Source organism: Lissotriton helveticus, chromosome 5_1, assembly GCF_964261635.1.
Source record: "Lissotriton helveticus chromosome 5_1, aLisHel1.1, whole genome shotgun sequence".
NCBI lineage: Eukaryota > Metazoa > Chordata > Amphibia > Caudata > Salamandridae > Lissotriton > Lissotriton helveticus.
The window spans coordinates 1,978,731,169-1,979,019,526 of NC_136065.1; positions in this window are offsets into that span (position 1 = coordinate 1,978,731,169).

Below are 288,358 nucleotides of genomic sequence, written 5' to 3' on the forward strand. Positions count from 1 at the left end.
ACACGACGTCCACAGGCCTCCTGCATCTAATCCCAGTGTTTAGAATTGTAGGCCTAGCGATTCCTGAGTCTAGAAAAGTATTACTTACCTGCTAGCAAGTTCGCATTCCACTTACTGTGTATATGGTTTTTCGTGCCCCTAGGGCATTTGTGTAAATTGTGCGACTTAAAGTATTTTCGTAAGAGTTTTGTTATGTGCTTAGCTCCCTGACTCATAAAGAGATCAGGGTAGTCTTGTTATAAATAAATATCTGTTTATTTTCATAGCAACTTGTGTGGTGTCCTTTCACTTGGTGTTCAAGGGGTAATGTGATGGTAAAACAGCTGGCTTAACACGCCCTCTAGAGTCTTAGCCTTAGACTGCTCGTATCCATGCTACTAGGATAGCTGGTCTATAAGGTTGACTTACAACCAATCATCAATAAGGGTTGTTTGGACTGATACATAGTGATCACTAGAATAGTGAGCACTGCATATCAGGCCAACTTCTCACATATAGTATCACCAGCTCTTGAAGCAACAGGTACAGCTTCATGGTGCTCTTCTTGAACTGACCTACTGTACAATGAGGATCATATCCCCACGGATACCGCAGTCAGTCGAAACGTTCTCCAAGGAGATTTTCTTTTTAAAAAAACGTTATTTATCATTATGCAAGAAACAAAGAACATATTGGCAATAAGAAATAATACCTGACACAGAGAGAGGGGAATGTAAAAAAAGGAGAAAAGAAATGGCAGGGAGGCAAATACTAAGGAAATAAACTAGGTATAATAAGATTAATACAGCACATTAGGGCAATGCAACATGGTGTGGAACCATCTATACAGTATCTATAGTCCCAGTTTCGGGAGTTAAGGTTCCCATCTTGGACTACAGTTATGAGATACCCTCTAAGTGTCTGCCGTATGTCTTTGGGTCTGGAAGGGATGGGCTGTAGTGATGCATAGAGGTCGCTAGTGGTGTCACAGTAGGACATACAATTCAGCCAATCGGGTATGGGGGGGTACTGCCCCAATGTAACGCCACCTGTCTTTTAGCCAAAAGCAGTGCAATGGAAGTGAAGCACCATACTGCTCGGGCATTGGCTTAACATAGCCCAGTAAGGCCATGAGTGGGTCTGGGTCAAGTGTTCATTCTACCATGAGAGATAGTGTAGAGTAGACCCCCCCCAATAAGACTGGAGACTTGCTCAATTCCAGGATATATGCACAAAATTGGCTTGCTCTGCTTTACACCTGGGGCACGCTATTGGGATCAAAACGGGCCAGGGTCTGCAGGGTCGTGTATCCCCAATGAAGAAATCAGTAGTGCAATAATTTATGACAATGGTTGTCTGGAAAAAGTTTAGGGGCAGATTTATGAAGGCCTTGCGCCGCCGGTGCGTCACTTTATTTGACGCAACGGCGGCGCAAACAATGCGCCCTATTTACAACGTGACGCATCTAGGAGATGCGTCACGTTGTAAAGCCCTGCGCCATCAGGAGGCGTTCCGGCGCAGGGTGGGCGTTCCGGGGCAGGTGCGCCTCGCAAAAGTGGCTGAGGGAAATCTATAAGATTTCACTCAGTCACTTTCAGGACAATGCTGCGTCAAAAGCCTGCGCCTGCTTGAAGCAGGCGTAGGTCTTGGCGCAGCATTGTGGAGATGGGGCACCCCCGAGCCTTGCTGGAGCTGCATCGCGCTTGCGACGCAGCTCCAGCAATGCACCACCTTTTCGGCACAGATGCGTCACGCATCTGTGCCGTTTTTGCCCCATGGTGCGCCGCATTGTAAATGCGGCGCACCATGGGTGGCGGAGCAGCGGCGCAGGATGACTGGCGCATCCCTGGGGATGCGCCAGTCATCATAAATCTGCCCCTTAGTTTGCAGACAGCAATAATCCCAGGTTCTGTCAGGAATGGAATATCCTATGTCATGCTCCCAAGCAGCCCTCAACCTCACAGAGTCGAGATATCAGTCGGCAGTTATCTGAAGTGGAAAAACCAAATATAAGAGGGGGGATGTCCTTAGGTTCCTCAGGATAAGCAGGCAAAGCATCTCGTAGCGTACTGTGTAATTGATGGAAGACAAAGTTATCCATATGTGTTGAGTTTCCCCCACCCGCCAGAGTAGAGCTGGGATTAAGAGTCCCAGCATTAAATAAGTCACCCACAACATGACTCCAAGGAGATTTTCTAGGTAGTCAGGCCTTGGATGGATCTCTCTGAGAGCATGTCAGCTGCTCATGGCAGAAGCAGCCCTGCTCCTTATGTTGGTAAACTCTCCTCTGCACAGATACTAGCAGCAAGGCTTCAGTCAGTCTTCCCAGATGTAAACCCAATCTGGAAGGAGATAAGCAAAGTTAAGGTTATAAGTCATAAGAATGTGAGGAAGTAGTTATAAGGATAACTTCCGGTCGCGGTACAAATCTACAAAACAACGACATTCAAGTAGCATTCTAGAGAGCTCCAGCGGCACCGGATGGAGTTTAATTAAACTCCAATAAAGTTATAGGTATAACCATAACCCATAAACCCGTTGATTACATGAAATAATGACGAAGATCGGTAAGTGACAATAACTTCCCCATTGTGTCAAAGTTATATATCACGTTATCACTATGACTAAGGTCCTGATGAAAGTCCACCAATCTTTAGAGACACCCATGTACTGAAACATGTCGACCACTGAAATCATCATTATATAGGTGCAGTGGACCCCTCACACATCCACCAAAGCACCACACACTGTTTTTAATGTTACTCAAACCTGGCAAATAAAACAAGAGTACAGGATAGGAGGTATTTTTAATTTATCACTTTTTTTCCCTAACACTATCGAAATCACAACCGTCAAAGAACCAGGGGGCATATTACCAAGCAATAGCGATAATTATCGCTATTGCTTGGTTAGAGACAAAATTTTACCGCTGAGCTGCGGCGATTTTTATCGCAGATAAACCTTGGTATTACCAAGGTTTATCGCAAATGCGATAATAAACGGCCGCAATGCATGAATATCGCTGAAAAGTCAGCGATATTCATGCATTATCGAGCTAATGCTCTTAGCCATGTTATCCACCTCCCATTGGATAACATTGCTAAGCACTGCTCAGGGCAGGTGTTAGCTTTTGGAGATATTCGCGCTTAGTGCGAATATCTCCAAAAGTTGGTAATAGGAGATAGCGATGTTAGCGACTGTTTCCAGTCGCTAACATCTTGGCACGCCCACTTTGCATGTCATTAGTGATAAATATCACTGACATGCAAAGTGGGGCCCAAGATGGTCGCTATCTCCTACTAGCTGTCGCTAACTGGTGTTAGCGACAGCTAGGTAATAGGGAGATAATTTTATCTCCGCTTTCTTGGCTTTTAAAGCCGAAAAAGCGGAGATAAACCCCCTTGATAATATGCCTACAGATGATCTCCCTCCAGGTGGAGGAAGGTTGACTGCCTGGAGAACGGGAAACTCAGGCGGAAAAGGATCCAATGATAAAACCAATCACCAAACCTTCTCAAGCAGAGAACCTAGATATACAGCTGCCCACGGGTTACAGTGTATGAGGGCCTTTGTACAACACTTATAGACCCTGGCTTTTTCAAGAGACGTGGTTCATTCTCTTTTGATTATAAACTATTAAGCATGGAAGCAGAATGAACCACTGCTTCTTCCTCCCTTCTGGTAATTTTTAGGATATTGGCTACAACACCGACAAGACTTATACACAAGATAAAAAATATGACACTTGTCAAAGTTCTGGGACCAAACGAAGGTAGGATTTTCTCAAGTTTCAAAATCATTAATTGTAAAGATAATGACATCGCCAGAAATGACATCATGTGAGTCCTGGTATAACAGGAAATGGCATCACTACACGACATCTGATCCAAACCAGAGGAAATGACAGAGCGGATCTTCACATAAATGACATAATAATACTAGATTACTTGATATAGGGAATTACGAGTATAGAGGCCACCATTATCGTCAGTAAAGCATCTACCAAAGGATTTGTGGTAATTCTCTTCCTGCAGAGCGAGCTAGCTGTGCTCTAACAGGCTCAACTGGCAACTTCCCCAGAAGCTGTCGGCTGACTCAAATAAATTACGTGTGACACGTTCAGTCAGCACTTGTTATGCTAGAATTTTTTAATTCCTACGTGCACTTGGAACATTTTACCTGTAAGGTCCAGAATGGCTGGTGGCCAGTGTTGCATACGAAAAAGGACTTCTTGGAGCAGTGTAAGGATTTGTCACATTTTATCCCAATAAGGAAACTCTGAGAAATCTTTTCATAATTGTATCGTCAGAGTGCTTGGGACTGCAATGTTAATTATCTGATTGATAACTAGCTATCCCTTAATTATGATATGTGCTCACAGAACACCAGTCTGGAGTAGGTAGTGTTATTAATAATTTACAGCAGTTAGGAATCATGCGAAGTCCTTCAAATTTGGCGTGCTTCGGAACTGGAGCAGTGCAATTTATACGCTACCCTTACATCCCCCAGCAATGCATTTATCTACGTGCATTTGACATTATATTCACGGTGTGCCTTAACTTAATTAACATGTAAAGCATTAAAACGTATTAATGAAATGTATTCTTTGTAGAGACTTGAGATGTATACACGTGTGCTTTAATGTTCAGTTTACACTTCAAGTTATATTTTTGTATGTAAACATGTACTCAATTCCAATTCAATTCCAAATCTTTATTCGGCTATTAAAAGGCAGCCATAAAAGTTTGGTATAGCATACATTTATAGTTATAAAAAAGAATTTCATTTGTTGCACTATAGCATAATACTTTTCCTCACGTTAATCGATTTCGGAATAAATAAAGCAACATTATAGCATATAAAGGAATTATCTAATGTCGCCAGATATTTCATTGCTACTATGTGTGACCTAATGTTCTATGCAACAAGCAATGGTTTAAGATAAGAACACCTAAAATTCTGATAACATTTACAAAACAATAGAAAGTGCAATGTGCTTTGTTTGATTCGGTAAACACGGGGGCATAAAACCTTATCAGGTGGGCGGAACTTCATGGTTGGGAAGGCAACTAGATGGTGCACAATACCGTGTCTCATGTTTATTACCAAGAAACGATGCTGTACTTTGGTCACATATGATAAATAGTTATTTCCTCCCTCCATCAAATTCAGGGATTTGTACAAGGTGACCGCTGATTTATTCTGGTCATCCACCGATCAGCAGTCCAATGTATGCTGGAGAAAAGTTTCTTTAATTCTTTTCTTTGTAAATGACAATACTTTTGTGGGATCCGACCAGATAGATATCTTAAATAGCCTTACGAGGGAGGAATTAATGTACAGTAGCCAGGGAATACTTAGTTAATCATTCATGGTTAGACAATCTAAAATGATTGATCAAGTAAAAGCAGTTCCTTCCTTGCCCCATAGTGAACCCCACAATAACAACAGTTTAACTAACAAAAGATCCTTTAAAAACTTCAGTCCCACCTCATGGTGTATGATAGTGTTTGATGCAGAGGAGGGTAGATATAATAGACATTTTAAATAGCAGTTTTCTTCTATTTGTGAGGCCGTGCTATTTGCATAACCCCAGAGTCCCGACCCATAAAGAGCTATACTCACTCCTTTGGCTTTGTAAATGGCTACCATTTCATTAATTGGTCGGTTCGCTAATTTTAAATCCCTTGGGATGCCCTGCTCATTTTAGCTCTATCAATCAATCAATCAATCAGGGGAATTGTAAGTGCACCACTGACCCGTGAGGGTCTCAAGGCGCCGGGGGACGGGGCTAGGGTTGGCAACTCCATGCAATCGAAGAGCCTGGTCTTGCGTGTCTTTCTGAAGATGTTCAGGGAGGGGGCGCGTCTGATGTTGATCCGGAGCTCGATCCAGGTCTTAGCTGAGATGTAGGAGATGGCTTTTCCACCTGTTCTGGGTCTGCAAATGCATGGGGTTTTGGCGAGGGCGAGATTGGTGGAACAGATGTTCCTCTTGATTTAGTGGAAGGAGATTCTTTCTTTGAGGTATTGGGGTCCGGTGTTGTGGAGGCATTTGTAGGCGTGGGTGAGTATCTTGAAAGTAACTCTCTTCTCAATGGAGAGCCAGTGGAGGGTCTGCAGGTGTTGGGTGATGTGTTCATGTTGAGGGATGCCGAGAACGAGTCTGGCTGCGGTGTTCTGTATGGTCTGGAGTTTGTGGAGCAGCAACTTGTTGATACCGGCGTAGAAGGCGTTTCCATACGCTGTGCTTAAAACATGTTGTTGTGACCATGAGCCGTTACCCGAAAATAAAATATCCAAATAGCAGAAAGATTTCACTGGGCTAATTGGGGTGTTATCAATAAAGAACGACTTGCAGGGTTTATGTTTTGGCTCACAAACCATGGTAAATGTTTTAGATTTGTTGATTACCATTTTCTTTCACGTCATGAACCCAGCAAAAGCGTGTATCAATTACTGAAGGTTGACTGTGGTCCATGCCAATAAAACTGCGTCATCCGCATATAACAAAACAGGTATTCGGCAGCCAGCCACCCAGGGGGCATCAGCCTGAATCATCTGTAAGTGGTTGCCTACCCCATTAAAAAAAAGAGGAAATAATATTGGCGCTAACACACAACCCTGTTGTATACCTCGCTTATTTTAAATTTAGTTGAACATTCTCCCTGAGGGCCAAAATGGACTTGGCTGGTTAAGTTCTCGAGAGAGAAAACCAACAATCGGTCTCGGGCTCCCATGGAAGTCAAGGTTGACCAAAGTAGGTTATGAAGTAGGTATTCCTGCTAGCCATTATTTTAGCTTGATTTAAAAAGCGATTTTTAGTGTGTACTGATTTTAAAACTGTACTTGTGTAATTTACTTACCTGCTGTGCTCGCTCACTCCCCGGTCCACCGCAGCTACCTGTGCTGTTTGTTGTGGAGGGAGGCAAGCGGCACAACTTCCTGGTTGCTCCATCCGCCTAACCTATTTAGCTCCTAATTACTCGCGCAGCGGTGACGCGCAGCGGTAGCGCCGTAGACGCGCCGGAGAGGCGCCAGAGAGAAGCCAGTCTGCGCCAGTCCGCGTCCAGACGCTCCGGCGGACCGGTGGATAGACTGGTTTGCTATGGCTCCACCCACACTCTCTTATGATGTCTCGTCATTGCTCGCCCTACGCCCTCCCTTACGTTCTCATTGTACCCATCTATTTCACCCGTCCGATATCAATTATCTCTGTAGGAACTGTAACTGGAATCCCTCTATTCCAAATATAGGCACCCCACATTCTTCTCCTGCCCTGGAATGGAGATTGTATCTCCTAAATTGCAGGTCCATATGTAAACACCACACGGAATTACATATAATGATTGAAGAGCTCAACCCCCACGCACTCTTCCTAACGGAGACATGGCTTCACTCAGATAACGATCCAGCGATTGGATGGGCCATTCCCCAGGGCTTTACACTCAAGAGGCTGGATCGTCAGACCGGGAGGGGTGGGGGACTGGCTATTGTCTATCGAGACAATTATAAATGCCGCATCACCCCTACCACCTCACCCACTTGCGAAAGTGTTCATTTTTCATTAGAATTCTCCCCTACTACCACCTTTTCAGGTATATTAGCCTATCGCCCTCCTGGTGCTTTAAAAAATTCCATAGCTCAAATAACGGATCTTGCCGCTAGCGTTGTGTTGTCCTCACCCAACTTTACTTTATTGGGGGACCTTAATCTGCATCTTGATGACCCTCACAATACAGCAGCCAATATGCTCCGCTCTAACCTTTCAGCACTGGATCTTCATCAAAAAGGATTTCATATAACTCACAATAGAGGCCATCTCCTGGACCACATTTATAGCAATAGTGACGATCTTACAGTGCTAATCCCGATTCCGCTACCTTGGACCGATCACTTTTTGGTCCCCTTTATCTGGCATACATACTCTCCCATCCCCACTTGTCATCTTGCTAAACAGCGAGGCAGGAAGTGGTCTTCACTCCCCCTCCCTGAATGGGAAACCGCCCTGGCCAGAGATCCCCCGAGGAAAGCACTGAATGCTAACACTGCATCCAACAATTTCGATGGCTGGATCTCCTCCACACTGGACTTGGTCCTCCCTGTGCGAGCCTCCAATGCCACAAAAAGACTTAAACCTGCTCCTTGGTTCACTCCTAACCTCAAATCTAGGAAACTACTTTGTCGCAAATATGAAAGAGCCTGGAGACAAGATTACTCCCAAGACAGGAAGGATAGTTATAGAGCGGCTATTAGGCTCTATAAACAGGAGCAAAAAACAGCACAAGCCTCCTACTACGGCAGTAAAATTGAGGCAGCCACAAATGCCCCAAGGGAAATTTTTAAAATCGTTAAATCCCTTATCTCTCCCCCAACGGAATGCCCCTCCGTGGAGGGTGCCCAGGATCGCTGCAACAACTTGGCTAACTTTTTCTCCCAAAAGATTCAGACTATATACTGTTCTTTTGGAGAAGCTGACAGCACCCCGGACCCCTCTTCCTTTCCCTTCCCATCCACTGCTACTCCTTGCCAGCTAAATACCATTCCTCTCTTAGATCTGCCTACTCTGGATAGACTTATCCCTCAGATCACTTCTGGCTCACCTAGTGACTCAGCATCCCCCCAGACCCTTCTTAAAGTAGTGGACATAATTCGCCCGGTCATACTGGACGTCCTCAACACCTCTATCACCACAAAATCCGTACCTCCGTCATGGAAGTGCGCAATGGTGAGGGCTCTGTTGAAGAAGCCCAACCTGGATCAGAACAACCTAGCGAATTACCGCCCTATCTCTTTGCTCCCTTGGCTGAGTAAACTACTGGAGAGGCACGTAAACGACATCTTGATGAGCCATTTGGAATCAAATGGTCTCCTGCGTGCCTCCCAAACAGGGTTTCGCCCTCGACATGGAACTGAAACCGCTCTCTTAGCGGTAACGGAGGAAGCTAGAACTGTGTTGGACCAGGGTGGAAAGGTCGCCATTATCTTATTAGATCTAAGCGCTGCGTTCGACACAGTTAACCATGTCACGCTTTTACAACGTCTGGCGGACATGGGTGTGTCGGACGCAGCCCTAGAATGGCTGACATCCTTCCTGGCCGACCGTTTCTTTCAGGTCTTCGAGGGCGAGGTGGCATCTCCTAAACACCCTCTCAGATGTGGGGTTCCTCAGGGCTCCTCCCTGAGCCCCACTCTGTTCAATGTTTACATGGAGCCTCTAGACAGGATAGTCCACCCCTTTGGTGTGCGTATTGTCACCTACGCAGACGACACCCAACTGGTGGTCTCCTTAGACCACCAGGAGGGATCGTCTAACACCCTAGGCTCCTGTCTGGAGGTGGTCTCCAGATGGATGCAATCCTCATGCCTAAAACTTAACGGGGAGAAGACAGAGGTTATCCTGCTGGGCAATCCCTCCCTCTCGGGCTTTGCATCCTCCTGGCCTCCATGTCTAGGCCCACCCCCTACGCCCAAACCTCAAATAAAAAGCCTGGGGATTTGGCTTGACACCGACCTGAACTTTTCGGTACAAGCTACGAAGACTGCGGCCACCTGTTTTGGGTTGATGAGGATGCTACGGAGGGTGCTCCCTCTGCTCCCATTTCAGGCGAGGAGGATCCTGGTCCAGGCCCTTATACTATCCCGCCTGGACTTTGGGAATGTCCTCTACATGGGAGCTCCTGCCTATACCATCCAGAGGCTCCAAGTCACCCAAAACAGTGCAGCCCGTCTACTTTACAACCTTCCCCGATGGCAGTCAGCGAGGAATGCTTTGAGGGAACTTCATTGGCTTCCTATTGCTGGAAGAAGACAATTTAAGGCCATGTGTATTTTACACAAGGCCTTCCATCGCACTGGCCCTGCAATCCTTCAGTCCCTGGTCACTCCCTATGCTCCATCTCGTCCTCTTCGTTCCAGCTCCTCCCAGCTGGCTACTCCCATCAGAGTCAAGAAGGCTCGCTGGGGTGGCCGCTCCTTTTCACATACTGCGGCAAAACTCTGGAACACTCTTCCTCTGCCTTTGCGGGAAACTTTAAACCATCTCTCTTTTAGGAAAATTCTAAAAACACACCTGTATGCTACCCTCTGCTGACCTGCCTTGAGCCCCTGCTAATTAAGTTTCTGTCATAAGCGCTACGAGGCCTCCGGGTAGTTAGCGCTATACAAGTGCTGTTTCAATTCAATTCAATTCAATGATCGACCAAACATAGATACAGTGCACCAGCCTTAACCCTAGTATATTTGCCAATAAGTAGCTCTAGATTAATATATTGCTCGATAGTCCGATCCCTTTACTGAACCCAAATTGCACCGGGGATAAGATCGAATGCTCTTGCGCCCATTCCTCCAACCTTAGTAACAAGACCCTTCTCGTTACTTTCAGGGAAGTGTCTAGAAGAGAAATAGGGTGATAATTTTTTGGATCTGTTTTATATATATGGGTACAATAATAGATTCTCCCCATGAAGATGGAACTGTATCTGTACAGCTGAATTAAATGCCCTGTTCAAAATAGTTCCTTGTAATTCAGGGGCAGATTGAAAATCATCGACTGGGATCCTATCAGGGCCTGGAGCCTGGCCTTCGGCACTGGCCTGTGTAGCCTGATGGACTTCTTCATTAGTTATGTTTATTGGGAGACGTCTCCCCTCACACAACGACTCCCAGTATGACCCTGTCAGCGTCTCACCACTATGATTAAACATTTCAGAGAAATGGGTCACCCATCTATCACAGGAAACAAAAGAGCAAAACTAAGAGATGTCATTGTTCTTTAAAAAAGGGGCATTTACTGTATCCCCCAAAAGTTTGGTATTCATGTTTTTTACAGAGATGCCCAGGTTTACCCATGCTTCCGCCTGGAGTACCTTTTTCCTAGCTGCTATAGCTAATTTATACTTGCTCTGAAGGGATTTGATCATTAGAATATCCCAAGGGTGATTAGACAGGGCATATTTAAGTGACTGTAGTGCTTTGGTACAAGCACTATCAAACCATGCCCTTCTATTGTACCCTAGTATATTTGGGTACTTGGTTAAAAATGATTTGATTGAGATTACAATATGATCAACGTTTTCAATCATTATATTTGGGTCAATTTCATCCTGAAGACAGTAAGTTATTTCCTTGTAGTTAAACCTTACTATTTTCTGCAAAATCATATGGGGATCAACACTGTCCAATTTATTCTTACACCATTTTTCCTAATAGGGTCACCCCAAAAAAAGAACAGTAGTCTAAGCAGATTGTGTTCGCTAACAATTGAGGGTACAATACTAAGATTACCACACATATCAATCGCGGAGACAGACACCAGTACATGATCTTATAGTAGAACATTAATTTCTCCCAGTGAAGGTTGGTACTATTTCCCCACTAGGACCGCAGCCACCTCTAAGGAATTGGAGATCATATTTGGAGATAATCAGGTTTAGGGCTTCCCCATACTCGTTGTGGTAAAAATGGTCATTTCCCTACCCATCCTGTTAAATATGATCACATGCCTAGGTACTGCATGTATCTGAATGTTGAAGTCTCATACTCACACTAATTCATAGTCCGTATTAATAGGAGCCAGAAAGGTTTCAAGGCCTTGGTCAAGGGCTATAGCCACACTACTACGTGTTGGGTCTAAGATAGTATTATAAACATGTACAATTATATCCCTCCCTCCTTCTTAGGTCTCGGCCTGTGTAGGCTGCGCTTGCGCAGTCTCGCTGGGCGAGAAATTATGTCTTAGAGTAGGGAGGTAAACGAACCAGCTCTTCTCCATTGGCTGGCTTCCTAAACGGCGGCCAGCCATTGGAGAAGAGCTCTGCCTGTCACTCTAAGCCCCGTCTGTTTCGGATTGAGGGGCGTGTTTTTTGCTGTCCTTTCTATCCGTGATGTCGTCCGTCACTCAACAAAAAACACGCCCCCAGTCTGAAAAGGACGGGGCTTGTTATTCACATTCGGCTTTGGCGACAGTAAACACGCAGGTACCGTGCTTGTTTTGCTCCTATTATGTGTCCATCTCTTTGCGCTATGTTCGTGTTTTAGGCTACGATGCACAAAAGCTAGGAGCTTTTCGAAACGTAGTCCACAAGAACACGGATGTTACTCAAACGAAATGAAACAAAAAGTTAATCGCGCGGGTTGCGCCTCGATAATAAAATCCAAACAAGATCTGTGCTGGAAGTAAAGCCTGCGTAGCTGAGGGGCACCACTGCTCTGCCCAGCCAGTTCGAGGACGTTATAACATCCGCCCTGGCGACCTGTATCAAAATGGCCAATCTTATGATTTTCGTTTTGACTTGTTCCGAGATAGACTGGTATTGCGGCCCTCAAGACAAGATGGCAGCGCTCACTGTGATCAAAGCATAGCCGTGGGAGCGAGAGACTAGTGAGATGCGAACTCCTGATCACTGTGTTAAACACCAGCCTTCTGAAAACAGCGTGAGCAATGGGAGAAAGCTGAACACTGAATGCGACCACCTATTATTATTACAGGCAAGTGCTGCGTGGCCCGGACTGATTGCCCTGGAAGCTGTGTGCTGGACGAGCACCTGGGTTGCATGTCCGTGTCTGGCTGACGCGGATATCTGCGGAAAACGGCCTGAGCTAGATGGGCATGTGCTGGGTCAAATGCGGGAGCAAGATAATGTGGCCTGTGTGACAACGCCATCACAGCACTAGTATACAAAGTGAAGGAAGATCTGCGCCATGTGCGGGTGGAGGTATCCTGTCCACAGACGCTGGGACCCCGGCTACCTGGGACGCCGAGAGGTAGCGGCGGAGGAGCCAAAAGTGAGATCGAATGAAGTGGTGACTCCTGGCCCCTTCCAGACGCAGTGAGTATTAGCTACTGCGTTCCCCCTAGAACCTGTGTGTGTGTGTGTATGTGGCTGTGTGTGTGTGTGTGGCTGTGTGTGTGTGGCTCTGTGTGTGTGGCTCTGTGTGTGTGTGTGGCTCTGTGTGTGGTTCTGTGTGTGTGTGTGTGGCCCTGTGTGTGTGGCTCTGTGTGTGGCACTGTGTGTGGCTCTCTGTTACCTCGTTGTGATTCTGGCCTCTGTTCCCTCGTTGTGATTCTGCACCCTGTTCCCTCGTTGTGATTCTGGCCTCTGTTCCCTCATTGTGATTCTGCCCTCTGTTCCCTCGTTATGATTGTGTTTGGCTCTCTGGGTGTGTGGCCATGTGTGTGTGTGTGTGGCTCTGTGTGTGTGTGTGGCTCTGTGTGTGTGTGTGGCTCTGTGTGTGTGTGGCTGTGTGTGTGTGGCTGTGTGTGTGTGTGTGTGGCTGTGTGTGTGTGTGGCTGTGTGTGTGTGGCTCTGTGTGTGTGTGTGGGTGTGGCTCTGTCTGTGTGTGTGGCTCTGTCTGTGTGTGTGTGGCTCTGTGTGTGTGGCTCTGTCTGTGTGGCTCTGTCTGTGTGTGTGTGGCTCTGTCTGTGTGGCTCTGTCTGTGTGTGTGTGGCTCTGTGTGTGTGTGGCTCTGTGTGGGTAGCTTTTTTTGTAGGTGGCTCTATGTGTGGGTGGCTCTGTCTGTGTGAGGGTGGCTCTGTGTGTGTGTAGGTGGCTCTGTGTGGGTGGCTGTGTGTGTGTGGGTGGCTCTATGTGAATGACTCTGTGGGTGGCTCTGTGTGGGTGGCTCTGTATGTGTGTGTGTGGGTGGCTTTGTGTGTGTGGCTCTGTGTGTGGGTGCAAATGCAATAGGTCTCGCATTTGCGAGCGATTGAGCTATTGGCATTGTAAATGACAATGCCATTTATTTATATGTTTTAAAAGCAAAAACATAAATAAAAATAATGTCATGAGCAATGCCAATAGCTCTAACTTTAAAAATGCAGAGACCATTGCATTGTAAATGCTTGTTTATTTATGAAATAATAAATATATGTATTTAGTAGGTTTTTCTGTGCCTTTTAGTTTGGATTTGCATGACTAGTAAAATATAGAGATTGTTGGTCGGTTGTGATATAATTCACGTAGGAAGGGATGATACATTTTTCTTCTCTTTCCTTTAAAATAGATTGATGGATATTGATTCCTAGGCATCACTTTTTCGTTTAATATGTTTATTCAGCCACAGCAATTGTGCATAGGTGCCCACCGATGCAACCTTTTTGACAGTAATGGAGATTTTAATGGAAATAAGTATCTGCAGTCCCCCTTTAGCCCACCCAGCTTGTGACCCATGAGCTTCTACATATTATGAGGAATTCCCTTCTACATGCACTGGATTTATACACCAGGAGGCATATTACCAAGGAATAGCGATATTTATCTCTTTTTTTTTATCGCTGCCTATCGCTGGATATGTTAGCGGAGAAAACATGCTATTAGCAACATTTTTCTCCATTGTGCTAAAATATCCAGCGATAGCGGCGAAATGCGTGAATATCGCTGAGAATACAGCGATATTCACGCATTAGCGACGAAATGCTCTTAGCCATGTTATCCACCTCCCTTTGGATAACATGGCTAAGAACTGGTCTGGGCAGGTGTTAGTCATTGGAGATATTCGCGCTTAGCGCAAATATTTCCATTGCTACGCCTGCCTTGCTAATAGGCGATAGCGACGTTAGCGACTGCTTTCAGTTGCTAAGTGGTTGGGTACGGCCACTTTGCATGTCATTAGCGATAAACATCGCTGACATGCAAAGCGGGCCCCAAACCGCTCGCTATTGCCTAAAAGCTGTCGCTAACATTAGTTAGCGACAGCTTGCTCAAAGGGCGATAGAATTATCGCCGCTTAGCGGACGAAAACGGCCGCTAAAGCGGCGATATTTGCCTATCACCCTGCTTGATAATATGCCCCTAGGTTTCTTGTATGCATATGATGTCATAATCAGATATAGCATTAATCCAGTCTGCATCCCCTATCTTTTTCAATAGCCTATTCACATTCCAAGTTGCGAACTCAAAGCCTCCCTCAAAAGTCTGATATACTGAGACCATACTTGGTGCATGAATGGGTATATTACAGGTACTAGCATTATATTTGTCAATTTCCATAGTGGGCTTGGCTACAGCCAGCCTACAAACTGATTGTGTCCCAGGGATAGGTTTATGATCTTTAAGGGATAGTTGACGTGCCTGGACAGTTATAGAGCCCTTCTTCAATATTTCCTGGACTTCCCAGCATGGTTTTGATCAGAATTGAGTCATTCATTATCATCTAAGGTACTCAGTGCTAGATATCTATTTGGCCCTGCGAATTCAGAGCAATATGGCAAATACAGTCTTGGAATCACTCTTAATGGTTGCAGGTTTGGTGTATCGGTAGGACATTGGCTTGTAGTCTGTAGATGTTGATAGAAAAATCCCAATGGGAATATGAATATATCTTGAATGTATCTTATCATAGTGACAGGCTCCTTAGCAAATTCACTATTAATCTCTTGGGCATTGTCGCCCAAATAACACTCTTCATTTTGTCTGGTACGAGCCACTGCTTTGACACGGGGGAGCATGCCACCTGTAGCATTTTTTTTTTTAATTTTTTTTTATTTAGTCTTTCCTCTGGTAGTCGTTTCCTCGTATCTGGTGGCATTACACCCGCAATATTAACATTTTTCAGTTCATCCTTCACCCTCCCCAGTCTTTCTTTAGGTGGCATCAATAAACCATTGATGACAGTTGTTAACTTTTCCCAAAATGGGGTCCATGCTAATTTGTCCATGGGATTACTGTTATAATCAGCTGCCCCTTGAAGTGAGAGTATATCCGGGGATCTCAAATTAACAGATATTTCATTCTGGGCCTTTCTTTTGCGTTTAGCTTCTGGGGGGCGAACAGTAGTTGGAACGGTAATTGCAGCTTTAGCTGTACCTGTTATGTCCCGGGATGGGGAAATAGCAGCTGATGCTGGTTCTAACACAGTAAGTAATTTGCAAGCTATAAAGTTCACAGACTCATTAATGCATCCTGGGCTCTGGGGGTCTTGATAATTTCCTAGGCCAGACTTCTCCTTAGTAGATGTTATGCTTTCAGGTCCCACATTTCGGCCAGTCTCACCAATGGACATGAGCCGCTCAGCTAGATTGATTTCTTTAAATGGGGTTCCTGTGGCACGGGCAAGGAAGGTATCTATGGTGGATCAGTTAGGTGTAATAGTTGACTCTGTCGAAGACTTTGTGCCCTCAACCTTCCGTTTACCCATACTACTGGTTACCAGCAAGCTTGTGTGAGACGTAAAAGAGTGTGAAAACATATTTACTTCTCTGTGGACCCTCAGGGTCCTGTAGCTGGCATCCACTAGTGGTAATAGTGTTCCAATAAACTGATAGAAGACCATAGGAAAATAAACCAAGAGGGGTGGCCCAGCCGAGGCTCTGTCGTCCGCTGACAGGCGCAGACGGGCCCGACCTAGGCCCAGACTCGGCCCAGGCACGGCAGGGCATGCCGGCACGTGTCCCATGCTGGGGGAGCACTCAACAGTGTTTTTGTCGTCGGGAAAACTGGCCACGCCTCCCGTGTCATTGCTGCCAAAAACGCTGGTGGACTGAGACGCACCCCAGTAGCTAGGAACAGGTGATGAGGTAAGTGCATCAGGCTTCACCAGCCCGTAAGGTTATGCGACCCGTGTACTCTTTTGCTCATGTTTTAGATTTATTTTTCAAGTTACACTTTTGCATGCATAACCACGTAGTCACAGTGCACATTACATGCTTAATTGAAGTTGGCCTGGCTCCAGGCTTCAGTTGAATTGTTCTTTGCTTACCAGCATGTTTTCCTTCTCTTGCAGGTTTATTATTTTGTTAGAGAAAGGTTTATTGTCTGTATTAGACTGCTGATAGAGAAGCCTGGAGGGAAATTTGGCAGTGAACGAGGAGAAACAATTGTCGAAAGAGGCCTTCTGTTTATCATGTACCAGGATGGCAAGATGTTCGAGAATGAGAACCATGGGGCATATTATCAAGGGATTTATCTCTGCGTTTTTGGCTTTAAAAGCCAAGAAAGCGGAGATAAAATGATCTCCCTATTACCTAGCTGTCGCTAACACCAGTTAGCGACAGCTAGTAGGAGATAGCGACCATCTTGGGCCCCGCTTTGCATATCAGAGAAATTTATCACTAATGACATGCAAAGTGGGCATGCCAAGATGTTAGCGACTGGAAACAGTCGCTAACATCGCTATCTCCTATTACCAACTTTTGGAGATATTCGCGCTAAGCGCGAATATCTCCAAAAGCTAACACCTGCCCGGAGCAGTTCTTAGCCATGTTATCCAATGGGAGGTGGATAACATGGCTAAGAGCATTTGCTCGGTAATGCATGAATATCGCTGACTTTTCAGCCGATTTTTATCGCTTAGGAGATAAACCTTGATAATATCAAGGCTCCTAAGCGATAAAAATCGTCGCTACACGGCGATAAAATTATTGCCGCTAAGCCAACCTAGCGATAATTATCGCTAATTGTTGGTAATATGCCCCCGTATTCTCAGCTTGATATGTTGGGAAATTGGAGCTATGTTGCAGATGCACTCAAGTAGTGGTCTGATTGGTCCCTGGTGGTGTGAAGGGAGATAAGGACTTTCTGAATCTCCTGCTACTTTTAAATTAGTGTACACACAGTCACCAGAGATCCCCTTTAGACTTATAAAGGTACATACCTCTCTGCTTTTCGTATTCTTGAAAGTGTGAACCTTTATGCTAAACACTTATTTCCTTTTCCCAAGACTTCTATTGATGTCTAATTATGGTGAGAACTTCTATGCTACCGAATAAGAGACCCTTGATGGATGACCAAATATCTGGCTTATGTTTTGAAGAGAGAAGGGAAGTTTCATTTTGGGACACCTGTTTGGTTTAATTTGTTTCTGTACTCAATTAATCAATAAACAATCAATCAATTTGTAAAGTGCACTACATACACGCAAGGGTTTCAAGGCGCTGAAGGGAGGGGAGGAAGGGGGTGCTGTTGCTACTGGTCGAACAGCCAGGTCTTGAGTTGTCTCCTGATGGTTAGAAGGTCTTCGGTTTGTCGTAGGATGAGGGGGAGGGTGTTCCAGGTCTTGGCGGCGCGGTGGGAGAAGGATTTGCCTCCGGCTATGGTTTTACAGATGCGTGGGACGGTAGCCAGGGATAGGTCTGCAGAGCGGAGTTTCCTGTTGGGTATGTAGAAGGAGAATCGGCTGTTGAGATACGCTGGGCCGGTCTTATGGAGTGCCTTGTATGTGTGGATCAGGAGCTTGAAGGAGATTCTTTTGTCGACAGGGAGCCAGTGCAGGTTCCTCAGGTGGGGGTGATGTGGTCCCGGCGCAGGAGGTCGAGGATCAGGCGTGCAGAGGCATTCTGGATTCTTTGCAGTCTGTTGATGAGCTTGGTCGGGGCTCCGGCGTAGAGGGCGTTTCCGTAGTCAAGTCTGCTGCTGACTAGGGCCTGGGTGACTGTTTTCCTTGTGTCTGTCGGGATACATCTGTAGATCTTGCGGAGCATACTGAGGGTGTTGAAACAGGTGGAGGAGACAGCGTTGACTTGTTTCGTCATGGTGAGTTTCGAGTCGAGGATGACTCCCAGGCTGCGTGCGTGGGTGGTGGGAGCGGGGGTTGTCCCCAGTGATGCGGACCACCAGGAGTTGTTCCATGCTGAGGGGTTGGGCCCGAAGATGAGGATCTCCTTCTTGTCTGTGTTCAGTTTGAGGCGCCTATGCTCCATCCATTCGGCGACGGCCTTCATTCCCTGGTGGAGGTTGGATTTGGCGGTGAGGGGTCCTTGGTGAGGGAGAGGATCAGTGCGTGTTTTCGGCGTAGGAGATTATGTTGAGGTCGTGCGGTTGAGCGATGCGTGAGAGAGGTGCCATGTAGACTAAGTATGGGTGAATTTTGCGAATTCGCGGTTCATGAATCTGGACTACTTTCTACTGGCTAATCAGTAAGTGCTACCTCGTTGGGTAAATGTATCGTGCTTTTCCCACACTACAGCTGCCTACAGGCCCAGAAGAGTTGTCCAGTCACCACGTGTGTCTGTAACTTTGCCGCCGCGCCCATAGGTGCCGAGGTCCCTCGAGTGAGTTGTCCATCACAGTGGGGGAAAGGGTGGGAAGAGGTTGCATAGCCTAGTGTGTGTCAGAGACCGATCAGAGCAGCAGGTGAGGAGAAAGCAGTAAGTGCTACCTCGTTGGGTAAATGTATCGTGCTTTTCCGACACTACAGCTGCATTTTTTCTCCTCCGCTGCTGTTTGTTTTTCTTTGTTTTAACCTTCATTTGTGCCTGTATTGTTTTTCCTCCGCTGCTGTTTGTTTTTCTTTGTTTTAACCTTCATTTGTGCCTGTATTTTTTCCCTTACTTTTGTGCCCGTGTTAGCGCTCTGACCTCATTTGTGCCTGTATTGTTTAGATATTTGTTGCCCGTGCTAGCGTCCTCCTTCCTGGTTTCCCGCCTATCTCGCCGCCCTCCGTCTTCCCTCCCCGCTCCCCGCTCCCGCCACCACCGCTGACCCCGCCCCTTTTTTCATTCTGTTCCCTCCCCGCTCCCGCCTCCCAGCTGCTCCGCCCACCCGCGCACTTCGCCTTATATGGCGACCGTGCGAACGCGCAGCGTTGACGCGCAGCGGGCGCGCCGATTGTGCGCCGAAGGCGCGCCAAAGGTAAGCCCGTCTGCGCCCGTCCGCGCCAGGACCGCGCCCAGGGCCAGGACCCCTGGCCCACGAAGACCCCGACCGACCCGCCTGACGTACTCCGCCGCCACCCTCATCGCACTCAACACCGGCCGACTGCCAGATTGCCACCAAGCCACCCCACGACGCTCCCACGGACCGTTCAGCTGCCACGCCTGCAAGTTCACCTGCATCCGGACCTGCCTCACACCAGCTCCCGCCAAGTCGAACACCAGCAGCACCCACCTCAAGTGCATCCTGCTCAACACCCGCTCCGTCCACAGACACGCCATCGAACTCTGGAACCTCCTAGACGCCACAGCCCCTGACGTTGCCTTCCTCACGGAGACCTGGATGAACGCCTCCTCAGCCCCCGACATCGCCATCGCCATCCCAGAGGGCTACAAGATCGTCCGGAGGGACCGCAACGCCAACCAGATGGGAGGAGGCATCGCCATCATCCACAGGAACACCATCCGCCTCACGACCAGCACCGACAACACCCTGACCAGCGCCGAACACCTGCATTTCCAGATCCACACCAACCCAAACACCACCCTTAGAGGCACCCTGATCTACCGACCTCCGGGACCACGCACACAATTCAGCGAGGACATTGCCGACTTCGTCAGCCCGCATGCCCTCCCCTCCGCTGACTACATCCTCCTGGGGGACCTCAACTTCCATCTGGAGAACAACAACGATCGCAACACCAGCACCCTGCTCGACAACCTCGCCAATCTTGGACTCAAGCAGCTGGTGTCCACCCCCACCCACCTCGCCGGACACACACTCGACGCCGTCTTCTCATCCAGCAAAGACGTCGCCTTCAGCCACGCCACAGAACTCCACTGGACGGACCACAGCTGCGTCCACTTCGCCTTCAAGAGAACGACGACCCACCACCACCAGCAACAGGCCGCCCGCAGAAGCTGGAACAAGATCACAGCAGACCAGCTCGACACCTCCCTGAGCCAGCACCCTCCTGCCAGCTCAGCGAACCCCAGCCAGGCCGCCGAGAACCTCACAAAGTGGATCAGCATCTGCACGGACGAGCTCGCCCCGCTGAGGACCCCGCCCAGCAGACCCGGCAGCAAGAAAGCCCCATGGTTCACCAACGAACTCAAGAGCTCCAAGAAGAACTGCCGAGCCCTCGAGAAAGTCTGGAGAAGGGAACCTACACCGGACAACAGGACCACCCTCAAACTGGCCACTCGGAAGCACCACCAGCTGATCCGCGCCGCCAAGAAAACTGCATTCAAGGACCGGCTGGACAACAACGCACACAACAGCAAGGAGCTCTTCAACATCGTGAAAGAGCTTTCCAACCCCAGCGCAGGAAACAACGACATCACCCCATCGCAAGACCTCTGCGACTCCCTCGCTTCTTACTTCCACAACAAGATCGCGGACATACACAACAGCTTCAACAAACAACCAACGCACACCAGGACCGAACAACCACCCCCCACCACCACCCTCCACGCCTGGACCCCGATCAGCACCGAAGACACCATCCGCACGATGAACTCCATCCACTCCGGATCACCGACCGACCCCTGCCCTCACCACGTCTTCAACAAGGCCGACGCTGTCATCGCACCCCACCTGCGAGACATCATCAACACATCCTTCGACACCGCCACCTTCCCTGAGAGCTGGAAGCACGCCGAACTCAGCGCTCTACTCAAGAAACCAACAGCGGACCCCACCGAACTCAAGAACTACCGCCCCATCTCGCTCCTCCCGTTTCCAGCCAAAGTCATCGAGAAGACCGTCAACAAGCAGATGGCCGCCTTCCTCGAGACGAATGGATCCCTCGACCCCTCACAGTCCGGCTTCCGAGCCAATCACAGCACCGAGACCGCCCTCATCGCCGCCACCGATGACATCCGAGCCCTGATGGACAACGGAGAAACAGCGGCCCTCATCCTCCTAGACCTCTCCGCGGCATTCGACACTGTCTGCCACCGCACCCTAGTACAGCGCATCAGCAACGTCGGAATCCGGGACAAGGCGCTAGAATGGATCATCTCCTTCCTCGACGGAAGAACACAGAGAGTCCGCCTACCACCGTACAAGTCAGAGGCCTCCGAAGTCATCTGCGGCGTCCCTCAAGGATCCTCTCTGAGCCCCACCCTCTTCAACGTCTACATGAGCCCCCTCGCGGCCATCGCACGCCAACACAACCTCAGCATAATCTCCTACGCCGACGACACCCAGCTGATCCTCTCCCTGACCAACGACCCCGCCACCGCCAGAGCCAGCCTACACGAAGGGATGAAAGAGGTAGCCGAGTGGATGACGACCAGCCGCCTGAAACTGAACTCGGACAAGACGGAGGTCCTCATCCTGGGCTCCTCACCCTCCGCCTGGGACGACTCCTGGTGGCCTCCCGCCCTGGGCACCGCACCCAAACCGACAGACCATGCACGCAACCTGGGCTTCATCCTGGACTCCTCCCTCTCCATGACCAGGCAAGTCAACAACGTCTCCTCGGCGTGCTTCAACATCCTACGCATGCTACGGAAGATCTTCTGGTGGATCCCCACCGAGACCAGGAAGACCGTCACCCAGGCCCTCGTCACTAGCCGACTGGACTACGGCAACGCCCTCAACGCCGGTACCACCGCCAAGCTCCAGAAGAGACTCCAGCGGATCCAGAACGCCTCAGCCAGACTCGTCCTCGACATCCCACGACACAGCCACATCTCCGGACATCTGAGAGACCTTCACTGGCTCCCCGTCAACAAAAGAATCACCTTCCGCCTCCTCACCCACGCACACAAAGCCCTACACGACCAAGGCCCGAGCTACCTCAACAGCCGGATCAACTTCTACGCTCCCAAACGCCACCTCCGGTCAGCCAACCACGCCCTCGCCACCGTCCCCCGCATCCGAGGAGCGACTACAGGAGGAAGGTCCTTCTCCTACCTGGCCGCCAAGACCTGGAACTCCCTCCCGACCGACCTGCGCCTGACCCAAGACCACCTCTCCTTCAGGAAGAAGCTGAAGACCTGGCTGTTCGAGCAGTAGCGGCACCCCCCCCCTCCCCCAAGCGCCTTGAGACCCCACGGGTATGTAGCGCGCTCTACAAGTGTCATTGATTGATTGATTGATTAAAGGCCCAGAAGAGTTGTCCAGTCGCCACCTGTGTCTGTAACTTTGCCACTGCGCCCATAGGCGCCGAGGTCCCTCGAGTGAGCTGTCCATCACAGTGGGGGAAAGGGCGGGAAGAGGTTGCATAGCTTAGTGTGTGTGGGGCCGGGCTTCTGTGCGAGTTCACATGCTTCTTGTTTATAAAGGGTCAGAGACCGATCAGAGCAGCAGATGAGGAGAAAGCAGTAAGTGCTACCTCGTTGGGTAAATGTATCGTGCTTTTCCGACACTACAGCTGCCTAAAGGCCCAGAAGAGTTGTCCAGTCACCACGTGTGTCTGTAACTTTGCCACCACGCCCATAGGCGCCGAGGTCCCTCGAGTGAGCTGTCCATCACAGTGGGGGAAAGGGCGGGAAGAGGTTGTATAGCCTAGTGTGTGTGGGGCCGGGCTTCTGTGCGAGTTCACATGCCTCTTGTTTATAAAGGGTCAGAGACCGATCAGAGCAGCAGATGAGGAGAAAGCAGCCTCCTGGTCACTGGAAGTACAGGGGGATTGCGGTCGAGAAACTTGTGGATGCCTAGACCTTCATCACGGATTACAGCTATTTGTAGATGGCAGATTTGGGGAGAAAGCACACCTGCCTAGCATCGACCGTGCTCACTAGATTCTTGGGCTGATTATAATGCGTTACTGAATTTGAGCTTCAACTCGGGCACCTGCTTTATTTATATCTGTAAGTGCTTCCTGCTGAGGTTTAATTTTTGTGACAGGAGCCTCGTTGCCTAATTCTGACTATTCTCTGACCCTGCTTCGAGGGTCAGAGCAGGGTCAGAGAATAGTTGCAAGTAGGCAACGAGGCGCCGCTCATGAAGCACTTACAGAGTTACAGCAGGTGCCCAAGTTGAAGTTCATTTCTTTGTAACCCTTTTGTAAATGGTTAAAAAGAAATTAGCTTCAACTTGGGCACCTGCTGCTGTAACCCTGTAAGTGCTTCATGGAAAATTCGTCCTGCTTGCGGATTTGTGGATTTTTCTGCGATTTCGCGAGATTCGCGGATCGCGAAATTGCAGAAAATCCGCGAGCGGAACGAATTTTCGGCCCACACTTAATGTAGACGTTGAACAGCGTCGGGCTGAGGGAGGATCCGTGCGGGACGCCGCAGATGATCTCGGAGGCTTCGGATCAGAACGGGGGGAGGCAGACTCTCTGGGTTCTGCCAGAGAGGAAGGAGAAGGTCCAGTCAGGGCTTTTCTCGGATCCCTGCGTCGTGGAGTCGTCTGGGTAGTGTTCGGTGGCAGACGGTGTTGACGGCGGCGGAGAGGTCCAGAAGGATGAGGGCCGCCGTCTCACCGTTGTCCAACAGGATCCTGATGTCGTCTGTTGCGGCGATGAGGACGGTCTCGGTGCTGTGGTTGCTGCGGAAACCTGACTGGGAGCGGTCCAAGATGCTGTTGTCTTCGAGGTAGCGGGTGAGCCAGATGTTGACTATCTTCTCGATGACCTTAGCTGGGAACGGAAACAGGGAAATGGGACGGATGTTTTTCAGTTTGCCCGGTTCCGCCTTGGGTTTCTTCAGTAGTGCGTTGATCTCGGCGTGTTTCCAGCTCTCAGGGAAGGTCACGGTCTCGAAGGAGAGGTTGATGATGTTGCCTAGGTGGGGTGCAATGGAGCTGCCGGCTTTGTTGAAGATGTGGTGTGGAAAAGGGTCAGACGGTGATTGTGCCCATGGTCTTGATTGTGTCTTCGATGCTCACGTTGGCCCAGGTTGTCAGGGGGTCGTAGTCGGTGGGGTGTGGGGGTTCCTGCATGTTGGGGCCTGTAGGGGTCGTCCAGGGGTTGAAGATGTTGTGTATGTCGGCGAACTTTCGGTGAAAAAAGATGGCTAGGGAGTCGCACAGGGCTTGCGACGGCGGGATGTCGTTAGCGTTGGAGCTGGGGTTGGAGAGTTCCTTCACGACGTTGAAGAGCTCCTGGCTGTTGTGTGCATTGTTGTTGAGGCGGTCTTTGAAGGAGGTCCTCTTGACGGTCCTGATGAGGTGGTGGTGGTTGCGGATGGCGTCTTTGTGGGCTGCGCGGCTGCCAAGCGACTTCTCGCTGTGCCATATGTTCTCCTACTCCCGGCAGGTGTGCTTAGACTCTAGAAGTTCCAAGGTGAACCAGTTGGCTCTCTTGCTGGTGTCTTTGAAGGTTTATTTTTTCAGTGGGGCTAAGGTGTTGGCGCAGTCGTCATTCCATTGTCTGAGGGTGCGCGTGCCATTGTCGGGGTTGGAGGGGTTGGTCGGTGGGTTGAGTGCGAGGTTTGTCTGTAGTTCTACTTCGGTGATTTTGCCCCAGTAGTTATGGGGGATCTGTAGGGTGCGGTTTCCGGAAGGTGAAGTGGATGCAGTGGTGGTCGGTCCACGAGAGTTCGGTGACGTGGCTGAAGGAGACGTGTGGACTTGAGGAGAAGATGGCGTAGAGCGTGTGTTCGGCGATGTGGGTCGGCGACCTGACGAGCTGTTCCAGTCCGAGGTTGGCGAGGTTGTCTATCAGGGTGGAGGAGTTGCTGTCGTTGTTGTTCTCCAGAAGGAAGTTCAGGTCTCCGAGGAGGATGTAGTTGGTGGAGGTCAGTGCGTGCGTGCTGATGAAGTCGGCAATGGTGTCGCAGAATTGTGGTCGGGGTCCGGGTGGTCTGTAGATGAGGGTGCCTCTTAGGGTGGTCTTGGGGTCCGTGTGGATCTGGATGTGGCTATCGGAATTCGGTATCTCATTCTGTTGCACCTTAACTTAGTGAGATATTTCAGCTTGCCTAATGTACTGATGTACCTCTTGAACTTATTTTTGGTTGCATACATTCTGAATTGATTGGATAACCAAATAAAACCTATTAACAATAGTCATCGATTTCTGGTCGGTATTGTGCAGTCACATGGGCTTCATAAGTTAGAAAAGTATTGTTGATGTTTTCTCCCTTTCAATGCTTCATGTCTGCTAGCAAACGTCCATATGACCAATGGGGAAAAATCTTTAACGTCATGACTAAGAGATTATGTTTTAAGGCCCATCACTCCAACAGAATCATGTGCAATCCTTAAACTCCAGTCACAGGGTAGGTCGAATAAAGAGCATACCTTTCACAGTTTTTTTAGAAGCATTACTCTCTTGTTAGTCAGTCCCTCAATTTCCATTATTGTGTCCAGATTCACTTATATTTTGAAAAGGGTTTTCTCATGCTTTACAGTTACACACAAAAAGGGTGTCGTGGACAGTAGCACTTAGGTCAAATCTTACAGAACTGAGGAGGTACAGACCAAGCAGCATCAATTCAAGCTTACCTTTGAATTTCATGCAGTACAGGGCTAAGGGCACGGCACAGAATGAGTAATGCTGAGCACAACCCCACAAACTCACAAAAGCAGTGCTGGAACAATGTTTTGACCGGTTGGGCTGCCCTGAGGTATAAACCCACAACAATTTCAGTACTTCTTATAATAATCCTGACATTACTGAACGAAAGAGTGCTGCAACAAATGAGTGCAGCAAATAAGCAAAAGAATCTAAGTCGGAAGCAAATGTGGTGGGAGGGAATAAGTTGGATGAGATAGTAGCCTTTAAGAAATTTGAGTATTAGTTGAGGGGGTGAGAAGCCACCTCAAATAATAATAGAAAGCTTTTACATGATGTCACTAAATTAACCAAATTAACATGTGCTTAACCCCCTCATAGCCTAACACAAAGCAGTTACGCTTAACGTAGAGGTAATGTGTAAAGTATGTTTTCAGTACTCAAACAGTAAGAAAGTGAAAACACAACACACGAAAAATCATGAACAAATTTATAACAAATAGAGAATATTTTAATAAATAAGAGGATATCAAAATGACAACAATCTTATCAGTAGAACCAGAAATCTGAATTGTTGAAATGTAATTTAAAGTTAGCGCACAAAAGCACACAGCCCCAACTGCGTTAGAGCACGGGTTGGATACAAGTATCGAGTCCATCCAGGTGGAAAATTTCACTTCCGACACAGAACCTTTTATGGAGAAAAACTGGTCATTGACGATATGACGGGGAGCCAAGTTGAAAGCTGGATCTGAAGAAGAGTTTGACGATGATGGGTTGCTGAAAAGTGGGGTCCCGATGTAGACATCCACAAAGTCAATGGATGGCAATTAAGTCGTACCGACCCCGGGGTGGAGGGGAAGAGGTGGGGTTGCTGGTGGGTTTGTTACAGGGGACCGATATTGCAGCACTGCTGAAAAAACGGCCCAGAGTAACAAAAAAACTGCCCCAACACTCCAAAATCGGCCCCCACCCTTCAGGCCCACCGGGACAACGTCTGATGCCCGCTACGGCCAGTCCAGCCCTGTTTGTGTATGTCTTGTTATGCTGGAACCACCAACAGATGGTAGGTGAAAAATAATTTGTGTACAAATGTAATTTTTTGCAGTATGGCAATTACACTTCTGTTTTGTCTAATAATCATTCTAAAATGATTTATACAACTCTCAAATACTTTGTGATTTCTTTATGTGTTTGCTGTTTTAGGTTTATATTTCACAAAGGCATAGCTACCAAGTTTTTAGAATGCTGATGTGTGACATTTACACGGTTTCAATGTACTTATGAGTGACTTTCAACTGTGAAATGTGTGGAACTTTCTTTTGATTTGAGCACTGGGAAGCTTTCAAATATGTTGAAACTACTGCAAAACCTGTGAAATGCAATATGACTCGGATTTTTGTACGTCTGCAAAGTAAATTAACTTAGAAAAACATGCCTCGGTTGTCAGGTGGGTCTAGTACAACTAACGCCCATGCTGCAAAAAGATCAGATGAGTGAAAGCACTACTTATAAACAAATCAGGAAATGTGAAGAAGAGCATTTTGATTAGTCTGCACAGCAAAATGTAGTATGCTTTGTATTAGTAAAAAAGAGTACTTTTTTGAGCATTTTACTAATTTACTGTTAGAAGTGAAATAATTATAAACTTGTACAGGTGAATCACAATTCTGATGAGATACAAATTAACCATTTTGTGATAAATTAACATATATCGTTATACTTTGAAGTTTAAACATAAAACCAAGTAATTTGATGTAGAAGAAAAAGCAAGAGCCTGTCATGTGACTCCTATAATAGAACCATAAACACTCTTATTGTTCCCCAGCGAGAACCTCTTCAAAGACTTAGTAAGATGAAAGTTAAGCTTTTGGAGTTCATGCATTTGAAGGCCATCTACAAACGTCTTCCGTATTGTTCTACTACTAACATCACTATAATTCTACAAAAGAAGGAACTAAGGGGCATATTATCAACAACTAGCGATATTTATCGCTAAAGAAGCTTAGCAACATTTTTTTTATCGCCAAGCATCGCCAGATTTTATCGCAGAGATAACGTGCTATTAGCAATGTTTATCTCCAATGCGATAAAATAACCGGCGATAACGGCGAAATGCGTGAATGTCGCTGGAAAACCAGCGACATTCACGCATCATCGCCAATAGGGTCCTAGCCAGAATATCCACCTCCCATTGGATATAATGGCTAAGAACTGGTCTGAGCAGGCGTTAGTTTTTAGCAATATTCGCGCTTAGCGCAAATTTTTTTATCGCTACGCCTGCCTTGCTAATGGGTGATAGCGACGTTAGCGACTGCTTTCAGTTGCTAACTGGTTGGGTACGCCCACTTTGCATGTCATTAGTGATAAATATCGCTGACATGCAAAGCGGGCCCCAAACCGCTCGCTATCACCTAAAAGCTGTCGCTAACTGATAGGGCGATGAAATTATCGCGGCTTTGCGGCCAAAAACGGCTGCAAAAGCGGCGATAATTTCATTTCGCCTGCCTTGATAATATGCCCCTATATTTGCAAACGCATAAAGAATTAGAGGAGTTGGCCTAACGGTTAGGGCACTTGATCTCAGACCTGGGGAACTGGGTTCGAGTCTTGGTAATGAAGCTAAACCTCCTGTGATTCTGGGCAAATCACGTAATCTCCCCGTGCCTAACGAAAATGAATGTGTGTCCTCATGTAATGTATCTGGTGCTATGTAAAGCGTTCTGATACCTGATTTGGATTCGGGTCAAGTTCGGGCTCTGCAAAATAAAACTTGTCAGTCTTTTTGTGTAAGAACTTTTTTGGTATTGGAATTCTGAAGATTGTCAAGGAAAGTCCAGTTTGTATAAATTACCTGTTGGACCCGGCCCCGTGGCGTGGTCCTACCCCTCCCGCATGGCGGGCCCCGGACGACATCGGCCCTCCATCCAGCCCGGGTCGCCCTCGGGCACACCTCTGCACGCCCTCCAAACCACCAGATCCGCCACCCACGGCCACTGACACGGCACACTCGGGCCGCCCCAGCATTACCGGTCCGGTGCCCACCCCGGACCCTCATTCCAGGCCCGACGCCATCTTGGGCCCATCACGTCACAGACACGTGGTCCCGGACCAGCCGCGGCCACGGCCCCAGCGAGCCGCCATCGAGGCACCAAGAACCCTGCGGGTGGTAGAGTGGCCACTCCACCAGAGACAAGGAGAGGGGAGTTTCGATGGCTCCCCAACCATCCCCGGATGCATGGTTTCGATCACCCTCCAGCCTCCCTGGGCTCCGGCTCCACCCCCCTGCTGGGTGTCTGGACACCATCATCCCGGGCCCTCTGACCCTGTCGCGGCTGACCCTGAGACGAACTCCCCTTGCTGCTCTACCTGGAACCTGCTGGCGCTGCCGCGGTCCACATTCGCTGTAACCATCTTGGAGCCTGCTGGCGCTGCCGCGGTCCACACTCGCTGAACCATCTTGGAGCCTGCTGGCGCTGCCGCGGTCCACACTCGCTGAACCATCTTGGAGCCTGCTGGCGCTGCCGCGGTCCACACTCGCTGAACCATCTTGGAGCCTGCTGGCGCTGCCGCGGCCCCACCTTCCGGAACCCCCCAGCTCGAGGATTGAAAGCTGTGCGTAGGGTCCCCTTGCAACCGACCATCTATAAGACTGTCCCGCTACCTTGCCCCTTGCCACAAGACTTTCCAGATCTCTGGATCTGCTGTATATATTGAATCGATACTTATTGCCCGATAAAGATTGAAAACTCTATCTACGTGTGGTGTATATTTGTAGTGGTGTGGTTACTCTGCTGTACGATTCTAGGAGCGGGCCCTCCCATCGGAGGCCTCTCGACATCGCTCGGGCCCTTCTCTGAAGGAGGGGTAGACCTAGGGGTGGTCAGTCAGACACCTTCTGCCTCCCCCAGGTTCGCCTTTCTAACATTGGCGGCAGGCGCTGCGATCCGAGCCAACGCAAAATCGTACAGAGAGTGATCTACCCGCTACGACGGAAAAACACACAGAGACCATGACGACCCAAGGAACCAACCTACCTGCCGAATTCCAGAAAGAGAAGATAGGAGAATACAGCCACAAAGAACTAAAACAATTCTGTAAAGACATGGGTATCGCTACCACTGGCCTGAGCACAAAAGAGGACTTCAAATCGGCCCTACAAGCCTGGGTGGAAACCCGAGACAGACCACCCCAAGAGGAGAATGGCCCGAACGGGCAACAGGAAACCAGCGCACCCCCGACGGGGGAAAGAACCGCAACACTAAACGCGGACCTCATCTATGAAGATGCTCGAGAACGAGAGCGCACCCGGCTACACGAGGTGGAACTTGCACGACTCCGGCTAGACGGAGAACTCCAGCTAGCGGAGAAAAAGATAGCCCTCGAGCAACTACGGCTGGAGGGGGATCTAGAAGAGAAACGGTGACAACGTGACCTCGAAGAAAAATGACTAGCCTATGAACACGAACGAGGCCTGAGAGAACTAGAAATCAAGGCCAAGATCAACGAAGATAGCGCGGCCGGGGCCAAGACCGCGACCCCTCCAGTGGACACCAAGGTTCACCTACCGAAAGATGTAGTCAAAGAATACTACAGGAACGATGATATCCAACAATGGTTCAAAGCCTACGAGGTGGCCATGACCGCCCATCGGGTGCCCCTGAAGGATTGGGGCGCCGGCCTGTGGGGAAAGTTCGTCAACGAAGGGAGGGACGCCCTGCTGGAACTCCCTGACACAGAAATGACCTCCTATGAACACATGAAAACGGCCCTACTCACGCGCTATGGACTCACCCCCGAAATGTACCGACAGAGGTTCCGAGACTGTAAAAAAATCCCCGGTACCACTTGGGTAGAATATGTGAACTTTTTTAGCAGAGCCTTCGAGGGGTGGGTCAAAGGCAGTCAGGTCACTACCTACCAGCAGTTGGTCGACCTGATGTTATGGGAGCACCTCTCCAACAACTGCTTCATTGAACTACGACAGCACCTCCTCGACAGCAAGTTGACCGAGCCGCGGAAGCTAGCGGTCGAAGCAGATCGGTGGGCGAGCAACAGCGTCCACCGGAACACCACAGGAGAATACGGACGAGGGGAACCACCGGCCGCGAGGCGGCGGGTCTGGCACCAGCCGAGGTCGAGACCTCCCGCCGGGGTCTTCGCCCGCCTCCGCTACACCGGCCTCCAGCCCGAGGGGGGCCCATCCAGCCCGACCGGGGCCATGCCCCAACGTTACGTGCCACAGATGTCAGCGGCTGGGTCACTATGCCAATGATCCTCTCTGCCCCATGTACCAGCGGCCCGGCACCACCGCCCCCCCCGGTCGTCAAATCACCGCAGCTGCTCTGAGCGCAGAAAAGGACGAAGAAGAAGAGGTCCCTATGGAACCAGAAGAATGGGAGTCCGCAGCCATGTGCCTCGCCTCCCTGGGCGACAAAGACATGATCCCCCGAGACCAGATTCCGATCAACACCCAGAAGTACCGCCAGTGGGTCACCATCAACGGACGCCGGGCCGAGGCTCTCCGTGACATGGGGGCCAGCATAACCGCCGTCCGCTGCCATCTGGTGACCCCAGAACAAATCTTGCCCCACGTTCTGTGCCCTGTCCGGTCAGCGGACAATTCCGAGAGCCTGTGCCAGATGGCCCGCATCCCCTTCGAGTGGGGAGGAGTGTCCGGCCTGCTGAAAGTCACCGTCCGAGACGATGCCCCGGTGGACTGCCTCCTAGGGAACGACCTGGAAAGTTCCCCCTGGGCACAGATCGAGCGAAGAGAGCATCTGGGGATGCTAGGCCTTCCTGAATGGGTTTGCGTAACGACCCGATCCATGTCCACCCGAGACGCCGTCCCAACTGAAGACAAACTGCCCGAAGAACCTGAATGGCCGGCACCTCCACCCCCCGCCACTGCCACGGCCGAACCCGAACTGGGGCCGCAGGGCCCCAACCATGAAGAACTTCCCGAGCTCGGGCCCCTTCCCGAACTAGCCCAGTGGCGCCAAGAAGGGGGCCCCACCCGTGAGCAGTTCCGTCGGGAACAAAAGACATGTCCTTCCCTTGAGGGACTCCGACAACAAGCCGCCACGCAAGCCACAGGAGACTCCTCGGGGTCCCACTGGGTCTATTGGGACCAGGACCTCCTGTACAGTGAACAAAAGATCGCCGAGCTGGGGGCCGGCCGAGTGCCAGTCGTCCCCCTCCACTTCAGAGACTTTCTCTTAAACCTGGCACATGATGTGCCCCTCGCCGGGCACCTGGGGCAGGACAAAACCTACAGCCGCCTGGTGACCCACTTTTATTGGCCGAAGATGCGCCGCGATGTGTGCAACCACTGCCGAGCCTGTCCGACCTGCCAAGCCAGCGGAAAGAGTGGGGGGAAAATCAACGCCCCACTCCAATCATTTCCCGTGGTGACCACTCCCTTCGAGCGAGTAGGGATCGACATCGTGGGGCCCCTGGATCCTCCAACCTCCAAGGGGCACCGCTTCATCCTTGTCCTGGTGGACCATGCCACCCGCTACCCAGAAGCTATCCCCCTCCGGACTATCACAGCCCCCGTAGTGGGTCGGGCGCTAATGGGGATCTTCTCCCGAGTCGGCTTCCCCCGAGAGGTCGTCAGTGATCGGGGCACAAACTTTATATCGAAATATATGCGGTCCCTGTGGCAACAGTGCGGGGTCGCGTATAAGTTCACCACCCCGTATCACCCTCAAGGGAATGGACTAGTGGAGCGATTTAATAGGACCCTGAAAGGAATGATCAAGGGCCTAGAAGAGCCCCTCCGGCGCAAATGGGACGTTCTGCTGCCATGCCTCCTGTTCGCCTACCGGGAGGTACCCCAGAAGTCCCTGGGGTTCAGCCCCTTTGAACTGTTATATGGACACCCGGTGCGAGGCCCCCTCAGCCTGGTCAGGGAAGGCTGGGAGCTGGCCGCCTCCGATACTCCGCCCGATGTTTTCCGATACCTCTTGACTCTCCGCAACCAGACTCGGAAGTTCCGGGAACTGGCCGAAACCAACCTGAAGGCCAGTCAAGAGGAGATGAAGCGCTGGTATGATGAAAATGCCTCGTCCATTGAATTCGAGCCGGGCCAGCAGGTCTGGGTCATGTCCCCGGTCGACCCCGGCGCCCTCCAGGACAGATGGACGGGGCCCTTCAAAGTGGTGGAACGCAAGAGCCCCATCACCTACCTAGTGGACATGGAGTCCCCCCGGAACCCCCTCCGGGTCCTACACGCCAACCGGCTCAAGCCCCACTTTGTCCGCACCGAACTGAGCCTGTTGCTGGCTACCGATGACGGAGCAGAGGATGACTCCGAGCCTCTACCAGACCTCCTGAGCACCTCTGAGAAAGATGGCTCCGTTGAGGGAGTCTCCCTCTCTCCCGCGCTGACACCCAAACAGCGCCAGGACTGCCAAGAACTGCTGGGTCAATTTGCGAACTTACTTTCCCTTACCCCCGGAGTCACCCAGTGGTGTGTTCACGACGTCGACACCGGGGACAGTCCGCCCGTGCGGCACCGAGCCTACCGAGTCCCCGACCGAGTCCGGGCCTGCATCCAAGCCGAGGTTTCCAAGATGCTAGCCCTAGGGGTTGTCGAACCTTCAGACAGTCCATGGGCCAGTCCCGTCGTCCTGGTCCCTAAGGCCGCCGCCCCCGGGGTGCCCCCGGAGCTGCGGTTTTGTGTCGACTACCGGGGACTAAATGCCGTCACCAGGACCGACGCCCATCCCATTCCCCGAGCGGATGAACTGATCGATCGCCTGGGAGCCGCCAGGTACCTCAGCACCTTCGACCTCACGGCCGGATACTGGCAAATCGGCCTCACGCCAGGGGCACAAGAACGATCCGCGTTCTCGACCCCCGATGGCCACTTCCACTTCAACGTGATGCCCTTCGGCATGAAGAATGCTCCGGCCACCTTCCAGAGACTATTGAATCGGGTGCTGGCAGGACTGGAAGAGTTCAGTGCCGCCTATCTGGACGATATTGCGGTGTACAGCCTCTGTTGGGACGAGCACCTGACACACCTCTGGAAGGTCCTGACGGCCCTCCAACGGGCCGGACTAACAATAAAAGCCAGCAAGTGTCAGATCGGTCAAGGGTCCGTGACCTATCTAGGACACCAAGTGGGGAGCGGCCAAGTGGCTCCCCTTCAACCCAAGATCGACGCCATCCAGGCCTGGGAGCCCCCCGTCACCCAGACCGCCGTCCGAGCCTTCCTGGGGCTCACTGGATACTATCGGCGGTTCATAAAGAACTATGGGAGGATTGTGGGGCCCCTCACAGAACTAACCTCCAAGAGACTACCCCCGAAGGTGCACTGGACCCCCGAGTGCCAGGTAGCCTTTGAGACCCTAAAGACTGCCATGTGCACCGCCCTGGTGCTCAAGGCCCCCGACTACAGCCGAGAGTTCATCGTCCAAACTGACGCCTCGGAACACGGCATTGGGGCCGTACTGTCCCAAATAAACTCGGACGGAGTTGACCTTCCTGTGGCCTTCATCAGCCGGCGCCTGCTGGCCCGAGAACAACGATGGAGCACCATCGAGAGGGAAGCATTCGCCGTCGTATGGGCCCTAAAGAAGCTCCGGCCCTACCTCTTCGGCACCCACTTCCGAGTACAGACCGACCACCGGCCCCTGCGGTGGTTGATGCAGATGCGGGGCGAGAACCCGAAGTTCCTACGTTGGTCCATCTCCCTCCAAGGGATGAACTTCACTGTGGAACATCGCCCTGGCAACGACCACGCCAACGCTGACGGCCTCTCCAGATTCTTCCACCTTGGCGAGGAGAATCCCCAAGAAGATGGGTGACTCTCCCCTGCCTTCAGCTGGGGGGGACGCGTGTTGGACCCGGCCTCGTGGCGTGGTCCTAGCCCTCCCGCATGGCAGGCCCCGGATGACATCGGCCCTCCATCCAGCCCGGGTCGCCCTCGGGCACACCTCTGCACGCCCTCCAAACCACCAGATCCGCCACCCGGCGGCCCACGACCACTGACACGGCACACTCGGGCCGCCCCAGCATTACCGGTCCGGTGCCCACCCCGGACCCTCATTCCAGGCCTGACGCCATCTTGGGCCCATCACGTCACAGACACGTGGTCCCGGACCAGCCGCGGCCATGGCCCCAGCGAGCCGCCATCGAGGCACCAAGAACCCTCCGGGTGGTAGAGTGGCCACTCCACCAGAGACAAGGAGAGGGGAGTTTCGATGGCTCTCCAACCATCCCCGGATGCATGGTTTCGATCACCCTCCGGCCTCCCTGGGCTCCAGCTCCACCCCCCTGCTGGGTGTCTGGACACCATCATCCCAGGCCCTCTGACCCCCAGGCGAGAGGGTCCGGACATCAAGGGACTCCAGACCTATATCTGGGCCAGCCCCGGAGTAGGACGGCAGTTGTATCCCGGAGTCGAGAAGCCCTGCTGACGCTGTCGCGGCTGACCCTGAGATGAACTCCCCTTGCTGCTCTACCTGGAACCTGCTGGCGCTGCCGCGGTCCATCTTCGCTGTAACCACCTTGGAGCCTGCTGGCGCTGCCGCGGTCCATCTTTGCTGTAACCCTCTTGGAGCCTGCTGGCGCTGCCGCGATCCACATTCGCTGAACCATCTTGGAGCCTGCTGGCGCTGCGGCGGTCCACACTCGCTGAACCATCTTGGAGCCTGCTGGCGCTGCCGCGGTCCACACTCGCTGAACCATCTTGGAGCCTGCTGGCGCTGCCGCGGTCCACACTCGCTGAACCATCTTGGAACCTGCTGGCGCTGCCGCGGTCCACACTCGTTGAACCATCTCGGAACCTGCTGGCGCTGCCGCGGTCCACACTCGCTGAACCATCTTGGAGCCTGCTGGCGCTGCCGCGGCCCCACCTTCCGGAACCCCCCAGCTCGAGGATTGAGAGCTGTGCGTAGGGTCCCCTTGCAACCGACCATCTATAAGACTGTCCCGCTACCTTGCCCCTTGCCACGAGACTTTCCAGATCTCTGGATCTGCTGTATATATTGAAACGATACTTATTGCCCGATAAAGATTGAAAACTCTATCTACGTGTGGTGTATATTTGTAGTGGTGTGGTTACTCTGCTGTACGATTCTAGGAGAGGGCCCTCCCGTCAGAGGCCTCTCGACATCGCTCGGGCCCTTCTCTGAAGGAGGGGTAGACCTAGGGGTGGTCAGTCAGACACCTTCTGCCTCCCCCAGGTTCGCCTTTCTAACATGACCTTATTAAAGTTTGATTTAAACATTTCCAGTCTCTTCAAGTACTAATGGCCGGGGAGAACCAGCATGGTATTTTGGCACTATATATGTGCCAAAGTTCAAATTCTGACATTGAAGGTTAACAAGAAATTTCCTAAGAACTGTCAGTGGAGAGAGATGTCATGACTCACCTCAGTAAGCTGCCAGTTTTCAGGTGCCTTGGGAGTGTGTCTGCCAGACTAAGCACTTTCGTTGAGTGCCTTCCAAGTTCTTATGCATGAGCTAGATGGGAGCCACTGACCAAGTTGGGAGCAGGCTGCAGTCTAAAGGAGAATTTATTAAATTGTGTATGGGTCTATTACCCTCCCTTCTTGTATCTCCTTTTCACGTTTCAATGCTACAATGTATTTCAATGTTGTTGCAGATTGCAAATGTTCTACTCAACTCTGAAGTCTAAGCCGTTGGTATCCTAATCTAAAAGCGTCTTTAAAGCCCCACTGAAGTCCGACAGCAGCTTCTTTGTCCGGATATGTCGTCAGCAGCTCAATTATCCTTTCCTCTTTAACTGCTGCAGGAGCCCTTTGCTGTAGTATGAACCTGATATCCCTACCTCTTGGTGGCCTCCATTGTTCTCCTGTGTTAACTGCTGAGAAACATTGTATAATCGGATGCCTCCCTTCACATTTTGACCATTTGTATTTAAATATGTAGAACTGTTGTGGGCAAAAACCCTGTTGAAACTCCAGCATGCCTCAGTGACAGGCCCTTGTCCTCTGGCATAAGCCCTTGTCCCTTGTTTGTTGTTCGTGGGGTGATACTGAAAGGAGAGATATGTAACTGGAAGGCCACTAGCTGTGGGTGTAGTTGCTTGAGGCTGTGTTGATGACTTCCATTGTAAGCATAATTCCGAGTCCAAATACCCCATGGCTTATCTGGATTCAAACTTAGCCGTGCCCTAAACTCGTCACCATATCGAACCCAAGTGCAACCCCGGAAATGCATCTCAGGGTTTTGCTATTGATATCAAAGTATTTGAAAATCGCCCCTGCTCCCTACAGTCATGTTTTTCACAAAAGACAATAGCATAAATTAAAAATGCTGATGTCCAATTCTGCATATTGATAGGCACCCTAGGACGCCTTGATAGCTCTCACTCTCCCTCCTTAGATCCCTCCTTATACAGAATATCCTAACTTGAAAACATCAACGTATGCACGTTTCCAAATACAATTTTTTTTTTCTCAGGTAAGTGTGACCCTAGAGACATAGCTACACCCATGCATGGTAGCTTCCTTCTATGGTAACTCATTAACGGTTTCTTCCCCTTCTTTATCCTCCAATGAATTCTTCTCATGTATGACTTCACTCTGTATTATTTATCGCCAGTCATTTTTTATAAAGGCCTCGTCTTGTCCCTACTTGATAGTCCCAACTGTGTACTCTTTTTACCCCTTAGTTATTCGCTCTCATTTTCAATACATCTGTCCCCAACACCAATAGATTTATATCACTTTTCAATTGAATCAGCATCTCCCACCTCCCACACTGGCCCCCTTTCCTATTACCTATGTGAAGTCAACCTTGTCGGCCACCCTGTTCTCCAGACTTGGATACACTTTTTCCCTTAATCATTCCGTCATATGTGGTGTTTCTTTTGTCTGATCTTGACCTCTGAAAAGCACCAATGCTTCTTGCCTTGCCTATTGGCTCACTCTCATCCCTCCATTTATTATGTGAATCTGCATTCCGTTTCGGCCCAACATCCCCTCTCAGCTCTCCCCTTCTTCCCATTCATCACTATCATCATCATAGTCCAACACCATCTCATCCTCACCACAAATAGCTTCCCATATACTTGGCCCGGGACATACACCATCACCTGCACCCCCATAACATTTCTTACAGTCTGATACATTCAAATTTGAGTCATGGTCAATGTGCACACAATCCTGCAACAATGATCACCCTAGCTCTTCAGGCCAACGTCCCAGAGCTGTGAAAACTCTACTGGCTTCTCCACCTGTTTGCCAATCTCTCTTGTTGGCATTGCCGAAGAATGCTGCTCCAGGCTGCCCCAACCTAAAGAACTCTCTTCACCATGGGCCCCATGAGCCGCTCCAGCTCCGACTGTCTCTACCTGCTCTTCAACATTCTCAAATCATTTGACCTTTATTAAAGGCATTATCGTCCAGTGACAAATTGACAGCTTTCATTGCTGCCTTCTGTGTGAAAATGGGAGGTCTAACACTGTGAGCGTGTGCTGCTCTCTACGCCCTGCGTCTATATATGCACTCCCTTCCCACCTCCAACTGTTGCAATTGCAACCTCTACTCTCTTATTCTGGCCTCAATATCAACAGATTGCCATTTGTTAACCTTAGACTGTGGTTGTTTAAGGTACCATAATGTAACCCATACTTCATGGGTCGTGAGAGACTAGCCTATCTGAAAAGATGGGGCAGGTCTTACCAATTGATATACCTGCTTGGAAAAGAAAATTCTTTTCTTTAGCCCCCTCACTCACTAGAGGTTGCCTTTAGGTGACATGCTTCATCATTGGGGCTTCCCAAGCAGCTGCTGCTTGGGGCGTGCTGTGACTTGCGAGGGATACGTAGGAGCACTTTTTCATAAATGCAATTACATTTACATATCATAATAATTGTCACCTCTTCATGGTGAATTGAATCAGTAAACCGGCTGAACTCTTCACTTTCTGTCTCTATACACCCTGTAACCTAACCCTGCCCCCTACAGTCCCTGAACCTGTCACCCGCCCAGCTTATTGTGGCCCGTCACATCCATTAATTCACCTGGTGGGGAGACTGGCTTTGCCTTTGCTCCCCTGGGTCCCTTCATTTGCTAATAAACCTAAATGTTTCCCAGCGCTCTTAACGCAATTTACACTGAAATGCGTGTTTGACTTGCGAACTTCCTGGTTAGTGATAATTAATTCCCCGGATGATGTAGCGCCTAAGCAGTTGATGCGAAAGTTAATACAAGTTAAAAAGCTATGCAGCCCTAGTGTTCCGAGAACAAAACCGAGAACACAGCTGTGCAGCCCAGCGATCTTAATATGTGCCAGTTTACATAGTTTACATAATAATCATATGCGTTGAAGTCTGAATCACACCACAGCGCGCCTCAGCGTCGTCCCTGGAGTGCTATCAAGGTATGACGAATGCATTTTAGTGTGGTGATGGGGTCTCACACCTGATGCTTTCAAAAAGCCACGCAGCTTCCGCTCCAAATTACTTGTATTCAGCATGTGTGTGACTGTGCGGTCTGGGCCTGAGGGGTGGGTGGCTATGGTTCTTTATTCTCTGGTCTCATCTGAGTGACGCAGGGGCCAGACAAAGGGTGCACAGAAGTGTTGAAAGTGGCAGCAGCACTTGCCAGCCAGTCACACCTGAATGAGGGATCTGGACAGCTGTGACTCCGTTCAGGACTTGACAGTAGGCATCTGTGACAGCCTCCACCTCCATAAAATGCAGCCTGCTCCACAGCTTGGTCAGTGGCCCCCTGCCTAGCCCATGCATAAGAACGTGGAAGGCACTTAGAGAAAGTACCCGGTCTGGCAGACACATTCCTCAGGCACCTGAGAGCCGACAGCCTACAGTGATGAGTCATGCACTCTCTCTCCACTGGTGCTTCTGGGACATTTCCTGTTAATCTTCAATGTAAGCATTTGAAGGGTTGCACATATAGTGCCTGCTGGACCGTGTTCTTTTTGAAAGTTATCCCCAAACTTTTTGCCCTTTTTCTCTTATTTCCTCTGACCTGTTTTGTTGGTTCTAGAACTCTAGGCCCTTTACTACTGCTAACCAGTGCTAAAGTACACATGCTCACAGTTTAAATTGAATTGGTGATTGGTTTATCCATGATTGGCATATTTGATTTACTGATAAGTCCCTAGTAAAGTGCACCATGTGTGCCCAGGGTTCTGTAAATCAAATGCAACTAGTGGGCCTGCCACACTGATTGTGCCACCCACATAAGTAGCCCTGCAACCATGACTCAGACCAGCCATTGCAGTGTCTGTGTGGGCAGCTTTAACACCTTGGGCGCGGCCACGATTCTGCGCCTGTGCGGCACATTCCGATCGCGGGTGCGGTCATGACGGCCGGGAGCCGTCATCAGCACACGAGCACTGTGTGTCATGACGGCTCCCGGCCGTCATCTGCATGGAAGGGGTTAAACTGCCACATCGACCTGACAAGTGCACCCACTTGCCAGCCCCAAACCTTTCCTTTTATTACATGTAGGACACCCCTATGGTAGGCTCAAGGTAGCCCTTTGGGCAGGGTGTAGGGTTTTTAAAAGGCAGGACTTTTTTTTACTTATCCTGATTGTGATATACTGCTAATTTAGCTTTTCACTATCGCAAGGACTATCTCTCACATAGGATATCATTGGAGCTGCCCTGTAACCTCTTACACATGTAACTTCCAATTGAGAAGAAATGGAGATTTGGAGTTTGGGGTCCTTGAATTTACAATTTAAAAATTCACCTTTTAGTGCAGTTGTTTTTTAAACAACATGTTGATAATGCCACTTTTAGAAAGTGAACCACTGAAAGTAAGAGTACACTCCTTACCTTTATCCATTCTTTAATTTAAGCTTGAAATTGTGTGCTTGAAATGCATGCGGACAATGGCTGAGAACCGTCCCGATCTCAGCTAATATCAAATTTCTCCATAAACGGGCACATCACTTGCGCACCCAACTGCAGCACTGCTAAATGGGAAATAATCCCACCTGGTAAATCACTTCATCCAAAGGTCACCTTTATTTGTCACCATACACCAAAACTTTTTACCAATCTTTATGACGTCAGTCTTCCTTCATATATTATCATGGAGACAGAATGGTTGCGCTTGAATACTTTATTCATCATTTTCAAATGCCTCCTGCTGCCTGCCAATCCAGGCTTTCATTAGTGGCACGTAACAGCTCAACTTACTACTCAATTCAAACCTGCTGTAAAAAATAACATACTGCCTCACACAGCACCCATACCCAAAACACCCCTATTCCCCTCCCTCACCCTTATGATTAATCAGCTTTCGTGTATTAAAACTAAAATGAATCCATTCCCACTGCATCCTCCATCCCTCCAAGATGGGAAATAATCCCAGGAGGGATTATTTCCCATTTAGCAGTGGGACAGTTGGGTGCGCAAGTGATGTGTCCGTTTATGGAGAACTTTTAGATAGTGGGCATTTTCTTGCTTTGCCACTCTGTGCCTCTGACTGTCTGTGGAATCCACTTCTGAGGGAAAATGACAGTTGAGCTGCTTGTCATTCACTCTAGACAGTCACACAAAGGAAGTTGAGGTGTGCCTTGCATTTTCTGGTGGCCCTTCACTAGGCTGATGGGTCTTCCTGAGCTAGAGTGGTGGGAGGAATTGTCACTGACACATGAATAGGGTCATGCCTGCCCTCACACAAAGCTGTCTCCACCCCCTGTAGTGTGTCTGGAGCCAGTAAGTATAAGGACTTTGCTTTCTACATCCTGCTTTCCAAGGTTCTGTAAGGGCTTGTGTGTGCTTACCACCTGTTAAGAAGTCGCAGGGTCATCAAAGACTTCATCTGCAGCCCCAGAACTCCTCTGCTGGGAGTTCTGACCTGCCAAGCGGTACCAATTCCAGTTCTGGGCCCTTGGAGGTGGTGTTGCTGCAAAAGAATTAAGAAAATACATACATCGGCCTCCTGGGGCCAATTTTTTCTGATGTAGCATCGCCGTGCGGTTGACAAAACCAAAGCTTTGTCGCTGTGAGGCCGAAGAATCGACACAGCACCTGCCATGCGGCGGAAAGATTGCCTCAGCTCGAGCATGACTGGTGATGGATAATTGGTTAGAGGTCCTATTGGTCCCCTTAGCCAAGGGCTCTGAGGACCACAGATAAAGAACAGTCCTCTAAAGGCTTCAAAGTTCAACATATTTGAAGGATTTTCATGAAAAAAAAGTATTCTTTAAGGATCGCCACACACTGATATCGGCTTTACCATACCAATGCATATATATAAGCATTGGCAAAGTCAATATTGGCAGGCAAGATGGGAGTGAGTCACAGGATGGGAGAAAGCAGGGACAGAGAGTGGAGGGGGTCGAAGAGCATTGGACAAGCACAGGGGGCGAAGCAGGGAGAGAGCAGGTGGCTGCGAAGAAAAACAGGGTGTGGGACATGGGGGCATTAGAAAGGGTAGCTGTAAGCAGAGGGAAAGGCAGAAGAGACAATAGTAGTCCCTCATGCACTGGAATGTTAAGAACCCATAAGGAGTGAAAGGATGCATGTTATAGAACGAGATGAAAGAGCTAAATGCCTGCGGTGTAATCTACGATGTCATTGATTATGTCTCTAGCAAATGACATAGGGCCATATGTGGGTAAAACGTTTTTTTGCGATTATCAAATTGCGATTTTTAGGGAATCGCAATTAGAGAATTGCAAAACGCAATGTAGGTAGGATTTGCAAAATATTTAGCGAATCCTAGATATTCTTTATTTGGGAATCGCAAATTGAGATTCGCAAATAAGGAATACCTTCATGTTCATTCCTATGGGCTAGAAGGCCCATAGGAATGAATGGGAAGACATTCTCAATTTGCGATTCCCAAATACAGAATCGCAAATTGAGAATGCAATTTCAAGGTTGCAATGGTGTCAATAGGACACCCTGTTACACCCCTGAAATAAGCATGTGTGCACATGTGGTGCACATACATGCCCTATGGGCATGTATGTGCTTCACATGGCACTTTGAAAAATGCACAAAAGTGCATTTTTCAAAGAAATCGCAAATTACCACCAACCTGACCTTGGTGGTAATTTGCAATTCCTTATGCCAAAATCGCACAACTCGGGTGCTTCCTACATTGCATTTAAGGAATCGCAAATTGGGATTCCTTAAATGCATTTGCAAAATAAGGAATCGCAAATTGTGCGATTCCTTATTTTGCAAGTGGGTTTTTGCGATCACAATTTTGTTTCCTACATATGGCCCTGAAAGAGGAAATAAACAAAAACACAATGGTTTGAAGTGGGCGGATCCAAAACCCACTTTTATTATATGTTACGGTATGAGGTACAGTAGTTCTGTCAATGGCAGACAGCTAAAGCTGCCTAAAAGCCAGATCTAATAAAGGTTTGGCACAACAGGGCCAAAGAAAGTTACATTTTACAACAGGTGGCCATAGCATTTAATTGGCTCCGCCTGTCAGTAGACCTTCCAAAGTCACTTCTGCCTAAAATGGCTGCAGTGCGGGGCAGGCCTGGGCTAGTCCTGTCGGGTGTCACCAGTTCAGCTGAGTCACAGGACCGCCGAGATCACTTTGGTCCTGAATGTGCGGACAACCTGTGCAGTGCAAACACCCTCTAATCCCGGGGACACTCACAGGCCTGGCAGACACAAGCCGATTTCCTCATTCCAGGGGCCCCGCCCAGACCGGAAACCGCTCCAGTCACTGCGTGCTGCTTTTACCCGCTCGCGCTCTCACCGAAAATATTTACCATGATCGCCGTGTATTTATAATAATGCATTTTTTTTATTCACTATCATTTTTCGAAAAGGGTTTGAGGAACATTTACATTTTGCCGCATTGATATTGTTCATAGTTTACTAGTTTGGCACTCTGGAACTGTGGTCTAATGGAGGAGCAATTTAGGCAGCAGGGTTGAATTATGCGGAAATGAACGTCAAATTATGCTGCACTGAATGCGATAAAATGAAACATGTTTATGGGGCATTCTGGTTCAGGTATTTCGATTTTTCTAACACAAAATAAGCCTGCAAATTGAAATACGATCTTTAGAAAGTGAAGCGATCTCTTATGGAAGACAACTATACACAATCTGTAGAAGTTTTATTTTAATGTTTGCCACTATCAACAAACAATGTTGTCCTTTATGGAAACACAGAATTGCCGAATCTACTTCATTGTCAAAAATAGTTTGTGCAAACATCCACAGTGTGGCACTCCTACGTGCACACAAATGTTGTGATACAAGGGCGCCCCTGTTTATTGTGCAAGTATGTTCTTTACTAAAGTAATTATCTGCTGCACATGCCTGCTGCTGCAGCTCGGTATCGGGTCTAGGTTCTGTGAAAAGCATCATTTCCCATAAGGAAACAACGCTATAAAACAGTACCATGAGGTAATCACACTTGACACTCCATGAAAGTGCAAAAGGCCATTTATTAGGTTAGGATTGCAATAAGCTCAAACAGTTCAGCACTGATTAACTTTAAACATCTTGTGATATTCCCACCCTCATTTTCTCTCCACCCCAACTTTCAACCACTCTACTGCACTACCACTACTACTGCAACCTGTCATAAATTTGGCACACTAAGGTCTTTGAACATGCCTCCAACCTGTCGGGTGGATGGGTGGCAACAGCTACGGCCGTCGTGCAGGGGGAATGAGCCAGATAGAGGCTTTCCCCTTCTCTTGGCCTATTTAACCCCTAACCTAAATCCATTCTCCCACCCATAATACACCAATCCTGTACTGCCCTCATCATCTCCCTCATGAAAGTCCCATGGGAAGAGTAGGCTGCACCATTCATCGTGAGGTAATAACACGCAATACTCCAAGAAAGTGCAAAAGGCCATTTATTTGGACAGGATTGCAAAAAACTCAAACAGTTCAACACTGGTTAACTTTAAGCATCTTAAACAACATCTTATTATATCCCCACTCTCATTCTCTCTTCACCTCAACTTTCACCCATATGTTTCTTCACTCTTCCTAACACCTCTTACTCCATGAGTCTCCGGGTCCCTGATAACTTCTGTCATGTGTTGCAGAAGGGTGAGCCCAGATCATTTTCCCTAAATGGATCAGAAGCATGTCCGGACAACCCCACATGGGGACCACTGCCATCCAAAATGGCGGCAGCATACCCCATTTCATCCCAATCTTTCCCCACCAGAGCACCTCACGCCAACTGCTAGGCAATCCCAGGTTACGTCCATGGATCTGCAGTTCTGCATACTTTTCCACCCATTGGATAGAAGAGTGACCACTCATCCACGTGACCATTTTCTCTCTTTCGGGGCTGCATATGCACCCTATGAAAAATGAAAAATGTTAATAATACATCCCACAACCCCCAAGATCAATCCACCACCACCCCCTTCTCATTTAAGCACATATCAAGATATCATCTTGCGCGGGGTCAAGCTCCCAATACAGCTTACCATAAAAGGTAACCCATGGCGGAGCTTGCGTAGTGCCACTACGCAGAGTTCCACGGAGTTGGGAAAAAACTCTGTGGAACTCTACTCCGCTCACTGCCTCAAACCCGCCCTAATAAAAATATTAAAACACAAATTAAAAAAGAAAAAAGGCACTTACCTGTACTGTGGCGTCTCCTCCTCCTTGCAGTGGTTTCTCTCCCGCAACCCCTACGTCCGATGTACTTCTTGAGAGAATTGCGCAGGGGGGTGGAGGCAGGAAGCCTTTTTTTGTCAGGGGGGCTGGCTAACTCTGCTCCGCTGTGTAGTAGGAGTTTTGCCTAAACTCCGCGATCTCAGCGGAGGATGGAGTAGGCAAAACATTGCACACCCCGCTGGTGGAGCGGAGTGCTCTACCTGCCCTCAATAAAAGGATAAACCAGCCAGCCTAACTGCTATGGTCACAGGTAACAAACCTTTGTCAATCAAGAACAAAACAAAATTCATGACCCTCCTTTCCAGTTCCTCACTGTCCATACTTGACAACCTCCCTGGATGACCCACAAAAGTTTCAAATTCACTCCAAGCCAGACGATAACTCCTCCTGGTGGACAAAGCTAAAGACTTCTTCGCCAGCCTAAATGCTCTCATGCCCCCCTTCCCATCTGTCGGCAGGAAAAGATGTCTTGAAAACCTCTGCTCCTGGAGCCAGAATGCAAAAACGTTTCCACTTTGAACAAGGCAAGGAATCAGTGATAGAATTGTTGAGGCAGGCCAATCACAGTGTGCATCGAGGCCATCGACTGGGTTGAGGACATAGATGGCATCCAGAACTCAGAATCAACATCCCCCAAGGTTTCACTGGATTTTTCACTGACCCTGGCTCTAAACTCCTCATTGTAACTGAGCCAAGCGAACCCCCCAAAGTGCATTTGCGCTTTACAAATTATTTCCATGTATTTGAATAAGGCAATGGACTTATCTGCATATTTCTCGCAATAGATCCTAGCGAATATCAAGAAGGCAGAGGTCCATTTATCCATAGTAAAGGGCACCCTAGGCTGCCTAGCCCATTCCCATTCCGCCTCTTTCAACCCTTTTTTGGCCCGAATACCCCTGTGGAGTAGTTTGAACACATCCACATACTCTATATCCGATTCTTAGTTTTTCCTGAAACATGAGACGCCAGGGGCATTGTCAACCCCATATAAGGTTTTCCTTTTCTTATGTGCTGCCCCTTCTTTGTCATCTTTATTCACAGACTCCGCTGTCTTCTCAGCGGACAGGGAAGCAGCCACCCCCCCTGTGTCTCGTCATCCTTGGCAGGCAAAACTTTACCTGTACTTGCAACCCCTTCCTGAGTCTGAACTGCCCCCCAACAATAACCCCATCACCCACCCCCACTGATTTACATTCCGTCACTGTCGAGCCCATATGCTGAAGCACCCAGACCGCCTACTAGTCTCCTTTACCTTTGGACAACTGACCGGATCCATTATGCAACTTCGAGCTGCTATTGCTCATCTCGTTCCACCGTCTGGCACTAGTTTCCACACTTGACATCTGCAAAACACCAGCTGAAGACGCCCCTCTACCCCATGCCTCTTGCATCCTTTCATCCTCATCATCACGCACTTCACCTTCTTCCCATTCATCGTCTAGTTATAATCCAACGCCAACACTGCCACCTCATCACAGACTTCCTTCGACAATCGCACCACTGAAGAAATACACATAATTCCCAACTGTTTCCCCCTCAGAAGGGGTGGGGACCACCCCTGTGTGAGGTTTCTGATCACATGCCATAGGGACGGCCACAGGCGACCCCCCCCCTAGTGCTTCAGACCAACATCCAGGGGCCGTCATGCGCCCCGTTGTGGTCTCCAACTGTCTACCTGCCTCGGCTGCAGGCATTGGCACCCTGCCCACCGCCTGGCTTCTCCAACCCTGCGGTCCCCTTGCACCAACCTCCCCCAGAGCTGCACAGGCCCCAGCGCACTTCTGCCCTGACTGGTCCTCCCCATGTCTCCTGGCCCAGCCCTCACACCAGGAGCACCCTTGACCCTCTTTACCTGCACCCCTTGCTCCAAAGTGCTCTCTCACTCTCTGCATAGCCTCTTCCACTGATTTTCAGCCACCTGGACCAGCCAGTGCTGTTCCCTGATCTTTACTTCCAGGTCCACTCTCTGCCACCGGCTCATCTGACCTCTTCCACACCCAACCTGCACACCTGCCACTTGGGGACTTACCACCTCTCACCCAAGACTGGGCCCTGTTGGCACAACCTTGCAACCTGCAAGGCCCACACCCCTATGCCCTGAACCAGCACCAGCCCCATTCTGGGCTTCAGAAGATACTCGAAAGGGACCTTCCTTTTTCATCTGCTCTTGAGCCCTCCGCTGCACCCCCTTCATCCCGGGCCTGACCGGAAAGGTCCAGAGGCCCGTCCTGTAGAATGTAACCCCTCTGTTGCAAAGGAGCCGATGTGCTCCTCACGGGGCCCGCCTCCTCAAACGGGGTCTGATGTGTAGGTGCCGGAAGGCTGCTCTCCCTCCCCCAAGGGGATATCTCGCACTGCGTGAGAAGTGCTGCATCTCAACCCGGCCCGCCAGTCCGCACCACAGCCTTACCTTGAGTCAAAGTGTAGGCCACATCATCTACGACAAAATTTCCCAGACGCGACCCTAACAGAACGGGACAACCCAGGTCTCCTCCAACATGCCTGGCCGCAACAAGTTGGCAGTCATGCAAGGAGAATGAGCCAGAGAGAGGCTGGCCCCCTATCGTGGCACCTATAGAACCATTAACCTAAATCCCTCTCCTGCCCACAATCCACCTATCCTGTCCTGCCCTCATCATCCCCCTCACAAAAAGTCCCATGAGAAGACTAGGCTGCGCCCTTGCTTCCCAGGCGATCCTCCATTGCCCAGTGTATACTTAGGGGCATATTTATGAGCAGAGTTGCATTGCTCTTGCACCATGGAAGCTGGTGTAAGAGCAACGCAAGTCCTAAAGGACATTTATGAAGCCACACAAGGCCACTTTGTGTGGCCCTGAGTGGCTCCATAAATCTGGACTAAAGCGACACAGCACAAATTGCTGCGTTGGCTTACTCTGCATTAGGGAGGCATTCCTGGGATGTTGCGTAGGTCTTCCCACACAACTACCATGGTTTTTTACACTTTCCCAGATTTACTGTAAACCTGGGAATGTGCCAAAAAGATACACCCTACCAGAGAGGCGTAACATGGAGAAATATCTTTATTTCTCCTTATTATTTCCTCTTTCTATGCATGATGCATTCTGCAGCTTACATAGAAAGAGCAATTCGCCTCTAAGGATTGTTTTTTTGTTAGAAGGTGCCCCCTCCTGCAGAAAAACAATCCTGCATATTGCACAGGCACCCTTGCACCATGGTGCAAGGGTGCCTGAGTTGGCGCTAGGCTGCCAGAAGGGCACCAGCACAGGGGAAAAGGCAGGAATGCGCAGTATTGCCTTAAATACGGTGCATTTCAACCCTTTCCCTGTCACGCAGCGCAGCAAGCATACCTGTTTCATAAATATGCCCATTAGTAAGTAATTGTCTCACGAAGGAACACTTTAAGATTAAAGACATCAGACCTTGAAAGGACGCTGAACGATTGAGGAATATATGACATTACAACGCATGCAATTACAACGCATGCTTTTACAAAGCAGTCTTTACATCGCAACTACCATTACATTGCATGATTTTACAACGCATGCCATTACAACACATCTTATAAACTACCATTACAACGCATTCCATGACAACGCATCCCATTACAATACATGCCATTACAAAGCATAATACTTTTGGGGAAACAGTAGAGTAAGTGTTGGATAGTGTAGGGGTAAAAAAGTACTATTCCCACTCCAACGAGTGCAACAGTAGGGTAAGTGTTGGATGGTGTAGGGGTAAAAATGACTATACCTACTCCAGTGAATGCAACAGTAGGGAAAATTACTATTTCCATGTACCCCAAAACCCATACCCACCCTAATACTATAAAAATCTCCATTACTTACCTTATAGTGCGTTGTAATGGCATGCGTTGCAATGGTATGCGTTGTAACGGCATGCGTTGTAGTGACATGCGTGGTAAGGGCATGCATTGAAATGGCATGCGATGTAAAGGTAGTTGTGTTGTAACAGTTGGTTGTAAATGTAGTTTGTTGTATTGACTGCGTTGTAATGGATGATTCCCACAATTGAGTCAATTGCACATGAGTGCCAGCTGCAATAACCACTCATTGGGAATAGTTAGACATGAGCGTAAATTAGCATGGACAGTGAAACAATACGTTTTCATGTCATTAAATGAATCAGTCTTTCCATCCTTCCATCCTGTGTTAATAACATTTAAATATGGCATGTGTTTTGTTTCCTGCTATAGACAAAGGCGATTTCCTAATATTGCTTTAGGCAAATGTTAATGGTAATCCTCATTGACGGAGCTATCACCTCTGTTAACCCCAGACAGGGGAAACCTGAGCAATTAGGTGGGAAAGCCGAGCTGCGCTGCATTGAATTGGTTGCACGTTTAGAAACACTTGATCCCCTGGAGGCAGAGACAGATTTTGATCAAATCTGGAAACTCCACAGCAGACACTGCCTTACAGTTCAGAATGTTCATGGAAAGACTTTCATCATGCTAAATAACACTGAGAGCAAAAAGTACCTTAGCATTTAATATCAAGCGCTTTAAAAAAAAAAAATCCAAACATAAACATATTAAACAGCAGAAGCATTTTTATTTATTTATTTTGTTTATAAGCATGGACAGCCCCAACAGGTACGAGCGCTTTGCATAGGTAAAACGTCGTAGATATATTATTATAAATATAGAATTATTACACAGTATAATACATCATAATGAAATACAATTTCATAGGGTGGATAGAATAAAGGACAATGAACAACATACAGTAGTACCAGATATCTTTAAACATGGTACCTTTCAAAAAACGACAGTAGATAGCATACAGGGGAATATTCCAGTTAATTGAATAGATATATTTTCATATAGTGTTCTGGAAAAAACATGATCATATCATTTTTGTATCCTTAATGCAAGAATTGATCCCAGAACTCAGTACTGATGGTGTAAGGACTCGTAGAAAAAAGACTTGCTTGTAAGCGATCTGCTCCTTTAACTCACTAACAAGTCATTAAAACTGTTTTGTGTAAAACTAATGCACACCACATTAGCACGCGGGTCAGTGAAGCTTGCTAATGTGTTTACTAATGATAATAACATGAACGAAGGACTAAACTGCTTTAAACGGGGAAATCTTTACTGCACATGCGTCAACTGCATCTACGAAGTATGACGAGCTTTGGCTTGGAGGGAAATTCTTGCGCAGAAGGTGCCAAAATGGAGTCTTGAAGACTCGCGTGCTTGGCATCTGCTTGCTTGAAACTAAATCAAGTGATTTTACTAATGCTATTGTGGGAATAAGTCAATAAATAAACTGGGATAGAGAAGAGGTGGGTGGTATACAGTGAAACCATTTATTTTTTAAAGTAACATCTGTTTTTCTGACTTCATCATGGCTGGGGTGTGCTGAGCCATGTGACAATCGCGCATGGGCACTGAAAGTTGATCCGGAGTGATGACACAAAGGTTGGAAGAAGGACAAGGTCGCAGAGTGTCCCAGCCTGGGAACGGACGGTGAAAAGTTCAACTGAATAGACCTGCATGTTAGATTTTAAACAAATGTTGCAAATGAAACATGAATGCGGGTGGGAAATAAAAATATGAATAAAAATTAAGGGAATGGGTTCATGAGCAATAGTTGAACAGATTTAGATGACATGTAAGCATGGTGTGATGATCTTCCCCTTTGCCTGACCAATCAGATTTAGTATTTTTACGATACTAAAACATTGATGAGTGGAATATGCAGAACAAAAGGTATAATTGAGATAGGTTTAGTTAGTTAGTTAGTGCAATTTGGCATGCTGTTGCTGCCGGAGGCACTGTTTGCTGGAAGAGATGCTGTGAGATGCTGATGAAGAGCTGAATGCAGAACCTCTATCCTAATTTAATCAGGGTTAGACAGAAGATCACTGAAGAATCTCGAGGAGGAAGAGAGTGTCAGAGAGGGGTGTTACGAAAGTCGTCGGAATTCTAGAGAGGTCATCTATCCTGTCCTGATTCCTGTCCTGAAGTTTTTGTCGCCTGATCTATCCCGGGGACCCATACCAGACCTTTGGCCAGGCGGTTGGTCTTCACACCATTTTTGGTAATTATAATTTTGTGCTATTTGCAGATGTTCTGTTCTCTCTGTCCTCTCTCTTTCTGAGCATTGATCATTACATGAGTCCAAAGTTTTGCTTAATTAATTAATTGAATTTCCGCTCCTAAAAATGATGGTGACTGCATTGTGTATATGAGATGGTTCACATGCATTTGAAATTTAGATAAAGATCTAAAACTTTCCAGAGTCTGTGGTTATTTACATTAAGTAAAAGAATAAGTTAGCTTATGTCATTTTCACCATCAATTAGTTCAAAATGGTCCATGCAGTCCCCCCTGAACATTGGATCACACATTTCAAGTGCATTTTTAACCCTAACGCTGTCTTAGTCACTAATGTAAAGAATAACAATTCTATATCAGTAGATCCAGTAAAAATATCGGTAATTACGCCGGAGGAAATTAAATCTGTCCCACAAAAAAGTAGTAATGGAAAAGCAGCCGGACCAGATGGGGTACCAATAGATGTATTTAAATGCAACATTGATTTTTGTATCCCCATCTTAGTAAATGTTTTTAATGCTGCTCTGAGGGGGGTATTTCCAGCCTCCTGGGTGGAAAGTATCATTGTCCCTATATTTAAAAAAGGGGACATAAGGAAGACGAACTGTTACCGATCCATATCCCTTCTTGACTCTACCTCCAAATTGATGGGGAGAATCTTGCTGGGAAGATTAGAACAATGGGCTGATGAGAATAACATTCTTTCAGACGCACAGTATGGTTTTAGAAGGGGTATAGGAACAGTGGAACAGTGCTGAAATTTGGAGCTACTGATAGGAAAGTATACCCTAGCTTAGGATGGAGTTTTACACCACTGCTTCATAGATCTCACAAGTGCGTTTGATCTGATTAATCACGCTAAATTGTGGGAAACCCTAAAAGAGCAAGGAGCTCCTATAGTCATTATTACATATGTATCCCAGATATATGTCTTATTAACCTCAAGAGTAAGGTTTGGAAAGATAGAGGAATGTACCCAGGATTTTAGAGTCACAAGGGGAATACGCCAGGGATGCGTATTGGCGCCTGTCCTATTTTCTTTATATAGTAATAAAGTGGACCCTTTCTTACAAAAACATAACGTAGATGCCCCTAAAGCTGGAACACGTATAACCCCAGTACTACTCTATGCAGAGGATGTGGTGTTGCTGTCCAGGACAGCAAATGGATTACAACACCTAATAAACTAATAAAAAAATTAGCAACATACAGTCTAGAAAAGATCTTCAGTTAAATCTTAGTAAAACTTTTGTTATGACCTGTGGGAACCACAGGTCGAAGTATAAATCGCATCTTGTGGGAGGAGTAGGGATAAGTAAAGTTCCAACTTTTTGTTATTTGGGTTTACTTTTTAATAGAAAAGGTACCTGGGATAAACACATTAAATCTTGTGAATTAAAATTTTTAAGAATCGTTGAGAGCATTTTTAGATTCTCTGCGAAGTTAGGAAATAAGCCCATTAGGGAAATTCTTACTTTATATAGAAGTAAATGTGTGACAGAAACCTACAAAGGGACAGCTATATAGGGAGGACAAATTCTGTGTCCTTACAAAGCAAAGAAAATACTTTTCTGAAGAGAGTGTTGGCAGTTCCAAAGTCTACAGCTAATTATAAAGTGCATAAAGAGTTGTCTGTACCATATATAAGCAATTGTATTAATACAGCAGGGCTTACCTTTTGGAGAGGAATATGGGTGAAAGAAGAAACCAAGCTAACTAAGGACTTAATAAGGGATTGTTTGTCCCTTGACCATAGTAGAAAAATTCCATGGTTAGAGTATATCCCTAATTTGCTAGCATACTGCAAGATAGATTTTGATAAGGCGAACCCTGTGCTTATTCAGGATGTTAGAAACATTGATTTAAAGTTGAGATATACCACCAGAAAGGAACATGATAGAATGGAAAATATGAGTCGAAAACAAAGTGGTGTTAACTACTGCGAAATCCTTTCTGTATTGCAAACATATCTGTTCCTGGTAAGCAACACCCAACACAGATTTTATTTAACAAGGTTTAGACTTGGTACATTGCATTATATAGTAGCACTTCCATGTATGGAAAAATGGTCCTATAAATTCCAATACTGCCAGTGTGACAGAAAAACCCCACAGACCACACTTCATTTTCTATTGTTTTGTAGTTTTTATACAGAGATCAGGAAAACATTCTTAAAACCATTATTTCTGACCAATAGAATTTGACAGTATAAATGTGCTTTTCACTGTCTATGTACATTGAAAAATGCAAAAACGGTGTACTCTGTAATTTATTTTATACAAAGGGCAATTAAGATTAGAAAAGTTTTGTCTCACTTAGATGCCTAACATATGAAGACCTCAGTGATTGAATTGTACTCTTTTCCGCACATGGGGAATTTTAAGAATGTGTATTTTGTCTTTTTGAATCTGATAAATAGACAGACGTGAATTATTGGTACTTTTAACATTGTAAATATTTGAAATTGATATTTTTAAATTGCTTAGTGTATTTGTTGAATGCTTTTTTGGCTGTAAAATTTACTCCGAATAAAGCTGACTTGACTTGACTTGACTTGACTTGGCTTAATGGTCCATCGACCAGAGGGAAGAACTTTTTGTTCAGTGAAAGGTTATTTAGGAATAGTAATTAACTAATCTTGAAAACTGTGGAAAAAAATTATAAACTTTGACTCCAGCGGTTTACTCAAACAAGTGTTTGTTTATGGGCCCAGGTGAGTATATGGTAGGGGAGTATCTGTTGTTGGTATGCCGCTGGATCAGTGCGATGCTTAGTTCATGTAAGTTTCCACTTGTGTCATGCCTAGACCCAGTGCTGACATCCATGTCAAGTGCATGTTGTGTGTATGGTGCTTTTCACCACAACTCTAAGTTGGTTATGAGTGTATGCATGCTGTAAGCCGCCTGGGATCCATTTTAGATTGACCTTGGCTTTAACATGGCACAAGATAATGGTGTTGATACAACAGTCGAAGACAGTAGACGTGTATTTCCTGTAATCCTGAGCTGCAGGGTGTAGCCCAAGACATGGGAATCTGGAGCAATGGAAACAGAGCTGCCCTTAAAATAAAATATGACTTGTTTAGCAAAGGATCGCTGATTAGTCCTTCTTGAGCATTGCCATTTGGGTGATGATGGGGAAGGCATTGGGCAGCAGATTCAGGTCTTACTAGGAGATAAGTGTATAGGTATGGCTGGGGCCTTTTATGTTTTCCCGAGTAGCACTCCCAGGAACTGTGATGACAGGTGCAGAGTTCCTGATTGAAGCCTGTCTCATCATTACTTGTTGTTAGCGGCATCACATTACACAACTCTGCAGAAGGAAGATGATGTTCTGAAAAGGAACCACCATAAGCAAGTTCCTGAACTGTAAACCAAGGATTTATAGCCTCTGTCTGTAAGCTCTGTAGAAAAATTGGACCCAAACCTTTTCACATGGTTCCAGTTCCGAGCTGCTACGCGGGCCAAGGGCAGGGTACTCTACGGAGTGCTCGAAGAGCTGCTGTGATTGATGATGGTATCACTGCCTTCCACAGGTGAGGGCACATCGCCTGAAGCTGTGATTCTCAATTGAGAAGTTGTGGGTCTGTCAGACACCTGGAAGCTTGCCTGCCTGCCTTCAGAGAGCAGAAAAGGAGAGGCATTCTTGGGCTGTAGGAGCCTCAGGCATCTGGAGGAGAAGCCCAGTCATCAAGTCTGGAAGTGGAGCAGACTAGAAGAGTCTGTTTGCACTCATGTGAACTCAAGGGGCTCCTGACTGCCTTGTGTGAACATAAGGCATTCCTGACTGCCTCGTGCGAACCCAGGGGGCTCCCGACTGCCTCCCAGACCTCGCCCCCTCATCAGCGAAACCATAGTCGACTTCATCACTCACTACGTTCTCGCCTCAATGGACTACATCCTCCTTGGCGACCTCAATTTCCACCTGGACAACCTCGATGACCACATCACCTAACCTCTACTGGAGAACCTCACCGCCATTGGACTTGAAGAACTGGCCACAATGTCAACCCACTCAGCAGGAAACACACTCAACCCCATCTGCTCCGCAAGCAACAACATCTCCATCAGTCACACCTCAGCACCACACTGGACCAACCACCACTGAGTCTACTTCTCCTTCACCAAACCCACCACATGCCACCACTCCCACTGCGATCTTCAGCATACAAACTCTGCAGCTGGATCTCCGACTGCGTCAACACACTGACTCCCCTCAGGAAACCCTCAGGCAAGCAACCCTCCAAGAAAGCCAGATGGTTCTACCCCGCCCTCCAAGCGTCCAGGTGCGCCTGCAGACAGATTGAGAAAAGATGGAGGAGCAGCAAGATCATGGCAGACCACGCAGCCTTAAAAAAATCCACAGTCACTGCACACTGCCACCTCATCAGAACAACAAAGAAAGCAGCCATCCAGGAACGCATTAATACCAATGCACACAACAGCAAAGTACTCTTCTCCGTGGTTAAAGAATTCACCAAACCCAGCATTCCCCACTCTCTAGGAGATGCATTATTTCTCCTAGTTTTTGCTCTTTTCACATGTGGTGCCTTGTGCAGCACAAATGGAAAAAGTGAAATGCCATTATTTGTTTATGTACAGGAAGGTGTCCCTTCCTGTATATAAACAAACCTTTACAAAATGCAATTTTCTCACTTTCATGTGTGCTGCATGGATCAGCACACATGACAGTGACAGAATTGCATTTTAGGATTGTTTATGTGCAGGAAGGGACACCTTTCTACACATAAACAATCCTCCCCTGCACGCAGGCACCCTTGCACTAAGGTGCAAGGGTCCCTGCATTGGTGCTAAGTTGCTAAACTTAGCACCATCACAGGGGGAGACGCAAGACTGCACCACATTCTTGTGACTATACGGCAGCCTTGCGTTTCAGAAGTGGCGGAGCGTGTCGTTAAGCCACGGAGGCTAACGACACGTTCCACCACTTCCTTGTACATACGACCCAGAGAATCAGACTTCCACCGTTCAACTCAGAACACACAGTGTCTGCTGCTGAGTGCCTCAGAATCCTTCCTGAGCCCCACTCTCTTCAACATCTATATCTATATGGCCCAAATGCAGCCATCGACAGATGTCATGGACTCAACATTATCTCCTACTCTGAAAACACCCAACTGATTCTCTTCCTTACAGACAAACCCACAGCTTTCAAGAGATCCTTCCACAACGGGAGGAAGGAATTCGCCACCTGGATGAAGGACAGCTTCTTCAAACGTAACTCAGAGAAGACCAAACTCCTCATCCTGGGCTACAACCCCTCTGCCTGTGATGACTCCTGGTGACCTGCATTGCTTTGAACCTTTTCCACACCCACACAACACACACGAAACCTCAGCATCATCCTCAACTTCTCGCTCTCAATGAACCACTGAATCAACGCCTTTCCATCCTGCTTCCACATGCTCAGCCTGCTTCATAAGATCTTCAAGCGGATTCTCACCGAGTCCAGGAAAATATTCAACCATGTGCTCATCAGCAGCAGACCCTACTACAGCAACGTACTCTACGCCGGCACCACCCAGAAACTCCAAAAAAAACCTGCAGAACATCTCCGCCAGACTCATCCTGAACATCCCACTTGAGAGATCTTCACTGACTACCTTTCATCAAAAGAATTACCTTCGAGCTCCTCACGCATGCCTACAAAGCCCTCCACAACACCACACCTGCACACCCCAATCACCACCTCTCCTTCAACACACATCTTCACTCCACCCAAATGGCCCTGTCCACTATCCCATGGATCCTCAAGATCACAGTTGGAGGAAGATCCTTCTCCTACCTCGCTACGAAGGCCTGGAACTCCCTGCCTCTGCACCTCAGGTTATCACCATCACTTCTGTAATTCAGGAAGGACCTCAAGACCCAGCTCTTTGACTGAAACACTCCTGACTGCCTCGTGTGAACTCAAGGGGCTCTTGACTGCCATGCGCAAACTCAAGGGGTTCCTGACTGCCTCGTTCGAACTCAAGGGGCTCCTGAATGCCTCCTGTGAACTAAAGAGGCTCCTGCCTGACTTGTGTGAATTCAAGGGGCTCCTGCCCGCCTCGTGTGAACTCAAGAGGCACTTGAACTTGGCAGGAGGAATTTTCGAGGCGTGCGGCGCCCGGCCTTTTCTTTCAAGGTCTTGACATAGCAGATTAATTCAGATGTCTTATGACCATGGGATAATTGATTCACGGTTTTAAATACCGGTGAGGACTTCACAAGGTGGGCCCGCACGAGTGGATTTCAGCTTACTCCATTGGAAAACCCTGACTGGGCCATTAAGTACTCAACCTTCAGTGCAATACCTGAGATGCCTGTGTGGCACCAGGATTAGGTTGCACCCGCCCCCTCTTTCGTCCTGAAGAGCATTCGCAGCGAATGTATAAGTCACCCTCTATGCATTAGCCTAGTCGAAACGTCGACACTCCCCACCCACCAACGGCCTGTATCGCATCCCATCCCCATTGCTCGATGTTGCATTTATGCATTTTCAAAAAAATATAAAAAAATAAATGTTGTAAATAATCTGTTTAGGACAGGCCTTTCTGTACTGGTCTCTTTACCAGTCCATTTCCAAAACATTAAAATGTATAAACTCTGAATATTATTGACTTTTTACCTCTCCCTATTCATCACAAACACACCCATTCTTCTCCCCTTCCTTGAGCAACTTTTTGTATCTTCCTTTTGTCAAATTAATTCTGATCTAACTCAAGTATATGAAATTAAATAAACTGAACTTAAACAATTCTTGGCACTTTCGTGTTTATGAGTCAGATTGTGTCGGTCTTGCACCACGCAAAGTGGTGAAAGTATGAGGCAAACCTAAAGTCATATTTTTAAAGCAATACAAAGCCACTTTGCATGGCTTTGAATGGCTTCAACAACAAGGAGTAATGCAATGCTGCGCAAATCACAGTTACATTACTCTGCACAAGGGGAACATTTCATGAGCGCTCTGTGGGTGTTCCCACGCAACTCCCATGGTTTTTTACACATTCACAGATTTACCAAACCTGGTAAACCTGGGAATGTGCCAAAACGTTATGCCTCCCAGATTAGGTGTAATGAAGAGAAAATATCTTTATTTCTCCTTGTTTTTTTCCTCTTTCTATGTGTGCTACATTCCACTGAAGACATAGAAGGAGGAAAAAGCTTCTTCCTGCACAAAAAGAATCCTGCTAGCAATGGAAGCACCCTTGCACCATGGTGCATGGGCGCCTGCGTTGGTGCTAGGCTGCAGAAACGGCGCCAACACAGGGGAAAAAGGACAGGAATGCGTCATATGGTGCATTCCTGCTCTTTCCAAGAGCTGCAGGGCAGCACAGCCAGGTGACTTGCTGCGCTTCCGTGCACCATAAGGGTCATAAATAGGGGCCTATGTGCATTATCCAACACTAGCTGTGGGCCAGTACTTCTTCTTGGTGTCCTCCCTCTGTAAAGGTTCATTTTGCACCGTAAATGCCCATACTTGGCCTGGAAGTCGTTAGTGCCATTGGTCCCCATTCTCAACCATATCCATTCAGCCCTGTCTGAGCCTACTCAGCACTGTCAGGTGGCTTGTAGTGATTGTCTAGTGCTTGATTTCACTGATCTTCTTTGACAGAGGCTCTAATGTCACTGTTGTTGCATACCTGTGGCTGAGGCTTGTTTAGTTCCACTGGTGCCCACCCCTGGTCCAACCTCGGTTATCCCTTCAGGACACACACCCCCATCTGTATCTCTGTTTCCACTACTATATGTTGTCTCAACCTATGTCCTAAGCGTGGTTAACGTTGTTGGTGCCCACTGGTAAGTGAAGCGCGATTGCCCTTACAGCTGCTGGTGCTCCTCTGTCTGTGACCCAGTGAGCCCTGTGGAATGCCCCCTGCTGAGCCCAGTCACCTCCTCCCCTTACCTTAGCCTCAGCGATGTAGCTAACAACGCCCAAGGTGTTTCCAAGATTAAGGGTTCTCTTCTGCACCTTATTCTTTGTGCCCCATTCAGCAATCCCTAATTTGCATATTAAATCTTATCACAAACAGCCTCTAAATCCCCTTCTTACACAAACATTCATAATCCTATCTTGCAGTACAAACACTTTCTGTTAGGGCTCTTGGCCAGCCTGTCTGTCAACCTTTCAAGAACAAAATGAGTGTGATATCAGTGGCGCAGATATGGGTGAGCGGAAACAGGAAAGGGCAGCCACCCCAAGGATTTTTCGTAAATTGTGGAATATGTTGCATTTTAAAGCTCGCTAGGCAGTGACTGTACCCTTTCTCTGGCCCCAAGACTGCCCAGACCGTTGCAGACCCAGATCAGGTCTCTTGTATCTATTTGTTAACTGCTATATTTGGATACACCACCTATGCTAACAAGAGACCAAATGCTATGTCACATGTTGGAACCTGTAGGGTAACATTTACCACTGTTAAGTACACACAGAGTGTTGTTGTTATGTGACTGGGTTAGGCCCTAAGAACGAAGCTGCACATTTTCTTACATTGGCCTTATTTGCACAATAACATTTCTGCTGTGACCTTTGGCACATATTCGCATGCTTGACAATGTTGGATTAGTTTCTCTGAAACTACTCTGTTTACATATCTAGCTTCGCAATACATTATCACGATGTCTCGTACACGATGTAGAAGACCTCTTGATGCACTATGTACAAATGTCGTTCTATCTTTATCCACAGGGGACAGGGCAATCGACGTATACATAACATCACTAGTCTATACGCATATCATAAGGATGCTTTCTATTAGAAATAATGAACAACCCAAAAGATTAGCAGAGGAGGCACTTCAGCTGACACCGAAGGTCCCTGCAAGCTGAGATCTCACCACGCTGCGGTCTGACATCTAGTGAGGGTTGTCCAGTTTGTGACAAAGATGGGCTCCTACATTCTCTCTCACAAAGTAATGGGCTTGTATTGTCCCTTGTAGGTATTCTTAGCTTCACACCTACACACAGTCTAGGTACACGCAGAGTAGGGTTTGCAGAGTAGGAGTACACCTGATTACTGGCTTGTTTATATTCCTGCATATATACTCTATTTTAGCACCATGGCAGAACTGTATCTACTATTTACTCTTTTGGTGCTTCTAATTACTTTCATCTGCTTCAGTCTACTGATTATCGCAGCACATGTATTCTATACAAGAATAATGTTGGTTCAATAAATATATTGAAAACGTCCCACTGTGTTGTATATTCTCTATATATTTCTCTGAGCACAAGTAAGCACGAGTTACTGAGCGAAAGGTTCTGATCTGCTACCATGATCCCTGTGGGGTCAGGGTTGTCATGTTCAGTGGTTGCCAGACGACATTTGCTCCCTGGTAAGTATAGGGGGGGCTTATGGTGGCTCTGTGAGCTAGCTGGTCTCTTGGCCAACATATCCTGTGGTGGTGCTTGGAATCAGTCTAGGCACCTCGCCCAAAGTTTATGTTGTCCAACAAATGCGCAGGTCCTACGGATTAGTGGGAACTACACAACACGGCGCTGCCAACCTTGGTTGGGTTCTTATTTAACAATCTATCTGAGTAGTTCAGTTGTGCTTTTCTCAGAGACCCCTACTCACCTCCAAACTGGAGACGTCCGTGGTGAGAAGAGAACTCTGCCTCAGCTGAGTAGATATACCCTATGTATTGGCTGTCGGTTATTCAAGCTTGTAGGATAAATCATATCCCACATTGTGCATACCTTATCCCCATAAATTCATTTAATAAACTATCATCTCTTTTATAGACAATGTCAGAATATGGAGATAACAGTGGAGTACAATTAGTTACTCTAAATAGTACAGAAAGTTGCAGACATGCAGTTCCTTTGGCATTTGTGGTCGAGGCACAGGAAGCATTCAGAACAGAGGTATTCTACTCTTGGGTTACATTGCCGCCGGCAAATACATGCACTAAATTGTTTCACACATACATTGAACACCAGAGGAACACTATCTATATGTGGACATAAAAATTCCATTACCTTACCAAAAACTCATAAATTGGTTTAAATGTGCCATCCCTCATGCTGAAGAGATTATTTGAATGTGTCACATAAGACATGGCTAACTGCAAGGACCCAACCAGGGTCCCTGCAGGAGGGCCTTTTAGTCTTAGAAGTGTCATTGGGAACCCAATGCTGACCCTTGTAGGCGGAACAAAAGAAGTGTGGGTTAAACCAAGCTGCTGCTTGGGTGGAATGTTACAGTGCGCTCATGTCCCCTGCATGGATAGATGGGCTTCTGGGTCAGATATGACAAATTAAAATAATTCTCACTGTGTGAACGGTCATCAGATTCTCAGGGACTCATTTATAAGCTCCTTGCGCATCTGGTGCGTCACTTTTTGTGATGCTCCAGTGGCGCAGGAGCCTGCTCCAAATTTACCAAGCAGCACTAAGCCACTTTTTTTTTGCTTAATGCTGTCTTGTAAATATTGTTCCCTTCAACACAGTTTTCTGTGTTAAGGAGGCGTGCAATGGGTGTTGCTGGGGGTGTTCCCAGCCACATCCATGGGTTTTTGACACTGACCCAGGTTTACAAGAAACCAAAACTCTAATGCTGCACCAAAACCTTACGCCTCCCAGGTGGGGGGGAGGGGGTGCATAAGGCAGGAACAACAAGGAGAAATATCTTTATTTCTCCTTGTTTTTCCTTTTTCTATGTGTGCTGCATTTTGCAGCACACATAGAGACAGACACAAGTCTCTTGTGATTGTTTTGTGCAGGAAGGCACAAAAATAATCATCCCAGCAACGCAGGCACCCTTGCCTGCGTTGTATGTCTGTGTTGGTGCACGGCAGCCCATCATGCACCAGCACAGGGGAAGAGGACAGGAATGCATTGGATCTGATAGAAACTGCGCATTCCTGCCCTTTTCTTTTGCCTTAGGGCAGGGCAGCAGGAAGGCCTGCAGCACTGGCCCACTATAAAAACTCATAAATGAGGTTCCTGCGTCAAAGGGGCCTCATAAATGAGGCCCTCAGGTCTTGGCATGGATAGTTTAGTATCAGTGCTAGTATCCATTTATTGAAACAGGTCAACAAAGAAGTTGCTGGTTCCATCCATCACCACACTTGACTTCTTCTTAAAATGTGGTACATTTCAGGAAAGGTCCTCACATCCACAGTGAAAAGTGTGCTTCCTGGAATTGGATTCAGATAGAAGACGATATTTGCTCCCAGGATAATGGTCCTTTTCAAACTGGCAGGGGCACATTTAGAGCTGGCCCTGTGTGCAAGGACCGACACCACAGGCACTAAACAGCAGTACTACCCCATCGTGATAATAGCCCTTGTCTACATAGGTGGTTTGTGATGGCAGAAATCAGCAAGATAATGCTAATTTCATTACAAGAACGGAGGCTACATTATGCATACTTCTTTTAATGCAGTCCAAGCAGCCGTATATATCACAATATTAAAAGGTTCCAGAACAGAACATTAACAACACATAAAAGGCAAGAGCCATCAACTATCTGCCTCTTTTAAATGCGGCTCCGAGCAGATAAGTTGACCTTTCTATTACTATTTGCCTATATTTAATTGTATTTCCCTAGAATTTTCCTTTTGTCTTTAGGTATCTTTTCGTGGCTTAAAAAATACCCCTGCCTCTATACCGATCTCCAATTTATGGAGATCCCCTCCCCACCACTTTTCCATAACTTCAACCGCGTTATGCCTTTCTTATTCCCTATTACTATGATCCTTCAAATATATCTGGTAAGTATTATTGCCAGCTTTATTCATACCGTTGCTAGTACGTTTTTTGCACGTTTTATTGCTCTAATATTCTTCTGTTGAAAATCTTGGTTCAATGTAACTAACTCGTTCGCACTAAGCATTAGAGGAAGATTCCTTGGCAACGGGAGCGCTACGTCCTCCCATTGCCAGGAACCTTTCTTCTCTGTATTCCCTCGCGACACTTACAGCCGGCGCTTAAGTGATCGCACTCATCCCCATGACAACGGGCAGTGGCTGCTCACTTGAGCACTAGTGTGTCAGTTGCTCGAGTTGTATTGCAATCAGCTGCTGCCCAAAACCCCACACAAGCACAATTAATAGATTTAAGCTTTAGTTTTAACCAGCTTGCTAAAAAGAAATATATATATATATATATATATATAAAAGGGGAGATCACTCATTTTGCCATCATATACCATCTATAGATACTACTACTATTATTATAAAACAGAAAAAAAGAGAGATATCTTTGGGTACTATTATTATTTCTTTTAAAAGAGAGCTGAAATCTGTTTTATTTCCTAACTGAATCATATACAGATACATCCTCTCTCCCCCTCCTGTGCCCTGGTGTTTTATAAACCATACTATAGGGGGCAGCATTTCTACCCCCCATGAAGGACATCTAACATGAGCTTCAATTGGAATTCCTTGGAGCATATTATCAAGCCCATTATCGCCGCTTAAGCGGCAGTTTTCTGACGCTAAAGTGGCGATAATTTTATCGTCTAGCTGTAATTGCAGACAGGTGCTTGGTTATTGTAGTTGCAGCCGGGGGAAGGTGTGGCTTCTACGGATGATCATCTTTGGCTGTTGCTGCTTGCAGAAGATGGCTCAGTCAGGGCAGTTGCAGACTTGGGACGGGTCTTCAATAGGTGATTATCTTTAAGGCAGTTGCTGCCTTCCAGACCAGTTGGAAGGTGGCTCATTTATGGCAGTTGTAGCCTCCAGGGCTTCAACGGGTGATCGTTTTTGGGTGTTGCAGCCACCCGCGTTCTGTTCCAGTGATGGCAGAACCAATCTGTACATTGTTGAGGTTCCGCTGTCTTCCAATACCTCAGAATACAGCTCTTGCCCTCCAGGGATGCTAGACATACCTTGAAAGATGGCTGATTAGGCCTTAGGGACAGCAAAGTCCACTGCATTGTGTACATTTGTGTTCCCATGCCCTGAGTATCTGGCCTATATCTACTATTCCGGTTTTTTATTTTGGCGTCTTGTAAATGTAGAGTGTGCCCAGAGACCTTGGCCTGTCCCTCAACATGAGTGAGCTTCAATACCTCTCCTGTGACCTGAAAAGGCAAACAAGATGTGTCATAATTAACAGGCATTGAACTAGTGTCCCTGTAGGTTTAGCACATAGAGTGATGGTGGAAGCGTACCATGTTTTGTGAATCCATGGAACTGACCAGACCTTTTCATCTGTGCTGACAATTGAACCTTTAGCTTGGCTAAGAAGCTGCTGAATAGTCATCTTGAATGCTGCCATTTGGGAATGATAGGGATGAAGAGTGGAGCAGCAGACACTGTTTTGTGAAGTGATGCGGGTTCTTTAGGTGGGGCCCAGCCTTTTGCCATTCCATGACACTTTCAGTTTGGCTGATGACAGCCAGGTGCAGAAAAAGCAGTACACGTCTTTGTTCCTCTGTTGTGGGTACACATAGACTGTGTCTGGTGAGCTGCCTGGAAAGGACATTTTAAAAAAGAACCACCCCAAACTGATTCTGAAGATGCAGACAGTGGATGCACATCCCCTGTCTGATTTTGCTTTGTAAATGTGGGACCCTATATCCCCACTTGAGTTTCTACTCCCAAGTCCTTTATGCCCAAGGAAGAAAGTGTTCTGCAGAGTACTCAGAGGACTGCTGTGCAACCTGAGCTGGTGTCTTCCTGACAGTCAGTTTCACAAATATCAAGGGAAATCACCTGTTTCTGACCCCTTGCTTGAAGCGCTGTGTACCTTACATGAAGCCCCTAGAGCCTGCATGCTTGCTGAGAAAGAGAAGGATCATGCCAATTGTGCAGGAGGAGCCCACCAGCACAACTAGCCCACCAGGTACCTCCAGAATGCGCCAGGGAGCTGCGTTGCAGAGAGGTGTTCTGAGGCCACGCACCTTTCTACACCTCTCTGCAACGCAGCTCTGTGGCGCTTACTGGAGGTAGCTGGTTGGCTAGTTGCACCCCAGGGACCCTCAGTATTCAAGGGGAGTTAATCCTCCAACTTAAAACGTGCCACGGGACGCGTTTGCACAGTGGTGAAGGGAGGGGGCGGGGCCTGAGTTCACATGTGTGCAAACATGCCCTGTGGCGCGGTTTAAGTTGAGGAAATAATTCCTCGTCAATCCTAAGGGTCCCTGGGGGCCAACTAGCCCACCAGGTACCTTCAGTAAGCGCCACGGAGCTGCGTTGCAGAGTGTTGTAAAAAGGGGCGTGGCCTCTGAACACCTCTCTGCAACGCAGCCTCCTGGCGCATACTGGAGGTACCTGGTGGGCTAGTTGGCCCCCAGGGACACACAGAATTGAGGAGGAATTAATTCTCTAACTTAAAACACGCCACAGGGCGTGTTTGCAGGCATATCACCTCAGGCCATGCCCCCTTCCTTCACAACTGTGCAAACGCGCCCCGTGGCGCGTTTTAAGTTGGGTAATTAATTCTCTTTCAATACTGAGGGTCCCTGAGGGCCAAATAGCCCAACAGGTATTTCCAGTATGCGCCAGGGAGCTGTGCTGCAGACAGGTGTTCAGAGGTCACGCCCCTTTTTACACCTCTCTGCAACGCAGCTTTGTGGCGCGTACTGGAGGTACCTAGCGGGCTAGTTTGACCCTAGGGACCCTTAGGATTGAAGGGGACTTAATCTCTCAACTTAGAACTGTGACAGGGCGCGTTTACACAGTGGTGAAGGGAGGGGACGGGGCCTGATGTGATGTGTGCAAACACGCCGTGTGGCACGTTTTAAGTTGGGGAAAAAAATCCACTTCAAACCTGAGGGACCATGTGGGCCAAGTATCCCAACAGGTGCTTCCAGGAAGCGCCCCTGCACTGCGTTGCAGAGAGGTGGTGCAGGCCGTGCCCCTTTTTACATCTCTCTGTTACGCAGCTCTGTGGCGCTTACTGGATGTACTACGAATTCCGATTTACTCACCTTTTATCAGGAGAGACCTCAGTGCTGCATCTTTGAGCCCAGTACTAATCCTGAAAAGTAATTCTAACCATACTTACCAGTAACTAGAATTTCCTTCCATAGGCTAACATTGACTGGTTTCACTTGGAAATTCTTCTAAGTGTGGAGTTTTGGAACTTTTAAATATTCACCTAAAATCATCAGAACAACGAATTCCGATTTACTCACCTGTTATCAGGAGAGAACCCAGTGCTGCATCTTTTAGCCCAGCACTCACCCTGAAAAGTATTTCTAACCGTACTTACCAGTAACTTGTATTTCCTGTCATAGGAATCATTTGTCTGGTTTTCACCAGAAAAGTTTCTAAGTGTCTTTTTTCACAAACTAAAAATATTCCTAAAACATCACCTGTATGACTTAAACGCATTCTTTCAACTGTTTACCGGAGATGCACCAGTGCTGGATCCAGGATCCACCACTGAGTAAGAAAAAGTAACAATAACAATACTTACCTGCTAAGTGAATTTCCTTCCATGGGGTAACATTGGCTGGTTTCACTTGGAAATTCTTCTAGGTGTGGAGTTTTGGAACTTTAAAATATTCCTATAAAATCAGCAGAATTACGAATTCCAATTTACTCACCTGTTATTAGGAGAGACCTCAGTGCTGCATCTTTGAGCCCAGTACTAATCCTGAAAAGTAATTCTAACCATACTTACTAGTAACTTGAATTTCATTCCATAGGCTAACATTGACTGGTTTCACATGAAAATTCTTTTAAGTGTGGAGTTTTGGAACTTTAAAATATTCACCTAAAATAATCAGAGCAACGAATTCCGATTTACTCACCTGTTATCAGGAGACAACCCAGTGCTGCATCTTTTAGCCCAGCACTGACCCTGAAAAGTAATTCTAACCGTATTTACCAGTAACTTGTATTTCCTTACATAGGAATCCATTGTCTGGTTTTCACCAGAAAAGTTTCTAAGTGTCTATTTTCACAAAACAAAAATGTTCCTAAAAAATCGCCTGTATGACTTAAACGCATTCTTTCAACTGTTTACAGGAGATGCACCAGTGCTGGATCCAGGATCCACCACTGAGTAAGAAAAAGTAATTATAACACTACTTACCTGCTAAGTGAATTTCCTCCCATAGGATAACATTGGTGTTTCTATGTCAAAATGTCTGTGTTTAAAATACAATAATATCCATTAAAAATCACTACTGTAACCAAAACGCTTTTACTCAACTGTTTACAGGAGATGTCCAAGGACTGAATCTAGGATACAGTCCTGTGGTTAGAAAAGTAACCCATAAAGTAACGAATAGCATTTAGCTAGAAATTCACATTGATTTCAATGTTGCATTGTGTTTAAAATTGTGTTGCTCATTGCAACAACTATAACTACTGTACTTTAAAGTCTATTGCCTATTTACAAAGTAATTCATTCTGAGAAAGTATATTTTGTAATGTAATGTATAATGTCATTATAATGTATTTTAAAAAATAAAATATCTAAAAATAATAGTTTAAAAAAATGTAGTAAATCAGTATCAAAAAAATAAATACAACAATTAATACAGTTAAAAATTGTCATTGTAAAACCCTTTGAAATTCACTGAAAAAAACATAGGTTTAAGACATGTTATAGTTAGGAACTAGCATTTAAAAAACCTTAAAAATTCACTGAAAAAACCTTAGGTTTCATGGGCGTTATAGTTAGCTAGACATTTCACTTGTACAAAACCATTGAAATTCCTCCGTTATAGTTAGTTGTACTAACTATAACTCGCGCGCCCGCAATCTACTGCTGATGATGTCACATATTACATCATTCATGACATGGTCAGTGACATTACTGATGACATCTCAAATGACAACACTGATGACATCACTGATGACATCATCCACGTGACAATCTGATACACCTCAACATACATTAGCATAATCTGTCAACACTCATTATAAAATATGGAGTACCATATCTGAATGCATTGACACACCAATACAAGTTTCTAAAAACCCACTCAGTGATTCCTACATCTACACACACATCTAAACACTTATCTATATATTTTTTATTTTATAAAGTTTTATATCATTCATACATGCTAACAAAGATCAATAGAATACTATTAAATAAACTTATACACCTACATCAACATTACACACCAGCACACATCTTATTCACTTATGCAGTCATCCTACTCACTTATGTAAACAATTAATTATACTTACATTTGCTAAGCAACACACTTATACAAACACCACTTTATTTATTCATATAGATAGTAACTCATACGTAGTGTGTTATAAAATCACTATTACAAGTATACAGTTTTCGATACAGTCACTCATACAATCACTGAGTTTTATGTATACTTATTTATATACAACTGTCACATACAATGCCTTTTCTATTTCTACTTTGTTGGACATGTATCATTGAGAAATATATTTACTCATCACCACACCCATACAAAGATTCACTCACTCAAACAACTGTTTGCACATATAGTCTTAACCTTATATACCTACTAAATCAAGTATTTACACTTCTTTGGACAGTCACACAACTCCCACCCAACCACACACACATTCACTATCCCATACAAATACTCACGTAACTAATTAATAACTAACATAGACTTTCACATAGCTAGTAACCAACTTATGTAGTAGATTACACAACAAGAGATAAATTGAAACAGATATTCACACAGTTTAATCACTATTCCATATAGTTAGTGAGTCACTTTAAAAAAGTCAATTAGACAGTCAATCATAGTGCTACTAAATCCTCCATCCAGACACTTATACATTCACTCAGTCTTTAATGCAGATTGCTGTATATATATAATACTTACTTAAATATCGAACCAAACCATATTCACTGGATGATGTCATCAGTGATGTCATTTGAGATGTCATCAGTGATGTCATCAGTGATGTCACTGACCATGTCATGAATGATGTAATATGTGACATCAACAGCAGTGGATTGCGGGCGTGCGAGTTATAGTTAGTACAACTAACTATACCAGAGGAATTTCAATGGTTTTGTATGAGTGAAATGTCTAGCTAACTATAACAGCCCTGAAACCTAAGGTTTTTTAAGTGAATTTCTAAGGTTTTTTAAATGCTAATTCCTAACTATAACATGTCTGAAACCTATGGTTTTTTCAGTGAATATATATATATATATATATATATATATATATATATATATATATATATATATATATATATATATGTGTGTGTGTGTGTGTGTCTGCTGCGTTACCCCCTTGCCAATTCACTCTCGAACGGGTGCTTAAGTCACGGCGGTGCATCTGCGAAAAATATCCACGCTCGATTTTCTTGCCCTTATATCTCCGAGAAAGAAAAGCACTCTTAGGGGGTTCTCATATCCGTACTTCTTTATTGCTTAAGCAAACATGACACGTTTCGGCATCCACCTTAGTCAAATGTTTGACTAAGGCGGATGCCGAAACGCGGCATGTTTGCTTTGTGGATATATATATATATATATATATATATATATATATATATATATATATATATATATATATATATATAGTTGTATTTATTTCTTGAAATAGGCACCTCAATGACAAAAAATCCCCTGGAGAGTTACAATGATATGGCATTTTACAAAAACAATATATCACAGCTTTTCACTTAGCATAATAAATCATTGTCATCTACAGTGACTGGCAGTTAAGGGTTGGTCACAAAATGTCACTTGAAAATGGCTAAAAGGGTACTCTTGAGGCTACCAACTCCAGTAGGGAGACAGTCACAGGGACCAATAATGTCCTCAGAATTGTTACCGTGCAAGGAAAGCTGTCTTCAGCCCAGTTCCAAGGTCTATGTGCAAACCATCCATCAATGGAGTGGTCTTGATGCAAGAGATACAGGATGCTGAAGATACTCAAGAATGCTGATCTGGTGTCAGGGTTCTTCCAGGGGCCATACCTCGGTCCACATAGTGGGCGACTTTGACTTCAGGGGATCGATAACTTTCAAAGTTCAGGTGAAGTCCATCCAAAAACCAGTTACCACTGGTCTACTAATCTCTGCTTACAGTGAAACCAGCGGTTCCATTTAACTTGCAGGTACTTCCGTGCTGGGTGACTGCACTGCACTCTGACAACTCTTTTAGGTCCAGCAGACTAGGGTGCAGCTTTTAAGTGTTAGGAATCAGTCTCTCAGGCGACACTGTGGTGATTAGTGGTGATCATGTGCACCTCACTAACAACTCTCTAAGGCAGGCTTTTTCACTTTTATAGCCCTGTGGCTGGAAAAGGGAGACAGCCAACTGACTCTTGGAGTCACTTTCTCTGTCTGGGGCTCTGGGACAACCTTTCCTTGAGCAGAACACCAAAGGCATAGTCCCCTCTTTGCTAGCCTAAGGAGCAGCAGGTGCATTCCGGTCTTTGGTGCAGTCTCTTATTGCTGGGTCCAGGGAACAGCTGGCAGTTTGTAGTCATTTTTTCAGTTCAAATGTGATCTGAGGTCTGGGCGCAAGGGGTGCCACTTTTATGCCCATTTCTTGCTCTTGGTGTTTGTGGCAATTACTAGCCAATGCGTTACCAGGTAGTATCCCGCCTAGTGATAACTTCCTGTAAAGAATGGTAATCAACGTTTACTCCGCATCTTTTTTTCCACAGACTTTCAGCTCGCATACCATTACTCAGCGAGGTCATTGACCTCGCATACCAACGCTCCGCATTTTTTCACAACGTGTGTGCATTTACCACGCATGCCCTTACAACGAATTCCGTTGTAAAGGCATGTATGGTAAATGCACATGCGTTGTGAAAAAAAAACCAGACTTCATGAAGACGGAACCAGGAGGAGTGTAAGGGGGTTTGGGTTCTTTTTTTTAGGGGTGGGGGTTGTGCTAGGGTAGTGATTGTGTAGTGTAGTGTAGTGTTTGTGTAGTGTAGTGTAGTGTTGTGGTGGTTGTGTAGTGTAGGGTCGTGCTGGGGGTAGGGATTATAGGGTTTAAGGTAGTGTTGTAGTGTTTGTATAGTGTAGGGTCATGCAGGGGGTAGTGTTGTAGGGTTTAGGGTAGTGTTGTAGTGTTTGTGTAGTGTAGGGTCATGCAGGCTTAGTGTGTTAGGGTTTAGGGTAGTGTTGTAGTATTTGTGTAGTGTAGGGTCATGCTGGGGGTAGTGTTTTAGGGCTTGGGGTAGTGTTGTGGTGTTTGTGTAGTGTAGGGTCATGCAGGGCGTAGTGTTTTAGGGTTTAGGGTAGTGTTGTAGTGTTTGTGTAGTGTAGGGTCATGCAGGGGTAGTGTTTTAGGGTTTAGGGTAGTGTTGTAGTGTTTGTGTAGTGTAGGGTCATGCTGGGGTAGTGTGTTAGGGTTTAGGGTAGTGTTGTAGTGTTTGTGTATTGTAGGGTCATGCAGGGGGTAGTGTTTTAGGGTTTAGGGTAGTGTTGTAGAGTTTGTGTAGTGTAGGGTCATGCAGGGGTAGTGTTTTAGGGTTTAGGGTAGTGCTGGAGTGTTTGTGTAGTGTAGGGTCATGCTGGGGGTAGTGTTTTAGGGTTTAGGGTAGTGTTGTAGTGTATGTGTAGTGTAGCGTCATGCAGGGGTAGTGTTTTAGGGTTTAGGGTAGTGTTGTAGTGTTTGTGTAGTGTAGGGTAGTGTTTTAGGGTTTAGGGTAGTGTTTGTATAGTGTAGGGTAGTGATGTGGTGTGGGTCGTGTAGGGGTAGTGTATTAAGGTAGTGTTGTAGTGTTTGTGTAGGGAAGAAAAGTGGTTTATGGTAGTGTTGGGGGGTTTTGCTGGGTAGTGTTATTGTAGGAAAAGGACTGTGTGTCGAGAGTGGGTTGTGCAGGGGTACTACATTAGGGTGTAGGGTAGGGTAGGGTAGGGTAGGGTACTCACAATTACCTTTAAAACTTTTACAATGAGTATACCTTTAACAAGCACGCCTTTGCGTTGTAATGGCATGCGTGGTAAAGGCATAGTCGTTGTAAAAGTTTGCGTTGTGATAATTTGCGGGGTGTTTGTCTTTGCTGAATGATAATTGCGGAGTGATGGTATGCGGGGTATTTGTTTGCGGAAATATGTCACATAAGGTTGCTGTAAAGTGTGGCATCTAGCTAGCTCAGAAGACACCATTCTGCCCCCTTTCAACATGGCTGAACACTTCTCTTGCTGTCTGGAGCTCCCTAGCCCATTTCAGAGGAGTAGATACCTCGAGGCTGCACACCCATGGAAAAACTGGTTTGACAACAGCTACTCCCCTTCTGTTGGAGATGCTAGCCTGTCTGCTAAAACAAAAGAGCAGGGCCTCTTGTGTGAGACTAATAGTTACCTTTCAAGGGGGGGCTTCCCCTTTAAAGCTCCCCTTTTGGGATACCAACCGGCTTGACCTTCCTGCCAAGAGGAAGTGACATCTCTGCTAACAGCAGGCCCTTTGGTTCCTAAAAGTCATTCACACATCTCTCTGGGAGTGCAGAAGGCTGTCTCGAGGACAGCAACTTGTGTGCAACCATATATGGTCAATGGAAACTTTGGGTAAAAAAAAATGGAAACTTTCTAAAGTTGCCATTTGTGTAAGTGTTACATTAAGCTTATCTTGAGCATCAAGTTGGTTTAATGCAACAATTATTTTGATACCATGAAGTATCATATTAAGCAGTCCCATTAAGAAGTTAGCGCTAATGAACTGTCTCTCTGTAACTATATACTTGCCAATGAGGCTACGTCTTTTGGCAGTAAAAACGACAAGTTATAGTTTTTACTGTCAGTATATGTAAAGATACAATAGCAATTGTTCATCTTTTTAATATAATGGACTCTGCGCTTGGGGCATAGTAGGGCTGCCTTAGGGGTGACTTACAAATATTAACAAGCATTGGCATAGCCAATAGGTCTTGCCTTTGGGACTTTATGTGTTTAGGCCGAATTTTTGGTTACGTTGTGGAGTAGTATTGCTGCTCTGCATTATGTTGAAAAGTTATAATATGAAGTGTTAATTATTGTTGTTATTTTTATAGAAATGAAGATGACACATATAACTGAAAATCTTTATTAAAAAAGATTTTAATGAAAATTGTCTTCTGTTTTTTTGTACTTGTATGTGGTGTGTAATTGTGTGGCAATTCGTGGTATTATTTATAGCGTATGTTGCATTGAATGTAGTGTATTTATGTAGCATATAATTATGTGTCACTGAGTGGTATTGTTTGGAGTGTATGTTGCATTGAGTGTAGTGTAATTATGTTGTATATAATTATGTGGTACTGAGTGGTATTGTGTGGTGTGTATGTTGTATTTAGTATTGTTTAATTATGTGGTGGGTAAATATGTGGCATTTAGTGTTGTTTGGAGTGAATGTTGCATTAAGTGCAGATTAATTATGTAGCATTTAATTATGTGGCAGTGTGTGGTATTATGTGGTGTGTATTAATTTTGCATTGAGTAGAGTGTAAGTATGTGACGTGTAATGATATGGTACTTAGTGGTTTTATGTGTAGTGTATGTATGTTGCATTGAGTAGAGTGTAAATATGTGGTGTGTAATTATGTGGCACTGAGTGTTTATGTTGTGTTGAATAGAGTGTAATTATGTACTGTGTAAATATGTGGCAGTGAGTGGTAATATGTGGAGTGTATTTAAGTTACATTGATTAGAGTGTAATTATGTGTCTTGTAATTATGTGTTATTTAATGGTATGTGCAGTGTGTTGAAGGTGCATTGAGTAGATTGCAATTATGTGCCTTGCAATTATGTGGTACTGAGTGGTAATTTGTGTAGTGTATTTAAGATGTTTGAGTATAGTGTAATTATGTGGCTTGTAATTATGTGGTATCCAATTTTAATGCTAGTCCTGCAGCACATGTGCCACTATTGGAGATGACCACCCCCACACAATGCTCCATATAGAGCCCAGCTCAAAAACCACATGCAATGTGACGGCGGAACCTCACTATCAGCCAGTGCTTTAAATGGAAAAAATAAGAGCAGGTACTCAATAAAATGAGCTAGAGGTGTATTAAGGGGGTGGGACTAGGGGCGGGGTTAAGGGCAAGACGTGATGAAACTTAACAACTGCTATATTAGTTGCAGCACACAACAAAACACATGAGAAATGTGTTTATATAAACAAAGCAGCTTAACTCATCACAAAAAATTAAAAAGAAATGAGATAATATGTTAACATGTCTTTTTTTTGCAATAGTTGCACCTTCTTAATGTCTTACTGTTAATTGCTGTTGTTTGGCACAATACTTTATATTTTTGAGCACGCGAGTAAAATAAACTGAAAATACTACCACGTCGCACCAAAGCTCTTATGACACCAAGCAAATGAAGGAATTCATCATGACCCTCCCCAGAAGATATGTCTTGTCTCTTCCATCAATCTATCTATTCATCCTTTCACCCTCCCCTTCACACCGCTCTCGCTCGCATGCCCCTCTCTCTATCTCACACCCAGATGTGCTCTCTCTTCAATCCTCTCTTATTTCTTGTTCACTCTGTATCTCTCGGTAGCCTCTGTAGCTGACATTGTCACCCTTGCGTCCCTCCCAGCTGCTTCTCTTTCTGTCTTTCACTGGCACCCCTCCCCTCCTGTTTTACCCACGCCAGGAGCCCTTCTCTGTTTCTTCCACATCTCTCTAGTTTTCATTTACACATCGGATTCTTTACCTGCTTTGCGCTCTTTCGCTGTCCACCCACTCTCACCTCTCTGCCCGCCTGAACGGACCCTGCTCCATCAAGCACATCACAGCGTGATAGCGAGCACCCGGACAATATTCAAAGGAGCCTGCTGAATAGTTCGGCGAGACAGAAACGGCGCCTTGGCTTCCAGGGGCACATTCCACTCCTGCTCCCCAGCACATCCAGTGTGCCTACCTTTTTCATGAGTACCCGTACTCTCAAGGGCAGTAGAGAAGTGCCGGTACTCAGAGCGATAATTCTAAGAAGTGCCAGTAGTCAGTACCGGTGAGTACCGGCCCATTTAAAGCACTGCCAGATAAGTGTTTCATGGCCCTTCCTTTGATCAGTGACTCACTGGACAGAATAACAAGTAAATAATGCTAGAATAATCACTGTGATGCAGCTTGAGTGTGTGTGTGTGTGGGGGGGGGGTGCAGAGGGGCAGAGGGTGCCTAAGTAGACAAAAGCGGCGACAGAAAGAGAAATTATGATAATGGTAACTAAAAAAAGCAACTAGAGGGAGAAAGTGAAGGAAGAATAGATAGAATGCAAATAATGAAAGAAAGCTGGAAAGAAAGAGAAATATTTAGATTTAACAATGGAAGGAGGGACAAGAGGATGATCAGATGGAAAAAATGGAACACAAATGAATGTTAATGTGGAATATTGAAATATGAAAAGAAAATGAAATATAAATTGAAAGAATAGAGAGAGACTGAGAGATGAAATGAAAGGGTGCACATACAGAAAGATGGAAGGAAAATAAATGGAGGGTGTAAAGAAGAAAGTAGAGAACAAAGGTGGATAGAAAGAAGGACATAAGGAAAGAAAGAAAATGAAAAGACGGAAAGAATAAAAGACAAACGTCAATATAGGTAAATGCAGTTTTTGACCAAGTTTCTTTTCTGCTGTAAAAAGCATAATTTTGCATTATTTTTGCAAAAGGGGAACAATTTTCACAGATTTCAAAAGGAAAGACCAGGATAGCTCAATTTGCTCCTTTATTTAGTGCCATATAAAGCGGGGGGTATTTTATTTTTCTGGCTACTCCCTTGCAAGTGTAGTTACAGCATGTGGCGTGCCGTCCTCTGCATGGGCCTAGGGCACTGCATGCTGCTTTTGTGGAAGAGCCGTGCTGGAGAACTAAGCTACATTGTGAAATATCCAACAGGATGAAAGGCAAAGACTTCGGAGTGCTTTGCACTACTGCAATTTTCTGGCCATAACAAAAATGTCTATTTAACTCTGGTGATTAATGTATCTCTTCGAGAGATCTGAGGTTTCAATAATCCCGGTTTTGACTCATCATAAAGAAGCATAGAGGCATAATGCACATCTTGTAAAGCACAAAGTGTAAAATGCAGAGTAAAGTATTTATTTGTATTATATTTTTAAAGACAACCCCCACCACTATGTTATGTGTTATATCCTCAGTTTGTATTTCAGGGTCACTTGAATTATGCAATTGCGCGGCTTCAACAGTTTTCGCATGATTATGGATGTGTCGCATGTGCCACATAATCCATCATTTGCTGAATATAGCTAAAGATTCTAATTTAAAACAGTTGCTACCTCAAATGGTTAAAAAATAACTAAAAAGGCAGTGATGAATTGCAAAGGCCCTTTGTAAAGGTTGATGGTCACCTTCCTTTGCATATTACTATATTTGGGTGTTATATGGGTACTAATGAGGTGCAACCTATGACCAGAAAGTGTTAAAATGTGCAAAAATTAGAAAATAATATGGTAATACTATGACGAAATTTACAGCATTATGCTGCATACATTCCCTTTTCTTGCCATATAATTCAGTCAACCCTGTAGCATAATTTGGCCCTCCCTGCAGCATAATTCCAGTCGCTCTGCATATAGTAGCTACCAGTATGGATGCCTTGTGACTCCTACACCTTGTAGCCCTCCTTGTCTTAAGTAATATTACCAATATATTGATTTACATACTTATATGAATCATTGTCTCTGAACAATAAGAGTGTGAGCTAAAGCGCTCACCACCCTACATTGGGCTGAGCAGCACTATAAAATAAATGACAAAAACATGAGCGAGGGTCTACATAGCGATGAGGGGCACCATGGGAGGTGGATAGTGAGGGAATCTGTGCAGAGGGAGGTCTTTGGCGAAGGGGCTTAATGAAGGCTGAAGGCCTCTTCATCCCCTGCAGTGCAGGTGGGACAACACTTCAAAGGAACCCCAAACTGTAAACAAAATATCATATGAAATACCACAAAAAGACCTGCACTATTGCTCAAAGCTGTGCACATGCCAAAACGGTGAGTTGCACGATTGTCTCAACTTAATATAAACTTATTTTGACTTGCACTTATGTTGGTTGTCTATTTACTTATACACTATTGTACGACTTCCTCTGATGTGTCTGAAAACGTACCTTTTGTCCCAAATTTCTGTCTGGAATTTTGACCCTTTGTCCTGAATTTTTGTCCCGAATTTTTACCCTTTGTCCTGAATTTTTACACTCGCTGCCCTGAATTTGCACCTATGCCACTTGGTCACCCTACCGCAGCCTCTGCATGTCACACCATCCGGCAGAGACCAGGAGGGGCGACTTTGGCTTCTTACAACGCAGCAGCAGGCCAGCAGCACACATGCCTCATCAAGGGGCATTCTGGGCACTTTAGGCAATGGGGAGATAAGAGCCAGCCGGCACAATGGGCTTAACAGTAGACCCCGTACTGCACAATAGCGAGCCACGAGAGCCCCCACACAGCCCTGTCCTAGATCACATGCGGCACTCGGGGGCACAGCGGGAGTGCACACGGAGGTGCCAAGCAAGCCTCTTGGCGCTGCCCATCCCGTGGGCAGTGACGAGCAAAGCCTACTCCATAAATAGTGACTGCAATGTGCCGCGAGTCAAAAGAACAACGGGGCATATTATCAAGGGGGTTTATCTCCGCTTTCTTGGCTTTAAAAGCCAAGAAAGCGGAGATAAAATGATCTCCCTATTACCTAGCTGTCGCTAACACCAGTTAGCGACAGCTAGTAGGAGATAGCGACCAACTTGGGCCCCACTTTGCATGTCAGTGATATTTATCACTAATGACATGCAAAGTGGGCGTGCCAAGATGTTAGCGACTGGAAACAGTCGCTAACATCGCTATCTCCTATTACCAACTTATGGAGATATTCGCGCTAAGCGAGAATATCTCCAAAAGCTAACACCTGCCCTGAGCAGTTCTTAGCCATGTTATCCAGTGGGAGGTGGATAACATGGCTAAGAGCATTAGCTCGGTAATGCATGAATATCGCTGACTTTTCAGCGATATTCATGCATTGCGGCCGATTTTTATCGCATTTGCGATAAGCCTTGGTAATACCAAGGTTTATTTGCGATAAATATCGCCACAGCTCAGCTGTAAATTTTTGTCTCTAACCAAGCAATAGCGATAATTATCGCTATTGCTTGGTAATATGTCCCAACATTCTCCAACCATCGCCTGGCATCTCTAGTGGTGGCAAAGAGCACAACAAACTCACATTATTTCTTTCTTTGTCTCTTGTAAATTACATAAGATACATGTTCTCACAGTGAAAATTAGTGGAAGTATTTTATATAGTGGTTATCCTGAAAACCTGGTATAGAGCCGGCCCTCCTGCACTTACATTGGGTAGCCTAGTATAGAGTAAGGTAGAAGTTGCAGCCACATAAGTCTTCATTTTCTGTACACTGTTTTTCTGTTCATAATAATACTAAAGAATAATTCATAAAAACGCTTTTCATCTCGTTCAGATCCTTAAAAGAAGATTGTGTTCAAAAACAGAACTGAAGTGATACTCTGCCCTTGGAGCAAACAAATTAGATTTGAATAGCAGTCAGAAAATAAATGAAAACTACTAGTGACAACTAATTTCACGCTGCCCTGCATCGACACAAGAAATATGTTTGGATTCGCTTTCATCTTAGTAGAAAAGAAGACCACAACCGCTGACATGATAACAGTGGCTTGATCAACAGTGTCATGTGTTTATGCTTTGTAATTATGAAAAACAACATCTATAAGGTATGTGTGTGTACTTTTACAGGCATGAATAGGTGTCATGAACATGCATGTTGAACAAACTGCATCAGATGCGCCTCTCTCAAAGAGTTAACCAAACACTTGTAACCGTGCCAAACACATTTATGAAAAGTGACGCATTGCCACATGAAAACAGAGATGCGTCACTTTTCATTGCGCCCTCCTTGCGACATGCTGGATGCGTCATATTTATAATATGACGCATCATGTCGCAAGGAGTTACAGATACGTCAGTATTTTTGATGTATCTGCATGGCGCAAAAGTGACGCAACTCCAGCAATGTATCCTTTCACATGGGGCAAGCCCCATGTGAAAGGACCTGCGTCAGTCTTACGCCTGCTGTGAGGCAGGTGTAAGAAATTGACGCATTTGTGTCCTAGAAGTGGCGCAGTGAAATCTCATAGATTGCACTGCGTCACTTCTACGACCCTTTCTTGCGTCAAAACGCCCCCCTTGCATACATTATACCTGGCACAGGTTTAATATGGCGCAGGGGTTTACAAAGTGAAGCATCTACCTAGATGCGTCACTTTGTAAATATGGCGCAATAAAGCGCATTTTTTACGCCACTGGTGCGTCACACTGGATAGCATGAAGGCTCAATTCCCTGTTTTAATACTTTGAGGAAAACAGATCGTTGATTGGAAGAAAAGTGTAAAAAATATGTACGTAAAAAAGCATTGAGGGCCCTCATTGTGATTAGTCTGTTAGAGGATGCAAAAATTATCGACATGAAATGTTAGAAATTTATCAGGTTCAACATGAGTCATCACACATACTGAAACGGGCCATGTATGTTTAATGAAGGCCTTAGTCTGAGAAGTTTCTTTAAAAGTGTTTGTTATGCAGCATCAGGCCCGGCTCCAGGAATTTGTAATTGGGTGGGCCAAGGACGCATTTGGGTGGGCCACTGCGGGCTCGATTTGTCGCATATATGTCTAGGCAGGCCTGCTTCAGGGCCCTCCTTTACCTCTTCTTAGTCTTACAAGGCCCAGTAAAACTCACTCTTTTCCAAATCTCTTTTTAATGTTATCACTCACAAAAAGTGTTTTTTCTATGTAATGTTCCTTTGATGGGAAGAGGAGGTTTCTGAGGTGGGAGTATCAGGCAAGTGACACTTCTCTGGCTCCCTCTGTGTGAGCCTTCAGGGAGAATCCCTCTTCATTACTACCTCCACCTGACCACGGACTCTTCAACACACTCCCTTACAAGCTTGAATAGCCACTATTCCTCTCCAGTGCACCTTATCTCACAGATGACCTTGGGCCCCGCCCCATGTCAGGCACCATCTCCCGGTAAAAACATTAGTAAAATCACCTTCATACTTAAAACATTGAATAGAGCGATAAATATAATTAGCACGCACTTTAAAGTATGTTCCACAGTGGCCCTTATGGCCCGACTGCTAATTAAATAAACAAAAACAGAAAGGCCATGACAGAGCCGGCTTCAGCGCTGATGCAAAAGTCTTTTTTTGCGCTGCACCAAAAACCTTTTTCTCCATAAATACCTTTACTACCACCTTCCAACAGTGTACCTCATCCGTCCATGCCCCCCTATTGACCTCTTCCTCGGATTCCCTCACTGCCACACGCCACAAGTGCCCCTCATCTCCCCATAGCCCCTCCCCTTTATGACCTCCTCCTCGGATTCCCTCACTGCCACCCTCCCCCAGTGCCCCTCGTCTCTCTGTAGCCCCTCCCCCTCATGACCTCCTCATCAGACTCCCTCAATACCACCATCCACCGGTGCCCCTCATCTCTCCCTAGCTCCCCCTCCACCCCATGACCTCCTCTTCGGATTCCCTCACTGCCACCCTCCACCAGCGCCCCTCATCTCTCTGTAACCCATCCCCCTCATGACCTCCTCCTTAGACTCCCTCACTACCACCCTCTACCAGTGCCCCTCATCTCTCCCTAGCTTCCCCCTCCACCCATGACCTCTTCCTCGGATTCCCTCACTGTCATCCTCCAACAGTGCCCCTCATCGCTCCATAGCCCCTCCCACTACCTCCTCCTCGGATTCCCTCACTGGCACCCTCCACCAGCGCCCCTCATGTTTACGTATCCCCTCTCTCATATGCATTTAATTTGTTGTATAACGCTGCTCATATCAATGTAGTGTGTGTCAGTACTTTACACCACGCACACACTTACAGAGACAATGAATCATGCAAGTATGAAATCAGTCTACAGGGAATGTCACATAAGCCAATGAGGATTACAAGGTGTAGGAATCATAGGTCATCCATTCTGGTGTAGTATATTTTAAGAGGGTTTGGTCTGAGGAAACACAACCTTAGGATTTAAAGAGTATTCCATGGGGGTCAGCTTTACTGATAAAAATGTATATCTGCCCAAACACTCATTTTAGCAACATTAGAATAATGAAAAGACTAGGGAAGTTCTAACTATATCACAAAACAAAAAAAGCGAAGTTCTAATTATACCATTCATGTTTGTTTGCAGCTCTTTGGTGGCAGTTCATTGTTCACTGCCTTTTGTTAGGATTGTAACTTCTGAAGTAACACAAGGATCTCTGTGACAAAGGCAGTAACCCACTGAGCTATCCACATAAAATACAGTGCGTCTGCATTTAAAAAATACTAACAGACAAACGATTGCTCTAAAGCAGGATCATTAATCACCATCTTTATCTGGACATTGCCATTTTGTATTGTTTTATTGTTGACCAGCATCGGCTATGATGAAATGATAAAAACTGTTTAAATGAAGCACATACGAAGTATGCGTCCTGCTGGGCCTGTGCAGATTTTAAAAATAATTTTTTTTGTAACACATTCTCTTACCTACTCCATTAGTCATATTTTGTGTCACAGCCTTATGTGATAAGCAGCTGCAGGGGTCAGGGGGTGACTAGGACTAAACAGACAACTTTTCCGCTGCGCTGCATAGAAAAATTTATTTATTTATTTATTAATTAATCTTATAGAGCGCGACAGCTACCCATAAGGGTTTCCCGGCGCTGATTGACAGTAAGCACATAGTTGATCCTGAGGAGAAGAATTATTAGGCAAACAGCCAGGTCTTTAAGGCTCTTCGAAAACGGAGATGGCACTGCTCCGTTCGTAAGTCCATAGGAAGAGAGTTCCACAATTTGGGTCCCAATACAGCAAAGGAATGGCCTCCCATTCTAGAAAGTCTAAATCTAGGTACACAGAACAAATGTTGGGAAGAAGAACGGAGTGAGCGGATGGGTAAATAAGGCTTGACGAGTGCTCTGAGGTAGGTAGGAGCAACATCAGTTTTAATCTTATGCATAAAGCATAGTGCCTTAAATTTTACACGATTTTCGATGTTAAGCCAATGAAGTTGCTTAATACGTTTCGTGATAGGATCATATTTCCGACATCCACACAGGAGTCGAGCAGCAGCATTCTGGACCAATTGGAGACGACGCAAGACCGCCTTGGTAACCCCCAGATAGAGCACATTACTGTAGTCCAATCTAGAGGTCACCAAGGCCGTCACAACCGATCTCCGCGTGTCAGATGGCAGAATCCAGAAGATCTTTCTCAGCCATCTAAGAATTGTAAAACAGGTGGCTGAGACTTTATTCACTTGGTCTTTCATCGACAGATCTCTGTCAATGAGAACCCCGAGGTTCCTAGCACGTTCAGAAGGAATAGGTAGAACGCCCATGGTAGATGGCCAGTGTCTCGGACTCCAAAGGTCCGGCTTGTTACCAAAGACAAGCACCTCCGTCTTTTCACTGTTAAGTTTTAAAAAATTACGGCTCATCCAGCGGGAAATGTCGCTGAGACCGGATTGCAGAGAAGAAGGTGAAGAAGGATCTGCTTGAGATAAAGAAAAAACAATCTGAGAATCATCAGCATAAGTGAAAAGATTGAGACCAGAAAGCTGTGCAACATGGGCTAACGGAACAACATACAGATTAAAGAGGAGAGGGCTAAGAATAGAACCCTGGGGGACAACGTGAGGGGAATAGTGGGTGTTCGAAGTGGAAGTATTTGAAAAGATTTGAAAAGTCCTATCGGAAAGAAAGGACGAAAACCAGAGTAAGGCTTTGTCGCAAATGCCAAAAGAGGCAAGGCTATCGAGGAGGATATTGTGGGAGACAGTATCGAAAGCTGCACTGAGATCAAGCAGAATCAGTGCAGCTGTTTGACCCTGATCCAATAATTGGCGAATGTTCTCAGTAACGCCTAATAGGGTGGTTTCTGTGGAGAATCCTTGGCGAAAGCCAGATTGAGATGAGTGAAGAAGATTGTTAGAAGTGACAAAACGTGAGAGATGTAAATGAATGTGTTTTTCCAAAACCTTTGAAAAAGCTGGCAACAATGAAATAGGCCGGAAATTGGCAGCGACATTAGGATCTGCAGTAGGTTTCTTGAGGAGCGGAGTAACCATTGCATGTTTCCAGCAATGGGGGACCGTGGCAGAAGCAAGGGAAGCATTGAGCAAAGAGCAGATCACTTCAAGTTGGGGGGATTCAAGCTGGCGTAGAACCGAAATAGGTACGGGATCCATGGGTGAGCCAGATTTGATGTTGTTTAGAATTTCTAAGAGAGTAGCAGGTACAAGATCAGGCCAGGTCTGCAGAGAAGCCAGGGGGGGAACCGTGCTAACAGGGGATGGCCCAGGGTAGTCAATAGATTCCTCAAGAGATTTAATATCTCTATATATTATGTCAATTTTAGATGTAAAATACTGAGCAAGTTCGTCGCATTTCTTACTCGAAAGAGGAGGGGGTATAGCGACTGTCTGAGAGCCAGCAAGGTCTTTTACCACTTTAAACAAGACATTCGATTTGTTCATGGCTTCTGTAATCAAATTTGTGGCATAGGTGGCTCTGGTGTGAGCACAGGCCTTGTGGTATAGTTTCAATTCGGCTTTATACGTAAGCCCAGCAGCAATAGAGTAATCCTTCCTCCAAGCCCGTTCAAGTCTCTTACATTGGGCTTTATGAAGGCGAAGAATTTCATTAAACCATGGGGCAGGAGAATTATGGACAACATTTTTCTTGTCTGTGAGAGGGAGACAAATATTTATAGCATCTGACAGCCAAGAATTCACTGAATTAGCAGCTAGGTTCATGTTATCTAAATTGAGTTGATATTTAGGCAAAAGATCAAGCAGTTTTACGTTGAGCGCTGTAATGTCCAAATTCTTCCAGATTCTCCTTTTAAGATTGAAAAAGGAATTGGATGTGACCTGAGTCTTATTGGAAGCTACCGTGAATTTAACTAGATAATGATCTGACCAAGGGACAGGTAAGGCAGGAAAACTTGTAATAAAAGAGGAGTTTGAGAAAACAGGATCTAAAAGATGACCGTCCCTGTGGGTGGGGCCCATGTTATGTAGAGTTAAATTCATAGCAGCAAGATCAGTAATGCAGCTATCAGCAGCCTTATCATTGGGGTTGTCCAAATGCAAGTTTAAATCCCCAATGACAAAAAAGTTACTGGACGATACAAGCACAGAAGCCATATAATCCAGGAATTGAGTATACCAGAAATTAGTAGTGCCAGGGGGACAATACATTAAAAGTCCAGTAATAGTAAAATTAGGGTTTAAAGTGAGCTTGAAGTGGAGAGCCTCACATTTGTTCAAAGTAATGGGATCAGCATGGCATTGGTATTTTTTATTAAAAATTATTGCCACACCGCCACCTGTCCTTACAGGTCGGTCGCAGCGGACAATAGCATAGTCACTGGGCAATGCTTCGGCAATATCAGGGCCAGAATTATCGTTGAGCCAAGACTCAGTAATGAATAGTGCATCAGGCGCCTCATCAGTAAGCAAATCAAAAAGATTGCGTTTATGTTTGGGTAGAGAGCGACAGTTGAGGCTGATGAATGTAAAACCAGGAGGAAAGGGATTGGTAACTAAATGTTGCTGACTTTTGCATAAGTCAGGAGTATTCAATAGGAAAGGACAGTCAAGGCAATGCAGAGGAAAATTACCAAGCAAATCAAAGGAGTGCGTTATATGCGTATTGACAGATCTTAAGTCAAGTAATTGTTTTCTGGAGTATGGGCGCAAAGCTGATGGAAAGGGACCAGGGGTTATGGCCCCGGGGCCCGGTTGGGCGCGGACGGGCGCAGACGGGCACGCCTTTGGCGCGCCTTCGGCGCGCCATCGGCGCGCCCGCTGCGCCCGCCCGCTGCGCGGACGGGAAATGATGCACATTTATACAGTAGGAGGGTGGGAGGGTCTGAAAGCCTAGACCGCGATCCCTGCACCTCCCTAAGATGGCGGCTGACCCCGGTTCGAGCCGCCACAGCGTTCAATCTGCTGTGCGGTCCGAGGAGGGAGCAGAAAACAGTGTGACCAGTGTCACAACAAAGTAAGTGCAAATAGGCAAGTTTTTAAAAGTTTAAAAAGCAAAGAACAGTAGAAAAAGTAAAATCACACTTTTTACGCTATTTGAATGTGCAATAATGATGCTTCCCGGCTTTTCGCCTCAGGAAGAATAAACGCGCTGGTATCAATCACCAGTCAGTGCAGGTAGGGCGTTTAAGTACCCCGGGAGGGCGGGAGGGTCTGAAAGCCTAGACCGCGATCCCTGCACCTCCCTAAGATGGCGGCTGACCCCGGTTCGAGCCGCCACAGCGTTCAATCTGCTGTGCGGTCCGAGGAGGGAGCAGAAAACAGTGTGACCAGTGTCACAACAAAGTAAGTGCAAATAGGCAAGTTTTTAAAAGTTTAAAAAGCAAAGAACAGTAGAAAAAGTAAAATCACACTTTTTACGCTATTTGAATGTGCAATAATGATGCTTCCCGGCTTTTCGCCTCAGGAAGAATAAACGCGCTGGTATCAATCACCAGTCAGTGCAGGTAGGGCGTTTAAGTACCCCGGGAGGGCGGGAGGGTCTGAAAGCCTAGACCGCGATCCCTGCACCTCCCTAAGATGGCGGCTGACCCCGGTTCGAGCCGCCACAGCGTTCAATCTGCTGTGCGGTCCGAGGAGGGAGCAGAAAACAGTGTGACCAGTGTCACAACAAAGTAAGTGCAAATAGGCAAGTTTTTAAAAGTTTAAAAAGCAAAGAACAGTAGAAAAAGTAAAATCACACTTTTTACGCTATTTGAATGTGCAATAATGATGCTTCCCGGCTTTTCGCCTCAGGAAGAATAAACGCGCTGGTATCAATCACCAGTCAGTGCAGGTAGGGCGTTTAAGTACCCCGGGAGGGCGGGAGGGTCTGAAAGCCTAGACCGCGATCCCTGCACCTCCCTAAGATGGCGGCTGACCCCGGTTCGAGCCGCCACAGCGTTCAATCTGCTGTGCGGTCCGAGGAGGGAGCAGAAAACAGTGTGACCAGTGTCACAACAAAGTAAGTGCAAATAGGCAAGTTTTTAAAAGTTTAAAAAGCAAAGAACAGTAGAAAAAGTAAAATCACACTTTTTACGCTATTTGAATGTGCAATAATGATGCTTCCCGGCTTTTCGCCTCAGGAAGAATAAACGCGCTGGTATAGAAAAAGAAATATCAACGCAGCAGGACAGTAGGCAAAGGTTACCAAAGGTTACCGTTGTCAAAGAAAGGATTTGTCCCCTTTCACCATGCAGAGATGAAGGGGTGAAAAAAGTAAACAAAGCCTAATTAACATGTTAATGGTCTTTTAAAGACCTGTTAAGTACTTTGGTGCAGCTGCGATAATCTTAAACTGTCTGTGTGTGTGTGTGCGCCCGGGAAGCTGTCTCCCCGGGCTGACACACACGACCTGCGCGTTGCACCTGCCTTCAAGCCCTCACTGCGAGGGCCAAGGCTCCTGTTTGGGTGGGCCAGGCTCATCTTTGGGTGGGCCGGGCCCACCCGGCCCACCCGCTAGAACCGGGCCTGTGCAGCATACGGTCAGACGCAATGCTTTATCTCTGGTAGAATTAAACTTAAGAAAAATGTACAGTATGAGCAGGCATCACAGTGAACGGGTTAGTACTGCAATACTTTAGATTTTACTGCGTGCACTCTTGACTAAGCTGAACTGGTTTTGAGTGGCAAAATAGATGGATCTACATTAACATACCGTGGCTTCCAAAATAACGCACTTCTGTAAAACTGATTTCAGTGATAGAAAGCAACGGAACAGCTTTAAACGTATATTACATTTTAATGTAGATCACATAGTTAGGGGAAAACATAAATCCTTGTTTAGACAAGAGGGGGAGAGAGACTGCGTGGGAGACAACAAGCCCAACCACGCCAATTCAGAAGATTTGGCCCCTGGCACTGCTGCTGGCTCCCCAGAGCAAAACGCTCTGGGAGTGAACATTTTCCGAAAAGCTGAGACATCCACACGCCTTTGGCCAAATGCGTGCTAAAGACAGACGCAAAGGCCAATGGCGTGTGAGCCCCGCATCACAGAGTCATTACACCAGCACTAAATCCAGCAACAGCTGAGCAAAAAGTGGGGGGGGGGAGACGGCAAAAAGGGAATCTTCTCACAGTATATTTGAAATAGAATACAGATATGACCCCCAGGCCAACCACTCTTCAGTTTCAAAGGCACACAGGGACATATTAGCAAGGGCGATATTGCTGCTTTAGCGGGGCTTTTTCCCACTAAAGCGGCGATATTTTTATCGCCCTATTAGCAAGCTGTCGCTAACAGCAGTTAGCGATAGCTTGTAGGCGATAGCTGCAGGTTTGGGGCCCGCTTTGCATGTCAGCGATATTTATCACTAATGACATGCAAAGTGGGCGTACCCAACCTGTTAGCGACTAAAAGCAGTCGCTAACACAGCTATCGCCTATTAGCAAGGCAGACGAAGCGATAAAAATAATCGTGCTAAGCGCGATTATCGCTAGAACCTAACGCCTGCTCAGACCATGACTTAACCTGTATATCCAAAGGGAGGTGGATATTAAGGTTAAGTCCCCATTAACGTTAATGCCTGAATATCGCTAGATTTCCAGCAATATTCACGCATTGAGCCGCTATCGCCGGATATTTTATCGCTTTAGAGATAAACGTTGCTAATAGCAAGTTATTTCAGCGATTATATCCGGCGATAGGCGGCGATAAAAAAAAATGTGCTAAGCGCATTTAGCGATAATTATCGCTATTTGTTGCTAATATGCCCCACAGTGTTTGCAAGTGCTCTCGGCAACAGGTGGATCTCTCTGCAACACTAGTCTAGCATCAACCCCAGTAGACTTATAACAAAAGAAACTAAATAAATATCTTATAAAGTCAACTCAAGTATGAAGTGCCAAAGTTCTAGAGCTCTCAACTTTCTCAGGCATGCAAGCTGTCTTGCGTTCCTCAAAAAATAGTCCAGTAGAGGAGTCCATTGCCCTCAAGCCACGCGGAGTTCCTTGTGTGCCTTCTAAAATATTTTCCATTTCCCGTATATACCAAAATGTGATTTATCGTTCAAGTAACATGGAGTCCATTATGATCTCCATCTAGTCAGAAGCACTTGTTTACCTCCATTCTCATCATATTGACAGTGGCCCTCGCTATCTTCATGTGTCCCCAGTTTATCCCTGTGATCCAACCTAACAAACTGCTTATCAGATTAGCAGAGATAGCTGGTCCTGTGATGAGCACTACTGCCTAGAGTTCCTCCTTCCAATTCGCAATACTTCACTGCCCCATGTAATGTCTATGTATCAGTGTCCCTTTTCATTCACAACCTCCCCAGCAGAACTCTGATCTAGTATGGGCACTTGCATGTAATCGAGTGGTGGTGACATGCCAGCATGTAGCATTTTAATTGTGGCTCCCTACCTTGTGCTTGTGCAATACCCTTATGAACATTTCTCAAAATGCTTCCATTAGTCTTCAGAAACCTACCTTTCTAGTTGGCCGACCCAATGTGTTTAAAATCTCCATTTGTAGAGTATGTTATCTTCTAGTAACATTTCATGCATTTTAGATGTTTATCATTGATACATTTTGCTACGGTTTCTTAAAGGTTGTCAAGGGTCTACGTGCTCCCACCTTAATTTTTTCGAAGACTTCTCAAGACCTGGCTCTTCGATCAGTAGCAGCCCCCCTACCCCCCCAGCGCCTTGAGACCCTCGCAGGTATGTAGCGCGCTTCACAAATGTTGTTTGTTTGTTGTTGTTGTTGTTAATTGAGGGGTGTAGTACCAAAGATACCTGCTTAGTGTAGTACCTTAACCTCTTATTTTCACTCATGCCAAAATCCTGCCATACTTCTTTGAAAGGTTTGATTTGGCCTTTCACAAACATGTCTCCCACATGAATGACCCTGACTGATTCCTATTTCTGAAAAGCCTCTGTGTCTATTCGGTTGGAGATCAGGCGTGCATAAATATGGAGGCAAACAGAGAGGAAAAGTTGGTTACTCTGTACTTCATCCCAGTATCCTCCCATACCTTCACAGTCCTTGGTATTATTTTATAGCACTTTACAAGAGACAATCTAGGGCTTATTTACGAGCTCTTCATCACTTTTGAGGCGCTGGTGCCTCACTTTTTGTGACACACCAGAGGCGTAAAAAATGCACCATGTTGCGTCATATTTACAAAGTGACACATCTGGGTAGATACGTCACTTTGTAAACCCCTGCGCCACATTATACCTGCACCAGGTATAATGTATGCAGGGGGGAGGTCTGACGCAGATAAGCCTTGAAGAAGTGAATCAATGAGATTTCACTGCGCCTCTGCTAGGACGCAAATGCGTCAATATCTTACGCCTGCCTCACAGCAGGCGTAAGACTGACGGAGCCACCTTTGAAATGGGACTTGCCAATGTGTAATGACACATTGCTGGAGTTGGTCATTTTTGTGACACACTCCAACAATGCGTCATTTGTGCGCCTACAGATATTCGAAATACTGATGCATCTGTAACTCCTTGCGACAAGATGCGTCATACTGTAAATATGACGCATCCAGCATGTATTAAGGAGGGCGCAATGAAAAGTGACGCATCGCTGTTTTCACGCAGCGATGCGTCACTTTTCATAAATGAGGCCCTCTATGTTTACGCTTCAGGCATTGACCCTCCCAAATAGTTCTCGCTGCTAAAGTGTGGACAATAAAAAACACCTCTGACCATTCAACACATATCCCAGATGAGCAGCCTGGTAAAGTAAGGTAAAGTTAAGGGCACCCTGCTCCCCTCCCTCAATTTTTCTAAATCCTTGCTTGCCGCCAATTCTGATGGATACTTATACCTGAATATTGCTTAACTTTTGAATATCCCAGGCGCTAGACCGGGTGCAGAAACATTTCTATTGTTTTTCCATGCCGATGGGTGACACTGACTCCAAGTCAATGCTTCATCATGATGTCACCAATGCCGTAAAGCACCAACCTTGGGATGCTGAAATTAAGTTTAGTTTTTTTCACATCTTTGATGCGGATCCAGAGCTCGTTCTTTGACATTTCGGTCAGGAGTTTCTTCAGTGTTACCAAATCTTCTCAAAGGTGCAGTGCTAAAATGATGCCTCCCCAAAAGTTCAGGCTTTAAACTTTGCAGGTGATCTGAGGGTCAGATGTTGACTATTGGGCCTCATGGCATCTGCCTTTCGAGTTTGATAAAGGTGTGAAGGGATGAGCATTAGTTAGGTCTCTCAGTGGTCACCCAATCAGCAGCACAGTGAAGTGAGTGACAGGCAGAGAGAGGCCACTGCTCTGGCACAATTGTGCCAATTTAGGGACCCATTATGATCGCGGACGGACTTGAGTCTGTCCGCGACCATAGAGGAGGAGGGAATCTCCGCATGGCCTGCGGAGTTCCCTCCTGTCCAATTAGGATGTGACCGCCACCCTGGCGGTCACATCCTCTATTTTTACCATTGCGGCGGGTGCGGCTTCAAGCTGCACCCGCCGCAATGGTAAAAATGCATACATTGCATTTGTATGCAGAAAGCGGCAGGCACCATGCGGTGCCTGCCGATTTCTGCATACAAATGCAGGGGGGTACCATAGGTACCCCCCATGTGCACCCCCAAACCCCCCTTCACCCAGGGGGCCCGCAACGGGCCCCCGCAATGAAGTTCCACATGCTTTTCCACGGCGGAAAACCCGCCGCGGAAAAACATTTTTAAAGCCCATCCTAATATGGCTGGCGGTGTCTGAGAGACACCCCCATCATATTAGAGCTTTTCCGCCGCGGTTGTAAGCCAACCACAGCGGAAAAGCTGCGGACGGAAACCAGGACCTACCAGCCATCCTAACATGGCGGTTGGGACTTTGGTGGGTCCGCTGCGGTTTTTCCGCATCCTCCGGGCCGGCGGTGGCTTCCGCCGGCCCGGAGGATGCGTAAAAACCGCAATCGTAATAGGCCCCTTAATTCGGATGCGTTCTTTGAGCTCTGGGCACTGCCAGTGGTCTCAAGTACTCCCTCCTCCTGGGCCTAGTGATCTTGATAAAATAAACACATGATTATGGGAAGCAAAACCGATTATGCTGCTTCGCAACTGACAAAGCAAATATTTGAGAGGGGTCTATCACCCCATACCAATCCCCCTTGAAGCTACGCCCCTGGGCATCTGAGAGTAATAGTGAAGGGTCACCTCACTTGCCTGCACCCTGGATATTCAGAGTAGGATAAAACATAAAACACTCACATTTATTTTCAGGTAAAAGCTGTTTGTTTTCAATTATAAGTGATTTATCATGTCTTTTAAGCACTTGCTAAAAAACTTTAGTTATAGCATACTGCAGTTTGAAAATGCATATTAGACATTTTGAGTTCTATGCTAACTTGTGTTGTGGGTTAAGACTATATATTTGCTACTAAGAATGTCCTTGCTTTACTAAATAACCTAAAATTAATGGCCCTAAGCATGCCCGTTATTCATGTTCTGTGACCTCAGACTGTTCCTACTCTTTTCAGTTGGGTCCACCATGTTGCTAGTTGGGAAGTCTCAGACTCACACCCCCACTAAAGTTTTTGTCTAGGCTATGCCCCTCCAGCTGCCCACCAAGACGTGGGTGATACCAGTGATTTAGGCAATTTCCCAGAACTAGAAATGTTTCATCATACAGGACCCACCCCTCCAGAATTGTTTTTTTTATCATGCAGTGGTCAAGAAGGCAGTGAACGTCCATTTTCCATTGGTGAAACCTAAAGCAAATATACCAACTCAGACGTTTTTCTGTCTTCCACTCAAACATCTGAACCCCTACTGTCAGTCAGGGCTCTGGTTTAGAACCCATTTTTAGCTGTTCTAAGAGTCCTATCACATCTCCAGTGGTGAGCAGAAATATAGCCAGACCATACTGGCCTGCTCCAAAAAAGAACTTCTGTCCATCCTTCACTGGAGATTCTGGTGGTTCAGGACGCCTAATTTCTTAAGTTTTCCCCTAACACCTTTACTGCACTCCTAGAAGATAGAGAGTCTAAAAATTTGGAAACTGTAGGAAAGAAAGTGTTTTCTGCAGACAGTTTGGCATTAACATTTCTCAATGCCACCTGTCTTTTCGGACACTAAACCCACGTTTAATGGGATATGAGATACCAGGTTACCAAAATCTTTCCAGAGCACCTACAAAGGCACTTCTCTGCGCTGGTCTGGAATGGCAAGGTGGCTTCCCAGCAGAAAATTCAGTCTGGCTTGAAAATGACCAGAGCAATGGAATCCTCTGTGACTTTCGGATGTGGTGCATGGGTCAGAACTTCTGGCTTCTCCTCAGATGTGTATGCCAATCCATTTGAGCTCAATTGGGCTAGATTGAGGAGTTGATACTGTTCTCTGAATATTGAATGATAAACCCTATAAACATACCCTCACTCTGAACTACAACTTGGAGAAGATTTATTTTTCTAGATGCAGAGATTTATATCAAAGCCAACAACATTGAAACAGACTTTACAGAAAAAAAGTCATCATGTAATGTTATTCTACATGCGAATCGCACCCATTCCAAGACACAACTCAAATCTATTCCCTACGGAGAAATGGTTAGAACGAGAAAAAACTGTAGTGATGATCAGGAATTTCTGGTTCATCAAGGATATAGCTAGGTTTAGGATCTTGATATAATTTCTCAAGGAATGGAGACAAATGATGTGCATCCTTTTTGGATTTACCTGACTTGCATGATTTGGAAATTAAATAATATAATCATATATGTCAATAACCTAGGTAATCTGGATTTTAATGATGTGGCAATATATGTCAACAAAATGATTTGTGATATGGTAATCTCGTCCTGTGTTTTACATGCAGATGTTATTTTAACTCTGGGTATATCTTACTGTGAAGCATGGGGTATGTGGGACTCTTTCTCATGCTGTTTTTCTTTTCTTCTCACTCACTTAGTACGCGATTCACCTTTGAATAGACTATAGGTAGATAGGAATCATGCCGATAGATAGATTTGAGGTTTCGGAATGCTAGTTGACATATGCTTATTTAGTGGCCAGGGACGTTTGTTTATAATCAGTAGTATCTTGAATATAAAATTGTTTTATGGTACTTTGCAGGGTAAAATCTTGAAAAGTTATATGAAATCGGATGGCTTTAGATGCGGGGTGACTGCTGGAAAACGAGATAAGTGTTTGTTATTTTCTATGGTGAATAAACACGTACTTCTCTATAGATGTCGGCCATGAGTAGATTTGAAGCTATGTACTTCTAGCACAATTTAGTCCAATGAAGAGTTCAGGAACTGGGGAATACCATGCTGGATTAGACTTGATAGAAGCTGAAATTTATATTGTATCAGAGTTGGAGCAGAAGGAATTGATTATTAAGAGATGTTTACTTGAAAACTATGGTCTGATAGATATTTGAAAAGAAGGATTGGAATAAAGTCGCTCACCACTCTAGGATGGTGGCTACTATACACCACTGGGACTATGAGATAGCATTCCCATTGACATTGTGGGACTAAGATGGCGCTTGACTTAGACATTGATACATGATGTCCTAAGAGGGACAACATTACAATAGTTAAGGGTGAGCACCGCAGATATGAGACGTGCTTATTGTCCAGCGACTTCTTTTTTGTACATACTATGTGACCGTCCTGCTCCCAGCTGAAGCGGTCGCTCCACACGCTGCTCCCTGCCTCACCTGGTATCGTAGCGGTCTCGCCTTGCACTGATTTAGCCTATATCATTATTTAATTTAATTCGTAGCGCTAGATTGCCCCGCCTGCCTATTATTAATTATTAAATTGCTGAGGTTAATTAGATCGTAGCGCTTGATTGCCAAGGTGCGCTTGTACGACATTTGATCTTGTGCTGTGCTGCCTGCAGATTTATTTGTGCCTGATTGTACCGGCGCCACTGCCATTTGCATCGCGCTATTTCAGATTTTGCCCCAGTCCTGTTTCGTTATTGGCTTGCTGCCATTTTGTTGTTGTTGTTGTGCCTTCCCTGCCCTGATCTCCACCCCGCTCCCGCCTCCCAGCTGACCCTCCCTCCCACTGATACTGACTACCCCGCTCGGCCGTGGTTGCGCTGTGACCGTCCTGCTCCCAGCTGAAGCGGTCGCTCCACACGCTGCTCCCTGCCTCACTTGTTATCGTAGCGATCTCGCATTGCACTGCTTTAGCCTATATCATTATTTAATTTAATTCGTAGCGCTAGATTGCCCCGCCTGCCTATTATTAATTATTAAATTGCTGAGGTTAATTAGATCGTAGCGCTTGATTGCCAAGGTACGCTTGTACGACATTTGATCTTGTGCTGTGCTGCCTGCAGATTTATTTGTGCCTGATTGTACCGGCGCCACTGCCATTTGCATCGCGCTATTTCAGATTGTGCCCCAGTCCTGTTTCGTTATTGGCTTGCTGCCATTTTGTTGTTGTTGTTGTGCCTTCCCTGCCCTGATCTCCACCCCGCTCCCGCCTCCCAGCTGACCCTCCCTTGCCCCTCCGCTTCCACTATCCACATATGACAGATATTTTTGCGCGCAGCGGATGCGCCCCATGCGCGCCGAAGGTGCGCCAAAGGTAAGCCCGTCTACGCCCGTCCGCGCCTGGACCGCGCCCAGTGCCAGACCCCCTGGTCCTCGCAAAACCCACCAAACCCGCATATCGTATGACGCCGCTACCCTCTTTGCCCTTAACCCCGGACGCACACCACAATGCTGCGAAGCTGTCCCCGGACACACCCATGGACCATTCGCCTGCCACTCCTGCAAGTTCACCTGCATCAGGACCCACACCAAATCCACTTCCTCCAAACACAGCTCCGACTCTAACCACCTGAAATGCATCCTGCTGAACACCCGCTCGGTCCACAGACACGCCACTGAACTCTGGGACCTACTCGACACTACATCGCCGGACGTCGCCTTCCTTACAGAAACCTGGATGAACGCCTCATCAGCGCCCGACATCGCCATAGCCATCCCAGACGCTTACAAGATCATCCGAAAAGACCGCACCAACCAAACAGGAGGAGGCATCGCCATCGTCCATAAGAACACCATCCGAATCACGACCAGCTCCGACGATAACCTCGCGACCGCCGAACACCTTCACTTCCAGATCCACACCGACCCCAGGACCACACTTAGAGGCACCCTCATCTACAGACCACCAGGAACCTGCACACACTTCAACGAAGACATCACTGACTTCATCAGCCCACATGCCCTCACATCCGAGAACTACATTCTACTGGGAGACCTCAACTTCCACCTGGAAAAGAAAAACGACAACAACACCACCACCCTTCTGGACAATCTGGCCAATCTTGGACTCAAACAACTTGTTGACACCCCCACCCACTTAGCCGGACACACGCTCGACCCTATCTTCACCTCCAGCAAGCACATCTCCTTCGATCACACCACAGCTCTCCATTGGACGGACCACAGCTGCGTTCACTTCAGCTACAAAAAGACCACGACCCACAACCCCCCACAACCTATTCCTCGAAGAAACTGGAACAAAATCACCACCGACCAACTCTTCACATCGTTTAACCAAAACCCTCCTACCATATCATCGGACCCAAACCAAGCTGCCACCAAACTTACACAATGGATCACCCACAGCGCTAACGAATTAGCACCCTTGAAAAACCACCAGATCAAACAAGGTAACAAAAAGTCCCCCTGGTTCAACGATGACCTTAAGAAATCCAAGAAGTTTTGTCGTACCCTCGAGAAAACCTGGAGAAAAAACCCAACCACCGACAACCTGTCTACCTTCAAGGACGCCACCCGCAAACACCAGCAATTGATCCGATCCACCAAGAAATCAGCATTCAAGGACCAACTCGACAACAACGCTCACAACAGCAAGGAACTATTCAACATCGTCAAAGAATTTACCAACCCCACCGCCGGCGCCAACGACATCACTCCCTCCCAAGACCTCTGCGACTCCCTAGCCTCATTCTTCCACAACAAAATCGCCGACATACATAACAGCTTTGAAAACCAGTCCGAAGAACAGACCACTCCACCCACCTGCGAACCAAAACAGCACTCTCACAACCTTTACGCCTGGAACCCAATCACTACTGAAGACACCAACCGCCTGATGAACTCCATCCACTCAGGTTCACCAACCGACCCATGTCCCCACCACATCTTCAACAAAGCAGACTCCATCATCGCACCCCATCTCCGCGATGTCATCAACTGTTCCTTCAATTCCGCCACCTTCCCGGAAAGCTGGAAACATGCCGAACTCAGCGCCCTTCTGAAGAAACCCACAGCTGACCCCTCTGAACTTAAGAACTACCGCCCCATCTCACTCCTCCCATTCCCTGCCAAAGTCATTGAGAAAGCCATCAATAGTCAGCTCGCCGCCTTCCTTGAATCCAACAACTCCCTCGACCCCTCACAGTCCGGCTTCCGATCCAAACACAGCACCGAAACCGCCCTCATCGCTGCTACAGACGACATCATCCTACTTGACCTCTCCGCCGCCTTCGACACAGTCTGTCATAGCACCCTCATACAACGCCTCAGCAACGTCGGGATACAAGGAAAAGCCCTGGACTGGATCATCTCGTTCCTCGCCGGAAGAACCCAGAGAGTCCACCTCCCCCCATTCAAATCAGAGGCCACCGAAGTCATCTGCGGCGTACCACAAGGATCATCACTCAGTCCCACCCTCTTCAACGTTTACATGAGTCCCCTCGCATCCATTGTGCGACAACACAACCTCAACATCATCTCCTACGCAGACGACACCCAACTGATCCTCTCCCTCACCAAAGACCCAAACACCGCCAAAACCAATCTACACGAAGGAATGAAAGAAGTAGCCGAATGGATGAAGAACAGCCGTTTAATACTAAATTCGGACAAAACGGAAGTCCTCATCCTAGGATCATCCCCCTCTGCCTGGGACGACTCATGGTGGCCACCGGCCCTGGGTACAGCACCCATACCTACAGATCACGCACGTAACCTGGGCTTCATCCTAGACTCCTCCCTCTCGATGGCCAGACAAGTCAACGCCGTCTCATCTTCATGCTTCAACATCCTACGCATGCTCAAAAAAATCTTCCGTTGGATCCCCACCGAAACAAGAAAGACAGTCACCCACGCACTGGTAACTAGCCATCTGGATTATGGAAATACCCTTTACGCCGGAACCACAGCCAAACGACAGAAAAAACTCCAACGCATCCAAAACGCCTCAGCCAGACTCATTCTGGACATCCCCCGCCAAGCTCACATTTCCGGTCACCTGAAAGACCTCCACTGGCTCCCCGTCAACAAGAGAATAACGTTCCGTCTCCTCACCTACGCACACAAGGCCCTCTACAACCTAGGACCCGAGTGCCTCAATACACGACTGTCCTTCTACACACCCACCCGCCAACTACGATCATCCAATCAAGCCCTTGCCACAATTCCGCGCATCCATAGATCCACCATGGGAGAAAGATCCTTCTCCTACTTAGCGGCCAAAACCTGGAATTCTCTCCCCACTCACCTCTGCCTTACACAAAACCACCTCTCCTTCAGAAAGCAGCTAAAAACCTGGCTTTTCGATAAGTAATGCACCCACCCTCCCTCAAGCGCCTTGAGACCCTCTGGGTGAGTAGCACGCTATACAAATTCTTGAACTTGAACTTGAACTTACTATGATATTATGGAATAGGGGATTGTGGCCCACACTAAGGCCGATATCTGAAGATACTGGAAATACTGTTGCAAACAGACTCGTGTTATTACCCTGGGTGAGCCATTCATACTAATATTATTTGGCTGATCACTCTGGTGGGAGAAGTGAATGTACATACTGAGGTATGCAGGATCTAAATATAATTTATGCGCACTTGAAACGGACTGACACAGTTTAATTATTATTCTTGTTAGTATTTGGTGTTTTGTTGGTTCACCGTAATGAGGTGGGTGGATGTGTTAAGTTGGCCTTCTTGATTAATTATGCGTGGGTTCACAGGATATAGTAGCCATCTCTGGGACAGATTTACAAACCCCTTGCAACATCTTTACGGCACTGTTGCGCCACTTCTGTGATGCAGCAGCGTGGTAAATAATGCGCCACTGTGCAACATATTTACAACGTGACGCATCTAGGGAGATGTGTCACGTTGTAAAGCCCTGCGCTATATTATACCTGCGTCAGGTATAATGTATGCAGGGTGGGCGTTTCGTCCCAAGGAAGCCTCGTAAATGTGACGCAGTGAAATCTACAAGATTTCACGGAGTCACTTTTAAGACGCCATGCGTCAAAACCTTGCGAAGCAGGCATAAGGAGTGACATATTAGGAATAGGCATTACTGCCCATTTCTGGAGTTGCGTCGTGCTTATGACATGACCCAGCAATGTGCTGCCTTTCCAATAAAAGATGTGTCATGCATCTGTCAATCCTTGCGCCACTGTGCGCCGCACTGTAAATGCGGCACATCCATGGTGGCACAAGGCTATTTTCCCGTCACGTAAAATAACTGGCGCATCTCTGCTAATATGCAGAGGTGCGCCAGTTATTGTAAATCTGCCCTTCTGTATCCATAATTGTGAGTATATGTGGTCAGCTCCTATAATATTTGATTTGTATGAAGCTATTAAGGATACCTATTGCTTTTTTTTTTAAATATGTTTTTATTAATAGAAGAAAAACAAGAGAAAATAGTACACATATCGAGTATCATACAATAGGACACATTACAACGGTGGACAGGCAAATAGACTAATAAGGTACAGATCAATTAAGGGAGTTCGAGACACCAACATTAGTGAGTACATGACAGGAGAAAGGACATCACAATCCGCAACACCGCTAAGCTGAAGCAGTCAGAGTCTGTCCACCCACAAATCAGGATAATTAAACCAAAGTACACACCCGAATATGAGAAAAATACTAGCTCAGGATAAACAACCCGCCTCTCGTAGAAGAAAGAAAGAAAAGAAAGTAAAGAAAAAAGGCCATAGAAACTAAATAAAAACAAAACAAAAGAACCCCCCTTCCCCCCACCTTGCACCCCTGCAGATGGCTACGGCCTGACCCCACTAGCAGCGTGCCTGTCGCCCCACTAACTAAGTCCTAAAAGTAGGAAAAGAGTGGAGGAGGAGATGTCATACAGGCTCCCGGTCTCCCCTTCCCCCGCCAGAAGCAGAATGACCCCTACATTCAATCAAAACATTATAAAAGGTAGTTATTACTAGCTAAACAAATCGGGGAAGTTATGGAAACCGCCCGACTCCCGCATCGTTATAGGCAGCATGTCCCGTTATCCAAGGAAGTCTTTATATCAAACCCAGACAGTCAAACTCATCCCTGGCCCTTCCGATCCTTCGTGCGAGCGCCCTCCGCTAGAACCGCCATATTCACAGGAGAGTCAAAGCGTTCAGGAAAGTCAAAACCATTACATTCGAAGCGAGACCAAAGTTTTAGTTCTCGAAATCCACCAATTACACGGATATACTCTTCCACCGACAGTAAGCCTCGAGAACGTAGTAGAACCAACTGGGAGAAGAAAAATGGGAAGTCAATCCGATTAGTACTGAAAGCGTTCTCCAGGAGTAAAAGATCGGCTGTGTCTATCTTGGGCGGTATCGCTATTGAATATGTTGAGTTTTCAGTAGTTCCGAGCTCGCAAGCTGTTGTTCGGGAGCTGACAAAAGACGCCAGTTCTGGATTCCGCACGGGTCCCTCCTTCTCGAGTATAACCAGCTGCGCGGGTAACACCACGTGTTCTAGGTCTGGCAAAGGGTCGGAGTCCGGTCTCAAACACACAGTCTCTACTGTTACGACCATTTTTGGGATGATGGCGTTGACTTGCGAGTGAAGCGCCCCAATGGCGGCCATTACTGTTCTCAGCGACGGTGTACATTCCGCCCGCTCCATCTTCTCTCGCTCAGCGACAGATCAGATCTTTAACCCCTCAGGTCGACTACTCCGGGGGAAACAGACACGTGCGGGGCAGACGGTAACCTTGGGCGATCCATTGATCCTGCGATCTCTGTCCCGTCGTCGCCCACGAGGATCCAAACATGTGGCCCCGGGGGGTGCAGCAGGTCTTCGGGTAGCGGACCCCCGTCCACAGCCACAGATGCGTCTTGCCGCCGTTCCCTTAGTATCAACCGGGCCACAGGACCACCATCCAACCCGACCAGGATATTCTCCACTTTCGGAAGACCGGACTCCGCCCAAGTCCCACGGCCGTTGTTGTTCAACTCCAACCCGGCCGGGTCAGTACTCGAGGCCCCGGCTCACACGCTGGGTTAGGCCGAGAATGAAACACGGCATAACTTCCTCATTCGAAGCGATAAAGATCTCGGGATTGCACCTTTAGGTTCAGCAACGATTCAGCCACGCGGGAGTCTGGTGCGAATGCAGGATTAATAACAGGATATATCAGCAACTGGCGGAGGTCGACGGAGCCGGGAGCTTACGCGGCCATCTTGGTTGCCAGCGTAGCTCCTCCCCGATACCTATTGCTTTTAAAAGGAAAACTATTATGTTTTGTGTTATGTGCTTTAGCAGATAGTTTAATGACTAATTCTGGTGCCTTATTCTGCATACAGAATGTAATCAGTGGTTTTAGGTAAGAATGTGGCAAAATGTACCTGTGCAAATACCCTTGTGCACAGGTTTTGGCGATTTTCACTATATGGAGTGAGTCAATTGATTTGCACTTTCACTGGTTATATCATGACCTTCTGCACATTTCCTTTTCCATATGTTTGTCAGGCATATACTTTTTTGTTTTTTTATAAATGATTTTTATTGATTTTAACAAAGGAATATCCAGAGTATTTGCATAGTAATCAGGGCATACTTTTGACAGTACAAATCAGCAAGAAAATCGAATGGCGTAGGTAGGGGAGAGGAAAACTCATAATCAATTTACATTTCCATGACTACTGGGCAGGGTGGCTCACTGCTTCACACCGCAGCGCCGCACAACCGAACATAGACAAATTACAACAATATTATCAAATGGAGACTCAGGCATTGCTCCGAAAATCCAGTCCTGTGACATACCGCATACCTCTGAAAGAGACAATACTTCGGATGTAAAAAACACAACAAACGAAATAAGGAAACAGAGAAAGAGAAAATCCACATGTGACCTGAATAAGAGTACAAAAACCGAACCCCTATGTATAAAGATTCAGTGCAACCCCAATAGCCGGTCTTAACAGAACAAATTGGCTCAAGTCTGCCAGCACACTCCTGCACTTGTCATCCAATATTGGAAAAACTCCAGGATTTGCCACTCATCTTGAAAGACATTCTGCAGGAATGTAAGCAGACTAATTTAAATACCACTAGCATTCGAATGAATGACGACTTGATCTCCTTTGACGACAACGCGATTCAATTAAACAATGCCTTAGAGGCAGCTAACATAGTCGTCCCCCACCAACAGCTGGTAGACAAACATAACAATCTGAGCATCACTTCAAAATCTGACATCGCCTCGACCAACCAACAGAGCAGTGCTAAACCTGTTATCATGGTCCAACCACCAGAAGCCGAGAATGGAACAAAACTAACCAAACGTCAGAAAAAAAGGGCTCGAAATAACAGAAACCAATGTCTAAGCAGTGAACTTGAGCCCAAGCAGACGCTACCACTCTTCCCTATTTTCGTACAAGCCAAAGTTAAAAACAAGAGGGCCAAAACGACCGACCCATCCCAGATGATGATACCCAAAGACATAAAAATCAAGGGCCCGAAGACGCTTGCAAAAATGGAGGCTCAAGTAGTGAGATTAGATCCAACTAATAAGCAACAGCGCAAAATTCCGCCAAACAAACCATTCCACCTAGCGGAGGCCACCCCCACAAAAGCCTTGTGTAAAGGGAACGCTTCGGGTGCAGAGCTCCGCGACCGAACGCGATTAAACATTTCCTCTGATCAAGAAGACTCTATCAACGGCCATTTAAACAAGCTGCTAGTAATTAGTCAATCCACGCTGGGATAACTCGATCTTTCCCCTAAACAGATCTCAAGAACCCAGAATCAGAACAAGCAGCCCACTACAAATGGGAAAGAACTATTAAACGAAAAGTATGGAAATGATAGACCCAATAGTCAGGTTGTGGAAATGACAGTTGCCAACGACACAGTACCCCCACCCTCAATCACCATCCCCAGTGTGGTCATTGACCCTGACAGACGCTTGGTAACAAACGCGACCAGGGAAAACCTTGACCTCATTAGAATAACCTTCCCAACTGACAATAATGGCGCCAACCCCGAAACCTGCAGGAAAGCAGGGGGCAGTCGCCGCTTGGAGTACTTGTTCGAAGCAAAAGAGGGCCCGCTAGCAACGAGGCAAACAACAAGTAAAGTACGAGAAGAGAACTTATCAATTGTACCACACAAGCGTCCCCTGGCCAGCGTTCAAACCCCCCCTGGAAACTGCAATTCTAACAATATGAAAGTCTCTGGGTCTTGGAACCAAACGTACCATCGCCAAATTGTCAAAATTGGTGACAACTCACCAACGGCAAAGGAGGGTGCTCCCAATGCAGGGAAACTTCTTTTTGTTCCTAAATTCGAGCAGCAAGGTTTGCAAGATCACTTAAACCGTGGGAATATACTCCGCTTAACATCAGCTATCCCTAGTCTTGGCTACCTCACTTCAGCAGACCTCCTGTTGGTTGAGTTTACAACATCGGAAAATGACCCAAAAAAAGAATGCACAGTCACGACATGGAGGGAGGCTGGAATGGTAACCCACATACTCTCTGAAATGGCTAAATTTAAGGAATGGGGAATCCTCTTGAAGGAAATGGTCAAGGCAGCGTATCCATCTCCTCTCCTAAGAAGGCAGACCAAGAGCGTAAATTTACCACCAAGGAGTCGACCAATGCACTCGGTCCTAAAAGGAGCAAGGGGAGCCGGAGCAACAGACCACGAACATCCCCAGTCGCAATTGCCATTCCCAAATTGAACACCCGGCAAGTCAACTAACACTGCAAGTCACGTTATAAACATTCTTTCTTGGAACATTGCGGGTGCAAAAGACATTATGAACAAAAACGGCAAAGCCGCTAATTGGGACCCATATGCAATTATAGCCCTACAGGAAACGTGGCAAACCGATCCAATTGACATACCTGGCCGCTTGGGCTATCATGTAAGCGCGACTCGCCTTCAGCACTTTGGGCGAGCCGTGGGGGCCTCTCTGTCTACATATCAACATCTTTAAATGTCAGAGCAATACAATCCCCAGACTCAGCTCCGGACATGCAAATCTTAAAATTGGAGAGTACAACAGCGGCCAAAACCAGAACCATAATTTTAATGAACATATATGCAAATCCAAAAAAATCTTCTAAAAAAACACTAATCCAACGAATCACCTTGATAATCACCAACATGCGTTTGGAACACCCGGACTGGGAGATAATCCTCACGGGCGACTTCAACTCAAACCTTTTACAGCTTCCGGAGGACAAAGTCAACATCAATGCTGCAAATGAAATCTGGAACGTCTTGCCACAGGCTGTTCCTCAGGTAGTGAAGACGGACAAGGAGGGTAAACAACTTATGTGGGACCTCGAAAACCTTGGTCTCCGAGCACTAAATGGAAGAACCTATCATGACAACCCTCCCTCAATGACCTACATCGGCCACAACTCCTGTTTGGTACTGGACTATACATTTGTTACACTACCCCTGCTCAGTCAAATACAAAATTTTCGTATCATCTGCTCCCTGGACAGTGATCACTCCAAACAACATCTTGAGATCGCGACGGAAATACCCAAACTCGAACCAGCTCCTATGCTACCAGGCAACCTTACGACGATTAATTTGAAGCGGCTCAAGTGGACAAGTGTATCCCTCCCACAAATAGCTAATGACGCCAAAAAACTATTAGAAGATCTCCTGACCGAGAATGCCCTGAGCCCGGTCACTTGGAATAATTACTTGATGCAGCTCCTTAGGACCAACTCAAGCAACATAACAAGCTCCTCTTCCAAATTTAGGAACGCGTTTAACAGATCAGCACTACCATTAAAGAGACACTTGAAAAAACTCATACGTCAAGCACGTGGACACACCCAAAATGCTAGTGTTTGGTCAGCAGTACGTAAGGTCAGGACTCAATATAAGAAATTAATATGGACTGAAAAACAAATCCTCTAAAATGAGTTCTGGTCCAAACTACTGCATAACATCAAGAGAGCCAAATCGCGGGCTTTCTGGCTCCAAGTTAACTCTGTAAACCGGACAGCCCAACCAATAGGTACGGCCAGCATACCTGAATCACAATGGTCTCAACATCTAACGGATACATATTCACTCAACAACAAGAGTGCAGCCACCATCCTGCCTCTCGAAGCAATAGATAACCCAGTGCGGAAAGTCACTGCCCCAACCCACCAATAGAACAGCGCAAAGGGAAATGGACCAATAGCCTCATGGCCCAGGCATGATGGCGAACAAAGTATTTTAAAAATAATTGGGAAAAGCAGGCAAGACAGCGCCCCAGGTCCAAACGGCGTTCCACAAGCCATCTATAAGACGGACCTGCAGTATTGGGCTAGCAAATTTAACTCACTGTTTCGAACAGTAACTAGCACAGGCAGTATTCCAGAGAGCTGGAGGGGAGCTATTATATCTCCAATCTATAAAGGCGGCGAGCGCAAGGATCCGAACAACTATCGCCTGATTGCTCTTCTTGACGCTGAATCAAAATATTATGCGTCACTGATACTAGCGGACCTGGCTGAATGGCCAGAAACGAACAATAAAATACCATTGAACCAAACCGGCTTCCGGCGCGGCATGGGTACAACGACGAATGCCATGGCCCTATGCCTTATTGCCGAGAAAAGCCTACAGAACTCCCATGACCTTCATACCTGTTTTTTAGACTTTAAAGCGGCATTTGACCGAGTTAACAGGCAAATGCTATGGGCAAAATTAAAACATCAGGGCCTACCGGACTCAATTCTCTTGCCCATTGTTAACCTCTACACTGAAACCTGGATGCAGGTAAAGGTCGACAATGGGCGACGTCTGACCGCGAAGATCTATACTGTTGACGGATTAAAGCAAGGATGCGTCCTGGCTCCACATCTATTTAACTTATTTATGAGATATCTGGCAGAAAGCCTAGATAAGTTTAACGCGCATCCTCCTAAATTAGGCACCCTTTGCCTAACGCATTTATCGTACGCAGACGATGTGGTACTGTTGAGCCAGACAAGAATAGGCCTTCAACGTCTACTAGACGACTTGGCCGCCTATACAAAAAGGAACCTGTTAACCATAAATATCAAGAAAACAAAGACAATGCTCATAACACGACGACGCAAAAATCCGCCAATCCTTCGAATAAACAACCACCAGCTGGAATCCGTCAATGACTATAAATATTTGGGGGTATACCTAGATAAGCATTTACATTTTCTGGCGCATTTTAAAGCCATGGAAAGAAAGGGGGCCGCATTATTGCACGCCTTCACCAACTTGGCAGCTGAGCAAAAGGGCCCTCTTGTCTCCCCCCTGCTTATTGCAATGAAAGCCAAACTCCTGCCTACAATAGCGTACGGGAGTATCCTGCATCACGGGAAAAGCGCCACCCTCCTGGACAAAATACAAGCTAAAGTCTACAAGCGGGTCTTCTTGTTACCGAATAATTCTTCCCCAACGCAAGTCAGACTTGAATTTGGATTACAATCTCAAGTCTTATTAAAAAAATATGAGGCCATTATATTTTGGTACCATGTCTGGAGGAATAAGGAGAACAAAATGAATGGTGCACTTTGGGGAGCGATCCAGACAAGCCCGAACTCTGAGTACTCTAAATATCTAAAGCTCTCATTAGAGGAAACTGAGCTCGGAGCACTGTGGGAAACAAAATTCCCAGCCCCTTCGTTTAACCAAGTAGTCAAAAGGACCGCTAAGAAACACTCGCTCCTCAACGACAAAATAATTTTTAGTACCCGGTCTCACGCCTGGATGACTATTAAATCGTACATAAGGCCCGCACCAGCACCTTATTTAGACACTGCATTTTCGTTGCACCTTAAACGTAAATTCCTCCATTTAAGGCTGGGTATTTTACCCACGCGACTAGACCAACCTAGATGGAGACCACAAGTTACAACTGAATGTGATCTCTGCGGTGCAGGTAACCAAGACTTTACACACATAGTCTGTATCTGCCCAGCCATGTACCATGGACGGCGGCACTGGCTTAAGGACAAATTCAACGAGCTGGGAGTCCGTACTTGCCTATCCACGATAGTCCAGGCCGTATGTTCAGCGGACGCCCAACTGATCTGTAGACTAGTAAAATTTCTGGACAGTTTCACTGAAAAAACAAGGCACGCTGCCACTTGCCGGACCCCCATTTGAGACCTAAGAACATTGCCGTTAGATAAACCTGCATCGCAGTAAATCTTGCTATGACTGGTTGGACTCTTTGTAACGCAAACCTTTCTTTTAACTCCTTTCCCCCTTCTCCTTATCTATTTCTTTGCCAATATTTTAAGAGTTCTGTTTTAAATGCTGTAGTATGCTACAAATTGTAATGGTTTTAATTAACCGAACAACAAAGAATTTACTTACTTGTTAAAGATTCAGTGCAACCCCAATAGCCGGTCTGGTGTCATATAAAGTGACGTAGATATAAATATAGGGACATGATGGGATGTGTGCTGTTGTGTTGCGCAGTCGTGTCGTGCACCTCGGGAATGAACATAGGAATACATGGGCGAGAGGGAGGGGAAAGTGGATGCGCTTGGGCTGGTGAGGAGACAGTAAGGTAAACGGGGGTGGGTGAGCAACTTCCCATCCCCAGTAATGTGGGTGGAAATTCAGGGGGGAGGAACGTCCACAGCAGCTCTTGCCTCGATCGCCATTAAAAAACCCTGCCATTGCACAGGGGTTTGCTACGGGGGAAGAGTCGCCCGTGCCCCCGCCTCGCTCTTATTTATGCATTCCGAAACCAGTGCCCTCCATAGATCCAGCAGCCGCACAATAATCCCGGGGCCCGCCTGCACCTTCCAGGCGATGGCAATCCTTCGTTTAGCTAAACCCAGAGCAAGATCAAGTAATTTATTCACAGTCTTGCGAGTCGAGTTACGTCTCGAAACTCCGAACACGAAGTGGAGGGGTTCCACCTACACCCGCGCATCTGTCACCTCTACAAGCGCAGCAGCCACCTCCAAAATAGGCGAATGGTGGTGCAAGTCCAGACCATGTGAGCAAAAGTAGCTTCCTGATTTCTGCATCTAGGGCAGATATCCCTGGCGGTAGGGTACATGCGTGCCAGTCTGTGAGGGGTGAGATACGTATGCTGAAGGTAGTTACATTGAGTATATTTCACCCTGGCGTTAGTCGAGATAATTTTGGGGTGGGTAAGACATTATTGCCATTGTTTATCCGACAGGGTAATGGACGTAGCCATTCCTGAGAGCCACTCCAGGAGCGTTGGGATATCCCAGGTCACAGCACCAGTGATCAATTCAGTGAGGTTGCTTTTGGCGAGCCACCGCATCGGCCACAGTAGCTGTGCCACTGCATAGTACCGTTCGTAATTCGCTCACCCAGGCCGCCGTCCGACAGTGGCAAGTATAATTTATGAAGGGCCACCCGAGCCCGCAAAGCACCCCATATCAATGATACCAGCAATGATTGTAGGTCTCAAAAGAGTTTCCAGCATAGATGATCCGGAAGTACGCAGAAAAAATACAGGAGGCGGGGAAGTACTAACATCTTGGATATTGCTACCCGGCCCATTGGAGACAAAGGGAGGGCAGTCCAAAATGGGAGGGTTGTGCGCGCTCGGTGATAGCTGGGCCTTAGTTCCCATCAACCGTGTCCAACCCCAAGTGGTAAATCTGTACTCCTAAGTATTTAAAGGTGTTGAACGCCCACGTCAGCGGAGTAAGCGGTGCTAGCTGTCTTTGCACTGGTGTCATTGTTGTCATTGGAAACACCACCGATTTTGCCCATTTAGCCTGGAGTCCAGATACGCTTGTGTGATCATTTAATAGAGCCATGATGGACTGTAAGATCCTGGCCTTGCCGCGGAGATAAATCAACGCGTCATCAGCGTACAACGAGACAATGTGCCATCGTTGATTGACCCGTATACCCCAGTCCTTCACCGACAGCCTTAATTTACAAGATAACGGCTCCATGGCCAGAGCAAAAAGGAACGGTGATAGGGGGCAGCCCTGTCGTGTCCCCCTCGCTATTGACAGAAGCGGTGAGTAAGTGCAACCCGTTTTAACCCTGGTCTTGTCAGGCATATACTTAATGGATGATTTCCCCGAGGGGCATTATTTATTGCACAACTTTGGTGTTTTTCAGTTATTTATGTGTAACAGTTTGGCCTAGAAATTATCATGTCCTTGGTTCTTTCTTTTAACTTACTTTGTAAAGTCTGAATGCCTCATTTGTGAGGCCCTATCAACACTTTTGCGCCACGGGAATGTCACTTTTTGGACGTTCCGATGGTGCAATGTGCCACTGGCATATTTATAAGGCCACGTAAAGACGTGTTACGTGGACTTATATATATAAACCCCTTTCACACAAAAAATTGGTGTTGGTGGGGACGGTCCCAGCAACATCCATGGCTTTTTGACATTGCCCAAGATTTATGAGAAATCGTAAGTCTGAGGCAGCGCCAAAAACGTATGCCTCCCCAGGGGAGGCATAAGGGAGGCACATCGAGGAAAAATATCTTTATTTCTCTTAGTTTTTACTCGTTCTATGTGTGCTGACTTCTGCAGCATACATAGAAAGAGGAAAACGCCTCGTGATTGCTTTTGTGCAGGAAGGTTTCCATGCAACAGTTAATGTTGTTGCACCAAGGATATTGTGCTGGAAAACTAAACACTTATTAGATCCCAAAGGCGAGACCTATTGGCTATGCCAATGCTTGTTTAACGGTACAAAAGGGGGTGGTGATGGACGGAGCATCTGAACCAATCAAACACTCACAAACAGTCAACAGATCTGGGTTTAATCCATCACCATTCTTTAGCCCACTCTGCCACCCCAGTTCAGACATGGCCATATACAAATCAGTCTGACCCTGTACCTCATGGGAACAGTCCAGCCCGGACTGCCAAGCCATGCCTTCCCTGGACCGGAAACAAGCTTCCTAGGACCGGTTTCTGGCATTACAGCTGTCTTTAGCCAGGCTTGCTTGAATCTAGTGGCAAAGTGAGCAAGGGACTCACGTCTGAGCATACCCTGCCAACTTATGGCGAACAAAGCGGTAAAAAAGGGTGTGGTGATGGACAGAGCATCTGAACCAATCAAACACTCACACCCAGTCAACAGATCTGGGTTTAATCCATCACTGTTCTTTAGCCCGCTCTGCCACCCCAGTTCAGACATGGCCATATGCAAATCAGTCTGACCCTGTGCCTCATGGGAACAGTCCAGCCCGAACTGCCAAGCCATGCCTTCCCTGGACTGGAAACAAGCTTCCAAGGACTGGTTTCGGGCATTACAGCCGTCTTCAGCCAGGCTTGCTTGAATCTAGTGGCAAAGTGAGCAAGGGACTCACGTCTGAGCATACCCTGCGAACTTATGGCGAACAAAGCGGTACAAAAGGGGGTGGTGATGGACGGAGCATCTGAACCAATCAAACACTCACACCCAGTCAAGAGATCTGGGTTTAATCCATCACCGTTCTTTAGCCCACTCTGCCACCCCAGTTCAGACATGGCCATATGCAAATCAGTCTGACCCTGTGCCTCATGGGAACAGTCCAGCCATGCCTTCCCTGGCCTGGAAACAAGCTTCCTAGCACCGGTTTCTGGCATTACAGCCGTCTTCATCCAGGCTTGTTTGATTGGTTCAGATGCTCTGCCCATCACCACCCCCTTTTGTACCGCTTTGTTCGCCATAAGTTGGCAGGGTATGCTCAGACGTGAGTCCCTTGCTCATTTTGCCACTGGATTCAAGCAAGCCTGGCTGAAGATGGCTGAAATGCAAGAAACCGGTCCTAGGAAGCTTGTTTCCGGTCCAGGGAAGGCATGACTTGGCAGTTCGGGCTGTACTGTTCCCATGAGGCACAGGGTCAGACTGATTTGCATATGGCCATGTCTGAACTGGGGTGGCAGAGTGGGCTAAAGAACGGTGATGGATTAAACCCAGATCTGTTGACTGGGTGTGAGTTTTTGATTGGTTCAGATGCTCCGTCCATCACCACCCCCTTTTTGTACCGCAATGCTTGTTTAACATTTACAAGCTAATGATGTCCTCCGCTCTCCAACACACTGTGACCTCCACACTCACTCAAGAAAATGGCCAGAAACTGTATTGCCATTTGCAGACATGGGCACGAGATGGCGCACTATCCTAAATTATGCCTCGTCATATTTAATGTATGTCTTACTTTTGAGAGCGTGCGTCATGATACTACCCCCATTAATGCCAAGAACCCAAACACAACAGGAAAGCAATATACATTAAAAAGCCTCGCGTCAATATGTTTTTGCTTTCAGATGAATCAAAACCCACGTTCCTCACAAAGAAAGGGATTAATCTGGAGGGAGAAATTCTGACCGAAAATCAACAAGCTAAGAGGTGACATGAGAAACAGATCGCTTCACACATTTGTGTGAACACTGTGCACAGCCAAAGAAAAAAAAGAAATACACACGGTGCAAAAGAAGAAGGTAAAGAGTTTAGACAATAATAAAAGCAAAATTCACAGAGACATAATTATTGATGGCAGACAAGGTGTGCTTCCATGCCACTGTCAAACATTAAAGGTTAATTGCATTTCTCTGTACGAGGCATCTGTCCGTATCCTGCATCATGGATTTCTGAATTGAATGGGGATGCATTGGGGAGTTGTAATGCACGCGCCTCACACTGATTATCCTCTCAGTGCCATGAATCCCACACATCCACTGATGTGCACACCGCAAAGCTAGCTGCTTCACTCTACTGTCAACGTCAAGCACAGCACGTCACTTTAATAAAGGTTACCCCTGAAGTCAGGGAGTAGTAAAACAAGCATTGGCCAAGCAGCCATGAAAGTGACACGGCTACGCGGCCCCCGGAAGTGAAAGTGATCGCGATCAAGCGCGGCCAAGGAACGACACATGGCGGTTGCGCGTGCGCAGGCTCACGTGCACGCAAGCTTTAGGCCACAGGCAGCACTTTGAAAACCCGTACACTAAATGTCTCGGCTATCGCATGCGCTGGATCAGGCGAGACCTAATAAATAAAATGTGAATCATGAGCACTAGTTGCGTTACAGACACATTGATTTTTTGTTAGGCACAGGGAGAGTAAGTAATTTGCCCAGAATCACAGGATGTTGAGCGTCCCTGCCAAGACTTGAGCCAGGTTCAGCAGCTTCGAAGTCAACCACTTTAGCCGCTAGGCCACATCCTGCAACTTCGATTCATCAAATAGGACAAGCAGAATTCGATTTTTGGCATTTGGGGGAGAAAAGAAAAGAAGAGGGTGTCCATACATGTAAAATTATTCATAGACACAGGGCGGGTCGTAGGAAAAAATTGAAAACAAGCTTTGGCAAAACCAAATAGGTCTGGCCTTGGCAGACTGGTGCAATGGTTAAATATTTCCTATTTTAATTGAAAGCATATACCTGCTAGCACATAAATGAAAAGGAAAACAAAATATGGTCCCACCTAAACATGGTTGCCATACTTGAAATAAAAAATGTAATGTAAAAAGTATTTACTGATGTGGCTGTTTTACTAATGATGTTTTTTAAAATAACAACCCTTTCAGTTGCACCTTCAATTTTAATATTGTTTTTGAAGAAGACAATAATAGATCCCCACCTAACTAACCAAGCACTCAAAACGCAGGCAGCTATGTCACAATGTCACTTTAGAGCTTCAAGAGCTTCTTTATGGGATTATGGCATAGGGCAGCGCAGCAAGGCAGCTTGATGCATTGCCCTCGCCATAGTGAAAGGGCAGGAATGCACCGTATTTAAGCAATTCGGTGCATTCCTGTCCATTCTCCCTGCGCTGGTGCTGCTTCGGCAGCATAGTGCCAACTTGGGGTGCCTCTGTTTGTATTTGTACTTGTATTTGTATTTTTATTTGTGTAGCGCTAATCATCGACAGGTCTTTAAGCACTTTTGGAGGCGAGGCTTAAAACGATGTGGACAGATCAGGAAGTCCAACAATGATGAGAGGTTTAGACTGTGGTCAGTGCTTCTATGAACAGCAGTGATTTTAGTTGTTTCCTGAAAACGAGGAGCGCAGGTTCTTTGCGTAGGTGGTCTGGCAGCTGATTCCAGAGTTTAGGGAGTATGGCAGTCTGTTGCATGCAGGATTCTTTTTATGCTGGAAGGGGCAGCTTCCTGCACAAAAACAATCCTAAGAGGCGTTTTCTCTTTCTATGTATGCTGCAGAATATATGCTCTGTCGCCTTACTCATGATTCATGAGGCCACTCAAAGACACGCAGGGAGGCTATGTGTGGCTTCATAAATCGAAATGAGAAGCACTGCTTCACGCATGTACCCCTTTACATGGTGCAAAAGTGATGCAGGGCTCTCATAAATAATTTTAAAAAGTGATCGTAAATAAAATACCATCTTAATTGGGGATCTCATGTGTGGGCAGAATAAGTAATTAAAATTCAAATACGTGTGAAAAAGTGAAAAACACTTTTAACTAGCTTTCTCATAGAAGAAAAATAATCAATTTTTAAGCCGATGTAAACAATTTGCACACGCTGAAAGTGAAGGGATCAAGTGGGTAAAGTGAGCTGATCCGTTGCCCCAAGCTGTAAGCTGTGGTTTGCAGGAACAAATTGTAAATTAAACCAGACCAGATGCCTAAAATCCCCTCTATGTATATTATGCATGAATGTTTTTAAACCACTAGCCTGGCGCATTCCTGTCCTTTCTGCCAGTTTACAAACTGCAGCCAAGCACCAATGCAGGGAACCTTGTACCATGGTGCAAGAGTGTCTGTGTAGTTGACATGATTTTTTTTTTTTTTGCAGTAAGGGAAACCTTCCTGCAGACAATCAAAGAGGCATTTTGTATATGTCCTTTGGAATGCAGCACACGTGGAAAGAGGAAAAAAGGAGGAAAAATGTAAAAAAAAAATCCTCGTTACGCCTACTTTGGGAAGGAGTTCGTTTTCGTGCTACCCCAGATTTATGCTATGATGTAAATCTGGGGAAGTGTCAAAAAACATGGGTGTTGCATTGGAACACCCACAGCAACACCCATGTAACACCCCTTCTACACAGAGTAAGGCATTGCCTTACTCCCTATTTGAAAGTCCATGAAAATACACACAGGGTGGCTTTGGGTGACCTTATAAATATGGGCCGGCACACTGCGCCTACGGAGCTTTACAAAAGTGATGCTCAGGTGCAGTAAAAGTGCTGCAGGGTGTAAGAAAGTGGTTCTGTATATACTGCACCAAAGTAAGGTACAGTGTGCACAGAGTCCACAGTCTCCAGAGGTTTGGCAGAAGTTAAAGTTAGATATATCCTTACTCTCTGAAGTGGTAGCTTGGTCGAGCAGTAAGGCAGTATCAGAGGACAGTGTAAAGCATTTGATGTACACACTCAGTCAGCAAATGGTCTCACACACTCAAGAACTGAACTCTAGGCCAATTGTTTTGTATAAAAAATATACTATTGTTTTATTTCTAGAACCAAGCAAAGCCTGATACAGGTAAGCATGAAAATACTTTTCAGTAGTAAATTACATGTATGAACACAGTTCAAAATAACAGTGTAACTTGTACTGGTTTTGATTCCAGTTTTAAGAAAGCAGTTTGCAACACATTGCAGGTACAGTACATTCAACTGAATGGGCTTTTTAAGTAAAATGCAGTTAATTACTTTTCAGATTACTTTTGCTACCACAGGACTGGATCCTGGATTCAGTCCTGGGACATATCCTGAAAACAGGTGAGTAAAAGCATTTTGGTTAAAGGTACGATTTTTAAGGAATATTATTGTATTTCAAAAGTTGACACAGAAACTTTTTCACATAGCATCACCAATGTTATCCTATGGGAGGAAATTCACTTAGCAGGTAAAGTACTTTATCGTTACTTTTCTTACTCAGTGCTGGATACCTAGATTCAGCACTGGGACATTTCCTGAAAACAATTGAAGGAAATCTTTTTTGTTATACAGGCGATTTTTAAGGAATATTTTCAATTTTCCAAAGTCGACACTTAGAAACTTTTTGGGAGAAAAAGTGTCAATGTTATCCTATGAGGAAAAATGAGTTATCGGTTTGGTGGTAAGTAATCTGTCTTTTGAGTTAGGGTTCTGGGATTAGACTCAGGGGTCTCCCAGGGTCAGTGATGCACTGTTGTTGCACCCTCAGCGGCACTCGGGCAGCCGGATGCAGAGTGTTGAGGCCCAATGTTATCCAATGGGGGATAGGGGGACTCTGGTTAGTGGCGGCTGTCAGGCAGGCCACAGGGTTTTGGGAGCAAAGCTCCTAGGGTTAAGCTTAGGGCACATTGGGGACCCAGTTAGCGCCAAAGGGGCACCCTCAGCGGCGCTAGGGCCGCCGGGTGCAGGGTGCAGATTTGAGGTCAGTTGCCCTGTTGATTTCAATGGGATTTCTCCAGGACAAAGAAACACTGCAGGCTCGGGATGAGGATCTTCCAGGACTCACCACCACTTCAAGGGGTAAGTTGGGATGTTGAGGGATGGTTAGGCACTGCTGGGTTGGGCACACAAGGCCGTGGGGCGTCGGGTGCAGGGGTGCCTTTGGAAGTCGGATTTTCTTACCCGCTCTGGTCGCGGTAGGGGGTCCTCTGGATTGAGGCTGCAGGCGTCGTCTGGAGGCTTGAGGCAGGTCAGGGGTCACCGGATCTCGGGTCAGGATCACTGGGGGGACCTCCTCGTGGTGTTTGTTCACTCAAGCACGGGCCGGGCTCGGCGGGTACAGAGTGTGCTGGATTCGCAGTTCCTGGCTGGCACCAGAAGCTGCAGTTCAAACATGTCCGGTGTTCACGGGAGAAACAGCTTGGGAAGGGAATGCAGGCAGGTCCTCCGGGGTTTGTTAGGTTACTGGCCGCTGAACACGCGGGATTTTGCAGGAGCAGGTTCGAGGGGAGACAGGCCTGTAGGGCTGGGGCCAAGTCAGTGGGCGTCTTCCTCTTGTTAGCTCCTCACAGCTTCTCATCCTTCTTCTTTTCTTGTTTTTGCTGGATCTGAGGAAGGAAGTTTCAGGGTGCCCCTAAATACTACATTTAGGGGTGTTACGGGTAGGTAGGGACCAATGGGTCCCTTCCCTGGGTTGGGTACACCCCCTATTCTGCCACTCTCCAGTGGGAGGGGGGCAGGAGCCTGTCCCTGGTTGGCTGAGTCCCCCCATCCTCAAGATGGCGGGGACCTGAGGTTGTGCTTCACCTCGCCTCCCCCACCTTAGGGGTGGAGTTGGCAGAGGTGGGCACACCTCTCTACCTCACTTGTTTTTCCCGCTGGTTCTTCATCCCAAAGTGGGAGGTAGAACCAGTGGGGGACAGTTGCTGAAAGCAGCAAATGGTCTGGAGAGGCTCACAAAGGCGGCATGCCTTTGAAGTTTCCCCTTCGTGAACCCTGCCCATCCTGGGGGAGGGGGCTTGGCACCTCGTCCCAGGATGTGCATTGTTTCAGGCCCCCAAGAGCAGCAAGCTTTCGACCCAGGGGTCCAGAAACATGTCTGGTGGTGGCAGCCTAGGCAGCCACTCAGTCAGGTCACTGGGAATTGGTCGAGTTTCAGGGGGCATCTCTAAGATGCCCTCTGTCGTGCATTTTACATTAAATCCCACACTGGCATCAGTGTGGGTTTAATGTGCTGAGAAGTTTGATACCAAATTTCCCAGTTTTCAGTGCAGCCATTATGGTGCTGTGGAGTTCGTAATGACAAACTCCCAGCACCATATACTCTTAATGGCAGCACTGCACTTACAGTACCCAGGAAGGGACCTGGGTACTGTAGGGGTACAGGGCTCATGCACCTGTACCCTCACCATTGGCATAGGGCACCCAGCTAGAGGGGTGACTGTGTGTGTGTATACTTGTAAAGCGCACTATCACCTGAAAGGTATCTTGGCGCTGTATACCGCTGTGAAACCCTTCCTGGCATTCCCTGTGAGATGCCCCCTTACTGGGCACCTCCAAGGTGAGGCCAGGCATCCTAGCGCTTTCGAGACCGTTGTGGAGATTGAGCAAGCTATTGCCCAGAGTTGCAGAGTGGGACCCATGATTAGAGTAGGCACCTAGGCGAGAATTATCGAGTCCGTGGACATTGAGCCCAAGACCCTGACGCGTCGGGAATTGAACCCTGGTCCCGGGCCAGACCTCTGCCTCAGGGTCTGCCACTCTAATCGGCAGACCCTGAGGCAGGGCAGTGTTTTGTGGACATGGCACACAGGGATGTGTTCTATGTCGTCTCTTCACTTTGTTTTGCACCAAGACACGCAGTCTGCCAAGCCAGTGTGTGAGTGTCAGGGTACAGGGCCTCGAAAGGTGGCACAATAAGTGCTGCAGCCCCTAGAGGTCTTCCCTGGTCACAGTGCCCTGGGTACCTGTGGTACCATTTACCAGGGGCTGACCTGTGGCCAGATATGCCAATTGGGTTAGTTTTGGGGGAAGAACACAGGCCCTGGGAACCTGTTTGGCTGGAACCCAGGGCACACCAAGGAAAAGTGCATCAGTAGTCTGGCAAAACGTGGGGGCGGTTACTGCAACAGAATCCCACTTTCCTACACCGGGGCATTGTAAGTCATAAACGTAAAGGGGCAGATATAGCCACTAATGAACAGATGGATCGATGGGAGTTATTGATCTAAAATACACTGGCAGCATGGTTAGAGAGCAAAGGAAAACGGTTAACTAGAAGTAGCAATTAAAAGAGCCCAACGTGCTTGTCTTCCTTGTCCTAAGAATATTATACATATAATACGTCTTGTCTCCTTTCCATAAAAGTACAACAGCAGTCACAGTGATAGCTATAGTTAGAATTTTAACTATGAAGTAAGTGACCCTTACAAGACTCCGTCAAACTTGGCGCCATCACTGTTAGGGCGCCATGTCCCGCTGGGCCCACCCTGTGCACTTTACCGAATGTCCGAGGTGAGTACCTAATGACTCTCTTTAGACGCGCGCCGGTCATGAGGGTAGGACTCACTTTCACACACGGCCTGATCCCGCTGCTCACTCATTCTTCCTGCCTTGGTTTCCTGAAGGGAGCTGTCTGAGCCTCGCCCAGGAGTTGAAGGAAATGAGTATTACTGCCAGGTAGATGTCTGCCACTAGCTGAGCCAGTTTTACTGTAAAAGGTCCGGCTTCTCTAACCGTCCTGATGTTTCTGGACTTCTCTGTGTTCTACATACTTTTCTGTAAATTAACATCAGAGGATGCCTTAGCGTGTTCTTGAATGTTTTTTTCGGCGGGATTAATTGCAAATTATTCGTTGAAAGGTTTATATAAATTTCAGATTACTTCTTTAATCCTAAAAAGGAGGTTTAAGGATGATTTAGGACAGGCCTCAGAGGTGACTTGCTATATCCTCATCATCAAAATAGTTTATTTTTTATCTGATGTTAATAAAAACAAATAAATACCATATCATTGTCCATAAAACAACGTCAAATGCACAAAATAATAGCATACATATGAATACAAATATAAAAAGGACAAGAATCCCTAATTATAATGTTGATCATTAGTGAAGTCAAGTGCTATATGCTTTAGCTGGACAATTAATAAATATATGAATATATATGTATATCTATATTACCTACTAGCGCTCGCCAGTAGTTAGTTATAGTTAGGACTATGTTTCCATAGGAAAACCATTTTTTTACTTGCCTATAACTTTGGTGTCGTTAGACGAATCTTCACAAAATGTTCCCCAAAAAGTGTTCCATAGATTTTTGCGGCACACAGAAGGTTTTGGGGCAATTTGTGAAGTGGGGGCTGAGAAAAATGGGGTTGAAAAAAAGAGTGTGTTTTCAATGTCATTTCCCATTGAACAGCACGACTACACCCCGAACCACTGGATGAAATTACACCACATTTTGCAGAAAGCTAGATTTTGTTCCGTAGATTGTGCGTTTTGTTATTTGAAGTAAATCCGCTCAGCAGTTCATGAGAAATTTAATTTGAAAAGTATTGTGATATCTATGTTTGAGGATATTTTGCGGCGACATAGAGGAAAATCATGAATGATTGTGGCAACAGGTATGCTGTGATTGGCTGGCTGTAACATGAACAGAGATCTGCGCCCGCCATTTTATTGATTGGGGGCTGAACATTTCTGTGACAACTGACATAAGGGGTCAGGGTGATGTACTCTGACCCCCATGTTTCAGAAATAGGGGTGGTAGTAACACAGGTTGTCTTTATTGTTTTTATTCCTTTTCACAGATTTGAGTATGGTACAAGTTGCCGACATCGTTATCACCTTCGCTGCGGCGGCTATTCCGCCGCAGCGCTAAGGGGGCGGGGCGGACACGCGGCGCGCCCATGCTGGTGACGGAACCGCTCCGTCACCAGCCTCGGTTGAGCTGTGCTCATGACGGAGCGGTTCCGTCATGGCCCAGCCCGCTCAATGGAACGCCTAGCGCAGGCGCGGAATCCGCGCCACCGCTCTGTCATTAGCAAAGCGCCACCGCAGCTGATGACGGATCGGTTTCGTCATCAGCATCAAAGGAGTTAAACAATATCATACAATTACATTTTCCAACTTGACACTTAGTGGGGAGTTGAGCTACCCTGTATGGCGGTGACAAGAAAAGAATGCAAACTTATAGATATATCTTTAAAAGGTATCCACTGTCTACTTAGTGAATAATACAATAAACTATTCTTGTCTCCTTATTTACATAACAATCAAAAAGAAAAAAGCAATAAACACATTGAAAGAATAAAGAACACAACACAGATAAAGAAACCTGTATAATCGCTAAAGGCCCTCACATGGGCAATAATGCGTATTGTGCATGAGCTATGTGATTTGTGTAAGTGTGTGTTCTTTGTAAACCGCGAGAGCAGGAGGGGGAAGGAAGAGGGAAAAGGGGGGACAGGGGGAGAAGGCAAGCGCCATAAGGAAGAGTCTAAGTTGCTCATACCTTCCTTCGCCTAACCTTGCGAGGGGCTAGACGCATTCAGTTTGCTTTCCTCAAAGGTCAAATATTCTTGCCACGTCATAGGATGAGCCTGAGGAGGGTTGCGAGGTGCTGACATACCCTGTGCCGTATATTCCGCCACCAGAGCCCTTTGGAGATCCAGCATCCATATACGCGTATCGGGCGCTGTACTCGACTTCCAGGACATAGCTATTCTGCGCTTTGCTAGTGTCAATGCGAGCTCTAGGAATTTGTTCAAGTGTTTCCGTTTTGCATTGCACTTGGTGACGCCAAGTAGAAAATGCAGGTCCTGCACAGGTATCAGGGTATCAGTTGCCCCACCCAGTGTCTCTGCGATTTCATTCCAATACACCATTAAACAAGGGCATGTCCATACCATATGGAGAAACATGGCATCTGACCCCAAATAACGGGGGCATATATCGACCACGGTGGAGTACATATGGGCCAGTCTGTGTGGTGTAAATAATCAAACTGTGTATATTTGATCTGGCTTTCATAGATACTATTTTAGGATACCCTGTGCATTGCGTCCACTGTTTACTAATTATAGTGACTGCCAGCTCAGTGTCTCAGTATGCCGGGAGCGGGGCCAGTAAGAGGACAGAAGTGGGGTTAAGAGAACTATACATAGGGATCCTAGGATACAAATGGAACAACGGAACTACCATTCAGAGCCAAACATCAAAGCCAGTAAAGCAGGGATATATTTTTTTTATTAATTTTTTTGGTTTCAAAATTTTATATATTGATATTGCAAAAAATAAATATAAATTCATTGTTCAAAAATAGATTAAAACACACATATTCAATACCGCATGTAATGTCCCACAAACACCGTACAAATCTCATACTCACAAAACCGCATACTTCAATAACAATCACACAACCAATCTTTCACACATCCAAGCATAAGTAATTGCAATAGTACATAAACGCCATCAAATGAATTGATTATTATGAAAAACAGTGGTCCATAGGATTGAGTTTTCACAAAGACAAAATAGAAATATAGACTCAAATCAGTACTATATTAGCAAGATTTTCAGTACCCAGCCGGGCCTGAATTTTTATTTTCAAATATAAGTAAATTTTAAAAGACCATCAAGAAGGTCTAATATAGCAGTTAATAGGGTACAAGCCTGTACCTATCCAAAAGTACACTCAAGAAAAATTCAAGAGTAGGAAGAGAGCAAAAAAAGAGAAGGTAAAGAATATCAGGCAAAAAAAGCTGCGGAGCCAATTGTCCCTTGCAACAATAACAGATTAGCACTGCAAGTTCAGACAACCAATTCATGTAACATTATAAACACAATGGACAGGTTACATAATCGGAATGAGTGTCGACGGCGTTTCGATCCCCGGCTCCTAGTGAACTGGGATCATCATCAGGACAGTAAAAATCTATTGCCTGTATGTGCTTTCTTTACAACCTGTTAGGAATTACAATTTACAGAAATGGGAAAAAGAAGAAAAAGGGAGAAGAAAATTCTGTTTAAATACAGCACTATTTACAGGAAATTGCACGTGGTGTTCATTTTTGTCATGCTATTGTGATCAAAACGTCCTTTAGTGTTCAAAACACATGCTTAATCTAGGAAAGTGCAAGAGCCGTTTAAGGCAAAAGCCGAATCGGGAAATAATACCGTGAGCATTTAACCGCTAACGTCGTTGCGCCTATTAGAGCGAACGTGACTATATGTGTCGCTTTCAAGGATGCCATAGTGGTGAAGCCGTGTGTGGCGCTGATTCTGTGTCTGGCAATAAGTGAAAATAAAACCTTTCCAGATCGTGGCGGCGGTGGCTAAGGTGCTAGGGTGGTAAAATCATGCATCACGATTGCCTGGTTTCTTTGCATGCCTCTTAACAAGGCCATAATGATACTCCGTCACTGGCCTGTCATTAATGCGGGCATGCTAGAAATTGAGCGCCCTTTATTTGCTTTTAAAAAGAGCAAAAATCTGAAGGACCATCTAGTCCGAGCAGCACTGCCAAGCCCCGCTCAATCCTCTACACTTGAAAGCATATGGGGTCTGTCCCCCGTTGTAGGACATGTGAAATGTGGCAACTGTAGTGTATGTGACATAACCATTGAAGGGAAAACCAGGGTATTTAATAATATCACCTTTACCAGCTCTTCACTTTCTAATTGTAACACCTGTAATGTTATTTACTTGGTTCAATGTCCATGTATGAAAATGTATGTGGGTCAAACATCGCAGAAGGTGAAAACAAGGATCTGCCAGCACAAGAGCCGCATCCGTTGTCAAACCCAGAATGCACCGCTCGTGGAACATTTTGCCAGTGCCAAACACACAGAAAATGACTTAAAATGGACTGTGCTAAAGGCTCTAAGGTTACCACACAGAGGTGGCTGTATGGCTCAACTCCTAAACAAAGAGGAACTGAAATGTATTTTGCTTCTGGACACAATCCGGAATGGTCTCAACCGGACTGAGGATTGGGCAGGACTGCTATGAATTGCCAGACTTTGACTTATGACAGTGTCAAAAATTTCCGGATTTTTACCAACATATTGCTCAATAGCTTAATGTATGATGTGTTCTAACATAATGCTGTCTGCCCTTGAAATTCTAAATCATGCTTTCCAAAACTGAAAAAGTGTACATGCTGAGTCTAATGCGGGGTGATGAAAAAGCTGCAGAATTTCTCATCATGTAATTCGTTTTGCCTTGTTATTGAAATTGCTCTGTAATTCCAGCACATTACATGACAACGAGCGGGGTGCTGATAAGGCGGCAGAATTTCTCATCTTGTAATTCGTTTTGCCCTGTAAATTGAAATTGAAATTGCTCTGTAATCCCAGCACATTGCATGACAACGAGCACTTGCACCTAACGTGAGTAAACAAACACCATGTTAAGATGGCCGCCACGGGGACACTTCTCCTCCCTTTGCGCTTACTCCCTCTTCACTGTTTATTTAATCACACGCGGTGGTGCACGGGCTGACTTCCGTATCTTCGTGAAGCCGGCGCGTTACCATTGTGCACACCGCCTGCTGCCAAACCGGACCGCGAGCACCAGGACTATTGTCTCCTCGCCAAGGTAAGGGCTCTCGACCTTCCTCCCACCCTCTGCGCGCTAATACCATGGGCCATCAGTATTCTTTTGCCCTAACGCTCTAATCCCCGTTTATTGCAGACCCTCGAGTCCCTGTGTATATGCCCATTACGGAATACACACGACCAAAGTTCCAAGAATAATTGGAATCTTCATCAACTTCATGATAGAAAATTATGGCAGCACCCCCAAAACCCACCTAATAGGACACCGAGGTAACGTCATGTTTCCCCCTGCTCTCACTATTAGCGTATTTTACCAGCACTGTTGGCTAATTTGTTTTGTTCACTGTAGGTACCAGCCCTTCGATTCAACTATCCTTATAACTACTAGAAGGCTGATGTAAAATGCCTACAAGGTGCGCCTTCAATTATTATTTTGGTATCATTATGGCCTTGTTAAGAGGCATGCAAAGAAACCAGGCAATCGTGATGCATGATTTTACCACCCTAGCACCTTAGCCACCGCCGCCACGATCTGGAAAGGTTTTATTTTCACTTATTGCCAGACACAGAATCAGCGCCACACACGGCTTCACCACTATGGCATCCTTGAAAGCGACACATATAGTCACGTTCGCTCTAATAGGCGCAACGACGTTAGCGGTTAAATGCTCACGGTATTATTTCCCGATTCGGCTTTTGCCTTAAACGGCTCTTGCACTTTCCTAGATTAAGCATGTGTTTTGAACACTAAAGGACGTTTTGATCACAATAGCATGACAAAAATGAACACCACGTGCAATTTCCTGTAAATAGTGCTGTATTTAAACAGAATTTTCTTCTCCCTTTTTCTTCTTTTTCCCATTTCTGTAAATTGTAATTCCTAACAGGTTGTAAAGAAAGCACATACAGGCAATAAATTTTTACTGTCCTGATGATGATCCCAGTTCACTAGGAGCCGGGGATCGAAACGCCGTCGACACTCATTCCGATTATGTAACCTGTCCATTGTGTTTATAATGTTACATGAATTGGTTGTCTGAACTTGCAGTGCTAATCTGTTATTGTTGCAAGGGACAATTGGCTCCGCAGCTTTTTTTGCCTGATATTCTTTACCTTCTCTTTTTTTGCTCTCTTCCTACTCTTGAATTTTTCTTGAGTGTACTTTTGGATAGGTACAGGCTTGTACCCTATTAACTGCTATATTAGACCTTCTTGATGGTCTTTTAAAATTTACTTATATTTGAAAATAAAAATTCAGGCCCGGCTGGGTACTGAAAATCTTGCTAATATAGTACTGATTTGAGTCTATATTTCTATTTTGTCTTTGTGAAAACTCAATCCTATGGACCACTGTTTTTCATAATAATTGATTGCCCAAGGTCCCTAGGCACCCATTGGGTCTCCCTTGTTCTCTGAAAATATACGTGAGCGCAAACGCTGGTTTGCAAGGGCTCCGCATTGTCCAAACCCCTAGCGGCTTTGGGTCCCCTAGTATCCCACTCCTACTGAACCTTGCTATTTCCCCAATCCCTCTATTTCTTCTTACTCTATTGCACTATGTCAGGTCATGCACCCCTCTATACAGATGAGTACTTAAAGCAACTTTGCTCTGGCCCATCCCTCCTGTCAGATAACTCAGAAACCCCCAGCCAGGAGAACACCACAATCCCGGAACAATTAGAGAAACTTCGTAAAAAACAAGTCCGCCTGCAATTGATGATACTGATGCTGACGGACTATTTAAAGGCCGAGGTAATCCCTGTAGGATTACAAGTCCGTAACGTACCAGGAATTTTCACAGACAATCCGAAATACACAACTAGCTTTAGCTACATAGGAACCACGTGCTCACGCCATTGGCTTGCACTAGGGATCGACACTGCCGTAGAGACATTGAAATCACTCGAAACTGAGATCGCGGATATTTTAAAACAAATCCAGGACTCAGGTACCACTGAAGATAGCAAGAAACTCCTGGAACAGGTCGATAAAACCATTGCAGAATATCAAAGAATAGAACAAAATAAAAAATCCAACAAAATCAAAAAAGATATCAAAGCTTATAATATAGAAGTGACATACCCGTACCTACAAAAAGACTTCTATACAAATCGGGCATATTCTAACCCCCAACAATTCAGGCCCTGGGGTAGATATAACAGACGGCGGAACCTGGTAGGATTCTCAGAAACCTCAGCCGAATCTTCCGATAACTCGGACGCGGGTGAAGGCAGTAGTACATCTCGACGAGGCGGCTCACATCAGACAGGTGGTACAAATTCTTTTTTACAGAGAGGCCAACAAGGCACACCCCAGAGAGGGAAAGTCAAGAAAACCCATAGATGGGTCAATCCACCAGGGGAACGACGGACGAGGAACAATTTCTACCAGTGGTAGACTCCGCTTCCCCTAGCACAGAAATAATCCCTATCTTTAACATCTCCAACTACTCCTTGAAGGAGGATGAAATTTCCCTTCTTAAAAAAGGACTCACTTTTGTGCCCACAATCCCGCCCAATTTTTTGGAATTACAAACCGAACTGATGAGATTTTTCAGACGAGTTCGGTTAAAGGCATTTTTTCAACTACATCCCAGTCAGGAGAGTAATGCCCTAACACCTTTCCGGCCTCCCTCTAACTTTTCTCCCACTTCCGGGATGATTCCACCAGAGATAATTACTTTCGAGAAGTTGGTCTTAAAAGATCTCTCCACCTTACAAAACACCCGCAGTTTCATCCCATACAATATCACGCTAAGAGAAAAACAGGCAATTACTACTCTCAAAATGAACAATTCTCTGATCATCAAGAGTGCAGACAAGGGCGGTGGAATCGTTCTTCAGGATCTCGAGTCCTACACCGCTGAAATACAAAGGCAGCTAGACAATAGGGAACACTATCAAAGGCTAGCATCCAATCCTACAAAGGAAATTCAGGAATTAATAAGGAACATTACCACGGACGCAATGAGAGAAGGTTTCTTATCTAAAAAAGAGTTTAATTATCTAAATATCAAAAGCCCGAGAACACCAGTGATATATACTCTTCCGAAAATCAAAAAGAGCCTTACTGCACCCCCTGGACGGCCGATTGTATCTGCTTGTGGCTCTATTTTAGAGCCATTAGGAGCCTTTATTGACTTCTTTATAAAGGAGTTTGTCCCCTCCACACCCTGTTATGTCAGAGACTCCATGGCCATGATCTCACTAGTTGAAAACTTGCCTTTTAATCCAGTGACTGACACGCTCTGCACCATGGACGTGGAGTCGCTTTATACCAATATCCCTCAGATAGCGGCCCTGAAGGTGATTCAAAAAACTCTAGACACACGTCCCCGCCCTCACGCAATTCCAACATCTTTTATTCTACAGTTGCTTGAAATCTGCCTAACCAAAAACTTCTTCACATTTAATGGCCTCTTTTACCAGCAGATCAAGGGCACCAGTATGGGGGCTATTTTTGCCCCAAACTTGGCTATACTTTTCATGAATGAAATTGAAAAGGAGGTGATACTTTGCCCATCTAATCCATTCTATCCAGGAATTGTACTATGGCGTAGATACATTGACGACATATTCATGATCTGGAGATGCGAAGTCAATGATCTGCGCCATTTCCAACACTGGATGGATAACAACTGCTGTGGTCTTCACTTTACCTTAACCTCGAATAAGACCTCTATCGATTTCCTAGACCTTTCCATCTTCCATCAAGAGGGAGTTCTCCTGACACGCTTGTTCAGAAAAACTACAGAGCGGAATACACTTTTAGATTATTCCAGCAACCATCCCAGAGCACTACGGGATTCCCTCCCATTCTCTCAGTTCCTGCGAATCAGGAGAAATTGCTCGTGTAGGCAGGATTATTTCAAAGAAGGGGCCATCCTAACAGAAAAACTAAAAGACAGGGGCTACCCGAGGCGTATTGTTAAAAATGCCCTCAAAAGGGCTTGGTATAGACCTAGAGAAACCTTACTGACACCCACCGCTAAGACCCCACAGGAGAGAATAGCTTGTGTAACCACTTTTTCTCCCGTGTCAAACAAAATGAGAAAGATGATACTCCGTCACTGGCCTGTCATTAATGCGGGCATGCTAGAAATTGAGCGCCCTTTATTTGCTTTTAAAAAGAGCAAAAATCTGAAGGACCATCTAGTCCGAGCAGCACTGCCAAGCCCCGCTCAATCCTCTACACTTGAAAGCATATGGGGTCTGTCCCCCGTTGTAGGACATGTGAAATGTGGCAACTGTAGTGTATGTGACATAACCATTGAAGGGAAAACCAGGGTATTTAATAATATCACCTTTACCAGCTCTTCACTTTCTAATTGTAACACCTGTAATGCTATTTACTTGGTTCAATGTCCATGTATGAAAATGTATGTGGGTCAAACATCGCAGAAGGTGAAAACAAGGATCTGCCAGCACAAGAGCCGCATCCGTTGTCAAACCCAGAATGCACCGCTCGTGGAACATTTTGCCAGTGCCAAACACACAGAAAATGACTTAAAATGGACTGTGCTAAAGGCTCTAAGGTTACCACACAGAGGTGGCTGTATGGCTCAACTCCTAAACAAAGAGGAACTGAAATGTATTTTGCTTCTGGACACAATCCGGAATGGTCTCAACCGGACTGAGGATTGGGCAGGACTGCTATGAATTGCCAGACTTTGACTTATGACAGTGTCAAAAATTTCCGGATTTTTACCAACATATTGCTCAATAGCTTAATGTATGATGTGTTCTAACATAATACTGTCTGCCCTTGAAATTCTAAATCATGCTTTCCAAAACTGAAAAAGTGTACATGCTGAGTCTAATGCGGGGTGATGAAAAAGCTGCAGAATTTCTCATCATGTAATTCGTTTTGCCTTGTTATTGAAATTGCTCTGTAATTCCAGCACATTACATGACAACGAGCGGGGTGCTGATAAGGCGGCAGAATTTCTCATCTTGTAATTCGTTTTGCCCTGTAAATTGAAATTGAAATTGCTCTGTAATCCCAGCACATTGCATGACAACGAGCACTTGCACCTAACGTGAGTAAACAAACACCATGTTAAGATGGCCGCCACGGGGACACTTCTCCTCCCTTTGCGCTTACTCCCTCTTCACTGTTTATTTAATCACACGCGGTGGTGCACGGGCTGACTTCCGTATCTTCGTGAAGCCGGCGCGTTACCATTGTGCACACCGCCTGCTGCCAAACCGGACCGCGAGCACCAGGACTATTGTCTCCTCGCCAAGGTAAGGGCTCTCGACCTTCCTCCCACCCTCTGCGCGCTAATACCATGGGCCATCAGTATTCTTTTGCCCTAACGCTCTAATCCCCGTTTATTGCAGACCCTCGAGTCCCTGTGTATATGCCCATTACGGAATACACACGACCAAAGTTCCAAGAATAATTGGAATCTTCATCAACTTCATGATAGAAAATTATGGCAGCACCCCCAAAACCCACCTAATAGGACACCGAGGTAACGTCATGTTTCCCCCTGCTCTCACTATTAGCGTATTTTACCAGCACTGTTGGCTAATTTGTTTTGTTCACTGTAGGTACCAGCCCTTCGATTCAACTATCCTTATAACTACTAGAAGGCTGATGTAAAATGCCTACAAGGTGCGCCTTCAATTATTATTTTGGTATCATTATGGCCTTGTTAAGAGGCATGCAAAGAAACCAGGCAATCGTGATGCATGATTTTACCACCCTAGCACCTTAGCCACCGCCGCCACGATCTGGAAAGGTTTTATTTTCACTTATTGCCAGACACAGAATCAGCGCCACACACGGCTTCACCACTATGGCATCCTTGAAAGCGACACATATAGTCACGTTCGCTCTAATAGGCGCAACGACGTTAGCGGTTAAATGCTCACGGTATTATTTCCCGATTCGGCTTTTGCCTTAAACGGCTCTTGCACTTTCCTAGATTAAGCATGTGTTTTGAACACTAAAGGACGTTTTGATCACAATAGCATGACAAAAATGAACACCACGTGCAATTTCCTGTAAATAGTGCTGTATTTAAACAGAATTTTCTTCTCCCTTTTTCTTCTTTTTCCCATTTCTGTAAATTGTAATTCCTAACAGGTTGTAAAGAAAGCACATACAGGCAATACATTTTTACTGTCCTGATGATGATCCCAGTTCACTAGGAGCCGGGGATCGAAACGCCGTCGACACTCATTCCGATTATGTAACCTGTCCATTGTGTTTATAATGTTACATGAATTGGTTGTCTGAACGTGCAGTGCTAATCTGTTATTGTTGCAAGGGACAATTGGCTCCGCAGCTTTTTTTGCCTGATATTCTTTACCTTCTCTTTTTTTGCTCTCTTCCTACTCTTGAATTTTTCTTGAGTGTACTTTTGGATAGGTACAGGCTTGTACCCTATTAACTGCTAACTGCTATATTAGACCTTCTTGATGGTCTTTTAAAATTTACTTATATTTGAAAATAAAAATTCAGGCCCGGCTGGGTACTGAAAATCTTGCTAATATAGTACTGATTTGAGTCTATATTTCTATTTTGTCTTTGTGAAAACTCAATCCTATGGACCACTGTTTTTCATAATAATTGATTGCCCAAGGTCCCTAGGCACCCATTGGGTCTCCCTTGTTCTCTGAAAATATATCAAATGAATTGATGACAAGATGGACAACAATTCATTAAACAAAGGAGCGAGACAGAAACAGAGATAGGGACTGATGGTGGAATGAACAATCCTGCTGCCAACAAGAACCACGCCGACGCGCGTTTCGGTGTAAGGACCCACACGGACCACACCTTCATCAGGGCACTGATGTACCATGTATTTGAAAAAATAAAGAAAAATGGCAAAAGTACCTACGGGAGTGTGACCCATTGTCTCGCCCTGTGGGAAAGAATTGGTGTGTAATACGGAGCGGTTTGGTTCACCCGCGGGATCCCGCATCTTTAATGAGCGCCGCTTCAATCCTTCAATCCGACGATTTGAACCAAGTGTGGAGGTTCCTCAGCGCCCTGCACTGTAGCGAGTCCTTCACCAATAAACTCCTTCCTGGTTAAAATACGTGCATGCATCCTAATCTCCTCCCCCTAATGCTGTCAGCACACCTGAGCAAGTTCATGGTGAATCTGCTGAACTTCAAATCCCAGAAGGCACTGTGTCGGCAAAGCTGAGTGGGTGGCATGGGGGAGTGAGCAAAAACAATGGGTCGATGTGTGCTTACAGGTGAGTGGTAAAGGGATCCTCAAGGCAAAAGGAAATCCACAGTCACTGTCCTGAGTCCCCTTGTGCTCCTACCGCCAGTTGCCACAGGTCCACGATTAGGCAGGGGCTGTCAGATAAGAGACATGGCGCCCAATAGAGATGAAATACCTCAGTCCCCCTATGCCGGCTTGCAGATCCTGGCGGACTCCGAACAAATCGATTCCTCGATCCAAGTGACGCTAGGAGCAGCGTGGTGCCAGTGAAAGTTCGGGTCACTTGATGTAGCAGGGCCTTCTGTGCTGCGCCTCTGGCAAGCGCAATAAACATGATGAAAAATTCCTTAGGAGACGAAATCAGATGCCAGAGGGGATAACAGGGCAAGTAACACGCTTTATTCAAATTGTCCCAGTGGTGGCGAATGCATTTCGGCAAAAACTGCCTTCCTCAGCGCCCTGCACTGTAGCGAGTCCTTCCCCAATAAACTCCTTCCTGGTTAAAATACGTGCATGCATCCTAATCTCCTCCCCCTAATGCTGTCAGCACACCTGTGGAAGTTCATGGTGAATCTGTTGAACTTCAAATCCCAGAAGGCACTGTGTCGGCAAAGCTGAGTGGGTGGCATGGGGGAGTGAGCAAAAACAATGGGTCGATGTGTGCTTACAGGTGAGTGGTAAAGGGATCCTCAAGGCAAAAGGAAATCCACAGTCACTGTCCTGAGTCCCCTTGTGCTCCTACCGCCAGTTGCCACAGGTCCACGATTAGGCAGGGGCTGTCAGATAAGAGACATGGCGCCCAATAGAGATGAAATACCTCAGTCCCCCTATGCCGGCTTGCAGATCCTGGCGGACTCCGAACAAATCGATTCCTCGATCCAAGTGACGCTAGGAGCAGCGTGGTGCCAGTGAAAGTTCGGGTCACTTGATGTAGCAGGGCCTTCTGTGCTGCGCCTCTGGCAAGCGCAATAAACATGATGAAAAATTCCTTAGGAGAAGAAATCAGATGCCAGAGGGGATAACAGGGCAAGTAACACGCTTTATTCAAATTGTCCCAGTGGTGGCGAATGCATTTCGGCAAAAACTGCCTTCCTCAGCGCCCTGCACTGTAGCGAGTCCTTCCCCAATAAACTCCTTCCTGGTTAAAATACGTGCATGCATCCTAATCTCCTCCCCCTAATGCTGTCAGCACACCTGTGGAAGTTCATGGTGAATCTGTTGAACTTCAAATCCCAGAAGGCACTGTGTCGGCAAAGCTGAGTGGGTGGCATGGGGGAGTGAGCAAAAACAATGGGTCGATGCGTGCTTACAAGTGAGTGGTAAAGGGATCCTCAAGGCAAAAGGAAATCCACGGCCACTGTCCTGAGTCCCCTCGTGCTGCTACCGCCAGTTGCCACAGGTCCGCGATTAGGCAGGGGCTGTCAGATAAGAGACATGTAAAATACGTGCATGCATCCTAATCTCCTCCCCCAAATATATATATATATATTGCGATCGAAGGATTCCAAGGTAAAGGAATTCAGGCGAGCCCACAGCAGTTGCAGCAAGTAAGTTGTTTATTTTTGGCAGAAATTGGACTTTGTTCGCGGCTCCCGCCCTTGCGTTGGCATTAATTCCTACCTGTAAGTGCATCCCACCCAGGGGCAACTCTTTCTTCCATTTGTTAGCGGCCAGCCTGGTCGCGGGTTTGCACTACCGCAGAAAAACTGCGGGTCCACAGCTACCTCATTTGGGCAGCTTACTGTGGTACGGGAGGTGCCTTTTACTTGCGGGGTGCTTGCGGGGACATTGGCAATCCTTTTAATACATTTTTGCATGTGAATTGCGGCGGCGACCCACTTGGGTTCTACTAAACCACCAGTCCCAGAAAGCATTGCTTCAGGTGTTACATCTGTGTATAATTACTGTGGGTATTTACTGATGCTTGCAGCTTGCCGTCATGTCACATGGTCTGCCACTGAAGAGGGCGTTGGCCCCTAAACGTGTCTGGCAGGAAAAGGACTTTGTTCGCGGCTCGCACCCTTGCGTTGGCATTAATTCCTACCTGTAAGTGCATCCCACCCAGGGGCAACTCTTTCTTCCATTTGTTAGCGGCCAGCCCATTCGCGGGTTTGCACTACCGCGGAAAAACTGCGGGTCCACAGCTACCTCATTTGGGCAGATTACTGTGGTACGGGAGGTGCCTTTTACTTGCGGTGTGCTTGCGGGGACATTGGCAATCCTTTTAATACTTTTTTGCATGTAAATGGCGGCGGCGACCCACTTGGGTTCTACTAAACCACCAGTCCCAGAAAGCATTGCTTCAGGTGTTACACCTGTGTATAATTACTGTGGGTATTTACTGGTGCTTGCAGCTTGCCGTCATGTCACATGGTCTGCCACTGAAGAGGGCGTTGGCCCGAAACGCGTCTGGCAGGAAAAGGACTTTGTTCGCGGCTCGCACCCTCGCGTTGGCATTAATTCCTACCTGTAAGTGCATCCCACCCAGGGGCAACTCTTTCTTCCATTTGTTAGCGGCCAGCCCATTCGCGGGTTTGCACTACCGCGGACATACTGCGGGTCCACAGCTACCTCATTTGGGCAGCTTACTGTGGTACGGGAGGTGCCTTTTACGTGCGGGGTGCTTGCGGGGACATTGGCAATCCTTTTAATACTTTTTTGCATGTGAATGGCTGCGGCGACCCACTTGGGTTCTACTAAACCACCAGTGCCAGAAAGCATTGCTTCAGGTGTTACACCTGTGTATAATTACTGTGGGTATTTACTGGTGCTTGCAGCTTGCCGTCATGTCACATGGTCTGCCACTGAAGAGGGCGTTGGCCCGAAACGCGTCTGGCAGGAAAAGGACTTTGTTCGCGGCTCGCGCCCTTGCGTTGGCATTCATTCCTACCTGTAAGTGCATCCCACCCAGGGGCAACTCTTTCTTCCATTTGTTAGCGGCCAGCCCGGTCGCGGGTTTGCACTACCGCGGAAAAACTGCGGGTCCACAGCTACCTCATTTGGGCAGCTTACTCTGGTACTGGAGGTGCCTTTTACTTGCCGGGTGCTTGCGCGGACATTGGCAATCCTTTAAATACTTTTTTGCATGTGAATGGCGGCGGCGACCCACTTGGGTTCTACTAAACCTACCTGTAAGTGCATCCCACCGAGGGGCAACTCTTTCTTCTATATATATATATATATATATCTAGGAAAACGGATTTCCTGTGTTTTCCCTCGAATGTTTATTCCAAAATCCAGAGGGGCACAGAAAGGCAGCACTCGCAGCAGCAAACTCAAGGCAAGTCGTAGTTGTTCAAGCGTTCATCCTTTTATTTGTATTTTTTGTTATTTTCTCCATATATTCTCCATTAAAATGTGCAGAGTGCCAAGTGCATCAAGAAACAAACAAACGACCTACGCATTTCAGCCAGGGGCCTTCGGTCAGGTCATGTACCCACTCACATAACCACTCAGACATTCATACACCCACTCACTTACCCACTCAGTGGATGTTCTCACCCCTGGTCTATATAGCAGAAGCATAACCCTACAGTCCACGGTAAGATTACATATTCCTTTGTGGTTGATCGGCGGTTTATGGAAAAGAAAAGAATTGCGGGTTTTTCAATGCACTTAAAACTTGAAAGCTGAACCTGAATTAAAGTCAATTATAAATGCTATACACAGGGAGCATCCTGCGATAATTTAACTTTCTTGAATTTCAAAAATGCTAACGCTGGAATCTTTAGACTGCTGATTGACGATGTAGGTGACAGCGAGCCTGATTAAAATATATCACCCACAACATTGAAAATCGTGAGAGAAATTGTATGAATGAAAGTGAACTCGCGTGAAAGGCAACTGTATATGCACGCTCTTAGGCATAAGGCGAGGCACCAGTGAAGGCATGATCTCGGGCACGAGTCTTTGCGAGTGAGTGTGTGATCTTGGGTACATTAATCGAGTTCCATTGTACCTTTGCACGCTCTTAGGCACAAGCCTTTGTGAGTGAGGATTCGATTTCAGGCACATCAATCAAGTGCCTTTGTAACCTTTCAGAAGCGCAATGCCACTTTCCTCAGGCCTATTACTGTATTCGCGTGATCTTGGACACTCAAATCAAATTGCTTCACCGGCACGATATTTCTTTTTCCAAATACCCGCATTTCTAAAAGTTAAGACTTACCTTAACTGCGGTGTGTTACCATGTCAGCAGTCCCCGCTAAGTGGATTCCATTGTGGGTGTGACCTCCCCCTGTCTTTCACTAAGGCAATAATAACATGGAGTTGGGCGTTGGCCCGAAACGCCTCTGGCATGAAAAGGACTTTGTTCGCGGCTCACGCCCTTGCGTTGGCATTAATTCCTACCTGTAAGTGCATCCCACCTAAGGGCAACTCTTTCTTCCATTTGTTAGCGGCCAGCCCGGTCGCGGGTTTGCACTACCGCGGAAAAACTGCGGGTCCACAGTTACCTCATTTGGGCAGCTTACTGTGGTACGGGAGGTGCCTTTTACTTGCGGGGACATTGGCAATCCTTTTAATACTTTTTTGCATGTGAATTGCGGCGGCGACCAACTTGGGTTCTACTAAACCACCAGTCCCAGAAAGCATTGCTTCAGGTGTTACACCTGTGTATAATTACTGTGAGTATTTACTGGTGCTTGCAGCTTGCCATCATGTCACATGGTCTGCCACTGAAGAGGGCGTTGGCCCGAAATGCGTCTGGCAGGAAAAGGACTTTGTTCGCTGCTCGCACCCTTGCGTTGGCATTGATTCCTACCTGTAAGTGCATCCCACCCAGGGGCAACTCTTTCTTCCATTTGTTAGCGGCCAGCTCGGTCGCGAGTTTGCACTACCATGGAAAAACTGCGGGTCCACAGCTACCTCATTTGGGCAGCTTACTGTGGTACGGGAGGTGCCTTTTACTTGCGGTGTGCTTGCGGGGACATTGGCAATCCTTTTAATACTTTTTTGCATGTGAATGGCGGCGGACACCCACTTGGGTTCTACTAAACCACCAGTCCCAGAAAGCATTGATTCAGGTGTTATACCTGTGTATAATTATTGTGGGTATTTACTGGTACTTGCAGCTTGCCGTCATGTCACATGGTCTGCCACTGAAGAGGGCGTTGGCCCAAAACGCATCTGGCAGGAAAAGGACTTTGTTCGCGGCTCGCGCCCTTGCGTTGGCATTAATTCCTACCTGTAAGTGCATCCCACCCAGGGGCAACTCTTTCTTTCATTTGTTAGCGGCCAGCCCGGTCGCGGGTTTGCACTACTGCGGAAAAACTGCGGGTCCACAGCTACCTCATTTGGGCAGCTTACTGTGGTACGAGAGGTGCCTTTTACTTGCGGGGTGCTTGCACGGAGATTGGCAATCCTTCAAATACTTTTTTTCATGTGAATGGCGGCGGCGACCCACTTGGGTTCTACTAAACCACCAGTCCCAGAAAGCATTGCTTCAGGTGTTACACCTGTGTATAATTACTGTGGGTATTTACTGGTGCTTGCAGCTTGCCGTCATGTCACATGGTCTGCCACTGAAGAGGGCGTTGGCCCGAAACGCGTCTGGCAGGAAAAGGACTTTGTTCGCGGCTCGCGCCCTTGCTTTGCCATTAATTCCTACCTTAAGTGCATCCCACCCAGGGGCAACTCTTATATATATATATATATATATATATATATATATATATATATATATATATATATATATATATATATATATATATATATATATATATATATATATATATATATATTATATATAAAATCCAGAGGGGCACAGAAAGGCAGCACTCGCAGCAGCAAACTCAAGGCAAGTCGTAGTTGTTAAAGCGTTCATCCTTTTATTTGTATTTTTTGTTATTTTCTCCATATATTCTCCATTAAAATGTGCAGAGTGCCAAGTGCATCAAGAAACAAACAAATGACCTACGCATTTCGGCCAGCGGCCTTCGGTCAGGTCATGTACCCACTCACATAACCACTCAGACACTCATACACCCACTCACTTACCCACTCAGTGGATGTTCTCACCCCTGGTCTATATAGCAGAAGCATAACCCTACAGTGCACGGTAAGATTACATATTCCTTTGTGGTTGATCGGCAGTGTATGGAAAAGAAAAGAATTGCGTGGTTTTCAATGCACTTAAAACTTGAAAGCTAAACCTGAATTAAAGTCAATTATAAATGCTATATACAGGGAGCATCCTGCGATAATTTAACTTTCTTGAATTTCAAAAATGCTAACGCTGTAATCTTTAGACTGTTGATTGACGATGTAGGTGACAGCGAGCCTGATTAAAATATATCACCCACAACATTGAAAATCCTGAGAGAAATTGTATGAATGAAAGTGAACTCGCGTTAAAGGCAATTGTATATGCACACTCTTAGGCATAAGGCGAGGCACGAGTGAAGGCATGATCTCGGGCACGAGTCTTTGCGAGTGAGTGTGTGATCTTGGATACATTAATCGAGTTCCATTGTACCTTTGCACGCTCTTAGGCACAAGCCTTTGTGAGTGAGGATTCGATTTCAGGCACATCAATCAAGTGCCTTTGTAACCTTTCACAAGCGCAATGCCACTTTCCTCAGGCCTATTACTGTATTCGCGTGATCTCGGACACTCAAATCAAATGGCTTCACATGCACGATATTTCTTTTTCCAAATACCCGCATTGCTAAAAGTTAAGACTTACCTTAACTGCGGTGTCCCCCTGTCAGCAGTCCCCGCTAAGTGGATTCCATTGTGGGTGTGTCCTCCCCCTGTCTTTCACTAAGGTAATAATAACATGGAGATGCGTGGCTCAATGGTTAGAGCGGAAGACCCTGATGCAGAGGTCTGGCCCGGGACAAGGGTTCAATTCCCGCCTCGGCGGCTCTTGAACTCAATCTCCCCGGACCTGATAATTCTCGCCTCGTGCCTAGTCTAATCATGGGTCCCACTCTGTGACTCTGGGCAACAGCTTGCTTAATCTCCACAACGGCCCCAGCAGCACTTGGATGCCTGGCTTCACCTTGGGGTTGCCCAGGAGTGGATATTTCACATGGAAAAGCCAGGAAGGGTTCCACAGTGGTATGAGTGCAGCGCCGGGACGCCCCGTCGCGTGGGCAGCCGTGCGCTTTACAAATACAAACATTTACATTTATATAGAAGGACCCTGGAAAGGCTCCTTTGAATGCTAGAATGTAAAGTCATTGAGACATGATATGTGAGGCTTTGCTCTTCATTGCTTCTATTCAGCAACTAGAAAGATTTTCCAAGCAAGATTATTTTTGTTTGAGATTGTTATAGCAAAGTATTATTTTTCAGTTGTTATTTTACCTTGTTATTTTGATTCATTATTTTAGCTGCTTATTTTAAATTCTCTCCACAGGCACAATTTGCTAAAATGAATGACCAGGCAAAGGCATCACCTCCAACTTTTCTTGCCACTACCGGTAATCCACCTTTTCCATGGGAACAGTGGAAGAAGTTATTTTATTATGTATATTTTAGCCATAGGTGGAGATAGATATGGACCGGTTGGGTGCCAAGCTATATTGCTCCATCATCTAGGACTAGAGGGAAGAAGATTATATGAGGTTCTTCTGGAGATATCTCCAGGCATGGGGGGTGGTCAGCCTAGTAACGTTTATGAGAACGCAAATGTTGGACCTATGCTTTATTACAAATGTAATGTTGTTATGGAACACGCTTTATTGCAAAGCTTAATGAAAGGATGGAACGTCACAAGTTCTTTAGAAGAGTACGAAAAATGGAGGAGAACATAGATACCCACATCGCAACTTTGAGAGGATTGTCCCTAACCTGTAAATTTGAAACCTTAGGTGATTCACTTATCAGAGATCAAATTGTGAGATCTACTAATGATAAAAGAGTAAGAGAGAAATTGTTAACATGGGATCTTTCTTTGGTAGAAGCCATACAGGTAGTAAAAGGGATGGAACAGGCAGTGAAATGGTGGTAGGAGATGGATACATCTTCTACGGTGAATAAAGATGTGAGTACTGAATGTGCTCCTGTCCAAGAGTTGCGGACTCCATAGGAGGACATGAAAAAGGACAAATCAGATACCAGTGTGAGCAAAGGAACTAGAGTGATGGAGATAAAATGTTATCAATGTGGAGCCCCGGGTCAAATTGCTACTAGTGTTTAATTATGGAGCTAGAAGTGGTGTGTGTGTCGTAATTGTGGAAAAAGGGACACTGCCAAAATGAGGGTGGATTTGACTGTTCAGGATGAACAATTCCGAAAAATTCCAGGAGAAATGTCTGACGGTAATATTGAATGTAATCTAGTAAAGGGGGTCAAAGGAGCAAAGAAGGAAAGCAGTGGAAAGTTGAAAAAACCACATTGTAATGTATGTTTAGATGACTTGCAAGAGAATGTGTGGGTGGATTCGGGGCACCTGTATACTCTGGTATCCAAAGATACTTTGTCTGAAGACTTGTATAAATACTGGTCCGATCCTGACATAAAGGCTGTGGGGTATAGAGGAAAGAAGATAGAAATTCTGACAATGAGATGGATGGCCACTGCATTTGAGTAACAGAAAGTGTATGGTTGGTGTATTCAACTGACTTTGGTTCAAATCTATTAGATTGGTGGCATCAGAAGGATGTGGGGAGGATTCTAGATCCCAATACGAAAAATCTTGTCATGACAATTACCAAGAAGCGGCAAAAAACAAACCGAATAAATGCATTCGAGGAACATGTGGTGAGAAGATATCCTCGTGTGTTTAAAGATAATTTAGATTTGCTCAAAGGTTTTTCACATTAGATTATTTTAAGGAAAGGGGCAATTACTGTGGAGCATAAAGTAAGAAGTATACCTCTTTTGATGAGGAAGCCTTTACAACAATAAGTAGACAAGCTGCTCATGCAGGAAATCATTGAACCCACAAAATAATCAGAGTGGCTGGCTCCAATAGTATTTACTCCCAAGGAAGGCGGTAAGATTAGGCTGTGTAAATCTGAGAGACCTCAATCAAAACATATGTGCCCATAGGCAGCCTCTCCCAAACATTTCAGAAATGCTGTCGGCTATAGCTTGAGGGAAAGCATTCAGTGTATTTGATATGTCGGCAGTGTATCATCAAGTAAAGTTACATAAAGACTCTAGATATTTCTCATCATTTGTTACTCCTCTCAGCATGCCATTTGGATTGGCATCTTCATCGGCAGTGTTTCAGAGGGTTATGAAACAAATATTTGAAGGCATGAAAAATGTATGGTGCTTTCAAGATGATGTGATAATTGCTGGGAGAGATGAGCTGCACCACAATGAGTTGCTTGAAGAAGTAATGAAACGACTGGATGAACATAATCAAAAGGTTACTAGAGAAAAATGGCAGTTGAAAAAAAAAGTGTCACTTATCTAAAACATGAAATATTGGAAGAGGGAATCCAACCGAAGAAAAGCATTGCTAAAGAAATTAGTGATGCACCACGTCTCGAGAACACGAATCAACTGAAATCGTTCTTAGGATTGGCGGAGTACTGTTCAAAGTCTGTGAGGAATTTTACGGAAGTGGTTGAGCCTCTGAGAACATTGATGAAAAAATTGCTATTTTTGATTATAGTGATATTTCTGAAAGTGCGGGTGAAATAAAAGATTATGCAAGCCATCCTGTTTTATTCCCAGGTTAGGCACATGTAGCTCAGCAGCTTCTTTCTTACATTTTCCTCACAAATAACATTTTCAACTGTGACCTTTTGCACATATTTGAGTGCATGAAATGTTGGATTTGTTTCCCAGAAATTAGATAGACATCTAGCTTGGTACAACATTATCACAACGCACTGAACATCATGTACAAGGTCACGTTTCGCACTATGTACAAATGTCAACACTATCTTCATCCATGGGGCGACAGGGCTTTCTACGTATCCATAACATCACTAATCTATACACACATTGCAAGGCTACTTTCCATTATAAAAGATTAGCATCCCGCTAGATTAGCAGAGAAGGCACTTCCACTGACACCGATGGTCCTTGCATTCTGAGAAATCACCATGCAGCACGGTCTGACATCTCGTGAGTGGGGTCCAGTTTGTGACCAAGACGGGGTCCTTCATTCTATCACCTTAGGTGATGGGGTTGTATCGTCCCTTGAGGGAGTTCTTGGCTCACACACACACACTCTCTAGGTACACTTAGAGTAGGGTTCGCATAGTAGGAGTACGCTTGATTACTGCCTTGTTTTATATGCCTGCATATATATCATTTCAGCACCATGGTAGAATTCTATTATTTACGATATTGGTGCTTGTAATCACATTTATCTGCTTCTGTCTACTAATCATTACAGTACACATATTTTATGCAAGAATAACGTTGGCTCAATAAATATTATTGAAAATGTCCCACTGAGTATTCTCTGTATATTTATCTGAGAATAAGTGAGCATGAGTGACTGAGCAAAATGTTCTGTACTGTTTCCATGACCCCCAGGGGGTCATGGTTGTCATATTCAGTGATTGTCAGAAACCATTCACTCCCTGACAGGTTAGTGGGGCTTACAGTTGCACTGTGAGCTAGCTGGTCTACAGGCCAACATATCCGGCGGGGGTGTCTGGAATCAGTCTTGGCACCAAACCCCTAGTTTATGTTGTCCAAACAATGCGCAGACCCTATGGATTAGTAGGAGCTACACAAAACCTATTTAGGGCATTTTGAGGTTACTGTAAAAACCTTAACCTCAAATGCCTGCAATATCGGTCTGGCAGCAGTATTAACCCAAGTAGAGAAAGGCTAGGAAAGGATAGTTCGATTTGCTTCCAGGAGATTAGTGGGTGTAAAATACCTATTCGGTAATTGAGAGGGAAGCTTTAGCGTGTTTCTAGGAAATCAAGCACTTTTAATACTTCCTGTGGGGTTTGCCCTTTAAGATTAGAATCGACCATAATCCACTTGTGCACATGTTTAAAGGTGGCAGGGGCATGGAAGGAAGTGCAACACCTAGAATTTCCAGATGGATGTTGTCTGTTGTTGAATACAATTTTGAAGTGAAGTACTTGAAAGGGCTAAAGAATGTGGTGGCGGATTGCCTGTCAAGGCTACCTAAGAATGAGATTGTCTTGGAAGAGGAAATTGATATAAATGACACACTGGATGGTAAGGAAGAAATGACATTAACAAAGGAGTAATGGGCAATTGACATGGATGAAGGCTTGGTTTTGAGGAAAGTGAAAGAGGTTGTGAGGCATGGATGGACTCATGAAGTGTATCAGAATGTTGAGGTAGAAGAATATCGGGGTTTAAGGAGGAATTATGTATTTGAAGTGATAAAGTGATGAGAAGGAATCATATCATTTCTCCTTTGGTTGTCCGGGATCGCATTATTCAACTAGCACACAAAGGCCATCCTGGTAGGAACATGACGAAGAGAATAATAAGACAATCATATTGGTGGCCCAATTTTGACAGTATGGTGAAGATGTGGTAAGACATTGTTATGCTTGTACTAACAGTGATAAGGTGAAGATCGTAAGACAATCTCTGCTAAAATGTGTTGAGATACCCAAAAGACATGGGGAAAGGTTAGCCATAGATTTCCTATGTCCAATAAACAGGTTAGGGAGTGAGTGTAGATTTGTGATAGTTCTTGTGGATTATAATACTAAGTTGTTGTGAAACAGAAATGTGCAGAAGAATACTATAATGTTAAAAAAGAAGTAGAGAAGTCCACATTGATGTGGGTGACTAGGTGGTGCAGAGGATAAGGTAGAATTGTGAGGAAAGGTGACAGTAAATGTTCTTGCCCACGTAAGGTCACTAAGGTGTAACGGAATGTAGTTGAATTGGAGGATGGTTCTGTGTGTAGTGTGGCAAATGTTTGTAAGATTGTCAACTACCACAGAGAAGGAGGAACCCTTTAAAATGTACATACATGTCTGCTATTTTCTTTATATATGCATTTATTTAATTTTGGGTAGGTATTGTTGAGATATTTTAGAATGTAGTTTAAGGTAGATTGTTTCTGTCATTTGAATTATTTTACTTTTCACTCTCTTATGTTTTTTGTGTGTGTTTTTTTAGAGGTTTATATAGCGCAAACTAGACCCGAGATATTGGGTATCAGAGCGCTTTACATAGCACCAGTTTCGTTACAGAAGGACACATTCATTTTTGTTAGGCACCCTGTGATTAAGTGCTTTGCCCAGAATCACAGGATGTTGAGCGTCGTTGCCAAGACTCGAACCTGGTTCCCCAGCTTCTAGGTCGACTGCTCTAGTTGTAAGGCTACATCCTCTCCCCATGTTGTTTTGCTTTTGTAGGGGCGGCAAAACGTAGAGTTGGTGATGTAATCTGGAGCATAGAATGGAAAAGTTGAACCAGGAATAGAATGTTAGGATATGAAGAGTGACCAGTGCTGGATTGGGAGCTGCGGTATGTGCAGCTGTTTCTGCTGGGGACATGTGTTTACAAGAAACACACTTGGAGAAGAAAATGGCTAGAGTTATTCTTATACATACCCACTCAAACACTCTTGCACTCACTCCCAAACTCACTCAAAGACTCATGAATCTACGCACATACCCACTCACAGAATTATATACCCACTAAGACAACCACTCAAGCACTCATGCGCACACTCACATATTCACTCAGAGAATCATGCACCCCCTTGCATACCCACACAGTCACATACCCACTAAGAGACTTATGTACCCAATCACAGACCCACTGAGAGGCTCATGCACTCGCCCACAGACCCACTCAGATATCCACAAACCCAGTAACAGACCCACTGAAAGAGTTATGCACCCTGTGTCAGAGCCACTTAGACACTCATGCACCCACTCACATACCTACTCAGGTGACTCATGCACCCATTAACAGACCCACTCAGTGACTCATGCGAGCACTCACATACCACTGAGACACTCATACACCCACTCATAAACCCACACAGAAACATATGCACCCACTGACAGACCCACTTAGAGACTGATATACCCACCCACATAACCCAGTCAATCATTAATACAGTGTTATAGAGATATTGAGAGACTGATAAATGTTTTTATAGATTGATTTAGATAGTGATGAATCTAGTGTTATTGTTAGAATGAATTATATAGTTATGAATTTTGAATGTGGTGGTAGATATTGAATTCCTGCTTTTTCTTTGTGTTTTCAAGACGTACATGCACTCTTCGCTAATGCCGACATCCTTGTGACTTCCGGCATCGCCGCAAAAACAGAAAAGATCAAGTAAAAGTGGTTTTCTTAAAAAATCATTACATACCCACAAATTTTAAGAGCATATTACTAAACAGGTAGTGTCAAAAATAAATAAAATATATCTATTTATATGTTTCAGACATTCGCAAAAACACGTGCTCGTCACGGCATCGCCATAGGGATCGTGAACACGTCGTGACAATAACAAAAAATCACAGTTATTAATCCAGTGAAAAAATAATAATTGATCCTTAATAAAAGGCACCTCCAAGACATTTCACAAAAATGTGGGATAGGGGTTCTTCAGGCCTTGAAATACAGTAACATCTGCACCACACAAATAGACACTTACTTCTGCAAAGTAGAAATTAACATGTGTGTTTTAATTCCAGTACAACTTTGTACAGTTATCTGTTGAAGAAGGTCAAGTAACATTCATAGTGGCATACCTAGATACACAGAAGGCCGTTCTGCACATTTCCTTACTCTTGTTTATATGATCGTAGCGTAGGAATTATAGTATACATAAAACCAACTGGGTAACACTTAGTAATTAGGCATTAGAAAGTACTCCAGTAGGATAGAGGTGTTGTACAAAACAGTAAGCTATTCTTCAATAAGTGCACAGATAGAATGTATTCAAATACAACACTCACTTAACAAAATTAAATCTCAACAGATTACACATAGAAAATAGAATGTATGACATTGTTGAAATTCACTCCAAAAAAAAACATTTCCAGGGATGGTATAGTATGGAAATAGAATTTTAAAAACCTTATAAATTATTAGAAAAAAACAAATGTTACAGGCACATTATTGTTAGGAAATAGAATTTGAAAAACCTTAGAAATTTATAGGGACGTTATTGTTAGGCTCAGATTTCAATCCTTCAAAACCATTGAAATTCAGCAGTTACAGTTACCTGAGCAAACTATAACTCACGGCTAAGCAATGCTTTGCTTATGACCTCACATATTACATCACTTATAACATGGTCAGTAACACCACTGACAACATCTCAAATGACATCACTGATGACATCATCCATTAAATCACTCACACACCCACAGACACCACCATATAGCCTCTTGTATGCCCACTCTCACAGAACCTCTCACATAACCATTAGCAACCTATACCAGCATTGATACACCCACTCACTCATCTATAGAGGCATTCACACACCCACTCACTCACTTGTACATCCACTGACACAACCATTCATTCACCCATACGACCACACATACAACCAGTTACTTACTAAGCCGTTCATAGCCACACAGTCACCCATACAGCTATTTACACCTACTTATTTACCTACAAAGTCACTCAGATGCCTACCCATCCAGCCTGTGAACACAGACACTCCCTCATCCATACAATCACACACTCACTCAGACACCCACACAATCACTTACATACCCATTCACAGATCCATATAATCACTCACACACCCACTCAGTGATCCATAGAGCCACTCACACATCCACTCACTTATACAGTTACTTACACAACCACTTACTCACACATTCAGCCACTAATACACCCTGTCACTCACTCATATAGTCACTGACACACTGACTCAGTCACCCAAACAGCTACTCACATACCTGCTCAGTCAACCCTACAATCACTCACACAATTAAACACTCACCTACACATCATTCACTCTCACATTATCTCACCCATGCAATACTTATACACCAACACTCTCACTCATACAGCCACTGATATACCCATCACTCACCTATACAGCCTCTCACATACCTACTCACTCACTCACTCACCCATATACCACTGATACACCCACTTCCTTACATACACAGCCACACACAGTGTCACTCACTCACTCATACACTGAGAAACTTTTAGAAAATATTCACAATCACTGGATGATGTCATCAGTGATGTAATTTGAGATGTCATCAGTGATATCAGTGACCATGTTACGAGTGATGTAATATGTCAGGTCATAAGCAGCGCTTTGAGGGGTGTGAGTTATAGTTAGCTCAGGTAACTATAATTGCTGAATTTCAACGGTTTTGTACAAGTGAAATCTGAGCATAACCATGACGTTGTAACGACCACGTTGTAATTGCATGCAATGTATTTGCATGCATTGTAAGGGTATATATTCCTCAGTCCCCGGCATCTTGCAGATGGGGGGGATCTAGCCAACCAGAGTGAGGCTTATGTCCCCTCCCACTGGAGGGTGGCATAATAGGGGGTGTACCCACTCCATGGAAGGGACCTACTGGTGCCGACCTTTACATACCTGTAACACCCCTAAATTTTGTATTTAGGAGCAACCCTGAACCTTGCCTCCTCAGACCAGAGCCGAAAATAAGAACCAAGAAGAAGAAGGGCCGAACAGCCATACAGAGAGAAGAAGAGGATGAAACAACTGACTTGTCCCCAGCCCTACTGGCCGGTCCCGACCTAAGACTCCTCCAACAGAACCTCAGTCTGTCCAGCAGCTAGTAGTCTTCAAAGACCCGGAGAACTTGCCCTGCCTTCTTAACTTAAAAGGACTTTGTCTCCTGTGGCCACCGGACTTGCTCAAAGGTAACCGACTCTGACTGAGTCAGTGAGTCTCAACACTCCGCTCCCGGTACCCCGGGCCTGAGCCCGCGTAACCCAACACCATCAGAAGCTCCCCCCAGCGATCCTAGTTGGATCCCAGTGACCCCTGAACCGCAATCAGCTCCCAAATCAAACCTGCAGCTGACAACAGGAAGGTCCCCTCAACTGCGACCAAAGGCAATCCCCAGACCGACTCCGTAAGCCCATCGGTCCAAGAAAACCACACGCAACTGCCTGACCGATTCTGTCCCCGAACGCTTGCGGTTACAGGACGATGACTCCTAAAGCCCCCATTCACCTCTTCAGCTGCTGACCGATTCTGAGGGATCCCTGACCAACTCTACAGCTTCAGTCAAAACCGCATCCTACACCTTGATACCTCTGCGCGCTGGTAGTTAAGTTCTTGTTGGCCATTGGGCCTTAAAGTACTGACCTCGACCCCAGGAGCTTTTTGTTTCCTAACCTTGTGGTCTGCTTGCCTGCAGTCTCCAAGGCACGACTGTGCTTAGCCTGTGGGCTAAGGTGAGGTCCCCGCACTCGGTACCCGGCCACCTCTGCGCCGCTGGTGGTACAACTCGATCTCCCATCTAACCGAAACCTACTCAAGGACTCGTAATACTCGTTTTGTTCACCTAAGACTAAATGTGTATCGTGAGTAATCCTGCAACACAATAACTATATAACAAAACATAATATCTATTTTTCTTTCCCTCAGGAAATGTCACAGCCTAGTATCTAGAGATACCTGGCTGTGTAAGGAAAGTAAATACAAAGTATTACTGTAAATGTTTCCCTGAATTTCAAACTGTATTTAAAGTGCACATGCTTGCAAAGTATTCTGATATGTACATGTACCAGGCGTAGCCTGGTTACAGAAAATAAATATAACTAAAGAATATTTTTTATACAAACCAATTGGTCAGAGTTCAGTTCTTGAGTGTGTGTGAAACTATTTCTTGCCAGAGTTAATACATGCTTAGCACTACCCTCTGATAAGGTCTTATTGCTCACCCACACTATCACAAATAGAGAGTAAGGTACTGTCTACTTTCACCTCTGCCTACTTTTGGGGTTCCACTAGACTCTGTGCACACAATACCTTAATTTGGTATACTATATACAGACCTAGCTTCCTACATCGGTGCTTTCCATAAATGTAGAACAGCAGTGACAGTTATATCCACAGTTATAATTATAACCATGATTTAAGTGTCCCTTACAAGTATAAGTCAGAACTTGGCGCCATCTCTGCTAGGGCGCCATGTTCCCCTGTTCCTCCCCTGTGTACTTAACCGATTGTCTGAGATGAGTACCTAATGACTCTCTTTAGACGCACACCAGTAATCAGCGTAGGACTCACTTTCACACACTGCTCCCGCCTCTCACTCATTGTTCCTGCCTTGGCTTCCTGAATGGACCTGTCTGGAGCCTCGTCCAAGAGCTAAAGGAAATGTTTATTACTGACAGATAGGTGCATGCTACTAGCTGAGCAATTTTTTCTGTAAAAGGTCGGGCTCCGCCAACCATCCTGCTGTTTCTTGACTTTTCGAACTACTTTTCTGCAAATGAACATCAGCTGACGCCTTAGCGGGTGCTTGAATGGATTTCTTGTGACTAATTGTACATTATTACTTGAAAGGTGTTTACAAGTTTCAGCTGACTTCTATAACCTAACAAGCATTTGCAATGCAATAGGTCTCGCATTCGGGAGAATTTAAGCTGTTGGCATTTGTAAATGACAATGCCTTTTAATGTATCCGTTTCAATAATTAACACAAATAAAAAACCCTGTCACTTACAATGCTAATAACTCTAACTCAAGTAAATGTGAGACCTATTGCATTTCAAAGAAGCAGCCACAATCGTCCCGAGCTGCTTGGAAAGTGAAAGCGTGCATGGGGCGCTGAATATTGCAGGAAAATGCAGCTCATCAAAGAAATTAGTGCTTACAGACTAAATAAGACTGAACTGTGTAACAAATTAAGTAAAAGGGCCAGTCCTCATGGGAGGTTACAAATGAAGACAAGGCGGTACTAAGGAGGGACTATCAAATCTAATAAACCAGAAGCTAGCATTTAGGATGGACAATGACAAGCCCATAACAAATATGGATGGAGCTTCAAGTCCATATTCAAATACAGCAACCTACAAAGAGTTGTCAGGTTGTGAACCTTAAAAGGCAGGGGGAGGCGGGGTCCATTGAATCCCTCAAGACATGCCCCTGCAGGTAGGTTTAATCACAGGGCATCTGCCAGCAGAGGGATCTCTGCTCCCTCCCCTTTGAAATGCAGACCAGATGTCAGAGGACCAGCTGCTTCATACAACCAGGCTGCCTTTCTCTGATGCACTGACCCCAGGGAAAGATGAGTTTGTGGCTGGGCTGGGCTGGCACAGCATATTCATTGTGCCAGGGCAAAAGTACCTGGTGTGCCCAGCCCAGGGCACAACCAGTTCAAGTGTGCCGCAGCGCAGAACATTGTGACCCCATCAGTAATGTAGGCCCAGATTGCAATTTTTTAAATGTAAAAATACACTTGGGCTGGATGACATTTAATCAGGAACTTTGATTTGTAAGCGCCTAGAGGTTCATTCTGCAGCTTGAGCTATCGAAGAATCTGTGTGCCTTTAGGTTTCAGCATTGCGCAGCTTGCCAGTCCCATGGGCTGTGATGGTATAAAGCCCTCCCATGTGCACAGTAGCCCCCACTGGAAGAGAAAAAAAGGTACAAGCCGCACCTTGAAATGCATTGGTCTAGGATGGAACGAGAATCCCTTGGCAATTACGCACACACCTGCATCCTAACCTCCTGCTGGCACACCCAACACACACATGCAAGCTAACCCTGCTTTGGGAAGCAACCATGGGAGGGCTAGGAGACACCTGCTCACCCCCTCCTCACTCAACAGGCTGACTGAGGGCACACAACGCGTTGAGTACACCGGATACTGGCTTATGGCAGCTCTTCAAGGCGCCTTTTAAAAAGGGAGGCCATTATTGCTTTAGCAGCATTCTTTGTCTGGAATACTTGAGCGCTTTATGTCGAGATTCTTTTTCTTAGCGCTAGAGATAAAAGAGTGTGGGTGTGGGTGTGGTGGGGTGGAGGGGCCGTGTGACTGGCAGTTATTTCAGTGTGGTTATTGGGAAACGGAAGTGTGCGTGGGGCGCAGCTGGGCAAACATTGCAGGCAGGGTTCATTGTGAGGGAGTGGGCACACCACATTTGCCATCTCCCTTCAGTCCTGGGATATTATTTGGCAATCTTACGGTCATAGCCAGGGCCGGCGCTAGGCATGGGCAGTGTGGGCAGCGGCCCAGGGCCTCGTGCTCTGCCAAAGATTAGGGGGCCCCCATCAGTGTGAAAGGCCACACTTTCACATTAGCTAACCTATTCTTGCGAGGCCCCCTGCCCCAGCTGATCATATTACATCATGAACTTGCTGGCGTGGTGACATTCCTGGGTGTGCAGGGGTGGGGGAAGGTACACACTGAATGGGGGACAGCACACCAGCTGGGCCAGCAATTATCTTGGCTCAGTGTCAGAGGCAGGCAGCGCCTCAGTTAAGTATCAGCCATTCTAGGCCCTTTGTTTCCAGGGGAAGGCGGACACAGGTAAGAGGAGGTGGGTGATGGGTGGAGGGGGCAGCCAGATCAACTTGTTTTTGACCTTTCTTTGTGTATAAACTGTGTGTTGTGGGAAGTGTGTCCTTACTGTTTCATGGCCCAGGGGAGGGGGCCCCCTCCCTGGGCCTTAAAGCACTGGATCAAGCTGCAAGGTTCAGGTGTGGGGAACCCCTTCCCTGGGCCTTGTAGTAATTATGCAGTGCCAGGGTTGGATTGGGAAGGGAGTTATTCGGCTGGTGCGAGAGGCCCAGTCCCTGAGGCTTAAGTGGGCCGTTTTTTTTCCTCATTTATGTTGAGGCTTGCTCTGCTGCTGTGAACTCGAGAGGCCTCAGCAGCTTCTTCCACTGCCCATTTTCATATAAATAATTTGTTTTTCGATTGTCCTTGAACAGCAACAGACCTGAATGGTTTTTGGGATTGATTTAATATTAAATGTTCAACCTTGGTGCTCCATGTAAAGCAAGCATTTGCAATGCAATAGGTCTCGCATTTAAGCGAGTTTGAGCTATTGACATTGTAAATGACAATGCCTTTTTATTTATATTTTGTTTTTTTTAAACATAAATAAAAGGCATAGTCATTTACAATGCTAATTGCTTAAATTCGCGCAAATGGGAGACCTATTGCATTGTGAATGCTTGTTTCCTTCTGGCACTCCGAACGCCGCAGAAGGGAAGTAAAACTACAGGTCCCAGAATGCACATGTGTGAGGCAACTATAGAGCTCTAAGTATCTGCTTGATGCCTGCCCACTAAGTCTAGTTAAGCATATGAGTTGCACAGAGAGCCAGTGATAGCACTGTCCACCTTTGGAGCTGAAATCATCCATAACAATTACTCAGTGAGAATTATCATGGCATACTCATCCTCCTGTGTAACCTTTGACCCACAGTGTGTCCGCCTTGGATGACATCTGGCACTGCAAGTGAGAGACCAACTATACCTCTCTATTAATTTTTGAACTTCCAAAGAGACTTATTTTGCAGTCATATTTAAGTATTATCAGCCTGATTCATCAAGGGGCCGTTTTGCGAGCCCCTAATAGCGAATCATAGCGATTCGCTATTGAGGACTCGCAAAACGGTATTCATGTAGGAATTGCTAAATAAATAGCGATTCCTACACATTCCTTATTTGCGAGTAGCAAATTGCTACTCGCAAATAAGGAATAACTCCCCATTCATTCCTATGGGCCAAAAGGCCCATAGGAATGAATGGGGAGTATCCCTTATTTGCGAGTAGCAATTTGCTACTCGCAAATAAGATAGCGATTTTAAGGGTGCCAGGGGTGTCCAAAGGACACCCTGTAGCACCCCTTAAATGCACATTTGAACAGGTGCTGCGCACACACATGTCCATAGGACATGTGTGTGTGTAACATGCAAAAGAAAAAAATGCACTAAAGTGCTTTTTACACTATTTTCGCAATTTACCACCAAGTCAGACTTGGTGGTAAATTGAGACCAAATATTGCGATTTCGCTATTTCTAATTGGTTGATGAATTGCATTTAAGGAATCTCTATTAGAGATTCCTTAAATCCAATTCCTCGCAAATATGCGAATTCTTAAATAGCGATTTTTGCATTTGGGATGATGAATCCCAAATGCAAAAATTGCACTCGCAAAAGGCAAGATTCTGAGAATCTTGCCCTTTGCGAGTGCAATTTAGCTTGATGAATCAGGCTGTATGTCCCTTGTGGTTCTCGCTGAGTCATGGATTAGGAGCCTGTGGTCCCAGACCAGTTATCTGATCTGCTTAAATGAGCTTTGCCTGAGGCTTTTTGTCCGTAATTTAAAAAGATAGAAGTCTGACAATACCATCTGCATGTATGTATTAAGCGGGTATATCGCTCCTTGCTACGGGGCCTGTCCTTTCACCAAAAACACACGATGTAGCATGCAGCCTTTCAATAAAAGAGACAAAAATAAACACCCCCAGCCAGCAGTGGTGTGCAGTAGTTTATTTATAGCTGGAAGAATAGTTTCAAAGAGCAGAGCAGTGAGTGCTTAATTTGTAACAACATAAATGCCAGGGCTCTCATCAGGCGGTCACTGCAGCTTGCACCACACATTGCCCTCGGCACGCTGCAAATTTTAGTAACAACACAGCTACTAACCATCACACTACTCCAAGCGCGATAATTTGAACTATTTCAGGCCCCCAAGGCTGTAAGAATGGCTTGGCTGGCAGGTACGCCTGGCTGGTCTGGCTTGTCTGCCTACCGACCAATCACAATGCTGCCATTGCAGCCTTGAGATTGGCTTAGGGGAGGGAGGCTTCCTGTTCTGTTCCTGTTCCTGTTGCAGGAGAGCAGGTCAGGAGCAGAGACGACGCGAGACCTGGGAAGGTAAGTTTATTTTATTTTTAAATTACGCCCCCGTGTGGGAACACCTACGTGACCCCCCACTCGCGCATCAGGCCGGCCGCGATTGAATGTTGCATGCAAATTCAAGGGGCCTCACATCTTTCCTTTTCGCCCGGGGCCCCAAAAGTTCTAGACCGGCCCTGGTCATAGCGGTCAAGTTTCCCATCTCATCGCGTAATTAGAGGCTCGGTCAACTTTTTTCTTTGCTACAACTTCCAGAATGCAAAGGGAAAATAAAAGTGGACTGGAGCAGCTAATCTGGCATGGAACGCAGACACTTTATGAGACTTATTGTTGGTTGTTGGGGCTGGTGGGTGCTTCCATCGGACCTACTGGACAGACACACTTGATGACAATGACTTGCAACAGAAAAGCCCCAGAACTGGATGCTTGGTGTCCTTTTGACAAGGGGTTGGTGCGCAGCCCCGTAAAATTCCGAGGTCCATACATGCGAGACCAACTGCTCCAGCCTAGTTTTTCTTTGCATGCTGGGACTTGTAGGCTGACTTATTCCATTAGAAAAAACAGTACTACAAACCCCAGAATGCAACGAAAAGCACTGGACCTCCTCACTAGGCATGGATCAGGGAAACGTGGAGTAAGTAGGTGAGCAAATCAGTGACGTAAGGCACACGGTGGGGGGGCTGCAGAGTGTGAAGAGGGGCCCTTCAGTCTCCTATGCCTCACAGCGAATCATCAACCTTGTGCTGTACCCCTCTTGCGAATCAGGGGCTGCGTCACACCTCTGTGAGGGACCCACTATGTCCCACGACAGTCCAGTGTGCAGAGCGTGCCATCGTCATCCGTATCCGTGGCGGAGAGCGAGGCCTGGAGTCGTAACTTCCTAACTCCCTCGTCCCTCTGGCTTCAAAGTCCCCCTCACACACACAGTCGGTCGCCTAAGCGGCTCGTACCTGTTTCCATCCTCCTGCGCTCGCTCCTCTGTCTGAAGCGGACTCACCTGTGGACCTTCGCATCACTTAGCAACGCCCTCGGCGCGCAGGTGCACATCAGCCTGGGGGGTGGGGGGAGACCAGGAGAAGAAGTGGGGGGAGACCAGGAGAAGAAGTGCGGGGAGAATGGAGGAGAAAAGATATGGAAGGGAGAAATTAGAGTGCGAAGGTCCGGGAATTGAGAGTTAAAGGAGTATATACGGGGACAGAGAGGCCTGCAGGAAAAAAGAGGAGGTTACGGGGAGATGCGAGGGAGATACACAAGTGAAGGCAGCAGGAGATAATTTACAATTATGTATGCTTAACGGGGAGAACAGAGGTGGAATGAGGGAAGAGGATAGAGGAGAAAAGGAGAGACAGAGGGTGGGAAAACGAAGCAGAGAAGGAATGAAAAGAGCAAAAAGGAAATTACGGAGAGGAAGTATGAACAATAGGTAAATAATAACCAGCACCGCCTCTCCCCTACCTCCTCCACCGCCGAGGAACGCACAGGAATGACTGCAAAAATGCAAAAAAAAATAGCCGGAAACGCGATAATGAATCCCGCCCCTCCCGGACTGGTGACCTGACTCATGGTTGCCATGGCGATATTTTAGAAAATACGCTTGCGACACCGTAAGACACGTCACCCAGTCCTCGAGAGGCGGGATTACAGCAGGACAAATCATCCGAACACGGGCTTTGTCCAGTGGCAGGCCTCCGTTTGGCGAGACCGGCCAATGGAAGAAGGGGCATGGTTTCATGCCCCTTCTTGCTAACAAGAATTCTCACCTGCGACAGCGCATGCGCTGCAGCGCAGGCTTCGACCTAATAAAAAGGAGACTTAAGGGCGTGGCCAAGTTGGCGACGAGATAGGACGTTCTTTCCTATCCCACCGGCGCCGCCACCAAACAGCCTTGTAGTATGGCCCACCCTGATGCCCATCCGCACTTACCGAAGACAGGAGTGCTGCGGGCCGCTGTGCTGGTGCTGGTGATGGGCTTCTCTTGAACCCAGCAGCGGTCCCATTCCAAGTCAGCGTGGCCCCGGACTTGTGGCGGCCTGGTAGATACAGCCAGGGCCTCTGACGGTGGTGGTCGGTGGGGCTGCCAGGCGTGAGCAGCGGCGGATTTGAGAGGTTGGTGTCAGACCCCCTTCCCGGTGCACTGTGAGGTGGTGGTACCCCGGGGCGCTGTGCCAGCGGAGGATGAGAGCTGCAGTCCCGCCATTTTGTCTCTCTTGGGTCGGATTGCCTGCGACCCTACATACCCCAGCCGTGGGCCGGATGTGTGGTGGACCCTGACCGCGTTGCTGATGTGGGGTGCAAGAGAGCGGGGGGAGACGCTGGTGCGGCAGAACAGGCTGAAGTGAGAGCCCGGCTTTTAGGAGGCCTATGACATCCTCCCGGTCTAGATGACTGCCCCTCTGTTGCGACTGAGGTGAGGAGTGATGGGGCGGTGTGCTGTTGCCCCGTGTGTGGCGCTCGGTCCGTGTGTCGGCGGACAGTGTGAATGCCGGCGGGGGGCTGGTAGCGGGATCTGTGGCTGCCTGCGGGTCCCTTCCCCCCACCTCTGGCTGGCAGTGCGAGGGCCTGGTGCGGTGGCGAACGGGGGGCCGGAGCAGCTGTTGCAGTATGCGTTCCCCGCAGGACTGCACCTGTTGGTGTGGAGACTCCCGCTGGCAGTGCACATCATGAGAACTGTGGGGCCCTGATGCCTTGACTCATGCGCCTTGATTGTGGTGAGGCCTTTGCTCGGCCCGTAGGTCAACGGGCGGTGGGGTAACTGCAGAGACTGGGGCCTTGCCTGGTTCCGCCCGCCCCCGCCTATATTAGATAGTTTGGGGCACGCGCCTTAGGCGCTCGTGGGGCACTCAGTTGGGGGCATTGTCTTCTTCTGCTTAGCCAGCGTTTGGTCACTGGTGGATTTCAGCGTCAGTTTACTGCACTTTGCCTACAATCCTGAGCTGGGCGAGTGGGGAGGTGTGTGGTATAGGAGGAATCAGCATAGCCACCCAGTAGCGATCCGCCCCCCTCCTATCAGGACGCTAAGCCCACAGCTTTGACACTGCATCACCCCACATTTGGCTGCATGGAGACCCCTACATCTCCTCTGTGGGTCCTGGGCCCTGCGGTGCTGCTTCACTGAATGCTGATGGTGGCTGCTCTCCCTCCTGTTTTGGGGGGCTGAGCTCTTGATTCCTCCTTTTTTTGGCAGCCCTGCTGATAGCCTGTACCACCTTTCAGCACGCAGGATGTCCGGGTGGTCAAGATCCTAGTGGCTAGTGCACTTGCCCGGCTACGGAGCCTTGGCGCAGGGGGCTTGCGGCGACTCACCGCAGCAGTTAACACACGCTTTTCCATCTGCCTGGGCTGCTGTGCAATTATCTGGTTGGGAAAACTTTGCGTCACGATCAAAAAAGTCCTCCCTGTGCTCCGCGCGGCGATAGTGCCTGGCAGGTCCCGAGACCCCGGCCTGACCATGTCGTTAGCCAGAGGCCGAAAAGACAAGCCACCGAAAGACTTTCTGCAAAAAGGAACAGACTGCTCTGCCTCTCAGTCAGATGCTAAGGTCCCACGGGTGGAAGACAAAGATGCACCTGCAACCAAAGCTTTTATGGTTGAGCTGTTCACGGCTATTAAGGAAGATATACAGGAGCTGCACTCCCAGCTCGCCTCGGATCTTAGAGAGGTTGGACGGGATGTCGACGCCATAGGTGAAAGAGTTGTGACCTTAGAGGAGCATGATCTGGGTAGAGAGGACGACCTGCACCAGCTTCAAAAAGAGGTGATACGGTTCAAAGATCAAAATCTGGAACTTCAGGCGCACATGGAGCATCTAGAAAACCGCTCCAGACATAATATTATACTGATCATGGTGAGAGGAGGAGGATGATCTTCGGGCTTACATTGCAGCCCTATTTCAGCAGATCCTCGGAGAAGATGAGACTCAGAAGATTCAGATGGACCGGGTGCATTGGGTGGGGTTGCCGCAGGGCCGCAAGGCACCCCCCCCCAAATATCTTAGTATGTGTACACGACTTCCAACTCAAGGAGAGGATCCTCCGCAAGGCCAGGGACTTACAGCCGGTGCAATTTCGGGGTCAACAACCTGCTCTCTATCAGGACGTGGCTGCTTCCACACTAGCTAAGCGTAGAGCGTTTAAGCCTGTCACTAGTCACCTGCGGGACCGGGATATCCCTTACTCTTGGGGCCACCCTTTCCGCCTCATCTTCAGGTTCAATGGCAAAATCCTGCAAATCCGCTCCCTAGAAGATGCCAATGCTGTCCTGGGTCTGGAACGGCCAGCTACATCGCCTGAGAAAGATCACCCTCTTCCCAGGCGTGGCCGTCGCTCCTCTGAATGGCAACGAGTTGGGAGAGCATTGCCTAGCTCCAAGCCGGATACTTCGGCTAGTCAGCGCGAGAGAGAGGCTGCCCGTGCGTCAGTGTCACAGGTCACTGACAGCGCTGACACTCCTTGATTTGCGCAACTTTGGCATCTTGGTGGACTTAATCAATGGCGCTGGAGGGAGGGAGGAGTACGACAGTGACTACTAACTTTGTTCGCTGTTCACAGGGGCTCGAGCGGTTCGGCATGGTTCGACCTGAGTATGGTCCTCGCCCCATTGAACATTTGGTCCTTGAGACGAACTGTGGTCACATTTTTCAACTTTTTTGTTGTGCTGTTTTGTTTCATTGTTTTTGCCCGCATTTGGGTGGGGTCTTCGGGGTTTTTGGGATTTTAGTTGGGGCTCCGCCTCAGTTCTCAGGCAGGCATGGTAGGTACCCGGTCCACAGGAATTGACTCACACTGGTCCTGGTGATGTTGGATCTGGGCAGCTTGATATCTTTTTGCTCCTTCCTTAGATTTTATGGGTAGGGATTTGAAAATTGTAAGCTTGAATGTCAGAGGGCTAAACAACCCGGTTAAACGCTCTGCAATACTTTCTCTCTTAGAAAACGCTGAGGGTGATGAATGTCTGCTTCAGGAAACCCACCTGTTATCTAAAGGTACCAAGTGGATGAAGGATAAACGCTTTTCGCTGCAGCTGTGGTCCTCAGGTCCGGCTAAGAAAAATGGGGTTGCAATCCATTTTACCGCGCACTCACATTGCAAGGTGCTTTCAACTGTGATTGATATCAAAGGCAGTCCACATACAATGGGGGGACATACAAATGACTGTAGGGTCTTTATATGCCCCGATCGAACGACAATAACTCTTCCTGCGCCTAGCCCTCTCTAAAGTTCTAGCCTCTCCAGATGCGGAGCTTTTAGTGGGAGGGGACCTGAATGTGGTGATGGACTTTGGGATGGATAGATCAGAGCAGCGATCACATCAGGCGGGAGCGCTGTCGCAGGGAGGGAAGCAATGGTTGATTGATTGTGGATTTAGCGATGTGTGGCGCACTCAGCATCCTAATGTGCGAGATTACACTTACTACTCCGCAGCACACAAAACCTATGCACGCTTAGATCACTTTTTGGCCACCCCCTCTATTCTCTCACACTTACATGCAGCAGATATCACTCCCCATTACCTGTCAGACCATGCCCTCATCTCAGTGTTGCTCACATCCCATGGCAGGCGTCCCCCACCGCAGGGCTGGAGCCTCTGTGATTCCCTTCTGCATTCGGAGGAGGTTACAACTCGAATTCGGAATACTATAGTAGACTACCTCGCAGACAACAACCAAGAGTGCACTCCTCTTGCGGCGGTATGGGAAGCTTTGAAATTAGTAGTGCGGGGTGAATTCATCGCGATCGCAGCATCCTGTGCGCGGTTATGCAAAGAAAAGCGTGCAGAATTGGAGAGGGAGGTGGGAGCCCTAGAATCAGTGCACAAGTGGACCGGAGCCCCGAGAGTTTGGAGGGAACTGGAAACGCGGTGGCGCATGCTGAAACATCTAGACTTAGACAGGGCAGAGCATGCCCTCCTGCGCCTCCGCCATAAGTTTTATCTCAGTGGAGACAAGGGAGGGAAGATGTTGGCACATAGGCTATGGGCGCGAACGCAGTCGTCAGCTATCCAATCCATCCGGGATCTAAAAGCAGTAGAGAATAACACCGACACTCTTATTGTCGACACCTTTCGCTAGTTCTATCAATGCCTTTACACAGGGGGGAAACTCGCCCGCAGGGCATGGCGGAGTTTTTAAATTCTTGCGATATTACTCCTCTGTTTAAATCATTGACTGACACTTTGGATGCCGCCATTCGAATAGAGGAGGTCATCTCAGCGATAGCACGGTTGAAAGTGGCCAAATCCCCGGGTCCGTACGGCTTCTCAGCACTGTTTTATAAAACCTTTTGCGTGGAGCTAGCTCCCCTTTTAACAAGACTTTTTAACTCCTTCCTCAACACTGGGGAGGTGACTCCCTCAATGTCTGAGGCAGCAATTGCCCTTATCCTTAAACCTGGAAAGGATCCTAAAGAATGCGGGTCTTACTGGCCGATTTCACTCCTTAACATCGATGCAAAGCTCTTCGCGAGCATATTGGCAGCGCGACTTAGCCCCTTGATGGATGGCCTTATTGACCCTGACCAGTCCGGCTTTATTCCAATGCGGCAAGGAGGGGACAATGCAAAGCGACTCCTTCACCTTATAGATTTGATACACTGGTCTCGCACTCAGGCCTTTTTGCTTTCAATTGACGCGGAGAAGGCCTTTGACCGCGTTGATTGGAAGTATTTATTTTCAGTCTTACGTGCCTTTGGATTCGGTGATAACTTTATCCAGCCCCTACAGCGGCAGTGAGAGTGAACGGGTGTAAATTGGCCCTCTTCCCCATCTCCAGAGGTACGCGGCAGGGGTGTCCCATGTCCCTGCTGCTCTTTGCGCTCTATATGGAGTCTTTTGCTCAATGCATTCGATCGAACCCTGACATTATAGGTATCAAGTTCGGCGCTGACACACACAAAATTAGTATGTATGCGGACGATGTCATTCTGTTGCTTAAACAACCCCATTCCACCTTGCAGCACCTGTCGAGATAGCTTCTTGCTTTTGGAAGTGTCCCTGGGTTTAAAGTTAACTTTTCGAAATCGCAAATTCTCAATATCTCTATTCCTGAAATTGAGGTCCGGGACCTGCAACAGAATTTTGAGTGCACACTGACATTACGTATCTGGGCGTTCTGCTGACTTCGTCTATCGCTAAAACAACTGCCCTCAATTATAAATTACTGGTGGATCAAACAACCAAGGCATTGTCTGATTGGTCCCGCCTCAATCTAGCGTGGTACGGGAGAATCAGCAGTGAAAATGACTGTGCTCCCGTGTATTCTTTACATGTTTCAGATGCTCCCTTGTTAGTCCACCCCAGGGCACCCTTTGGAAATTGCAGGGGCTCCTTAACAAATTTTTGTGGGATAATAAAAAACCACGGCTAGCATTATCACTGGTCACCTCGCCGAAAGCTCGTGGCGGGATGGGCTTCCTGCTAGTTGGAGCTTGTTATCAAGCATCTTGTCTCCGCTACATCACGGAATGGAACAGGCCCTTGTCCAGCAAGCACTGGAACTTTATGGACCAAACAGAGGCTGGCTGTAATATTTGGCGCGAACTCTGGCCAGGGCCGGACTGGGAACCGAAATCGGCCCTGGCAAAGTGCTCAGCCGGCCCCCACCTCTCCCCTGGGGGTGCGACCGCACTCTTTGCCAGGGCCGTTTTCGGCCGATTTTGTTACAGGGCCGTTTTTGCAGCTATGCTGCAAAAACCGGCCCTGTAACAAAAACGGCCCCTGGGGCCCAAAACCGGCCCCCACCCATGCGGCCGACCGGGGGATTGCCCGGTGCCCACAACGGCCAGTCCGGGCCTGACTCTGGCTCCCGTGCAAGCGCAGAGCGTGAGGCTTGTACTCCTCTCCGAATACTTAACCAACTCTTAAGGCTTGGGATCAGCTAGCACGCCAGAGAGTCTGGATTACGTTCCCCTCTCCTATAACCCCTATGGTGGACACAGCCGACTTCCCGCCTGGTTGTGCGTCCCCTGTCTTCCACCGCTGCAGAGAGGAGGGCTGTAAAAGGGTAGGCTCTCTTTTTCATTTAGATGGCTTGATCCCCTTCCCTCAACTGCATAAGGACTATCATGACCTGCCAGGCTCGGATGCTTTCCATTACTCACAGCTTGCGCACTGGGTGACCCAACCCTCCAATTTCGCTCTTATGTCCCGTCCCTTGACTACCTTTGAAAAGTGGCTGGTCTGTAAAAAGGATGACCGTAGACTCATATCTGAGCTTTACGCCATGATCATTGCACGCCCCAAGAAGCAACGCACAAAGACGCAGGTCCATTGGGAGACTGAATTAGGGCGGCCTTTAACGCAAAAAGAATTGGAGCATGTCTTTTACCGGGTGCACCACACTGCTTCCAACTCTGCAGGCGCGGAATCTGCCTATAAAGTAGTCACTTACTGGTACTATACCCCAGCGCGCATCAAATCATGGGATGGAGCTAAGTCAGACCTCTGCTGGCGGGGGTGTGGTCTTACTGGCACCTTGGTACATTTACTGTGGCACTGCCTGAAACTAGTACGGTATTGGGCAACGGTTCTCAATGACCTTGACACTGCATTTCAGATTACATTCCCACGAGCACCTGAACACACGTTATTGGGACTCCCTCATCCTAAATCCTTCCCTTTACGGTCGATGCGGCGTAAGCAGATAGCCCTAGCATTGCTTGCGGTGAGGCAGGTATTACTGGCGCATTGGGGATCCTCGACAATTCCAGACCCTCGAGATTGAATTCAGAGGCTTTGGCATCTCTTGGCGATGGAGCGCCTCTCGCTCAGCATTGATGGGAAGGGTTTGGAATATGCGAAACTGTGGGCCCCGTTCTTGCAACTCCTTACCAAAGACATGAGGGAAGTTACGTGCTGAAATACCTGCAAATCCTACAACTCATTCCCCTGGATCCACCAGGGGCCACCAAAACTTAATCTGGCAGGTACTAGCCTGGGACCGGCTGTTAGGGAAAGAATTGATGCAGAGAAGGGTGGGGGTGGGAGACTAGGGGGGAGGGGGGTTTAGTTGTTTGTCTATTTCTTTGTTTCTTTTGTTCTATAAAAGTGGTATCTTAGCCAGGTGCCTTATCTTTGCGTGGTGGTCTGAATATTATCGCGGGGTCGCCCTCTGGGATGTAGACCTAAACGCTGTGTATTGATCATAAGATTATGCTCTGCCAGCGTCTTGATGTAGGCAGTTAAGCTGTGTATAATGCTTTTCTTTTACCACGCAATAAAATATGATTGATTCTAAAAGGAGACTTAAGGCTGATTTAGGCTACAAGCTTCAGAGGTGACTTGCTATATCATCAAAATATTTTATATTTTTTCGAATTATCATAAAAACAAAAAAATACTGTATCTGTGTCCTTACAGCAATTACAAACTCACAACATAATATAATGTATATATATATATATACAAATATAAAAAGGTTTAGAATCTCTATTTATATATACCTCGGCACGCTGAAGTCAGTTCTTTACTTTCCGTGCCAGTTAGCACTGATACAGAGAAAGAGCTAGTCCTCTGTTGCTTTTTGACAGATTTCTTTCTCTGTTTTTTATTTCTTTTTTGAGGGATTTTTCCTCCTGTTGTGCCAGTGGATGTTTTCGTAGATGGCAGGTTTTAAAGCATGTGGCTCCTGTCATCATGCCATTTCGGTTAGGGACCCACACTTCGTGTGCCTGTGGTATCTCGAGCGCAAACATGAAGCAAAGTAGTGCTCGGACTGCCGGGTCATGCCCCCAGGGCTTAGAGGAAGCGATCCCTGAAGCTAGTAGCAGCCCGAAAGGCTATTCCGCGATCGAGAGGAAGCTTGCGGGACTTCTTCAGGAGCCCCAAGTCTTCTTCCTCTCATTCTAGGTCATCAGAACATTCAGGGAAGAAGCATAAGAAACGCAAAAAGCCGAAGCGTGCTTCGACAAATCTTTGTCTGTTGGCTGACAGAACGAAGGAGCATCGACATTCGAAGCACAGTTCACCGGAATCGCTGCTAGGTCGAGTCTGAGCCTCTCACCTTTTCCAGGAGCCAGAGCAACTCCAACTCAAGTAAAGAAATTTTACACGGATATGTGCCGCATATTGGAGTGGTCTGACCCATTCAGCATGCCTTCAGTACCTGCGGGGTGAGAGGCAGCCCTATCAGGTTCAGCGCCGGTGGCTCCGGCCTCTGCTCCGACGGGCCCCTGTGGATCATGTAATGCATCCAGACTCATGTCGGTCGTGCCACATCGGCTTCCCCCCTATGCCGGCACGACACCTATACTCCAGACGGCACCGGTGCCCACTGGATGCGCCTGCCCCATTTTCATCCAAAAATCCGATACGGAGCTGAACCGGCATTGATCGATGCCGATTCCAGTGTCGATAGCACCCATTTATCCTAGTTTGGGCTAGGCTAGGCATCGAGGAAGATGAACTGGTGTGAGGAATTCGGGGATGCCAGTGGTTTGGACACATCCACAGATACTGGTTTGCATTTCTCCCCCACCGTGGCACAGAGCAAAGAGCATCCATGGTGGTGAAGAGGGCAGCTGAGGTCCTGGATCTCGAGTTGCCCTCAGTAGCATTCAAGACTAGCATCTTGGCAGAAGTGGTACAGCTGGGAGCTTACCCTTCAGAGCCCCTGTTCCTTTTTAATGAGGCAGTGACTGATGTTCTACTGGGAACCTGGTCCAAGCCCAGGACAGGGGCTCCTGTGAACAGGACAATTGCCCACAGACACCATCCAGCACATGGGGACCCAAACTCCCTCCCCAACACCCCTCCCCTGAGAGCCTTGTGGTCCAAGCCGCTACATCCCATGGGGCATTCCCTGCCAAACCTCCGGACAGGGAATGTGTTGTCCTTAGTTCCGGCCATCGCTGATCATGTGAGGAATGTGGAACGCGATCCCCATTTGGATTCCACATTCCAGTGTGGGTTGTGGCATTCTAAGAAAGACAGTTGGAGACTGGCTGTCAAGAGAGAATCAGCTACTATTCTGCTGCAGGGAAATACACACATGAATAAATCTTACCTTCTACCATACCAGCTGTGCCAGTGTGTTCCGTTACACTTCAAGAGAATGCAAGAGGCTGGATAGCTTTGGAAGAAAATGTTTTATTCCACCAGCCTTGATTTGCTGATGGTGAACACCGCATGATTATCGTGCTGCTACTTCTACAATCTGTGCAACACGGTTGCGGTAGTGCTGCCACAGATACCGGAGGAGGCCTGGCCCATTCTCTCCCAAGCTGTCTAGGATAGGGGCAATGCAACAAAGTTCACCATATGGTGTGGTTTGGATACGACCAATTCACTGGGCAGAGAGGTTTTGAAGATGGTGGCACTTAAACGCCATGTCTGGCTTAGAACATCTGACTTTTCAGGAGAGGTCCAGTATTCCCTCATGGACATGCCTTTTGAGGGCAACCGTCTCTTTGGAGACAAAGCAGACTGCGCTGGAACTCTTTAAGGACTTGTGGGCTACAGCCAACTCCTTGGGCCTCTCAGATGCCTAGCGCCAACTCCAGTCTGCATATCGCTCCTTTCATGGCAACCGAAGGGCTTTTCAACTGCCTCAACCATATCCAGCCACTGCCCCACACAAGCTTCCCAGACTGTGCCGGGCGAGGACGCTGTTCACACTGACCCCGTGGGTCAGGTAGTAAGAGGTCTGATACAACCCCAAACTCCCCAGTAGCCGCAGCCTCTAAGCCCTCCTAATCTTGCCCTACAAGATCATAGACGCCTCGTTGGTGGCAGAATCAGCCATCATCTCCACAACTGGCAGTCCATCACATCAAACAGGTGGTTCGTAGAGATCATTTGAAGGGGTTACTCCCTTCCCTTCAAATTCTCCCCTCTCCCTTTGCCTCCTTCTCACAACCAGCTGATGGAGGTTCATTTGTCCTTGCTCAGTGAGGAAGTCACTGCTCTCTTGGCCAAGAGAACCATAGAGAGGTAGAAGTAGGCAGTGGTTGCTATTCCTGTTACTTTCTGATTCCCAAAAAGAACAAAGGGTTTGCCCTGTTTTAAATCTGAGAACCCTCAACCTCTTCCTTGAGAAGGAGAAGTTCAGGATGCTAACATTGGCTCAGTCTTTGTCTGCCCCGGACCCAGGAAACTGGATGGCAAATTTGGACTTGCAGGATGCCTTATTTTCATATTCCCGTCCTGCCTGCCCATTGGCGTTTCCTGCGATTTATGGCAGGCCAGGAGCCCTTTCAATTCATCATGCTCCCTATTGGCCTTACCAGTGCCCCTTGGGTGTTTACCAAGGTGATGGCAGTTGTTGCAGCTCATTTGTGGAGATCAGGGGTGCCAGTCTTCCCCTATCTTGATGACTGCTTGCTGAATGCAGGCTTGCCCCTGGCTGTTGTCTCCCACCTCAAGACTATGGTGAACCTACTGCACTCTCTGGGGTTCACAATCAATGTGCCAAAGTCACGCCTGACTCCCTCTCAGATGCTCCCTATCATTGGAGCTGTTCGACAGTTTCGGGCTTATCCTCCTGAGCAGCAAGCCTAGGATATTCAGGTTATGATACCGATGTCTAAGCCTCTATCCTGGAATTTGGTGAGAATGGTTCTGAGGCTGCTGTGCCTCATGGCATCCTGCATCCCACAAGTAACACATGCTAGATGACATTTGCCGGCTCTACAGCACCAGGGGAATCTTTCTGACATGGGAATCTATAAAATGTTATCAAACTGAAGTGAAATCTGTGCAAGCAGCTTATTACTAAGCCTGGGCGGAGCCAACGTAGTAGATCTTTGCGGAGCTCCATGGAGTTGGCCAAAAACTCAGTGGAGCTCCGCTCCTCTACCCCCTCAATAAATAGTTTTAAAAGAAATATAAAAAATTCAGGTAAATTAAACACACTTACCTTTATCTTGGCGTCTCCGGCTGCTCTCCTCCTCTTCACCATGGTCCTGCAGAATCCTCTATGTCAGACGTACATCGTGGGTAGGACTGCGTGAGCATGCACAGTCCTACCATAACGTACGTCTGACGTAGGGGATTCTGCAGGACCACGGTGAGGAGGAGGAGGGCAGCTCGGAGACACCCTGAGTTCAGTGTGTTTAATTTCCCTTAATTTTTTATATTTCTTTTAAAATATTTATTGAGGGGGTGGAGGCGGGGAGTGTCAGGGGCTGAACTCTGCTCCGCTGCGGAGTCGGAGTTTTGCATAATCTTCGCGTTCTCAGCGGAACACGGAGTATGCAAAAATCCGCAAGCTCCGCCAGCGGAGAGGAGTTTTCTGCCCATGGTTACTTATTACGAGGTAAGAATGAACCTAGCCTCTAATTCCCCTTGTGAAATATTCCGTATCAGGAAGAATTGTATTAAGCTCTCCTCCCGTGATGTTCCTCGCCATGGTGCCCACGCCCATTGTAATGAACTGGCATAGTTCTTTTACAAAAGAATTCAGGATATATATATATATAATACTTTTCCCCATTTCTCCTGCTCCAGCAACCCCCCTCCTGGGGACACTGCCCTTCCATGCATCACGCACTCCCTGGAAGAAATCCCCCTGATGGATATGGATACCTCCGTAAAAATATCCGCCCTAGTAAACTCTGGCTCCCCAAGCGAACCAGCATCCCCCCACTTTCTGAGTCAGGCTACCAAAGTAGTTCTTCCTGTGACCCTTGAGTTGATTAACTCGTCTATCACTACTGGCATAGTGCCACCACCATGGAAACACTCCCTGGTGAAGGCACTGCTGAAGAAGCCCAATTTAAAACCAGATCTCTTGGAAACTACAGCTCTATCTCCCCTCTTCCTGGGATAAGTAAGATCCTAGAAAAACATATTAATATGGTCCTTTCCACATTCTTAGAGTCCCACAATTTATTGCACCCCTCTCAAACTGGATATCACCCCAACATGGGACAGAACCGCTCATCTTGCGGTGGTCGAAGAGTCCCAAAATATTCTTGACCAAGGAGGTACAGCGGCTATTATCTTCCTTGACCTCAGCTCTGCATGCGACACAGTTAATTTTGACATTCTGATTAGCAGAATGAGGAATGTTGGAGTGTCAGGTTGTGCTATTACCTGGCTGCAGTCCTTCTTGAAAGATAGGAATTTTCAGGTTTTTGAAGGAGATAATTCCTCCAAGTGTATGACACTCAGCTGTGGCATTCCTCAGGGTTCGTCCAATAAATTGTCGCTGTCAGTCTGTTGTGTCTGCTAGCACTCGGATGCCTGCGGGTAGCTACGCGCTTTATAAATATTTCTAACAATAATAATCTGGACTCCACAAAAACATGCTGTTGCTCCGAGCGATCTGACTGGCAATGAAAGCTTTTCTATCCTCCATCAAGGGAGAGCTGGTACAAGTGTTCACAGACAACACCACTACTGTGAGGTGGGTGGCTTGAGGTGGGGTTGTGGACTCTTTGCCAAGAGGCCCTGCATCTCTGGAAATGACTGGAATAGCAGGGCATATCCCTGGTGGTTCAACACCTGGCAGGTCCCTGAATGGCAGAGCGGATGAACAGCTGTTGATGCCTAATGGATCCTAAATGGTCTCTTTTAACAGTGGAGAGAGCCTTGGTTAGATCTGTTTGCCTCTGCCAAGAATGTGAAATTACAGCAGTTTGGATGCTGAAGTTTCCAAGGTGTCTCCCACTTGGAGACGCTTTTCATCTCAAGTGGAGCTCAGGCCTCGTGTGTGCCTTTCCGCCCATACCACGTCTGCCCAGAGTTCTCAAGAAGATCAATAACAACGGGGCCCAAGTCCTCCTTGTGGCTCCGGACTGAGAACGGAGAGTCTGGTATACTGAGTTTCTCAGCATGAGCATCGATCCTCCGATCAGGCTGTCCCTTCAGGAGGATTCTCTGTCGCAGCAGCAGGGGAGGGTCCCCCGAACCTGGTAACTCTACACCTTCTTGCATGGAGATTGAGCGGTCACAGTTTAGAGCTTTGGACCTTCCTCCAGAAGTCTGCAATGTTATTCTGCCAGCCAGGCGTTCCTCCACCAACACAGTATATGCCTGCCGGTGGAAGAAATTTGTATTATACTGTACAGAAAAATCTATTTGCCCTCCCTCAGCTTCTCTTTCTGATGTCCTTCATTTTATTCTTACCCTCTGTTCTGGGCACTCTAATGGGTTACATTTTAGCTCTGTCTGCCTTTTTGTGGCTGCCTGACCAACCCTCTTTAATAAAGTCCCCTATTTGAATAGGTTTCTCAAAGGTCTTGTAAATATGTTTACCCCCTCACCTTACTTTTCATTATGCCTCAGTGGGACCTTAATTTGGTTCTCACTTCCTTAATGTGTGCTCCTTTTGCGCCTCTTCATAATTGTCTCCTCCGGCTGCTCACCACCAAGATAGCCTTTTTAGTGATAATAACATCTGCCCGGAGTATGAATGAGCTGCAGGATTGGTCATCCAAGCCTCCATTCCAATCTGTTTTTCCAGACAAATTGGTGCTTTGCACTAGGGCCTCTTTCCTAACGAAAGTGGTTACACCATTCCATGTGGGCCAATCTGTTACCTTGCCCACTTTCTACGCTCCTTGACATCCCTCAAAAGAAGATGAGCAACTCCACCTCTGAACACAAAAAGAGTGCTGTTGTTCTACCTTGAACGCACACAACAATTCTGGGTGGACAACCATCACTTCATGGGGTATGTTGGAGGGACTGAGGGTCAGACAGTACAGAAAGTAACCATTTCACGCGGGGTCATTCTCTGAATTAACATCTGCTGCAAACTGGCCAAATAGCAGCACCCTGAGGCTTTAAGGGCTCATTCCACCAGTGGCTTAAACTGCGAGCAGTTCATTAGCACTTGGAATACCAGTCTTGGATATTGGTCAGGCAGCAACGTGGGCGCTTCTGCACACAGTTACCAAACACCACTGCCTGAACAGTCAGGTTTGCAGGGAGGGGTACTTCACCTGTTCGGTCCTGCAGGACGTTTTAGTTTTTAATTTGTCCACAGCCCACCACCAGCGATAGTATTGCTTGGGTATCTATTCAAAGGTAAGAAATCTGCGGCGATAGAGGCAGAACAGTAAGCAGAGATACTAAAGCAAACTGGAGACACAGAAACATACCAGGTGACAAGAACTCAGTCAGGGCAATTGAAGAGCATGGTTTTCAGGTTCTTACAAAAAGTAAGCAACGAGTTACAGTTCCTGAGAACAATCGGAAGAGTGCTACAGAGTTTCGGGACTAAAAAGTAGAAGGAGCGCCCCTTAATATGAGCCAGACGAAACCTAGGTTTGGTAAACAGTGCGAGGTTGGCTGATCTTAGCAATTGCAAAAGGACATACGGAGACACCAGGGGCCCAATGTAGGTAATCTCGATTTACCTACTCTTAAATACCGAATCATACCGATTCGGTATTTAAGAGTAGGTAAATGGGATGTAGGTGATTTCTATTCTTAAATTACCGAATCGGTAAAATTCGGTAATTACCGAATCTGCATTTACCGATTCGGTAATTGCCATTGAATCCTATGGGCCGTGAGGCCCATAGGAATCAATGCCAATTACCGAATCGGTAAATACCGATTCGGTAAAATTACCGAATTTGCAAGGGGGACAGGGTGTCACTTTGACACCCTGTTGCGCCCCTCAATTGTGCATGGGTGCACATGTTGCTGACATACATGCCCTTAGGGCATGTATGTCTGCACCATGGCACAAATTTTAAAGCAAAAAAAATGCTTTTGGACGGGTTTTCATTATTTACCACCAACTTCTAGTTGGTGGTAAATAACGAATTCTTAAACCCTTGTAGCACTGATTACAGTGCTACCTACATGTTAAAATACAGATTCGGTAATTTTACCGATTCGGTATTTTACAGAATCGGTAAAATTACCGATTCTGTAATTTGACATACCCCTACATCTCAATATACAAATACCGGTCGGAAACGTCCGACAATCGGTATTTTCGGCCGTTTCCGACCGGTATTTGCCTACCTACATCGGGCCCTAAATCTTGGATGTAAGAAGGGGCGAGTCCGTGTCTAGCTCGAAACATGTAACATAAGGCCTTAAATTTAATATGTTTGTCAACCTTCGCAAGTACCTTCTGGAAGACAAACGCCTGTATATCAATTCGATGAATATCTATAAAAAATCCATCCTGACCGCCAAAGCAACATATTTCTCTTCTAAAATTTTGTCCCCCTCCAATCGTACAAAAGAGATTTTTTTCCATAGTAAATGAGTTATCTAACCCTGACAGAATCTCTATCAAACCCGTCCCTTCGCAAATGTTCTGTAACTCCTTGAACTCCTTTATCGAAAAAATTGCACTGATAAAGGCTAGCATCCCGTCATGTAATAACCTGCCGCTCTGTTCCACCGTCGTCCAAAACCACAGCACCTTTACACAATCCCCAAGTATCACCGAGCTTGCCTTTATGGACCTACTTTCTAAGGTCAAGACAGGCTCTCCCACCGACTGTTGCCCCCCCAGCATTTTGAAAGAAATCTTCACTACCCTTCCCAGTCCTGCACTCCATCTTCTGAACCAGTCACTATCCCAGAGTATTGTCCCCTCCACCTTCAAGGAGGCCATTGTCATCGCCCTCTTGAAGAAGTCAGGGGCTGACCCCCAACTGTTAACAAATTATCAGCCTATCTCTCTCCTACGCTACCTTGCCAAGGTTCTGGATACTCATGTCACTAGATGTCTTACTGAGTTTCTAGAAGATTCTGAATTCCTTGACTCCAACCGAGCAGGGTTTTGCCCGGCTCATTCTACCGGGGCTGTGATTCTCACAGTTTTAGACTCTCTTCACGACAAGGTTGACACTGGTTCTCCGCAGGCCCTTGTCCTGCTCGACCTCTCCGTGGCCTTTGACACGGTCAACCACGCTCTTTTTGTCGATCGTGTCAGAGACGCGGGAATCACAGGACCTGCCCTTGGCTGGATTATCTCCTTTTTGGAGAATCGATCTCAGGCAGTCAGCACAGCACCTTTCATTGCTCCCAGAGTGAGCATCTCCTGTCGAGTCCCTCAGGGTTCCTCGCTCTCTCCCCTGTTATTTAATCTGTACCTCCTCCCTCTCATCCGAGCTCTGAAAGAGCGTAAAGTCTGCACTTTCAACTATGCAGACGACTTTCAACTCATCTTTCCCATCAGTAACTCCCCGGAGTCCGTCCACATTTTTTAGTCCACCATTCTGTTCATCAGTCAGTGGATGAACAGCAATCATCTTAAGCTCAATCCGGGTAAGACAGATCTAGTTCCCACTGGAGTTATCATCAAGAACCCCTGGGACCCTCATTTTTGACCCAGGGAACTTGGCCAAGCTCCCTCGCCATCATCTACGGCCAAGAGCCTGGGGGTCATTATCAGCCAGGACCTCACGATGAAGGCTCAGATTGGCTCAGTGATCTCTACCTGCTTCTTCCAACTTAGGAAAATAAAAAAGATCTGCAGGTTTCTCACCTATGAAGCTCGAATCCAGGTGATTCTTGCTATAGTTATGTCTCACGTTGACTATGCCATATCTCTTTACTATGGCATTCCCCTCTATCGCTCCAAATGTCTACAACTGGTCCAGAACCAGGCGGCTCGCTTGATTACTCATCAACCCAGACATCTCCACATCACTCCCCTCTTGAAACAACTCCATTGGCTACCAATAATCCAGCGTTGCGCCTTTAAGGTTGGGTGCCTCATTTACAAGTCCCTCAATGGGAAAAGTCCGAAATTTGTGAATAATCTGATCCACAAGCATGTTCCCTCGCGTAACCTTCGTTCAGCACACAAGCTACTGCTGTCTCTGCCTTCCTACAGACTAAAGCGCACTGGTGGTGCCAGGTTTGCTGTCCTGGCACCCATGTTCTGGAACTCTCTCCCCTCTGAAATACGCTTTTGTCCCACTCTTCTTAATTTCAGAAGCTGTCTTAAAACTTGGCTATTTCGTCAGGCTTTCTAATTACGCATTCGAACTTGGGTTCTGAGGACATCGTAGCACCAAGAAACCTCCCTGGTGTATGTGCGCTTTATACATTTATTTTAACATAACATAACATAACCTTCAGCCAATGTAATTTGTAGAGCAAGGGAGAGAAGGAAGCATATCTAGGCAGCCGGAAAAGAAGGCGGGCGGCCGCATTCTAGATGATCTGCAAGCGATCAATCAAGGATTTATCAGCGTCCAGATATCGTACAGTCCCATATTCCAATCTGGACGTTACCAGGGCCTGTAGCACTGTTTGCTGGGCACTTAGAGGAATCTGCCAGAGGATTTTCTTGAACCATTTAATAATGGAAAAGCAAGAGGCTGTGAGCTTGGAGACCTGCAGCTTAAGGGAAAGATTCTTAAACATATTAACTGGCACCGGCAAAGGCCCCAGTATGACGGGTCAGTGGTTATCTCCCCTGATTCTGGGATTGCTTCCCAGAATCAGGACTTCGGTTTTATTGCCATTAAGTTTTAGGGCGTTTTTGTTCATCCTAAAGGCCACATTAGACAGGCCGTGCCTGAGTGGGGAAGGATCTTGACTATGAGCATCAGATAGTGAGAAAATAATCTTGGAGTCATCCGTGTATGAAAATACCTGTGAGGCCAGACTCTTCAATCACTTCCATCAAGGGGTGAAGGTAAATGTAGAAAAACAGGGAACTCAATATAGATCCCTGTGGAACCCCTGAGGTCAGTGTTAGGTTATTAGATGTATTGTTTGCTGATGAGACGTGAACTGTTCGATCTTTCAGAAAGAATGATAGCCACCTCAAGGCAATGCCATAAATGCCTGATGCCTCCAATCTGTCCAGAAGAATGGAATGTGAGACCATATCCAAAGCCGCACTTGGATCCAAAATGACAAGGGCGGCTGTCCCACCAGAATTGAGTTCTTGCCTGAGAAGTTCTGTGACTCCTAGTAGGGTGGATTCAGTACTGTGTCCTGCCCTAAACCCAGACTGGGACGGACGCAGTAGATTATAAGCAGTGACGAAGGAAGAGAGGTGAGTGTTAACATGCTTTTCCAGAATGTTGGAAAAAAACAAAAGGAGAGAAATTGGCCTGAAGTTTGACCAACAATGAGGGTCACGGTCATCCTTCTTGAACAGAGGGAGTACCAAAGCATGCTTCCAATTCTGAGGTACCTGACCCATGATCAAGGAATAGTTAAGGAGATCCAAAACTACTGTGATCGCAGCCTCATCCAACAATCTAAGTTTTGATGGTGGGCATTGATTTAAGTAGGCAAACAGGGAGTTAAAAAACTAGAAAGCTGCCCGCCCAGAAATACAATGGCAGATGTGAACTTGACCTCTGTCCCCTGCACAATCGGCACTGCAGCCTCAGCAGACCGGAGCAAGAGGCAAGGAGATAACTTTTGAAACCCCACAAGTAAGGGAAGTTAAAAAAATGTAAAAGCGCTACAACAAAGAAAATTTTAAAGAATTAAAATCCTTGCCAATGACTAATTTATGTATCTACTTGCAGGTGTTTTAAGTTTTTTTGTTACCATGTCCATTAATTGATTTATTTTTATTTCTCCAACTGTGAACATGTTACTGCGGTTCTCCTGTAGTTTGAATTCTAGGACACTGATCATGAGGATGGCAGAAGGGCATCCCTGTGGGCTATCACTCTGCCATTCTACAAGGTGTTCAGTGTTTCTGAACCTGTTTTGCTTGCTTATCATGTGCACTTTCACCTGCAGTATCGCACTTCTGGATGGTGATTATGCACTACTTCATGGCTTCCCAAACTTCACACTGATACTCCTTAGGGACATCCACAACTCATCTCATCCAGCACCTAAAGAATTATGATCACAACAGCCCCATTCTGATGGAACTCCTTTGACTTTCCTTGCCAGCCTGCACCATCTTCAAAACCAGTTGCATCATTTACAAAGCCATCACAACTAGCACCCCCTGCTTGTCTTGCAGACAAACTCACCATCTCTGGTGGTTCTCGAAACACATCCACAAACAGGACATTATTAGACTGCAGACTAGGAAATGTAAAAAAGAAAAAATTGTTGCGTAAATGACAAATTTGTCGTAGTTCTATATGGTCGCTCTCACACCCACGGGTGACACAGGTAAACTCGGTTAAATCCATCAATGCTGAATGTGAAAGACAGGTTACTGTATCCCCGCAATACCCTATATATTGTTGAAGTAGAGTTATTGCTTTTGGGTTACTAACAGTACCTGCAGTTCGACAAGGGACACCTTGGTAAAAGAAACAAACCTATTTTGTTATTCATAGTATCATGCACACACTTTACTAAGAACAAAAGACACGTTTAAATAAAAGCATTTATTACAATAGGGTGAACCTGTTTCTTCGTACCTCTAAAATAACTATACAGGATATCATAAAAACAGCAAGAGGACACGTTGTGAACAACGAAAATAAAATGAACATTTGGAAAATGATTAAAATGCCATCTAAAACCTAACACCCTAAAACCTGCTTCTTTCCTAAGCTAAGAGAGCATGGAGAGTAGAGCAACTTGCAGTCTAGTGTTTCTTATGGAAAATTAGATGCACTGCATAGTTGGTTGAGAGCTAGAGCTGTCGTTATCAGCAGTGGTGTGAAGGCAGCGTTCTCTATGAAGGGCAGATGTGGTAGCAGGCTTCCTCCCAGACTTGGCTTTAACAGCATCAGGCACGATGTAGCATACTCAAAGTGCGCTGGCAGTAGGTGAGACTGTCTGTGGCTGAATTCCGCGCAATAATCTGAGCAAATAACCTCTGCTGACAAGTGATCAAGTGGCAGCCTTTATATACTAAATCTTTTTAGAGAATGGAATTTCTGACATAAGTTTAGGAATGTCTGACATAGATTATGTGCGTCAAGTTGTAAGTCCTAGACTTTTCCTTATGAACATTTGCAGAGAAAAGACGTCAATTCAAGCTAAACTATTTTGGCTGTATGTCTGTATTGTTTCTTATTTGACCTTAAAATGATGTGACATAGACAATTGTCCCAGACTGATGTTGCATCAGGTATTCGTTGTCATTAACCGAATGACTTGACACTTTCACAGTTCTTATAAAGATACGGTCAGATGACATCTGCATCAATGGCAGACATGACAATGATTCTGCATAAATTGGGAAAGAGGAAGACTTACAGTAAGATGGAATTGGAGCCTACTCAAAAAAAGAGTCAGACCTTAACTGTTTACGTCAAACCAAGACAACAGACTTTTTCCATCTATGCACCCAAGTTACAGAACAACATCATCATATCCATAAAAATGGCACCAAGCCTGTTTCAGTTCAGAAAAGAGTTAAAGACACCATCTTTTAAGAACATTACATAACCATGTACATTGCTCTGCTGACTTTTGGCTAGATTTGTGTTTTTTAAATCCCCCCATTCATACATACAGCAATAGCCACTATGCAATAAACTACACTGGAGGGCCCATGTGTTCAACTAAGAAGGACGATATGGTCACCTCATTGTTGGAGAGACTATTGTAATAGCCTCTAAAATGGTCAGCTGATAGGGGCTTTGTGACTGACATTTTCAGAAAATAGTTCGACTGTCGCAGGCAGATGTTCCACCATGGAAGGATGTGGCAGTAGATTCCAGTATCCATCCGGACATCTATGGGACACAGCTCACAGGTTATCACATCCTCAAGGACAAACACAAACAATACCAATTCTGCCATTTTCTGCTGCATTCACAGTGTTCACCCTCCACCATATAGAGTTAAAATCAGTTAAAATGTCCCCGAAGCGACCTGTTGTTATCTCCAGAGGCGGAACAACAGGTTGCTTTGAGGACATTATACGTTTGAAATTAGTTCTACATATCACGTCAAGACAGTAAGTTCACAGTCACGCGGTCACTTCACTGTACCACTGATTTTAACACTATATGGTGGAGGGTGGTCAACCATTGTTCAGGACGGACACGCCACCTGTTTGGAGCACCCAACCATTAAGCACAGTTCATTTCCAAATTTCAAACAAACTTTGCCAAGCCAGTTGTGCACCCTCCAACCAATTTTTACAACCATTGTTCACCACATTGTCATCTTTGTGTTCATCAAGCGTGCATCTTTTGAGTAGTTTCCCGTTCTTTTTTCTTTTGCAGATTACCCCTGACGAAGGGACCTAGTGTCCCGAAATGCATTGGGTTTTGTGATTCTGTTTTTGTTGAAACATGATTTGTACTTCGGAAGTCTTTTGCAATGTACATAGCATTGATGTAAATATTTTCATTTGAAATTAATGATGTATTCATGCAATACTGTTTAAAACACAACAGTGTTTCTTTTTTTTAAATACTTGTGTTACAATTTAGTATCTCACACGACTTTGTTGTGCATGTTAGAGTCCTAGTCGCCACTTCTGGGACTAGGCCACTTTCTAGGGTTCATCATTCATATGCTCAGCAGGCATATTTTCTAACATTGCACACATACCGCTCTATCTGCTGCTTAACCGTACACAATCCAGAGTGCGCAATTTACCTACACTGTCTCCTTAAATGTACTGCCATCTTCAATGAGTCCAAACTCCACAGCATCCTCATGCTTCTATGATTTCAAACTCTTCTGGCCCATCATGCAGCTATCACAACATTCACGGTTTCCCTCCCCACAGTGACCCCACACTTCCATATTCTTGAGGGCAACGCATTTCACTGCCCTATCATGCCACAGGTCCTGCATTTTTGCAGCGCCACACTCTCTTGATTCTACATCGATTTATAGATTTATAAAGCAAGCCTGACATTTCCTTTAATATTAATGACGAGGCAGCTTACATCGACCAGGCGGCCTGACTCATAAATTAAATGATGCACTTCTGACCCTCTCAATAGTGATGGGTTGGCCCTCTCTCCTGTTTACCAGCACAGCATCATCATCTTTGTTGTAGCACATTCTGATGACCAAGTTATAGATAGAGCTACACGACTATAGGGGCAGCAATACCATGTTATGTTACGTTATTTATGTATATATACTGCATTCTATGGAAAATATGGCCCACGGCCCAAATGCCATGTCTGCTTAGTTATATGTAAGCAAAATGTTCTATTTAATGTGTTGTGTTGGAAGTTTGTGTGTGTTCCATGCTATTGAAAAGTGCCCTTCGGGCCACATTGCAGCCAGCAGTATAGTATATCTGCGCTATGTGGGGTATATTCAAGGTCTGCCCAGAGCGTTCTGTTCGATGCTTGCGTGTGTTTTAAACTACTTACAATGCTCTTGGGAGCTGCGTACCATCCATCTATATCGTATTTCTGAGCTATGCACTATATAAACTCTACCCAGTGAGCACTATTACATGTTGGCGTGTGACGTACATTACTGAAAAGTGTTGTTGGGTGCTACAGTGCACCACAACAGTCAGCTGTACGCTCTATCTGAGGTGCACAGTCAACATACCTTTGTAAACTGGTTACTGACGCTTAGTTTTTTTCTGGTTCCAGTACCACCTGGGCCCTTTCTCTGCCTATTCACTTAAAATTGACATTTACTGCTGTAGTGTGAGAATGCATTTGATGAAAAGTAATATAATGTAGAGTTGCCAAAAAAAAGTTGCCAGCCATGTGTTTAAAGAGCCTGGAAAGACGGCATATTGGCACTAAATAGGATTATGAATAAAAAAGTATGTATTCATTTGTAATGTGACTTTTCTGTCTTTGTTCCCTTTAATTATCAGTCAAGGATCTCATCATTCAGGCAGACCCAGAATACAATTAAACTGCATGCTATTTATATTTGCTGTTCAAAGTACACACAGATAAGTGCTGAAAATATGGCTTTAAGTGACTGCTTATTTTTGCCGCTGGGGCAAAGTGGCAGGTGGTGGGCCGGGCCGCTGGGGGCCCCCCTCATTGTGCTTTGCAGGGGGGCCCCCTCAAGTTTTGTTACGCCACTGACTGGGGGTGAGTGTCTGAAATGTTTCAGCGCTCCGTCCATCATCTCCTTGGGGCAGATTTATGAGGCCCTTGCGCCACGTTTACGCCGCTGTTGCGTCACGCAAGGCGGCGTAAACGTGGCGCATCCCTACGACCGATTTACAACGTGACGCATCTAGGCAGATGTGTCACGTTGTAAAGCCCTGCGCCGCTTGTGGGCGTTCCGGCGCAGGGTGGGCGTTCCGGGGCAGGTGCGCCTCGCAAAAGTGGCTGAGTGAAATCTATAAGATTTCACTCAGTCACTTTCAGGCCAATGCTGCGTCAAAACCCTGCGCCTGCTTGAAGCAGGCGTAGGTCTTGACGCAGCATTGCAAAGATGAGGCACCCCCGAGCCTTGCTGGAGCTACGTCGCAGCAATGCGCCACCTTAACGGCACAGATGCGTCACGCATCTGTGCCGTTTTTGCCCCATGGTGCGCCGCATTATAAATGCGGCGCACCATGGGTGGCGGAGCAGCGGCGCAAGATAACTGGCGCATCCCTGGGGATGCGCCAGTTATCATAAATCTGCCCCCTAGTGTTTGCTATGTTGCACAGCTCCATGGAGAACATGGCCAGCCTCCCTAGGCACTGCATGAGTGTCCAAACAGGATTCTCAGAGCAATCACAGCGCTGCTCCTGCAACGTTGTGATTGGCTGGGAGAATGTGAAGCCTGGTGCTTCCGGCAAATAGAGGAGAGTAGTGCAGTGGCTCTAGAGGTGTGCAGCAGCGCGGCGGACAAGGTAAGTTCATTAAAAAAAATATATATATGCCCACCACCCCCATTCCAGCTACTTCCGGCTGAGCAGCTACTTAATAAACACATTATTTGTTTCAATATTGTCTTCAAGGTGACGTAGTAAAATTAAAGTCATCAGCCTCATCTTCGTTATCCACTCTCCTGGAGATTACAAAGCCTGCCAAAGATAATGACCTTAAAGACCGCCTGACCAATCAGGTTTTGTGGCCAGTACTTTAGGCCTCTCCCCCTTCATGAGGACGTCACATAAAGAACATTCAGCAGAGTCCTTACCTCAATGCCCTCACAAACCCTCTGTAGCCCCACACCCCCAATAACTGTGGCCACCCCTGTCTTGGGTCCTGTGACAACCACAGCCATTGCATCTTCTGTGCAGCCAGACCACACTACACCTCTGGCCACCCAGTAAAGTCCAGTAAAGTTTGCAGAGTGGTTTGAAAAGGGCTGAGGCTGGACCTGCTGCAGGAAGGGAGGCTCAGGGTGCTGTCACTAATGCAAATATCATGACCTGATGGGTGTGGTTACACAGCTAGAGGATCAGCTGGACCAGATAATTCAGCTCCTAAGGGCTCAAAATGTTATCCAGTGGGCTCAGAATGAACTCATGGTGTATCACCTGATTGTCTTAACTCTGCATTCTCGGGTGGTGGAGGATGGTTTCAGAACCTTCACTTCTGGGGTGTCTTATTTAGCTGCAGCTTTCAGCGGTCAAATACCACTTGCTGCCAGCTCTGTGCCAGAAACATCTCCAGCTGGCTGCTCTGTGGAAGAGGGACACTGCTGCCCACTGTGCTATCTGTCTCCACACCCCTGTTGGCATTTAATGGCCATGAGGAGGGCTTTATATATTGGGCCAAGTTGAGGACAATACCAAAGAACGCACCACCAAGAGACACAAAAAGTCCTTGGGCAGATTTACGATCCCCGTGTGCCACATATGCGCTGCCATTGCGTCACTACTGTGACGCAGCGGCAGCGTAAACCATGTGCCATGTTGCGCCCTATTTAGAACGTGATGCATCTAAGATGTGTCACGTTGTAGGGGGGGGGGGGGCATTCCGTCGCAGGAACGTCTTGGAAAAGTGCCTGAGTGAAATCTACAAGATTTCACTCAGTCACTTTTCCGACGCCGCTGCGTCAAATCCTTGCGCCTGCTTGAAGCAGGCGTAAGCCGTGATGGACCATGTTGAGGATAGGCCAGGTTGGAACAGTGCTGGAGTTGCGTCGCGCCGCCACACAACTCCAGCACTATGCCAACCTTACGCCGGCAGATGCGACACGCATCTGTTTATCCTTGAGCTGTGATGTGCCCCATTGTAAATGCATAATCAAAAAAGGGGTTTCCATATATAACCCAAACCGCATCTGGGGAAAACATACACAAGCCAAACTATGATGCTGTGGGACCAATTTCAATGAAAATTACTCAGACAGGTTTATAAATTACCTATCTGAACCCCTTTCATGTTCTGGAATAAATCATTACGTTTTTAATGTTTCAGTTACCAACCATTACTTCAATAACTAATTGTTATTCACCGGATAAGTCTCCTTTTCTGAAACTTTATTTTGTTTTCAAATATTTTGTATCTTCATTTTTTACTTCGCTTCTTTTCTACAGTATAAACATATATACATCAATATTTACAAACAAATACACTCAACATTCATCAATATTTACAAAACACTGGAAATAATAGGTTATATATTCACTCATTATTTCTTATAGCCCCTACTGTTTGACTGGATGCTCTATCCTCTATTGTCAAAAGAGCATTCCTAATTAATCAGGTACACCTTATCATCGCAGTATTTAAGAGATCCTTGATTTGATCTTTAATGTTTATCCACTGCTGATTATTATTGTCAATGAATTTTAATTCATTAGGTGTCCATATCCAAAATGTCGACACGTTTCAGCCCATCAACTTGCGGGCCTCATCAGGACTAGGGCTTCCATTTAGGCATAAAAAGTATGCAGTACCTACAATATCAACAAGCATTTGCAATGCAATAGGTCTCGCATCAGGAAAGTTTGAGCTTTCGGTATTGTAAATGACAAATGTTTTACTTATGTGTTGATTTTGAAAATAGCGAAATTAATAGCTTTGTCATTTACAATGCCAATAGTTTTAACTTTCGCAAATGTGACACCTATAGCATTTGTAATGCAATATGTGTTGTATTTAAGTGACTTAGATGTATTGATATTACAAATAACAATGGCTTTTAATTTTTTTTAATAAATAATACTTAAATAAAAGGTATTGTAATTTATAATGGCAAAAGCTTAATAGCTTAAACCTTTGTAAATAACTTTTGTGAAGATTATGTTCAGTGTATTTTATTGTGACAAAATCCAAGAACAGAAGTGAAATATCAACATCTTTTTGTGACATTTGTAATAAAGCTTGAAACATTGAGAGAACATATTTGAATCAGTTGTTGTTGAATGGTTGCACAGATTGATGCTGTGGTGGCTTTGAATGGTGTTGTGGCGGCGACGAGTGATGCTGTGGCGTTCAGTGATACTGTGGTAGCGCATAGTGATGTTGTGGTGCCCCTGAGTGATGCTGTGGTGGTGCCGAGTGATGCTGTGGTGATGCCGAGTGATGCTGTGGTGATGCGATAGATAGTGAGGGCGATAGATAGATAGAGGGAGGGCGAAAGATAGATAGAGGGAGGGCGAGAGATGGATAGAGGGGGGCGAGAGATAGAGGGAGGGCAAGAGATAGAGGGAGGGCGAGAGAGAGATAGAGGGAGGGCGAGAGAGAGATAGAGGGAGGGCGAGAGATAGAGGGAGGGCGAGAGATAGAGGGAGGGCGAGGGATAGAGGGTGGGCGAGGGATAGAGGATGGGCGAGGGATGGAGTGTGGGCGAGGGATGGAGTGTGGGGCGGGGGAGGAATGGAGTGTGGGGCGGGGGAGGGAAGGAGTGTGGGTCGGGGGAGGGAAGGAGTGTGGGTCAGGGAGGAATGGAGTTTGGGGCGGGGGAAGGATGGAGTGTGGGGCGGGGGAGGAATGGAGTGTGGGGCGGGGGAGGAATGGAGTGTGGGGCGGGGGAGGGATGGAGTGTGGGGCGGGGGAGGGATGGATGGATGGATGGAGTCGGGGGAATGGATGGATGGATGGATGGAGTGGGGGGATGGATGGATGGATGGAGTGGGGGGATGGATGGATGGATGGAGTGGGGGGGATGGATGGATGGATGGAATGGGGGGATGGACTGGGGGGTGGATGGATGGGGGATGGAGTGGGGGGATGGATGGATAGGGGATGGAGTGGGGGATGGATGGATGGATGGAGTGGGATGGATGGATGGATGGAGTGGGATGGATGGAGTGGGGGGGATGGATGGATGGATGGAGTGGGGGGATGGAGTGGGGGGATGGACTTGGGAGGTGGATGGATGGGAGATGGAGTGGGGGGATGGATGGATGGGGGATGGATGGATGGGGGATGGATGGATGGGGGGATGGATGGATGGGGGGATGGAGTGGGGGGATGGATGGTAATTTATCCAATATTAAGTATTAAGGAGTATTGTGCTTGATTACCATTCATCGCTGGGGAATGGAGCCAAACAGGAGCTGTAACTAAAATGGAGAAGCCCTGGAATGTCCTTGTTATTGAACCCTCCCATTAACTCTGGGCCTTGACATATCCACATGTATGAATACTGCTGCTTCCTAACTGTGATTTGTAGGCCCGTGGCACATTTTGGTTACAACCTACATCCAAATAAATACATTTTTGCAACCCCTGGCTTTCATGCTCGCATGCCCCTGTATGAACACTGCGGGGTTTCTTAGCATGCGATTCTTTGGGGCAGATCTCAGAGAATCTTCTCCTGCTAAAAGCCTCAGTACAAACTCCACAATGGGCGTGGTATGATCTCTCTAGATGATCCACGTAAAACAAGCAGAAAAGATGTTCTTAAGATAAACGTAATGGTATGTCGAAAAGCTGTTTATTTTACAGCAGATACATGCATCTGTTAACGTTCACATGCAATGACCTGCTTGGAATAAAGCAACAAGGGTGGGGTAGTAGCGGAGGGGGGGCGTTAATGAGCAGCAACACACAGGAGACTGGGCGGGAGTTAAAAGCAGAGGCGTGACAGGAGGAAGGGAGGGACTGGTGGTGATTCAAGTAAATACCCAGCGGAGGGAGTGGGGGGGAGGTTGTGCTAGATCGGACGGCCTGGGAAAATGCAATCATGTATAAGGTACATTGCCCATGCCACGCTAACAGACGTGTGTGCGCGCACACAACCAGAGCTTTCACCCTGGATTTAACAGCAGCGCAGGAACTTCTGTGAAGTGCTCCGGTAAATAATAAGTGAGCATTGACGTTCACGCGCTCCCACAGCTGAGGCAGTGTTCTTTCCTTGCAGGAAGTTTACTCTGACAGCAGTGCACTTTAAAGAGTCCCAGAAGGTGTACTAGGGAAGAGGCCACTCCAAAACTGCTGGTAACATTTGGGCTCGATCTTTAAATGCACAGTAAATGAAAGGAGATAAAGCATGATTTACAAGCATCGTAGGGACCATCTAAAACAAGCTTCTCGGCAGTGGCCGCAGGCTGCCAGTGGGAGGAAACGAGCATATGGCGAGCGGCGGGGGAGGGGGAGCAGGCATATGGGGTGTGAGTGAGGCCAAGCGCGCGCCTGGGGAAGCTTCACGCTCCAGTACACAACATGCATTGTGAGAAATCCGCTTGTTCAAGAGAGTTTGGTCACATGTAATCGGTTCAGAGCAATAAATTGCTCGACCTAAAAAGGGAACGGACTGCCTCGGAGCCCACCACACTTCAGGCGGGTGCAGGCCGCATCCCCGGCCTCATGTGACTGCGGCCGTCCGGGTGGGGAAGGACAGGATTGTTTTTGGCCAGTTCCTGGCCGTTGCTCCAATCCACCACCCCTAGTGTGCTACAGCAACTCACAGCGTCTCCGTCATGTAAGGGAGACAGTCGCTGGCGTCTCTGGGCAGGATAATGTAGGATTTTGGCGGCTGGCCGGTCGGGAGCAGAGGAGCTCACGTCCTGACGGCCATGTTGCTTGGCCACCCACTTTCCTCATAAATTAGTTTAATTTCTTAGCTCCCCCAGAAATGTTTGCAGGTAAAATATCAAAGTCCACCAATATCTGGTTTTTAGAGATGGATTATTGGGGATGTAATAAGAGTGAAATGATCAGGAGACAATTTAAAAAAAATATATAAATACAAATGTTAAACAAAGATTGTGCCCCTCTATTCCATTTTTCCCTTTTAATGCTGCAGGCCACATCTCATCTAAACCCAAGACCACTAAGACATTTCAGAGTTCCAATTAATGGAACCGTGTAAACTGGCAGGGAAATAAACTCATTTCTTGAATCCATGGTCATGAGCTCTAGGTAAACTTCCAAAAGGCCTTGCCTTCAATGCTAGTGTGATGCTACTGTGATTCACATCGACTCCCATATCTCACAATACTTCCTTTTTGGTACCAGTTTTACGATGACTACTCTCTCTGGCACACTAAGTTTCTCACCAATGCAATGACTGCAGTACTATGCCCCATTTCTTTGCTCCTTGTAAGGAGTCAAAACCCTCTCACCTTTATATGCAGTTGGGGGTCTATGTGTATTGGTGGCCTATTTCCAAAAATCACGGACTGTTTTCCCCAAGGTCTCTCATTTTCCATTAATTGAAAGCTAAAGAGGAAAGGTTCTTGCTGAATTTCCAAGGTGTTTGAATTAAGTAACGCACCACTGAAACCCAGAAGAGTAAGTTACTAACATTCGTAACCTTCTTTCTGAATGATATAATGGCTCCCACAAGATTCCATAATTGAACCTCTTCCTGGAGGCCATACCGAACTTGAAAATGTTTCTTTACCCATTCACTCACCGGCACTGAATCTAGTTTATGAGTGCGTTCGGAGACTCCACCAGAAATGATGTTTTGGGTGATAAACAAAGTACCATGCTCACTGGTGGACTCAATTTCATCCTTTTATTACCAACCCACCCACCTCCACAAGTTAAAGGACATAAAAAATTACAGCAATTAACAACAGATAGAGAATACATATAAGGTACAAGGATACAGTAGATGCCGGCATATCCATCAGAAAAACTCTACAATTTCTAATTCCTATTAGATTCACCACATTTCCTACTTGAACAACCGAAAGTACATCAAAAAGAGGAGGGCTGCTGATATTATACCTCCTTAAAGAAAGAAAGACAGTAATATTGCCACACCAAATTGCGATTGAGCAGGGGTTCTCACCTCCGGGCAATAATGTTTTGTGCAACTATCTAGGAATAGGGGACCAAGAAGCAGCAATACAAAAAGACTGCACTGAATGAACAACATACAATTTGCAGCCGCACATCCTCTGGAATTAGCCCTTAGACCCCATCAAGAGTGTTTACCAGTCATCTCATAACTTTGTTTTAATGCCCAGGAAATACATCAGGAAATAGTCTTCTTTCAAACTGAAGAGCCCATCCATGGACCTTGTAAGAATAAGAAGGTATTCTGAACCTTAATAAATTGGGCAGATCTATGTATCTAATAATACAAAGCACTTTCATAGTCAAGTCTGTGAAGCTTGTCCTGCACCTTTGATGGACGCTGAGGGGGAAAGAACTGCAGGTAACAAAATGCACACCATACACCATTAAAATAAAAAAAGAAGGTTTACCTGGGAAGCACCTTCTTCTCATGAAACACTGTGAAAGAATGTGAAACAGATAGAACCTAAAGCATGATGATTATTCCAGCAGAAGTGGCGAAAACCATAAGAGCAACTTTCCAAGAAAAATTTCAGTTAACAGGAATGCATTGGTTCCATTAGAGACCAATACTAAATTCAGATCCCAACCAAGACATGAAAAGGCCATGGTCGGGCAGTAGTTGTTCTATAAACCTCTAATAAATAATGGTACATGTGGCAATCTGAAAAAAAGCCGTGCTTGGAGAAAGAACAAGTACCTGGAAATCGCTTGAGTTCCTGGCAAGCCACCGGCCCGATCTGGCGCAAAATCCGGAAGTCCGGCAGCGTCATGCTTGTTGTGGGGTGGGACTTCCGCCATAACCCCCTGCCCACAAAGTGACTCGCCGAGATGGAAGTGGTGACGTGGGGCTCCCATGCCGGAGGGGGAGCCCGGCGGTGGCGGCAGAAAAGTGGTGACTGAGGCTGTGGATGCAAGTGCGGGGCTCCCATCAGTGAGGGAAGCCCCGCGTGTGCCACGTCAATGGAGGCGGAGGGGATGACACCCGGTGAGTGGGACTTGGTGCCTTGGCTCGGGCGGCTGGTGGTGTGTGCGCGGCCAGGGCGGCTGGTGCGTGTGTGGGCAGCTGGTGCGTGTGTGCGGGGCTGGGGGCGGTTGGTGCGTGTGTGGGCAGCTGGTGCGTGTGTGTGTGGCTGGGGGCGGCTGGTGCGTGTGTGGGCAGCTGGTGCGTGTGTGCGCGGCTGGGTGCGGCTGGTGCGTGTGTGCACGGCTAGTGCATGTGGTGGTGGCTGGTGCGTGTTCACAGTTTCTGGGAAGCACGTCTTAGAAGCGCGTGCACAGACCAGAATCTGCGCGTTCACTGACCAGAATCGCCGCTCGTGACCCTGTCTGTGTCCCTTGACAAGCAACTCGGCAGCAATAGGTCTCGAGCGAGACCTAAAAAGCACTATTTATTTACAACCAACATATCCACGTGTCATTTTCATAACACACTATTAATGCTGGACCTATATACACAAAAAATATATATATATCCATGTTTATCCAATAACAAAACTCTATCTCCATTAAATCAAACTACAACATAACCTGAAGTGACGGCAAACAAGACTCATCAAAGTGTCCAAAGGTGAAGTTATCCTACAAATCACCGTGATGCAAAGTATAAGTGAATAAAAAAGTGCTCCCAGTGCGCCTCCGGAAAAAAGAGCCCAATAAATAGATAATCCATCAACTAGGTGATTAAACCTGCCACCAAGGATTTCAACATACCTATTTCTTTGTGAGCAATTTCCACAATGCATTTTATAGTATGGAGGCTATCCACATGAATTAGAGCGTAGCCTTTTAAATTGCACTTCCTTCGTGAGTCTGAAAGAATATATACAACACGGGGAACGGGGAAAATAAACAATATTTATAATGGCTTTGCCCCCCCCCCAAAAAAAACAACAAACTACTATCCATAGTAAGTGGCCCAAATCCAAAGGGCCTTATTTATGAAGGCCTTGCACCACCGGTGCGTCACTTTTTCCCATGTTAAAAGTGACCCACCGGCGGCGCAAGGCCTTCATAAATAAGGCCCAAAGTCCTCAAGGGAATTACTCACTTTGGATGGCTTCAAAGACTTCGTCCCAGCTCATTCCAGAACATGAAATGGGTTCAGATAGGTAATTTATAAACCTGTCGGAGTAATTTTCATTGAAATTGGTCCCACAGCATCATAGTTTGGCTTGTGCCCCATTGTAAATGCGGCGCATCTGTGGTGGCGCAAGGGTAAACTTGCGTCACGCATCTTTTCTGGCGCATCTCTGCTGATTTGCAGGGATGCGCCAGAAACGTAATTCTGCCCCCTCATGTGAGCGCCTGTATTATTCTCCTTATCCACCCGATGGCCACACATTTCCCAGCTGCCCATGGACTCTTTTCTCTAAAATTACTCAACACAACTGCTGGCCTACCTTAATTTTCTCAACCGCCATCCTTATTTTCTGAGAATCTTAGTGGGTGTTAACAAACGCATCGTAGCTATCAGGGCATATGCTTGAAAATATAAAAGATTTCTACGTACACCCTATTGAGTTATTTTTGTATTTTGTGTTAAACTATATAATGTCTTGTGTATTCAATGTTTTTCAATTGTGATTCACCTTGTCAATCTTGAATATATTCGTTTTCTTTCTTGTACATGTTACGTGAGAGTCCTGTGTGATATGGCAGTATATGCAATTTTCCACTTTAAATGAATATTAATATACTATGTTGTAATTCAAGAAATTTCTTTGGTGTCAGTTTGTAACTTTTACTTAATTACCTGTTGCATTACACCATTTATTTGGTCACTCCTAGTTAAACCGGAGACAAATAGGTTTTTGAAAAGGAATATTACTCCCCTACAGAACCAATTGTTGCCGCTTAATGCTAGATTCCCCAGGTTCTGCGGGATACTGGGTTATCCCATTAGTCTTAACTTACCAAAATAGACAAAAAGTATGTTTTTACAGTGTTTACAAAACATTACATGTTTGCATTGGCTGTTCTAATGCACATATTTAATTTAAAGGAGAAGTATTGTATGGTGTGTAGTGTCTTCCCACTGGAACTGTGTCCAGTGGATTTATGGTAGGCTGCGCTAAGCATAAAAACCTGTGTTTTGCACTCTCATTCACACATACCCTCTCTCATGTCTTATTGCCTCTCACAAATACTCTCTCTGGGCTGTCTGATTCGCAGGTCTGTTACTGGATTAAGACATTTTTATATTCAAATCAAAGAGTTTTATCCCTATGTGTCTGTGGGAAAATGTAATAGTACATATCAGCCACGTTTCCTATGACTCAGCCATCTCACCAGTCAGTGACAGACTTAAACACTGCCAAAATATAATATATAATTTAAATACTCACAGATTCACTGCAGTGTATAAAATAATAAAGAGCAGACCTGCAAACACTCTGCACCTTTAATACAAGCACGCAAAACTAGAAGAAACAAAAGGAAAATAAACAAAGTTTTAGCGACATTCCCAAACAACAGAATGAAAGCAACCTAATCTTACATACATCAGTTTTCTTGCTTCTGCCTTGTATAACAAAGACAAAGAGGCAGATTTACAAGCCCGTTGCGCCACTTTTGCGTCACTTTTCCCATGGTAAAAGTGACACAAAAGTGGCGCAGGGGGCTTGTAAATCTGCCCCAAATTATTTTGGGTTCTTCAGGGTGAAATAAATATTGACACAATCTCTCTCATTTTATTTCCTTTCAATGGCATTTTAGTTTGTGAACATGCAGGTATTTATCAGTGTTTTTATGTTTTCATTGATAAAGGATATTTACATTGGGGTTTTATCTATTTCTAAATGTTTAACCCTAGAACAGTAAAACCTAGGCAGAATGAAAAATGAAATTGATTCCAATGCAAGGTATATAAGGAATCCACCTATTGTGAAGCTGTAAATTCAGTTTTACATGTCGGTGAAAACAGACCATCCGAATACAGTAGCAGCACAAATGGTAGTTTTCAGTCACATATTGGGCTGTCCTCATGCTTTCCACAGACATTATGCTGAGACTCAGGCATACGCTACACCAAATTGCCACAGATTGGCAAAAGCTGAGAACTTCAAGTCAGAGTTCTAGGCTTTGGAACACACCCCAGGAGTCAGGTAGCTTTGATGAAACCCAAGCACATTGGCATCAGTTCAAGACTGTGAGGAAGTGTATTGCTAAAGGATACACAGCCACTCCAATGTTCAGGCAACCTGTAAACCAGGTCTCTCTAAAACTAGCATCTGTGCAACAGTTCAAAGTATCCACCAGTGACTGGCTTGTGGACCAGAAGATGACAGGATGGCATGAACTATGAAGGATTAAGAAGATAACATCATAAGTATTAGGCTTTTGACATTTGTTGTTCATAATGACTTTTGTTAATCACCCAACATCAGCTGCTGGAGAAGATAACTTTTCATCATGCATGTTCATGGCTGCACTTTTATTATTGAAAATATAATAGTTCAAACACATTACTGAACTCAATAGCATGTTTAAAACACTAAACAACAGCAATCTGAAAGGAACATTGTTGATTCATAGATTTAATTATAAAAGAGGATAGGTTCATGGGACAGACAACCTTATAAGATTTTCGTTACAGTCACTTAGCATCAGACAAAGATGTTTCAGTGAGGTCAGGGCCTTCATGAAATACACAGTAACAGCAAATGTGAGTGAAGTGAGATTTGGATGGCACGTAATAACATTAAAAGTGGCTTAAACCTAATGGCTGGGCTGAATCTACCTACAGCCAGGCCCTCCTTGGTTCACAGCGTGCATTCTGCTGTGGGGTGGAGCTGATGCATAACACCAGTGAGTCATGGGTGGAACCTGGAAACCTTGCATGCACAGACACTGATTGAGTGGAAACGCTTCCTATTGCGGTGGACTTACTCCTGGTCATGAGGTTGAAATAATGTAACCTGGGTTCCATCTGTGGCACCTACCACATGATGTATGCCTCCCAATTCATAGAACTAGGCCTTAACATTGTTCAGTATAGCATTATCCATTAGATGTAGTGGTCCATGCCTCTGAGAATAACATCCACATCTTGTTTGGGGACAGCAGAAAATGTTGGCTGAGACATTGCATTTGAGGTACTTATACTAGCACAAGCTAGTAGCATAGATATTGTAACACTGCCATATTATTCACAATACATGGGATCAGATGGCAGTCTGAATTCTGATGTCCAGCAAAAGTTCTGATTATAATTGTTGGTCGAATACCTCTATGGTGTTATGGTTCAGCCCATACTTGTTAATGGTGTAGCTTCTCTGCATAGTATCCGGATCTGGACATGGTTTGCACACGTTAATTACATTGTCATATCCTACTCTGTCTTTTTGGGGGTAGATGATGGACATACATGCAAATTATGAGTACAATGTCTAAATGATATAGGTAGACACATTTTTGATTGTTCCAGTTTTAAAAAAGCAAATTTAGCCACACATGTAAATACAGACACATATAACATCACTACAATGTGAGTAATTCTGTTGCGCTATTTGCATAGTCTAAAATATAATAGGCAAAATACAATAATATGAATTTTTTTGTATCTGTAAACTCACTTACACACACACACTAAAGCTATTCTGTTATTTCTTGTAAAATAGGTTTTTAATAAATAAAGTTTGAACTTTTTAATAAACAATATATACATGTTATTTTTAGAAAGGAAAATTATATTCAATGACATTCGATTTCACAATTTCATTTGTATTTCTCTTTATTTTTGGATAAATCTATCAAAATCGATAAATAATTCATGGTGAATGGTTTATATCTGTCAATTGTATTTGGGATGTTTTAGTTGTTGTTGCATTATGGATCCTACTGTTAATTACATAGTACCAGTCTGCCATATTGTCAGGCGCACCCTGTGCTGACAATGAAGCTTTTTGAAGGTGGAAAAAACGTTATTGATGCCTGACGTATCTGTCATGGCCGATGAACTAGTAAGTCATGCCTGGGCATATCTTTTTCAGCAGTCCCGCATTGGTTGAACTGGTCAGTGAATGACGGACTCTGACATCCATCATTGATGGATGTCATCCGCATTCATGGAAAATCTGTCAGGTTGTTGGCATACACGTTTTTTAAGCCCATGAGGTCACTTTGCCCCCTAGCCACCATCTGCAGCTGACCTCCTCATTTGCTGCTGCTCACTAACCTCTGCTGGAACCGTCATGGCTTAAAGTGCAGGTGACAGGACCCCCGCTACTCTCCAGAGGAGTTGCACAATCTTGTGGAGTAGGATTTGACCAACTACAGCCAGCTATATAGTGCAGGAGAGAGACAGGTAAGCTATACATGTACCTTAACAAAAATTAAAGCTCATTTGGTTAAACAATATTGTGAGTGGCTGGACACTCTGGGCCCGATTCACAGAACTAACTTAAGACAAAATCCTAAACTTACTACCATTTTGGTATTCACAGAAGGCACTTGCTCATTTTGGTATTCACAGAAGGCACTTACTCATTTCGGTATTCACAGAAGTTAGGAGTCCTAACTTTAGGACTCCTAAATGCCTTCTGTGAATACCAAAAGTCTTAAACCTAGTATTTTTCTCAATTTAGTAGTAGTAAAGTTAGGACTCCTAACTTTCGGACTCCCAAATGCCTTCTGTAAATACCGAAAGTCTTAAAATTAGGATTTTTCTCAACTTTACTACTACTAAACTGAGAAAAATCCTAATTTTAAGACTTTCGGTATTCACAGTAGGCATTTAGGAGTCTTGAAGTTAGGAGTCCTAACTTCTGTGAATACCGAAATGAGTAAGTGTCTTCTGTGAATACCAAAATGAGTAAGTGCCTTCTGTGAATACCAAAATGATAGTAAGTTTAGGATTTTGTCTTAAGTTAGTTCTGTGAATCGGGCCCTCTGACCCTAGGGTTTAAAATGTCATACCCGCTATATCGAAAGTGTCACCAACCCTCTAATCCTCCAATTTCTGCTTTACGGACAGGATACTAATGTTTAGTTTAGTTCCAAACATTAAAATGACATTACCATGTGCAATCGCTCAGTTTTACAAGTCATGGACATGACCCGAGCACAGAGCCTCAACCAATGTTTTTCCTAATACAGATCTGCCTGTGGCAATGCTTGTTCTCGACTTTGTTGTACAGTAGTACCTCAGGATTTGTGACATAATGTTCTCCCCAACCACTAATGATGGAAAAATAGCCACAACACACAAAATCAGACTCAGAGTGCTTTCCCTGCCAGGTTTGCAGAAAACAAAATGTAATCTGTTGGACAGTGGTCAGGGCTTGCAGGGCTGTCCTCTGGCATGGGAAAGCTTGGCAGTCAACCAGGGCAACAGTAATCCGAAGGACATCCATGGAGTCTCAAGGCATGGCATGTTGTGCATTAAAGGGTGTAAGGTTGATATTAGTGATTTAGGGCTATGGAAGTAATGGCAGGGGGCACACTGACATTGGAAAGATCACAGTCCTCCTGACTGTAAAAAGAGAAATAATACTGGCTTTTGTGGAAAGAGTATGCCATCATGTTTTGGATACTATTTATCAGAAGGGTTTCTCCATCACCACATGACAGATATCTCATACACCCTTTAGAAGCACTACAGTAGGGGAACAGCGAAGTTGGGGGGAGGTGAGTCCCACTAGCATAACAACACTTGAGGGGGCCTCCCTGCAAGGCACGTGGAGGGGCTCCCTCCAGGTTCAATCAAGAGCTCTGCTGTGCTGAGGGGGCCCCCTGGAGTGTATGGCCATTGAGATTACGGTGTATATGGCCCTGGAAATTCTGGTGTGCTGGGCCACATGTTGCTCCCAGAAACATGACAAGGTAGTGGGAGATTGGACTCGGCTTAGAGGACCAGATAGAAGCATGTATGCTAGCAACGGATATGGTGGGAGCACTTGAGGGACGCTTGCAGTCTACATCCAGATTCCGGGCATGTCCATGAAAAGAGTATTGTCACAAATACAACCCTTTACTCACACACACAGGTGGCCACTGCTACTACAAACTCTGAGGCCTCAGACTCTGGCCAGCATTTTGTAGTGGGGGCTGAAGCATCACAGGCCGCAACACCGGCCACTGTGGGACCACCACCACTGTCAAGAGCATAAACCTTGCTCCTGTCCCACAGGTACCAAGCCAGCAATCAGTCTGTAAATGGAATGGGGTCTCCTTCGCTAGGGGAACCTCTCTGCCTGCTCCCACCTTGCCAGCACTGGTGTCAGAGGAGACACTGGAAGTCCTTAAGAACTTCCCTCCACTCTTCCACCTGTTCCTAAACCATCCCATACCCCAATCCATTCCCATACCCATAAACCCACAATGCCCATTAACATTCCTCCCCAGAAAACGCCAGGGCCTGCCCTCCCTAAACAAAGTTTTAAATCCACACCCTGTCACAAATATCAGGTGCCTGGCCTACCATCTGCTCCACAGGGGTGAATAGCCTCCTGAGGAGCAAAGCACAAGGACTGTTTGGTAGGTAATAAACCACGGGAGGAGCTGTTCACACTATTGATGAAACACTAGTCCCCTCTGCCCCAGACTTTTAATTTGGGCAATTTTCAGGAAATTGTTTTTTTGTAAATAATTCAAATACCTAGAGTAAAATAATGTTTGTAGCTTTTTTAAATTAATTTATGAAAAAGTTACATCTCAACCTTTTGTATCAGTTTTCTACTTGTGAATGTTTGCTTTTGAAAAAGTTAGAACTTGTGTGATTATATATATTTCAATTTGCTGCTTATGTTAACCATTTATTTCAATTTCCAGGTCTTGTGATTTTCTAATATGTCTGATGTGTGTTAAAAAAACTGCCAATGGTAGTGTGAGGGAATGGTGTGTGTGTGTGTCATGCAGAGTGGGAGTGTGTGTGAGTGGGAGTGTGTGTGAGTACAGATATGGTGGGAGCACTTGAGGGACGCTTGCAGTCGACATCCAGATTCCGGGCATGTCTATGAAAAGAGTATTGTCACAAATACAACCCTTTACTCACACACACAGGTGGCCACTGCTACTACAAACTCTGAGGCCTCAGACTCTGGCCAGCTTTTTTAAATTAATTTATGAAAAAGTTACATCTCAACCTTTTGTATCAGTTTTCTACTTGTGAATGTTTGTTTTTGAAAAAGTTAGAACTTGTGTGATTATATATATTTAAATTTGCTGCTTATGTTAACCATTTATTTCAATTTCCAGGTCTTGTGATTTTCTAATATGTCTGATGTGTGTTAAAAAACTGCCAATGGTAGTGTGAGTTACAAAGGTGTGTGTGTGTGTCATGCAGAGTGGGAGTGTGAGTGAGTACATTTAACTTTATTATTTGGGTGATAAAACATAGGAATACCTTCAGGTGCTGGGGTTCACATAAGGTGCATGCCGTACATTAAGGCCCCCATTAGGATGACGGGTGGACTTTGTCCGCCCGCCATCCCATCGGAAAAAGGGACCGCCCGCCATAAGGGCAGGGGTCCCGATGGTGGCATTAGGATGCGCCCGCCACAGTGGCGGGCGCATCCCTCATTTTTAACATTGTGACGGGTAGTGCTTTCTGCACCGCCCGCTACAATGTTAAAAATGCATGTATGCATTTGCATACACGAAGCAGCAGGCACTGCGCGGTGCCTGCTGCTTCTTGTATGCAAATGCTGGGGGGTACCACAGGTACTCCCGTGTGCACCCCCCACCTCTCCTTAACTCTGGGGACCCGCAGGGGGCCCGCAGGGGGCCTCCAGAGTGAAGACCGCATGCCTTTCCGTGGCGGCATCGCCGCCACAGAAAGGCATTGTTTAAAGCCCATCATAATATGGCTGGCGTGTCTAATAGACAACGCCACCATAATAATTCTTTTCCGCCCCGGCCGCAAGGCGACAGGGGTGGAAAAGCGGAGGACGGTCTTTCCGTCCGCCGCGGTTCCCCCCCCCCCGCTATCCTAATATGGCGGGGGGGAATAAAGGTACGTATGGCGGGCGGATTGCCCCCGCCAGGCTGGTGGAGGCTACCGCCAACCTGGCGGGGGCAATCAGCCCGCCATCCTGATGGGCCCCTAAGTGTGCCTGCACCTCTGTTGAGTACAAAGTTTGTCTTGTGACTACGTGCCTTGCCCTTGTTAGTATGTGCAAGATTTTAAGACATTACATAGGAATGAGTATGTTGTGGTAATATCTATTTTGAGTACATTGTTGAATGTTGTGGTTGCAGTATGCGAGGTAAGTGGGTAAACTGTGATTAAAGGTAGCCTTATAAGAGCTGTGTGATTTATTCACACCATTTATGTTTAGAGTTAGTACTAGTCTCCGCCACCCACTCACACCTCCGATGGCCCGACGGAGTAAGGGCCATCAGAGGTTTCTTACCTACTTTTGCCATAATCAGCTTAAAATAAATAGTGTTGGTGTTCATATTTATTGTTGTGAACTCTTAATAGAAGTTATGGTATGCTGGTACATGTTTTTATTTCTTTAGTGTTCATGAACACCACCCAATGAAATGGAATTTATTTTTTAAATATTAGCTGGAATTTGTTTGTTTCAGTTTCTTAACTTTTAATGATGCCAGACATGATTAAAGGTAACCAATAGGGAAAATGTCTTATAGGGAAAATGTCCTATGTTTCAGGAGTGATATTGTTTTCTGTGAGAGATTTGGATGACATTCCCCTAGATGCATCAAGCCCCCATTCTGCGAATCCCAAATAGCGAAAAATAACGAATCGCTATTTAGAAATTGCAGAATGGGATGCAACATCCAAATCGCTAAATATCTGCGAATCGCAACCGCCCGCAATCTACAAATGCGAATCCGCAAAAATCCCTACAAAATTGCAGAGTCTGCTGTTTCCAAACCCTAATTGCAATTCCGCAATTACCGAAATCGCAATTAGCGATCTCGCAGATTGCGAGATCGCCAAAACATGAAGTAGCATCTTGAGCACAATGATGACATCACTACCAGGAAGTAGCCTGATCCATGCATCATTTGGATCACAGAGCTGGATACAGGAGGAGGTAGAGCACTGAGCTCCAAGAGACACACCCTGCAGTGCCAATACAGGATTGAAAAAAATACCACAATGTCCCAGGAAGCTGCAGGACAAAGGGAAAAACCCAGGTAGCGCAAAATAAAATTTAGCGAAAAAGAACTGGAGTACCTGATAGAAGGAGTCAGCAGGGACCACAACCAACTGTTTGGGAAGCTGTCCCGGAAGTTGCTCTAGGCTACCAAGAGGCGCATCTGGGTGCGCATCAAGGCTAAGGTGAACGCGGTGGGAGTCACGCACCAGTCCATCGATGACCTAAAAAAGAGGTGGTACGACCTCAGAGGCCGTGCCAAGGAGCGCATTGCTGAGAGACTGGGGGAGAGACTGGCTACGGGAGGAGGACACTCCACAGTCCCTGAAAACACACCCATGGAGGACCTAGTTGAGGACACAATCCACCCTGCAGCCTGTGTGGGCGTAACTCAACTGGACACCTCTCGCGGCACACACCAATCTCAAGGTAAGAGCCATGCTACTGCGACCCCGTACCCTAACAATGCCCATGCCCCGCGTGCAATCCATATTTGCAACCCTAGTAATCCAGTCCCTGCTCCTCCCAAACGCCCAAATGCATTGTGGAACCTGTAGTGTGTTAATGTGTCCTGATAGCCACACACAGTCAGAATAGTAAAGTAACACAGACCCCTAAAGCCAGTCAGGGAATGCAGACATCAAGCAATAGCGAGCCTGCATGAATGTTGCTACATCCCAGGTGCCTGAATCATATCATTAATCATGCACTCATCCACATCACAGGTGCTGCGGATGCTGACACGCCTGACAGTGAGATTCTCCACATTGCGGAGACACCTGAAGAGACGGAGAGGGAGAGCCAGCCAGCACCTGGACCTGGACCTGCACCTGCACCTGCACCGAGACCCATGGACACCCCTGCAGCTACAGGTGGAGCACAACCTCACCACTCGGCACGCATGGCAGTGAAGCAGATCCCACCCCCACCCAGGAGGCAGACACGATGCCCAGCAAGTGTGCGGGACCACGCCAGCAGCAGGTTAAGGCAGCAGCGCTCCGTGCCCACCACAGCAGACATGGAGCAACATGCACACAACTTGGGCCTGGGCATTGAGGCTCAGATGCTTGCTGTGCACCGTAAACAGGCGCAGCACATGGCAGCAATGCAGCTGCAGCTATATAAAACTGCACGCAACTTTAGTCTCCTCACTGAGAGTGTGCAGGAACTGACCACAGCGGTGAAGGAGAGCAACCAGCTGATGGTAGCGCAGCAGGACATCACCCGCAGATTCCACAGGCAGCTGCTCACATGGCTATCAGCCTACACACGTTCCAATCACCTGATTGGGAACGCCACTTCCCAGCTCTCACACAGATCATTGGCCATGCAAATCCAGATGGTCCAATGCTGTGCTGACATTGCAAGGGTCCTGGAGCAGGTCACCAACGCTGTGGAGCACTAACAGGCTGCAGACCATGGCAATGCAAGGGGAGGGGATGATGCCAGCGAAGGGACATCTAGCCTCAGCAGCCTATCTGTGCCGGTGCAAACAGAAAGGCGGCACAGTTCCCGGCCCAACACTGCATCATGACAAAACCAGCCTAACGTGGAGGGTGAGAGGCGACAGGGTGCGTCCGGCAGGAGGCGCTAGTTACTTGACATTTCCGGCAGTGCTGTGATGAGGTAACCATGCACGCCAGCTCAGGTGACATGAGCTTGGATGTCTGAATACAGTACCACTATTTTTTGCTGATGAAAGCACATTGAGAGCTTATGAATTAAACAAAATCTTTATTTCGAAAACAAATCTTCCTCATGTCAATCATTGATGTGGCTTGCATGAGTGCAGTGTTGTGTGAGGGGTATGGGTGCACTAGAAATAGTTCTGTGTGATGTTGGCGCGGGGCCTGTGACCTTCAGCTGGATTCTCCCAGTGTGCATGATGCACATGTGCAGGTGGCAGGTCGTCCCTCTCCAACTCACCACCAGACACCTCAACAGGTATCCTCCGCTTGGTGGCAATATTGTGCAGCATGGCGCACACGGCAATGATGCGGCAGCAGATCTCGGGCCGGTATTTGAGGGCCCCGCCAGTCTTGTGGAGTATGCGTAATCGACTCTTTAACATGCCAAATGTTCGCTCTATCACATTTCTGGTGTGTATATGCGCAGCATTGTACCTCCGTTCCTGTGGTGTTGCTGGGTTGAGGTATGGGGTGAGGAGGTATTCACGGAGGGCGTAGGCGCTGTCACCTGAAGGGAGGAGCAGAGGGTCAGTGCCTGTTATGTGCGTCAACATGGTCTCAACATACTGTATGTGGGCATGTGTACTTACCTAGGAGATGTCCCTCGCCAAATTCACCCCAGACCAAGCAGGTGTGTATGCCGCAGTGCCGGAAGATAAAGGAATCATGCGTGCTCCCTGGGTATTGTGCCACAATGTCTGTAATGTGAGTCTTCGCATTGCAGACCATCTGAATGTTGAGGGAGTGGTATGACTTGCGGTTCCGGTACATGTATTCGGTCTCTGCGGGTGGACAGTTGTGAATGTGGGTGCAGTCGATGCAGTCAATTACGTGGGGGAAATGGGCGGTGTGATAGAAGTCCAGTTTTGTTTGCATTAAGTCCTGTTGGGTTGTTGGGAAGGTGATGTTGTGATGTATCCGGCTCAGCATGGCGTCCAGAAAACTCTGTGGGCAGCGTGACAGTGTACTCTGGGATATAAACTCTACATATGCGACTGTCCCCTGGAAGCTGCGGAGGCTAGGAGGTGCAGGCAGCACAGGACCTGGGCATGGGTGGGCACGACATTGGTCCTCCGTGTTGGGTGCTGCATCAGGGGGTCAAGGTCTCTGATGAGCTTCTTAATCATTGCCCCATTTAGTCTGTCCCAGGAGTGTAATCCGCAGCCGGAAGATGCGCTCCTGGATCCTGCGTCGGTTCTGGGCTGCAGACTGGAGCCTTAGCCGCCTTGCCACGATGTAGAGACCTGCCATTGTGACTTTCCTCATGCTCCTACTGAGTCTCCTTAAGTGTGTTTGATTTAACCAACACCTGTTTGTTGTTTGCAAAACATTTTTTTTTCCAATTTGACTTCATGGTTACCACCTGGTTGTGCTTCTCCTTAAATTGCAACTCGTATTTAGCGATTTATGGTATTTTCGCTATGTGCGATTGTTGATGAATGGGAATAGCAATGTATTTGCGAATTCGCTATTTGGCTGCGATTTCGCTATTGATTTTGCTAAATATGTGGGTAATCGCTTTTAAGGAATCGCAATGGGGGTTTCCAAATGGTTTAGCGATTCTTTGTTTTGCGAATTCGCAATTTGCTGCTTTTGTACTTGATGCATTGCGGAAGTGGGAATTGCAAACGCAATCGCTGTTTCGCAGCGATTGCAATTGCAATTTTGCTTGATGCATCTATGCCATTGTCTTTTAATACATTTCCATTTCTTCCAGTAAATGTGAACATGGCTTACCACAGATCTTCTGAAATTTGAATCCTAGGGTATTGATCACAAGTATGGCACGAAACACTGGGCCAGATGTACGAAGCATTTTTGCTGTCACATTCAGCCCGATTCACAGAATCAGGCTGTTTGCGATCGTAGATGACTTTTTTCATGCACAAACAGCAAATTGCGATTCAGTAACAGTTACTGAATTGCAATTAGGGCTTGGAACCCAATTCCAATTTGATATTTGAAAGAGGTACATTCAGGGAAACCCTTCAAAATACCGAACAGAATGGTGGGCCCGACTCACAGAATGAACTTAAGACAAAATCCTAAACTTACTACAATTTGGTATTCACAGAATGCACTTACTACAATTTGGTATTCACAGAATGCACTTACTACCTTTGGAATTCACAGAAAGAACTTACTACTTTCGGAATTCACAGAATAAACTTACTACTTTCGGTATTCACAGAATTGATTTAAGACTACTAACTTTACGTCCACCGCCGGGGAGTAATTTACGGTCCGTAATCGTAATTTACGGCATTGCGCCGTAAATTACGATTACGGGCCGTATTATACGATTGCGGGGCGTATGTTACGATTACCGGGCGTATTTAACGATTACGGACCGTAATTTACGATTATGGGCCGTTGGGCATGTTAGCCAAGGGGAAACACCTGGCCAAGGTCCACCCATCCCCCAACATGGATCAGCTGACACACAGCAGCCAATCCCAGCCAACAGCTCCATTTTGCCATGGTGTATGCTGCCACTGCCTACCATCCCCCACCACGCTCCAGCTAAAGCCAATTAACACTAATTGACCAGTACCACAACACACATAAAAGCAGCACACAGTGAAGGAACAGGTTTGGCCACAGAGAGACTGTAACGACAACGCTTCCAGTGCCAGAGACCATGGAGATGCGCAGAAAAAAAAAATTCTCAGCAGAGGAGACCACCATGCTCGTGGAATATATAGTAAGGCACCACAAGCGCCTATATGGGCTACCACCATATTGCACCAGTGGTGCACAGAAGCAACAACTATGGCAGCAGATAGCCACTGCTGTCTCAGCCCTGGGGGTGGAGAGGCGAACTGTACAGGACATTAAAAAAAAGTGGCAGGACGAAAAGCAGAGAGTAAAAGAAAAGTACTCAAGGATAGAACTGAGGAGAGTCCTCCCTGCTGCATGCCCTGGACCTCTCATCCAGCTCACCCCACTGGAGGAGGATATCCTAATAACTATACACCCCCACTTGGTCCATGGGCTGCCTGTTAGTGACGTCCGCTATGTGGTACCAGGTAAGTGGAATGAAAAGAAAAAGTGCATGAAGAGATTGTCTGTGTTACACTGTCATAGTGATCATGGAAATTGTCCAAAATGCATATATATAAGGTTAGTCAGAGACTCATGTGTCACCCACTACGTAGCACCACAAGTCCCAGAAACCTTTGCATCAGAAAAGGCTAATACCCACCACCCTATTAAAAACATGGGCACAGTACTGATGCCATACATACACAACCCAGCTAATTCAATAACTGTACATATTGACTGAAAATGTGCAATGACAAATGGAAATTTAAAATTACATCAAATAAATAAATTAGCTAAAGACAAACATTAGCAGGGAAGCGCCAGTACCAATGTGACATGCAATTCAAGCCTTGCGCAAACACGGATGTGTCGTGTACATATGGTGGTGCACTGTGGTGCAGGGATAAACAGATGTGTGTTGAATCTGATGGTGTCTAGGGGGGCTTTGCTGAAGTTGTGTCGCAAGAGCGTTGCAACTCCAAGAATGTCCATGCATGGCCCATACCTAACGTGCTGTGCCACTCCTTACGTCTGCTTCAAGCAGGCGTAAGGTTGCGTCGCAGCGGCCTCTGATAAGTGATACTGTGAAATCACGTAGATTACACTGACTCACTTGGACGCGGCATATCCCAAAGGAGTGCACACCCTGCCTACCTCCAAGCTGACGGTGCGCAGGGCCTCACAACATGACGATTCACCATAGTAGCGTCACGTTGCAAATAATCCTAAATGTGTTGTCTGTTGTAAACCACCGTCGTGTCACAGAAGTGATGCAACAACAGTGTAAATTATTTTTCTAGGGGGTCGTAAACCTGCCACAAAATCTCCAAAAAGTACTTCACCCTGTTCCAGCTTAAATCACAAAGCAGATGGTGAGAGTATCCTCTGATGTAAATATGTCCAACACATATCCTGTTGTCCAATTTCCACTCTGCCACGCCATTACATCCCCAACACACCACTGCTCCTACCTGCCCCGTCTGCGGCAGTTCTGCACAGTACTGTTATCACACAGAAGATATGGGCAAATCCCCGAAACGTTACACTAGCACATTTCCCATTTGTCAACTTTTCTCTCTTATCACCCATTGACATATCCAGCCGGAGCACAGACAACTGCAGTAGCAGAGGGCACCACATCGCATAGGAGGAATCGGCAACGTACCGAGGAAGGCATGTCAACCACACAAACTGGTAAGTCAAAGTGGACAGGAGATGTTCGAAATGCATATATCGTCAGAAGACGACAGAGGGACAAATAGTGCCCAGCTATGTAAGTCAACCATTTATGCCACATTTGCTGCATTACAATTGGAGTTGTCAATGGACATTCACCTTTAACATATGACATTTGTGAACAGCGAAAGACAAATCATAAAATGTCTTGGCTCATCATACCTTTGTAAATGTGGTACACAACATGTATTACACCTACAAACCCAGAACGGGGAAAGCAATCCTGTAATCGAGGGCCACAACAAGTCAAAAGGGTGTACACACCATATTGCAATAGTGTATGTAGACCTTATCAAGAAATAGCATTTGCACCGATACGGAAATGAAGACCAAACAGTGAGATACTGGTCTCTGTAGTATTGACAATGCATACACTGTCCAACTTCTAATCTGTCATACATACTTCATTCAGCACAGTCCACACAGCTGATCATGTACTGCGTACATTGGATGGATAATTTCCGGACATCAACAAAACACGATAGTGGACTTTACCTATGGATTCGTAGGCATGTCATTGTGACATAGGTAGCATCAAGGTAGTGGGCCCAATCTAAGTTATATGTGGGATCACTCATTACATAATGTATGACACACTTCTGCAATGGTGGTGAACATGACTGCTTGTGCCCGTCCTGTGCCAGAAATTGAATGCATCACATGTGGCAGCAGGAATGTAAAGTTGCTAAAAAAAACTTATCATTTTAGGTACAATGTGGTCCTCCCAGAACCCCAGACGCCCACTGACTTCTGCTACTAGGTTGGACTTGACATCTGTCCAGGGACCACCTACTGCTCCGGTGCAGGGCCACGGTAAGTCAAGCTTGCTGAATGCTTATTAATTGTGCCTTTCACCTCCACCGTATGTGTTGTACAACATTGTTATCCTGCATCACAATATGCTCACATAGGGCATTTGAACACATGGCCAATCAAACCCTGGTGGCAAATGAGATGCTGACACAAAATGTATGCCAAGTGTGTGCACAATGGACATACAATAGCACAATGTGTCATAAGAAACGTCCACAACACAACAGGCTTGCAATTCAATGATATGCTAAATCCCTAGCAAAATTAACATGGTCAAATCAACATGAAATTGGTATGGCTGAGGCACACACTGGTGCCAGTTGTGTACCTGTGAGATGGGTGTAGGGGCTGCTAAGGTGAATCTTCATGCAGTTACACCTGCAAAATGATTTGGCTGAAGGGCAACAGGATAATCCAGTGCAGGTGGGAAGATTTAAAGCTTCTCACCTCATCTGCAATGTGTGATCTAAACCAAATGTTGTCTTCTGCTTGCCTCCCTTCTACCATATTCAAATGTATAGGTGAGTGTATGAAATATGAGGTTTGGATGTCTGCTGCACAAGACACCATCTGTTGTCATGTAAGTAGCACCATGATGTTGGAAATGGAGCATGGGAACAGAGAACACTCAAAGGATGGACATTAGTAATCTGTGTTCGCTCATTCAAAAATGAGCTGTGTGACCTCATGGGTAGGGAAGCACAAATGGGCAACATCAGGCCCCTGACAACTGCACATCTCACACATGAACTCCTTTCTGACTTGTCAACAGACAACATTACACCCATAAAAAAAGTCAGTCACAATGGTAAGGGTGAAATCAGTAACCTTCTCATACAAGTTCGTCAGTTGATGGGTCATCTTATTGATGTCAGTGCTGCATGGCTGTAAGCTAGCAAATGCTGCTTGTGAGCAGGTGCCCACATGTTAAGTCAATGAGCTACACATGCTGCACATCGTCCTTGATAATCCACAAATGGCTAATAAGAATGTAATTTGATCTCATAGCTACAATCTGTTGTACTAAAATATGGCCATGTATTTCTCATCACAGGTGCTGACAGGATGAGACCACTGCAGCGGACACCATCACGGGGGTTGCATGACATCCTGGCTGCAGCTGTGAAACCGTCGCGCACCTGTCCCACAGGTAAATCGGGCATGAGGAGTGTCAACAGCTTAGATTTCAAAGCCATTACAGAGATCGAGATCCCCTTCTACATGGAATCAACAGTTGTTGATTACAAAGTGAAATACTGACCAGGAGTGACACATATGCAGGTCTGTCATTTGGTGAGGCAGATCGTTGAGAATGTTGTTTCTACCCTCTACAGCTATTTCTACAACAACTATGATGAGACAGGTGCAGCAGGATACACCAGGAGGGAACGCAAAGGGACAGAGAATTGGGGCTGGAGCTGGTGAGTTTGCTAGTATCATGTAGATCTCCGTGCAACACCTCAGTGCTATGGTGTGAGCGGCCATTTGTGGTGGTACCCTAACATGATCACATGATCCTCATCTGCTGATGCAAAGTGCAGTAAATACAACCCTGGTGTTGCTGCACATGTAATACCTGGTCAATCACTAATACAGTTGCAACCTCTGTGTTTCAGATGATGCTGAGGGAGAGGCAGACAGACCGACAACCAGTGGTGGCCGACGGGCAATCCGAGGGGAGAATCCTCTGATCCTCCAGGCAGCAATGTCGGCTGCAACTCATGCCCAAGAGGAGGAGGATCAAGATCAAGAGGACGGTGACTTTGAGGAGGATGATGAGTACATTTCTATTGACTCCGGGATGACAATACTGACGTCCTGGACTCACATCCTCTGACAAGCAACGCCCGTCTGCCTCCTCTCAAACCATCAACAACACGGCATACATCAAACCATCCACGGCTCACACACATCCACTCACAGATATCACTCACTCACAGCCCTCACGTCCGTGAACGACATGGTGGTTCCCCTACCCACTCTTCCCTACGCAGTTTATCCCAGCCATTCTCTCCAACAACTGTGGGAAGTACCAGCCCTGTTGTGGACCTGGTATCCCCTGGGCACCCTACTCCTGCCCACAGACTTCTACCTGCCCCCCCCCCCCCCTGTTGTTGGACCTGCTCATCTCATCCCTGGCAGACACCAGCAGAGGGGGTCTGCACGTGACGATGGTGGCCAGTGGGAGCAGGACTTCTTCCGACAGCAGGCAGATGTGAGGCAGGACATTCGGGCCATAGGGGCTACCCTGTCCGACAGTTCTGGGTCCCTGCAGGACATGGCCCAATTCCCTCAGGTGGTGGACAGGATGGGCCAAGCTTTGGATAGGATGGATAGGACTTGGCAGGAAATGTCTAGAAATATGAGAGACCTGATATCCATCCAAAGGGAAGAGAGTGCAAGACACCATGCCTTGGCCATGAAGATGATGGAGGGCATGGTGAGAGTGATCCAAAGTCTACCTTCACGGCCAACGCAGGGAGGGGAACAATCTTGTCGGCCTGTAGGACAGCACATCCCCACACCTGTAACACCAACTGCACAGCACCACAGCCAAGGTACCCAAACACACCCGCACCCTGAACAGTCACTCCCACCACCCCACTACCTGCCCAAACACCACCAACCTCTGCACAGTCACTCCCACCACCCCCACTACCTGCCCAAACACCACCAACCTCTGCACATTCACTCCACCACCCCCACTACCTGCGCAAACACCACCAACCTCTGCACAGTCACTCCCACCACCCCCACTACCTGCGCAAACACCACCAACCTCTGCACAATCACTTCAACCAGCCCTTGTCCAGCCACAGACACCTAATGTGCAGACACCATTGGCACCTGCACCTCTTGATCAGCCTGGACAACACCCACAGACACGAAGGCGACAACCTCAACCTCACCCCTCACCGCGTTCCTCCCCCCCACTATTGCGGAAACGCAAACATGACCGCCATTGACATGGCCAATTTGTTTTGGGCTCCTTAGGAGTATTTTTACAATAAATATCTACCAAAGTAATATCCTGTTGTGTACCATGTCCCTTCTGACAATGTAGGCATGTGTGTGTGTGTGTGTGTGTGTGTGACAGGTACAAGTGTAACACATCATAGCAACACCTTGTCATGTGCATAGAATGTGACTTACTAAATATGTGTCTATATTTAGGGATAGACATTCAAAATGAAGTCAAACTAGTCAGACAAAGTATAATTCTGCAAGTTATTTATGTAGGAACACAAACAAACGGTCTGTTTGGAAGGGAGAAAGGAAAACAAATGATGATCTTTATGCAGAAGGAGAATGGAACTTGGATTTGGGTGGGGCAAAACAAATATAATACGTCAGGTAGCGTCATGGGAACCAGTCTATTCACAAGGGGAAAAATAAATCTCCGTCCGAAACAATGTCTCAGTCCAACAGTCAAGTGTCTTTCTGGTCATCCTCCAGGACCACAATGTCTAGATCCTCTGGGTCGGACACATCCACACGGCTGGCGGATGCAGGAACAGGCACCACACGGGAACGTGACACACGAGGAGTATGGGGGGAAACAGTGTGGGGCAACGGACAGGGGGACACATTGACGGTGGTATGGGAAGGCACTTGGGAGATGAAAGACATTATGGCTGTGTTCAGGGACTGGACTTGGGTGGCGAGGTTGTCCAATGATCGGACTATGTGTGCTTGCATCGAGCGTATCTCCAGACACACCTGTAGCAAGATGCGAGCGGACATGTCCGGTTCACCCTCGACCATCCAACTCAAGTCCCCTGGCACAGCCACGGGAGGAACAGCACCGGCACGGGGGGGGGACACAGAAGGGATGTGGTGCCTCAGGTCCGGAGCCGATGGGTTCGGCTTGGCGGCTACGAGGAGGGGGACAGGTATGAGGGGATTGAGCTGGAGCCCCCGATGGCATGGGGGATGCTAGAGGTAGGGAGGGGCTGATGGCAGGCCCAGGTTGAACATTGGCCTGCCCCGGGGACACTTCTTCGTGACCCACTGGTGAGGTATGTGTGGCTGAGTGGCCATCCCCCACATCATGGTCGGAGGTGTCCGCTCCTTCTTCCCCCCCTTCAATGTCCACAGCCTCCACCCGGGACATAGTACCAGTGTCATGTTCTTCTTCATCCCGGGTGGGTGAAACCCCCTGGCCTGCAGATGTTGAGGGCCCCTCCTCCTCCTCCTCTTCTTCATCGCTGGTGGAAAGAGGGTTTAGTCGTCGCCGAACTGATGGTCTCCTTCTCCAGACTTGTTCCTGCGGATCTCCTGTCTCACCAGCCGTGCCTGCAGAAGTGTAAGCAAAATCCTGATGTGGTGGTTGTTCCATGCATGACGCTACACATACATTGAATAGCCTAGGTCCGAATTTGTTTGCCTCTGATCACACTGTGGAGTTATCAGGGGCCAATTTACAACTACTGGTGCATCTCGCTAATCAGCAGAGGTGTCTCTGATGAGTTGCAACGCATCAGCCCACCCGTGCGTCACCCCTGATGGCCCGCATGTACAAAGTGGCACACCGTGGCGCTTGGGTGGCAGATGTGTGATGCATCCCCGGGGGAATAGCCGGGCTTTGCTGGAGTGGCGTGGCAAGTGTGAACCCGCCTCCAGCAAGGCTCAGGGGTGCACGATTGCTGACATGCTGCGGCAATCCTTACACCTGCTTCAAGCGGGTGCGTAGATTTCAATCCGCTTGGCCATAATAGTAAATGAGTGAAATCTTGTAGTTTCAATCAGCCACTTTTAGGATGCGATCCTGCACCGTGTGCGTCACGTTGTAATAATCCTGCAGCATGGCGCTTTGTGTGCTCCGCCGCTGCGTCACTAAAGTGACCCTATGGCGGTGCACAGAGGCGCAGGTGCCTTGTTGATCTGCCTATCAGTCCTTATGGACTCAATGGTGGTTGGGAGCACACTGCCTCACAGTCCCAGCACAGTTTGCCCCTTTGCATCCGGGTGTATGCTGTTTACAGTACTAACTTACTCCTGAATCATCTGTGTTTGCAGGGAATGCTGCCAAGTTCCTCTCAGATCACAGTAACACTCACAGGCACACAGCATACCCAGATGATTAACTTTGCTCTCTGAAACTGCTGCTCTCTACTGATGAAGCGCTCATTCCAGGAACACGTGTCTAGAGATATACAGCAAAGTCAGCTGCAAATTTGGTGTATGACTCCAGATTATTCCTAAGTAAATTTGAACTGTGTACTGCATTTACCAGGATGCAAAGGGACAAACCGTGCTGGGACTGTGAGGCAGTGTGCTCCCAACCCCCATTCTGTCCATGCACTTACATTACATGTATGCACACTGTCATATACTGATTTGAGTTTGACATGGATATCTCATGTGTATTATTGTGGCTTGCGCAACTGCATTATCCAAACCTCAACCTCAGCATTGTTGTGATCTGTGTGTTGTGTCACTGCTGCATGTGCCAGTTCAACCACAAGTCCACCAAAGGAGAACATGAAGAGTCCAGATATAATAGATATTGGCCATTGATATGGATTTGCAGCTATTTAACGTCTGGACAAGTGTCATCTGCTTTGTAGCATTGTATGGGACAAGACAAATGTGGGTCACACATCCACGTGGGGTCTGGAGTACTCCTCTAGCTACATTGTGTGTCTGGCCTTTTTGGTGTCTCCACACATCTTCGGACAATCCAGTGCCACGTAGTGTCTTACTTGACTTACAAGGTAGTGCAGTACACCGCTGAACAGTGGTGGGCGGTTGTGACAGCTACCTGTACATGTGAAATGTCATATGGCCACTGAGGGTGAGACGTATGTCAGTGGACACACCTTGCCAAACTATGAAAACTTGTGAGTGATGCAAGGATCTCAAAATCTGTCATGACTCCAAGGCACATGATGATCTGTCTCAATTGGAACACAACGCTACAGGTGCAATGCTAATCACAACATCCAATCCCCTATGGCCTGCCATGTGCAGACTGGACAGTCTCTGTACCATCGCTCATCCAATGCACACATCTGTTATGATTTACTTGGTTCAATTGTAGTGGTGCTGGCAGAGCAGAATTCAATATGGATGCATGAGTGTGGCTCATTTACCCAGTTGTCATGAGAAAACTACAACTCCCAAAATGCACCCTGGCCTGTATAGTACATATGGCACAGTGTGCCTCTTGAAACCTGGTGACTGCTGCTTGGACATGCAATTGGCTAATGGAGGCATGGAACACACAATGGTACAGCACTGTTTCACTCACATCATACTCCCAGACTCATATTGCATATGATGCACTTACTAGGTTCATGCTGCTCGTGCTCCTCCAGCTGAGCATGGAGGGTCGGCCAAGCTGCTCACAGGACCCTCCTGTACAGTGGTGACAGGCGAGGACGATGTACATGGTGCTGGGAGGACAGGCCAGCCAGCTCGGTAGCCTTGGTACGGGCCCACCGCTTCAGGTCCTCCCAGCGCTTGCGGCACGCCCTAGCCCTCTTGTTGGCCACTCCCACTGCACTGCAGCGCTCGGCGATGTTGACCCATAGCCTGCCCCGGGCTGCAATGCTCAGCTGGTGCTCAGGGTCCCCATATAGCTGAGGGAATTTCTCCAGCACCCCCTCCACCAAGATGTGCAATTCCCTGTCTGTGAAAGGGGGGGCTCTCTCCTCATATTCCTCAGCCATTATAGGGAATTAGGTCAGATGAGAGCAGCAGGATGCCTGAGGATCTGATCAGTGATAGAGGATGACTCAGAATGACCACAAAATGGCTGCCAACTACTTCCTGTGATGTATTTCCTGTCTCCCACTTCATGTATTGCCTTGCCTGTATGAAATTATGTGTTCTAGTTTATTTTCGTAAATTACGGCCCGAAATCGTAGTTTCCGGTTCCGGGTCGTAGTTTCCGGTTCCGGGTCGTAGTTTACGCGCACGCACATTACGATGCGGCACCGGAAAATACGTATTAGCGCCGTAAATTACGAAAATGAGCCGGAACACATTATATCATACAGTAAATGTTATACAGGTAGTGGGAGACAGGAAATACATCACAGGAAGAAGTTGGCAGCCATTTTGTATTCATCCTGGGCCATCCACATTCAGTAAACAAATCCACTGCCATCCTGTTGATCTGATGTAGGGGAAAGTGAAATGGCTATGCAGGTGTGTATCATGAATATGTATGAAAAGGGGGAACAGGTCCTTTCAAGTCATTTATGCAGTGACAGGGGGTAGGGGGCTGACAACATCCATCCCACTTTCCTAATCTCATACTTTGCATTATGGGACATGTAGTTCATATTGAGTACTCAGTATCAGAGTTGAATGAAGTGTTATGTAACATTGGTGTGGATATGTCAGATACATATGGGGGCAGCTATACGAGCCCTGTGTGCACCAATTGCGCCACAGTAGCGTAACTTTGGTGGCGCAGCAGCGCTACGCCACCTCCATGCTGTGGGGTAACTTCAACATGACGCATCTGTGAAATGTGTCATATTGTAAGGCCCTGCACCGCAGTTGTGCATTCCTGCACAGGGGGGACCTTCCAGCACACAAACACCTCCGAACATTGGCAGGGTGAAATTTACTAAATTACACTCAGTCATTTTCATAGCCATGCTGCGTCACAACCCTGCGCCTGCTTGTAGGGGGCCTAAGAATTGATGCAGCATGTTAGGCATCGGCTCGCCGCTTGCCTTGCTGGAGCTGTATTGCGCTTGCGACCCAACTCCAGTAGTGCTTCACCTTTATGACAGCATATGCTTCACGCTTCTGTCTATACTTGGCCCACAGCGCACAGCTTTGTAAATGCGGCACATCCATGATGGCGCAAGGGATGTCTGCTGTGAGGCACAATTACTGGGGCATCCCTGCTGATATGCAGAGATGCAACTGTTATTGTGAACCTGACCCATGGTGCATGAATCTCCCATGACATCATCACTCACATTCTGTGCCCATCATTTGTGGGGGAGTCAAATCTGTAGTGCTCATAGGCCTGAGTATGCAACCTTTTGTGATTTGGTGACCCATCCTTATGAGGTCCAGGTATGTCTGTCAGGACATGTATTGTTTGTCATCAGCGTGAATAGTTTGTTTTAGGGATGTCCACTACGCTGCTTGCTGACATGGGCACATGACCTAAGGCACATTCCACCTTTTGACTTGTGTCAGCAGCTGTGATTTGCATGCAGTTAGTGTGGCTTGCAAAGTCGTCTCACGGTGGCATTTATGGACACTGTTGTGTCTGTCCACATTTCATCATTGACAACAGACAGCAAACCACATGTTGGCCGTGACACTACAGGTTGCTCATGCAAAATACGTGGCAACGAGCTGATCACGGACTTGCATGCCCTGACGTCGGTCATGTGCAATAGCCCGGTCTCCCACATTCAGAGCTAGTCGAGGTTCGAGAGGCATGTGTAAGCCATGCGTTAGAGCAATGTGTGCAAAACACAACAGGCTAGTATGATCTTGCACACGACTACTGGGGAGTACAGAAGCACACCCCCTGTACGGTCGAGACATCTGAATCGCGACTTCAACAGTCCAAAAGTGCGCTCGATGATGGCTCGAGTACGTATGTGTGCCCTATTGTACCTACGCTGAGGTACAGTGTTAGCACGCCTGTAAGGGGTGAGGAGATGTGGAGAGAGTGCATACCCAGCATCGCCTGAGGAGGGAAGAAAGGGCAGTTGTTAACATTTCACTCTTTGACTTTCACAGGACATGATCTATACGTTCATACATGCAGTGTCTGTTGGGCCATGTATCTTATTGTACAATCATTACTATTGGGGGGCATTCAGACATTTCAATGACGCATATCAATCATTTTCAGTGCTTGGTACTTACCCAGTAGCTATAAATGACAGATTGCAGCAACATTTTGCTGTACACCCAATCGCACAGCTTTGAAGAATCACCGTACACTTTTTTCATTTTCCACAAGTTTATTCAATGTTTTCCAGCTTTATCCAGTTTTTGTCATTTTATCATTTTTAACACGATAACACTGTTCAAAGGCCCATATTACTTCACATGAGGCGGTTGTGTCAATCCAGGCTTACCCAGTAGCCACATGTTACCAGATTCTCCAGCAGCCATACGCCGAGCAAGAGGTGACATGCGGAATATGAAGCTGTCATGTGTACTGCCTGGGAACACTGCATGCACATTGATGAACCTTCCACTGGCATCACAGACAGCTTGTACATTGATGGAATACTATCTGTGTCTGTTGCAGAAGATGTGTGCAATGTGGCGGGGTGGCTGAAGGGCCACATGGGTGCAATCAATTGCACCCAGCACACGTGGGAATTGTGCAAGGAGATAAAAATCTCTTGCTGCCCTTTGTCTCATGGCCAAAGTATATGGCATTTTGATGTAGTTGGGGGCTCTATCAGTGATGCATCTCAGTACCTGATGCAGGCACCGCGACTGGCTCGCCTGGGAAATGCCCACATGGTCACTGGTGACCCTTTGGAAGGACCCAGTAGCAAAGAAGTGGAGGGCAGATAGGATTTTGAGGTATGCTGGTATTGAATGTGAGCAGCAGGTCACAGAGTCAAGTTCCTGCTCTCACTCACATAGCATTTCCAAGATGACTTCAGGTGGGAAACGGTACCTGGCCCTTACATCCTGGCTGGACATTCCAAATATGTTGACCCTCTGCCTGTAGATCCTCTCTGCTCTTCTCCTCCTCCGCAAGTAGTTTTGCCGCATGGCATGGGGTAGTGCTACAAACACGTTCAGTGACATCCTGAAAAGGGATTGTTTGTGTCTGCTCTGCTTTCATACATGCTGCAGGGCTGGGATTGGCTGCTGTGTGTCAGCTGATCCATGTTGGGGGATGGGTGGACCTTGGCCAGGTGTTTCCCCTTGGCTAACATGTCCAACAGCCCATAATCGTAAAATACGCCTCGTAATCGTAAATTACGGCCCGTAATCGTAAAATACGCCCCGTAATCGTATATTACGGCCCGTAATCGTAATTTACGGTGCAATGCCGTAAATTACGATTACGGGCCGTAAATTACTCCCCGGCGGCGGACGTAAAGTTAGTAGTCCTAAATCGATTCTGTGAATACCGAAAGTAGTAAGTTTATTCTTTGAATTCCGAAAGTAGTAAGTTCATTCTGTGAATTCCAAAAGTAGTAAGTGCATTCTGTGAATACCAAATTGTAGTAAGTGCATTCTGTGAATATCAAATTGTAGTAACTTTAGGATTTTGTCTTAAGTTCATTCTGTGAATCGGGCCCGGTTTGTGTATTTGTGTTTTTCAACCAGAATCCGGTTACCAACTACAGTGGAAATGCATTTTAAGGACCCATTACTCTTTAAAAATTATTTAAAAAATGTTTCATGAGTAGGCAGTGGTTCCATGTTCATAAACCATTGATTACTCTTAAAAAATGTAAGTTAAACCGTTCCTTTATTTTTAAATGCATCCCCGTTTCTTTTAAGGTTGAGCTTAAAAAGAAAATGGCTTTATTTATAGCAATCACAGACATTCTGGTCTGATTACTCCAGCATGCCACCATCCCTGTGATCTCTGCAATGCCCAGCGGGTCGCACATTTCAACTCGCCTCATTAATATTCATGAGGTAGGTTGATTTGCTACCCCAATGGGAATTGGTCATTCGCAGACCAACTAATTAAAACATAGGTTGGTTTGCAATATAGCACCATGGTCATAAAAATACAGGTTACAATTTGCAACCAGTATTTTGTGACCAGGGTTTAGTACATCTGGCCCAGTGTCCCTGTGGGATATCGCCCTGCTACGCTACAGGGTGTCCAGTGTTTCTGAAGCTCTTTTGCTCCCTATCATGGGCGCCTTCACCAGCATTAGCGATCATGCTGTATCACAGGTTGGAAGTTACAAACAGGGGGGATAGGCCCAATGGACCGGAACCAAGTGGGGCCCTTGTGAATAATGTAAACAATGAAGGACTTGGAACCCTTGTCACTCGTAGTAATTACTCATACAGGAACCACACTATATTCCTTTAGTGGTCTGGTTATTAATAGCCTTTTTATTTACTACTCATTTTTTTGAAGGACTTTGGCCTTCACAGTGGAACACAAACGGTTTTCAACACAAATATCACAAATACCAAATATACAATATACAAATATACAATTATCACATACCAAATACGAACAAATCATGAACAAAAATATTGCATAAATTCATGAGACAGTTATAGTGCTTAATTACATATAAACCAATGTTAAACCAATGTAGAACAATTTATTCCACTCATTTCATGCAAGAGAAATTACTGCAACTGCTTCTCTAATGAAATTTTTTTTTTTGTTCTGTTCTTAAACGACTCAGAATTCAAGTTCAACTTGAATTCTGAGTCGTTTAAGAACAGAACAAAAAAAAATTTTTTTTGTTCTGTTCTTAAACGACTCAGAATTCAAGTTCAACTTGAATTCTGAGTCGTTTAAGAACAGAACCCAAAAAATTTTTTTCATTAGAGAAGCAGTTGCAGTAATTTCTCTTGCATGAAATGAGTGGAATAAATTGTTCTACATTGGTTTAACATTGGTTTATATGTAATTAAGCACTATAACTGTCTCATGAATTTATGCAATATTTTTGTTCATGATTTGTTCGTATTTGGTATGTGATAATTGTATATTTGTATATTGTATATTTGTGATATTTGTGTTGAAAACCGTTTGTGTTCCACTGTGAAGGCCAAAGTCCTTCAAAAAAATGAGTAGTAAATAAAAAGGCTATTAATAACCAGACCACTAAAGGAATATAGTGTGGTTCCTGTATGAGTAATTACTACGAGTGACAAGGGTTCCAAGTCCTTCAATGTATCACAGGTTGGAGCACCAAAAAGCCTTCACAGGACAGTGGTTAGATGCTGAGGGAAGGACTCATTGGTGGAAATAATTTTTAATCAAAAAGACCTGGATGCCCAGAACTCTGTGAATAACATTTTCTGTAAGCTGTAACAGCTGTTAGATGTACTTTTATGGATGAGAATCGGAGCGCGACAGTGTCAACTACAGCATCCAGGCCAGCACTGCTTCTTGAGAGTTGGTGGAATTTATATTCCTCTGTACACATCAAATCCAAAATCTCTTCTTTTTCCAGCCATAAGAAGATCTTGTGGATTATAGGTAAGTAACATTTCATTCTGTTACACATGCCTCTCATGCTAAGCTATTAGCATGAATAACTGGATTCCAAATCCAGTCTTTCGCGGTTGTGATGTAGCAACAATAGGTAATAGATCTTGTTAACCACTGTTGCTATGGCATAAAGGAATTGGAGGCTGCTCTGGCTGCCTCTATGTGAGTCTGTTGGAGCAGCATTCATCAGCAGGAAGCACAGCTTCTAAAGGTGAGTGGAAAAGAAGCACAGAGAGTGGTGGGGGTGGGTGGCAGGAGGCCATGTATTGTTTTGTATACGGGCCATGTCATGTGGCTCCCCCATTACTCCTCTACCTCTGCAAGAATTTTCAATAATATTCATGGGCCCGATTCACAGAACTAGCTTAAGACAAAATCCTAAACTTACTACTTTTGGTATTCACAGAAGTAAGGATTTTGTCTTAAGTTTGTCTTAAGACAGACTTAAGACAAAATCCTAAATTCTGTGAATACCAAAAGTAGTAAGTTTAGGATTTTGTCTTAAGTTAGTTCTGTGAATCGGGCCCCATAAACTCTGAATATCGCAACTTACATAATGGATCCAAGAACGCACTTAAAAAGAAGAGAGGATACTCACCAAGTAAAAGTAAAAAAACAAACCTATGCAATGAAACTTTTACTCTCCATTTATTCTATTTTAAAACACGTTCCTGAACAGACTCATGAGATCTCGCCATCATGCAGACAACAATGGCATGTGGTATTGACTCCTTGAGGGGTGGGTCATGGGGCTTTGATGTTACGTGGTGTCAACATCTTGGGCATCAGCATCATCGGGGCTTGCATGATTCATGGGCATTGACATCATGGATTAATGAAGCTATAATGCATCGGCATTGTGAAACTTTGGAAAATTTAGCGTGATAGATGACTCAATGTAATACATCAAGAGGTCTTCAACTTCGGGTAATCTTACAAAGTCATGGATTTTTCAACAGCATAAATATCTTTGACTCCCTGGATCCCTGTAAGGCCATGGCTGCTTTCCATGCAAATGCTTCTTGAGGACATGAAGTCGTGAAGCCTTGATGTCATAAAGTCCTAATGGAATGAAGCTTTGAAGTGATAAAATCTTCTGATCATAAAACCTGATGGTCAAAATGCCTTTTTAAGGACAAAATACTTAAGTAGTGAAGTTTTGCAAAATCACTTGAATGCCTTGACGTCACCATTACATTGAAGTCACATGACGCTATGAGGAATATGACTTGATTAAGGATGAACTGTTACAGTCTAGACAAAAGGAATCCTACCAGGAGAGGAGTGCTGCCTATAAGGGTAAGGGAGCACTCAGTGTTTGGTAAAATACCCCTCTCACACCAAAAGGCCCCTTGGTGTCATGCTTCATCATTGGGGTCTTCGCAACCCTCTAACGGGATGCGGCGTGCTGCGACCTACGACTACGCGGGAGCACTGGTAAATGACTATGTGTGGTGTGTGTGGTGCAAGTGATAAGGATGATAATGTGAGTGGTGGTAGGTAGTGAAGAGTTAAAAAGTACCTGGCTCGTAGATGAAATTTTTTTTTATTCAAGACCTCGGACTGGTACTATTAAAAGAAGTGAAGTGCGAGGTAAAAGTCTGTCGTGATAATGAACAGTACCTCATGTGTGCGTCGACATGTTTCGGAGCTGGCGCTCCTTCTTCAGGACGGGAGCACAACTTCCCCACCTTACTCACGTATTACTAGTTCGTAACTCAAAAATATTGGTTAGTTAACAAAAAGTGACAAATATTTTAAGTGGTAAAAAGGCTACAATGTGCCTACAGCGGTTTTTTGGCTCAGGATACATGCAGTTGCATGACCTGAAAAAAGAAAACAAAAGGATGGTCACCCAAGGTATGGGTAGTTCTACAGGTGCAGTCACCTGGAACAAACCATTTAGCACAGTTGCCCTGTAAAAGAAAAGGACTCACAAGACATACGATATAGAGAACACACAAAATTGTTTAAATAAAAATACCAAGGAAATGTGGGTAATACTTAGTAGATATAAGTTGCTTGCTTCATGAGCTCAATAGAAGCGTCTGGGGGTTGATTGCTATTTTGTGCAATCTGAGTGGAAAGATAAAAGTAACCAAAACGAGTTTCAGTGATCAGTTCTTACTCACTTGGTTAGGAGGAGAAGCCTTGATTACCCTCTCATATACACACAAGCTGGGGACGAATTATCCACCGTGTAGCCCCACACGCTGCTCCGCTCGTATGGTTGTATGAGCCTGCTGTGGGAGGTATTTATACCAGGTGGTCCTAATTGGTTAGGCCGGTATTAAATAGGCGGATTCGGTGTAATGCCCAAACATGGGCTATCCGCTAGCCTAATTACCGGTTGAGGACTAATTACGAGTCCTTGAACTGATAGGTTCGTTAGAGAGAGAGAGGCGGAGAGGCGCGCCCTACCTACGCGTGCGCTGCCGCCCAGCATCACTACCCCGCGCATGCGCTGTGACTCTGTAGAGTTTGCGCATGCGCGTCAAGGAGACGCTACTTGACCGCGCATGCGCGGTTGGATTGCTAGCTCCCTCGGTTACAGTGGGGAGTTTAATATGTTAAAATAAGCTGACAGACGCTGTGGGCCTCCTTCCCCGTGTTCTAATTTCCTCAGTAGGAGTGGGTGTGTATTGAAGAGGACAAGGTGAAGGCAAAAATGTCCTTGAAAACTATTAAAATGGGCTTATGTTCATGTCATTTACAGCTTATTGATTGGGCATATATTCATTAATTGGACAGTTGTGACCGAGGGACATCATCATTGAGTCCGTGAATATGCGTGCCCAGACGGAACACCCATCTTTGTTCTTTTTGAAAAAGGCCTTTTTCAGAAGGTAATGATTCAATGACTGTCCAACTCAGGTCATTGACACAGTGTTGTTTTACAAGGTAGTGTGTTGCCATCTTGGTAGTGCTCTTTTTGCACCGGACATTGCTTTTATGCTCATTTAGCCTCGTTTTCACTGCTCTGGTGGTCATTAGCACGTATTCCAAACCACAGGGGCACGTTATTAAGTAGACCACGTTTTTGGTGTTACAGTTCGTGAGACGTCGTTGTTCCCAAGTGGTGCCATTCCTGAATGTAAGGATCTTGCTCTTTTTCGTCAGGTGGCAGCTGCTACAATTTCCACAGGTAAAGTGACCATGAATACCGATAGGTTGTGTCCTTGTGTCAGTATCTGTTTTTGGTCTGGTATGTACCAAGATGTCTTTCAGGTTACGTCCACGACGGTGGGCATGCATGGGTTTCTCCAGGTTCATTGTACCACAGTTAAGAATGGACCAATGTTTATTTATAATTTTGGACGGATAATTCGTTCCCAGCTTGTGAGTATATGAGAGGGTAATCAAGGCTTCTCCTCCTAACCAAGTGAGTAAGAACTGATCACTGAAACTCGTTTTGGTTACTTTTATCTTTCCACTCAGATTGCACAAAATAGCAATCAACCCCCACACGCTTCTATTGAGCTCATGAAGCAAGCAACTTATATCTACTAAGTATGACCCACATTTCCTTGGTATTTTTATTTAAACAATTTTGTGTGTTCTCTATATCGTATGTCTTGTGAGTCCTTTTCTTTTACAGGGCAACTGTTCTAAATGGTTTGTTCCAGGTGACTGCACCTGTAGAACTACCCATACCTTGGGTGACCATCCTTTTGTTTTCTTTTTTCAGGTCATGCAACTGCATGTATCCTGAGCCAAAAAACCGCTGTAGGCACATTGTAGCCTTTTTACCACTTAAAATATTTGTCACTTTTTGTTAACTAACCAATATTTTTGAGTTACGAACTAGTAATACGTTAGTAAGGTGGGGAAGTTATGCTCCAGTCATGAAGAAGGAGCGCCTGCTCCGAAACATGTCGACGCACACATGAGGTACTGGTCATTATCACGACAGACTTTTACCTCGCACTTCACTTCTTTTAATAGTACCAGCCCGAGGTCTTGAATAAAAAAAAAATTCACCTACGAGCCAGGTACTTTTTAACTCTTCACTACCTACCACCACTCACATTATCATCCTTATCACTTGCACCACACACACCACACATAGTCATTTACCAGTGCTCCCGCGTAGTCGTAGGTCACAGCACGCCGCATCCCGTTAGAGGGTTGCGAAGACCCCGATGATGAAGCATGACACCAAGGGGCCTTTTGGTGTGTGAGGGGTATTTTACCAAACACTGAGTGCTCCCTTACCCTTATGGGCAGAACTCCTCTCCTCGTAGGATTCCTTTTGTTTATGCATACAAGTCTGTGGAGTAAGAATCCTACTTCAACTACTCTACCTCTCTCCTTTGTTAATCCTGTTACAGTCTAGGGCACTATAAGACTATGATACCAGGTTGGACAGCCACCTACAAATCGAAGTAACTTACAGAAAGAAAGAGGATAACATATGTGTGCTCATGACTGGCACAATCCTGAGGTCTGTGTCTACTTAAAGCATTCCTTTCCAAGGGGCACAGTTCCAAAGCAACATCATTGTGATTTACTGTTGTACATCCTTCAGCAACCTGCTCATCAACACTCTCAAACCACTGCTTGACAGTCACTGAGAGTGGGAGTTTGGAGATTCCCAGCTGCTCTTGCTTGGAGTGCAGGCATAGCATAGAGAGCACAACTGGGTGAATGGAGGTGGAACAATGGAATGCTTGGCAAATCTGGATACCAGGGGAGGAAGAGTGCTCTGGTTGTGGTTGGGACAGGCTGAAGGGCCTTGCCATAAAGTTATTGATAACACAAATGGTCCCTATAGGAGATGTGTAGCCCTTGACTTCCATGTCAATCCTTTTTGATGGAACCCTTCTGCCAAGTATGGTTTGTTTATGCATTTAATGTATTTATTTTCATTTAAAAAAAAAAATTCAAAATTAAAGTATCATCAAATACCAAGCTATGATGCTCCTATTTGGTGGTGGTGCAGTGAAAAGTAATGCAGTAAATAAATAGGGTGCTCTTGCTATATATAATACAATATACATGTGACTGACATGGAAAGTCTGATGTTATTTATGACATTTGTGTTATGAGTGTTGTGATCCAAAATCAAATTAAACAGTCCACATTTGAAAATGTTCGATGTTTCGACCCACAATGTCAAATGAATCAGATATGGTTCATCATCAGGACAGAGGATTAAAGCAGACACCAGACTAATTGTGGCAACAGTCCTACAATCTTGAGGAATATCTAATCCAATGGGCATATCATCTGGCTTAGTTTTAAAAAATGACAAGCTTAGAAGGTAAGGGTCTGGTTGAAAAAGGTCTAGAAAACGGAGTGAGTTGAGTTCACAGCTGCTGGAATATTGATGTATTGTCTTACACAAAAATGTTGGCGCCATTCAGCATCTCTTATTAAAACCGCAACTTAATTTCTATTGCTGTTGTTGGTCCTTCAGAGCTCCTGGGAAAATGAGTTAAATTGGTCAATCTGATGTCTGACAAATACAATCACAAAGATCAGTATTATTGTTCAGAGTGCCCGCCATGCCCGAATGAATCCAAAGCCTTTCGTTTTAATGGGGGCCCTGAAGGACCAACAACAGTAATGGAAATTAAGTTGCTGTTTTAGTAAGAAATGCCAAATGGTGAGACAATACATCAAGGGCTACAATTGTGTAGTCAATAATTGTTCTACCCATGTCCTTGAGTTACTGGGTTGCCCCCTTTCCCTTAATCTCTTGCCTTAAAGTTGACATGGCCACTGGTGTTTGTAGACAGGGGTGTGGTGTATTATACAATATGTACTTGTCCAATGGACGGAATTCTTCATAAATCTATTAGTCCTGTAAAAGAGATCACTTCCCCTGGGCCACCCAAGGCCTCCTCCTACTCTCCATCGTCAAGGTTTCCTATGTCTCCCTCCCACCTTTACTTCAGCTGTTTCAGGGAATCTGAGGAGTGATTTAGGATCTTTTTATACGTCAATGATGTGGCTTTCTGGAGCATTGGGTTGTCTAGCAGCTTTTCCTCCAGGTGATGACTTTTCCAAGTCGGTTCCCCGCGCCATGATTTACCACAAGGTGTGCCTGACTTGTAGATAACAGAAGGTCTTTGAGTCTGCCAGTCGATATTTTGTCTTTAATTTGGGTAGAGTAATCACATATTCTTATACCCTTAGGTCCGGGTCCTCCAGAGTGGTTATGTCTAAGTGGTACCATTTTTCTAATCCCTTTGCAACTCCCAATGTTGTCAGTGCCTCTGAGTCCCACAGTGCGGTTACCTGCATAATTTTCCCCATCCATGATAGTAGGGGGGGCGTCAAACTCCACTCCGCCGGTGGAGTTCGCTGAGTTTTGCCACTCTGTGCTCCACTTGGAACACGGAGTTCAGAAAAAAACGTTGCCATTCGCTCGTGGAGCGGAGTTACCTGCGTGCTTCGCACTCACCCCTACTCTAAGGTGTAAACACACCACATATGACTCTCATATGTGCGATTACACATCACCGGAGCTCCAAGGTGCCTGCTGAGCCGCACCTACATTTTCTGAGCTCTCCTGCTGAGGCTAACAGGCGCATTCCATTATGGCATTTTGATAAATTGATAGATGACCTCTCTTTATTCACAAGGCAATTGGAGACGGGCACATTTTCAAATGTTTAAAATGAAGACACGATTGAAAAGAACACAAATTGTCTGCAGACACAGCCGAGGCAGATTCAATGGCATCAAGATGTATAAAACCATCCTCATGCGGTTTCCTCGACTAGGAGGGGGCAGGGAATCACATAGCTGTTTGTGCCCAGAACTGTGCCGCACAGGACAATGCTGGGCACACTCTTATGGTTTCCAACTGCTGTTTAATATATTTAGCTTAGTTTTGAAAAGGACTCTATCTTTAATTAATCTATGACTGGTAAAATGTATTTCTGGTCAAGAATGCCTTCCAAATACCAAATGCCTTTTTGGTAAAATGTATTTCTGGGCAAGAATGCCTTCCGCTTAAAACAATAACTTTCATCATAACAGTCTGGGCAATATTTCTAATGGATCGTATGCGCATTCCATGTAACTCAATGCATAGGGCTGCCCTTCTTTGAGCATTTCTTTTTATTGGTACTTATAACCTTTTCTTCTTTTTATGCCTTTACATGTCATTCTCTGCTCGTGTTGTACCCCTTTCCCATCTAAAAGGAACCCCAAAATATTCATAAAATTAAATAAACCAATGTTTTGCAGAATTGACAGGTTTATATCTGTTTGTTTGCTGTGATTCATGGGCACACAGACTCCTTCCTTAGGCATTTCGGGGTTTTTCTGCTATGAATACCCACGAGCACCAGGGGAGGATCCAGTTGCAGTGAAAGTAGTGGTATAATGTACAATCATTACTATAGAAACGGTGGTAAACATACCACTCACATGGCATATGGGTCATAAGCTGCCTCCCTCCTCCCACAGGAAGGGCACGTCACAACAAGTGAAGGTTTTGCTTGAAATTTCCCTTCTAAAAGTCTTAAAAGGAGGAAATGATTCAGACAATTCGCAGGGGTTGACTGAAGCAAATATTGTTTTAATTTCTGAGAAAAAACCTTCAAAAAAAAGATTGAAGAAAAACATAAAGTGTACTGAGATCCTTTCAGCATGAGCTGCAAAGTATAACTGAGGCTGTCAAGCAACTGGCAGTGTTAGGTATGCTGGGAGTTGGAACATGTAGGATCTCTGAAGAGGCAGTACATGTTGTTTCCAGCTTCTTTTTAGGTTTCGCCTCGCCGAAAGCTGCGCAGCAGACTTTCGCGCAAGGCGAAAACTTTTGTTTACTAGTATGGACAAAAGTCCCGCCTCTCTGTTCCATTGGCTAGCTCCATAAATGGAGGCTAGCCATTGGAAGAGAGAGGCGTCCGTCTTTCTGCGAGGCGACTCGTGGGCGTTCCTGAGATTTTTTCTCATCCAGCCCCTTTTATCACGTCAGTGCGGCGGTGGGCGGGGTTTATTTTTTGGGTCGTCCATGTTTCTTTTGGTCATTCCGCGGCCGACCGCCGCCGAAGGAAGTCCAGGTCCAGGTGAGTGCTTTTGATTGTGGCCGTTCCCGCCGCCCCCCCTCCCGCTGTCCGTGTGCCCGTTCCCGCACCCCCCTCCCGCTGTCCGTGCTTTTCCCGCCCCCCTCCCGCTGTCCGTGCCTTTCCCGCCCCCCTCCCGCTGTCCGTGCCTTTCCCGCCCCCCCCTCCCGCTGTCCGTGCCTTTCCCGCCCCCCTCCCGCTGTCCGTGCCTTTCCTGCCCTCCCTCCCGCTGTCCGTGCCTTTCCTTGTTAATATTTCAGTCAAGACTCAAACACAAATCAGATCTATTGGCCTTGTCAGTGCTTGTTGAACCAGTTCCAATGTATTTGATAATCTTAACATCAGTGGATGTCCTACACTTTACCAGGAGGTGCACATTTTGTGGTGTAAATAAACAGTATGGGAAGGTGAGTCGGCCATTACCCTTCCCCGGTCAAGCCCACATTCCTCCACAACTCCAGTTGTACTTCATTCACAACACATCTCAGCGTGGTTCCTGTGTGAATGTTACCAAGTTGGCATGAATACCACCTGCTCACAGGGAAACCTTTGCTGCTGAAGGTGGCAATTCAGTTTCTCGGCCCTTAGCCCATCAGGTGGTAGACAAGCTGGATTCCTCTGTATCAACCCCTGCACAAGTACACAAGGAATTAATTCGCCCATAAATACAGCCGCAAACAACGTAGACACGTGGAAAAAAGACTTTGGTGCCAGTTGGTTTTGACAGGGACTTTTTAAATCAATCAAATAACTAAGCATGTAATAAAACACACACTTCTTCTGCGAATGAACTGCCAGGAGATTGACAAGATGCATTAAATCCTTCTCAAAACAGTGAAGTCATAAAACACACAGAGCAGCCACGACTTCTCACGTGAGGCTCTGAGGCTGAACCGGTCGCTTAGGTTCCCTGGCAGGTCATCACCGTACGGTTTCCTTTCACAACCATTCCTGGTAAACATTTATGAAAGGATGATTCGCCCGTCCATGTTATGTTATGTTATGTTATGTTATAACAATTTATAATGCGCTCAGCGACCCCAGCAAAGGGGCATCCCGGCGCAAAAGACAGCGGAGCAACACAACATAACAGAAAACAGTGCCACAGAGGGGAAGCTAGAACAAGAAAGTCTTAATGGCTCTACGGAAGGACAACAAGTCCTCAAGCAACCGGATTTCCACTGGGAGGGAGTTCCAAACTAGTGCTGCTTTCACCCTGAAAGAGCGACCTCCCATCCTGCTGAGCCTAAACCTAGGAACAACGGCAAGAGCCTGACCTTGAGACCGAAGATTACGGGTAGGGACATAGAAAGAGATGGATTTGGCCAGAATCTCAGGGCCTATGCCTCTTAGAATTTTAAAGGTCAAACAAAGGACCTTGAACAAAATACGTTTCCTAACCGGGAGCCAGTGCAAAGAGCGGAGGACGTTGGTCACCGGAGAGAACTTAGGCAAACCAACAATGGCTCTCGCCGCAGCATTCTGCACCCGCTGCATGCGGGTTAGCTCAGCCTGGTTAGCCCCAACCAGCAAAGAGCTAACATAGTCCAGACGAGAGATGATAGTTGCCTGGACTACAAGCTGTCTGGTAGGGGCATCAAAGAACCTAAGCACTGGCCGTAAGCATCTTAGTAGTCCAAAGCAGCAGGCTGCGATTTTTTTGGTGTGCCCTATAAATGTGAGACCAGCGTCTAACCAGACCCCTAGGTTCTTCACCTCCGACACCGGGGTCGGAGTGGGGCCCAGCTCCGAAGGCCACCACTGATCGCCCCAAAGCTCCACTCCCTTCCTGACAACCATGACCTCTGTTTTTGTGGCATTGAGCTGAAGGCAGTTGCCTGTCAGCCAGCTAGCCACCGCCTTCAGTCCAGACTGAAACCTGGGGGCATCCTGTTCCGCATCCCCGCTGAGAGTAACCGCCAGCTGTGTGTCGTCGGCATATGAGACCAAAGTTAGGCCCCATTGCCTAGCGACATCAGCCAGCGGTCTCACGTAAAGATTAAACAACGTGGGACTCAGCGAGGAGCCCTGCGGAACCCCCGAGGCCAGCGGCTGGAACCTGGACTTGAAGGGAGGGATGGCAACACAGAAGGAGCGGTTGTCTAGGAAGGAGCGGAACCACTGCAGCGCCTGGCCACCGATACCAACCTCCTCGAGCCGCTGGAGGAGGATGCTGTGAGATACAGTATCGAAGGCGGCGCTGAGATCTAGCAAAATCAGCGCCGCCGTCTGACCAGCATCCAACCTCGCACGGAGATGTTCCACCATCACCAGTAGGGCAGTCTCCGTGCTGTGGCCAGCACGGAAGCCATTCTGTGTGGGGTCGAGGGCGTTGGAACGGGCTAGGTGATCCGACAGGGCCAGGTTGACATGGGCCTCTGTCAACTTGGCTGGCCAGGGTAGCAGCGAGATGGGACGGTAGTTTTCCGGTTTAGACGGGTCAAGAGTAGATTTTTTAATAATCGGAGACACCACCGCCTGCTTCCAGCTAGTGGGGACTACCCCCATCTCAAGGGAGAGGTTGACCAAAGAATGTATGGCCGTACGTCCCAGAAAAGTCTGGTCGCGAAAGAGGGCCGGCCTCACTGGATCAGATGGGGACCCAGTTTTAATTTGAGCAGCAAGTTTGTCAAACCCTTCCTGAGTGAGGGGAGGGAATGAAAGCAGGGTAGTCTGAGGTAAGGTCTCCTTAGGGCTATCCAACACATTGCCCGTACTCGGGAATGACCGGTATATAGCCTGGACTTTTCCCACAAAATAAGAAGCGAGGGATTCACAATGTGTGACAGAGCTCTCAGCCGTAACGGTTGACCGCTTAGACATAAGGTCTTTAACCGCCCTGAAAATGGCCTTCACCGGGTTCGTGCTGTTCCGAAATTCTTCAGCGTAAAACGCAGCTCGGGCACGACAGATAGCCCGGTGGTAGAGCCTGACGGACATGGCGTATGCAGCTTTTAATTCAGCCCCATACGTCTTCCGCCAAGCCCTCTCCGCCCGTCTACAGGCTCCCTTCAGAGCACGCAAAGCGTCGTTATACCACGGGCTCGACACACGAGGATTGATCTTCGTTGTTACAACTGGTATCAAGGTATCCAGAGCCCCAGTGAGCCAAGAACAGAAGAGATCGTATCCTTCTTCTACGTTGTTAAAAGGGCCCGGGGGAGCCAGAGACAAAAGATGGTAAAAGTCATCCAGCTTGAGTTTACCCCAGGGTCTCCTGGGTACCCGTTTAGCTGGAGCAGTCAGGGTCGTAGCTGACATAGGGCAATAAATTGATACCAGAGAGTGGTCCGACCACTCTACAGGAGCAATAGACGTGACTTTGACCTCTGTCAGGTTGGTAAAGACCGGGTCCAGAGTATGTCCCCCAGAATGAGTAGGCTGGGAGATCAGCTGAGATAATTGAAAGGCCTCTAAGTCCATAAGAATAGTACGTGCTGCCAAACAGGATGGGTCGTCAAAGTGCAGATTTAAATCGCCAAGAATGGAAAAATTAGCGCAGTCAGTGACAAAAGTGGCAACAGTGTCCGGGAAAGCATTCCTGAACGCCACGTCACTGCCCGGCGGACGATATACCACCATCCCAGAGAATGTAAATTCTGGACTGACAGAGACTTTAAAGGAGGCACTTTCACAGCCTGCAGTCTTTAGGACAGTCCATACACAGGCAAAGCTAGATCTCACTATCAAAGCTATACCCCCTCCTCTGGACGGCCTATTCGCAACATACATCGTATAGCCAGAAGGGCATACAAGATTAGGAATGGCAGTATCGGCTGCCTGAAGCCATGTTTCGGTTAAAGCGAAAATGTCCGGTGCTTCATTCTCAATCAGATCATACACATTCTGCTGATGTTTCAGAAGCGACCTGACATTGAGATGCAGTATCCGCAATGATGATGGCAAGCCTCTACTGCGCTGCACGGCGGAAGGACTACACCGGGAAAGAGGCAACGGAGGACCGAGCACCAAGCCGTTGCAAGGGCAACGGTAAGGACCACATAGGGGTCCCTTAGGTTCCCGGGCGGAATGTAAGACGCGCAGCCCGCCCGCACGCGAGGGAGCCTGCTGAGGTGAGCATCAGAGAGGGAAAAAAAGTAGTTGAACGTCAGCACCACCCTGGAGGCACGAGGCGCTGCATCTTCACGGCACCCGACCAGGAGGCACACATGCCTGAGCGGTGACCTTTCGCAGCAGCACCACAGATCATCCCTGTTGACGGAGGAGGCAAGTAAGGACAACAAGGGACACCCGACTCACAAAGAACCAGGGTACCTAAGCTTGCACACGTAAACCGCTAACTCCAATTAAAGTTTAGTCCAGAGGTTTTCATTCTGTTAAACACACAGCATGTCAGTCACGTTAGACGGTATCGCAGGGACGTACTCTTCTGCTCTTTCTTTAACGTGCCTTTTAAACGTTTTGTATTATGGTTTTAATTAACTACACAATATATTTTCGTACTACTGGTACAGCATGTGTTGCACGTCAATCTTAAACACATTTTTTTTATGGAATGTCTTCCTTTTTCGTACTCGCTCTTGCATGCACCCGCCTATTTCTTGTGGCCGGAGGGACTCTTCCCGGTGGTTGCTATCGCAGGCTTCAATGTCGAATTGCTTACTGTATCGCGTATGTGTCACCATTTAGCCACAAACATAAATGTTTCAGGTTTGTATATTTGCATCAATAAATGTACAGATATTTCCACCATCCTTTTTATAAATCATATACGCTTTGTGCGAAAGTCCGTCCCTGCGCCATGGCAGAAGCATCCGTGTTTCCTTTCAACAAATGGCTGCGTAGTCCTTTCGCTAAATGTCATTCTCCCACCTTAATTTGTGTAGTTATTGGTACTGTGATAACTATATGTTTCTTCTTCAGGGATGCAGAAGACGCTGTATATGGGCGCAATGGCTACGACTGTGACTGCAGAGTGCTAGGGAGTGCAGAGTGACTGCAGAGTGCTAGGGAGTGCTAGGGAGTGCAGAGTGACTAGGGAGTGCAGAGTGACTGCAGAGTGCTAGGGAGTGCTAGGGAGTGCAGAGTGACTGGGGAGTGAAGAGTGACTAGGGAGTGCAGAGTGCTAGGGAGTGCAGAGTGACTAGGGAGTGCTAGGGAGTGCAGAGTGACTAGGGAGTGCTAGGGAGTGCAGAGTGACTAGGGAGTGCAGAGTGACTGCAGAGTGCTAGGGAGTGCAGAATGACTGCAGGGTGCTAGGGAGTGCTAGGGAGTGCAGAGTGACTGGGGAGTGCAGAGTGACTGGGGAGTGCAGAGTGCAAGGGAGTGCAGAGTGCAAGGGAGTGCAGAGTGCTAGGGAGTGCAGAGTGCGAGGGAGTGCGAGGGAGTGCAGAGTGACTAGGGAGTGCAGAGTGACTAGGGAGTGCAGAGTGACTTGGGAGTGCTAGGGAGTGCAGAGTGCTAGGGAGTGCAGAGTGCTAGGGAGTGCAGAGTGACTAGGGAGGGCTAGGGAGTGCTAGGGAGTGCAGAGTGCTAGGGAGTGCAGAGTGACTAGGGAGTGCTATGGAGTGCTAGGGACTGCAGAGTGACTGCAGATATTAAGCTAATGACAATGTAAATGACAATGCCATGTATTTATCTGTTTTCAAAACCAACACATAAATACAAATTTTGTCATTTACAATGCCAATAGCTCTAACTTTTCCAAAGGCGAAACCATTGCATTGTAAATGCTTGTTTTAATCTGCCTATCAGGCTACTGTATTCCCTTTGTTCAACTTCACCCTTTTCACTTCAGGAATCTTCTTTGTAGGGGCTTAAGGAAAAGATGCTACATTGCAGTCTAATCCTTCAAAATGAAACTATTAGCTTGCATACACGTTAGGGATTGTTTATGCATTTAAACAATATTGTGAACTCTGATCTCTATTACATGTGCATCTCAAGATCTACACTTCTGCATTGTAATTTGCATACTTCTGCTCGCTACTAATTCATAAGTAGGGGTCCTGGTTTTATGTTTTTTTTTAACATTTCCGTCTGTATTTATCCATATTTATTTTTTGGCCATTTTATTGGTATTTATCCATATTTATTTTATGTTTTGAGAATAAATGGAGTCGTAAAATGGTATATTTCTACATTTATTTAACTGATAAACATCCACTCAGACTTTGATGCCTGTCACGTTTTAGCAAATAAAGCAGGCAAATATAACGAAACACTACTCCGACAGGTAAATATTAGCTTTATATTCAAATATATGTTAACATATGCCTGAATTTAAGGGAATCTCATCCTCTTTTTAAATCTCTGTGTCTACCTGCTTAACAGTTGGTCTGGGCACGAGTAGAGTCACTCACAAGAGACAACATTTTCTGTGTTTTTCCACTTTTAAAAATAAATACAGACATGAAACAGATTATTTTCTGTCAGTATTTATCTATACAAATCAGTAAAAACAGAAAATTGGACGCCTTATTCATAAGTCACTGAGCTACATTAAAAGGATTGTAAGTTGTGACCTTCACCTAACATAAGGATCTCTGGAGCAACAGCAGTAACACAAGGAACTGTCTATGTATGCGAGAAATCTGTGATCTGCATGTTACACGTTGTGCATTGCAGCATGCACATTAACCCTCTATGCTATTTCGTGATGAGTCAAACCTGGGAGTAAACTGCACCAGATTTATCCAGCAAGTGCATTAACCACCACATATATCTTTTGGTACTCCCTGGAAATTGATGGCTGCGCAAAGATCTCTGTAGCAGATGGCTTTACCCATTATTATCTGTGACCAATTAAATACACAAGAACAGATTTACTATCACATTTGTCCTTGTTTCCAACTTTTTTTGAGTAGTGTTTTAAAAAAGATAAATGTGTACGTTGACTCTGAGACTCTGCTCCTAATGCCTCCGCATCTCATGACTGAACCTCCTTTCTGCTGTCAATCCTTCACCTCCAATTTATGAGCTCTCAGGGTATTCTTCTATTTTCTAAGATGGTAATGAGGGATGAAGACTGAGAAACCCACACCCTCTAAAAGCCTTTTGTTTAAGATTGACAACTGTCAGTATCCCAAAGTCGGAAGAACCCCTCACGCCCACGTTAAATAATCAGATAAAATATAATAAGAATGGGCAGTTGAAACAAATTTAAAGTACGATGAATCTGTGGTCTATGGTTGTTCAATCCTGTCGATTTATTGAACATGATTTAAAGTATTCCAGCCTTACTAAACATGGTTCAAAGAATATATTTCAAAAGGTCTTGCCCCATATGTGGCACCAAAGCCTGGGGCTTTTTCAAGGCTAAAGGTGTTAGGCTGTGAGGCAAACGAATAAGGGCTCAGAGAGCAGAGGGGCTCTTACATTTTGAAGACGTTCATTTCTTGGTTCCTGTTATCGACCTGTCCACAGAGCACGTCCTGCTTCAGTAAGTGGAAGGGTCGAGAACTAGTCACTGGGGTGTGTTGCAACAGGAAGGCACACGCAAGGCTAGCGATCATGAGTTACAGATCACTAGGCTTACGAGTGCCTTCCTGTTCCCAACATTGGTGGTCACTCTGAGCCCGAGTCCCAGAGCCAACTCCCCTCTACCATCCAGGCTCTGCTCTTGTGCTTCAAATAATATTAACCAGCATGAAAGAAGCACCAGGATTGGTTGGAGCAGACTGGCTCAGTGCTCCTTAACACACTGGGGGCCTGTGTCGCTCTCCGCCTAGCTGTCTAACACAGCTTAGGTAGGAGAGGTTTAAGGTGAGCATGTTGGGCTGGTCGTCAAGACAGTTGGCCAAACTGACATGCGCACTTGGAGTGGACACAAGTGTAATTACTCCTCCCTGCTGCAGCCAATCAGCAACAGTGGACCTGCCCTATCCTCGGGCTAGACAGCAAAAAAATTTAAATGGTCATAAATCAATTTTATCAACATTTTTTTTTCATGGCTACTGCGGCTACAGCAGGGGGGCGACGCTCCTCCGCCCCAATGCTGGAACCGCTGCTGGTCACACACCTTGAACGGATACAATTTTGTATCTGTATACCGACAGCATTGAATCAGCGCCACATGCGCACTGCGCCCACTTTTCTCTATTCCACGTGGTCTCAATAAACACTCTTACATGGAAATTTGCACATATGCATGCCTCATTAAGTCATGCACACACCGCACAAATACACATTCTTCCACACGTCAGTATGGCATGTAAACTGTCACGGAGGTGCACACCAAACATAGAATACAACACGGTCCATACAAATTCGATGCTCATCTGTAATACATTTACTAACTTGACCACTATCGCATACAAAGGTAGCTGAAGGGATTTTTTGGGAGGGGCATATATTAGGCCACAGATAAGACTGGTGGCGTCATCCACAAATGCTAAAAATATGTTTGCTTAAACTGTTTAAATCTAGCTTTGTGTAAATGTATATATTTCTAATATGTATATTTATATGCACACATTTAAAGCAAACACTTGTGTTCAATGAAAGGTATGAGATGCAGTCTGTTTGTTTTTCTGTTCCACTTCCTGCCCCATTCAGCAGCTTTGGTGGTGAGGCACAAGGGGGTGAGGTGGTGTAGGACAAACAGCACCGGTGCAGGGGCCCAAGCTGGACCCCCTCTGACACCCCCGGGTACACATCCACCTGGAAACAGCAAAGGCCATATGCGTACCTCACACACAATCCGACACATGCACCACTCATCGACACAAACGGTGCAATATTGTCGTACAGGATACATGTCTTCAGAACGTAATGTATATATTGTGCATATCGAAGGAAACGAACCACCTGGAATTAATACAGAAATGATCGGTTAACTCCATACTACAAGCTGTAATAAGTATGCTTGTTCAGTCACTTAAAATCAGGAAAGAAATTCAATAACTTAGAAATATATTGCATCTAGGTTGAATCAAACCACACACCACTCAGATATGTGAAAAGATTATGGGGCATATTACCAAGGGGGTTTATCTCTGCTTTTTTGGCTTTAAAAGCCAAGAAAGCGGAGATAAAATTATCTCCCTATTACCTAGCTGTCGCTAACACCAGTTAGCGACAGCTAGTAGGAGATAGCGACCATCTTGGGCCCCGCTTTGCATGTCAGTGAAATTTATCACTAATGACATGCAAAGTGGGCGTGCCAAGATGTTAGCGACTGGAAACAGTCGCTAACATCGCTATCTCCTATTACCAACTTATGGAGATATTCGCGCTAAGCGTGAATATCTCCAAAAGCTAACACCTGCCCCTGAGCAGTTCTTAGCCATGTTATCCAATGGTAGTTGGATAACATGGCTAAGAGCATTAGCTCGGTAATGCATGAATATCGCTGACTTTTCAGCGATATTCATGCATTTCGGCTGATTTTTATCGCTTAGGAGATAAACCTTGATAATAGCAAGGTTCCTAAGCAACAAAAATCGCCGCAGCACGGCAATAAAAATATTGCCGCTAAGCCAACATAGCGATAATTATCGCTAGTTGTTGGTGATATGCCCCTATGAGAATAGCAATATATAGTTCTAGAAAACCGACAATTTTTGAAAAATGCAACAATGACTAACTCAAATTTGAAATAAAACATCTCAAGAAGGACAATAAATAAACTAACAGGTAAAAACGATTTTTACATTAATACACACAACTTGTAGGCTTATCTAAAGTGTCAAATAGTTTTCTAACTCATTTATTTGCCAGTATGTGTGTGAAATAAAGTTGAAGGTGAATTAAGGTTGATGCGATCCATCCATAGCCTCTCTGCAACATGGCTGGAAATGAAAGCTCTAAAAAACGGCCAACGTTGACTATGTCATAGCCCTTTTATTTTATTTACTTTCATCCATGTTGCACAGTGGCCGCGCTTCTGGTCAATATGACTACAAAAACAATGACAAAGCCAATAGAACTCGTATTAAGTGAGACCTATTGACTTTGCCAATGGTTGTCTTATCTGGGAAATGTATTCTTTGGAAGTTTTACTGACTAGGCAAGTAAAAAGAGGTTCCCTCTCCTGTCAATGTCCCACCCAAGCCCAAACTAGACATCCATACATCATGCTGATATCTGTACAGCACTATCGCAACCATGCACGATAAAGGTGATCTAGACGCCTTCTGAAGCGGTGGCTCCTCTGTGAAGATGGAGGAGCGTCGCCCCACTGCTCTGCGAGCAGTGTATAAAGGAAAACGTAAAATGATAATAACTAATGTTATAATCATTTTCGTTTTCCTTCCCGCTTGGGTGCGGGGCGGGGCTGGTCAGGGCAAGGGAAGGAGTGTTAAGCGCACTCCCTAACTGCGCATGACTGCTTAGCCAGCCCTCTTGGGCAGGTCAAACAGTCCTGAGCACTTTTGCATCTTCCCCACAGCTGCATTACACATCCTGGTGGGGAACCTCCAAGCCCCTGTCTGAGCGCTGGACCAATCACAACGCTACTGTAAGGCAGTGTTGTGATTGGACAGGGGATTCTGGGAGGCTGTGTTCTTCCAGTTGCTGCATCAGAAGACAACGAAGGAGAGGCGGCGGCGCCGGGTGGCACCCAGGTAAGTACTTTGTTTTGTATTCCACCCCTGCGCTCACCTTCCGACCTTACCACCCACGCTCAGTAGCAGCCGCTACTGCATGATGCCAAATGGCATGGAAAGCAAATTCATGGATCATATTCAGGTTCATTCACTCAGAAAACCAGGAGAGGGAATGAGCAGCAATAACAGACAGCAGGAGTAGGGGGGTATAGGGAAAACAAAATGGAAAAGGAGGGAGGGAGCACCAGATGGGGGCAGTAGGAATGGGAGGGGGAAAATAAATTGTCTCTTAATCACAACACAGGCAGTGGATTGGCACTTATTTAGATAAATCAACCTGTGCTTGGTCCATGCGCCACAGAAAGAAACGGAAACAATGCTTGGCCTGCGCTAGTAAATTAGGACCCTGCATAAAAGAGTGACACTGAAGCCAATGAATGGTAAGCATTGGGTGGGCTCCAAGCCATTTAATGTAAACAATAGTGTTCTCACAAGCGAGAGCAGTGTCTCAGGCTCTACCCAACAAGACAGCTTATTTGCCATTTACCTTGAAGCCCCAATGTGACCATCATGCAAAATGAGAAAAAGAGATGTGACTATGCGATTTATTATGTTGGTGAGTGTCAAGACAAAAAAAACACTTACCTGGGTACGGCCTGCTGCCACCTCTTCTTCCTGTCTGGTCCTGGCAGTGTTGTGATTGATCTGAGCACCATGATTTGGCGCTGAGATGGGGACTGGGAGCCCGGGCATGTTCTCCACCCAGGCTGTACAATACAGCCGGTGGAGAACATGCAAAGTGCGCATGACTGATTGGCCAGCCCATGTCAGCCAGCCAAACCTTCATGCGCACTTGGAGAGTGCCACCACTCCTCCTCCTGCAGTGCTCTGGCATCATGGAGCCCAGCTCAACCCTGCCCGCACGAAAAGAACTGAGCCACTGCAGTAGAAGAAAAAAAAGGATAATGACGTTACATAATTATCATTTTATTTTTCCTTTTCAAACTGCTCGGAGAGCAGTGGAGTGACGCTTCTCAACCTTAGCAGAGGAGCCTCCCCTGGGTATGTTTGTTTTTGTGCTAATGGCGTTTTATCCAAAGTTATTAAATGCCCTTTGTATGAAATTCGGTGATAGTACTGTATTGTTTTGTAATGTGCCCTGTTTATGACATTTACAAGTGGGATTCGTTATTATTGATGTAGTTAATTAAATATTGAGTTTGTAATGTGGATTAGGCCAGCTGTGGGGGGAAATGCTGACCCCCTGTCTGCCCTCCCAACCTTTCTCAAGGGCAGGGGCATATAGCAAACCCTACTGGTGTGCAGGACATCAAACCTGGGCTTCTATGGGAATTCACAAGGGCATATTATCAAGCCCCTTATCGCCGCTTTAGCGACAGTTTCCTGCCGCTAAAGTGGCGATAATGTTATTGCCGTTCTTGATAATATGGCCTGGGTGTCGCCTGGAAAGCGTCTTTGTATCGCTGATGGATGCTCTTACTAAACATGAGTAATGACAAGAAGGACCCCCTGGAGCCACAGGACTCTCATGAGACTTACAAATGTGATACATAGTTGTGCACCTGAGACTTTGTTGTCAAGATTTTCTGATACCTCACGGACTGTTATTGTTTGGAAATTGACGAAAGACTGATGTGGGTTCACAGAAGTATTAAACACCACACTCTTATTTAAGGAAATAATCTTTTTACTTGAACACTATTTTCAGGAGTCATCATTTAAAGTGATCAAACTCTTAAATAGACTTGTTTCTGCAGGAGTGAAAAGGACACTTTGACCACAACTTTGAAAATCTTCCTTTAAGATGTATGTTTTTTTTATATTGGTACGAAAGTGATTGCTGGTTATGAGTTGAAATATATGATAATAATTAAAATGTGTTTTGTAGTTTATGAACCAGCAGCGTTATTCAAACCATAATCGTTATTAACTTTGAAGGCAGTTATCTTCAGCCGCGAATGCATGATTCATTAATTAATCCCACATTTGTAGGCGCAAACTTATCACCCCTAAGGGTATCCAGGTGCGGGGGGCCATCGGGGATATTAAGTGAGCTATTGCCCAGAATCACATGATGCTGAGCTGAGCTGCCGCAGGGGATCGAACTATGAGCCTGCGCTCCATAGTCAGCCGCTCTGGCCGCTGCGCCACACCTCTCTCACCTGCAACACACCTCTCCCACTGATCTCCCATGATAGCTCAGAGCATCACCTGCATGTGTTATAATTGTGGTTAAGCTCTAGAAAGACAGGGAGCTTCACTCAACCAGAGAGATTTGGGAATGCAGAGATTGTCAAAAGTCATATCATATACAATATCTGAAGCTAGATGCAGGAATCAGTATATTAGGAATAACAAAAATCTTGACTTTAGATATCAACGGCCCGGCATGGCAACCCAAGCACGGCTATGCAACGAGGCAGTATCACAGTATCCAGTGTCTCTGTTTTCTCTTGGTGTTCCCATTCCCCTAATCTTTTTCTATTTTTTTTTAATAATCAAATTTTATTAATTTTACTGTAAGCACGTACATTAATACAACATAAACAACACAAGAAAGGTGAAGGCTGTGTTTAGGTTTCGCCTTGACAGCACATACGCTTTCTCAGCAAGACATTTTGTTTACATACAGTGGGCTTACAGCCCGCCCATTGCTTTCAATTGGTTGGTTTCAGCGTCACTCTCATTTCCTTCGTCCCTGTTTCTTCAGAAGACCCAAATCCCCCTTGTAGTGGTTTATCCATAAAGAGGAATTCCAAGGAACCAGTGTAAGATCAAGGTGGAATTCTAATCTGGGTAAAACTCCTTCATAAGTATGTAAGAATTCTAAATTCCTAAGGCCCTGTGGTTACTTGTTTGAGCTGCTACGCCGAAGAGCAGGAAAGAATATTGTCAGACTAGGGAAATGTCCTTAGAAGGGCCTCAGGGCTCCTAACAGTCAACTTATGTAACAAGGAAATGTTCCTAGAGAGGAAAAACTCGACCACCTGCCTCTAGAGGGGACTTTGACGTCACTCACTGGAACATTGCAAAAAGGAAAATGCTCATAAAAGCCAATATTACCAACACAGCAGGGAGGGCTGTGGTTGTTTTTAAAAAGAGGAAGCAATGCCTGATGTAATGCTACCACAATGATGCAAGGAAATCTAGTGACTTTACCAAATAACATGAAATCGCCAAGTCATGTTTTTGCATTTGGAAGGGATGTATGACGTTACAACGCATGCTTTTACCGCGCATGCTGTTACAACGCAGTTTTTACAACGCAAACCTTTACAACGCATAGCGCTTTGGGGTGCTGGATAGTGAATAGTTTAATTTACTATTCCAACTCCAGTCCCCGTGGACACTAGGGAAGGTGTTGGATAGTAAATTAAATCTATTCCCTATCCTAGAGTGCCCCCCAGCGCAATGCGTTGTAATGGTTTTCGTTGTAAAACCTGCGTTGTAAAAGCACTGCGTTATAAAAGTTTCGTTGTAAAGGATGTTTCCCATGTAGAAGCAATGAATGAAACTGCACTGGGTTTTGTAGGCAGGTAGTGTTTGGCCTCACATGGCGCCTTTCTTTGGTTTAATGAAATTTCACCAAGCTTTTTTTGGCTTCTAAAGCAGAAACCAAGGGCCATATTAATCATGTTTTCACGCAACGCAGCAGGACACTTTACAGCGTTGCACTGTGTGAAAGGGAGAGGACAAAAATGTGCTCTAGTTTTCAAGATATGGTCCACTGCTGCTCTCTCCTTCTAGCACGTGAACATTATTTGCTGCCTAGCGACAGAGAAGGCACCCTTAGACCATGGTACAAAGGTGCCTGTGTTGTAGGCACTTTTACACCACTCCCATTTGCAGACCAACCTATTAAAACATAGGCTGGTTCACAAAATAGCACCATTGTCATAAAAATGCTGGTTCAATTTGCAACCAGTATTTTGTGACCAGGGTTTAGTACATCTGGCCCAGTGTCCCTGTGGGATATCGCCCCGCCACGCTACAAGGTGTCCAGTGTTTCTGAAGCTCTTTTGCTCCCTATCATGTGCACCTTCACCAGCATTAGCGATCACGCAGTATCATACTGTGGATCACCAATAAGCCCACACAGGACAGTGTTTAGCTGCTGAGGGGAGGACTCCATGATGGAAAGGCGTTTTTATTCAAGAAGACCTGGATGCCCAGTACTCTGTGAATAACATTTTCTGTAAGCAGTAACAGCTGTGAGATGTAATTTATGGATCAGAATCTGAGTTCGACATAGTAAACTAAAGCATGCAGGACAGTCCTACTTCTTGAGAGTTGGTGGGATTTATATTCGTCTGTACACACCAAATCCCAAATCTCTTCTATTTCAAGGCAGAAGAAGATCTTGTTGCTTATAGGTTGTCGTGTTGTTGGAGTAACTCACTCGGAGACTGGTAGGTGCTTATCTCTTTCTTTATTCATTGCGTATCTCATGCCCACATGCACGTCCGTGCCCTCTGTCCAGTAATGCCCTCCCCGCTCCCGGACCGGAAGTGGTGTCCGGTCTCTGTCCCCTCCCCTTGGTCAAGTGAGTGCAGGGTCCTAGTGCCCCTGACCCAGGTCACTACATCTCCCCCTTTGTCAAGAGAAAGAATGCGAGAGAGAGAGAGAGAGAGAGATCTATGTACGTGTCGAGAAGAAAAGAAAAAGAGAGAGAGAGAGAGAGAGAGGGAGGGAGAGAGAGATATATAGAGAGAAAATGGGAAGAATGGAGAGACATGTATTCATCTCCATCCTTTTGTCCTTTTGCTCACTCTTCTTGGACAAGTCCCTTCTTTTTCTTCCTGTGATCCCTCTTCTTGTTCTTCACTCTTGTCCGTACCTCTTCCTTCATTGTCTATTGCTCGGTTTCTCACCTGTGTGCCGATGTTCTCTGTTGCAGTTTCCTCTCCGTCTTCATCTATGGTCTTCACTCCTTTGAAGTGAGAACTGTTTCTTGTTATTCGGTAGTGGCACGACTCCTCTGTGATCATTAGTCCCTTGACCTCTGTTATGGTTAACTGGTCCTTTGAAAATAGACTGTCAGACTTTCTCCGTTGTCTCTGACACACCGCCACTTGGTCTCCTTGCTTGAGGTGCACCAGGGTGGCATGTCGCCTGGCGTCCGCGCACGCTTTCATCTTCGCCTTTGCCTCCTGGTCCTTGACAGCAATGCTGTTGTGGTATAGTGTCCTCTTCGCCTCTAACTGTGGTAGCCCTGTCCTGCTTGTCCTCTCCAGCACAAATTCAGCTGGACATCGTCCTGTGGAGCTGTGGGGGTGTTTCTATAGTCTCATAGTACTTGACAGAGTGCCTGTCCTATGGAAATCTGTGCCAGCTGTGCTCTTTGGACCGCCTTTTTTATGTTGCGCATGAACCTCTCCACCATGCCATTCTCTTGCGGCCACAGAGGAGTTATCTTCCTGTAATGAATGCCTAGGTAGGTCATGAATTTTTTCGAACTCCTCCCCTGAAAACGGAGGGCTGTTATCTGTCTTTAGTGTCTCGGGTGATCCCCAGGCTGCAAATATGTCATCCAGTATTGGCAATGTCGCAGTTGCTGATGTCGAGGATATGTGGCGTACTATGGGAAACCGTGAGTATTCATCAATGATCACAAGCAGGTAGTTACCCGTGTCTAGCGGCCCATAGATGTCTGCTGCCAACGTTGTCCACACTGCCTTTGGAAGTTCTGACATTTGTAGTGGTTCCGGCTTTGGGCCGTCCTGTCATTTGGCAGATGTGACAGCTCAGGATGGTGTCTTCTACCATTCTGTCTAGGCCCGGGAACCATACTTTCTCCCATAGCATCTTCTTTGTTGCTACCATGCCTCTGTGTGACTCATGTGCTAAACTAACAATCTGTCGACGTAGGCCATTTGGTATTACTATCCTTGTTCCTCGCATTAGTATACCATTTTCAGTCTCTGATAGTTCTTCATGTATCTTTTTGAATGCTATCATATCCTCCTTGTTTACTCTGTCTCCTATTGCGCAGTTGTTGCTGTTTCTCCATCTCTGCTGTCTTGTTGCTTTCACTGCTTGCATTGTGTCATCCTTTGCTGTCTCCCGCTCTAGTTCAGCCAGTGTTATTGGCGCGTTCTATCTTAGCACAAAGTTGAGATATTCTTCTGCCATTGAGGTCTTCTGTGGTGTCTGTGGTAAGGGGTGTCGAGACATGTAGTTAGCCGGGTTGTGTTCTTTGCCCGGCTTGTGCACTATCTTAAAGTCGTAGTCCATCAGTCTTATGCCCCAGTGCTCAATGCGGGGCGGCATCTTTGCATTCGGTTTGCCATATATTGTCACCAGGGCCTGATGGTCAGTTACGATAGTGAATTGTTTTCCGTAAATGAACATGTGATAGTGTTCACACGCCTATACCACTGCTAAGTTCCCCTTTTCTGGTTGGGAGTATGCCCTTTCGACGTCCGACAGACTTTTGCTTGCGTATGCAACGATTTTTCTTTGTGAGTCTCTACCTGGCAAGTGCTGTGTTAGGATTGCCCCTAGTCTGACCGGGCTGGCACCTACGGTCAGTGCGGTGCATAGTAACAAATTGAAATAGGCAAGGTGATCTACGGCCATCACGGCATGTCTGATGGCCTCAAATGCTCAACTGCAATCTTGTGACCAGATGAACTTCTGACCCTGTTTTGTTAGGTCCCGCAGTGGTGTGCTCACTGTGGCGAAATCCTTTATGTTCCGGGCACAGTAGCTGGCAAGACCAAGAAATGACCTCACTTCTGCAACATCCATTGGACGACTCACTTTTTCCAATGTCTCTACCTTGCCGAGGTCCGTCCTCTTTCCTTTCTTGGCAAGCACGTGCCCAAAGAATACCAGTTAACTTCTTCCCAGCTCCCATTTGTCAGTGTCCAGTGTTAGTCCTGCTTGTTCCAGCAGCAGGCATACTTCACGTAGGGCACTGTCATTTGCTTCATCGGATCGATCAAACACCAGGATGTCGTTGCTGTAGTTTAAACTGTTCTTCACTGGCCTTATTAACTGGCTTATCGTTTCCTGAAAAATTTCCGCAGCGGATATGTGGAAATTCCGACGCTTGTAGCGTAACAGACCCATGTGCGTGGAGGACGTGGTAACGTACCTTGATTGCTCGTCGAGCTCCAGTTGATGGTACCCTTTGCACAGGTCCAGTTTTGAGAATCGGCAGGCACCATTGAGACAGCTTATCATGTCATTTAGGTGTGGCCCAGGGTGTCGTTGTCTCTCAATGGCTGTATTTGGTATCCTCATGTCTACGCATATGCGAATCTTTGAGGTGTTCTTCTTCGCAACCGCCACTATTGGAGACACCCAGGAAGTCGGTCCTTCCGCAGGCTCAATGATGTCCTGTGCCAGTAGACTTTGTATTTCCTCTTCGACTTGAGGTTGTAGGTGTATGAGCACTCGTCGGTGATGCTGAGCAACAGGTTTGATTGCCTCGTTGATGTGCAATGTGATTTGTTTCCCTTTTAGTTTTCCTAGGCCTTGTTGTATGGCTGGATGTTCTTGTAAAATGTTCCGTATCTCCGACATGTGTTATGTCATTGCCAGGAGGCCCATTACCGACACTGTGACATTGCTCAGCAGCCATGGTGCTGGGATGCTGAACAACACTTACAACGCAACTTTTACATCGCAGAGCCTTTACAACGCAACCATTACAACGAAAACTATTACAACGCATTGCTCTGGGGGGTGCTCTAGGATAGGGAATAGGTTAATTTACTATCCAATAACCTTCCCTAGTGTCCACGGGGACTGGAGTTGGAATAGTAAATTTAACTATTCACTATCCAGCCCCCAAAGCACTATGCGTTGTAATGGACTGCGTTGTAATAAATGCGTTGTAAAGGCATGCGATGTAAATGCATGCGTTGTAATGTCATACATCCTGCTGGGATGTCTCACAGTAGCACATGTATCTCTACTCTGCATGACCTGTCCTTGTACGTCAGTGTCTCTGTGAACTTCCCCATGTTTTCCACTGGCTTCTTCGAGCCAGAGGTGAAAACATCGACTGTAAATGGTGATAGGTGTGGACTTATCTTAATCTTCTCGTACTCTGACGTGCACATTATGTTGCACGTGGCCCCACTATCAAGCACGAAATGTGTACTGTGGCATCCTACCTCAATTTCCACAGTTGCTGTTTTCTTGATCTGATGCTTTTCCACAGTGTTAATGTGCTCTGGCCTTCGTTCTTCCGTAGGTGTATCCGACATCAGATACAGTCGTTCCACCCTTTCTGACGCGACTATCCTTCGGATTCATTTGAGGAGATGCGATTTGCGTCTCCATGTGCCTGGCATATCTGCTCAATACTGCTTGTGGTCTTGACGGTCTTCCTCACTTACTTTTGAACTGTCTACTCATACAAGCACTTGCAAAGTGATTGTCTCTGTTGCACTTCCTGCATTTCTGGCCCATTGCCGGGCTTGCACCGACGTGTGGGAATTCAAGGTTGCACCTGTAGCATGTTCTTTCCTGCCTTTTCGTTGGCTGTGGCGGTGTGCTGTCCTTCTTCTTGTTGTTTCCTGTTATGCGGTTCGCTTGTTCTGCCCTTCTATCTTTACCTAGCTCTATCTGTTTGGCTAACTGCCTAAAGTTGAACACATATAAAACTGAGGTACTGTTCTTCAATCAGCCCTCCCCCCGCTACCTGACCTCTGGTGGCCTGCAGAGTTCAACCCCCCTCCCATCCCAGTCCTATCTGCATGAAACCTGGGTTTCAAACTAGATACCTCCTTGTCATGCAAGACCCAGATTAGCCATGTGTCCTTGTCCTGCTTTTTGAAGATGAAGGCCCTACGAAGATTCCTTCACTTACTTCCCATGCAGGAAAACAATAGTCCATACGTTGATCACGTCACAGCTTGACTACGCAAACAGTCTGGATTTGGGCCTGCCAGCATACCTGTTCAGGAAATTGCAAACTGTGCAGAATGCGGCATCCAGGCTTATTAGAAATGTCCCGTTGAGGCATCACATTTCCCCTCCTCTGCGCAGCCTCCACTGGCTGCCCATCAGAAGGAGAACAGAATTTAAGGCACTGACTCTGGTCTATGGGGCACTCAACAATATGGGCCCTCAATATCTAAAGAAGAGAGTCCGCAAATACCATCAGTCAAGGACCCTAAGATCTAACCATCTTGAGCGCCTTGCTATCTCCCGATTTTCAAAGTCCAGAACAGGAGGTCGGTCCTTCTCCGTCAATACTGCGACCTTATGGAACACCAAGCCTGAGCACATCAGAAAAGCCAAATCGGAATCGATCTTTCAGAAGACATTGAAGACCTGGCTCTTCAGCCTCCTGTATCACACTGTGGCTCGACAACTCTAACTCATGTCTCTGCAAGCGCCAGGACACCTCCATTAGGGGTAGCTATGAGCTCTAGAAGCTTAAATACATACATACATGCGTTGTTGCTCTAGCTTCTGCTCGGGCCATTGTCAGTATTTTCTCCAGGGTCGTTGGTTCCTTCAAGATATGTGCGCGGAACTCCACAGATTGGCAGCCTTCGATGGCACAGTCGTACCGCTTGTTCATTGTCGAACTTGTCAAACTCGCAATATGGTACTAGTTTTCGCAGTCTTGTTTCGAAGTTGTCAAGGGACTCTTCTGCTCGTTGACCCGCGGTGTTGAATGTGTACCTCTAGAAATCGATGTTTTTTTGCGGGTCAAACTTCTCTCTGAGGCACTGTATCAGTCCCTTGCACGTCGCTTTTTTGATCGCTGGGGAATATTGTGAAGAGGTCCTCCACTTCCTTCCCCACAAAATGTAAAAAGAGATTAACATGTTTCGCCTGAGCGATGTCTGTGGCGCATGTAGCGTTCGAATTGCCGAATCCATCGTTCCCATCTGATGCCTGACAGTGGTTCCAATAGGTTGAATGGTAGTGGTCTGCGAAATATTGCCTGTGCACTGGTCTTGTCACTTTCGTTGGCCATCTTCATTCTTTCCTTTATGTTTCCGTCTTCTTCTTGTTGTATTTTGTTCCTTATTTCCTCTTTGGGTTGCAATGACCCTATATTTCTCTACTTTCTTCTTTTCCTACGGCTTTTTGTTAATGCCTGACTTAAAAATGGCCGCTTGGCCCTCTCCAACCTCTCATTGGCTGTTCCGCCTGACTCTCCGATGGCCGTCGGGACTACTGTGAGCTAGATTTTTTATCTGTTGATTTGCTTGACTTTAAAATGGCTGCCGGACTCTCCATTGGCTGTCCCGCCTGACTCCAAGATGGCCGCCGAGGTCTTGTGAGATTTCGGGTTCAATCTCAAGCGCGGGACGCTCAGGGCTCTCCTTCAGTCAGCGGGCGGCTTTCTCCACAATCGGGTGCCTTTTTTTGTATTTCCCCCACCTCACTCTCCTCGATGTGGCCGGGCTGGGCTCCCGATGTCGCTGTTGATGCTGCACACGGACAAGGGTGGTCTCCTGGCTCCGTCTATTTCGCGATCAGAGTGGGCTCCTGATTTCGCGTCTTCTTTCTTTGTGGCCCGACAGACCAGGGTAGGCTCCTGGTTTCGTCGTCTTCTGTGACTGACGTCGTTTCGACGATCGCCGGACAAGGGTGGGCTCTTGGCTCCGTGTGGACGTAGTGGGCGAGGCACGAGCTTCGTCGCTTCTGGTGATGACTCCTGATCCCACCTGCTCTCTGTGTCCACATGCACATCCGTGCCCTCTGCCCTTGTGTCTAGTAATGCCCTCCCCACTCCTTGACCGGAAGTGGAGTCCGGTCTCTGTCCCCTCCCCTTGGTTGAGTGAGTGCAGGGTCCTAGTGCCCCTGACCCAGGTCCCAACATAGGTAAGTAACTATTCCTTCTGTTACACATGCCTCTCATACCATGCTATTAGCATGAATGACTGGATTCCAAATCCAGTCATTCACTGTTGTGATGTAGCAACAGTAGGTAATAGAACTAATTAACCACTGTTACTACGGCATAAAGGAATTGTAGGCTGCTCTGGCTGGCTCTATCTGAGTCTGTCAGAGCAGCATTCATAAGCAGGAAGTACAGCTTCTAAAGGTGAGTGGAGCAGAAGCACAGATAATGGCGGGGGTGGGGATGGGTGGCAGGAGTATTTTTTTTTATACAGGCCATGTTATGTGGGATACCTCATTACACCTCTACTGCTGCAAATATTTTCAATATTATTCATATCACAACTTACATGATTGATCCAAGAAGGCACTTAAAAAGAAGAAAGGATACTCTCCAGGTAAAAGTAAAAAAAACAAGCCTATGCAATGCACCATTTACTCTCCATTTATTCTATTTTAAAACATGTTCCTGAACAGAATCATGACACCTCGTCATCATGCGGAGAACAATGGTATGTGGTATAGACTCCTTGAGGGGCGGGCCATGGGGCTTTGATGTTACGTGGTGTCAACATCTTGGGAATCAGCATCATCAGGGCTTGCAGGATGCATGGGCATTGGCATCATGGAATAATGAAGCTATAATGCATCGGCATTGTGAAACTTTGGATGTCTTCAACATCGGGTAATCTTACAAAGTCATTGATTGTTCAACAGCATAAATATCTTTGACTCGCTAGATCCCTTTAATGCCATGGTTGCTTTCCATGCAAATGCTTCTTGATAACATGAAGTCGTGAAGTCTTGAGGTCATAAAGTCCTAATGGAATGAAGCTTTGAAGTCATAAAATCTTCTGATCATAAAACCTGATGGTCAAAATGCCTTTTTAAGGACAAAATGCTTGGGTAGTGTAGTTTTGTAAAAATACGTGAATGCCTTGTACATCATTACCTTGAGGTCACATGACGCTATGAGGAATATGACTTGATTAAGGATGAACTGTCCCAGTCTAGGGTACTATAAGACTATGACACCAAAGTGAATAACATATGTGTGGTCATGACTGGCACCATCCTGAGGGCTGTGTCTACTTATAGCATTGCTTTCGGGGGGCAAAGTTCCAAAGCAACATCATTGTGATTTACTGTTGTAGAAGACATCCTTCAGCAACTTGCTCATCAACACTCTCAAACCACTGCTTGACAGTCATTGGGAGTGGGAGTTTGGAGCTTCCAGCTGCTCTTGCTTGGAGTGCAGGCATAGCATAGAGAACGCAACCTGGTGAATGGAGGTGGAACAATGGAATGCTTGGCAAATCTGGATACCAGGGGAGGAGGAGTGCTCTGGTTGTGGTTGGGACAGGCTGAAGGGCCTTGCCATAAAGTTATTGATAACACAAATGGTCCCTACAGGAGAAGTGTAGCCCTTGACTTCCACGGCAATTGTTTTTAAAGGAACTCTTCTTACAAGTAAGGTTTGTTTATGCATTTTATGTATTTATTTTCATTTCAACAAATTATTTCAAAATTAAAGTAACATTAAATACCAAACTATGGTGCTCCTATTTGGTGACGGTGCAGTGAAAAATAATGCAGTGAATAAATAGGGTGCTGTTGCTACATACAATATACATGTGATTGACATGGAAAGTCTGATGTTGTTTATGACATTTGTGTTTCGAGTGTTGCGATCCACAATCAAATTAAGCAGTCCACATTTGAAAATTGTCGATGTTTCGACTCACATGTTAAATGAATCAGATAAGGTTCATCATCGGATAGAGGATTTAAGGGGAACACCTGACTAATTGTGGCAAAATCCCTACAATCTTAAGGAACATCTAATCCAATGGGTATATCTTCTGGCTTAGTCTTAAAAACAACAAGCTGAGGAGGTAAGGGTCTGGTTGAAAAAGGTCTAGAAAACAGAGTGAGTTGAGTTCACAGGCGCTGGAAAATTGGTGTATTGTCTTGCACAAAAATATTGGCGCCATTCAGCATCACTTATTAAAATCGCAACGTAATTTCTATTACTGTTGTCGGTCCTTCAGAGCTCCAGGGAAAATGAGCAGCTCTTAAGGTGGTCATCTGATGTCAGACAAATACAATCACAAGGATCAGTATTATTGTTCAGAGTGCCTGCCATGCCCGAATGAATCCAAAGCCCTTCGTCTTAATGGGGCCCTTTAGGGCCAACAACAGTTATAGAAATTGAGTTTCTGTTTTAGTAAGAGATGCCAAATGCTGAGACAATACATCAAGGGCTATACTTCCCCCGTAGCGATCATTTGTGTAGTCAAGATTTGTTCTACCCATGTCCTTAGGTTACTGGTTTGCCCCTTTCCCTTAATCTCTTGCCATAAAGTTGGCATGGCCACTTGTGTTTGTACACTTCAAAAACAAGGGGAGATAGAAGGTTTCCAGGCTAGGTCCACCCTCCTTTCAATAGTCTAAGCAAAAAAAACAGGGGTTACCAGATCAAGGACCTAGCTAAGGTGGCGTTTGACCCCAAAACAAAAATAGAATTGGAAGGTCAGTATTTATAGCAAGAAAAAGCAAATGTTTACTTGAGTCCCCTCACTCACCGGGGTTTCCCACCAATGACATGCTTCATCATTGGGGTCCTCTCAATCCGCTGCGGATTGAGGCTTGCTTCAACTTGCTAATTACGTAGGAGCACTGAACAGGCAACTATGTGTGGTGCAGTGTAGGTGGAGTGGGTAGGAAATCTAAAAATACCTAGCTAGTGGGCAAAACACTTTATTCTGGCTACTAGTCGGTATAATAAAAACAAGGAGTACTAGACAACTAATTAACCATAATGAGTTAAATGTTCCTAGCGTTGGTCAACTTGTTTCGAGCCACCCCACGGCTCTTCTTCAGGACCACACAGGGGCCAGCCCTGTGCGTTCCACTCCTAAGTGACCTAAAAGTGAGGTAAATAAATAATTTAAGTGAGAAAGTGATGTGTACACACCTACAGTGTGTGCACTTTTATACATACGATTTAAACTCAATTGATCGTAGTATCTGTAGGAAATAAAACAGAGCAATGTTAGCCATACATCTGCCTGCCAGGACACTGTCAGGTTGTGCACTTCATGCAACACACAACGTCTAGAGCACATATATGTGAAGTCAATCAAATTGTAGGCATTGGTTACAAAGTGCCTAATTGGTGGAGAAAGAACATGCTGCTGTCATTTCTTAAGGCGATCTTAAAGAATAAGTGTTTTTTAAAAATCAAGACATAGACACCACGTGACAGTGCACACATGTAAACCACAAAAACATAATCATATTGCGATAATACATACTTTAAATGAGGTTCAGAATGGCCCCATGGTCCGGACGGGGTGAGGGGCTTGTATTCTTACTCTGTAATAATAACGCAGGGTTATAGGTGTCCCCTGGGACACTCAAGGCCTCCTCCCTCTCTCCATCTTCAAGGTTTCCTATGTCTCCCTCCCACATTTCCTTCAGCTGTTTCAGGGAATCTGAGGAGTGATTTAGGATCTTTTAATATGTCAATGATGTGGCTTTTAGGAGCATTGGATTGTCTAGCAGCCTTTCCTCCAGGGGATGACTTTCCCAAGTCTGTTCCCCGCGCCAATATTTACTTCAAGGCAAGCCTGACTTGGAGATAACAGAAGTTCTTTAAGTCTGCCAGTCGATATTCCGTCATTAATTCCGGTGGAGGAATCACATCTCCTTCCACCCTTGGGTCCAGGTCCTCCACAGTGGACATGTCTAAGTGGTACAATTTTTCAAATCCCTCTGCAACTCCCAATGTGGTCAGTGCCTCTAAGTCCCACAGTGCGGTTACCTGCATAATTTTGTTTCCCCATCCTAGATAGTAGGGGTGGGCGGCAAACTCCACTCCGTCGGCAGAGTGTGCTGAGTTTTGCTGCTCCGTGCTCCACTTGGAACACAGAGTTCAGAAAAAAAAGTCTGCTATTCACTGGTGGAGCGGAGTTTACCTGCTTGCTTCGCACTCACCCCTACTCTAAGGTGTAAACACACCACATATGACTCTCAAATGTGCAATGACACATCACCAGAGCTCCAAGGCGCCTGCTGATCCTCACATACATTTTCTGAGCTCTCCTGCTGAGGCTGACAGGCGCATTCCATTATGGCATTTTGATAAATTGATGGATGACCTCTCTTTATTCACAAGACAGCTGGAGATGGGAACATTTTCAAATGTTTGAAATGAAGACACGATTGAAAAGAACACAAATTGTCCGCAGACACAGCCTAGGCAGATTCGTCGGGATCAAGACATATCTCTGAGAGATAATTTGTGGAAAAGGCCGGTCTTTTGTGTATAAAACCGTCCTCATGCGGTTTCCTCGACTTGGAGGGTGCAGGGAATCATGTAGCTATTTGTGCCCAGAACGTTATTGCACAGAACAATGCTGACCACACTCTCATGGTTTCCAACTGCTGTTTAATATATTTAGATTAGTTTTGCACAGGACTCTATCTTCAACTAATCTATGACTGGTAAAATGTATTTCTGGGCAAGAATGCCTTCAGCTTAAAACAATAACTTTCAACATAACAGTCTGGGCAATTTTTCTAATGGATATTATGATATTTGATATTTATTCATATAGAAAGCGCCCAAATCACCCCGACAGGGGTATCTCCATGCTATAGTTATAGCCAACCAGGAACAGCAGGGAATCAGAACAGTGAGGTTTTTAGCAGCCTTCTGAACTTCACGTAGTCTGGGCATTGACGCAGGTAGATGGGCAATTGGTTCCAATAGTAAGGGGCAAAGTTGGAAAAAGCTTTGCCACTCAACCAAAATTTTTTGTAACACAGAGTAAGAAGTCGAGATTTGGACCTAGGTGGCTGATATTTGGTACATTTATCTGATAGATAACTGGGACCAAGGCCATTTAGAGATTTGTGCACAATGCAACAGATCTTAAATCTGATCCGCTTCCGAACCGGAAGCCAATGCAGTTGTTGTAGAAGAGGAAGGGAGGCCGAGCATTGGAGACCAAATGGGCTGCAGTGTTCTGGACTACTTGCAATCTATTTAAGGAAACTTCATTGGCTGAGATCAGCAGGGCATTGCAGTAGTTCAGGCGGCTTAACACTAGTGCCTGGAGGTAAGAAAGGGAATACTCTTCGGAAAAGACTACGTTTGTGGAAGCACGCCCCAACAGTAGTTGTGGCATGCTCTTTCAATGTTAATTTCTGATCCAAACAGAATCCCAGTTTTTTGACCACCTGTTTTGGAATTGGTGCGGAGCCCCATTCCTCTGGCCACCATCTTGGGGACCACCTCACCGTTGCATCTCCAAATGGCATGATCTCCAATTTCCCCGCATTAAGTTGGAGGAAGTCATCCATCATCCAGCCAGCGATGACCGTCATACCCTCTGAAAACGTGGACCGAACTTTGGGGTTGTTTTTATCAAAGGAAAATAGGAGCTGAGTATCATCAGCATAGGAAATTGGGATGAATCCTAAATTTCTCAGTAATCCCGTTAAGGGAGTAACATATGTGCTGAATAATGTAGGGCTTGAGCAAGAGCCCTGAGGTACTCCCTTGGTCAGTCTTGTGGTCTTGGAGTGGAAAGGGCCCAGATTAATGGTCTGAATTCTATCAGACAGGAAATTTGGCGACCATTTTAGAGTGTTCCCTTGGAGGTCGATTTGCCTGAGTCTCCTGAGCAGAGTCTGATGGGAAATTGTGTCGAAGGCTGCAGATAAGTCAGGCAGCACAAGAAGTACGGCTTGACCATTGTCCAGTAACATTCTAATGTTATCAGTAACTGTAACCAAAGCTGACTCTGTGCTGTGTCTGGGTTGAAAGCCCGACTGAGATGGATCAAGGCAGGTTGAGATTTCGACAAATTTAGACATATGTTTATGAATATGCTTTTCTCAGATCTTGCTCTGGAGAGGAAGCAGAGAGATGGGTCGATAGTTGGATAAATCTTCCATGGGTGCTTTAAGATTTTTTCAAATGGGAATTATTTGTGCCGCCTTTTACTCAAGGGGAAGACAGCCTTCTTTCAAAGAACAGTTGAGGATAGAGCAGATGGGGGCAGCAAGTTGTTTGGAGAGCCGGGAGGTGGTTTTAGCTGGAATATTATCCAGTGGAGAACCGGATTTAACTATCTTTAGTAGTGACTCTACATCTTCTGGCTTGAGTGCAGGAAAGTTATCCAATATCTGAGCATTCAATGTGGTCTTTGGATAGTCTATCTTTGCATCTATCTGATTATTACCAGCTGAAATAATTTTTTATAAATCAATTCAATTTTCTGAGTGAATTGTCCCATAGGGCTTGAGATGGGACTTCGTCATTGCCACACATTTTAGGATTAGTAAAAGATTTTAAAATCTGGTAGAGGATTCTAGGGGTATTCCATGCTTGTTCAAGTTACAGTGCAATGTGACTTTTGCAAGCAGTTTTTATATTTTTATGATATTGAGCCAGCGCCTGTTTATAACTTTCTTTGTTCTGTAGATCATGTGAGTGGCGCCAGTATCATTCCAGTGTTTTGCAGCGACTCCTTTCTGTCTGGAGGATTGGAGAAAACCACGCTGTCTGGGGCCGTCTAATAGGACGTGGGCACTGTTTCAAAGGGGCTAAGTGATCAATGGTAGTTTTCATAATAGCATTAAAACAAGCCTGGGGCTCCTCCACACTATCTAAATTCGAGTTCAGAGAAGATATAATTACATCCTGGAAATGGTCGGGCGTAAGTTTATGCCACTGTCTGTACCACCTAGCCAGGTTTGTTTGGGGGACAACAAGTGTCCTAGGACCCCAAATTTGGAACTCAATTAGTGAATGGTCAGTCCAGGTCAGAGGGCAGGTGGCACCACAGCAGATATTAGGGGAGTTGGTTAGAATTAGGTCTAATGTGTGCAAGATCTGCCAGAAGTGAGCAGGCAGTGTTTTCACTGTGACCTCTAAAATCTCCTAGAAGCAGAAAGTTTTTAGTTGAAATAACATGCGGGGAGATAAGTTCCATAAGTTGGAGTGAGGTCTAAAACGGCGCCCGGGGGCGATAGGCAAGAGCACCTGTCCAACAGTGTTGAGAGATTAAATCAATTTGAAAAACTAAAATTTCCAGTGTGTCATTACTTAGTTGATCTAATATGGAGATTTTGATAGAATCTTTATGATTAATGGCAATGCTACCCCCCCATCTTGCTTGGTCTATCCAGTTTTTGAATACTATAGCCTTCTGGGAGTGCCACTGCAATTGCAGGATTGGAGCTGGGTTTAATCCAGGTTTCAGTCAGAAATCCAATATGGGGGCATTTGGAAGTGAGCAGTTCCCAGATATTAACTGCATGTTTGGGCAGTGGTCTAACGTTGCTCAATAGGCAGTTCCAGCCTTGAATGGCTGGAGGAGTCTGGGGAGAAGGATCTATCTCTTTGGAGCTGCGGAGTTGGCTATTACCCAGGTCAGGTGACATTATTAGGGAGTTTTATAAAGCGCCTGGTTTACGCCCAAGGCGTGTCCCCGCGCTGTGGTAAGTAGGGTAACAGTGTAACAACCCAACAGTAGTTAGCGTCTGAAGAGATGGGTCTTAAGTTTTCGCCTAAACAGGCGAAATACTATTAGTCAATTTTATACTCTGGAATCTGCAAGACCTGCACGTAAAGGGGCCTTCCAGAGCTATGCTGATGTTAAGTGCAGCGTTTACTAAATGTCTGCAATTGTTTCAGAGGCTATGTCTAATTTTAAAAAGTTCATGACTAGTGTAAATGCACGAATCACCAGTTCTATTACCTGGATTTGGTACAGAACCGGCAGGGGTCATGGCTCCTGGCGATGTCCAGGCGCGGACCGGCGCAGACATGCTTGCCTTGCCTTAGGCACGCCTTAGGTGCACCTTAGGCTGTGCTTGCCCGTTGCGCGCCATGCCAGGCATCAATTTAAATTAAGTGCGGTTCGCAGCTAGACTGCTATCTTCAGTTCCTGATTCCACCGGAAGTGTCACAAGGTCACTTCCGCTGTAGCGTAATCTCCATCCACACAAACGGGAAAGCCGGTTGTGGCCCAGGGAGGAACGCAGCCACAGAGCAGAGTCCAGCAGGTAAGGGAAGCCTGTGAATAAAAGAGAACCACAACACAAGTATTGCTAAAACAATGTGTGGGCTAAAAGCATAAAAATGGGAACCACTTACGGGAACAATTACCTGGCTGCAATCCAGAGTGTACTGATCAGCTTATTCGTAAATTGTCTCTAGAGCGTCCACTGCGCTATAGACAGGCATCAATTTAAATAGTGCGGTTCACAACTAGACTGCTAACCTCAGTTCCTGATTCCACCGGAAGTGCCACAAGGTCACTTCCGCTATAGCGTAATGTCCCTCCACACAGTACAGTAGCAATCACTCCAGCATACCCAGCCATTTACCCCATACCCGCCGGTGTTTAGCCGGACAGCCTCAGGCTTCATATAAGGGAAGTTCTTGCCCAACTCACCGGTCAACCCCCATGCGCCATGTAGTAATTTTAGGTGGAGCAGGATTTTGCAAACCATCGCTATATCACGCTTGGCTACTACTAGGGCAGTACCCAAGAATTTCTTATCTGCCCTCAGTCCATCTAGACCGTCCGTCAGGCCCGGACTGGCCGTTGCGGACACCGGGCAATCCCCCGGTGCGCCGCAAGGGTCGGGCTGGTTTTGGGCCCCTGGGGGCCGGTTTTGTTACAGGGCTGTTTATGCAGCATAGCTGCAAAATCGGCCCTGCAACAAAATCGGGCGAAAACCGGCCCGGCAAAGAGCTCAGACCTCCCCCCGGGGGCTGGCTGAGCACTTTGCTGGGGCCGGTTTATACCTGTTTGTTTTCTGTGATTCATGGGCACACAAACCCTTCCTTAGACATTTTGGGTTTTTGTGCTATTCATACCCTCGAGCGCCAGGACACCATCCTGAGTGATAGCGCGCTTTCCAAATAGGGATAACATATGATATTGTTGTACTCTAATTAGTTCACATTTTAAAACACAATATAAAATAATGGAAAGTGGGTTTCAATACTGTTGGGCCGATTTGGATGTCGGTCGGAAAGCCTCCGAACGATATTCAAGGTTTCTAATCTGACTGCATTCGTACAATGAAGGCTGTCGGATTTGAAAGCGGCCGGCCATTCCGGCTGAATACTGGTGGGCTCAAGTAGCCCTTCAGCCAGTCGGAGACCCCAACGTAATCTCTTAGGACGGTGTTTCCGCTGGTAGTATTACGATGTCGGTTTCTGACAGGCTTTCCATGTTGGGCTTTCCGATATAGGAAGCCTGTCGGAAGCAAATTTGGGGGCCCCTAGCTGGGCCCCCATTCCTCCACGTCCTCCGGTTGGATGCCTAGGGGGCACCTATGGTGCCCCCCTATTAATCCCTGTGCCGTGTGGCAAGCGCCCAGAAGTGCCTGCCATGCAGTGCAGGGATTAACAGAATCACCCATTTCTCTATCGGAGCTTGTGCTATGCGCGGTTCATGGCTACAGCACAAGTACCCACAGAGAAATGGGAGAATGCCACCACACCATGTGTGGTTGCATTGTAGTGGCGGTGTTGAGACGGTCGGTCAGATACGAGACCACAGCGAAGTCGGGTGGACTCACGTCGTAATCAGGCCCTGTCTGTTTTGACAGTGAGTGTTTCGATGGTGCGTGCTTTGACTGTGAATATCTTGACAGTGAGAATAGTTCTTTGATGTTGCTGAAGATGGAGTCATTGCAGATGCCGAGTGCCCAGGAGTCACCATTGAACCCACACTGGAGGCTGTTCAGTGGCGTAACGAAACTTGAGGGGGCCCCCCTGCAAAACACATGGAGGGGGCCCCCCCCGGTGGCCCGGCCCACCACCTACCACTTTGCCCCACCGCCCAAAAATCTGGCATATTTCGATTTGAAACCTCCAACATTTAAATGAAATACCTCTATTGTCTTTCTCAAAGTTCCAATGAGAAAGTGGGAAACCCTCTTACCATATAAGGTACACCATTTGTAACAATAATGTCAAAAGCAGATTATTTAACTGAGGCAGCATTCAGAACAATGCCAAGGAGCGATCCTATTGTTTCAGGAACTGCAGCAATAAGAACCATGCCAAGGAGCGATCCCATTGTCCCAGGAACGACAGCAATCAGAACAATGCTGAAGAGCGATCCGATCCTATTGTCTCAGGAACTGCCTATGGCTGAAGAATAACTATGAAGGGTCTGAATTAGAATTTATATTAATGGACAATAACATGAAACTTTGAAAGACAAACCCAAACCTGGAATTCCATAAAAACTCGAGTGACAACCAGTGGTGGCTGATGACATTTGAAAATGTTGGGGCGTAAACGTTGGGTAGGAGAGCACCATGGCGAGCGAGCGCAGCAAGCGAGTCTGAACCATTAAAAGGGGGCTCGGGGTGCTCCCCCTGAGAAAATTTTGAAAAAGAGTGGGTAAATGTTGCATTTTTAAGCAAATGTGAGAAGCAAGAAGGTTAATAAAGCAATTGTGAAAGTGCAGTTATTACATTAATAAAGGGATGTCATATAACAACAACATGGTAGCTGCTTATTCAGTATCACCAGAGAGCTTCATAACAGACTTCAAGATACAATGCAGAGAACCTCACAGATTTTTTAAATTTAAACTGCAAACAACTAAACAAACAACTAAACAGAAACATTCAAGAAGAAATATTATGATTAACGTATTGTTCACTTTCTGTAGACAAAATCTAGAGAAGTAGTCACTCTGCACTTCAAAAAGTGTTAAGCTTTATATAGCGTGAACGCGACCCGAAAGTATTAGCGAGGCTGGCTTTGCATGAGCGCACCAGTCAGTACACACGGAGGACACAATCGGTTTCAGTCAGTGTCCTCCCTGCAGTCCTCATACACACAGTCAAGAACTGACTAGCGCGCACATTTAAAGCCAGCTGCGCTAATACTTTAAGGTTGCGTTCCCGCTATATAAACATTTACACTTTTGAAGCACTTCAAAGAGTGTGTTAACAAAAAAGTATTTAGTTCATTTCATCATGGACTTTGCGAACACAGTAACAGTGTTAATAGTGAGTTTGCAAAGTCCACGATGGAACGAAATACACAGGGACTAACTGGAAAGAACTACATATGTTTTTATTAGGCACAGGGAGATTCATGATTTTTCCCCAATCCCCAGTATCACAGGATGTTGAGCCAACGACGCCACGCTGACCTTCTCGAACCACACAACCCCAATATTTAAAAAAGCAAAGGGAAGTTGTATTTAAAACAATCTGTTCAAGAATCATTTAATGCTATCAGGGCAAGACTCTACAGAACAGAGCTGGTTTTATCAGCGGGGCTGGGGCCCTGGGCCGGAGCCCACTTTGCCCATGCCTCAAAAAGTCTCTGGATGGCATCTGACAGTCTTTTTTGGCGCACCTTCCCTCCTCCTTTTCCATGAATTCCCTCACTACCACTCACCAACAGTGCACCTCATTTCTGGTTAGTGATGGGCTTGTTTAAGTGAGTTTGCAGATTCAGCAGTGAGTGGGACAGCTGAGTGAAGTGTGACATTAGTGCATGGCGAGTAGTGTGCTTGTGTGACTGCAGGGTGAGGTACTGGGTGAACAGCGCAAGTGCATTGTGAGGGCTGAGTGATCACTGTGAGTGCAGGATGAGCGGGTGAATGATGGGAGTACATGGTGATCAGTGAGTGCATTGTGATTGCTCTGAGTGCAGGGTGAGCGTGAAAGTGAAGGGCTTGAATGAGCAGTGAGTTGTCTGAATGCTGGGTGCATTTCCAGACACTTGAAGTAACTCAGCATGTTATTGAGGGCGCCCTAGAGTTTTCAGATATAAGTTAAGCTATTGCTAATATGGCGTTATTCAGGGATCGAGGGCTGAGGAAATAAATCATGTGCTGATCCTGCAACAAACTTCCTGTCTTATGATTAGGGTTGCCAGATCTTTATTTTGATGTCCCAGATGGGACAAAAATAAGCAGTCACCTAAAGCCATATTTTCAGCACCGATCTCTATACTTCGAACAACAAATATAAATAGAAAGCACTTTTAATTATGTTCTCGGGCTGCCTGAATGATCCATGACTGATAATTAAAGTGAAAAAAGACAGGAAAGTCACATTACAAATCATTACATACTTTATTCATAATCCTATTTAGTGTCAAGACGAGGTCTTTCCAAGCTCTTTAAACAACACACTGCTGGGATTTTTCTTTTGGCAACCTTACTTTATATTCCTTTTCATGAAATGCATTCTCACACTACGGCAGTAAACGTAAAATACAAATGTAAGGAATAGGCAGAGTGCGGGCCCAGGGGGTACTGGAACCAGAAAAAAACTAAGCCTTGGTAAACCAGTTTACAAAGGTATGTAAATTTGCAAATGGTCTCTGCCCTCGAGGCAGTTGCCTTCAACCCCCTTGCTTCTGGGCCTGGAAGCTCAGGTCACCTGCACCCACCGCACACGACACGCACCATTTAATTTATGAGGTAGGACTGTTATGAGACAACTCACTGGTGCAACCAACACCGGTGAGAGAGTGTAGTGCTGCCTGTGTGTGCTACAGGGCTGATGGGGCCCCTGGAGGGGCCACTTTCACAATTAGTGTCCGGAACACAACGATCGTGTGCGAATGGAGCGCCCCAATGGCGGCCATGACGGCCTGCAGCGATGGCGTACCTTCCGTCTGCCCCATCCCCTCTCAATAGGCGATAGAGCCGGACTTGAACCCCGGAGGCCGGCTACTCCGGGGTAACAGGCCACGCAAATCCGATGTCGAGCAGTGGGCGCTCCTCGTCGTGCAGTATACACCTTCGCCGTTGGCGAGGGCCCCAGCCTGTCGACCCCGAAAGGGTAGCAAGGTCTCCGAGCACCAGACCCCGACCACAGCAGCCGGTGCGGCAAACTGTTGTGTCCACGGTGTAGTCCGTTAACAGGGTCGTCACCAAAAATCAACAATTCACGGCACACTTCGGGAGACCGGGCTCAGTCCAGGTCTCGTGGCCGGTGTTGATCAATTCCGACCCGGGTAGGCTAGAAATAGAGTCCCCGGCTTCCATACGTTATTAGGCCGAGAATGGAAACACGGCGTATTGTCGTCATCCGATAAGGTAGAAAACTCGGGATTGCACCTTTAGAAGCAGAAAAACTTCACGATCACGGGAGTCTGGCGTGAGTTCAGGATTTAAAGCAGGATATTCGAGCTGCTGGCGGCGGTCGGCGGAGCCGGGAGCTTACGCGGTCATCTTGGTTGCAGGCGTAGCTCCTCCGAGCCATAATTTTTATTAGGGTTGAAGAGACTTGTTTTAATAGACTACAGTGCCATTGCTGCCGACTCACATTGACTGCCGTGAGCCTTGCTCAGTGTCTGTCTAAGTCTGTGTCCATGAGTCAGCTGACTGTGTCACTTCATTTTTGGGGCAGCTGACAAGGTGTGTTGTTTAGGTGCATCAGGTATAGCTACAACCGAAGGCAGTAGGGAGAGGTGAACATATGACTGTGCCTATTACAGATTTAAAGCTAGAGTTAACTGCCATGTTTTAGTTTGCTTATGTGAGATACTCCTTGTGTGCTATGTTCCTATGTGTAACATTTAAATTCTTGAGTTATGGCACTTTCACAGTTAATAGAATAAAACAGTTATGTACATGCAACATAGTTTATTCAAGTAATGACTCGCTATATGCAATGTGATGCTCTAGAGTGGATGTTGAAACACGTGATGTTTATGCAGCATTTACAATGAACAATGCATACAACAGTGTCATGCCATCCTCAAAATCACTCCGTAAGACCTGTGTCCGCCGTTTTAACCTTTAACCTGCTTAATACATACACAAGCGTGTTTAGATTTTAAAGTTTTGATGATCTAACACTGCATGGCCAGAGACCAGAAAAGCTTGCTTTGGGGTGGTATAGGCTGCCTATAATCAGTTCTGTGCGTGGCCCTGTGCTCTTTGTAGTGCTGTTAGCACTCTAGCTGTTGCACACACGCATCCACTAATCTGCAGGCCAGGCGTGGCCTGCGGGGAACCAATAAATGGAAGGCGTGCGCTCGGGCACGTCACTTCCGACTAGCATTGGGTGTGAGGCTGACTGGTGTCCGTTGCGCGCCTCCACCCCTGCGCTAGCGATCAGCATAAGGCCTGGCCCCACACCTTACACCATTACACTCATATCTGCTACCTCTGACTGGCTGTGAGAGAAAGAGAACAATTGGAGCACAGGGAGCTAGGGATTGACAGTCTGACTTCTGGTACCATGGTCAAACAAAGCATAACCTGATGCTTAAAGCCTGTCATCATGTTTAATTTTGCTCACAAGAAAGTGTCACTTAAAGTCGTTGAATGTCACTCATAATTACACTGAAATTATGAAAATGTCACTCATAAGCAATCTGAAACCTTGGCAGCTATGTTGAGGAGAGCTGCAAGTGGCTCACCGGGTGCTCTGAGACAGTTTTAAACTGCAGTACTGGAAAGGCAGCACTCAGGTGACTCATGCATTCAGAGTTCATACCAAAAGGTCAAAAAGTTTTTTATTTGATTTGGTACTCAACTGAGGACCACAAATATTATATAAACAACAATCAGAGTTCATACCTTTCCAAGAGAAAATTCCCGGCCATTTACTGTTATTTTAAGAGTCTGCAAAGGCCTGGATCCTGGACATGCCTTATTCTAACAGGAAACAAAATCGTATTTACTAATTTGTAATGTGCAATTTCTGTGTTTATTTACTTTAAGTATGATTTGGTCAGAACACATTTAAGCGTGCTTTCTATTTATATGTGTGAAGTATATGGATAAATGGTAAAAATATGTAGCAGCTGTGATTTTGCCTTTTCTTTTACTGTCTGGAACATCAACATATCAACCCAGTGTTTTTTCGATCTCAGCAGCACGTACTTCACTGTGCTAATAGGACGCAATAAAATTCAATAGCATCTGGGTGTAAGACATGTTATGGTGATGATTGCTTTACTTTTCTGTGTTCTTGGTAGACAAATAGTTTTGTATCAGTATTTTACCCTTCTATTACATGTTTTAAAGCAATTGAAAGATATTTTAGGGCTTTTCATTGATTAAAGGGGTATCATTTCTAATATTTATGTATTTCCTAGCACTTTATTGCTTTGTTTTGCTCGCAGGAAAATGTCACACTAAGTGTCACACATTTGGCAGTTGAGGGTCATTCATAAGTGCACTGAATCCATGGTAATGTCACACAATTTGAACACTTGGCAGCTGTGTGTTTGTAGCCTTCTCACACGCCTCTACTTCCCTCAAAACCCCAGAATCTGGGGCCTAGCTGCAGTGACACACAGTCGCCAGGTAGCAACCCAATGCATGGAGACTTCCCACACCTCCCGCTTTCCTGAAACCCCTGACTCTGGGGCCTGGCTGCAGCAAAGCACAGCCTCCATGCAGCACTCCTATGTAAGGGAACTAGGTTAGTGCCATTACATTTATGGTGCTTTGTTGCAGTTTTAAGATCTTCTTAGAGTTTCTTGTTGCTTCAATGGGTGTCATTTCTGATATTTATATGTTTCCCTCGTCTTCATGGCTTGATTTGGCACACTAGAAAGTGTCACTCCTAGTCGTTGAAATGTCACTCATAATTACACTGAATTATGAAAATGTCACACATGAGCAATCGGAAACCTTGGCAGTTATGCCTCCAGCAGCCTCCGTTTTCCAGCCTCCAGGGGCCCCATCAGCCCTGTAGCACACACAGGCAGCACTACACTCTCTCACCGGTGTTGGTTGCACCAGTGAGTTGCCTCATAACAGTCCTACTTCATAAATTAAATGGTGCGTGCCGTGTGCGGTGAGTGCAGGTGACCTGAGCTTCCAGGCCCAGAAGCAAGGGGGTTGAAGGCAACTGCCTCGAGGGCAGAGACCATTTGCAAATTTACATACCTTTGTAAACTGGTTTACCAAGGCTTAGTTTTTTTCTGGTTCCAGTACCCTCTGGGCCCGCACTCTGCCTATTCCTTACATTTGTATTTTACGTTTACTGCCGTAGTGTGAGAATGCATTTCATGAAAAGGAATATAAAGTAAGGTTGCCAAAAGAAAAATCCCAGCAGTGTGTTGTTTAAAGAGCTTGGAAAGACCTCGTCTTGACACTAAATAGGATTATGAATAAAGTATGTATTGATTTGTAATGTGACTTTCCTGTCTTTGTTCACTTTAATTATCAGTCATGGATCATTCAGGCAGCCCGAGAACATAATTAAAAGTGCTTTCTATTTATATTTGTTGTTCGAAGTATAGAGATCGGTGCTGAAAATATGGCTTTAGGTGACTGCTTATTTTTGTCCCATCTGGGACATCAAAATAAAGATCTGGCAACCCTAATCATAAGACAGGAAGTTTGTTGCAGGATCAGCACATGATTTATTTCCTCAACCCTCGATCCCTGATTAACGCCATAATAGCAATAGCTTAACTTATATCTGAAAACTCTAGGGCGCCCTCAATAACATGCTGAGTTACTTCAAGTGTCTGGAAATGCACCCAGCATTCAGACAACTCACTGCTCATTCACGCCCTTCACTTTCACGCTCACCCTGCACTCAGAGCAATCACAATGCACTCACTGATCACCATGTACTCCGATCATTCACCCGCTCATCCTGCACTCACAGTGATCACTCAGCACTCACAATGCACTTGCGCTGTTCACCCAGTACCTCACCCTGCAGTCACACAAGCACACTATTTGCCATGCACTAATGTCACACTTCACTCAGCTGTCCCACTCACTGCTGAATCTGCAAACTCACTTAAACAAGCCCATCACTAACCATACATTCTTTCATCCCACTCGGCACTTACATCCGCACCCAAATTTATATGGTCACCTCACTCACCCTGCAGTCACTCCTCTTACCCTACTCTCACACTGTCGCATCACTCACCGTGCAATGACATGGGCACTCCAACCACCCACAAAGTGCATAGGGTTAATATGCCTGCTACAAAGAACGTGTAGCATGCAGATCACAGAACTGAGTGTAAGTAAACTATGAGTAGCGCTATAAAAAAAATGAAATGTTTGTCAGAAAGGCGCCATAGAGAAATGAGGTGCATTGTTGGTGAGTGGTAGTGAGGGAATTCATGGAAAAGGAGGAGGGAAGGTGCGCCAAAAAAGACTGTCAGATGCCATCCAGAGACTTTTTGAGGCATGGGCAAAGTGGGCTCCGGCCCAGGGCCCCAGCCCCCTGATAAAACCAGCTCTGTTCTGTAGAGTCTTGCCCTGATAGCATTAAATGATTCTTGAACAGATTGTTTTAAATACAACTTCCCTTTGCTTTTTTCAATATTGGGGTTGTGTGGTTCGAGAAGGTCAGCGTGGCGTCGTTGGCTCAACATCCTGTGATACTGGGGATTGGGGAAAAATCATGAATCTCCCTGTGCCTAATAAAAACATATGTAGTTCTTTCCAGTTAGTCCCTGTGTATTTCGTTCCATCGTGGACTTTGCAAACTCACTATTAACACTGTTACTGTGTTCGCAAAGTCCATGATGAAATGAACTAAATACTTTTTTGTTAACACACTCTTTGAAGTGCTTCAAAAGTGTAAATGTTTATATAGCGGGAACGCAACCTGAAAGTATTAGCGCAACTGGCTTTAAATGAGCGCGCCAGTCAGTTCTTGACTGTGTGTATGAGGACTGGAGGGAGGACACTGACTCAAACAGGAAGGGCACGTCACAACAAGTGAAGGTTTTGTTTGAAATTTCCCTTCTAAAAGTCTTAAAAGGAGGAAATGATTCAGGCAATTCGCAGGGGTTGACTGAACCTAATATTGTTTTAAATCCCGAGGAAAAACCTTCTAAAAAAAGTTGGAAAAAAACATAAAAAGTGTATTGAGATCTTTTCAGCATGAGCTGCAAAGTATAACTGAGGCTGTCAAGTAACTGGCAGTGTTAGCTATGCTGGGAGATGGAAACTGTAGGATATCTCAATCAATCAATCAAGACATTTATAGAGCGCACTACTCACCCGTAGGGTCTCAAGGCGCTAGGAGGGGGGGGGGGTGCCGTCACTGCTCGAACAGCCAGGTCTTGAGCTTCTTCCTGAAGGAGAGGTGGTCTTGGGTCAGGCGCAGGTCGGTCGGGAGGGAGTTCCAGGTCTTGGCGGCCAGGTAGGAGAAGGACCTTCCTCCTGTTGTCGCTCTTCGGATGCGGGGGACGGCGGCGAGGGCGTGGCTGGTTGATCTGAGGTGGCGCTTGGGAACGTAGAAGTTGATTCGGTTGTTGAGGTAGCTCGGGCCTTGGTCGTGTAGGGCTTTGTGTGCGTGGGTGAGGAGACGGAAGGTGATTCTTTTGTTGACGGGGAGCCAGTGCAGGTCTCTCAGATGTCCGGAGATGTGGCTGTTTCGTGGGATGTCGAGGATGAGTCTGGCTGAGGCGTTCTGGATCCGCTGGAGTCTCTTCTGGATCTTGGCGGTGGTTCCGGCGTAGAGGGCGTTGCCGTAGTCCAGTTGGCTGGTGACGAGGGCCTGGGTGACAGTCTTCCTGGTCTCGGTGGGGATCCACCAGAAGATCTTCCGTCGCATGCGTAGGATGTTGAAGCATGACGAGGAGATGGCGTTGACTTGTCTGGTCATGGAGAGGGAGGAGTCCAGGATGAAGCCCAGGTTGCGTGCGTGGTCCGTCGGTTTGGGTGCGGTGCCCAGGGCGGGGGGCCACCAGGAGTCGTCCCAGGCGGAGGCAGTACATGTTGTTTCCACCTTCTTTTTTTAATCTACCTATCAGGCTACTGTATTCTCTTTGTTCAACTTCACCCTTTTGACTTTAGGAATCTCTTTTTAGGAGTTTAAGGAAAAGGTGCTGCATTGCAGTCTAATCCTTGAATATGAAACAATTAGCTTGCGCACACTTTAAGGCTTGTTCATGCATTTAAACAATAATGTGGACTCTGACCTCTATGACATGTGCATCCCGAGATCTACACTTCTGCATCGTAATTTGCATACTTCTGCTTGCTGCTGATTCATAAGTAGGGTCCTGGTTTTATGGTATTTTTGTTTTTTTTACATTTCCATCTGTATTTATCCATATTTATTTTTTGGGCCATTTTATTGGTATTTATCCATATTTCTTTTATGTTTTGAGAAGAAATGGAGTCGTAAAATGGTAAATTTCTAGATTTATTTAACTGATTAACATCCACTCATGCTTTGATACCTGTCACGTTTTAGCAAATAAAGCAGGCAAATAAAACAAAACACTACTCCGATAGGTAAATATTAGCATTATATACAAATGTATGTTAACATATGCCTGTATTTAAGGGAATCTCATTCTGTTTTTAAATCTCCATGGGGTCTACCTGCTTAGCAGTTGGTCAGGGCACAAGGAGAGTCACTCACAAGAGGCAACATTTTCTGTGTTTTTCCACTTTTAAAAATAAATACAGACAGGAAACAGATTGTATTTATCTGTACAAATCAGTAAAAACTGAACATTGGACGCCTTATTCATAATTCACTGAGCTACAGTAACCCACTGAACTGTCTATGTACACTAGAAATCTGTGATCTGCATGGTACATGTTGCACTTTGCAACAGGCACATTAACCCTCTATGCTATTTCGTGATGAGTCAAACCTGTGAGTAAACTGCACCAGATTTAACCACCACATATATCTTTTTGTGCTCCTTGGAAATTTATGGCTGCACAAAGATCTCCGCAGCAGATGACTTTACCCATAATTATCTGTGACCAATTAAATAAACTAGAATAGATTTACCATCACATTTTCCTTGTTTTGAATTCATTTCAGGTAGTGTTTATCAAAAAATAACCATGTACGTTGACTCTGAGAATCTGCTCCTTATGTCTCCGCATCTTATGACTGAACCGCCTTTTCTGCTGCCAATCCTCCAACTCCAATTTATGAGATCTCAGAGTATTTATTCTATTTTCTAAGATGGAAATGAGGGATGAAGACTGAGAGACCCACACCCTGTAAAGGCTTTTGTTTAAGATTGACAACTGTCAGTATCCCAAAGTGGGCGGAACCCCTAACATCCACGTTAAATGATCAGATAAAATATAATAAGGGTAGGCAGTTGAAACACATTTAAAGTACGATATATCTGTGGTCTATGGTTGTTCAATCCTGTTGGTTTATTAAACGTGATTCAAAGCATTCCAGCCTTATTAAACATGGTTTAAAGTATATATTTCAAAAAGAGCAGCCAACATGTGTTTTGCCCCATATGTGGCACCAAAGCCTGGGACTTTTTCAAGGCTAAAGGTGTTTGCTGTGAGGCAAAAGTATAAGGGCTCAGGGAGCAGATGGGTACTTAAATTTTCAAGACATTCATTTCTCGGTTCCTGTTATCGTCATGTACAGAGAGTACGTCCTGCTTCAGTTAGTGGAAGGGTCGAGAACTAGTCACTGCGGTGTGTTGCAACAGGAAGGCACACGCAAGGCTAGCCATCATTACTTACAGATCACTAGGCTTACGAGTGCCTTCCTGTTCCCAACATTCCACGCCTGTGTCCTAGAGCCAACTCCTCTCTGCCATCTAAGCTCTGCTCTGGTGCTGTGAATAATATTAACCAGCAGGAAAGAAGCACCAGGATTGGTTGGAGCAGACTGGCTCAGTGCTCCTTAACACACTGGGGGCCTCTGTCTGCTCTCCGCCCAGCTGTATTAAACAGCTTAGGTAGGAGAGTTTTAAAGTGAGCATGTTGGGCTCGCTGTCAAAAGACAGTTGGCCAAATAGACATGCGCACTTGGAGTGGACACCAGTGTAATTACTCCTCTCTGCTGAAGCCAATCAGCAACAGTGGACCTGCCCTATCCTCGGGCTACACAGCAAAAAAAAAAAAATGGTCATAAATCAATTTTATTAGCATTTATTCATGCCTGCTGCTGTTACAGCAGGGTGGCGACGCTCCTCTGCCCCAATGGTGGATCCGCCGCTGTCCACACACCTTGAACGGATACAATTTTGTATATGTATACCTACAGCATTCGAGCAGCGGCACATGCGAACTGTGCCCACTTTCCACTATTCCACGTGGTCCCAATACATACTTTTCATATGGAAATTTGCACATATGCATCCCTCATTAAGTTAAGCACACACCGCACACATACACATTCTTCCACACGTCAGTATGGCATGTAAACTGTCACGGAGGTGCACACCAAACATAGAATACAACACACGGTCCATACACATTCAATGCACATCTGTAAAACATTCACTCACTTGACTATTATTCCATACGAAGGTCGCTGAAAAGGGGTGCCTTTAGAAGTGAATTTTAGGAAGGGGCATACATTAGGCCACATATAAATAAGACTGGTGGGTTCATCCACAAATGCTAAAAATATACATGCTTGTTCAAAATGTTAATACCTTGCTTTCTATATATTTCTACATATGTATATTTATATGCACACACTTAAAGCAAACACTTGTTTTCAATGAAAGGCAGTTGCACAAATTAATGTGACTGTTAAGATGCAGACTGTTTGTTTTTTTGTGCCACTTCCGGCCCCATTGAGCAGCTTTGGTGGTGGGGCACAACTGGGTGTGAGAACGTGGTGTAGTACAAACAGCACTGGTGCACGGGCCCCATCTGGACCACCTCTGGACACCCCTCTGACACTCCCAGATTCACATCCACCTGGAAACAGAAAAGGCACACATGCGTACCGCACACACAATCCAACACATGCACCACTCATCGACACAAACGGTGCAATACTGTCCTACCGGATACATGTCGCCAGAACGTAATGCATATATTGTCCTTACGCGCATCTCTATGCATATGCGAGATAACGGACGACCTGGAATGAATGCACAAACGATCGGCTAACTCCATACTTGAAGCTAAAATATGTATGTTTGTTCATTCACTGTCATTTTCTTAAAATCAAGACATACATTCGATAATATAGAAATATATTGCATCTACGTTGAGTCAAACCACACACCACTCAAATATGTGAAGAGATTATGAGAATAGCAATATATAGTTCCAGAAAAAAGACAATTCTTTAAAAATGCAACTATGACGACTCAAACTTGAAATAAAACATCTCAAGACGGACAATAAACAAACAGGTAACAACAAATTGCCAACAACAATTTTTACATTAATACACACAACTTGTAGGCTTATCTAAAGTGTTAAATAGTTTTCAAACCCATTTAATTGCCAGTATGTGTCTGGAATAAAGTTGAAGGGGAATTTAGATTGATGGCTATCCATCCATGGCCTCTCTGCAACATGGCCGGAAATGAAAGCTCCGAGATACGGCCAGCGTTGACCGTGTCATAGCGCTTTTATTCTCTTTACTTTCATCCATGTTGCACAGTGGCCGTGCTGATGGTCAATATGACTGGAAAACCATTCACAAACCCAATAGATCTCGTATAGGGACTTTGACGCCACTCACTGGAACATTGCAAAAAGGAAAATGCTCATAAAAGCCAATATTACCAACACAGCAGGAAGGGCTGAGGTTGTTTTTAAAAAGAGGAAGCAATGCCTCATGTAATGCTACCACAATGATGCAAGGAAATCTAGTGACTTTTCCAAATAACATGAAATCGCCAAGTCATGTTTTTGCATGAAAAGCAATGAATGAAAGTTCACTGGGTTTTGTAAGCAGGTAGTGTTTGGCCTCACGTGGTGCCTTTCTTCGGTTTAATGACATTTTACCAAGCTGTTTGTGGCTTCTAAAGCAGAAACCAAGTGCCATATTAATGAGGTTTTCACGCAACGCAGCAAGACACCTTACAGCGTTGCACTGCGTGAAAGGAGAGGACAAAAATGTGCTCCAGCTATCAAGATATGGTGCATTCCTGCTCTCTCCTCCTTGCGCGGGCACACTTTTGGCTGCCTAGCAACAACGCAGGCACCCTTACACCATGGTACAAGGGTACTTGTGTTGTAGGCACCTTTACACCACGGTACAAAGGTGCCTGTGTTGTATGCTGGATTGTTTTTGTGCTGGAAGGGACACCTTCCAGCACAAAACAATCCTTTGAAGCTCTGTCCTCTTTCTATGTGCGCTGCAGAGTGCATCACACATAGAAAGAGGAAGCAAGGAGGAGAAATAAAGATATTTCTCCTTGTTACTCCTCACCTGAGGAGGCGTAGCATTTTGACGCATTCCCAAGTTTACCACTCATGGTAAATCTTGGAATGTGCAAAAATCCATGGGTGGACACGTCGGAACACCCACGCTCCACCTATGGAACGCCTCCCGGTGGCAGAGCAATGCAACGCAGCGGGTTGGGCTGCCTTGTGTTACTCCAGACTTACTAAGCACCGCAGAGCCACGCAAAGTTGCCTTATGTGGCTTGGCATAGAAGGAGAAGTGAATTTTTTTGTCAGGTCCAGCTATCACACTCACTAAGTACACAAAATGACTCCAAGTTATAGTGTACTGAACCAACAGTACACTATGTACATCTCAAAGAATACAAATCAGGGTGGCTTGGCTTGACGCCGCAGCGGGATGGCAGAATTTTGCTGAGGCTCCGTCGCGATCACAGAGGAAGGACAGACGGATTCGCGCAGGCGTCTGCAGATTAATGGAAGCAGCTTGAATTCAGTTGGAGAACTGCCAGGCAGCATGTAGCGTGCTGCAGGGAAGATTGCATCCGCCATTTTGTTTTTTATATCTTGAGCGTTGATGATGTTCCTGTTTTCCCTCATTTCTACCCTTACACTTTATTCTCTGCCTCAATAAAACAGAGATTATCAAAAGGCATATCATATACAACCAATATATTAGGATTAACAAAAATTTGTTTTTGAATACCAACAGACCTGCAGTGCAACCCAAGCACAGCTGTGCAACGAGGCAGTAACACAATATCCAGTGTCTCTTTTTTCTCTCAGTGGTCCCAGTCCCCTCGCTCCTAGTCTTTTTCTTTTTTTATAATCACATTTTATTAGCTTTACACATTTTATTAGCTTTACTTTACGCATGTACATTAATACAACAAAAACAACACAAGAAAGATGACGGCTGTGTTTCGGGGCAGATTTATGAGGCACTTGCGCCACGTTTACGCCGCTGTTGCGTCACGCAAGGCGGCGTAAACGTGGCGCATCCCTACGAACGATTTACAACGTGACGCATCTAGGCAGATGCGTCACGTTGTAAAGCCCTGCGCCGCTTGTGGGCGTTCCGGCGCAGGGTGGGCGTTCTGGGGCAGGTGCGCCTCGCAAAAGTGGCTGAGTGAAATCTATAAGATTTCACTCAGTCACTTTCAGGCCAATGCTGCGTCAAAAGCCTGCGCCTGCTTGAAGCAGGCGTAGGTCTTGACGCAGCATTGTGGAGATAGGGCACCCCCGAGCCTTGCTGGAGCTGCGTCGCGCTTGCGACGCAACTCCAGCAATGCGTCACCTTTACGGCACAGATGCGTCACGCATCTGTGCCGTTTTTGCCCCATGGTGCGCCGCATCATAAATGCGGCGCACCATGGGTGGCGGAGCTGTGGCGCACTGTGGCGCATGTTAACTGGCGCATCCCTGGGGATGCGCCAGTTAACATAAATCTGCCCCTTCGTTTTTTGCCTAGACTGCACATGCGCTGTCTCTGTGAGACATTTTGTTTACATACAGGGGCTTACATTGGTTAGCGTCACTTCATTTCCTTCGTTCGTCCCGGTTCTTCAGAAGCCCCTACATAAGTATGTAAGAATTCTACATTCCTGGGGCCTGTGGTTACTTGTTTGAGCTGCTGCTGCGCCCAAGAGCAGGAAAGAATATTGTGAGACTATGGAAATTTCCTCAGAAGGGCCCCAGGGCTCCTGACAGGCAACTTATGTAACAAGGAAATGTTCCTAGAGAGGAAACTGGACCATCTGCCGCTCGAGGGAACTTTGACGTCACTCACTGGAACATTGTAAAAAGGAAAATGCTCATAAAAAACAATATTAGCAGCACAGCAGAAAGGATGTGGTTGTTTTTAAAAAGAGGAAGCAATGTCTGATTTAACGCTACCACAATGATGCATGCTTTTCTAAGAAAGAGATGTCAATATTCATTCTACATTTATGACTGTAGTTTATATCATATGTTAACATACTGCTATTTATCCATTGTAAGATGATGACACCTATAGAATAAATAGTTTAGACATGTCTTAGGTTACACCTCTGTAGTTAAGGCTGACTATTCAGTTAATAAGTAATCCAATATTTGCATCCTTCATACTTATGCACCCCCCCGAACAAAAGTGAAAACCCCTTCTGAACACATATTTCCAGCATGCAGGATTTGATGCGCATTAGGTAAAGGCATCAACACTTGCAAGGGGAGTCCCAATTCTGGTGATTTTTCCAAATAACATGAACTCGCCAAAAGTCATGTTTTTTGCTTGAAGAAGTAATGTATGAAAGTACACTTGGGCTTATTTACAAGCCCCTTGCGCCACCTGTGCGTCACTTTTTCCCATGTTAAAAGTGATGCATTGACAGCGCAATGGACTTGTGAATAAGCCCCACTGAATTTTTAAGGCACATAGGGACAGATTGATAAGAAACTGATGCGTCTCTACGATAGAGCAGAGATGCGTCAGTTTCCCTGCACCTGCGTGAAATTCTGACGCATCTGTTGACGCAAAAGTCACGCAATACTAGAGTTGTGTCGCAAGCATGAAGCAACTTCAGCAATGCATGGGGAGGCTTATACTTATTGTGCTGCATCACTCCTTATGCCTGCTCCAAGCAGGCGTAAGGTTTTAACGCAGTGTCGTCTTAAAAGTGGCAAAGTGAAATCTTGTTGATTTCACTGCGTTTCTTCTACCAGGCTCTCCTGCGTTGGAACTGCCACCCTGCACACATTATACCTGATGCAAGTATAATGTGGCGCAGGGCTTTACAACGTGACACCTGCCCTCTACTCATTGAGCGGCTCAGACATCGATAAATAAAAGAATAATAACATTTTGTTATTGTCAATTTATTTATCATCTGCTGGTTCTGGGCAGTGGGGTGAGGCTCCTCTGCCATTACGGAGGAGCAGCCCCAGACTGTGCATTGTGCATTCCATGGAATGCATGATGCACATGGGTTGGGAGTGAAGGTTCAAATTGTGGCAGTTGAGTTTGAGTTTAAAACATTTATAGAGCGACGTACACCTGGCGGTTTCATGGCGCTATGAGGTTCTGAGCCCAAGAGGGTAGGGAGATCGGGGAGAAGAGAAGAATGGGCAGTTATGATGGGAAGGCTTGTGAAAAGAGAAAGGTTTTAAGCGCCTTTCGGAAGTGCGAGTATTGAGTGGAAGATCTGAGGTGAGCGGGGAGGGAGTTCCAAAAAGCAGGGGCAAGTGTGGAGAATTTCGTGCCCCCCCACTTTTTACGCCTGAAGCGTGGGACTGCCAACAGCTGTTGGGAAGATGAGCGTAGTTCCCTGACGGGGGCGTATGCTTTGATTTCCGAGGAAATAAAAGCGGGGGCAGTGCTTGAAAGGTGATGCATCCCATCTTGAACTGAGCTCGTTCTCGAATAGGGAGCCAGTGCAAGGACTTGAGGAGAGGCGTAGCGTGATGGAATTTGGCCAAGTTGTAAACCAGGCGGGCCGCCTGATTTTGGACCAGCTGTAATCGTCGCGTACTGTAGGCGGGCATGCCACAGTATAGAGCATTTCCGTAGTCCAAGCGGGAGATTATCATTGCTAGGACAATGAGTTTTAGGGCAGAGAAGGAAAAGAATCGGGAGACTTTGCGGATGGTGCGAAGTGAAAGGAAGGAAGAGGACACCACAGAGCTGACCTGGGAGTGCAGGGTGAGTTGGTTATTCAGCTTGATCCCTAATGTTCTCACGGAGGAAGAAGGGGAGGGGGGGGACCTAGGTAGGGGGGCCAAAAGAGAGAGGTCCAGGGACTGGAGCAACCACCTGTCAGAACCAGCTCGGTTTTGTGTGGATTTAACTTCAGGTGGTTGTAATTCATTCAGTCCCGGATGAAGATCATAATAGACTGGAACTTCGCCATGGACTCAGGGGATGGGGACAAGGTGAAAATAAGCTGCAGGTCATCCGCGTAGTTGAAAACTGTGATTTCCATTTGCTGGAGGGCGAAAATGAGAGGGGCAATGCACAAATTAAATAAAAGGGGGGAGAGGGAGGAGCCCTGGGGGACCCCGCATGGAACTTTCCGGAAGTCCGCCGAGAAATCGCCCAGGCGTACTGCCTGGATGCAGTCCCTCAGGAAGGAGGACAGCTAGACCAAGGCCGAACCTCCGATCCCCGCCGCCCTGACACGAGAGAGTAAGATGGAGTGATCAACCGTGTCAAAGGCGGCGGAGAGATCGAGGAGGACCAAGGCCTGGGGGTGGTTGGTGTCCATACCCTGTCTGAGGTTGTTAAGGACCGATAGCACCACGGACTCCGTAGAGTGTGCGGGGCGGAACCCAGCCTGCCGGGGGGCTAATACCCCGTTCTCCTCCACGAAGGTACTGAGCGTACGGGTGACATGGCGCTCCAGTACCTTCCCTAGAAAGGGCAATAATGAAATAGGGCGGTAGTTGACAAGAGCGGAGGGGTCGGCTCCAGGTTTCTTTAGGATGGGCAAAATGGTGGCTGTTTTTAAAGGTTTAATAACAATGCCCTGGGACAGTGAACTGTTGAGAAGTTTGAGAGGGGGCTGCACACAGGCAGAGTAGATATGTCTAAGGATGTGAGGGGGACAGGGGTCCAGAGGTGAGCCTGATTTGACCATAGGGAGGAGGGAGAGAAAGGCCTCCTCTGTCAATAGGGGGAGAGATTCGAGGCGTGCCTCGACTAACGGACACTGGGGTCGACAAAAGAAAGGGGGGAGGGATGTTTGCTTTGATGTTAGAAATTTTATCTAGGAAGTAGGTGTTAAGGGAGTCGCATAAATCCTGGGAGGGAGAGGGTTTGAGGGTGGCTCTGTCGGAGTAGGCAAGATCGTGTACAATAGAGAAGATTTCTCTAGTCTGATTTTCGGCAGCCAGAATTTTTGAGGAGAAGTAGGCAGTCTTCGTGGCCAGAATTGCTTTTTTATATTGGGACAGGAGAGCGGAGTACTGGGTTTTGAGGTTTGGGCAGTAATCACGCCTCCAGGCCCGCTCAGCATGGCGTACTGAGAGTTTTAGGGCCTTGAGTTCCTCATTGAACCAGCGATTTGCGTCATTCAGACGTCTGGAGGACACCCGCCTGTGGGGGGGCGACAGGATCGCAGCCCAACAGGAGCCAGGAATTTATAGAGTCGGCTTGTGCGGAGAGTGTGGCGGACAGAGCGGCCACATCCACCTGGCTCCAAGAGCGCGCCCAGGTGTTTCTGGGAAGAAGAGGCTTGGTGGCTGGGTTAAAGTGCAGGGAGAAGGATATCAGGAAGTGATCAGACCAAGTGCTAGGGGAGATAGACAGGGAAGCTATAGGGCAGTTGAGAGACCAAATCTGATCAAGGATGTGACCCTGATTGTGAGTGGGGGAGTGAACGTGGGAGTCGAACTTAAGGGAACGAAGGGTATCTGAGAATTCTTTAGAGGTTGAGCATTCTGCGGGGTCAGAGGGCCAGAAGTTAAAATCTCCTAAAACCAATATGGAGGAGTTATTGACCGCAAGGGTGGCCACTAGATCTTGGAACCCGGGGAGAAAAAGTTGAGAGGGCTGGGGGGGACGGTACATGAGCAAGCAGGTAAGCGGGACTCTAAATGGCGGTGAACGGACGACTAAAAAGTCAGATGATCCAATGGAGGAAAAGGTTAAGGACTGAAAAGAGAATTCTCTACGGGCGATCAGGGCGACGCCACCTCCTGATTTGCCGGACGGACGGTCGGTGCGCAGAGCGTAGTATGCAGCGGGAAGGGTAGCTAGCAAGGAGGGAAGGGAGTGGTCGCCGAACCAAGTCTCTGTGAGAAATAAGAGGTCTGGTTTGTGTAGGTCCAATAACACAAACAGTTCATGGCAGTGCTTAACTGCTGACCTGGTGTTGAGATAATAAACGGATAGGGTGGTAGGCACAGGGGGGGTGGGGGGGACGGGAGGAGGATCAGGGGGAAGAGGAGGGAGGGAGGATAAGAGCGGGAGGGAGGGGAGAGGGCACGGAGCCGTCAATCCCAGTTTGCCAATATGCAAAGTCACAGAGTCATCCAAAGGCCATGGTCCCTGGAGATTGTAAAGCTGTGCAGATGAATATTGAACAGTCTCGGCATGATGGGGAGCCCCTAGGCCCGGTCGGCCGCGGACGGGCGCAGACAGGCTTACCTTTGGCGCGCCTTCGGCGCACATACGGCACGTCCGCTGCGCTCGTCCGCTACGCGTCCAGAAGATGCACATGATTTATGGACAGGTTATGCGGCGGCCGGGGGGGCGTGGCCTCTGAAAAGGGGCGTGGCCTCTGGGCTCGCCGGGATGGCGGCAAGAGATGTTTTGTTTGAGGGGCCGCGGCAGCGCTAAATCCGCTGCGTGACCAGAACTGAGGAAGCGAAGTGGGTAGGTAGTGGCAAACAAATACAAGTGACTTTCAAGTAAAAATTTTTAAAAATACAAGTTAAAACGAGTCTCGCTCCCGGCTTTCCGCTTCAGGAGCTCAGTGCTGTCAGGCCTTGGGCGCTTGCAATCAGCGTCTATATGAAGGGCGGCGGCCGGGGGGCGTGGCCTCTGAAAAAGGGGCGTGGCCTTCGGGCTCGCCGGGATGGCGGCAAGAGATGTTTTGTTTGAGGGGCCGCGGCAGCGCTAAATCCGCTGCGTGACCAGAACTGAGGAAGCGAAGTGGGTAGGTAGTGGCAAACAAATACAAGTGACTTTCAAGTACAAATTTTTTAAAATACAAGTTAAAACGAGTCTCGCTCCCGGCTTTCCGCCTCAGGAGCTCAGTGCTGTCAGGTCTTGGGCGCTTGCAATCAGCGTCTATATGAAGGGCGGCGGCCGGGGGGCGTGGCCTCTGAAAAGGGGCGTGGCCTCTGGGCTCGCCGGGATGGCGGCAAGAGATGTTTTGTTTGAGGGGCCGCGGCAGCGCTAAATCCGCTGCGTGACCAGACCTGAGGAAGCGAAGTGGGTAGGTAGTGGCAAACAAATACAAGTGACTTTCAAGTACAAATTTTTAAAAATACAAGTTAAAATGAGTTTCGCTCCCGACTTTCCGCCTCAGGAGCTCAGTGCTGTCAGCTGTCAGTTATGTAGTGTATGGCAGTTGAAGACGGTCGCGTTTGTACAGTCTTATAAAAGAAACCAGTAACCTACCAAGCCTGGTCCATGGTCCCTTTTCACTCTCTAGCCAGTAAGTAGCATGTACTAGATGTGAAATTCTTACCAGGAGCAAACAATAGGCTGATCTGAATGGGTAGAGATGACGCAAGTGAACCCTACAGAATATGCAGATTGAATGAAATGGGCATCTTCTTTTACTCGTCAGTGTCATATCCTGCTAAAGTTTAAAATCCTGTTTGACAGGTCTGCTGGGCTCACAGATAACACTTTGGGGACTCTTGAAAATGAAGAGAACAAGATGCAAAAATAATTCTTATTGATCCACTTTCGGTTTCTGAAAAACTCTGATTTTGTCCTACCAGATGTCTGTCTCTGGGTTTGTTCTGGGTAAAATGGATGCCTCAAATTGGGCTTAGTGATAGATGTGTGCGGACACTAAGTCTATGATAGTACATTGCCCACACACACACACAGCCCTCAGAGCCACGTTTAATGTGGCTGAAGACATTTGCTATCTTGAACATGACCAAAGTGGGTAGGGTTGGCCTTAGGAATTTTACTGTATTGGTTAGGGCATGCCTCTAGAGCTAGCCCTAAATGTGGCATCTCCAGGTATCCACTCCAGACAATTTCTGGACCTCTGGAAGATCAGAGAGGATTGGAAGTGTTGTCAGTGATGTCAGAGGAGTCCTGAAGGACTGGACCTCCTCTGTTTTGTGCCCTGTACAAAGAATTGGACTCCAAAAGTCAAGCTACAGGAATACACCAAGCTACAAAAGGTCTTTTCTTGGAAGCACCCAGCTGACCAGTGGCAACTGGGCTCTGCTTTTTTCCTCTACCTGACACAATGTGACTCTCTAGATGCCTTCTCTGTGATCCTGGGGGGCTTTAGGAGTGCAGAAAGGACAGTGGTGGTCACTATTGAATGGTAGGCGGCTTGTAACATCATCATGTAGTTATTTTCGCAATGTTTCTTGTCAACTGTAGTATGTTGTATCTTTGCTGCTATTGCATTAAATGTAAGAAAATAATGCATAATAGGAGCTTCCGGTTGTGTGATAAAATCCTATGGGTATGTAAAGTATCAATCCATGGGCAAGTGATGTTGTCCTGTCCTTTGTATACTTTGCTGGACCTCTGCTTCTTCTTGAGATGTAGGTCCCACCCCATCTCTGCTGATATCTGTCCATGGGATGACTTTTGTACTATTCTCGGTGCCAGCAAAAATGAGTACTTGATACTCTCGGTAACATATTTTGGTCGGTGTCCGTTTTTCCTCCCTTGTGGAAAAGTAAATTTTGCCATGTTCTGTGTCCCTACGTGTCATCCATCATATGTTATGTGTGCATGATTAAATATGCATATGCATTCCCTATGTTCGATTATTGACGCAATTATAGTTGTGTCCACCTCTAGTATGCCAGTTTCCAGTTCTCGTGAATACTACGAATATCAGGCCTATGTAAAGCTACGTTGCCACGTTTCTCAGTGTGCACGTTATTCTATTGAAAAGTCCCCGTTTCTAGGCCTCAAAAGGGCCTGGACACCAGATTCAGCTCCTGTCTCCTGAAGCCTCGCTGAGGAGCGATACAGCCCCCACCTGTATCCTCGACCCTTCACTTACTTCCTGCCTCGCAGTGCCCGGCTCACCCTGGCTCTGCCTCTGAGTCTGCCAAGAATATGTTATGATTCCAGTTATCAGTTCAGTCCTCCTTCTCTACATTCCTAAAGCTACTGAATCGCATCGATAGTTTCCGTCATTGTCTAGCCTTCACGTCTCCACGTTAGAGAAATACTGTATTAATGGTCATTTAATATTCTTCATCACGCACTACATGTAGAATAATGCATGGTCCAGTCTTAGAATCAAGTTAGCCTTTCCCCTCTTGACTTCTAGTTTATATCAACATGTTCTCTAAACATCAGATACTAGATACTGTTTAGGTACATGTCGCCCTGACTCTCCAGACTTCAGTCTCTGCTCCTAGCACAGAGTTCATAGCCCCCAGCTTCTTCTAGTAACAAGTCATTGCCAGTTTGCGTGCACCATCAGGTTAGAGGTCCCGGCTCCTCAGGTAGCCCCCTCCATGGTTTCCGCCCCATTCATGACATATTCCGTTACGTTCGCATCACATGTCTATGTATACGCCCTGTTACACCTCTTTTCACCCTTATCTTTCGCGACTGCTGCGCGTCACGCCTATTGCTCCACCCACTGCTACGCCTATTGCAATGTAATGCTATGTGTTTGCGTTATGTATATATGCTCATGCACTGTTATTAAAAAAGTTATTTCCCCCTTGTCCCGATCCTGACCCCGGCAGCGCTGCTGGGCCTAGCCATCCTATTCCTGTATTTGCTGTATTAAACTTGCAAAAACTCCTACTACCTCGAATCTTGACTCTTATTTATTGAGCTATCTGTTATTCATTTATTCATCCAAAAATAGGTATTATTTATTTATTTACCACATAATGGCGCCCGAACAGGGACCTGCCCTTTCCCCACGCGTCGGTGAAGCCACGCCGACCCCCTGACCCTCTGCAGTCGTGACGGAACTCTTCTGCGCACCGGCAGATATTTCTGCTTCAAGTATCCCTCAGGCCCACGGAGGAGACGGAGGAGGCGGTCCAGCATCCAGACGAGACGGTGGAGGAACGCGGCGAGTCCCGACCAGAGCCCAAGCCGAGAGTCCAAGGTCCGAGGTATCCGGAGGCCCACCTGTAACAGAAGTCCGAAGTTCGTCCGTCCGGCGTCCAAGCAGTCCCGTCCAGTCTGAGGCCTTCCGTTCTTGCTGCCCGGTGAGTACCGTTACTGGGGTAGTATCTAGACAGGGTCAATTTAATTGACTCTGGTCCGTGGGTTGGTGGTACACAGACCCACAAACGAAGTGTCCACTTCGGTGGATGCGGGTCCTGACGTGTCTCTTTATGAGACCGGTAAGTTTCGTACTGTTTCAGCAGTGCACCTAGTTTCTGTTCCAGTCAGTTCTGTTCTCGAGGAAATTCATGTATTCTGTGTTCCGTATTCCAGGTAGTATTCTGTTCGAACTGTTATTTATTTTTTTTTTTTTTTGAAAACCTTTATTGTGCACGAAAAGAGAACAAATACGGGCCTACAACCATCAGGCCGGCCACGGGACTTTTAAGCACAGGTGCGAGCAATGCGGTTCTACAGCGGCATCAGGCAAGATAGCAACAATTAGTAACAGTTACATCGAATGGAGTTATGCCGCCAAGGAGAAGGAGCATTGAAGGTTAAATTTCTAAAGTTTCGATTGAAATATAAATCAATAAAGAATAGAGTCAAGAAGAACTGAGTCCGGACATTAGCTTCATAACATAAGCAGGCGGCATCAATAAGAACAACATTGGGAAGAACATTCCGTCAATATGGCAGTACCATACAAAACAACAGTAGCTGCAGTTCACTTTTACGTACCACCCTCAGCGCCGCCCACTCCCTACTAACCCCTATTGCAGACCCAGAACAGAAACCAAAGCAAGAAAGCGCAGAAATTAGAGAAAGAAGGCCCATAGAAACTAAAAGAGGAAAACTATATCTACCCCCCCACCCTGCAACAATCCGGAGGCTACGGCCTACCCCCCCCCCCGGCAAAGTGCCTGTCGCCCAGGAAAGAACCCGAAATATAGAATCAGAAGAGAAGAGAAAGAAGAAAAGATAAGAAAATAAGATGTTCACACTTGAAGTATCGGGAGGAAGAAAAGAACAAGCTATTCTACCACTCCCAAAAGAGAAAGGAAAGGAAACGGAAACGGGGGAGGAGCCCTAATACTAACAAGACTCCCGGTCCCCCAGCCATGTATAGCCCCCTTTACCGAATGAAACAATAATATCGAGAAGTACACTACCAAAAGGAGAATTGAATCAGAGACATCCGGGTCCCCAAGTCAGTACCGGAATGATCACCCCGTCCATACGGGCAATAGCAGGATACGCACAGTCCCACCCCATGTGAGAATATACCAGGATAGACATCATTAGCAGAACAATTGTGGGGAGCTACAACCATTACATACGCCAGAGAGGCGGCAGAGTTCAAAGTCGTACCAGCTAGTCTAACAAAGGTGAACCCCCGGAGATCTCCAGCGCTAATCAGGTCGCGAGCGACCACTACACCATGACGCCCAGCAGAAGCCCGCCCCAGTCGGAACAAAGGGACAAAATGGCCGCCTTAATGAGGACGCAGACAAAGGAGAGCAAGATGGACGCTACCCTAAACAAACAGCCCCCACGTCACATTAAACTTCCATGATCAGGAGACAGGAACCAAGGAGAATGCGGCGGAGCCGATAGCCCGCGATTTATCAGGGTAGCCAGTATATGGTGCCGACTGTGCCATTGACAAAGGTCACAATATCTCGAAGGACGCCATGATTGTAAAGCAGATCTACCCCTAGCAATAATAAAGACAGACGGGGGAAACAATCTACATCATACATATGATACATGCAGCCAGTACGTACAACATTTCAACCCCAGTCCCCAGCAAGGATAGATCTATTATTACCGGAGGAGGGCCAAGTCCAATGCCCCCGGAACTCCCCAGCCATCAGTGTACTCTTCCACCCCATACGTGAATAATCACTATAAAATCGAATTACAAAACAAGATGGGAAGGGATATTACTGTAGCACGTGCGGAGGAAGCGCCAAAGTCCGAGACTCCACCAGACAGTCCAACACAGTTCAGAACATAGAGACTCCTAGCCCTGGCCCGATCGTAAATGCCCGCCCAGCCATGGCTCCCGGACAGAGCCCACCACAGATAGAACAAAGGAGCAAGATGGCCGCCCTCGGCAGAATCGAGTTATCAAAGGGCAAAACGGATTCCGCCAAGCGCATTCAGTCTCACTGTCTCCAGGGAGTATCAAACTCAGGGCAGACAGGCATTCCAGAGTAAGATACAAAAGTAACGGAGCCTGCGGGTAACAAATCTGCAGGAAAGACAGTCGCTGCACAGACGGCTCCGTAAACCATGGTTGCACTGCCCCGGTTGAAGTCTTGATATCCAGGAAGAAGGGAAACAGTGTAGCGTCGCCAAAAGAAACATCCCCCATGCGTTCGGGCGGTAACATCGTAGCACAGTTGGAGCCCAATGAAGGCAGATCAGTACTGCGTGGGGAAGAAGACGGTGGTATAAGCGCCACTGAGAGTATCACATCGTCAAGCATCCTGCCCAGCAAACAGGAGCTTTCACACCACGCAGCCCTCAGGTCGGCAAGCGCTAACATAACAGAGCCGCGGGTCGGCTCGGGCGATGGTTCCACTTCATCCACAGCGTAATGTGCGGCTCGCCCCCCGGCACACCGATCAGAAGCTTCCCGGATGGCACAGTTATGGGTCATAGCATAGCCTTCCCTCGTTACAACAGCGCCATCCATTTCTGTCCCTCTGCCGGGAAAGCACGGGGTTAAGTCGGCAAGGTCCGCAAAACGAAACAGGGTCTCAGGTCACCGGTGCAGTTCAGGGCAGCTGGTAACGGAGGCACAACAGGATGAGACACCCTCGACCGGCCCAGGGCGAGGACGAGTCAGAGGCAGGCACCGTCAGCTGGCCACAGAGCAATGCGGGGAATGCGCGGCGTGTCTCACCTGAGCATCCTCCACAGCAGAGCGGTGGGGCAAAGTCCAGGCGGTCAAAGGAAAGCCCTGTGAGAGGGGCCAATGGCTATAGGCATCTGTGTGTTACAAGGCAGGTCGTCAGCATTGCCCCGGCCAGATCGGGTCACGGAGCTGCAGCAGGCGCCATCTTAGCGGGTCAGTCCGGGTTTCAGCTCAATGTCCAGGAGCGGCCGCCGAAGCAGCTCGGCGATATCTCCAGTTGGGAGGCTGGCAGGGCCCTCGGAAAAACGGCAACAGCCTTCGCTCACTTTCGCCGTTCCCCCGCAGCCACTCAGTAACAGGATGAATAGCAGAATTTATCTGCGGGAGACAAAGGCTCGCGGAGCCGGGAGACTACACGTCTGTCTCCTCCGCCATCTTGGCTCCTCCCCCCGAACTGTTATTTTTAAATGTTCTTCATGTATTTTAATGTCGTGGTATGAATGGGGGATAAGTATCGTGTTCATTGTGTATTGTATTGTGTCTAGATTATAGTCCAGTCATGCCTTTGTTTTCTAAGTTACGTCAGTTAAAAACCAGAAAGGGTCTGCTGGAAGCAGCAGTTCCGGTTCCGCCTAGGGACAGTCCAGGTCATTTTATGTATCAGAAGCATGGCATAAGTGCCATACTATATCTAGATTTATGGGTAGAGTATACCAAACAGTTAGAGGAAAAGTATAGATGGCCCGTATCGGGTACATGGGATGCCGAGTGCATCATGCGAGTAGAAGAAGCATTATGGAAAAAGAAAGCCAGACAGTCACAGAAAGATGCCATCGAGTTATGGCGCAAAGAAGCTCATAAAAGAACCGAAAAAGAAATCAGAAAGTCAGAATTAAGTAGAGAATCCTTAGAACGAGCACAAGAAAAAGAACTAATCGAGATAGGTGAACAAGTCAAAGCCGAACAGTCAAACAGACAGAGGCATGCCCTTATTAGGGGTATGTATCCTCTCCTTGCCGAGGGCTTGCCAAAAGCGACCCCAGAGGCATCCAGTAATTTCCCGCCACCATTAGTTCCGACCAAGCTACGTCACAAACCGACCGCAGCTGATATTTTTATTTCGTCCTATTTGGACGACACAGTCCCAGAATATGCAAATCCTGTTCGCGCTCCGCCAGTCCCTGTAAATCAGGCACTTCCCGCTCCTCCAGACACCGGAGTACCTGTTACGGTACCCCCGGTCCAGCCCGCCATACAAGTCCAGCCTACATTTCCATTTCCCACTCTGCCAGGACGAAGAGCCTCAGTAGACGACTCTAGTTTAGGGGCCGCAGGGGGAGGTACTCCTCAAACCCCGCCGCCACACAAGCGTTTAACGACAGCCGAATTACATATACAAGCATCACAGCGTACGCCCAGACATCAGACTGTAGCAGAAATAAGAAAATCCCTTGCCGAATGCGGCTATGATCCAGTCCCAGGCGAGGATAATATGGTTTTATATTCATTCCGCGTAAGAAAGGTGGCCGAGTATCTAGTCACCTTACCGAATATGAAAGAAGATCTAGACAGAATATATCGCTTCATCCGTACAGGGGATGATCCAGAAAGCATTGGCGAGGCCATGTCTCAAAGGAAAGCTGAGACCCAGCTCATGATATTAAAGTTTCTGATCAATTGTCTAATAAGAGAACAAGATTACCCGTCTAAAGATCCGGCTGAAATGAAAACCCTGACAAGGTGGAGTGATAATATAGCCGAGGGTAAGCACAAGACCGTCGGTGCTATGGAGAGTATGTACAAGGAAATCCGTAAAGAAATAATAAAGTTACACGAACAGCGTAAAGCAGCACAAGTAAGCGAGAAAGAAAGTAACTCTGATCCTGAAGAGTTAGACGACGAGAATCCCGACAGAATAGCGTATGTAGGAAAATCTAGATTTCCAGATCGCCATTTACGCCTAGAACACAAGTCTATTTTCCATCATCCAGCACCAGAACAAGGTTCTCTAGAACAAGTGTTTCAAGCTACCGATCACATTCTGAAATCACGAATCGGTTACAGTGAGTTAAGTACCATGCATGAACAAGAACTAGCCCGATCAGCAGTCCGATGGATTACTGATTCTACCACTTTTCCAGACGAAATAGTGGCACAAATGTTTCTGAAAATGCCCCCAGCCGAGCAACGACTGGCGGGTATGTATATGATTCAGCACCTCATTACATTGTATGAGGGTCAGCACTCTGATCCAGGTCCGTTACACGATATCCTGAACGAGTTACTCCAGTATAGATGGAAAGGTTTAGGTACCGACTTAATTAGTGTCATTCTAGAACAGCGTCACAAATATAGAACGTTTCTGAATCCGCATTTTGTTCATGTCTCACCCCCAGAAAGTAAACCATTTTACATGGAGAGACAGAATCCGTTACGAGAAGTCCACCCAGTTAGAGGAACGGGTGGCGAACTAGAACGAGTGTTTGTTTACACTCCGATTACAAAGATGGAACTCCTAGAGATGAAGAAATTAATCCCCTGTCATGATAAAGATCCAGCAGGGTTCCATCGAGAATTAAAAGACATGCTCCGTATGGGAGAATACACGTATCCAGATATAATTAAAATGTTAAAAGTTCTGCTGCCCGCAGGGGTGTATGAAAATCTCAAGGAAAAAGAATGGGAGGTGGGAGAGAAAAAGATCGATTGGGCAGTTCTAGAAGCTGAAGATAAGGCACGAGTACCAGGTACCGGTCTTGGAGCGAAATGTAAAGAATTACCAGAATTATTAATACAAGTTTTACCTAGATTATTGACAACTAGAAAAGAAGACTGGGATGCAATCTCAGCCTGTAAACAGAAACAAGACGAAGATATTAGTGATTTTTATTCTAGATTTGAGAAATGTTTTAGCATCAACAGTGGCCTCAAGACAAGTAGTGAGTCATACCCTCACCTTTTTGTTACTAAATTAGTCGAGAATTCAAGTCCACAAATTAAAAATCGAGTTTTGAAAGTCGAAAGTACCTGGCAAGCTAATACCCCGTCCCAGATGTTGCAGATGCTCCAATACCACCAGAATAGGATCAGGGAAGAACAAGAACACGAGAGAAAACGTATGAAAGACACGAAAATGAAAGTACTAGTTGCACAATCTGTTCCTCAAGACAGTCAGAAGAGGGGTCCGAATCAAGCCAGTCATCCTGCAGCTCCCGTTAAAGGGAACTGCAATTATTGTAAACAGCCAGGTCATTTTATAAATGAGTGTGCAGTTCTGAAACATAATATAGCTACCGGTAAGACTAAAGAAAGACCACGTCCGCCTAGACAAGAACAAGTTTCACAGACTCCTCAGCCACAGAATGCGCCACAGACAGTTACAGCTCCGCAGCCTATCGCTGCAACACAGCACGTTACACAGCAGATGTACCAGTATGCACAGTCTGAGTATCCAGAGTATCAACCGTATTCATGAAACAGCCTAGAGAGGGAGGTAGGCTTGCCTCTCATCGAGATACCTGTAGATCAAGAAGGTCCCTATGTTCACAGTCAAGTATTAGGGAAAGATAGAAAGTTTTTGATTGATACAGGGGCAAGTAGGACCACAATTAGTCACGCCGAAGTTCCAGGGGCTCCGCTCTCAGGCTCAAGAAATGTTTCCCTTGGATTTTCAGGAAAACCCATTGTAAATGAAATATCAAAGCCAGTTACTCTAGAAGTAGGTCCATTGTCCCGCATTACTGATCTGTTACTTACTAAGTCATGTCCAGAAAATCTATTAGGTATTAAAACACTGAAAGAGTTAGGTGCAGTTATATGCTGTTCCCCAGAGGGAATACGATTGTTCCTACGTGACTTTAAGGGTCACTATGTATTACGAGATTTTGATCCCAGATTGTCTAATGTCCCGCAGCATCTATGGGCGCAAGGTCCAACTGATGTTGGTTATATGCAAATCACACCCTATCGTGTGACTCTCAAGCCAGGTGTAGTGTTACCACGAATCAGACAGTACAGATTGCCACCTGAGGCTGTAGCAGCCTTATCCAAAATTATTGACGAGCTCATGGCTCAAGGAGTGGTTGTAGAAACTGACTCCAATGTATGCAATTCTCCGATCATTCCAGTCATGAAACGTACTGATCCAAATGCACCCCCAGTATATCGATTAGTGATTGACCTACGAGAACTTAATAAGTGTATTATTCCTCAGTACCCAGTCGTTCCAGATATCTCTTCCCTATTGACAGCCATTGATTCCGAAGCCACGTTCTTTACTGTAATCGACCTCAAGAACGCGTTTTTCAGTGTCCCCATTCATCCAGACAGCCAGTTTCTTTTCGGATTCTGTTTACATGGAAGGAGCTATATGTTCACACGAGCTCCTCAAGGTTTCACAGAAAGTCCTAGCATTTACAGTCAAGCACTTAAGAGACAACTAGACAACATTCACATGCCAACTGACACTGCCCTGCTCCAGTATGTCGATGATCTCCTGATCACAGCCCGTTCTGAACGTGCTTGCGAGCGAGCATCTCTTACAGTCTTGTATTTCCTAGCCGAGATGGGGCACAAGGTGTCCCCTTCTAAGCTTCAATTCTGTGTCCAGCAAGTGGTCTACTTAGGACACTTACTGTCCAAGAGGGGTAGGCAGTTGACACCAGACCGTATCCAGTTAATAGCGAGTCTTCCTCAGCCCAAGACCCAGAAGGAGGTACGTGCTTTTATCGGCCTTACTTCTTACTGCAGACAATGGATTCCTCAGTATGCATTTCTAGCCAAGCCACTGATACAGTTAACGACACAGGAGGCAGCCGTATCGACTGTCCTCCCTTGGACATCTGAACATACACTTAGTTTCAATGAGTTAAAGAAAGCCCTATGCCAAGCTCCAGTTCTAGCGACACCGAACTACAGTAAGCCTTTTACACTTTTCGTCACTGAACGCGAAGGTACAGCATTATCTGTTCTCACACAAGATCAAGCAGGACAATACAAGCCCTGTGCTTATTTTTCGAGCACATTAGATCCTGTAGCCCAGGCTCTGCCTGCGTGCCTCAAGTCAGTTGCAGCCACAGCACTAGCTATCAGACAAAGTGATTCCATAGTATTAGGACATTCCTTGACAGTACAAGTTCCACACTCCGTGGAAGTTCTTTTAAACCGAACACAGACTCAGCACTTGACAATTGCACGTTTAACAGGTTATGAATTGACACTGTTCCAGCCACACATAGAAATCAGACGCTGCAACATTTTAAATCCTGCTACATTGTTACCATCAGTTACTTCGAATTCTGCCACACATGACTGTGTGGAAGTAGTTAACATTACGACAAAGCCAAGACAAGATCTGACAGATACTCCGTTACCAGACCCCGACCTGACACTTTATGTGGATGGTTCATGTATGAGAACAAGTACAGGAGAACTAGTCGCCGCGTATGCAGTGACTACTGACACTGAAGTTATTAAAACACACCGTATTGACACCCTGTCCGCTCAAGCAGCAGAGCTAGTTGCTCTGACACAAGCCTGTATACACGCCAAGAACTTGAAAGTTAATGTTTACACAGATTCACGCTACGCATTTGGAGTTGTACACGACTTCGGAGTGCTCTGGCAGGAGAGAGGTTTCATGACTTCTCATGGAACCAAGATTCAGCATGGTCTCCTTATTCAAGCTCTGTTAGATGCCATACATTTACCGACATCTATCGCTATCATGAAGTGCAAAGCACATACGAAAGTTACTGACACCATTTCTCAAGGTAACGATTTAGCAGATCGCACAGCCAAGCTTACAGCACAGACTCCAGACATTCCAGTTAATCCGACACAGACACACACTCCAGATCCGATTACATGTATGACAGTTAAAGACCCTACACAAGATGTCATAGACATACAGTTACATGCTACTCCCGATGAAATCAAGAAATGGTCCGAACAAGGAGGGGTCCAGACAGATCAAGGATGGTTAACGAAGGGTAGAGCCACATGGTTTCTCCCCGACTCTATGGTTCAAGTCATTATCAATACCGCACATAGTCCAGCACATTTAGGAGAAAAAGCTATGTTAGACAGTATCCAGAACATTTGGTTCAACAAGCATTTACGAGCTGCAGCCAAGCAAAAAGTCCGTACCTGTATGATATGTTGCCAGTTTAATCCAGGTAAAAGTGTCCCGGTGGAACAAGGTGGATTCCAGCCACCTGACCACCCTTTTGAAGTCCTCCAGATGGATTATATTCAGATGGAACGATGTCGAGGTTTCAAGTATGTCCTTGTAGTTGTATGCGCTTTGTCCAGGTGGACAGAAGCATATCCAGTCCCAGATTACACAGCCGCGACCACTGCCAAGCAGTTGGTTCGTGAGTTCTTCCCCCGTTATGGACTCCCTAGAGTCGTATATTCTGACAACGGCCAGCCATTCTCATCTGAGTTGATGAAGCATGTTTCCCTTTTGTTAGGGTACCAGTGGAAGTTCCATTGTGTACGCCATCCTGAAGCAGCCGGTCTCGTGGAGAGACATAACCAGACCCTGAAAATCCGCATCGCTAAAGTGTGTAAAGAGAAAGGTGTGGACTGGCTAGTAGCTCTGCCAGTTGCCCTGTTCTATATGCGCATGGTCGCACATTCCAGATCAGGTCTGTCCCCGTATGAGGTCGTTTTCGGCCGCCCCCCTAACATGTGGGGTACTCCTAGACCCCGAAGTATTACCGATGTTTCAAGTAATATGCTGACAGATTACCTAGCTTCCTTGATGTCTGCCCTCAACTCTTGTCGTTCACAGGTTGCCGCCGCATTTCCAGACAATACCGAGGTGGCACCGCATGAAATCGTTCCAGGATCCATGGTTCTTGTCCGCAATTTTGACCGCTCAAGTCCGCTGGAGCCACGCTGGAAGGAGCCCCGACAGGTCCTCCTCACCACCCGTACAGCCGTGAAGTTGGAAGGTCGCAAAGGCTGGGTGCACCTTTCGCACGTGAAGAAGTTTTATGGACTGAAACCCGTCTCAAAGAACATTTCCCAGGATTTGAAGGATTGCCAAAATATTGTTCTCAAGGACTGTCCCGCAAAAGACATTGCTACAAACCCTCCCCTGTTAGAGAAAACTCCGCAACAGGAGTATAAGTTGAAACTCCGGTCTAGTAAAATAAGTCAGCCAGTTTGATTGTCTAAGTCCTCCCCTAGGTGAAACGGTTAGACTGTTTCTGACATGTATAAAATAGACCCCCATAGTGAGAGAGTTAGTCAAAACTCAATTCGATGTATCGTTTTTCTATGTTTCATATTATTTCTCAGCATTATGATTTCCTGCACCAGTTATGCATTTTTCTTGTATTTCCCAGTTCTTCATGTAAATAAGTCTGCTAATGCTACAGTAGAGCACACGTTTAGTGATCTGCCTCCTCATGAACTCTCTTACCGCCTCGCTATGAAAAATAATTCTTTCATCCGCATGTTACATTACTCACATCAGACCAGCAATGCCACTAATTGTTGGGTGTGTGGTCGACTCCCCCCTTTCCAGATACCGAAGGGAGTTCTGCCACTTTTTCCTTATCCTTTTTCACATAATGGTTCGTGTGGAGCATGGTCCACGTTAACGTCATCCTCAACAGATATGTCTTTTCTTAACAGTACATGTTTCCCAGACAAGCAAGGTCTCCCCCACAGAACCGGGTTAGATCTAGAAAATGAAGTGTATAATTTAGGTAACTATTCTTCGAATTTCATGGTCCTGAATGTTCAGTCTGATACTACTCCAGACTTACCTGCTATTTCAGTATTACCAGTTAAAGGCGAATTATGTGTCCGAAATAATGGTTCCGTACATGTAGGACATAGTGATTGTACTACTATTGTCAAGTATAGTGACAGTGGGAAATCCATTTTCAAAGCTTCACGTCATTCTTATTTTATTTGTGGTCAAACTGCATATGTTCGTCTGCCCCTCGATTGGGAGGGAACCTGTTACATTGCCTTCCTACTGCCACCAGTTTTCCTAGCCCCACCTGATTACCATAGAAACACACATCTGGTACACATTAGACATAGAAGGGAGTCCCCAATTGTCGATTATACTGAAACTGCCCTAGAACAGTATACAGATTTCAACAGAGGTTTCTTTTTCTTTATAGGACCTATCCAGAATAGTAAACTAATCCGTAGGTTAACCAGAACCCTTGAAGCTGTAGTCAATGAGACTGCCTCTGCTCTAGGTAACTTAACCGAAGAGCAATCTGCTATGAGATTTGTCGTTTTACAGAATCGTCTCGTCCTTGACGTCATACTGGCCGATAGGGGCGGGGCCTGCAGAGTCATCGAATCTAGTTGCTGCATTTTCATTCCAAATAACGCGCCGTCTGTTTATTCAGCTATAACCAGACTCCATAAAATTGCCCATCTGTTACACCAAGATCCAGGCACCTGGACATGGTCCGGTTGGTTCTGGAATATAATTTCCGCCTGGGGATGGAAAGTCTTGTCCTTTCTAGGTATTGCAGTAGCGATCATATTCAGCTGCTGCCTCTGTATACAATGTGGCCCTGCGATTTGCGGCATCTGTGCTACCTCTTGTATTCCTAGTCCCAAGCCCCGTTCTAAATCCCGTTCCAGGATAATTCGAGACGAGCAAATGATACTGTATGAAATGATAGATGGTATCATGAATATTGATGTTTCCTGATGGAATCGTAGTGACAAGGAGGGAATGTGGAAAAGTAAATTTTGCCATGTTCTGTGTCCCTACGTGTCATCCATCATATGTTATGTGTGCATGATTAAATATGCATATGCATTCCCTATGTTCGATTAATGACGCAATTATAGTTGTGTCCACCTCTAGTATGCCAGTTTCCAGTTCTCGTGAATACTACGAATATCAGGCCTATGTAAAGCTACGTTGCCACGTTTCTCAGTGTGCACGTTATTCTATTGAAAAGTCCCCGTTTCTAGGCCTCAAAAGGGCCTGGACACCAGATTCAGCTCTTGTCTCCTGAAGCCTCGCTGAGGAGCGATACAGCCCCCACCTGTATCCTCGACCCTTCACTTACTTCCTGCCTCGCAGTGCCCGGCTCACCCTGGCTCTGCCTCTGAGTCTGCCAAGAATATGTTATGATTCCAGTTATCAGTTCAGTCCTCCTTCTCTACATTCCTAAAGCTACTGAATCGCATCGATAGTTTCCGTCATTGTCTAGCCTTCACGTCTCCACGTTAGAGAAATACTGTATTAATGGTCATTTAATATTCTTCATCACGCACTACATGTAGAATAATGCATGGTCCAGTCTTAGAATCAAGTTAGCCTTTCCCCTCTTGACTTCTAGTTTATATCAACATGTTCTCTAAACATCAGATACTAGATACTGTTTAGGTACATGTCGCCCTGACTCTCCAGACTTCAGTCTCTGCTCCTAGCACAGAGTTCATAGCCCCCAGCTTCTTCTAGTAACACGTCATTGCCAGTTTGCGTGCACCATCAGGTTAGAGGTCCCGGCTCCTCAGGTAGCCCCCTCCATGGTTTCCGCCCCATTCATGACATATTCCGTTACGTTCGCATCACATGTCTATGTATACGCCCTGTTACACCTCTTTTCACCCTTATCTTTCGCGACTGCTGCGCGTCACGCCTATTGCTCCACCCACTGCTACGCCTATTGCAATGTAATGCTATGTGTTTGCGTTATGTATATATGCTCATGCACTGTTATTAAAAAAGTTATTTCCCCCTTGTCCCGATCCTGACCCCGGCAGCGC